The 288,358-nt window shown below is 43.7% G+C and overlaps 2 protein-coding genes and 1 long non-coding RNA gene across 7 annotated transcripts; 1 reads left to right on the plus strand and 2 right to left on the minus strand.

The window, feature by feature from the left end:
* Nucleotides 1-41,470: 41,470 nt before the first annotated feature.
* KCTD1 (potassium channel tetramerization domain containing 1) lies at nt 41,471-223,551 on the minus strand. Of its 4 annotated transcripts, none has more exons than XM_060028828.1 (5): nt 223,345-223,551; nt 85,625-85,803; nt 62,744-62,888; nt 46,562-46,867; nt 41,471-42,414 (listed from the first exon to the last, which is right to left on the minus strand). In XM_060028828.1, exons 1-5 carry the CDS (start codon nt 223,351-223,353, stop codon nt 42,256-42,258), a joined length of 798 nt encoding a protein of 265 aa, XP_059884811.1. In that variant the 5' UTR covers nt 223,354-223,551; the 3' UTR covers nt 41,471-42,255. The 4 variants fall into 4 exon arrangements, with proteins under 4 accessions (XP_059884811.1, XP_059884812.1, XP_059884809.1 ...); XM_060028829.1 differs by lacking the exon at nt 223,345-223,551 and adding an exon at nt 130,966-131,494; XM_060028826.1 differs by lacking the exon at nt 223,345-223,551 and adding an exon at nt 128,809-130,855.
* A 24,281-nt stretch (nt 223,552-247,832) lies between these two features.
* On the minus strand, nt 247,833-248,837 carry LOC132436603 (S-adenosylmethionine decarboxylase proenzyme-like). Of its 2 annotated transcripts, XM_060029522.1 has the most exons (2): nt 248,722-248,837; nt 247,833-248,634 (listed from the first exon to the last, which is right to left on the minus strand). In XM_060029522.1, exons 1-2 carry the CDS (start codon nt 248,835-248,837, stop codon nt 247,833-247,835), a joined length of 918 nt encoding a protein of 305 aa, XP_059885505.1. The 2 variants fall into 2 exon arrangements, with proteins under 2 accessions (XP_059885505.1, XP_059885504.1); XM_060029521.1 differs by having other exon boundaries at nt 247,833-248,837.
* Nucleotides 248,838-253,778: 4,941 nt separating this feature from the next.
* On the plus strand, nt 253,779-260,393 carry LOC138414254 (uncharacterized). Its single transcript, XR_011246705.1, has 3 exons — nt 253,779-254,026; nt 257,240-257,286; nt 260,097-260,393. It is a non-coding gene; the product is annotated as an uncharacterized lncRNA (long non-coding RNA).
* The last annotated feature ends 27,965 nt before the right edge of the window (nt 260,394-288,358 follow it).

A 288,358-nucleotide genomic window follows, 5' to 3' on the forward strand; every position in this document is an offset into this window, starting at 1 on the left:
GATGTGTGTTATAAGTTTGAGAACTGCTCTACCAAGCCCTGCCCCCACTGATTTTTGGTAAATTTGAACTTTTCTGAATATTAGGCTTGCTTAAAACTGCATACCCGTGTGGGTCAGATCAGATCCTAGGAGTTTTAAAGCTGTGCTGAGCCTTAGCCATGCAGTCAGATTTCAGGACGAGAAGTTGAAGACCAGAGAGATTAGTTTGCCTAAGAACACAGCACTAGAATGCATTTAATTATGCACAATTGTGTGGGAACATTGGTAACATAAAAAAAATTATTTTCTTATGCAACCCAGCAATACTGAGTCAGTTTCTGAGCCAGATAAACGTAAGAACTGGGCCTAAACTTATTAAAGCAATGGACGAATTAGCTGGCTGCATACATGAACTGCATTCAGAGGGGTTAGTGCCGTGGAGGGTTGAAGAGAAGTTGGAAGGATTGTCTGCCAAAGAGATACACCACCGTGCTTCCAGTTACAGGGGCCAGCACTTGGCTTGGAGAATTACTCTATCTGGTCTTACCCTCTTAGGAGAGATTATTAAAGTCTATCCCATTTCTAAGCAAATTCTCCCACATCTTTTATATTTTAAATTTCCATTTTGATTCGCATCAGAATGCCTTTGGCCCACACACATTTTTCATCTAAACAGACACCATGATAATAAAAGCACTTGCAGTAGTGGCACTGGTAGAAATAATAATTAGTACAGCATTTTAGATCTGTAGGAATGAGCTATGTATGTCACACGGGTATCTAACAAAATGTGCCATTGCAAATCTTGAAGGTTTTCCCTGATGAATTTTCCATTTGATCCATAAATTGATCTTATAGTTTAAAATACTCTTCTTAGGTTTTGTAGTGGTCACTGCTCATTCAATATTTAGCTACAGAATATCCCCTTTGCAGAGCTTTTGAGGGGGTGGAATTATATACATGAACACTCAGAGGAATGTTAGAGAGCGTGGAACTGGCATCTCGTTTTACAGGTGAGGAGAATAATGTCCATAAATGGTCAGTGGCAAAGCAGAAACGGGCGCCCAGGGGGACAGAGGTTTGAATCATCCAACAGATCGGTAGGGTGTCCCGTGTGGCTGTGAGCTTGGTCTTGGGAGCCTGAGAGCCTGATATTTGGGCATTTGCTTGGGCCGCCTGGCAAAATACTTACCCCTGTTCCCCAGAGACAGGTCTTAGCTGTGGTTCTTGCTTCCAGGTATATAGGTGTCTTGGTTGTGAGTTGGATATACTCCAATGCACTCAACCATTTTCCCTCAATGTGTAGGACTGCTGCTCTTGTCTATGGATTTCTTGCAATCATCGGTTTTGCCATGCATCCAACAGACATATATTTGGTGCCTACTGTGTACCAGGCACTGCATCTCATGCAGTGGGATTCCAGGATGAAGAAGACACACTCCCTGCCCTGGGAGCTCCCTGCATAGAGCAAACAAGATATCTGGGAGGCAGGTGGATGGAACACAGTGTGGTGAGGGTGAAAGATGAACCAAGTGCAGTGGGAGGGTTTTCATTCTTGTTTGCATCAACTCTATTTCTTTCACTTTCTGCCTTTTCTTTCAGTTTCTCTTCCTTCTTGAAAATGACTAAATATCAAATAGCTTAAGGATAGTAATACCTGGTTTTATTTTATCACACGTCCATTGTACCCAAGCACTGTGATGGGTACACAGAGGTGAACTATGTCGGTGACAGGTGAAACACTTGTCACCAAATAGCTGCATGGGGTGTGCTAAGTGCTGGGACGGGGGGCGTGCAAGGCCCCTCCGGGTACAGGAGGAGGGCCTTCTCTGGGAGGGAGTTGGGAAAGTTTACACTGAAACTTGAAGAAGAAATAGGAGTTGCCTAGACTCCTAGGAAGAAGATTGTCCAGGCAAAAGGCAGAGGTCCATGACGTGTCTATATCTGGGGACTCGTTTGTTTACTGAGGCTGGAGCATGTACAGAATGACAGCTTCTACAAGCCAGCTCAGGAGGACAGGAGTCCACCCTCCAATAGTGGCACAGGACACACATCCCAGACTCCCCTGACTCTGGAGCCCTTTAAATGATAACACATTGACGGTACCCACACAGGCTTCCTGAGAGGTAAGGCCTGCTTGAATTTAAGCATGCGAGGCCCTCAGCTTTCGCATAGTCTCCCTTTTGCTCACCATTCACACCCACACGCCAGCGCCTCCGTCCTTGGGCTTTGGTCTTTCACACGTGGCCGGACTGGTGATGAAGCATCTCGTGGCGGCAGGCACCATTACGGAGAGAACAGCCAAGGGCTGGCTGGCTTGCTGCCCAGCTGCCTGAGCCCCTGCCTGGTCGGACCCTGGAGCGTCTTTCTGGGGGGTCCTCGGCCCACTCCCACCCTCTCCTTCTCCGTGGTGGGATTGGTGGGAGTGGGTTAGGACACAGGTCCAGGCTGTCTGCAGACGGCCTCATGTGGGACTGGTCCACTGAGGCGCCATGTGACTTGTGTTGTGGTAACAAGCAGAAGAGGTGCCCCTTCACTGCAGCCTCAGTTCTGGAAAACCCCAGGTCTGGTTAGAGGTTGGAAGGTTGAGGGAAGACTTGTGGGCCCTGGCAGCACTGGGTGGGCCCAGCACCAGCAGGGGTCCCCTCCCCAGGCACTGGCACCTGGGAGCTTCTTAGCTGCCTGCCAGGTAGTCTGAGCCTGGGGGAGGGGGTGCCTATAGAAGCCATAATTAGGGATTTTACTGTCTGTTTTTAGCTCCTCTGGAATGGAAATTCTGGAAGTCAGCAGGAGCCAAACTGGCTGGGCAGGGCCGGGCAGTGGTTCTCCTGACTGTTGATGGCAGCACAGGCCACCTCTGAGTCACAGGCACGGTGAGAGGGCTTAGGTGGGTCCTCTGGGCGCAGAACCCTCGTAAGTCATTGGAAGCCACAGCCGGCAGGTAGCTTGTGCCATGTAGATCATGGACTCTGGTTAAGCACTTTCAAACGTGTTCTGTAATAGAGACCCCGGCTGCGGCTCCTCTCCTGCTGTCGCCCCTTCTCCTCCTCTGGTCGGTGGTCGTGTGGTGTCCCAGCCATTTCTCCCCCACAGGGTTGGACGCCGTCTCTCCGGCTGGAAAACCGAGAAGAGAAGGTCAGTGTTTCTTCCCTTATCATCCCTCTGTTGTCCTGGGAGCGAAGCCTCTGGCTGCACAATCAAGATGGGTCGACCTGTCTTACTTCCAGACCCTTCTGTCCCTAGCCAGAGCCCCAGGTTTCCCACTCGGGCACCAACTAAAGGCCTGTTAACCAACCATGGGCTCCCTGGTCATTTTATTTTTTGTGGGGTGGGAAGACTAGATTACTGCCTAGAAGCCTAGTCTGTCCATTGTAGGAAGGGCTCTCAGAGAAGAAATCCCTTCCAAATACCACGTAGGCGGCTGACTGAGCCCCAAGGGGGTTACGTGGCGTCAGATGTGCATTTATGGGTATGAGGGGCGAGGGAGATGATTATCCTGAGACTCGGGCAGCCCCGCTGGTGTGGCCGTCACCATCCAGGCTGGAGGATGGGCCAGGGGATGTTACCTTGGGGGTGGATGCCAGGCGGATGGGCTCACAGACCCCATGTCAGAGGCCGCGGCTCCACACGGCTCAGAAGCACGGAGGTCAGGAGGGTAAAGATGCTTGTTCTGCACCTCAGTGTGGGACAGGAGGCTGGCAGTGTCCCTGGGACACACTCCTGGGAGGGTCTCCAAGTAGAGCATCCAGTCAAAGGGCAGAAGGAGGGTCACTGCGACAATCAGTGCCATGTCTCCCACTCAAAATTGGGATGGGTGGTTTGACACGGAGTTCCTGCAGCTGCTCTCTCCACAGTGTGAGAACCTGAGCGTCCCCACAGGGTCTGCCTCCAGGTCAAGTTCATGCTGCATTTCCTGGCTGCCCATGTTTCTCACAACTCACCCACCTGGATGGCGGAGGGGTCAGAGGGAGGAGAGCCAAATGGGTTATTTATGGTGGGAAAGAGGAAGAACAGGGGGGCAGGCAGATCTGCCTCCCAAGCCCTCAGTGACCAAGCAGCCTGTGCTCCTGGACACCTTCCTGCCCTCTCCGGCCTCTGTGGGTCCGTCTGTGCCAGGGGAGATGCCTACCTTGCAGGATCATTGGGTGTCTCAATATGCAGATGCCCAGGGCCAGCCTGGGATGTGTGAGACGCCTAGTAAATGAAAAGGTAAGCGAACAAACAGACTTCCTACTAAAATCTGACACCCTGTAGATATTTCCTTCTGACCCAGGACAGCCTCAGCATCGATAATTGCAGCTTTCGGGAAGTTTGATGGAAAAGAATTTGTGACACCCTCCCTGGCAGGAAGCATGGAGTTTGGAAATGTGTCTTTGCACCGAGATCAGAAAGTGTGTGCGGTTCAGAAAGAACTGCACGGGGAGGGGCAGTGGGGGGGTGGGTGTCGACTCTGCGCTGCCCCTCTGCAAGCTTCCCGTGTCTACTGCCAAACCTCTTCAGGGTCGAAATAAGCGAGATCGAGCGCGATATATGAAGCAGAACCATGGGAGTGTCTTTTCATCCTGGACTGAACAATTTCAAACTTTCATCTTGATGTTTTTTCAGGGGAGGGGTGGGGAAGGGTCTTAACTCTTAATAAAAAATCAGACGTCAGCATCTCCTGTAGAGCCAAGGCCTCGGGTACTGGACCTGGAGCCTTTGAGCTCCGAGAGTTCATTGTAAACATCAGTGTGGCCAAAACCCACAGTTGAGTGCTGTTTCTGGAAAGTGAGTGGAAGGATGATTTTTTTTTTTTTTAATTCAGCAAATAACATGGCTTCTCTCTGTATCTTTACTTATTACGGGCTCTGGCTTTACCAAGCCGGTCAATCTCTTTTATAGATAAATATGTACCCATTTTATTAAAACAAAAGCCTCTTAAATGCAGATGGTATGCTTCCTGTTTGCTAGTCCTCGCAGATTCCTTGTTGCAACCGAAGCGGGCGTGTTACTTTGATAGTCGTATGAAATAACCTTAACTTTGCCTGGGGATATTTATAACAAAACATGCAGAATTATTGCACCATAAAGCCTGCTTCACTGATTCTTGCTGATTAAAAACTTTTTTTTTAAGACTAATGTAATAAAAACCAAAGACCCAACAGCTGGAGCTCTGAGCACAGCCCAACTGGAGCCAGCGGCTCCCCCTCCGCCTTTGATTCAAACCCTGTGCCTGGGAAGCCAGGCCAGCACGGTGGCCCCTTCCCAGAGGCGCTTCATGCATCACCAACCTTCCCGCCCCAAGTCCAGGCGAGGAATGAATGGCCTGGGCCTGGGAGGGACGGGCTTGTCTTTCTGCCACGCTGAAGGCCAGTGCCAAGTTTTGCTTCAGGAAAAACTAAGGCAGAGCAATCCCTGGTATTAAGCAAGGCCGTTGTACCTCCCCTGTGCCCTGGCAGACAGGCCCAATAGGACAGAGGCATTTTTAACTGATGGTAGGACCTTGCAAGGATAAGAAGTTGGCAGGAACTGACACAACCCTTTCTTCCTCTTTCCAAGGTGTCCATTTACTGGGTACATCCTCAAGGGCACTATGAAATCAGATCCAGTGGGGTTTTCTCCCCTTGGCTCTTGGCCAGAATCAAACTGGTTTCATCAGACTCTGAGTGTAGATGCTACGTGCGTTAATTGGTGCGTTCAGCGTTAATCCTCACTTTCTTTGGGGACTACAAAAAGCTTTCCCATAACCTCTCCCATTGGGTGCCTGTCTTTGGGGCCCGAACCACCACCATCACACTCTTCTCTTTTCTCACTTTCCCTCATCCTTCTTCAACCCCTCCCTGGCCACCTACGCATTCACACATGCATAATTCTTAATCCCTCAGAGTCAGAGGTTTCCCTGAAGCTAGCTCAGGTGGAAAACCTGGGCTTTTGCTTTTTTAAAAAGGCATTTGCTTATTTTTGAGGGGTGACCGAAGAGAATTACAACACATTCCTCTTAAGCCCAACTGTCTGGAAGCTGGGGCCAAACAGGGATCTCTGTCCTGTAGTGGCGCCTCTGGCCACCAATCGCCAATCCTGGGGGACCTTCGCTGTTTTTAATGAGACGGAATAGAATAAAAAGACTCGATTTAGGGAACACCCATGTGCCCAACCCTCACCCTAAATAAAAGGCCATTGCTCTTGCCTGTGGTGTGTCCTGTGGGCTCTCTTTGATCCATCTCCTTTTCTCTCCCCCAGAAGTGATCAATCATCCTGAGGTGTGTGTTCACCATTCCCTTGCTTTTCTTTACGTTTTCATGTATATTGAGTATCTCTAACTAGAATATTCAGTTTGCATGTTTCCGGACTTTACATGATAGAATAATATTCTTCTGCAGCTTCTTTCCGGCAACATCAGACTCCCAAGAAGCATCCTTTTGGCTGCGGCTGTGAAATTGTTCAGTGTCGCTGCTCACTGAGTCCCATCGTATGGTGATATTGATTCCAAAGGACGTTTAGGTTGTTTTCACTATTTCAGACTTTCCTGCTGTGCTATGTACATTCTAGATATGTCTCCTTGTTCGAGACTTGCTCTGGAAGTAAAATGACTGGTTCTAGAATGTGTACATCTTCAGTTTTCCAAAAGTGGCTAGGTCAGTTTCCATTCTGCTCCAGTGTAGTAAGTGTACCATTTGTTTCCTTACCAACACTTGATGTTGTTTTTTATCTTTGCCAGTTCAGTGAGCAGAAAATGACGGCTCACCGTTGTTTCAATTTGAATTCCCCTGTTGGTTAATGAGGATGGGTGTCTTTTAATTATGCCAATTAGCCATTGTGAAGCACCTATTGAACTATTTTGCCTGTTTTTCTTAATGGATTTACAGGTGTTCTTTATATGTTTTGGATGTCCATCCTCAGTCAGTTATGTGTTGTGCAAATATACACTCCCAATTTTGGCTTAGCATTTCACTGTCTTTGTGGTGCCTTTTGATGAACAGAAGTTATTAATTTTAACATAGTTAAGTTCTTCAATCTTTCCCTTTAGAATTTGCATAACTGTGTCTGGTTTTAGGACTCCTTTTCAACTACATTCAAGTTCATAAGGATAGTCTCCTAAATTGTCTTTTAAAAGTTTAATAGTTTTATCTTTTGCATTTAGCACTTTAGTCCACCTGAAATGCTTTTTTTTTTTTTAATGGTGTGAGTTCAGGGTCCAGTTAAAATTTTCCTATCATATGGATACAGCATTACTCCACCAATTTATTGAATAGTCCATCCTTTCCATTGATCTATAATGCACCAAATTCATATCAGTATTGGTCTATTTGAGGCTCTCAATTCTGTTGATCAGTTTGTTTCTCTCCAGTACCACACTGTTTTATGCACTATGGCTTTGAATAAATATTGATACCTTGTGATGTTAGATCCACACTCCTCCTCCCCCATTCTTCTTCAACAGTGTCTTGGCTGCTATGCTGTCTTGTCCATGTAACTTTTAGACTCAGCTCATCAAGGTCCACAAAAACTCTATTGGTATTTGACTGGATATGAACTAAATCTGTAGATGAGTTTGTGAAAAATTGGTATCTTTGTTGATTAAAAGATTTTGATACTACTCTAAACTGTGTTTTTAAAACAAACTTTCTAGCATTTTTTTGTTGATAGATGAAAATGAAATTGATCTTTGTATGTTGATTTTATACCCATCCAGCACCTTTGATAAAATTTCATCAATACTTATACTCTTTCTGATAGATTTTTTTTTTTTTTTTTTTTTTTTGTGGTACGCGGGCCTCTCACTGTTGTGGCCTCTCCTGTTGCAGAGCACAGGCTCCGGACACGCAGGCTTAGCGGCCATGGCTCACGGGCCCAGCCGCTCCGCGGCATGTGGGATCTTCCCAGACCAGGGCACGAACCTGTGTCCCCTGCATCGGCAGGCGGACTCTCAACCACTGCGCCACGAGGGAAGCCCTGCTTTGTATTCTTGATGTTTCAATTACTGGGACAGGTATGATAAATTTTCCTACCATAAGAGTGGATTTACTTATTTCCCCTTGTAATTGTGTATATTTTTTCTTTTATGTATTTAGAAGCTATATTTTTAGGTTACACATGTTTAAAGTTGCTCTATTTTCCCAGTAAACTGAAACTTGTATCACTGTATAATGATTCTATTTATTCCTAGTGGCGCTTCTTACCTTCATGTCTATTTTGTCTACTCTAAATTTAGGTACACCAGCTTTTTTGATTAGCGTTTGCCTGGAATATCATTTTCAGTTCTTTTTACTTTCACCTTTTATGTTTCTATGTGTTACCTGTAAATAGCATATAGACAGATTTATTTAACTGAAACTTTGTCAATTTGTATTGATTGTGATTACTGATATATTTGCCATTTTATCAAAAGCTTTCTATTTGTCTTGCCTTCTTTGTTTCTTTTTCTCTCCTTACTTGCCTTCTTTTATCTTTTTAATATTTATTTTCTTATTTTAACGTTTTATTACAGAAAGTTTTAAACACATACAAAAATGGAAAAACCATCTCTCTGCTTCACCAAATGAATTTTTTCTCTCCTCTATATTTTCCCCACAACCCAGCATTAGATTGTTTTTAAGCAAAACAAAGCCATCATATAATTTCATTCATACATTCTTCAGTGTGTATCTGTAATATTTAAGAGGTCTTTTATAAAACAAAACCACATTACCATTATTACATCTTAAAAAATAGTAACTCTTTAATATCATTAAATATCCAGTTAGTGTTCAAATTTTCCTAATTGTCTCACATACACAATTTTTTTTTTTTTACTGTTGTATTGGTTTGCTTGAATTGGATCAACTAAGGCCCACCCATTTCTTTCTTTTTTTAGAGTAAAAATTATTTTTCTTATCTCCTTTTCCCCCTTACTAGCTTAAAAATTATATAATCTTTTCCCATTTTTTCTTACTATTCTAGAAATTCTAACATCAAAGTTAATCAGTATTTTCTCCCTCTTTCTGAACAATACATGATTTGAGGGATAGTTTAACTCCTATCAAAAAACCCCTCCTCTAATCTCAGACTATATGCTATAAGGTTTTGTATTTTGATCCACTAATTCTCTCTTCAATTGTATCCAATCTGCTGTTAAACTCAACTACTGAGTTTCATGTTATAATTATCATTTTCATTTCTTGGGTTTTTTGGTTCTTTTTCATATAGTCTCTTGTCTTTACTCATATTTAAAATTCCTTATTTTATCTTTTAAATCATATATTCTTTATCTGATGATTCCATGGGTCTGATTCTTCTTCTTCTTATTATTTTTTTTAAATCCTGCTTGTACCCACTCATGCTTTGTTTCCTTATATATTTTGTGATTCTTGACTGTGAGCTGATACCTGTGGGAATTATTTGAGGTTCGGTTGATGAGTTTCTCTTGGGAAGATTTGTGTTTGCCTCTTTCAGGCATCTGATGCATCTCCTGTCATAAATATCTTTAAACTAAATATTCAACTTGAAGTTTTTCCTTCTTCCTCAGTTCTAGGTTCACAGAGGCAAATTCTTTGCACCCCCTTGGAGGAGGGCATAGATGAGTTTATTTCTCAGTTCACTCTTACAGGAAAGATATAGCCCAGTGAATCTCTAACTTTATGTAGGGGGTGTTCTATTAGACTCCTCACCTTGATTGGGCCCTATTTCCTTCACCCAGCAAGGCTGTGAAAAACAAAATTCAAGTTCACTGTTGCAGCAAATGTCATCAAGGTAAAAGCTGGCTTTAGAAGTCTACACATCTCTCTGGTTTTTCACTTTCACTTAATTTTCAGTCTCTTGCCATTTTTCTGGCCAAACTCAACAATGCTTTTTATAGATCAGCATTGTTAATCGCTTTCCGTAAGAGGGTAGGCCAGCGTATCTCTTCCATGCTTCCAGAAGTAAAAGTCCTCCCAACAGTTACTATTCCAGTTCCTATTCCCAGAGAGCTGACTTTTGTTAGACAAAGTTTTGGGAGTTTCTAACTTCAGTAGAACAAGCCCACCTGGCTGCTTTGCAGTCTGTGTCTCCATCTCTTTCAGATGCACCCGTTTCTTCTTGACCTTGACCCCTGATCCTCTGCTTTCAGAGGCTCCTCTGCTTGCCAACCTTACAAAGTACAGTGAGACCATCAGGTATGAGTACTCTTGTACTCCCTCCTTTCTGCTTTCCAATACCTCTTTATCCTATTTTTCCTCCCTACTTATTCTTTCCTTAAGTCCCATTTAGAGAATTTTTCCTCTTTCCAGGGCTACCTCCTCTGTCCTTGTTCTGAACACCGTCTTTGCATCTGGAATTCCTCCTTTCTCACACACTTCCTCTGCATCTTTGTCAGTCATATTATTGCTCATCTTCTGAGGCTGAATATGGTACTTTCTATTCTGTGATACCTGTTGAGCTGTCCCTTTCCTTTTTATCCCAAATTTCCTCTCTGAACCTCAAATAACACTATATTGCTAAATGAACACAGGGCTCACACTGCCATGCAATAATTCTATTTGTTTAACTGTCATCTCTCCTACTAAACTGTGGGCTCCTTAGAGAAAGCACTGTTTTTCATTTTATCCTTATTATTTCTTACTGTCCTGAACACAATACTTTGCATATAATGGCTCATTGTCATTTAACAAATGAATCCCTTCTTGCCTTCTCTAGAAATCAGCTTTTCCAATGATCTCTTTTCCTTACTCACTCTCCATCTTCGCTAGATTCCTCCCTTCTCTAGTCAGACACACTCAAGTATCTGACTTGGAGGGGAAAGAAAAATCTCCTCCCTTGATCCTGTGTTCCCTTTTTTATCTTTTCCCTTCCAAGTATCTTAAACACGTGGTCTATGACTTCTGTCTTCTTTCTTTGCCCTGAGTCTTTTTTTAACCATCTATAATCTGACCTCCACCCTTACCTATCTACTGAGATTACGCTTTTAAAAAGGAAAGCTTTCCTTCTATCACCACATCCTTCCCTCAGCTTTGTGTACCGATTCTGAGCACTCCTGCTGGGAAAGTGTCCCTTCCCTAGGGTGGCCCTGCAATGCCTTGTGCTCCCCCTGCCCCATGACCTGTGACTTCTCCACCCAAGCCTCTCTCAGCCCGCAGCCTTCCTCTCTGTACTGGGAGGTCCCCTGCCTTCGTGACTTTAGCCTTAATTAATGCGGCTGCTTTTCACATCTTGATTCTGCATCTAATCTCTTCTAAGTATAAAATCTTGTATCCCTAAATTCCTTCCAGACATTTCATTTACTGTCCTGATGCTCAAGATGCCTCTCTTTTCTAAATTTTTTACATTCATCTCTTCCATCACCTCCTGGGTCATTTAGGTTCAAAAATCTCAATTTAGTAATGGTCCCTCCCACTTTCTTACTCTTCTCCCCCTTGGCTCCTATCAAGTTGGTTCAGCCTTCACAACATCTCTGCCCCCTCCAGTTGCTGTTACTCTGGTTTAGGATCTCTCACTCTGGACCAGTGTGCCAGGCTCTGCTATTGGCCTCTTTCATTTCTCAGCCATCTTGCCTACTATTCCAGAAGTTCCCGCCCCCGTCCCGGGATATGATGGAGGGCTCTCGAAAAAGAGTGTGAATTTTGGAATCAGACAAACCAGAATCTGAACCCCAACTCCACTCATACTGACTGGGGAATGTCAGTTTCCTCAACTGCTGTGAAAGTTGGAATTTAGTATTAAGGGAAACGATATTAATAAAGTTACCTTCCATACTAAAAAAAATTTTTTTAACAGATGAATAAGCAGTTTCAGAGCAGTTAAGTAACTTTCTCAAGGTCACAGTTTATAAAGCAGAGCATAGCCTACCTATAAAGAGATTTTCACACATCTCACAGGTCAAAGAGAATATTAGCCTTTAATTGCCTTATATTAATGAGTCCATATTCCCAACATCTAGAAGCAAATTCTGGACTCATCTGGTTCTTCAGTATCCAAGAGAAGACACTGACTGTGACAGGGCTGGAGCAGGTCAACACTGATGTCAGGGGCCGAGACTGGGGGTAGAAGACCAGGCTGTGTGGGGTTAGTGTGGAGGCCAGCACGTGGACACTGGGAGGAGGGCACGGTGAGGGGAGAGGAGATCATGACCAAAGGACCCCTGCCCAGCACAACTGTCACTGGAAAATGAGAAAGGATATGGAGCTCATTGTATATTTTTATGATGTTCAGTAAATTTAATCCTTTTCTGCCTAGGGCGATTCACTCTTTATAGGGGTCCTAGGGATTTGGCCAATTGTGAGAATGTCTGGAGATATTAAAGCTCATTTTATGAGGTTGGCAGCCATTACTTTCAAACCATAAATTTCATCCTTTAAAACAATGAGAATGACTGCTTTGAAAAAGTCCATTTGATGGTGGAAAGTACAGTCATAGAAAACACAAGACAAAACTCAGGATCCCCACCTCTGTCTCAGGCCTGGCTGGGACTTGGGTCAGCTGTCCGGGCCATGTGAGGGGCTGGACCTCCCCCGCCCCCGGCTACTCCCCCCACCCCCCGAGCCAGGAAAACACCCAGGAGCGTGTACTCAGAAAGAAGGGGGAGCAAAGGAAGGGGAAGGCCCTTCAGTCCACGACAACCTCCCCTGGCTTGGCTGCCTGGGGTCGTGTGTCTGGTTTCTTCAACATGGCGGCAGCGTGGCCTCAACTTGCTTGTCCCCTCCTGTGTCCGGGAGCTGTGTCTTCTCCCTTTGCTCACGTCCCTAGAGCAATGGCTTGAGGGAGCCATTCCCTCAGAACTCCGCGAATAAAAGCGTTTTGTGGTGAGTTCTGTTTTGGAAAGGATGCATGTTATTCTCTCCTTCTGGAGGTTCAGTGACCACCAGCAGTTGGAATTAACTCTTCTTTAGCGAATAGCCTTCAGGGCCAGGTGACAGTTCTTGGGGTGTTCCCAGGGCCCAAGTCATGCTCTGTAGGAGTTACAGAAACTCTCACCTCTCTGCAGATTTCCACCTTGTCCGTGCTTTTTGGTGGTTGCTCCCTGGCGAGCTGGCGGGCACACTGTGGAAGAGAGGGCAGAGTCTCCTTCCAACCTGCTCACAACCAAGAGCTCCTGGTTGTTCATTTCTGAAACCCCCTTAAGTGATTTGCTTCCCCATTCACTCCTCTCTCTGACAGAAGGAGGAAATCCACTTTTCTGCGCTGATGGATACTCTGTTGTTAGTTTAAAACGTAAAGTACGGTTTAGGGATGGAAAAACTTGAAGCTGTGTACTGGGGAGCAGCTTGCGTTGTTATGGCAACTAAAGCCATCAGCTGGCGTGCACTGTGCATGGGGAGCAGGGGTGGGGCTAAGCTCAGGAGCATCACGGGGAGTCCCACCCATGGCCATTACCAGAGGTCAAAGGCCACAGATAAAATCCAGGGCAGTGGGTTCACAGGGGGAAACTTGTGCCTCTGGGTGGGCATCCCACAGGTGTTATTACAAGGGCAGTGAAGACAGTAATTTTATGAAAAATCAGCCTTCCGTCCAGACCGTTTCTAACAGCTTGACCATTCTCAACCCTCCAGATTGAGGATATTTGCTTTAGGTAACTAAAGCAAACTTCTGTTGGGCAGAAGTCACAGCAGTCAACATTTATTAGACTCTCACTGTGTGCGGATGTGTCCATCTCCCCACTTCATACTCGTGGCACCACTGGGACTTGTGGCAGCAGAGTATTTTTATGCTCATTTTACAGATGAGGAAAGTGAGGCTTAGCAGGGCCGGGTCACATCCTCCGTGAAGCTGGGTAGGAAGCCCAGGCTCCCACTCCGTGTGTTCCACTTCAGGGTACAGCTTGGAGTCTTCTTGGAAACCTCCTCACATTCCAGGCAGAAATTCAAGGACCAGAGAAATAAGAACCTAAAAAAAAATCACATCTATATTTGAAAGTTTGTTGCTTCATGTGCCGTCCACTTGGAGAGGGTCTGGGTCTCTTCTCAGCAGGGAGTGCACAGGTAGAGCCTTCTCTCCACAGGGCTCCCTCCTGTGGGACATGGAGTCTGACTGTGAACCTGGACAGGATTCAAGATCCTTTGGGGCCTCGCCTTGAAGCATGAGCCCAGGGCTTGGGGGAAAAGGGCTGTGAGGCTCCCCAAAGGAGGGTCCTCCCTGGCCCTTTAAAAACACCATTTCTTCTCTCCAACTCTACCTTCTCCTAGAGATATAGTGAGAGAAATTCTTAGGGAATCTCAGAGAAATTTGACTGGCTTTGATGTAAAATATGTGGAAGGAGACAGACCACTGTTGCCAGAACTTAAACCTTAGGTGTCGCTGCCCTGTTTTCGAGGCATTGCTGGCTCCTGACCCCAGCAGCAAGTTGCATGCCAGCCACAGGGGCAGCCCTGATGATTTACTCCAGCTGTCCCTCTCTGGAGAAGAGAGATTCTCAAAAACTTGTCTCTGAAATGTTTCTATTAGTTGAATAATTTGTGTATTTAATGGCATATAACATTTTAAAAATCTCATAAAAGATTAAAAATTATATTTTAAAATTTTCTATTTGAAGAAAAACTACAGGCACACCTTGGAGATATTACAGGCTTGGTTCCACACCACCACAATAATGCAACTATTGCAATAAAGCAAGTCACACAATTTTTTTGGTTTCCCAGTGTGCAAAAAGTTATGATTACACTACACTGTAGTCTATTAAGTGTGCAATAGCATTGTCTAAAAAAATGTACATATCTTAATTTTAAAATACTTTATTGCTAAAAAATGGGGACTATCATCTGACAGCACAGGGTTGCCACAAACCTTCAATTTGTAAAACAAAAATACCTGTGAAGTACAATAAAGTGAAACCTAATAAAATGAAGGTTTGCCTGTAAAACAGCATATTGCAAAGACAGACGAGTGCAAGGTTTTCCTGACCGAGACTGGGAACTGCCAGCTGTTGGGTCTGGATTCATTCCCTAAGCCGTACCCACAGCCAGCTTCCCAGGGCTGCAGCCTGGGCGGTCACGTGGGGCCTGCGCTCAGGACCCTGGACTTGGTACAATGCTCTTTTGCTGCTGTCTTGAAATTGCGAACACTCTTTAACCAAGAGGGCCCCACATCTTCATTTTGCACTGCGCCCCTAATTATGTGGCCGGGCCTGCCTCACTGGTTCCTCATCCACGCAGAATGAGGTGTGCGCCTATAAGCTCTCAGGCCCGGCCCCGCACCCCTCCCAGGCCTCCATCTGTTCTCTGCTCGGAGGTCAGGGTGGCTCTTCCCAGCCTCAGGCCCCTCAGCGCTCCCCGCACAGGCTCTCGCTTTGCTGGGCTGACCCTGACCTGGGAGGCCTCCCTCACCTCCTCAGGTGTCCGCTCCTGCCTCTTCCCTCGTCAAGCATCCCCCCTGCCTGCCACTGGTCCAGCTCGAGTGCTCACATCTCTGTGCCATCATCCACTACACCCACTGTGTTACACTCACATCCTGCGTGTCTGCCCCTTCCACCCCGTGAGCCCCTCCAGGAGGGCACTGGGCCCAGCCCTTCCCACTCCAAATGTCAGATGTAATGTCGGATGAATTGTTCAATGGATGACCCTCAAGTTGCCTGGCAACAGGGTCTCTGGGACCAAGGTGGAGGGCTGTGCACAGTCTCGACTTGCTCCCTGTCTCCAGATCCTGGGCACCAGCACTCCCATCACCTCCTCGAACAGCCCAAGTCTATGTTCAGACCTCCTAGTACCCCCACCTGACTTGTCCCTCACCCTCCAAGGCTCCTTTCATGGCCAGTAGAAAGATAGATGTCTCCTCTCCTGGAGCACAGGCATGGGGCACCATGCCGGGAGAATACAGCACCCAAGCACTGGCTGTCCCTTCTCCCTGTGTGTTCCAGCCTCTGCCCCAATGACCAGTGCTATTCCCTGTGTCCATTAGCATGACCAAGGTAAAGCAGTGTTCCCAAGGTCACACAGCCAGCAAGGGGCTGAGACGGGACTTAAGCCAGGCTGAGTGATTCTAGAACCTGTGTGCTAAACCACTGTTTTCTACGTAAGCACTGTTTCTTCATCAAAAACAGCCTAAATAAACTTTGCTTTTTCACCAGGTTTCTGGGAAGGTCAAATGAGTTAATATATGCAAAAGCACTTTATAAGTTAAAAGTGCTATGCTTCCTGGTTTAATACCACCACCCCCAACTCACTCACCCCTCTTCATCCTCAAATTCTTTAGTCAACAGTTGGTTTTGTTGTCTTGATCTGGGGCAGGAACAATTTCTGAAAAGCAAAGTTACTGCCATGTGCAAGGTCAAAGCTCTTTAGGTGGCTGCATTTCAGGTTGGTGTGGTGATGGGAAGAGAGAAGGCTGATATAAGGATGTCTGATTTCTAATCTTGGCAATGTCATTGTCCTTATTTTCCACCTTTAAAGGTGGGCACCATCCTTTCATTCTTGAACACTCTACTATAACCAGGCTCTGCCAGACACTGGGGCAAAGGAAAAAAGTTTCAATTCTGCCCTTCAAGAGGTTCAGCATAGCCTTTCTGGCAACATTTGGACTGTGGTAGACCATACAGTTGTTTGCAATTATTTGCTGCCCTTCTTCTGAGAGTTTTTTTTCTCTCTACATCATTGACATTGGCTTGGGCGGATGGCTTCCACTGGCCAATGAGATGTGAGTGAAAGTGGCATTTGCCACTTGTGAGTCATTGCCTGTCTCCACCAGTCCTCTGGATCTTTTTTCTCTGCCACGAGACCAACTTGTTCCAGAGAGGGCTGCACCCTCAGCCTTGGTGCTAGAATGGAAGAAAACCTGCAATTGACTTGTAGAAGGTGTGAAATGTGAGCAAGAAACATGTTGTTGTATGACACAGATTTGGGGGGACATTTGTTATGCAGCGTAACCTAGAAAAAGCTGAGTGATACAAAAGGAAAGAAGTGGCCTTTACTCTTCTGTTTCTTTGTTTCATCAGTTTGGTGATAAGAACAGTAATTCTTGTTCACTAAATTAATAGATTTTATGTATCTCAAAAACTTATTTCATCCATTTCTTGTCTTTAGAGCCTTGGAGTCCAGGCAGCCAGGGGTCCAGGCAATCGGGACAGGCCAAATCCACAGAACTTCACTACCCACTTCTCTATGGCCTTGGTGGCCCTTGGGTCCCAGGCTTCAATGTTTCTTTGCCACTGTTTCTGGTGAGTGGTTGGTCTTTGTGTCAAAATTGCCCTGAGCTGCTTCCCTGCCCATGAGTGTAAGGCGGGATCCTGGGGTTATTTGGCATTCGTGTTGGGTCAGGACTTTACTTTGGAAAGAAACTCCCTATTAGACAGTCCTGAACTGGGTGCAGAAGATGGAACTGCCTGTTTACTTTCCTGGGCCCCCTCTCAGAGAGCACCTGAGTCCCTTCTCTGTTTCATCTTCCTGTTTCTTTTGTTTGCTCATGGTTACTTTTTTTCTTTCCCATTGGATGGAACTGAAGGGACAGAGCCAATTCCTTCAGAGTGTCAAACCTGGAAGACAGACAAACTTTTCTGGCACTGATGCTGAGTGCCTCTCACAGACTAACTTCCTGTATGATGACACTAGCCAAGGCCCGCCCTGCCTCCTGCCTTGCTTCCCTCTTTTCCTCCTTCCTTCCCTCTATCCTTCCCTCCTTTAATTCCTTCATCTTTTCTTTCATTTCTTTCTTCCAGCAAATAGTTATTGAGTCCCTATGATGTTGCAAGTCACTGCACCGGGCACTGGAGAGACTTCAGTGAATAAAACAGATCAAGAAGCTCCTCTCAACATCTGGGGGAATGTATAGGGTGAGTGGGCAGGGAGGACAACCCAACCTGTCATTCTTTTATAGAGAAAGCTGCAGTATTGCTGTAATCTGATTATTTTTTCAGTTATTCTAAATGCAGACCTGTGGGTAGAGATGAGATGGACAGATAAGGAGATGAAGGAAGAACTGGTAACAGAAGGTCACTAGCAGTTTCTCCTGGAAAAATCTCTCTGTAGGTTTATCAGGCTGGGCCTTGGTGTCTCCTAAAGATTGGACTTAGGATGAGGATAAAAGATCATTAAGTCCAGTGCTCCCCAGAATTTCCACCAAGTGGCCCTAGGGGCAGAGCACCGTGAATCACTGTCCCTGAAGGAGACAAACTTACCGTGAAGCTGCCAGATTTACGAGAAATTTTTCTGAAATATCTTTTGTGACTTAAAAATGAATGTAATTTTTTTGCTTGCTTTTCATAACATAGCTGTTTGGTTTCATATAAAAATTACCCTCCCAAGACCACATATTATATGATTCCACTTACATGAAATGCCCAGAATAGGCAAATCTGTGGGGACAGAAAGTGGGTTAGGGGTTGCCTAGGGCTGCCAGGGCTGGGGGAGATGGGAGGAAATGGCTGAAGGGTATAGGACTTCTTTTTGGGGTGATGGAAATGCTCTAAAACTGATTGTGTGATGGTTGCACAATCCATCAATATACTAAAAACCATTGAATTGTGTGCTTTAAATGGCTGGATTGTATGTGATATGAATTATATCACATAAAGCTCTTAAAAAAATAAAAAATTGTCCCTCACCATCTTCATGTAAAGTTGGCATTCCGGGAAGACAAGAAACTTGTAGCTTTTCACCAGTGGGCAAGCTGGGGTTAAGTGCACCCATTTGAGAAGTGAGATTCTGGTCCAACAGCATCAGTTTACAGATTTATAGAAGCCTGAGGAGGAGACATGACTTGCCCAAGGCCCCCAGAGTAGGGCGCAGAGCCAGGTTTCCGGAGTCCAAGTCTGGGACCACGGGGTAAGCCTCCAAATGCACTTTGCACTGAACTTCGCATTCATCTTGTTTCACTTCCCTACATCATTTACTTCCACGTCAGTTCAGCCACACGTGTTTCCCGGTCCATGTCATTAGCCCTCTTCTCTTGGCTTTCTCTGACTTTCCACGTCCTGATGTTCCCCAAATAAGTGGCTATGCCTGTGGATCACTCACACCCACCTTCCTCAGGGGCTGGATGGGAGCGTCGGGTGGAGGAGGGGCCCCAGCCATTCTTGCCTTGGAGAAGCTGAGGGGAGTAAGATCCACTATCTGTGTAACCATGGAAGAACCAATGGTACCTGGATGGAATCTCAGCCAGGACACTTTCATCCTAACCTGCCTGGCATTGGGCAAGCTGTGAATGTGAGCTGCTCTGATCAGATGTGAGGAGGGACCGTGTGGTAACCTGCAGCCCCCGTGGCCCAGCCCTCTCCAGATCACCCCACGCCCAGGGACCCACGTGCGTGTCCAGAGCAAGGCCCCCCTCTGTCAAGCTGGACCTTTTCGGGGAGGGGCAGCTCAGAGGGTCTCTGTAACCTTGGGGCTTCCCTTCTGTGTGCTTCTTGTATCCATTCTTTCATGAGATCTTTACAAAGGTCTTGTGGGGTGGGCAAGGCAGATATTATTTGCCTTAATTTTTCAGATGTGGAAACCAAGGCTCAAGAATGCACATTCTTTGCCCAAGGTTTTTAAGCCAACAAATGCAGGAGCTGGGTCTGCTCCGGACTTCTAGGCCAGGCTATTCCACCATACCCTGAGCCCAGATTAGCAGCAGCCATGGGGAATAGTGCACAAGACAGCCCATGGCCTCAAAGGACAGCGTGAGCCTTAATCATCAAGCATTTGAAGACCACCTCCAGAACAGCTTCGTTTTAAATCCATGCCCAGGGTTGAAATTAGATAGAAAAGACGTGAGAGACAGAAGTACCCAGAAGTATTTCCTAATAACTACCTCTCCCCTCCTCCGTTTCATGAATGCGACAGTTTGGGGGAATAAGCAGTCGTAGGCAGAGATGACAGTGTGAGATATTTCACCGAGGAGGGGTTTAACCACCATTTGTTCAGCAGAGGAGAGACTGACGCTGGAGATGACTCTAACAGGGAACTAGTCCTTACAGAGCCCAGTGAAGGAAACTTAGGAAGTTTGGGGTCTGGAGTTCTGGGGCCAGGCTGTCACACTCTCCCTGCCAGGTGAGATACCCCCTCCCCCCAATTGGAGTTCCAATGTTTTACTATCTTTTAATTAGATTCGTAAGGTTGAAAATTATCTGATTATCCAGTCCAGAATTTTTCAAGCACTTTAAAAAAGCCTTAGAATTCTTTTTTCCCAAAATAAATAAAAATTCATAAATCTGAGAAAAGCAGAGCTGAAAAACAGAAGCATCTTGGAGGGTGAGCTACCTCGAGCCCCATCCTCTAATAGTTCTGGTCGCCCTTCAGAATTCTAGAATTCCTCTGAAAACTACTGATTTAATCTCTTGTTTCACATATGGGGAGACTATCAGTAAATATAATAGTAGTCATCATGGTTATATTTTATTGAGTCTTACTGTGTACTCATCTTTTTATTCTCCCAATGGCCCCACAAGACAGGTGTTATTTTCTGAAATTATCAGAAAAGGAACTTGAGGACTCAGGACTTGTCCTAACTCAGGACAGTTAGGCAAGTTGCTTGGAGTCACCCAGAGAATGCATGGGGGACAGGAGACTTATGTCCAGGACTGCCTGGCTGCAAAGCCAGCACTGGGCCAAGTCCTCAAAAACACAGATTTCCCACTAGACCCAGACTCTATAGGAACAAGACCTTAATGGAGACTTGACGTAGATTTGTTTTTCTACCCCCCAAAGCGCTAGCTTTCGTGATACCTACTTTGAACAGTGGAAGGGCCCTGATTAGTGATCTTAGATGGGGTACGTGGCTTTTGGTGTCCTAAAGGAAGTATTGGCAGTTTGTCAGTGACTGAAAGTCAGACCAAGTTCCAAAAGTCACCTTGAAGCTGGGGCAGTAGGGGTGAGCTGCCTCCATCCCTGACACAGAATCATGTTGTCACTTGGAATGACTCCTACCTGGCAGTTGGCATTTGCACAAGGAACTTGGCATTGCAGAAGGCTAAGAACTTTGGAAGCATCTGGTCCAATGTCCTCATTTTACAGATTTAAAAACTGGGAGATGGAGTGGCAAAAAAGGAAGGGGAGGAGGAAGAGGAAAAGGAGATGGTCCAGGGAAGCCAGAGCCCCCAGCAATATGGCTGTCATGGGCTAAGAGCACCTGCATACGGGGAGAGCGCCAGTAACAGCAGCCGTGGCTCTTCCATCCAACAATTACTGAATGAGAACCTATCACGTGCCAGGCACTGTTCCAGGGTATGGGATACATGTCTGAAGAAACATAGAGACCCCTGCCCTCGTGGAGCTCCCAGCCCAGTGGGTAAGCCAGACGCTATAAAGTCATCGCAATGGTGGCCTTCAGAGTGTGTTGACCATGCAACCCAGGAGTACAAAGTGTTTGATACTGTTCCTCCTCTGTAAGTTTATATACTTATAAATTATATACATGTGCATTTATACTATTCTATATTATGTGCATTTAAATCTATCCCCAAATAGAAAAATTTAAAGAATGAATTTGAATAGATACATAGAAGTTCTAGTATTTTTTTCCCTCTCCCCAGTTGAATTGTAATAGGAATAGATTTGGAGCATTCACTTTGGAGAATTCTGGACCAGCCGCCCTATAAGCTGGGAAAGTTAGAAATTCTGAGCTCAATTTTTAGGTTATATTTATTCTGAGTTGCAGCCCTCTCTTATAATATCAGTACTTCATTCAACTTTTTAAAGAAATTGTGGCAAAATGTACATAACACAAAATGTACCATCTTAACCATTTTTACGTGTATAGTTCAGTGGCATTAAGCACATTCACACTGTTGTGCGACCATCACCACCATCCATCTCTAGAACCTTTTCATCTCCCCAAATTGAAACTCCACACCCATTAAGTATAACTCTCCATCCCCCGGGGGCCCTGGTACTCACCATTCTACTTTCTGCCTCCATAAATTTGATGACCCTAGGTCAATAATTATTTTTAAGCTCCTATGATGACTCAAGAGGTAGTTTGGCACGTGGGATTCAGTGGTGAGCAAAGCAAATGAGGTGTCCGCCCTCCAACCTCCAATAAAGTCTGCTTTAACTAACCTAACCTAGTACTGCTTTAGATCGGTGTCTTTGGCAAGGCCAGAAGGTGGGCTGTATCTAAGCATGTGGCCCACTGTGGTAGACAGGGCAGGTGAGCTAAGAAGGGGTGGGAGTGGTGAGGCTGGAATTGAGTGAGATGTGACAGTTGACCACCTGATAAAAGAGAAATACCTTCCCAAGGAATTCCTAAAAAATTGGGGGAGAGGTGGGGCTTCCTGTGCTGTGTAGGTTGAGGTTTGTATTTATCTTAATTGAATAACACAGGAAAGGTAATCCCAAAAGGCTGGTGGACATGAGAACATTCAGGTGTCATTTACTATCAGTAACCTTCAAATGACTCAGGCTTCAGGGCTTGGGAGGATCAGGTTTCCAGGAGAGAGACCCGGAGAGGGATGCGGGCTATCCTCCCAGGGTGAAGCTTGGCTGGGTGGCTGAAAGCCTCCCATACTCTGCCCCTCTGCCTGCCTTTACCTTAGGATAAAATCATACATTTCCAATTACAGGGCTGGTCAAAAATCAATACAAAGTTGGGAGAGAACAGATCATTTTTCTTACGGAAGTAACCGTTTTCATTAATTTTTCATTAGTGCTGCCTTTGTTTTGCTATCCATCACTGGTGGAGCCCTAGCCTGCATTTCAGCCAGTGTGCATGTTTCTTGGATTCAGGAGATAGTGGTTGATAAAGCCAGCAGGTTCCTGCCAGGATTACTGCCTGTGGAACCGGTTTACGTGACTGTTCTAAGACCATTATGTTGGTTAAAATGTGCTTAAAAATACCAGGTTTCCACTCAGCAAAACTCAGTCCTAACTCTATCATAGACATTCTGTCTATAGAATAAGGTTCAGCCTCTGTTGCATTTATTTTCAGGGGTGTATTTGTCAGTCTGTTCGTGGGCACTTTTGGCATTGATTGATGTGATGGGTCCATTTGGCTGGTGCACTTGGCTAAGGGCTGCCTTTGGGGCCTGGGGTCTTGGGTGGGGAGTGGGGAGGGCAGGGTCCTGTGTCTTTGCACATGGGCTTCCCCGGGCTTTCAATGCAGTTATTTTATTCTTCAACTCCTCCCTCATTTCCCCTAACCTCAGCCCGCCCCATCCTCTCAGAAACTTAAATATCTTCTCTATGAAGCCTTTGCAACCCAGCACCTTAGCAGAATTGCTTGACCAGTAAATCTTATCCCCTCTCCTCTTAATGCTTTTCACTACAGTGCGTTGTCTATTCCCGTGGGCCTCCCCTAACCAGCCTTGCGTTACCCGAGGACAGGGGCAGTGGCTTTTTATTTTTGGATTTTCAGCACCTAAGAGCACCTGGCCAATGGGAGGTGATTAATGAATGTTTATTAAATGAAAGAAATGACGGGAAGTCCTTCCTTGCTGTGTGTAAGCCAGGGTCAGAGCCCTCATTAGCAGTGGAGGTGAGGTAAGCCCTACACTCCCCCAATTGACTTATCCTATTGATGCTTAAAGAACTAAATGCTAATCCCAGCTCTGGCTAATTAGCTGTGGAACCATGAATAAGTCACTAACACTGGGTCCTTATCTATAAAGAGAGGATTCTCTTAGAGCCCTAACATCCTTAACCCCAAGAACCTCTGCCCTTGGAAAAGGATTCTCCCTGTGCTCACTCGTGCAGCTGAACGACACATAAGCCTCGGTTGCCAATCCCCCAGCTGGCCCCTGCCCAGGCCCTGGGCTGGCTTGTTCTCCTTCTCAGCCCTTAGTGGCTTGTCTGGAGCTAAGCCTGCATCTCTGGTTGTGAACCCAGCTCCGCAGCCTGCTCCCCAGCTTTGCTCCATCAATTAGCTCTGGACCTTTTCCTGTTTTCTAAAATGTATTTCAATATGACTAGATTTGGGATGACCACCCTCGCAAGAAACATTTTCATTACCCCAGAGAGTTCCTTCGAGCCCCTTTCTAGCCACTAGCCCTCACCCCTTTGCCTCCACCCTAGAGGTGACCACTATTCTAACTTCTATCACTGGAAACTAGTTTTGCCAGTTCTGGAACTTCACATACATGGAACCGTACAGTATGTATTCCTTTGGTTGCTCGATTTTTCATTCAACATAACTTTTTTTGAGATTCATTTGTGTTGTTGCATGTACCCGTAGTTCATTCTTTTTGACTACTATATTTTGTTGTTGGAATAAATCACAATTTGTTTACCAACTCTCTCATTAGAAGACATTTGGAGTGTTTCTGGTTTTGGACTTTTTCTGTTTTTAACTTCTTTTACATTTAGCTGTTTTCCCTTAATTCCTAAATGTAATACAATCATTTTAAAAAATTCACTCCCACTTACATGTGACCTTGAGCAGGTTACTTAGGTTCTCTGAGCTACAGTTTCCTTCCTTATCTGTAAAATGGGATAATAATAGTATCTTTTTTATAAGATTTTTTTTCAGGTATTGTTTCGGGCAATAGTATCTTTTTCATAAAATTGTTTTGGGTATTTTTTTTTCCTTTCAAGGGTAAAAATTTTATTTTTGAGGAACTTCATACTGTACATTTTCAAAGAAAGTCACATAAGAAAGGAAAAAATGTTATCCTCCCCTCACCCTAGAAATAAATAAGAAGGGTGTAAAATTTATTTTAAAATCATGATACTTGGAAGATTAGTACAGAATCTAAAATGAAGAAAAAAGGGGAAAAAAGCATTTACTATATATTTCAGATTTCTTTGGTTGGGGTTCTTCCTTTGTGGTAATAATATTTCTTCTTTCAATTCATATTACCAAAACAGTAAAAACCAGGAAAAATATATTTCATATATTCTTATGAATATATACCCAAGTTATAATTATTAGGTTTATATACTGAAGCACTTAGGATACTGCCTGGAATATAATAAGCACTGTATATGTGTTTGCTATTATTATATTATTAGTGAACTGTTGTGAGGATTAAGTGGGTCATACTCTCTTCATAGAAACACATCTGTGATGCAAGAGTTACGCAAGGAGCATGGATTTTGAGCCTCATTCTTATCACTTACATCCCTTCTCATAAATATCATGTAAGGTGTAAGCTCACTTGTAACCCTGGTATTAATTTTTTTTCACTGCAGGAATACGAGATGACATGCATAGATATGGTTCTCAAATATTCCAGCTGAAAAAATAGTGACACCCCAACCCGCTGAGCCTGTACCCTTTGCAAATACATCATTAGGAATTGCTGGTGTAGAAAATATTTCTCATAATTCTTGGTCTACAGAATGTAGAAAACAATAATTATATCAACTGGCTCGTGTTAAGGCATGCCGTTTTAATAAAGTAAAAAGTTCAAAAAAGAAGAGGATCTGCGTATTTCACTCTGCCTTTTCCTTCTGGCTGCTGCCCTGGCTCTCTTTTCTTTCACAAGTTCTTAAAAAGAATAATGGACAGGGCTTCCCTGGTGGTGCAGTGGTTGAGAGTCTGCCTGCCAATGCAGGGGACGTGGGTTCGTGCCCCAGTCCGGGAAGATCCCACATGCCGCGGAGCGGCTGGGTCCGTGAGCCATGGCTGCTGAGCCTGTGCGTCCAGAGCCTGTGCTCCGCGACGGGAGAGGCCACAACAGTGAGAGGCCCGTGTACCGCAAAAAAAAAAAAAAAAAGGAAGAAGAATGGACAATCACTGTCTTTACTTCCTCACCTCTGATTCCCTTCTCAGCCTGCCATGGTCTGGTTCTGGATCCCAGCGCTCCGCAATGGCTTTCCCTAGGGTCAGCAATGGCCTTGCAGTTGCCATAGCTGCTGGACCTCGCTCCGGCACTGGACATGCTCATTCTTTCTTTGAAATTCTTCCTCCACCCCAATTTCCCACCCCATCGTACACTGGTTTTCATTTTTCCTCTTGACTGTTCCTTCTGGGTCCTCTCCATGTGGGGACCACGCCCCCTCTCTACGCTCTCCCTGGGCATTGCGGGCGCTTTCTTGGCAGTCACCACGCCAAAGCCACGTGTTTAAGTGCAGCTCCTCCCCCTAGAGCCTACCCCTCCTGCCCCGAGTCTGGACATCTGGTTGCCCACAGACACCTCCCTGCCACATGCTCGAAACCAAACCCGACTGAGTGTCCTCTTTACCTGCCCTGCAAATGCAAGCTTCTGCCTGGCCTCCGTTGCCTCTTTCTCTTAAGGGCTCCCCAACCCTTAAGAGCCTGAGGTAGAAACTTTGGAATCATTCTTGATTCTTTTCTCTCCTTCACCACCCACATCTAATTGCTCATCAAGTTCTGTTGTTTCTACCTTGGAAATAGCTCATGAATTCACCCCCTCTTCTACCTTCCAATTGCTTTCATTTATCATAGCTCCACGAGACAGCTGGAATAATCTCCCAGTTGATTTCTCAGTCCCTGTCTGTTTCACTTCCTTCTCCATTCTGCCACCAGAATTTTATTTCTTAAAAATAAATCTAGTTGCATCACTCTTGGGCTTTAAAACGTCACTGATTCCTTGTTGCCTATGGCTGGTTCCCACACAGGGTGCCTGGCCCCAGGGTCACCTGGAGATAGATTCCTGGGGGCCCAGCCCAGGAATTCTGAGTCATTAGGTGAGGCCTGGATACCTGCAGTAAAAAGGAGCTCCTTTCCTAACTTCCCTAGGCGGGTCTGGAAGCTGTCTTCCCCGCACCTGCTCCTGCCCCACGGGGAATGTGCTATTCTTAGTACACTGGCGTCTTGCTTGTTCAAGCCTCTGTGCTTTGCAGCCTCTCTGCTCTGCTCGGGCTGTTGTCTCTGCCTAGAACACCCTCTGCTTGCCATTCACCCTCCCTTGTTTTCCTGGTGGGCTCAACCTACAGGATTCCGTGAAGCCTTCTCTGACTTCCCTGGGATGAATGAGTTGTCCCCTCCTCCGTGTCCCCAGGGCAGCATGCACACCCCCGTCAGGGCATCTATCAACCCTGCTGCTATATGAGCAGGCCACCTGCCTCTCTTGCTGGATGCATCTTCCTCAAAGGCAGGATGCCGTCTCCTTCTGCCTGTGTCCTTGGTGCCTAGCACAGTGCCTGGCACATCAGCCCCCCTTCCGGCTTGGCCAATGAGTGAAAGAATGAACGTCCCTTCCTCCTTCCCCTTTCCTACTTCAAGCACTGCTTGTGAGATGGCAGTGCTAATAGTTAGGAAAAACCCAATGTGAGTTTGTAAGTGTTGCTTTGGTTAGGACCTCCAGTTTCTCCAAGTCCATTTTGGTAAATTTTATTTCTCTTCTCTCTTTTCTTTCAGTAGCAGAAAATTAAGGAGAGATTGAGGAGGGGCAGCTTCTCAACTCTGCCACCTACCAAGGCTGTTTGATTTGGGTATCATGAGAGAACACCCCTCCCCTGCCCATGTCACTGTAAAGAACTTCCAGCCTGAAAAGCCCCACTGAGGTGGTTTCCCTCGTTGCTGGGCGGTAACATTTATTTCTTTAGCCAGCAGGGCACTGCCTTCTGTGGCCGGGGAGGCGGTGGGGACCGGGGGGTGTGGTCTCCCAGCCTGGAGAAGGCAGCAACAGCAGTGGGGTCCGAGTCCTACTGAGGGTGACATCTGGAAAAAGAAAAGCAGTCAGGAAAGACAGCTGACCCAAAGAATACTGATTAATGGACTGACCTCATGCTGGAGAGAGAACTTGGATGGTGCTTCAGTTGGACAAGTACATCCGTGGCTTGGGGGGAAACAGGCCAGGGTCACAGGATTCTCAGACCTCAGACTGGACAGAGAGTGAAGAGCTTCCTGGAGGACAGATGCAAGACTCCCACGGTACCTGAGAGGCGGGGATGAAGGACAGACACCAATTCCATGAAAGTTCACTGGGAGTAATGCCAAGTTCTTCATTTGGTTACAAACGATCAACTGCTCAAGGGATGTGGGATACCTGGCCTGATGGAAGTCAAGCTCAGGGTGGTGTCTCTTTCTTGGGCTGCACTAAGCTGGGGGTAGTGTTCACATGAAAATAGCGCTGCTGGATCTGGTGAAGACAGTATGAAGGGTGGATTCAATGACTTTCTTCAAACAGCGGAGGCCAGTGGACCAAGGTAAAGGTGATCCAGGTGACAAGAGCATGTTGCACCTGACCGTGGTGAGCTCCCCGTAACTGCGGCCACTTACACTCGTGCGGGGCTTCGCTGTTCCACATTCTCTTTCTTATTTGTTCCCCACACAGCCTTTGGGTAGAGTTGAGACAGAGGATGATGTGCTCTTGTTAGAGCCAAAGAAACGGCACGGCTAAAGAAAGAGCATTTAAGCGACCGGCCCGAGGTCACACAGCTCACAAGTGGCAGAGCTAAGACTGGAAGCCAGGTGTTCTGGTTCCCAGTCTGATGGACTCCCTGAGTTTCCCATGATAAGGTGTTGAAGGAGAGGCTGGAAGATCATGGCAGGGGTGCCACGGAGGTGAGTCCTTCTGAGCCCTGGCTCTGAGTGTCTGTGATCGCCAGGATGCCCTGTGCTGGACATCAGACTCTTCTGCAAACTGTGTTCGTCACTGTGCAGATGATGACAGGATGCAAGCAACTGACGCCCTTATGTCCCCCACCAGCCACCTGGCAAACACCAGCATGGCTGTGAGCAGAATGTTCGATGTTCGCTGCCTTTGCAGCACCATTTTCCAATGAGTTATGTCACTTATTCAAAAGTATGATGTAATGAAATAGCTCCTTCTGCCTTTTGGAATCGTGGGTCTGGTATTAGGTCTTTACTTCAAGTGTTATTACTTCCAAATTAACTGCAAAATCAAGCTTTCATTATCTGTGACTTCCTAATTGGTGGGAGTGGCAAATCAGACAGACACACTTAGCGTGGGTTAGAAAGTGCTTGGCAATATGACAGCTACATGTAACGTGTGAGCCTTGATTGGTTCCAGAATCGCAAACCAAACAAAACAGTTCTAAAATAAATTATTGGGACAATTGGGGGAATTTGAATATTGACCCTGCACGCGTGGGTGTGTGCATATGAGATATTATCCCATCAATGTTAAATTTATTGAGAGTTATGTAGGAGTATGTTCTTTTTCTTAGGCGATTACATGCTGAAGGACTTAGGGTTAGATTGTCGTGATGGTTGCAATTTATCTTCAAATGGTTCATCAAAAACCATACACACAATGAGACCAGAGGGAAGAGCAGACTTGGTAAAATGTTAACAACGGATGAATCTAAGAGGAGGGTATTATTTGTACTATTGTTTCAACTTTTCTGTAGGTTTGAATATTTTCAAATGAAAGCTGAGGCAAGGGTGGATTAATATTGAAATTAAGGCAAATTTCAAGAAATACTTTTACTGTGTTGTAAGCCTAAAAACGAAAAGCTCCGGTGGTAAGTAGGCAAGTTGGGGCAAACCATGTTACCTCTTTTCTTTTCTTAGCAGTGTAAAGCCAGTAAACTACAGAATAAAACAAAGACTGTTTTGTGTGGTAGATGAACTCATTTATCAGCTCATTCAGACTTGAGAGGCGGAGGGAAAGATCAGGCTCTTTTTTTTTTTTTTTTTTTCTGGCGGTAGGCAGGCCTCTCACTGCCGTGGCCTCTCGCGCTGCGGACCACAGGCTCCGGACGCGCAAGCCCAGCGGCCATGGCCCACGGGCCCAGCCGCTCCGCGGCACGCGGGACCCCCCCGGACCGGGGCACGAACCCGCGCCCCCACATCGGCAGGCGGACTCTCAACCACTGCGCCACCAGCGAAACCCGAGATCAGGCTCTTTAAGTCTCTTTTCTCTACTGCTATTCCATCACTCTGATTAACCCTATAGTTACTTCCTGATGCTTATAAGAAGAGGAGACAGCCCTACCTCAAACCAGTATAGCCAGGGTTCCAGCATGTTGCCGTACGTAAAGCGTCTTTGAAATACAAGCCATAATTATTTTTGTTTTTCTGGAAAACACTTTTAGTTTGAAAGATGTACAGAATTTAAGAATCTATTTTAAAAAATTAATTTTGAAAGTCAGATGAATTGCCAAAAAAAATAATGTTTTAAAAATTTTTTTTACAAAATATAAATTTTTTAACATAAAAGTATTGCTGTGAAGTGTTTGGGTTGCAAATGTGTAATTTGGAGGGTTATTAAACTTGTTAGAGATACTTTTATGGGCCCAGAAAAAATTTTACACAAGCCTCGCCCAACCTGTTTGTCAATCTGGTGTGCCTCTCGGAACTCTGAAGAGTCCATGGAACCTGGGCGTGACAGGTGGTCAGACCTGGCTGGAATCTGGGCTCCTTCATTGCTTTACTCTTTGCCTTATCCCTGTTATTTACTATAAGTGTCCTCTTACTTTTTGTCCCTGATCGATCTGGCTAGGTTTATCAATGTTATTGATTTTCTCAAAGAAAACTTTTGATTTCATTGTTTTTCTCTATTGTTTTTTCTTTCTTTTTTTTGTTGATTTTTATTCTGATCTTTATTATTTTTGCTCTTCTGCTTACTTTGGATTTCATTTGCTCTTCATTTTCTAGTTTCTTAAGGTAGAAGCTTGGGTCATTCACTGGAAACCTTTCTTCTTTTCTCATATAGATGTTTAGTGATATAATTTTCCCCCTGAGTATTCTGCATTAGCAGAATCCCACACTTTTTGATATGTTGTATTTTCATTTTCATTCAGTTCAAATACTTTCTAATTGCCTTTTTGGTTTCTTCTTTGACTCATGGGTGGTTTAGAAATGTATTATTTAGTTTTCAAATATTTGGGAATTTTCTAGAGATCTTTCCGTTATTGATTTCTAATTTAATTCCATTATGGTTAGAGAACATCCTTAGTATGACTTAACTCATTTCTGATTTATGTTGTTAGGGTTGTTCAAGTTGTCTCCATTGTTACTAATATTCGGTCTATTTTCTCTATCAGTTCTTAAAAGATTTGTGTTGAAATCTTTTGTAGTAAGTATAATTTGCCTGTATCTCTCAGCAATTCTATCATTTTTTAGTTCCTATTCTATTCTACTCTAATGCTCTGTTATGTGCCAAAAAAAAAAAAAAAAAAGGCTAGAAGTATGTCCTCTTGACCTCTTTATAATTATGAAATGACCTTTTTATCCCTGGTAATATTCTCTGCTCTGAAATCTTGTTTGTCTGATATTAATACAGTAACTCTAGCTTTCTTTTGATTGGTGTTAGTGTGGTATATTTTTTTCCCATCCTTTTACTTTTAACCTATTTCTTATTGAAAGTGGGGTTTCCTGTAGGCATCATATAGGTGGGTGATGTATTTTCATCCAATCTGACATTTGTCTCTTAACTGAGGTGTTAGGCCATTTATATTTAATGTGGTTCTTGATATGGCTTAATTCTAGTTGGGTGTTCCTTTTTACTTATTCCATTGCACTTTGTTTGCTTTTCATCTTTTTTCTGACTTATTTTGGATAAAGTGAGTGTTTTTAATAATTTTATTTCATCCCTGTTGTCTTATCAGCTGTAACTCTTTGTTGCATTGATTCGTGGCTGTTTTAGTGTTTATATATAGTATCATTTTTCAGATATCACAATCTGCCTTCATGTGATATGATATCACTTGACAAGTAGTGAAGTGACATGAGAACCTTGTATTTCTCTCTTCCTTGTGCTATTGTCATACATTTTACTTCTACATATGCTATAAATTTACAATACAGTGTTGTTATTTTTCCTTTACATGGTCGATTATCTTTTTAAAATATTTAAACAATAAAAAATAAAGCCTTTTGTGTTTACCCAGGTAGTTGTCATTGCCAGTGCTCTTCATTTTTTGTATAAATGCAGGTTTCCCTCTGGTATCATTTCCCTTCTGCCTGAAGGACTTCCTTCAACATTTTTTGTAGAGAGGTGTGCTGGTGATGAATTCTTTTAGCCTTTGTATGTCTGGAAAAGTCTTTAGTTTGCCATTGTTTTTGAAAGATAGTTTTACTAGGTATAGAAATCTAGGATGACAGATTATGTCTTTCAGTACTTTAAGGATGTTACTCCAATATCTTCTGGCTTGCATTGTTTCTGACAAGAAATTTGCTATCATCCTATCTTTCTTCTTCTGTTTATAATGTATCTTCATTCTCCCCTCATGGCTGCTTTTTAGATGTTTTTCTTTATCACTGTTTTTAAGCAATTTGTTTATGATGTACCTTGGTGTGTTTTTCCTCATATTTCTTTTCCTCAGAGTTCATTGAGCTCCTTGGATCTGTGGGTTGATAGTCATCTTCAAATTTGGAAAATATTCAGCCATTGTTTCTTCAAATACTTTTCAGTTTCTTTCCCCAAACTCCTTGAGAGAGACTCCAATCACATGTATATTAGGCTGACTGAAGTTGCCCCACAGCTCAGCAATGATCTGTTCATTTTGCTTTGGAAATCTGTGTTTCATTTTACATAGTTTCTATTACTATATCTTCAAGTTCACTAATTTTTTCTTCTCTAATGTATAATCTGCTATTAATTCTATCAGGTGTATTTTCCAGGCACTGGAATTTTTATTTCTAGAAATTTGACTCTGTTCTTTTTTATATTTCCCGTGTCACCAGTTAACATGTCATTCTTCACTTTAGCTCCTTGGACATATGGAATATAGTGTAATAGCTGTTTTAATGTCTTTGTCCACTGATTCTATCATCTTTGTCATTTCTAGGTTGATTTATATAGATTGATATTTCTTCTTACTATGGGTTGAATTTTCCTGCTCTTTTGCATGCCTGGTAATTTTTTATTAGATGCCAGATATTGTGAATTTTACCTTGTTGGCTGCTGGATATATTTGTATTCCTATAAATATTCTTGAACTTCGTTTTAGCATGAGGTTGAGTTACTTGGAAATAGTTTGATCCCTTTGGGATTTGCTTTTAAGCTTTGTTAGGTGAGATCAGAGCTATGTTTAGTTTATGGCTATTCTTTTCCTACCACTAAGGCATTCTGAGTATTCTAGACAATGCCCCGTTAATTATGAGGTTTTCCAGTCTGGTGGAAATAGGAACTATTGCTGGCCCTGTGTGAGCAATAGTTTTTCTAATCCTTCTACATAGTTCTTTGTCTAACCTTGGGCAGTTTCCTCAGCCACATGCCCTGATCAGTACTCAGCTGAAGACTCCAGGAAGACCCTCTTCAGTTCTTTGGCCTTCTCTCTCTGTGTGCAGGTCTCGCCTCCCCATTACTCTGTTCTATAAACTCTAGATGTCTTGGCTTCCCTGGACTGCCAGCTCTGTCTCTCCAACTCAAGGAGACCACTGGCTTCTGCCTGAGTTACTTTTCCCCTGGGCAAATGTAGGGATCACCCTGGGGTTTTTTGTTTGTTTTTTTTTAAATTTGTTTACATTTTTGGCTGCATTGGGTCTTCGTTGCATTTGCATTTGGCTGCATTGGGTCTGCGTGTGGGCTTTCTCTAGTTGCAGCAAGCAGGGGCTACTCTTCATTGTGGTAAGCCGGCTTCTCATTGTGGTGGCTTCTCTTGTTGTGGAGCACGGGGTCTAGGCACGCGGGCTTCAGTAGTTGTGGCACGCAGGCTAGTTGTGGCTCACAGGCTCTAGAGCGCAGGCTCAGTAGCGTGGCCCACGGGCTTAGTTGCTCTGCAGCATGTGGGACCTTCCCAGACCAGGGCTTGAACCTGCATCCTCTGCACTGGCAGGCAGATTCTTAACCACTGCACCACCAGGGAAGTCTGATCACCCTGTGTGTTATCCACCTCTCAGACATCACTGTTCTCTGTTGCCTGATATCCAGTGTCTTGAAAACCACTGTTTCATATATTTGGTCCAGTTTTTTAGTTGTTTCATGTGGTAGAGTAAACCTGTTATTCCATACTGGTCAAATGTGGAAGTCCACCATAACTTTTAATTGGGCAAAATCCAAAGTACACATTTAAAAACCTACAGTGCTTGAGGGATTTAATATTACTAGTAATGGATTCCCTCTTGTATGCCTGTTCCTTTAAAAATAATTTACATTTAATCTAGTGCTTATGCGGATAAACAGTCTCTCCAAGTGATGGGGTTCGTAACATGAAAACACAGACTCTGCCTTTTCTAGGAATAATAGACTTCATTTGTTTATTTCATCTGTCACAACAAATAATTTCTTTAGCACCCACTAGGTGTGACAGAAATAAGTCAGATTTCTCCCATTGACGATCTTAAGTTTGGCCATTCGATGTAGACATGTAAATAAATATTTCAGTATTATGTGATCAGCGCCATAATAAAAGTACAAATAGGATGCTTTAGGACCATAAAGAAGGGTCGCCCAGCTGAAGGGCCCATGGGAATGTGGCAATAGGTAAAGGGACTCTTCAAGAATGAGGGGAAGGTGATTAAGCAAATAAGATGATAAATGTATTTCAAAGCAGGAAGACTTAAAACAATAAGACACATGGGGGAGCTAAAAGCTCCTGTATTTATGCAGGAGATGAGGCTGAGAGTTAGGTCGAGGAGAGCCTTGTATGCCATACTAAGGAAACAAGATGATTCTGAAAGCAATGAGGAAACATTGCTAGGCTTTTAACAGGGGAGTGAGAGGCTGCAAAGTAGAAGAAGCATTTGGGGGATGACACACCCAATTCCTGGCAGAAAAACCAATTAAGATCTTATGGAAATAGTCCATGGAAGAGGAGTTGATAATATGACATTGAGAAGTGGTAGTAGGGATGGAGAGGAAGAGACTGATTTGAGAAATGTTTAGGAGATACTTTCTGTAGAACTTGGTGATCAACTAGAATGGAGAGGGCAGGAAATGGATGCCTGGTTTGGATGGAACAGAGCATCTTGAACTGGGATAAGAAATTTAAAAGGAGAAAGGACAGGGCTGGGGCTAAAATAAGTTCAGTTCTGGATAGTCAAAGGGAAACATTGTACAGACCCTACATCTGTCATTGCTATGACAGAATATATTGGAGTGATCTGATTACATCTTACTCACTTGCCTAACTAAAGTCGAATGGCAGGACCATAGCTTACTTGTCGCTGTGTCCTTGCAGCTGCCTACCCTGCCTGAAGCTCTGGAATAAGTTGGGCCTGAAGCATAGGTGATGGGGAAGCCATCAATGGATGAGATCACCCAGGGAGAGACAGGAGCCCAGGAAGAGCAGTGACACACAGAAGAAGATGTTCACACCTTGGGGTGAGAATTTGAGAAATGAGTGACCTGGCTTCACATTGCCATAGGGCTTTCCCATGGACCCCATGAAATACCACCTGCTTTGTCAGTGTTTTGGGTTTAGGTAAGTCATTTCCTTTGTATATTTTAAATATTAACACAAAAGCTTTTAGTGATTGTACGGACATATTTTGATCCATCACTTGACTATCTCTGCTTGGAAGAAAATATCTAAGGAGTGGGCAGGGGGATGAAGGATGGTTAATGCAGACTGGACAGAGGCAAAAGCTACAGGAAGGAAGGATGTGGGGATGTGTATGTAGTTCCCCTGACTCTGGAGCTATGAGAAATAACTCTGATTTTGCAATTATGACGCCAGTAGGGAAAAGATTATATAGGTCAATGTTCTGTTATAGAAATACATCTACTCTGCTTAAAGTAAGAGCTATAACTGAATTATTTTCATGAATACGCAATCTACTTAACAGAACTCTGAATCTTCTGGTATTTATATATATTAAGAGACCACATATATGAGAATAAGACTATAGGACAACAGTATTTTAAATAACACAATACCATTTCAAATACAGAGCAATAACGGATGCAAAACTGGAACATTAAGGCCCACCAGCAATCCATCTCCCATCATTTTCTCTTGCCAATCCAGTTGCCCATTATTGCTGACTAATAGGAAAACCAGTGGAGGGAATTCCCTGGCGGTTCCGTGGTTAGGACTCTGAGCTTTCACTGCCAAGGGCAGGGGGTTCAGTCACTGGTCAGGGAACCAAGATCCCGCAAGCCACTTGGTGTGGCCACAAAAACCAGTGGCATCAAATAGATGGCTCAAGCTGCCGATCTTTAAATGACCCTTTTGGGCCTCCTCCGTGTCCCTACTGATCTTGCTTCTTTTCCAACTAAGGTGAGGCTTCTGTGACAAAGATTTGGTTTTCAGCTTCCAGAACAGGCTTTCTGAGTCAAGTTCCAGAGCTTGAGTGGAATGCATAGCAAGCGTTGCTCTGGCTTTTGTAGTCATGTTAGTCAACAGTATAATTTCATACCTGTACTGTCTGTTCTGAATTCTGACAAGCACGATCTGATAGATTGTGAGGAGTGATGAAACACTGGGTTTCACCCTGAGACTGAGGGAGAAAGAGGAAGCTGAGGGGGTGGGGAGAGAGAGAATGAACTTGGAGTCATGGGAAGTACAGTCAGACTGAGCTCTCTGAATCTAGCATTTTTAAAGCATATGCAAAGGACTTTTGTGTTAAACTGGTTAGGGTTATAGATTCACATACCTCTTCAAACTCTGAAGGTTGAAAAATCATCATTTAAATTTCAAAGAAACTCACACAAATTAAAATATACGGGAAACGTCGGATTCCTGCACACCTGTAGTCAGCTATTTTTACACGTGGCAGATGCTGCGGTAATTCTCTCCTGTAAGGTTTCTGTTCATTCAAACCTCTGGTAGCTTGTTAAGAGGAGGTGAAGGGATTCTGTAGCTGATAGACTATTTCGGCAGGATCAGGTCGTTCTCTCCCTAATTAGGAAAGGGTGAGGGCCCTCAGGTTAAATTTCAGTTAAGTACTTCTCCACCCTCACTAACTCCATTGGAAGTATTCAATCTGGCCTTCAAATCAATGGAAGGGGCCAACTATTGTTTAACCAACATCAACGAAGTCATAAAAAGGCAAGTCACAAAAGCACCCGCAGAAGGTTCTCATCTACTATTCTTAGTCTAGGTTGAGGGACACAGTGATATCACCCAGTAATTTCCAACCTTGCCTGATCGAAATGTCACCTGTGATGGGCATTGTTAAAACACAGCTTCCCGGGCTTTTCACTTGGAGACTGAGATTCAAGCATTGGTGGGGAGATGGTGGGGCGGCTGGGGAGAGGGACTGGAAACTGTAACTTTAACAAGTGCCTTTTGTGTGTTTTAAGAGCGGGCAAGTTGGGGGAGCTGGGACATAACCAATGTAAACTTTTATTGAGAAGAGTTGCTTGATGGTTACAAAGTCAGAGAAAACACTTCTCCTCAGGGCTTAGTAACTCCTACCCTAGAGCCAGTAAGCCAGCGACACTTTTGTCTAGTGCCTTTATGACGAACTTACTGAAGTTGCCAATGACAGAGAAAAATCATTTTTGCATGAATTAGAAAACCAGAAAGAGTTGAGTCCAAGGTATTCATCAAACGTGTGTGTGTGTGTGTGTGTGTGTGTGTGTGTGTGTGTGAACGTGTTGCTCCAAGTGTCTTGCGGAGTTTGGCACATTTTTTTTTTTAACATATCAGTGTTCTCCTCTGTAAATTTGGGATAATAATGCCGACTTCCTTGAGTTTGTATGAGGACTGAAGAACATCTGTAAAACCCTGAGCACAGTGCCTGGCATGTAGAAAGCATGGAATGAAGGTAGCTTATAATCGCTATTGTTATTTATACACCAGGATTTAAATCTTTATGATCAAATGATATATGACTGAAAGCTTGCCTTAAATTTCCGTATTTCATAAAAGTCATGTTCTCACACAATTTAGTTCTGGTGCCATCGCTCATGAGTCTACCCAAATGGAATTCTTCTAGAATGTCTAAAACTGTTTTTATTATTTTCATAACTTTCAGAGCTACAGACTCTGCAGATGTCTTGCTTGGTCTGTACACTTGGGAAAAAAATGAGTTTATTCTAACATTCACAGCTAGAGATTTCACACAAAAATCTAGGTTTCCAGGTTTTCTAGAAAAGTGAGAAGTTGAAGGATACAGGCTCCTTGTTCTCCTGCTGGAGTACCTGCTGGAGTGGAGGAGGGGCTGCCCCTCTGAATGGGGCGCACGTGTTCCTGCTTGTCTGCTTCCTAATTTCTGCGACTCACCTGACCCTTGTAGGCATCTGAGTTTGTCACCCTGACACCCAAGGTGATGTCTTATTTTCTCATACATCTTTGAATTCTCAGCTCTTAACCTGGTTAGTAGTCATAAATGGATAAACTGGAGAAACAGCCACTTAACTGCCCCTCACACCGACACTGTTCCAGCCACTCCAGTCCGCAGACCCCGTAGGTGAATATCCACAGTACCTACCTCCCGTGATCCTCCAAAAGCGGCTGAATCAGGTCCACCCCCAAGCCTGGCACTCAAGATAGCCCCCAGTCCACTGTCGTTTGCCGCCATGTTTCACATCCCAGTTAAGCCAGCTGCATCCACAGCATTCTCTGAGCCTGCTTCCTGCTTTCCCAGCTTGGAGCCTCCACCCTCCCTCTGCACCCCTTCCTTGGGAGAGCCTACCCCTCTTTCAGGTGCCACCTCCCCTGTGATGCTTTTCTAATTTCCCCAACCAGATGTGAACCTTATCATCTGGCATTTCTACAATCGTTGGTTTGTAAAGGTGACGCCCACCCATAGTGCTTTGTACTGTGGTTAGCTGGGTACAGGCCCTAATTCTGCTGCTTGATGTGTGGGAACACCCCCCTCCCCCAGTACCCCATGGCAGAAACCACGTCACAGTCCTCAGAGTATCACCAAAACCAAGAGCCCAATATACTGTGAGGGATGATCAAAATATTTAAATATAGGAATACATCTCCATTCTAAGGAGAAAATGCTGTTAACTAATAATCTACTTTCCTCATCATCCTACTACAACATGAAAACTTACTTTTTCTCAAATATTCTGTTTTGGGCCCTCCTTAGAAAGCTTAACTGAACATTAGCCTTTATCATATCATTTACTTGATGGCTTAATAGTTTCTTTAACTGAGAAACGGGGATAGTACAACCTCTAGTGTGGTCATAAGGATTCAGTGAGTTATGTGCAGGTGAAGTACTTAGCACAGTGCCTTGGGCAGAGCAAACATCAAGTGCATGGCGATTATTATTACTATGTGAAAACTCACCTAATATTTAGAAACCAGTTAAGAACTGGCTTTGCTTCATTCTACTTTTTCTAAAAATACTTCTTAGTAAAGAGCAGGTCAAAGATTATAGTTTGTGTGACTTAGACTAAAGAAATGTATTTCGCTCAAAAAAAAATGGTTATTTCAAATACCAAAGGTTCAGGCAACAGTAGCTTTTTTAAGAGTACACTTTTATAACCACCAAGGTAATGACTGATTCAGGAAAAGATTACCAATGAATGTTAAAACCATCAGGTGAAAGTGTGTTGAGGTACAGGGTATTTACAATCTCAAATTTCATCCCATAGATTAGTTATTAATTACAAAGGGACGAACTGCTTTTACATTGGAGAAATTTGGTGACTGTCACCTCAATTGAGTGGTCAGAATTACCGCCACCAAAGAAAAACCACAACTAACATGCAATAAGATCTACAATAACAAAAAATAAAAACAAAAAATACAAATAAAATTATCATCACTATTACGGGCCAAACAGACCCTTGTGATGTGATACAATGAGCAAATAACATCCCTATGCAGTATTCTTGCAAAAAAAGTTAACTTGACTCTACCAAGCAGATAAATCTAGATTGTGCAACAAACTCCAGAACAACTGACTCTTACTTTTCAAATAGACCAATGTCATGGAACACAGGAAAAGAAGGAAAGAAAGAAAAAGAAAAAAAAAAAGGGAAAATCTTTCTAAATTAGGGTCTAAAGACATTAATAATCAATGCAGCGCTGAGCCTTGATCCCATCCATCCTCTGTGCGGAAAATAAGCACAGCTATAAATATCCTTATTTGGACAACTGGTGAAGTATGGATAACCCTATATACTGGATAAACGTAGGGGAAAAAAATAAGATTGTAACTCAATTATATTTTGATTGACCAGCTCTTTCCTGAAGTACTTTGGTGTCTGGGAATCTATTCGTTGTAAGACCTAAAAACATGAACATAGGGCTTCCCTGGTGGCGCAGTGGTTGAGAGTCCGCCTGCCGATGCAGGGGACACGGGTTCGTGCCCCGGTCCGGGAGGATCCCACATGCCACGGAGTGGCTGGGCCCGTGAGCCATGGCCGCTGAGCCTGCGCGTCCAGAGCCTGTGCTCCTCAACGGGAGAGGCCACAACAGTGAGAGGCCCGTGTACAGCAAAAAGAAAAAAAAAAAAAAAAAAGAACATAACATCTGACGTGTTTGCTCTGTTGAAATGGATTGGAGTTTCTGTAGAAAGAATGCACAACTGGGTTGTAGTTGTATAAATGGGCATAAGAGCTCAGAAGAGAACAAAGTACACATAATTCTGTGGAGTGTTTGATTGGGACAATACTAACTGCCCAGAGAGAGTGCTGGGTAAATGTTCACTGATGACAATAACCAACAGAAAGTCCCAAAGTGGGGCCCTTGCTTTATTGCTTTCAGGAAATTTTACCCACTGAGAATGGATTACCAGTAAAATCATAGAGCAATTTTGTTTTCCTTTCAGCAGACGCGGATGACCAGGCAGCCGGTGGGAGCAGCCCTGGCTGTCTCCATCTGATACAGTGGTGTGTATTAGTCGCCAATAAGGGGAAATTACACAACCACGTGAAAGCCTGGCTGGCAGTCATTAGAGTAATTCATTAGAGTAACACAGGCTGCCTCTGTGTTTCAGGGGGGTGATTGGAGCCATTAACACCTTACCTGTAGTTTCAGAAGCCCCAAATATTTTTATTACTCGTGTCCTCAGGCATAGACTTTTTAATTTAAAAAAAGAAAGTTCAGGATGGAAATAGTGCATCACCACAGGAACATCTCTGCCTCAGAAACACATTATAGTTTACCTGTCAATCTTGTCATCATGCCAGGTTTATTTTGAGTGTCTGGAATGAGGAAGAGGAAGTAAGGAAGAAAGGTGGTGGCAGCACTGACAGAGGAGTCTTCAGAGTCACTAATACCCTGGAAAAGCTGAGGGCCTGATTCCAAAGTGGTACTGACATCTCTGGTTTCTCGCCTCTTTGGCTAATAAGAAAGTCATCATTCTGGCCCTGAGATTTTCCCCTACTTCTTCCAAAACCATTAATGCCTTACTTTTTGGATTTTTTTGGACAGGTGTTATGGTAGATTCAATTTGGCTACAACTTCTTTGGCACTCTCCCCTACAGGAGGTGTGTTTTTATCCCCTGCCCCTCCTTGAATCTGGGCTGGCTCTGTATCTGCTGAACTAACAGATTCCTGCAGAAGTGCATTGAGTAGCTCCAGGCCTGGCCTTCCGGGGGACCGTGTCTTCCTTCCTTCCTCTTGGAACCTAGCTCCCACGCTGGGAGATGCCCAAACCACATGAAGAGGCCCATGGCCAGTGGGGACTGGTGCCCCGGCCACGCCCCAGATGACATCACACGCAGGCCAATCCACACAAGAGGATCACAGAATCAAGAGAGAGAAGAAAATGTTGTAAGCTGCTAAGTTTGGGTGTGGTTCGCTCTGCAGCAAGAGAGAACTGAAATTTGTAAACTCACAGGAAGGAAGGTTTATCTTGCTAACCAATGCAGAATAACAAAGCACCCGACCTAACACTGAGCAGTAACAGAACTGTTCAGAAGGAGGGTCGACATCCTTATCCTTTAGTGGGTTTGGGTCTCAACAATGGCCTCAGCTTTTAGGCCTCTTTTTAATGTTTGACACAGAAAATTTTAAAATAGAAAAATTTCGTTTTAATACCGCCTCGCCCCAACACGTGTGTTTCACACAGACCTTATTTTTTAAACAGAGTTTATTGTATTTAATACATTATAAAATTTGAAAAATTGTAGGAAAGCAGCAGACTCAAACTGGAGCAACTCTAACAAGTAATAATTCTGGCCCCTTTGCAAAACTGATCGGTTTAAAAACAAAGTCATGTTCACATCTGTGAGGCGGACAAAAAAGTGTGACTTCTGTACAAACTACATTTAAAATTTCATGTCTAACGTCTTTCGAATGCAGTGTGCTCGTGAGAGTTGTTTTTGAAGTCCTGCCCAGTCCCCCGTCTAAAGAGAGACATGAAACTTCCATATGCAAAGAAATGCGATTCTAAGTGTTCTTGTTTTTTTTAAAAAGGAAAAAGAAGGACAAAGGAAAAAGAAAGAATGGATGGCTGTTGGCAATGGAAACTGTAAGGAGATGCGTCCTCACTCGTGGCTTGTTTATTGGTCAGAGGCCTTGGGAGGCCCAGGACACTTCACGGCCATCACAGCACCAACTGTAGCTACCACCTTTTTTTCTTTTTTTGCATTTCCTACCTTTTGACATATATATATATATTTATATATTTTTTACACCTTGAGGATATCACTATTCCAATTGTTCCCATATGAATACAGGTGTGGTCTCTATTGGATATAAATGTGTCTTTTATTCAATTTTAGGTCCAGGACTTGGTTTGCTGTCCCAACTGCACATAAATGTCCCTTTCTTGTTTGCATTATTTGTTGTGTATGTTTTCTCCTTTTTGCATAAGAAATATGTCCACTTAGTCCAGAGGCTCTTGCTTTATCCGGATGACAGAGGGTCCACGGGGCGTCCGCCTCAGTTCCCGCCGCAGGACGTATTCGCTGAACTGAGATGAGTCCACTCCTCCCCCACAGGAGCCCACGATTTCAAATCCTCTTTGCTGCAACCTCTCAAGGACCTGTGAGGGACCGATACAAGCAGGCAGTTAGGGGTGAGCTAGGTCCTTTGGCCACATAAACAGCTCAAAGACTGTCCCCAAGTTTGAGATCATGTGCAGCTCTGGTTCATCTTATCCAGCCCTTAAATCTGTTTCTCTGCTTTCAAACAAAACTCTGGATTACAGGGCAGGAGGGAGCGAGCAAACGTTTTTAATACCTAAAATGTTCCTTCACACGCTAGCTTTACACATGCCAAGTTCATTTACTCATTACAACCACCTTGCATAATGGGTGGAGTTAGTCCATTTGACAGATGAGAAAACTGAGGCTCACTCCTAGTAAGTGATGGAATTGGGTTTCCAACTTAGGTCTCTTTGGCCTCAAATCCCATGTTTTTTGCAATGTGCAACTCCACCTTCTCTGCCGAAAGAGAGGGTTCACATTTCAAAGCTCACTGACCACTAACATATATTCGATGAGATGATAAAGACTATGGAGAGACAGTGATATTATCTGAATTTACTCCATCGGTGAATCAGCCTCAACTCATTCACTCTTGACTGGGCCATTGTTCAAATTTCCTGAAACTGAGTTAATATATTTCAGCTTGAAAGACTGATGCAATTTCAACAGCAGAAGAAATCGACTATTAAAGACAGTCGAGGTTTATCTACAGCTTTTCAAGTTTGTGGCTTTTGAAATAGTTCTGTTGCCTTGAGTGTCTCCAGGGAGGCAAGAATAAATGCAATGGTTGTATATGATCTGTATTAGAAAACATATCCAAAAATAAAGATGTTCTAAACTTCTCATACAAACATAACCCATATAATCTCTGATTTTGAAATCAAATACCTAATGCCAGAAAGATCCCTGGGTTTGTCACTACTTGTCTGACACTCTTGAATGCAGGAAACATTTCCTGCAACTCTTAGATACGCAGAAATACAGGAAACTGATCTAGAGCATTCTGTTTATTTAGGAATCCAACAAATATTAGACTTGCAAATGTTCCCTGCCAGGATTCTGGATGTAATTAAATTATATCTACACCACTCTAAAGGCAAGATGACTCAATCATAACTTTAGAAAAAATGCCTGGCTCAAATTTTTAAAATTTTTGGAACAAAGTGAAATGTTACCAAATAACTCTCAAAATGTAATTACAGTGAATCCTTACTATGTCTTTTTTTGAATTATTATTTTTTGGTTGGCTACTCTTGCATGTAATATAATCTATTTTGCAAAAAAGCTAACTAGATGAGATGGGAAAGCAAGAGTATGCATTCTAAAAATTAAAACCTCAAATGGTGGCAAATTTTTTTTAAAAAAGTCCTTATGGGAACAAAATGAACACTCTTCCCTGCAGTGTCTACTTCTATACATAAATTCACAATGCATATGCACACCAGGCAGCAGAAGGACGCTATGAAGAAAACAATCTCTAAGTTCAGAATCAAGCACATTAAGATGTGCTTTGGTGGCAGGTGAGTAAAAAGGTGAACAGGGCTTCCCTGGTGGCGCAGCGGTTGAGAGTCCGCCTGCCGATGCAGGGGACGCGGGTTCGTGCCCCGGTCCGGGAAGATCCCACATGCCGCGGAGCGGCTGGGCCCGTGAGCCATGGCCGCTGAGCCTGCGCGTCCGGAGCCTGTGCTCCACAACTGGAGAGGCCACGACAGTGAGAGGCCGCAACAGTGAGAGGCCCGCGTACCTCAAGAAACAAAAACAAAAACAAAAAGGTGAACAGCTCGCTCTCAGGAGATTTCCCCAGGAATGTAGCTTGTCAGCAAGAAGCACCCCAGCCTGCTTGGCCAAACCACTGCCTTGGAAAGGATTTTTTTTACCTTGATCAGGAGAGAAATTACAAAGGTAGAGGAAGCTGAAGAATAAAGAACTTAACTCATACCGTTTGTCTTTCAGTGTTGTTAGGTCGCTAAATTGCTAATATAAGGAAGTCCCTAAGCTTCCTCCCCAGAGGGTCTAATATGCATATGATAATTATTCAATATGATCCAATGTTACCTTGAAGATGGTAAAGCTTATTCCAGTGTAATGCAGATAGCTTATGCTTCTTGACCGTTCCTTTTTAAGCCACAACTCATGAATAGCAAAGTTCCTTAAAGTTAGTGATCATTTGGGAATATTAAAATCACTTGGGTAGCTCTCAGGGCTCCTGTGCCTTATCCCAAAGCCTCTGAACGCCTAGAGGATGGTGCCTGCCCTCTAGATGGGGCAGGAGCTCGCATGGCCATGTCACATGACGAAGTTAATCCAGATGGAAATCCACATCTGATCAGACTCGAATGACTGGGAAACGTGTCAGGCTTGTGAATTTCTGATAGTTATTCAGTGGCCCTAGGGATGGGGCCCTAGAGAAGCAATGAAATGCTGTCTAGAGAGAGCTGGGGGAGGAGGGCAAAGGCTTTCAGGGCTCTAGAGGCTTTTCTAAATCACTGAGGCCCCGCTCAGGAACTGCACAGGGCGGTCCAGGGTGCGACTCCGGGCCTGCACAGCCCAGGTGCCACCCGCTGCCTGCTGGGGTGTGTGCCTTCCTCTGGCATGCCCAGGGCTCAGTGTCTGCCAGTTTCCTGCTACTCTGCTCTCAGACACCTGATCACAAAACTTTAAAATGATAAATAGCTGTGAAACCATCCTCAAGAGACAGAATGGTAGAGTGGGTGCTTCTAGTCTTGGAGTTTGGGGAGAGGTTTTGTTGGCTCAATACTGAATAAAGCCATGGACCCGTTCCAACTAAAAAGACAGAGAAAAGCCCCCAAACCCTGACTCCATTGACTTCAAATCGTTTTGAATCACACAGACCTGGAGTCAAGACCCAGGTGTGCTTCCTTTTTCTCATCAGCAAGACAGGGAATTTACAGTGCTTACCTGTTAGGGTTGGTGTAAGAAGACAAGCACGGACAACGCTTGGCCCAGGGCTGGCACGCGTCAGTTACGACGGTGACCACAATCACCATCATCTAAGGCACGTGGCCCCTCACACCTTGTCAACCAAACTTCTGAATTCTGCCCTTAAGTCTTCTTCTCCCATAAACTTCTCTATCTCAGAAAATACTAATTCCATTCACCCAGTTCCTCCATCAAAAATCTTAGTCATCTTTGCTTCTGTCCCACAACCCAGAGCCATTGTCAGAAAACCTTGTCAGCTCTACATTCAAGCTATTCAGGGCAGTCCAGTGGTTAGGACTCTGCGCTCTCACTGCCAAGGGCCCGGGGTTCAATCCCTGGACAGGGAACTAAGGTCCCCCAAGCTGTGTGGTGCCTCCAAAACAAAAAACAAACAAACAAAATTACTTTGGAACTTCCCTGCCAGTCCAGTGGCTAAGACTCCATGCTGCCACTGCAGGGGGCACGGGTTCAATCCCTGGTCGGGGAACTAAAATCCCGCATGCCGCGTAGTGCAGCCAAAAAAAAAAAAAAAAAGATATTCAGAGTCGGAAACTTCTCAATTATTGCTTAGACCAGCTTTCTAACTGGTCCCCTTGCTCCCCCTGGTTTCCACCTGTTGCTGGAATATTCACTTTCAAATACGAGTTACAACGTGTCAGTCTCTTGCTCAAATGGCTTTCCATTTGACTCATACAAGCAAGGAAACCAAACCCCAAAGAAACCAAAACAAAGAATCCCAGAGCTCTTCCCACCCTCTGTGGGGCACTCCACCATCTGTCCCTGGGGGGACCCTGCACTACCCACCCCACCTTTACTCGCTTAAAGCCACGCTGGCTTTCCTGATACTCCTCAGTATGTCAAGCACGTGCTCCTACCCTGGGGGCTTCAGAACTCGCTGCTCCCCCTGCCAGGATACCCTGCCCTAGGCATCCTCTTCTCACTACCTGCCCATCATTTAGGTTGGTTATTGTTTGCACCCTCCCACCCCCATTCCCATAATATAATTCCCTCTTTTCCATGAAAAGAGGGCTCTTGTCTGTTTTCTTCCCTTCTGTATCTCCGGTGTTCATACCAGCACCTGGCACACAGTAGATGTTCAATAAATGTGGAATGACTGAATGACTGCTGTAGAGGGGTGAAAAGTTTACGTCCCCCAACCATGTGAGGGTTCTCCAGCTCTCTGGAGGAAAGGTACCACATGAAGGCAAGATAACAGCATTAAGAGCAACATTCGATGCCACACAGTGTGTGACGACACTATACCTGGACTGAGTTGAGGTGACAGTAGCCATTCAGTGGAAATCTGATGACGTGTGTTGAGTCGTGATTCCAGCCTGCATTGACGGAGTTACACATCACGTCGCCGATCTCTGGAAACACTTCTTCTATCAAGGATTTGTCACCGCTGAGCGTGATCCTTTCTCCGAGGTCTGGGGCAACACGTACCACGAGGCACTCACAGGGCCTAGAAAAGCGACCGGTTTCTCTGTCCTGTTTCCATCTTTCCATCTCCAACAACATGGGCTGAAGCTGAAAATATTTTGCCTCTTCATATAACAAAGTGTAGTCCTGAAAAAAAAAAAAAAAGGTATTTCACAGTGTAAAATGCAAACTTAAGGTGCCAAAAATGTCCACATATGAGAGGTGAATTTTTCACCCGTTACTTCAATAATCAAATCTGGGTGTAAATTTTTCACTTATATAACACTTTTGTACAGACTCAATTTGCATTCATTCATTCAGTGATTATAATAGGAGCTAAGGGTATTAAGGAGCAGGTGGGACCCTTCTAAGTGCTTTCATGAAATCCCCATAATTGCCCAGTGACTTAGGAACCATGTTTTATTCCCATTTTGCAGATGAGAAAACTAGGATGTGAAAGGATTCACCAAGACTTTTCTCTTTTTGTAGAAAAATGCCTTTGGGTGTTTACAGTTTGTGTCCGTGAGAATCCGCTTTATGGCCGCTGGATGGAACGCCTACATGGGTCGAGGCGGGGGAAGCATAGCTGTGCACCATTCACCAGGAGCCTGTGCTCCTTGTCACCTTCAGTGGCAGCTCCAGAACGTCTCACAGGAGGGGGAGGGGCAGGGCCATGGTGGAGGTGGGGCTGGAAAGCGGGTGGATGGGCACCTGGAGGGCACGCATGCTGTTTTTACCTAAACTTGCGGGATGGGTGATGGTTTGGGGGAGGCTGATGGAGGACGCACTGCCCTCCACCAGCCCAAAGTGAGAGAGGCAAACAAAGTGAGAGAGCCTCAGGCCTGGGCTCCTGAAAGACAGATGTGCAGGAAAAGAAACTAGTCCACTTCTGAAAACGCAGTCACCCAGTCTTCGGGCGTGGTTTCTTTTTCTCTTGTCTTAAAAGAAATCTATTAAAACACACACAAGCCACTGAATGGGAGGACAAAAGAGGATGACGGGGAGGCAGCAGCTTAGGAAGAATGTTATCAAGCAGGTCAATATTATGTCTAAATGTAGCTATGGCCACAATCATCTCTGGCTGTGAGGTACGTGGACACTTGTCCAGACACGCTGGTTGAGAACATTTTAATCAACCGACACGCATTTCGCCTTCCTTCCACGGGCTGGAGCTGGCAGGCGGTGCCCCGTGCCTGCAGGAGAGCCAATGCCTGAGCCCAGGGCTCGAGGGCCGCCAGAGGCCTCGGGACGGAGCATAGGAGGGCACGACTTCAGGAGAGCTGCTTTATTTGGCACTTTGCTTTCTCTTGCAGATCAACAGCTGGAGCATTATTCAAGGCTTCCACAGAAAACAGAGTTGGAGGGGCAAGAAAGTATGAGTGGGTCCCTCACTGGATCGTCTACCTTCCATGCTGAGAAACTCGGGCCAGGTGTAAGACATGACCTGGACGCTGGTCAGCAGAAGGGGCTGCTGCTTTACTCTGTCGTCTCCTAGCACCCCCATCACTACAGGAGCCTGGCTCCCTGCAGGAGAGCAGCCCACTGCTCCCATCATCTCATTTCACCTGCTTCGCCTCCTGTCTCACAGGAGATACTGCTCGGTTTGAGGTGTTGAGAACCAAGCTGCAGTGTGGTCGCTCTGAGGGCAGAACCGAGCCCCCAGACCAGCCCAGCCTGAGGGTAGGAGTGAGGGAACTGCAGGTTCCTCCTGGTCAACCTGGGGACCCCACTACCGTGCCCTGGTCATCTTTGAAGTCCACCAACTGTGACATACTGACCTTAATATCTTACTCATCAAGATGACAGCTCTCAAGGAGATTTAAACAGTATTGAGAGTTACACAATACTACTGCTTTTTATTCTCCTGTGAGATTTAATTACAAATTTTAGCATGAAAAAGAATCTGGACTCCAGTGAAAAACATGCCATCAAGTCTTCAGATCTTAAAACTGCTCACAGCAGTCTTCTTGACCAACCTTGACCCTTGGAGTCATGGAGGAATCCTTTCTAATGTCACTGAGTAGTGATCATTCAGCCTCTGACTGAATGCTTCCAGAGGTGGGAAGCTTACTATTTAACAAGGCACAGTATTTACTTTGTTTGAAGCTGTGATTGTTGTAAATGTCTTTGTTAGAATGACCTGAATTTCCTGTAACTTCAACTTATTTGTTCTTAATTCTGCACTCTGGGGTTTCAGTGATCTTAATCTGTGACGTGTTAACCCTTCAAACATTTGAAGACAACTGTTATGTCTAAATATTATTCAGGCTGAAAATACCCGATCGTTTCAGCTCCCTTTTATTTGTTATGACTTCGAAGTTCTTCAACATCTAGTATGTACAGCTGACCCTTGAACAACACGGGTTTGAACTACACGGGTCCACTTACATGTGGACTTCTTTCACTAAATAGGTACCACAGTGCGACATGATCTGCAGTTGGTTGAATCCGCAGATGTGTAACTGCAGACACAGAGGGCCGATTAAATCATATGCAGATTTTCAACTGCGAGGAGGGTTGCCCCCCCAATCCTTGCATTGTTCATGGGTCAACTGTACTTGAATTTGTCAACATGCTGCCTAAAACCCAATCCAGAATGGAACCTAACATTTCAGATGTGATCTCGTGAGTGCACTGCACCACCTTTGCTTGGCTGGACACTGTAACTGCTATGAATGCAGTCTGTATTAGTTCTCTGTTGCTGCTGTAATAATTAGCACAGGTTTAGTAGCTTAAAACAATATGAACTTATTCTCCTGTAGTTCTGGGAATCAGAAGTCCAAGATGAATCACTAAGGCTGTTTATTCTGGAAGCTCTAGGGGAGAATCCATTTCCTTGCCTTTTCCAGCTTCCAGAGGCTGCTTGCACCACTTGGCGTCTGGTCCTGCATCACTCCCCGCTCTGCTACCGTTGTCACATCTCCTCCTCTTACTCTGACCCTTTCCCCTCCTTCTTTCACTTGGAAGGATCCTTTGAGTATGTTGGGTCCACCTGGATTATCCAGGATAATCCCCCCATCTCAAGATCCTTCATCCAGTCACATCTGCAAAGTCCCTTTTGCTGTGTGAGGTGACACAGTTATAGCTTTCAGGAGTTAGGACATGGACGTCTTTGGGGGGCATTACTCTGCCCACCACCTGGCATAAGGTCATATTAGCGAAAGCTGGCATCCCCACAGTCCCATTGCTCTATTCACATTCTGCTTGTTCCGCTTACAGTGAAATCCCTACACCTTTTCCACAAAGCTGCTATGGAGCTAGGTCTGCCTCATTCAGCTTTTGTGAAAAATTTTAAGTCCTCCATTATTTATCCCTCTTTAAATTACATACTGTAGGTTCTGAGTTCGTTCCAAGGTACTGAGAAAATTCAAATTCTTTCACCCATGTTCTCGGTCTCCCTCTCGTTTTTGTGTCATTTTGAACTGGGTGTCCTGTTTCTATGTGTGAATCATTTCTAAAAGTACTGAGAGGACAGGGCTACATACAGGGCTTTGTTCAGGCTGACAGTCAGCTAATAAATTAAGTCTCTGGATTCTGGCTGCCACCTGGTTATACAATCTGTAATCCAGCCCATAACTGTGGCATTTGTTAGAGTCTTGTTGAAATACTGTGTGTTTGGGTGGGACTCCAGGGGAAAGGCTGGAGGTCTGGGAGGGGCTCCAAGTCACCATACTGCCAGCTAGTCCCCTTAACTGTTTAGGGCTCCAGTGTACTTACCTGTCAAGCGAGTGGAATCAATCGCATTCAAGTTGCTTCCAGCCCCGCTACTGTATGAGCCTGTGTCCGTGCAAACACCCTGATCTACCAGTTTGTCTACCATAACCCCGAAGTAATGAGATTAACAGGGCCTGGGTTACAAGTCCCCCCTACGCTGACTCTGACCTTCTCCTTCTTTCCTCTGAGTTCACAAAGCAAGTGTGTAATAATCCACTCTGAAGTCCGCCATGGACTGAGCCCCTCCCTACATAATGTTGTTCACAGCTATCATTAGCCGCTCTTGGAAGAAGAGGGGAACACTGGCCTTATCAGCCCTTTGGCCCTGCTCAGGGCGGCTCAAGGACCCTGCTAGTTAGGGGTCAGTAAAGTGAAGGATTAAAAGGGCTCTCCCGAAGGTCATCCTGCACCTGGGACGTCATCTCACAGGCCTAGCCTTGAACTACCTCACGCTGCCAGGTGTTCTTTTACTGTCTCTTGACTCTCCTGGCTCCACTTCTTCCTTTACCGCCGCACCATCTGGTCTGCAGGACGGGGCCGCCGTCTGCGCTAGGGAGGGAGGGCTGGAGAACAGCTGAGCGCGTGCGCTTGGCGTGGCCATTGGCTCCCCACTCTGACTCGCCTCCCAGCATCGTCCTCCACCGGCCCGAGCACCAGAAGGGTCACCCTGTAACCATTTTCTGCACAGCTAAGCTCACGCTGGCTGTTCTTTTCATGGTAGGCTCCTTTACATCCGTCCTTCTCTGCTTCCTAACGCCCGCCTCCCGTCTCATCCGAGAACTCCCTACAGAACAGACTCAGTCTCCACGGCCACTCTCTCCAGAAGCCTCATCCTCCTTTCCTTCCTCAGTCAGGATCATATAATTTTACTGTCTACATTTCACGTTGTTTAGGGTTTATCCTGTTTCCTTTTAGGTTTTCTGGCCTTGTGCTCATCTCTTCTGGTATCTCAATCTTTTGAAGTCTTTTTCCCTGAAGACTCAGTTCCTATCTGAAGACGCCCGCCTTCCTTTCATTGGCTTTTTACAAACTCTAGACGACCCAGCCTCTTGTTCCCAAGGGACGAGGTGGAAATGGGCAGGCGTTTACGGGGCTGAAGCAGGTTTGGCCCCAGTTCTTCTTTTGAAGGAAGTGAATCCAAAGCATCCGTGTCTGCTTTCAGCAAAGCAAGTCCAGAATGTTCTAGTAGCCATTACTCTTCTCTGCTCCCACGCTGACTTTACCTTCTCTCGTTAAGACAGCATCCACCCCATCTCTTGCTTAGCCTCATATTCAGTAAAAGATAGGTTATTCACAGACGTATTATCCTGTTTAAACAATTTAACATCCTGGAATACATATTTTTAAAATAAAAAAGATTTTTTTTTTTGAGATTTGCAATAATTCTGAGAGGCAGAAAGATCAAGATCTCATTTTACAGGTGAATACATTGGGCTTCCCTGAGACCTTGGAGAGAAGTACACGGAACAGGAAGGTAAATGTGCGTGGACTCCAAAAGGCAGATGGGCCGTTTTTCCAAAGCTTATTTCTTGATTAAATATTTGAATTCAGAAGACATTTTCCATACAGGGAGGAAAGTGATAAACACAGTGTTGGTTTCCTACTGCTGCTGTCAGAAATTACCACAAATTTGGTGGTGTAAAACAGCACAAATTTATTCTCTTGCAGTTCTGGAGGTCAGAAGTCTGAAACGGGTCTCACAGAACAAAGACGGGGTATTGGCAGAGCTGCCTCTTTTTCTGGAGGTTCATGGGGAGAATCAGGTTCCTCGTGTTTTCCAGCTTCCGGGGCTGCCCACACATTCCTTGGCTTGTGGCTAACCATCACACCACTTCCTTCCTGATATCTTCTCTGACTCTGACCCTCCAGCCTTCCTCTTTCACTTCTAAGGACTCCCGTGGTTCTATTGGGTCCACCTGGGTTATCCTGGATAACCTCCCCATTTCCAAACCCTTAAACTTCATCACATCTGCAAGGTCCCTTTTGCCACGTAAGGTGACATTCACAGGTTCTGGGGATTGGGATGTGGACACCTTTGCGGGCCATTACTCAGCCTACCACACACGGCTTCTAGTTCCACAAAACCCTTGAAAGGCTTATTTCACGCCTAATGTACTTGAAGTTTCACAGGTCCTTCCACTCAAAAGGCAACTCAGCCACTCACTCATTCATTTTAAGACCTGTTTATGTGCAGCGGCCATGCTAGGTACCGTGGGCACAAAGAGGGTTTTTCTACGAGGAATGCATCCAACTCCTCCCTGGAGCTCTAGAAGCTCTTCTCCCACCCGCGCTCGGGACAGGGGGTCCTGCTCCCGGGTCTCTCTGGCCATGCTTGGTTCCCCAGAAGGCAGGGTATGTATGTATCTGGGCACCTGCAAAGAGGAGGCACCAAGAAAACGAGGGGAAATGAAAGGATTTTATATTTTACATTCCAACAGTAGCATCCATGTAGTAATCATAAACAGAAACAGATCCTTAGAAAACTTGGCTTTAAAAACGTGTTTTTTAGGGGGAGGTGGGCCATCACAGTTTTTTCAGTGTTTGAGGTTTGGGACCTCTAAGGTTCTTAATTTCCCTGGCTCTGTAACCCTCCTTTCCTCCCTCCTTTCCTTCCTTTTTTCCTTCCTTTCAATTTTCTTTTTTTAGAGCAGTTTTGTTCACAGCAAAACTGAGCAGAAGGTAGAGAGGTTTCCCATATGCCCCCTCCCCCCACCCATGCACAGCCTCCCTGGCTACCCATAGCCTCCACCAGACCGGTCCATTTGTTACAAACTATGAACTTACACTGACACATCATAACCGAAGTCCTCACGTTAGGGTTCACTCTCGCTGTTGAACGCTGTGTGGGTTTGGACAACTGTCTGATGACATGTATCCAGCATTATAATATCATACAAGGTAGTTTCACTGCCCTAAAACTCCTCTGTGCTCCGCCTGGTCTGCTCTCCCCGTCCCCAAACCCCTTCCTTTTCTTCAAAGCCCAGGAGGACTGGCCCACTCACTCCTTTTGCCCTGCTACCACTTGGTACTTCCGGCCAGGAGTCTTCTTCCCTGTTCAGCACCATCTGAACACCATCTTCCAGCCCCTCCCGACCACTCCTTTTCCTGGGCCAAGGATGCCCAGCCCTGATGGCTACTGAAGGTAACGTGAGAGGTGGCAAGGTCCCTTCTCTACCCGGCCACTGTCTCCACCCCCCACCTCTCTGACTCTCCCAGAGAAAAGCTAAAGTGTCCACAGGTGACAATGACAGGGTGCCGATGGCAGATCCATGTGCATCTGGAAGCCACACCCTGGCGCCGCAAGTCACCGGGTCACGAGGCTGCAGGAGTTAGGGCTGCTGTGCAGGTGTGGCGAGGGCCAGGGCTGGGATGCTATCTGACAGGGTGCCGAGGGCAGAGCCCAAGGCAGATCCATGAGCATCTGGAAGCCACACCCTGGCGTGTGGCCAGGGCTGGGATGCTATCTGACACGGCGCTGGCTGCTACCTCTGGTTACTGCAGCTTGTCCTGCCTCGGAGGGAGTGTCCTGGGGAGAGGGAGAGAAGTGGGCCTCGGCAGGCGTACCAGGAGCAACAGTCCCTCAGCAGGGACGCAAACTCTAGGCGGCAGAGCTGAGACCGTGGGCGGGGGCCGACATCCTGAGTGGGCACTCTCTCAGGTGCTAGGGAAGAAGAAACTTCCGGCGAGGGGGGGGGGGGGAAGGTCTCCCCAGCTCAGCACTCTGCCTCCTCTGAGAAAGTTCGTTCCTCAGGAATGAGTACCTAGAAGACATGTCTGTGTTGCCGCAGCTGATTGGCTAAAGCACCAGCATCGGAGCCAAGTGGAGCCAATCAGATGGTCTCTCTGTGGAACCAAAAAAGGGGAGAGAGACCCTGGCATTGCTGGGGCAGAGCCAGGTTAAGGGCAGCAGTCTAGAAGCCCACAGACTCCCATAACCAAGGTCCTCAGAGCTGCCCTGGTGTTTCCACCCCTGAGAGAATGTTCCCACTAATTCTGTGAGATAAACGAGAATCCTTCCCATAAATCCTTCCTTCCTCTTTTCCTTAAGCTAGGACATTTTGCAATGTCTGGAGACATTGTTGGTTCTATAACTGGGAGGGGTTGGGTGCTACTGGCAGGTAGTGGGTAGAGGCCAGGGATGCTACTCAACATCCGACAATGCATGGGACAGCCCTACCACAACAATCATGTGGCTCAAAACGTTAATACTGTGAGCCGAGAAACTCTGAGCGAGACAGGAATCATTTTTGTTGCAACTACAGGAACACAGAACGTACCCTGATTGAATGGTCACTCCTAGTATCATTAGTGGTGACTCAAACACATGTGTTTGCTAATGTGACGTAATATGAAGTACCCAACATCACTGGGGATGTATTCTCACCAAAATAGTTAACTTAACCCTATCAAGTCTTTAGATACAAGTTGCAGTTTACAGGAAATGAGAGGTTAGCGTAATGAGCTCACATGACAAAGCAACCAGACAAATCCAGATGGGGGGACATTGTGTAGGGCAAGTGGCCTGCTCTCTTCAGCAAGTCAGCATCATATAAAAAGGGACTATGCTAGATAATAAAAGGAAGGGACATAAAATAACTAGGTTCATCGAGGTCTCAGATCAGATACCAGCTTGGAAAAACCACACAGAAGGGACTTTCCTGGTGGCTCAGTGGATAAGAATCTGCCTGCCAATGCAGGGCACAGGGGTTCAATCCCTGGTCCGGGAAGAACCCCCATGCCGCAGAGCAACTAAGCCCGTGCACCGCAACTACTGAGCCTGTGCTCTACAGCCTGTGAGCCGCAACTACTGAGCCTGCATGTCACAACTACTGCAGTCCGCACGCCTAGAGCCTGTGCTCAACAAGAGAAGCCACCACAATGAGAAGCCTGCGCACTGCAATGAAGAGTAGCCCCCACTCACCACTAGAGAAAGCCTGCGCGCAGCAACAAACACCCAATGCAGCCAAAAATAAAATAAAAAATAAAGAATCCCTGGATCAAAAAAAAAAACACACACAGAAAGGACATTCTGGGGGTCAACCAGGGAAATCTGAATATGGTTGCAGTATTAGAGGAAATAAAATTTTATTAAAATGGAAAGGTAGAGATATTGTCTGAAATAAGCATAGCAAAAAGACCCAGAAGCCTATGCACTAAAGTTTTAACATCGGCAATCTCTGAGTGGTGGGAATATACTGTTGAAACTTTTCTTTTTGCTTGTCTATTTTTCCAGGTTTCCTACAACGTACATATACTTCTTCTGAAATATTAAAAGGTTATTAGAAATAACTAATAGACTTTTGAACTTAAGCCAGGGAGAGGTAAGCTGGAGGCTGTCTGCTAGCAAATTTTTCTTTATCTAAGAAGGGGAGACATCTATCCAGAGACCACAAAAGATGTTAGCAACATGCAGGCACTTACCAAAGGGGTTCAGAATAGAAGCCTAGAGAGGGGTAATTTTGTGGTTCCCCATCAAAAAAGGAACCAAAGCTCTGGACTCCTGATGTGCTGGGAACTCCAACTGTGTGCATGCGTGTGTATATGGGTGTGTGCACCCACACACGCCCATGCATGCCTGGGAGTGAGCAGAAAATAGAGCAACAGTGAACAAATCAGTATAATTAGGGGTGAGGGGAAATGAAGGGAAGTTTTATTATTATCCATAATAAAACACGGCAGAGAAGTTCTACAATCACTTATCTAGAGAACAGATTCCAACGCCTTTCAGTGGGAGCAGCGCACAAGCAGCTGCCACTTAAGTGGTGTTCTGAAGTATGAAATTATCTAAATTGTTAAATGGGTATCTAGCTCAGACAGCACATTTGCAGAACGAGATTTTCAGGGTCGTAGGATGCTGTGATTTCAAGATTTCATGCATTTGCTCAACCCAGCATTAAATAGCTGGAGAGGGGAGCAGGTCATCAAGGAATGCTCTCCCTGCAAACCCAGTAAGAAAGATTCTCTCCACAAGCCAAATGCCGTGTCCCTTTTCCAAGGTCAGGAGATAAACTCTGCCAAGGAAGAAAGCACTATAGTGCTGCTCAGGGACGGGCAGACAGAGCCCATCTGTGTGCGCCCACGTTTGTGATTCGCACGGACTGCGGTGGATGCACCTCCATCATCACCTGTTCTTTGGCTGCTCTGCCAGGTTCCAGACTCCCTGTAATTTACAGCCTGTCTGTCACCCAGAGGTTCTGTGGGAAACATTGCAGGGCCCTGGGATACGTGAGTTTCATGTGACATGCTTTTTGTCTTTTTCCCCAAGTGTGGGCTACAGTTAAAACCTTAGGCAGTTAAAGGGTGTGTTCTGTGCTTAGAGTTGATGAACAGCAGGTCTTTCAGAGCTCTGGAATCCCAAGGGAGCACCAAAGGTACAGAGAAGCACCCATCCCAATCCTAGCCAGGGGTAGGGGGCTGGGGGTGGTGACTGGGTGAGTCCTCAAGGGATTGTCCTCTGGAATGGGCCACAGCTTATCTCCCATGCAGTTTTTCTCTCCCCAGCATCTAACCTGAATATTCTTGGAGGAAAAATAATGCCTGCCACATTTAAATGTCTTTAAAACACCTAGCTCTGTTTCTGGAACATACTGCAACTAAAAACAAATGGCTATTATCATTTTCTGACTGTAATTCCCCATAAATTGTTTTATATTCCCTGGAGTCTGCATCTCTTTTTTTTTTTTTTTTTTGTGGTACGCGGGCCTCTCACTGTTGTGGCCTCTCCCGTTGCGGAGCACAGGATCCGGACGCGCAGGCTCAGCGGCCATGGCTCACGGGCCCAGCCGCTCCGCGGCATGTGGGATCTTCCCGGACCGGGTCACGAACCCGTGTCCCCTGCATCAGCAGGCGGACTCTCAACCACTGCGCCACCAGGGAAGCCCTGCATCTCTTTTAATCATGGAAATTATAAGTTAATATATTACCCTGACAAGTAGCTTAGGATGATGATATTACATAAATACATGTTTTACAATTTCCATTTAGTCCTATATGATTTTAAATGGAAGTGTAGTGCCTACTTATAGTTAGCTTCTGGTCTCCTATGATTCTTTTGACCTTTTTCGGCTGTGTTTAAATTAATTAATACTAAGTAATTATTACGTGTCCAGCACACAATGTCCTCTAGAAAAATCTAAAAATGATCCTGTTTGTGAGACTCTTACAAAGTAGTTAAAGGGTCAGGATATACATACAAAATATCCAAAGTTCAAATATAAGGAAGTATATGACCAGGTATGAATGAGAATCTGGTTTGAATGTGAGACTCACTTCATTCATTTACTCATCCATCCGTGTATTCATTCACTTATGACACAGATATTTACATGTTACTATGTGCAGGGCTGAGCTAGTGTGACAGACGCTGCTGGCTAGCTTCCCCAATAGCTATGCCCAACCCCTTAGCCTTTGCCCATTTCTCTCACTGTAGAGGTTGAAAAAGAAAAAAATTCACTTTTTCAGCCTCTTTTGCAGCTAGAGGAGGCTCAGTTCTAGCCAATGAGATATAAAGAGAACCTGGGAACCTTCTGACAAGGACAAAGTCTTGTGAGTTATAAGCCTTCTGTCCCCTTTTCCTGCCTTGAATGAGGATGTGATGCCTGGAGCTGTGGCAGTCACCTTAAGACCCTGAGGTGACAAGCATGAGGCCAGAATGTCAACACTGAGGATGACAAAACAAAAAGAGAGAGTCCTGTCCTTGATACCATCACTGAGCAGATACCACTGCCAACAGCCATGGACCTCTGATTTCTTATGTGAGAAAAATAAATCTCCATTAGTTTAAGGTGCTGTTGATTGGCTATTTCAACACTTGTAGCTGAAAGCATTTGCTAACATACAGCTGGGTACATAGCGCTAAACAACAGAGACAAATAATTACAAATACACTGTGTGTGACCACGGAGAAGCGGGGATACAGGCAAATCTAAGCTAGAGTAGGCACACGATGGCTTAGTGATGAATATGATGAGCCCTAAGTGACAAATTAAGGCCAGGGAAAGAGCAGCAGACAGAGTGGGCTGTTCTGAAGGGGAACAAGAAGATGGTGTGGCACATGTGTAGGTTAAGAGCCGGGTGAGGTAGGCAGGGGCCTTGTGCGCTCTGACGGGGATGTGCTGCTTTGCTCCATGAACAAGGAATGGGAAACTCCTGCAGAGTCTGAAGCAGGAGCAAGTCACTATACACGATGTGTTTTTAAAAGTGTCCCTTGGTGAGGGATGGGGTGGGAGATGGAGGAGTGGGAGAGAGAGGAGGGCATAACTATAAAAGGGCAACAGGAGGGATCCTGGCCATGATGGAAATGTTCTGTACCTTGACTGTGACAATGCTGACATCCCAGTTGTGAGGTTGTAGTATAATTTTGCAAGATGTTACACTGGGGGGGAACTGGGTAACACAGGATCTCTCCATTATTTCTTACAGCTGCATGAGAATCGACCATGATCTCAAAATAAAAAGTTTAATGGAGGGCTTCCCTGGTGGCGCAGTGGTTGAGAGTCCGCCTGCTGGTGCAGGGGACACAGGTTCGTGCCCCGGTCCGGGAAGATCCCACATGCCACGAAGCGGCTGGGCCCGTGAGCCATGGCCGCTGAGCCTGCGCGTCCAGAGCCTGTGCTCCACAACGGGAGAGGCCACAACAGTGAGAGGCCCGCGTACCGCAAAAAAAAAAAGCAAAAAAAGTTTAATGGAAAAAAGTGTCTCCTGGTTTCAACATGGAGAGTGGATGAGAAGGGGTAAGGGTGGGAGACGGGACACCAGTTATGAAGGGACCCTGAGTCATCCAGAGAGTTGCCGGGCCTTGGACTAGGGAGGGGGGATGAGAGGGGTGAATTGATTCGAGAAGTATCCGGAGGGTACTCTAGGCAGAGCCACCGATAGATGGATGTGGGAGGGTAGGGCCTGGAGCAGGACGGTGGATTCTGGCATTTTCACTGAGATGGATAGGACACAAGCGGAGAGGAGCGGGTTTCACGGTGCTGGCGGCGGGGAGGAGGCGGTGCCCCCCCACCCCAGCTCCTGGGTGGGCAGCTCGTTTAAGGAGCCAGTGAACTATCCAGATCACTGTTCTGGGTGGGCGTCTGGAAATGCAATCACCTTCAAATAGGACTAAAGGTGAAATTTCTCTCCTCCACCCACTTTCCCACTCCTAGTGCCTTCCTTCTAGGAAAACACCAGAGAGGAAGGAAACCTTGGCTCTCATTCTTTCAGCCCTTTCTCTACTCGCCGATTGCTCTCCCAGCCCTAACCCGGGAGCCAACGCCTGCCACCCGAGGCGCCGGGTCTGATGAGAGGCTGGGGTCCCTGCCGAAGCCCCGCCCACGCGCAGCAGGCCTCTCCCCCTCCCCCACTCCTTCCTTCTCTTCTGTGCCCAGTGCAGGACTCAGCCCCGCTCCGCACGTCCACGTAGGGCCTCTGCCTGCTTTCTAGAAGACTTCCCTCCGAGCTCCCGTCCGCTGCAGCTGGTGTGCGAAGCGGCCGGCTGTCAACTCTGCAGCTGGGGGTCCCTGCAGCGAGGGCCCCGCTGTCTAAACCCGTCGGCTCGCTCTGCCCTCGTGTCTAAGCAGGTGGGTCCCCAGCCCTACACTGAGGGCTGGAGCCCGGAGAGTCCCCTGTGGCTTCTGCGGATGATGCTCGCAGATGAATGGCATGGCACGAGGGGAAGGCAGGAAGGGGTAAGTAGAGAGAAGAGTGTATACGTTGAAGAGCATCCTTGAACACCGTCTAGGAAGGCGCCGTATTAGAGACTCGCAATACGTTTTCCTTCCTGAGTTGGAAGAGACCATCCTTGGCAAAGTTGCCGACTTTTGCATTTAGGAGCCACGTTGCACAAACCAACTTCCAATGTCTGTAAACCCTGGAATCCTGCTCAGCACCGTGAGAGGCCCGCTCTGAGAGGCCCCCGGGAACCCCCAACTGGCTGGGGAGCAACAGAGTCACAAGAGTTCCTCCGATTCATTCCAGGGCTGCGGGGAACTGCACACACTCGTTACAGTTATTATTCTCTTATTTTTCTGCCAAATGTATATTGTTTTCATGTAAGTGAAATGCATACATGATATGACCCTTTTACACTCTCTTTTCCATATGGCTAGTCATCCTTGGTCCATACCCTACAGGTCAAAGCCCTGAAGGAGAGGATGGATGAGAGCCCCCCCGAACCCCTATTAATTTGGGATCTATTCTTCTAGATCTTTTTCTATTTACACATACATACCCATAAGTTTTTACATAAATAGAAACCTACTATACATATTCTGCAACTTAATGCTTTCACTGAAAAAAATCTTGGTGATTTTTTCCCCCATACATCAACTAATCCATAGTATGAATAATGTATAATATTTGTAACCATCTGCCATTGTTGAACATTTTTTGTGTCCAATTTTTACTATTACAAATGTAATTATAATAAACATTCTGTGTACATATATTTTTGCATATTTATGTGTTACTTCTAGAAGATAAATTAATAGACATGGAATTGCTAAATGAAAACTAAATTAAAACTACCACTAAATTGTCCTCCAAAAATGTTTACTAGTTTTCACTCCCAACCACACTGTATGTTCCCCAATACTATCTATATATTACCAATTTTTTCATCTTTGCCAATCTGATGGATAAAAGGGGGTATCTCATTTAAGTTTTGTTTCTTTGATACTAGAGAGATTGAATATCTTTTCAAATGTTTATTGGCAATTTCTATTCTTTTCTTTGAGAAACTTTTGTTTACATTTTAAAATGTTTTCCATTGGGTTGTTTGAATGTTTCCTACAGATTTTTAGGAGCTCTTTTATGATGGATATTAATTTTTTGTTGCAAATATTTCAACTAGTCTGACACTTGTCTTTTATTTGTATATGGTGTCTTTAGTTCAACAATTTTTTTCTTTTTTTAAGGATGGCTTCTGGGTAGTAAGTCTTGCTTAAGTAGACTGCCTCATTGCCTGAAAATTATACTTTTGGAAATTCCTTTTTATTTTCTTCCAATACTTTTTATAGCTTTAATTTTTATGTTTATTCCTGGAATTTTGGTGACCTTATGACAGAGATAGGGCTCTGGCTTTACATTTTTTCCAAAGGTCTTAGTGCCAATTGTCTCACTGCCAATTACAGGCTATTCCTTTCTTTTCCCACCGATTTGAAATACCACCTTTATAATATATCAAATTCCTACATACACACACATCTGTCTCCAAACCCTGTTTTTCTCCATTGATCTATGTGTATAATTTAGCCCTATCAGGATCACACTTTCTAATCACTGTAGCGCTATAGTATGTTGTGATGTCTGGTAGGACACATCCACTATTGCCCACCATTACTATCACCACCAAATATTTTTTAGCTCTTCTTAAGCATTCTTTTCTTCTACACAAACTTTATAAATGGGTCATGTTTCCTTTAAAAAAATTGTGACTTAAATGGGTTTGCACTGAATGTATAAGTTAATTTGGGCATAGCTGACATCTTTACAATATTGAAGCTTCCCAACCAGGAACAGAGAATGTCTCTTCATCTATTCAATTCTTGTTTTAAACTTGTATGTAGAGATTTGCAGTTTTCTTAATCAGGCTTTGCATATTTCTTAAGTTTATTCCTGGGTGTTATAATTTTTGTTGTTACTGTTAGTGGTACATTTTCCCATTACATTTTATAATTGGCTTTTGCTCTTCTATTGGTAAGCTATTGATTTTACTATATTGACCCTGAATGTGGATGCTTTAATGAGTTCTTTATTAGTTGTAATAGTATTTAATTGATCCTTTAGAATCTTCTATTTAGAGAAGTATTAACAGTTGCAAAGATAACATTTTTGTATACACCCTTCTAATATTAACATTTTCTATTCGTTCTTGTCTAATTTCATTGCCTAGAGTTGCCAGCACCATGTAGGACTAACTTTAACACTTGTTAGTAACTTTAAAAGGGAACGCTTCTAAAATTTTACTGGTAAGTATAATTCTTCCTTTAAATTTCTGGGAGAAAAAGTCTTTATTAAGCTAAGGAGGTTTCCTTTTATTCTCTACCTAAGACTTGTCAGAAATAAGCTTTGAATTTAACCAACTTATTTTCAATCTATTAAAATGAGTTGTAATTCTATTCTTCACATAAAAGCTGTCCTCTTTCGGCCATGTAAAACTTTAATGACCATATACTCTATTTCATTAAGACAATATAACCATGTCAGAAACCTCTGATGCCATTAGAGTTGGTGTATGTTAAAGACGTAGAACTCGAAATATTTTTTGGAGCATATCAAAACAAAGCACGTATTTATGCTGTTGGTAATTTAATATGAATCCCTCACCTTGAAATCATCAGGAATGAGGAGTTTTGATGTTCGTAGAAAATTCAAGATATATCTGAACATCTGTCCATCTCTGTCAATGAAATAGTGCTGTTTGAGACTGTCCAAAACAATGGGCTCTGTACCATCAAAAAGTCTTCCGATTCTGTGATAGGAAAGAGGGAACAGTGAAGACAATTAGAATCAATTGTTCGGCCGCTAAGACTGAGAGCTACTGTTTTGTGTCACTGTCAAAGGTAGCACTTTTGAAGATGGCAGTCCGGGAAAATCACCCACTAAGTAGTTATGGCTCTCTGAGAAATACCGGCCCCTGCTTGATAAATATCTCAAGACCAGACAATTCAAAATAGTCTCAGCCTTTCTCAAGTAAATTCTATTATTCAATGTCTTTTACCTGTAAAGAAGATGTCCTGACATGGTGATTATGGCTAAGTGCTTTCATTGTAATGGAAGATCATGTCTTTCCCTCTGTGTTACTTAAAACAACCCTCTCTGCCATTATAATATATATATATATATATATATATATATATATATATATATATACACATATATACACATATAAATGTATATATATAATTGCTCCAAAGCGTATTTTAAACAGATTCTACAAAAAAAGCAATTTTGTTTTTAAGAAGTCTGTTTTCTGAGCTTTCCCTACCCACGACTCCCAAATTTTCTAAAAATAAAGCAATGCCTATATGCTAACATCTACATTTAATTATAAAAAACAATAATTGAGAATATCACTCATCTAAGAGAATATGTTTTCCATTAACAATATGCAGTCTAGTTTCCTAGGTCTCAGCAAAAATCATCTGTAACAGCCAGGAATCGTTATAAAATATAAACATTTGACCACCCAAAAAGTATGACCTAGTGCTGAAACATAAGTGGCTATGGGTAATTTTTAAAAACAGGAATCTATAATATGTTTTTCCTCTTTACAGTAAACATTTGAAAAGTGTGCTACAGTTAAAGTATTTTGTATCCATTATCATTTATCTCTTTAAGGAAGGCTGAAACTATACACTTCAGTATACACTCAGTTAATAGAAAGCAGTCACATCTATAGTATGAACAGGTAGAGTGTTGGCTAATGACAAATAAATATCCTGTATCAGAAAATAGAATTTACACACTTGAAATCTCTTCCTTTGCCAAGAGGTGCATTTGATTTTCATGAACAGTGTAGGCAGGAAAATGGTTCCATTTTTTACGAAAAGATTTTGTAGAACTCATGACAAGTCTCTCTCTGATTTGGAACACCACTTGATTGCTCTGATGATGATTTTGATTTGAAGATGATTTTGAAATTTTCTAATCTTATTGTTGAAATGGGACAGATGTAATGGTAAATCGACAATTCCATCCCTCTTAAAATACAACAAACCAACCAACAAATAGGAAAGCTGCTCCCTTCCCTCCCCAAAAAGAAAGACTTGTGAATCTGTTTCAATAACAATCTTTGAAAGATAATTAGAAAACTCATGTCCTACCTGAAGGTAGTAAGCGCAAAGAAGAAAGCAACTAATTAGTCAGATCGTATTTTTAAAACTCAATGTGTTTCTCTCAACTACTATTTTCATCCAACTTTCCACGAACTGAGGGTGATCATCCAGGGTGTAGGTTACAACCATCCTGGGATTCTTGCACCACATGCTACCTTGTCATTCATTTCTCATAAACACATCAATCAAATGGTAGACTATAGAAAGAAGAGGCAGCGAAACTAAAACACATTTTGTCACGCATTTATACGGTTTCCAGGACAGTTTGGTGCAGGATGGGAAAGAATAAGACTTCTTTGCCTATGATGAAAACATTCTACTCTTCACTGTTAATGATAAATTTACAGTTGACAGGGGAAGAAAAGGGAACTATATTTATTAAGTGTTTTCCAGATAACTTACACTCACCTAAGCACTTTATGTATGCAACAAATCCATTATCCTCCTTTAAGATGAAGAAATAGGCTCAAAATGATGAGTAACTTGCCCAACTAGTTAAGTAGCATTGGGGGATTTGGGCACAGTCTGTTTGATCTTAAAGGGGCCTCCTTACAATGATTGGAATGAAAAGAATTACCACTGCTGAATGAAAGCTTTCGGTCTAGAGTTTTCATTTCTACCTCACATTTGTTCAGCAAGAGTTTTATAATGAAATCCAAGCGTGTACACTGATTATTTTTGTGGCCTGAAGTAAATTAATATCAAAGATTACAAGTCACTTCACTAATGAGATGAAAAGTAAATATTTTATTCTTAAATAAATCCCAGGCTTTTAATTTTTAAATACTCAATTTCAAAATCTAGACTTGGAAGGTCGCCAGCACAGAATGAGTGATTAAATAAATCTTCACGGGCTTCCCTGGTGGCGCAGTGGTTGTAAGTCTGCCTGCCGATGCAGGGGGACACGGGCTTGTGCCCCGGTCCGGGAAGATCCCACATGGCTGGGCCCGTGAGCCATGGCCGCTGGGCCTGCGCGTCCGGAGCCTGTGCTCCGCAACGGGAGAGGCCACAACAGTGAGAGGCTCGCGTACCGCAAGAAACAAACAAACAAACAAACAAATAAATAAATAAAATAAATCTTCACGGAGTGAATGGGTAAAGCAGTGACTGAGTGAGGAGGCGAATGAGGCTCCGCCAGTTACTAGCTGTAATCTGGGTAAATCAACTTCTCTGCGTCTCCATTTCTTTTATAAAGGTACCCTTTTTCTCAGGGTTGATGAAAAATACAGAAAGAGTCATGGCACGCTCAAAAAGAACACAGCAAAAGCAAGTACCCCAAAGGAGCAAACGAAAACTACAATGTCTACGAAAACAGTTCTTAGAAGCCTGCGGGCACTGTAGGGAACAGGACTGAAGGAGTAAAAGGAAGAATCTTGGCTTAAGTGTACTGATACAGAGCTTTCCAAGACAGGAGAAACGTGTTGTGTAAGCGGCTTTTAGGATACCATCAAAACAAAACAAACAAAACCCACCTCCAGCAGACACGGGAAACTGCGCATAGTTGCAATCAGAAGCGCCTTCAGATCTGACTTGGATGACGTAGGAAAAGAGGCAAAGGAAAGAGGAGGGAAATCTGAAAGGAGACCCAGCGCGGGGGGGGGGGGGGGGAGGGGGTGGGGTGGGGGCGGGGGGGGGCAGGGAGGTGACTGCGACCTCTGGGCGAGGCAGTGGGAAAAATGGAGCCTGTAGGTGGAATCATTCAAGCCGAAAGGGGGTGAGAAGCTGGAAGGACTGGACTCCCCGCGTTAGATGAGAAACCCACCGAAGCCCCGGAACCTGCGTTGGTCCGGAACCTTCGCTTCGAGCTTGCGCCAGGCTGGGGAGGGCGCGCTCTGCGGACCAGAAGGTGGGAAGGGCGTGGCCTGAAATTGGTGGGAAAACCCTCCCGCCTTCTGCGCGGGGCGGAAGGAGCTGGAGAAGAGGAGGACGGCGGGATCGGGAAGGAAGAACCCGTGGCCACATGAATGCACATTCCTGACTGCGGTGAAAGGCCCCTGGGAGAAGAAAGAGTCCCTGCGTTTGGGTCAACAAAGGTTTGAAGTAATAAAAAGAGACACTGCTGCAGATTTTTGCTAACTTTAAAAAGAGGAGGTTTTGAATTTGTGAAAACAATGCGGAAAGACAGGGTGGTGCCAGTGATCGTAAAATGGGGTCCTGGGTCTGTTTCGAGATTGAATGTGCTGTGGAAAAGCATTGTTTGGCTAAGCAAATAGAGGGGAACATCGACACAGGCTGTATTTCTTGTGGACATATGAATGGAGTTACAAATCAACTGCAGTGACTTGTAAACTCTGGTGCCTGAAAACTATGTGGAACTGATTATTTGCTAACCTTGGAGAACATTCCTGTTCTCCAACTGACCAAGACCAAGCTTGCTACGGATGATGTACAGCTGCTTTTTTTTTTTTAACACTCATTGAACCAAGTGGCAATGCAGGGAAAAACTTCCTTCCACAAGTTTATTTTTTTGACATGTATTTTTTAACATTCTACTTTGGACAGTTTCAAACTTTATGCCAAAGCAGAGAAAATAATATAATGAACCCCCATGTGTCCACCCAGCTTCTAAAGCTATCAATTCTTGTCCAGTCTTGTTTCACCTGTACCTCTATGCCTCCCTCTCCCCCTCTGGAGTTTCTAAGTAAATTGCAAACACACTTTTTTTTTTTTTTTTTTGCGGTACGCGGGCCTCTCACTGTTGTGGCCTCTCCCGTTGCGGAGCACAGGCTCCGGACGCGCAGGCTCAGCGGCCATGGCTCACGGGCCCAGCCGCTCCACAGCATGTGGGATCTTCCTGGACCAGGGCACGAACCCGTGTCCCCTGAATCGGCAGGCGGACTCTCAACCACTGCGCCACCAGGGAAGCCCCCATACTATCATTTTTATCTGCAAATATTTCATTAATTAAAAGAATTATAAAGGTTCACTAAAAAAATGCATTAACAGATATTAAAATACATTCCTCTTTTTTGCTTTTTAGTATTAACTCTGTTGACTACTTTTGTTTATGGTGGAAATAATGCAGCCCAAATCTCCAAGGAAATTAAGCTCCTTTTGGTGGAAAGTTAGTCTGCTTCCTCACTGTGGCTCCCCCTCTCCCTGGCATTAAAGAATGGTCTTAAATAAAAGAGAATATAGGGATAGGACCTGACTTACCTGACTTAGTGTGAATCAATCACTGAGAATTTTTTCTTGTGTAGTCATTCATTTAGAGGACCTGGTTTCTCTAATTTACCGTGACTCAGTTCCTTAAGAATTTCTCTTTCCTTTTTTATTGTGTAGTCATTCAGTTATTCATCCATTCTTTCCACCAATATTCACTCAACCTGGCCATGTGAAATACAGGGGACGCAGTGGAGAATAAGCCACACTCTTGACTTTTGTGGAATTTAACAGTCTGTGGGGCTGGGAATTGCAGGTCAAGTGCAGTGTGATTGAGTGCGCCAGTGGGTATGCAGAGTGGGCTATGGCAGTACACAGGGAAGAAAAAGAAAGTCCACTGGAGAACCTGAATGATATGCAGAAGCTGGCCAAGTACAGGGGTGGGAGGTAAGGTTAGATAAGAAAGGAGAGGGGTAGGGAAGATACAAAGGCTTGAAGCTGGAAAAAAACAGACATGTGATTACTCTCCACTGGGGCCAACTGAAAAATGAGGCTGGGGCAGCAGAAATCAGCTTAAGTCAGATCACAAAGAGCTGTGTAAGCCAGGTCAAGGAGTTTGGATTTGGTTCTGAGGGCGATGGGGACTGATGTCAGGCTACGCTCTCAGCGATGTTAAGGAGAAGAGCTCCTTTAGAAGTGAGACAATCAAAACACTGAAATCACAGCTCCTCACAGATGCAGCTTGTAACTTATCCAAGTCCTGCCTCCTTTGCTTTGCTTTCGACTGTGTCATTTGTATAGAGCAGTGCTTCTTAACCCTGGCTGCACAATGGAATCACCTGGGGACCTTTTAAAAAATACAGATGCCCAGTGCCACATATTCTGATGTAATTATTGGTCGGGCTTGGGACCCAAGCATCTGCATCTCTTAAAAAGCTCCCCAAGGAAGTCTAATGAACAGCTGAGTTGAGAACCAGTGCAAAGGCGGATGAGCAGAGACACTAGAGAGGAGCAAGTCGACGTCGTTGACTGGAGATGCTCTCAGTTAGTCATTCTGTCACTCTGAACTGTCACAGCACTTTTTCTTAAATAGCCAACCACACTTTTAGAGGTGACAATCTCCAGGATGGCCTAGATCAACGTCCCGTTTTACAAATGGAGAAATGTAATGCTCTAGGATGCACAGCTGGCCAGACAGACAGCTGGCTGTAAACCCTCCATGCTGCCCCTGGGGGGATGGGCAGAAGACGGTCACATTGAAGCCCATGGAGGACACCCTCCCACGAGTCCACCAATCAGTAGCATGTTACTTTTCTTAAAAATCTGATTTACAGAGTACTTTTCTATTGAATAATTTTGTTTTCAGAAGCACTTGTGGCTTCATACTTTTTCATGTCTACTAACTCAAGTTAGTAGATTGCCAACCAATTTTCTGTCCTAATATATATACCTAAGGAAGATGGTGAATGAGGTAGAGGGCTGGGTGAAGGTGTGTGTGTTTGTGTTGTGCAGTTGCGTGTGCGCGTGTGTGTGTGTGTGTGTCTGTGTTTGTAGGTGTGGGTACACAAACGAGAGGTATGTGGGGAGCTGTCACTGTAGTGGAACCTGGACTCGGAACAGCAGGGAAGGAAGGAGATGGGGACAGAAAAGTCAGCATTGCAACCAGTGGGTCCCCTTCCCTCCTTTCTGCTGAGATGGGAGAGGAAGGATACAAAATGGGTGGAAGGGAAGAGAAGTGCTAGGTTGATATCTCAAACTTTTTGAAATGTGAGGGTTCAATGTTGTATTCTGTTTTTGCATATATATATATATTTAAATTTATTTATATTTTTGGCTGCGTTGGGTCTTCGTTGCTGAGCGCGGACCTTTCTCTAGTTGCGGCAAGCAGGGTCTTCTCTTGTTGCAGAGCATGGGCTCTAGGCGCGCACGCTCTAGGCTCATGCCGCGTAGTTGCAGCACGCAGGCTCAGTAGTTGTGGCGCACGGGCTTAGTTGCTCCGTGGCATGTGGGATCTTCCCGGACCAGGGATCGAGCCCGTGTCTGCTGCATTGGCAGGCGGATTCCTAACCACTGTGCCACCAGGGAAGTCCAAGCATATATTTTTAAATGTCCATAATAAAAAGTTTTTCTTAAAAAAAGGGGGAGATTGGGGCTTCCTGCAGGAGGCAACCCTGTGCTGGGTCTTCAGGATCACCAGGTGTAAGGGGAAGGGAGGGCCTTGGAGAAGGGATTTCAGGCAAGAAAGAGCCTGTTGGGTGAGGTGGGCAACACCAACAAGTGAGAAGCATCTCTCTCAAAGGGTCAACCTGAGCAGAGCATGTGAGGGCACAAGAGCTTGGCCGTGGTGCCTTCAGTAATATCTCAGAAGCCCCTGGATGTTCAGCTCTGACTCACAGGCCTGGGTTGGAATCCTGGCTTTACCATCTTCAGGACCAAATCGGTTTGAGTTTTGATTTCTTCATCTGAGGAATGGGATAACACCCTGTCCAAAGAATTCTTACGAGGAATAAATGGATGTCTAATACGAGCTGCATTTACCGAGCGCTCCACATGCAGGGCACAGTACTGAGCCTTCACAACAACTCTGCTAGCTAGACACCATCACCCTCGTTTTACAGGTGAAGACACTGCAGCCAGTCCACCAGCGCTGAGGCAGTGGGACTGCAGAGCCCAGCTCAGGGCCACTCCCTTACTGCCCAGTGGTCGCTCTGCCTCTCGGTTAAGCCTGGGCTCCGTAAATGTTGACAGATTTTCATCCTTTGGAGATGACATGCAATGCCCAAACACAAGCCGATGGTATATAAAATCCTGTTGTGCATCTTAAATCGGAAGACTTTTTATTTCTTTGGCTGTGCCCCCGGGCATTTGGGATCTTAGTTCCCAGACCAGGGATCCAACTTGCGCCCCCTGTGGTGGAAGCACGGAGTCTTAACCACTGGACCACCAGGGAAGTCCCGGAAGACAACTTTTTACATCACCTGGTCCTGCTCTTTGGTTTGAGCAAGTGTTTGTTTTAAGATGATTTCTAGGGCAAAGAGCTACTTTTTAAGGTCAGTCCTGGATCAGAGCATCATGGTGTCCCATGGGAGCCCACTTTGGTATTTTTGGCTCCAGCGGTTTCTGTTTAGGCTTCCCCTTGCCTTCTCTGTGGGCAGGCAAGCCTGCACATGTGCACCAGTCAGCCCCCCAGGTCACCCCCACTGCTCCCAACGGGCTGTTCTATATTTGGAGGTATTTATGACACACTCCTTTTTTCTCTTGACTTAAAACTCTAGAATATGTTTTCCATTTTACAGTAATAATTACTATTCAGAGAAAACATGTTATAAAACCTTTTTTGAGTTTGTGTTAGGCACTCTGCTAAAAACTCTATGAATTATCTGCTTTAATCCTCACAGCAATGGTAGAGTATTTACAGGTGATACTTCGATGTGAGTGATGGAGAAACTGAGGCGCAGAGCCACCAGGTCACTGCTGAACTATGCAGCCTCCCGTCCTGGAAAAGGGAGGGCCAGCCCAGCCTCGACACTGTCTCCGACTCTCAGTGTCCATCTGCCCCAGAACACTTGCTCCTTTCCCACTCAGACACCTCCTGCCAACCTTTCTGCATCCTGCAGCTGCACTCCAGTTTTCTTGTTTCCAGTTTCTTGTTACATAAGCCAACTCTTTTACATGTGTTCCCGTTGAATTTAAGTTATTTTTGAGTGACTGTTCTTATTCCTGGGATTCTGAGTGTTAGCAGCCCCAGCTGCTGAAGGAGTGCCTTCCTATATGATGAAACATTCCTGACTCTTCCATTTGTGCCCTCAATCTCCCTCATAAATGGCATGAACGCAGCCCATCCCCGTGTGGCTGTGCTCTCCCAGTGGCCCCACTCTCTCCACCATACTTTGAGGCTATCAGTAAAAACAGGATGTGGAACGGAGCCTGTCCCTATTTCCTCTGGTATCTTACTATCCCAGGCTGTTGGGACTGGCTTACAGGACGTCACAGCAGTCCTTTCAAATAAAATCATCCTATTAATTATATGACACTCGGAGAGGGCTAGGGTGAAGCCAGCTGTTTCTATTTTCAATGTAACAATTTTTTCCTACTTGTAATGGAGCCAGCAAAACAGAAGTTTACAGGGAAGTATTTACATATTTTGCTTAGTACCTAGAAGTGAAAAAACCAGAGGCTTCACACAGTGCTTAATATAAAAAGAAAGAACAAGAAAAATATAATTTACTTAAAGGCAAGGTAAATGCTTTTTGAAAACCTAACAGAAGATGTATGGAAGAAAGTAAGTGAATCTATACTGTCTCCTTTGTACCCCTATCCTGCTACACACACACACACACACACACACACACACACACACACACACACGTCATTACCGACACCGTTCAAGAGTCTTATGAATATCATTCAAATACTCAGGAGTATTGAAAGGTGGTTGGATGAATGAAAATGAATTATTCTGTCACTGTATGACTTCAGAGTGACTAGGAGGCTTAAAAACACTTTCAGAAACTAGGCTTTTGAGTTTGAGATGACAAAGGCAAAGGGAGGAGATTTAGCCCCAGGACTGTGAGTTATACCTCCTTAGAAGAAGGAAAGAAAGTTGCTAATTGGACAAGAGTCATGTTTACAGAGCTTCAGAAGGATCTACACATTTGAAAGAATATAAAAAATGTCCACCCTACCCTTTTGTTGGAAACACCGTCTAATTGCCTCTTCAAACCACAATGCACGTTGTACCTGGTTGGCTTTGTACTCTGAGAAGCGTAAGATTTCGAATTGATGTCGCAAGATCATTTACATAGTCACCAAATCAAAAGTGACATGTGAAAAATATGAAGTTTGTATCAGCTCGTGATTCAAAGACAACATTCTCGGGTGTGTGGGGTTGAGAAATAAGGAAAGTGGCTGTTCACAGCACCTGCCTTTGGCTGTACCACGGTCAACGATGTGCTGTCACAGGTGTGTGTCTTGTGCAACCGTCCACGCCCTTCTGGGGCTCAGGCTTGGTTTACCACAGTTTAAGAATTTACCCAAAGGCATCAAGCCAGTCCACACACTCGCTGGGCGGTGGGTGTATCTATCGATGTTTCTTCCCGTCCCTTCCAACAAAAGCCAGAACCAAGCCCTGAGCTGCAAAGCATTTGAAGAAACAAAAGTATCCCAGCTAATGACAAGAATTTCTCATGTTTCTTCTTCCTTTCTATGATCATATAGAGAACGGGACAGACTGCAGGAGTCATTTGATAACCATTTGCTTCCCCTGTCTTTTGTTCACATAACTTTTCATTTGCAAGTCCTGAGTGAAAGTACACTAAAGCCAAACTTCTTTTACAAATAACTACTTTCTCGAAGCTTTTGCATCTACATAAAGGATTACAGATGGGTTCTTCAAGAGCCTGTCAGGACGTGTGTTTGGAAATACAGACTGTGTCGTCACTGTTGGGTTTCTGTGATCGTCACAGATGTCTGCCAGAGTGGAGACCAGAGCTTCATTCACACTGATCGTGGCTCCCCAGGTTTGCTTCGCTGTTATAACCTTTATTCCGGCCCATTTTAACGTGTCCAACAATTTTCTCTGAATTCCACCCTTCATGCCACCTTGTTCCTTCTGTAACGTAGCATCAAGATGGTGATGTTGTGATGAAGAACCTCAAGTACCACTAAGATTATGGATCAGCAGGATACACTCAAAAGATCCTTCTTTTTTTCTTTGACATTAGCTCTCTTGCACCGCTTTGAGACTAGAAGGGTTTTCATTTTTCAGGTAAGCTCTGAAGCCCTCAGGATCTTCTAAGCTGTTTTTTTTAAAAAAAAAAAAAAAATCAATTTTTGGAGGGATGGCAGGCACCTAGCCAAGCCCTAATGAGGCTGGGTGGGAGTTACGGAGCACGTTCAGCTCAAATCATGGAAACAGGTCTGGGTGAGTTCAGATTCACCTCTCGGTTATGAAGCCCTCTGAACCTGGTGAGTTCCGCCACTGTTTGAAAGTGGTGGTTAGCTGTTACGCACAGTTGTAATTTACCTTCTGAATATGGGGAACACAATAAGAAAAGGTGCACAGGGGTAAAAATAATCATTACCACCAAAAAAGATAAACAGCGAGGTCATTACTAAGCAAATCGACACATGGCATGTATGTGGCAGCAGGAAGCCATTATCCAAGTGACTGTGTCATTTCTACTGACACTGAATCTCGATTAGATTCAGACAGTCCAGCAAAAAACTGTTATAATGGTGGGACCGAAGAAAGTTTTGGGTTTTTTTTTAACTTTTTTTTTTTGCAAATGGAATTGCCACCCAGTTGGAACTTCTGGGTGTCTGCCTTTGGAGTATGACCACATGAAATGCATACGCCTTGTAAGAGCACAACTGACTTCTCATCCCTCACCACCTCTCACATCCCTCATCCTCCCACCAGGACCACCCTGGGCATATTCAGAAGCCACACGTCAAGCATTAGGCACCCACTTCAGCTTGCTATTTTGGAGACAAATCGTTGCTACTTTCTATCTCCAGGCACCTTGAGAGTAACCCTTCAGAAGCATAATATTGATAATTCATCAACTTGAGTCAATAAATCCTGCATTTCTAATGAAAAGAAATGGCATTTTAATGGGTTATTTATATACTGATAATAGAACAAACTGGCAGACATGGCAGACGCAGTGAAACGGACTCTTCTAAGACCACAGCTCAAGTTTCAGCAGAGGGCATCTGGGTGTTCGGTGGACCCATAAGGGATCCTTCAGTGTGACTTTCAGAGTTTTAAGTCCTCAGAGTTCACATGCAAATTATAACATCATGTGATTTTGTTTTGAATAAATGCTTCTCTTCAGAAATTAAGGGAGGGGAAGTTTATTTTCTGCATTGGCTTAATAAAAAAGACTCCCCCAACTTGAGAATAACTTGTGCATTGTTTTATTCCAGGCAAGAATACACACAGCATAGACACCTCGCTGTATCCTGCACAGAGAGATACGGAGAGATTTCATCTCTCTGCAAAGTAGACCATAGCGGTCTGGGAAGACGGAATTAAGAGCTATATGGTAGACACAAGCTCTGGGGTGTGATATTCGGCCCACAAAGCTCTCTACATAGCCAAAATGTGGTTTGTCTTTTGGAAATTCACCTAAAATTAACGTTGGTTCTCATTTGCCATAAAAAAGCTCTCAAACGAAGCCCTCAGCCAGAATCAGAGTTATGTGACCAACAGAAACTACAGGATTTAAGGAACCAAAGTCATAGGAGATATGTGAGCTGGGTTGTGGAAAATAACACTGTCCATTTTAAGCCCTTCTACTGGACCTGTTCTCAAGAACACAGTAAAGTGGAACATATTTTTCACATATTAACCTTGTAGGAAATTACCAGAATCTTCTACGAAATACCTATGAATTAACTTTTTCGCACAAGTAAATAGAACATATAGTTTATTATCAAAGTACTTCTTGTATGATGAGGCAGGAAACATGAAAGTACAATAACGAACACAGGGCAAAAACAACGCTGGCGTTGCCCAGTGACACCATTTATCACGACAGATCAAAATGAGCACAGTCCGTATTATTGTCCCAAGTGCTGAGAATCCAGCCAGAAGCACTAAGAAAAGCCTCGCTCCAACACTGTGTCTCTAGCCACACCACCGCTGTCCCCGCCATGCTGCAGGGGGATGCATTGCTGCTTCACTGCCCTCCTCTGCAGATCTGTGGCCCAAACTCGGAGATGCAGGCAGATTACCTGGATGCCAATGAAAACTGCTCATTTCCCTCACATCCTGGGATACAGATGGCGGCCGGAGACAAGGAATCTGCATTCTTTCAAGCATCTGGAGATGATCCGAGGGGCTCAGGGAGGAGGGGCTCAGTTGGAGGAAAACATTCTGAAGGCAGGTGTCACCCTTCTGTTAATCTGGCTCATTGGTCTCTGGGTTGTGACTGGATTGATGTATTCCCTTCTCCTTACCTTTTCCCTTCAGCGTAATTAGCCTAGAAAATTCCTTTCTGGTCTCTCTCTGCCTTGAAGGAAAAAGGATGTTAATCTTTGCTGCCCAGATTGGACTAGGCTTGCCGTTACGATCTGACATCACTGTTAGCACCTGATGATTCAAAATGTTTGACCTTCACACTGCAGCAGCCCTGTGATGGCTGAGCTGCTCCAGGTCAGAACAAAACTCACTCAAGTCAACTAAGCAAAACTCATTCAACATTCGACCAATATTTATCAAGCATTGCCAGGCACAGTTCAAAGCACTGAAGACTACTGGTAGATGTATTATTTGTTTTAAAACTTAAAGCGTAAGCTTAGAGGGCATGTTTTAGAAATAAATTTAAAACTTTTTGAAAACAATTTTTCTGATTGGTGCAGGCACGTGTGTTTTGTGCAGTGGTGTGAACCTGCGATAGTTTGCTATATCGCGGGGCACTCGGGTCCGCTGCTCCAGTAGCAACAGGAAAGGGAGGAGGCCAGCAGAGAGGCGGTGACTAACACATCAGTGGACCTAGATGCCCCTAACCTGATTAGCAGCCCTACGTATCCTGGCACCCGGTAGACCACTCCTTCCCGTGGGCACAGCGTGCTGGGGCCGAAGCTGGTCACTGAATGTTGTGCTAATGATTTTCTCTTCACAGGTCAACCCAGTGGCCATCAGCAGGTGGCAAGATCACTGGTCCAAGGCCAACTTTGTCCCTTGCTGCGGGATGACTGTGTGCACTGGACATGGGGGCATGAAAAAAAGAGCTTCCTGAAACCCACAGGCAAATAAGAACAAGATTCATTTATCCCATTGCCCAGTCTAAGGCGGTGCTTTGCAGACTTTTTAAAGTCATGACACACATAGAAAATGATAGCACTGTATTTGTATGACACTGGACGGCAGGAGACCAGGCCGGGAGCTCCGGCACCACGGGGGTGGCAGGGCTCACACATGCCCCAGCACTGACCCAGAGTTAGGTGAAGGCCACCTGGAGAATAAAATAGCTTGAGATATTGTAGAAGAGCTGTCCCCTTGGCTAAAGCTCACCTTTAGAACACAGTTCCAGAAGGTGGGAAGATGGACTGCATAGCTGAACACGGGAAGCGTTAGCAAATCCCATGCCCAGGTCCAGACCAACGAAATCAGAAACTTTGTGGGAAGGACCAGGTTGTTTTTTGAATCCCAGTTGATTCTAACATGCCCCCAGGATTGAGAAGCATGGCTATAGAAGAATTAAAAAACCAAGGCCCTGGAGTCAGAGTGGGAGTTGGAATCCTGGCTCTTCCCCATTTGCCGAATAAGACTGAACACGTTGCTGAGCCTCGTAGAGCTGCGTGTTCTTATCTGCAACAGCGCCTCCTATAAATAGCTTATGGCGGCGCACGAATGATATAGGGAACGAGCCCAGTCCAGCTTTAAACGTAACTTTCTATTTTCAATAGCTTTATTCAATTACTTGACCTTCATTGTTTTGAGGATCTGGCCTCTGGGTACAGAATCTTACCCAGTAATTAATCCATATATCAAGCAAACTTGTGAACGTCCCCTGTGCCAGGCCCGATACTAGGTACCAAGAACACAAGAATGAGAACTAAGTAAGAAAGAGTTTTTCAGGAAGAGGGTTTCTAGCTAAGCTGAGGCTGAGTTCTCGGCAAGTGAGAAGTTAATAAGAATCGAGAACGTGACCTACAGTCCTGTCCCGAGTTGTTTCACGCTGAATACCCAGTGTTACTGCTCTGCCATCAAAGGCACCAGCACCATGTGGGGGCGCAAGGGGGCCCTCACCTTCCTGGTCTAAGGATCAGGCTAAGGGAGCCGCCGGCCTTGTTACTGTTCACCTCCAAGGGCCTTCTGCCCACATTTATTTTAACATCTGTTAACTCCCTACTTTGGTCAACACCAAATCTAACTTCAGTTACCACCGACTGCAAAATTACAGAAAATGTACCAGAAACAATATCACGGTTGGGACTTCCCTGGTGGCGCAATGGCTAAGAATCCACCTGTCAATGCAGGGGACACGGGCTCGATCCCTGGTCCAGGAAGATCCCACATGCCGCGGAGCAACTAAGCCCGCGAGCCACAACTACTGAGCCCGCATGCTGCAACTACTGTAGCCCGCGGGCCTAGAGCCCGTGCTCCACAACAAGAGAAACCACTGCAATGAGAAGCCTGCACACCGCAACGAAGAGTAGCCCCTGCTCGCAGCAACCAAGACCCAATGCAGCCAAATAAAGAAATAAATAAAATAAAAAGAAGTGACATTTGAACTGAGTTAATATCAAAAAAAATATCATGGTTAATATAACTAGCAAGGTGATCTGAAGATGATGGTCTGGCCTGGAGCTGTTCCACACCCATAGCCCAGACAGTAGACTTCACCCTGTACTTCCCTCCTGCTGAGATGAAGGGTGAACATATGTATTTGCCACACATCAGATAACAGGAGGTGAATCACAGAACTCAGAAGAGGCCGTTGATAAGGTGTGACCTGTGATACTGAAGCAACAACAATCTGCTTCTACATCGACTCTAAAATGTAAACTAGATTCTGTCTTGAAAATGTAGACGAACTAATAAAGATGTATCCTGAAGAAACAAACCATAGAATAAAATTATCTTTAGACTTAACATAGGAAGCAAACTACATCCCAAGGCTATTCATCCTGTTTTATTTTTCTTCCTACTTTACTTACTACCAACTCAAATATTGTTAATTGATTGTTTACTTGTTTATTGTCTGTCCTCTCCTGCCCCCAAGTAAACGACAAGAGAGCAAGGACTTTTGTTGGCCAGTGTACGCCCTGGTTGACAAGGAACACAGAATAAATCTGTAGAATGAAAAAAACGAACATGACAGGGAAAACTACAGGCCAGTACCTGTAACATGGCTGCATTTTTCTTTAAATGATTGTCGAAGATAAGACTTGATGAGCTAGATTACTTTAAAAGCTAGGCCCATGTTGTGCCCAAGTGGCAAAGAAAGTTTGCTGAATCTGCCAGCAGTGCAGCCTAAGTTACTGAAGCTGGACTTTCAACACTAAACAGAAAATCCAGTTTCATCGTTTTGAAAAAAAAAAAAAATCTTTTGAAGCTGGTTTCATTTACTCTTTGCCTATATAAGTGAGGAGCAGTTTGGAAAAGCATTATTGTAAGATGAAAAGAAGAAACAGAGCAGAGGAAAACTTGTCCCTATAATCCTGGAGAAACTTTCCATTTTTCATTGGCCAAGTGCTTTTCCTCCTTTTAATCCCTCCGTAAACTAATTTTCTTTTTTTTTTTGGTTTTAAGATCAACCAGTCAGAACTGCTCACCATTAGACTGTCCTCATTGTATGCATTTCCACAGGCGTTTTCCCAGCAGCAGGGATACGTTCTCTTTTTCCATTTGTGCTGAGACTGTATATGCCAGGTTGATGTCCACTCATCTAAAAACCCCCAATAACCTATTCTGTGATTTTTTTTTAAAACTTGAGATAGATACTGAATTATAGATCATGCTGATCTAAAGAGCAGGTCATAATAAAAAGCTTTGTATTCAGTGCCATGCAATCATTCTGAAAGTTAAGGGAACTGTTTGGCCAGCAAACAGGATGCATTAATTTGGGGGCATTTTTGTTGAGATCCTGAAGCGTGAGCCTGTGTGATGACAACGTGGGACGCACCACGTGTATCTAGGGACCGTAGCGTGAACTGGAACTGTGAAGTCAAAGCCAGAGCACGGAACCCCCAGCCCTGACACGGGATTACAGAAAACTCCCGGGGCTGGTGCACAGCAGTTACTCGGAAATCCAGACATTAGAATTCAATTGTCCTGAGCGTGCGGACCAACCCCTTAACGTTGCAAGTGCCCCACTTTTCCTTCAGTGCAGCTCCACGGAACCACCCTGGAATGGCCAGCACATCGGGGGTGAAGCCTGCCAAAACCAGATCTCTACTGGCAAGGCACACATGCCTGGCATCGCCATGCTGAAGCTCCAGATACACACACCCCTTGGGTGGCCATGGGTGTCGACTGCAACGTTGAAAGCTGAGTCTCTTGAGTTTTGCAATTACCTACATATGCCAGTGTGCTTAGTAACCGCTGCTATTTAGGAGAGACCAATTCAGCATAATCTCCTTGTGTCGGAGTTAACTCATATACTTGGTTTAAAATATACAAAAGCTCTGTCAAGCAGGCAGATCGGATGGCTCAGGGGATTGTAACAGGAGACTGTGTCTTTCACCTCTAGGTTAGTAGCTCTTTTAGCTAAGATCCCTGCCTCACTGCCACCCCATAGGTGTGGTTAACCAGCAGTATCTGCCCACTTCTTGGTTTAAAAAGTCCACATCTGAATAACCATCAATATAACTGCTGTTAATATTGTTTTCGTTCGAGGTGACAGTAAATGATGACACAGACCTAACTTTGAGCTCAGACTTACGTCTTCTTTTAAAGCATAGAACATTTCTTTAATATCACACACACATGTGGCTAAGAAGATATTTCACTGTCAACAGCAGGAGATTTTAAAGAGGCCATGTACTTTGGTACCAATATTACTTACTTACGACAAATTAGATACCTAGATTTTTTGTTACCAATGATGTTAGTGGGTACCTTGGATTTCTGAGTCAGATATGATCAGGTCTGTCCTTAAAATTTGGGGGGCTCAGGGCAAGAGTACAAGTGAGGTCCACCTCCCATATGTCTAGATATTTACAACTTAGAAATCAGGGTAACAAATTGTTAAATATCTTCTATCTTCTTTGTATATCTATTTTAAAATATATATATTTTTGGGTTTACTTATTTGATGTAAAATTATTGCAGGTCTGAACTGGGTGTTTTGTTTGGTGACGGCAATTCAAAATAGCAACCAAAATTGGAGACTTGTAGGCTCCCCTGAAAGGGAACAGTGTTTTTCACTGAGGTGGTGTGGTTCAGCCTCTGTCTCATAAACACTTCCAAAGAACTGTTTTGCATCTCACACGAAATGTTGGTAAAGACAGACCACACCACGGATGTATGCAGTACTTCAGTTAATTTGAAGCCTTTATGTCCAGTCCTGTTAGCTAAAAACAACTCAATAGGCTTCCCTGGTGGCGCAGTGGTTAAGAATCTGCCTGCCAAGGCAGGGGACACGGATTCAAGCCCCGGTCCGGGAAGATCCCACATGCCGTGGAGCAACTAAGCCCATGCACCACAACTACTGAGCCCACGTGCTGCAACTACTGAAGCCCGCTCGCCTACAGTCCATGCTCCGCAGCAAGAGAAGCCACCGCAATGAGAAGCCCGCGCACTGCAACGAAGAGTAGCCCCCGCTCGCCGCAACTGGAGAAAGCCCACGTGCAGCAATGAAGACCCAACGCAGCCAAAAAAATAAATGAAATAATAAATAAATTTATAAAAAAATAAAAAAAACCACCCAGTAATGGAAATGAATAACAACATAAGTAATTAACCTTGTTGTAAAATATAAAAGTCAACTTGCATATTGAATCCGTACTCAGGGTGTACAAGCCAAAGAAAAGAAAAAAATAGGGCATGTGGGGGCACAGACAGTGGAACCGGGTAACCTTGCTAATTAAAGAAATGAAGATCCAAATGTATTTTCTTTGGTGGAATGGCCATTATGATATAGCATGGGAGATTCATTAAGTAAGAGGCCTATGTTCAGTTGGAGGGACCATACAAAGCCATATGGTTAAAATCAGGACCTCTTAGGAAAATCGCAGCGTTTCCCGTTTCACTGGTCTGGGGCATGGCCTTTCATGGCCTTTTGATGCTTTGCAGGTGCTTCTGATGTTTAGCTGTGTGGTCCAAGGTACCACTTTCTGGGGACAACGTTCTAAAGGTAGCCTTTAGCCCAGAGGACAAGAAATAGAAACAGAATAAAAAATCACCCACAATATTTCAAAATGGAGTAAAGGCCCTTTGCAGGACCTTTGAAATTATAGAAGGACACTTTTAGGATCACTTGTTACAAACAACTTAGTACTTTTACACTACGAATCTCCCCCTGAAATCCTAGAAAAGAAAACCAAGGAAAAGACCCTTTTCCCCACTGGGCTACACCAAGGAAAGTGTGAGCGAGAGAGGAACCAGGGTGCTCCAAGAGGGAGAGGGGGCAGGGAGTGGTCCAGTAGGATGAGACGTATTCAAGACAACCAGAATCTAGAGAGCTCAACTTGGAATTACTTGGAATTCTATGGTCAGGGGCAACCTAATGTCCTACAATTTATCCCCAAAAGGTTGATATATATGAGAGATTTTCCCAGAAGTTGGAAGGAGCATCTGACATCTGCGGAAAAAGCATGAAGAACTATTTCTTCCCTATATCTTTGACTACTGAAAGTTGTGGATGGGTCCCATTAAACTGACTGCTGCTTTGAAATGAACATTTAATTTCTTTCCAAGCACCCCCCCCGCCCCCTCCCAAATCCAAGAGGAAGCAAAGCAACACACGGTGGTCCATTCAACATCCACAGCATTGTTTTCCAGCCAGTGTCATCTGCTTTAGGTGTAAGCAACAGAAACATAAATTACTTGTAGGGCTTGTTTCCAAAAGTTTGGACATAGGCTTAAAAATATCTCCTAACAAAAAAGATGATCTTGGGATAGCTTGGCAGTTCCAAGACAGGTGGGGACATTAAAGATAAAGGACCAGGGCTTCCCTGGTGGCGCAGTGGTTGTGAGTCCGCCTGACGATGCAGGCGACACGGGTTCGTGCCCCGGTCCGGGAAAATCCCACATGCCGCGGAGCGTTTGGGCCCGTGAGCCATGGCCGCTGAGCCTGCGCGTCCGGAGCCTGTGCTCCGCAATGGGAGAGGCCACGGCAGTGAGAGGCCCGCGTACCGCAAAAAAAAAGAAAAAAAAAGATAAAGGACCAGAAGGTGCAGGCAAGGAGGCCCTTGAGCCTTTATAAATCCAGGCAAGTATCCAGAAGTGAGGCTGTTTCTGTGGTCTAGGAAATGAAGGAATGGGATATATTTGGAGTTTGGAAGGCAGTTGGAAAAGAAACAATTGCTGGGTTTGGCAGAAGATTAAGTATAAAGGCAATACAACGTGTTGGGCACAGGGCCATGTCGTGCTTTCCATAATCACATTTAATCCTCCCAATAACCTTGGAAGAAGACGTATTTGTGTCTATTTTACAAGACAGAAGACAGGCACTTAGAAATTGAACCTATCCATGGCCAAACAACTATTAAATGGGAGCGTCAGCATTCAAACCTGGGACTAATGAACCACATATTATTTTTGATGTTGCTCCCAGGACACTGGGAACACAGAGGTGACAGCGAAGCATAGAGAAAGGTCAAGAAAGAAAGATGAACAATTTTATCTTTTCTAATTAAGTTGGTGAAAGAGAAATTCAATTTATGATGCGTGTAAGCATCAGGTTTCGGGAGGGGGAGGTTTAATGAGATTTTTAAAAAAATCTGTGCATATATATAGTTCAGTGCTGTGCAACAGCAATAAAGAGTGAGACACGTCTGTAATTTTGTGTTTTCTGGTAGCCACATTAAAAGAGTAAAAAGAGGGGCTTCCCTGGTGGCGCAGTAGTTGAGAGTCCGCCTGCCGATGCAGGGGACACGGGTTCGTGCCCCGGTCCGGGAAGATCCCACATGCCGTGGAGCGGCTGGGCCCGTGAGCCATGGCCGCTGAGCCTGCGCGTCCAGAGCCTGTGCTCCGCAACGGGAGAGGCCACAACAGTGAGAGGCCCGCGTACCACAAAAAAAAAAAAAAAAAAAAAGAGCTTAAAAAGAAACAGGTGAAATTAATTTTAATATATTTTATTTAACTCTATTATTATTTATACGACTCAATATATTATCATAGTATCACTCCAACATGAAATCAATATAAAATTTTTGAGATATTTCACATTTGGGGGGCACTAAGTCTTTAGAATCCAGTGTATATTTTACACTTAAAGGACATTTCAGTTTGGACCAGCCACACGTCAAGTGCTCAAAGCTGCACGTGGCTAGTGGTTCCCATATGAGACAGTACAGATACCGAGAGTGCTGAATCTGTACTGAGATCCATGAAACGCGATGCACGTCTCAGGGGGAAAATAATAAGGGACAAAAAGGGGACTCTTAGAAATACCCATGGAAAGTTGGCCTGAGGAAAGCTCTCCAAATGAGACACTATCAGAGGTCTTTAATACTGCCAAGCATCGACACGATTGAAACGGCAAATGACTTGCGAGAGAGGAACTGAATTTACAGAGTCCCTCACTGTCTATCTTATATCACTGCCAATACGCCAAGTGACACCGGTGAGCTTCACAAAAGCCAAAACCCTGGTGGGCCTTAGGCAGTGGGAAGAGACCCACCCAGCTGCAATGAGCACGAGAAAACCTACCATTTATACCACATGCAAATAGTGTAATGACTAACTTCCCTCCTGTATCACAGTCTAATAATCAGACTGAAGGAAAAGGCCGCCAGATCAGACCAGTGCATTCTGCTATCGTCGAAACTTGCTTTTTGACTTATGTTTGTTTGGTGACTTGCCCCCTAGAATTAAGTGTTCATCTGAAGAGGCACAGTGATTTTCTATTGTCGATGTTGGTGTTAGAAGGTTAGAAGGAATGGAAATAGACTTTTTTTTTAAAAAAAGAACCTCCTTATATAACGATACTCTTAAGAAATACAACCATCATGTAACAATTTTGTAGCATCCAATAACAATGCATTTAGGGAGGGTGGAGACTCAGTAATACTAACAACTGACTGATATGATCATTTCATTTTAAAATATACATTTAAAAATTTTTTTTTATTTTTTTGGCCATGCTGCACAGCTTGCAGGATCTTAGTTCCCTGAGCAGGGATAGAACCCATGCCCCCTGCAGTAGGAGCATGGAGCCCTAACCATTGGAACGCCAGGGAATTCCCAATATACAGGTGTTTTGGGTAACTGAATTTATAACATCTGCTTTTGAAAAATCATTTCATGTCTATTGTAGAAATGAAATCTGGAAATTGAGAGGGAAAATATTTCATCTTTTCTCAACCTTCACATTCCTTCATAAAATATCAGATAGTGAAGTGAGACTAACAAAAACCACAAAAGCAGTCTTTGTGCAGTTATGACAGTGATTTGTATGTCAGTGCTCTCTTCTTAGGCTGTAAGTTACCTGATACCTGTCATATTGTAGGAGGTTCTCAGAAATGCAAAGAGTGCTTTTCTGAAGCCCAAGTGCTATGTTTCCATTCCATTTGAGCAGAAACAAGCAGAGAAACACCCTTTCTCCTGACATCAGCCTACGTGAGCTCATGCCTCTTCCTCTACCCACCAGCCGAGTGGCCCGAGGATAAATTCCCTAATAGGATCTGCCTCAGCCCCCAGATCTAGGTGGAGCCAGGAGGGGTGTCCTGGGGCACAAAGTAAATTGTTTCCTTGGAAACTCCTTTAGAAAAGGCTGGGTGGCAGGACTTCCCTGGTGGTGCAGCGGTTAAGACTCCACGTTCCCAGTGCAGGGGGCCCGGGTTCGATCCCTGGTCAGGGAACTAGATCCCACACGCGTGCCGCCACTAAGAGTTCATATGCTGCAACTAAGAGTTCATATGCCGCAACTAAGGAGCCCACTTGCTGCAACTAAGGACCCACCTGCCGCAGCTAAGACCCAGCCCAACCAAATAAATAAATAAACTTTTAAAAAAAGAAAAAGAAATGGGTGAGTGGGGCGTGGGAGGGGAGTTCTCATCAGTGTGGTGTACACGCCCATTTATAAACCACTCTCCCCCTTCATACCCTTTTCCTATTTGCTTATCTGCCTCGAGCGTTCATAACTTCCACTGCCCTTCATTTTTTTTTCAGACAAGGCTATCTTTCTGTACTTCTGCCAACTGTTCTAAATATACCGCCCTACTGATAAGAGTCTCTCTTTTTTTTTTTTTTCTCCAGTTCACAAGTTGGGCCAACTATAAAATTCTAAGACTCGATAAGAAAGTGTGTTTCAGAAGAAGAGGACAGAAGAAAGGTCAGGGGTAGAAATCATCATCCTTTGTTTACTACGCTGAGAAACGTGAAGCTCTCAGAGGAGTGAAATATCACAGAACCCCATTCTCAGTGACACTTTCACACGTCCTCGGCTAATCTCTGGATCAAACCCTGACTCGTAGGAGATTTACGGTCATGTCCCAGAGCTGCCTCCATAACAGGTGGCCCACATGATGCTTTCATGTCCTACCCCTGGCCCTGGCGAGGCTGCACTGCTAAGCTGGTCAAAGGAAAAACAGTTAGATCATCAAATACATGCACTCTGGAGCGTGACTTTGCGGCTTTTCGGATTACCTTGATTCGGGGTATTTGGTGAGGGTGGCCAGGCTGCTGGTGTACATGTGGCCGCCCACGTCGATGTGGACGGGTGCGTTGGATTTTGTGAGTTGTGCTGGAGTAGGAATGCCTTGGTTGTTCAGTGGAGATGCAGGAGATCTAGTGATCAGAGGTCTTGACATATTGGGCCGACTGTCCTATAGAGAGATAAGCAAGTTTAGACATGTCTTCTTTTGTGGAGAGAAAGGAAACCCATACATCCTACAGAAGAAGCCAGTGACTAGTGTTGATATTCGTTTGGCAATAAAATCTGGAAGATCAGCAAGCTCTCGCTTTTGTTGTAATGAATATCAAAAAGCCCCCCAACTCTGTAACAAAGAAAAGGAAAACTTCCCATGCTCGGAATCAAGGAGCTGAGCTAATGTTCATTTCACATCATCCCACACACTGTGATGTCTTATTTAACTAATGAATTCTCACATTTAACAACTGGTTAATGGCACGTGGAGAACTACTATTCGTTCCAAATGAAAAGATAACACTTAAAACAGTCCACTCTAAATAAAATACATATGCTTTATCCTTCTCTTGGAAAACGTCCTTACTGCTGTGGGCTCGGGACAAATTCAGACCTTCGGCACTTGGGTTCTGCAGAATGTTTTCTTCAATTTCTATGTTCCAAATCAGGAAGAAGAGGACATGACTGGTCTAGCCACCAGCTCACATACTCAAAGCAACCTTGCAAATAGGCACCAGAAGTTCATCCGTCAACAGATGAAAAAAAAAAAAAATCAACCCACACTCCACCCATCTGGTTCCTGTTTCTCTCCCTATAAGACTATGGAGCTGAGGACACTTTGAAAAGAATGTCCCCTCCAGTGATTAAGCATGTGCTTGGGAGCCATGAGCAAGCCGCTCTTCTGCATGCTGGGCTCCTGGAAGAGATCAAGTTCCCAAGGTTGGGTGAGGCAGACGTTCGTGTACAATGTGCTGCCCCACAGGCAACGGTACCACAGGAGCAAACGGAGCATCACGTGACGGCAGCGAGAGCGTGCTAAAGGAACTGTACTCTTGAGAAAATAAAATATGACATCCTTTCCATGGATACAATATAAATATTTCAAACACTATTCAGACATGGTTGATTGCTTTTAAATTAGAGCCCGAACCACAGACAAGTCAAGTCAGGTCTCTGGCACTCAATGAAGGGGGTCAAGTATTTAGAATCTACGATTGAGGAATAAGCTAAAATAGCACTTATGTCTGAACTCTGCTAGGCGAACGCCACAAGGATACTCGCAGATTTATAACTTAGCCAGAGATTGTTTGCAAACATGCAGACAATGTGTGGTAGCGCCAGTGATAAGGCATAATAAAGGGATTTTGAGAAATGCCTTTGATGGAGATTACAAACGGGAAGTCATCTAGTTTTTGTGCATAAAGCCCAGCATGATGAAATATAAATTTGCAAAACATCCCAGATTTTATGATCCGAAACAGCTTTAGGAGTTACCTGGGGCACAACTGTTAGACAAGTTAGCATTAACCACACGTCCAGGCAAGACTGAGAACGCACGTGCTTCCTGAAACTCCGCATCTACTGTGAACGGGGTGGTGATGGGGCCTTTACACAAAATATTGACCACCTGTGTGGTGCTTTTCTCCAGGCTGAATTAAACAGAGCTCAGGAACAGTCATAGAAAAAAGAGCTAATGTTTTATTTCTTAAATTGGGTGGTGGGTTCGTGGATGTTCACTGTGTTACCCTTATACATTCCTGTATATTTTTAACAATGCAAAATAGATATTAGAAAACACAAGCGATGTTTGTAACACAGAGAGAAAAGTGAAAGAGGTACTGGATAGGGGAAAAAACTAAAAAACAAGGACACAGTTGGTAGGAAATATAAAACAGTTAAGGCTGGGAAATATTCAAAGTAGCATTTTAAAATTTGTGTGTCAGAAAATGCATTTTTCCTTTAAAAATACAATCATATAACCTCAACTTTTAAGAGCTACGTACTACCTGACTTCCTTTTAGAAAATGATTTCTTGGCTAAAGACACACACACACACACACACACACACACACACACACACACACACATCCCCGTCTCGGTTACAATTCAGTCCATCACAGCACTGCATCTTCTGTAATAGTTTTTCAGTTGGACACATTCTATATCCTGCCTCTGGGTGCTCGGGCAAAAATGAACAGTTCTGCAGGGTTAATACTGTAGTTAGACTGTGACCTCACTCAGCACAGCTCTAACTCTGTGAGGTCTACGGAGAAGGAGGAAAAAGTGAAAGCATAACTGATCGGTTGAAGGATTCCTGATTTCTCAGAATATATACCATGTACGCTGAAAATCGTGTATGTATAGATCTTACTAAATTTAACATTAAACCAGTGTTTCCTCAGTTGGGGGGTGAGGGGTAGTGGGGGGATTAACCCTTAAGGGCAAGGAGGAAGTTTCCTAATGGCTTGGCTCAGGCAGACGAGTAAGACTTTTTTTTTTAATTGAAGTATAGTTGATTTACAATGTTGTGCTAGTTTCAGGTGTACAGCAAAGTGGTTCGGTTATTTATATGTATACACACACACACACTTTTTCAGATTCTTTTCCCTTATAGGTTATTACAAACTATGAAGTATAGTTCCCTGTGCTATACAGTAGGTCCTTGTTGGTTCTAGTAAGACTTGTCGTGTTATAATTGGTCCTTGCTGAGCCTTCCTACCTCTTCTCCGAGGCTCTCTCTTCCCATCCTGGGAGCTTTCTGTGTTCCGTATTTGTTCCATTGGTTAGATCATTTCTAAAGCATTAACTGCTCTTAGCTAATGGAGTTAAGGGTTTCCACTCAGTATTTTCTGCACTGATGCAGGCTGAAAGAATGCATAGGCTGGGCTGGGGGAGCATATTTGGGCTGGTGGTCTTGGCACTTGTAGGAGACCCTCGGATCTATTGCATCAACTCCAGATGCTTCAGCGACACAACTCTGGCCACCTCCTCCCCTCACCAGTGACCGGAACTGAGACTTTCTCTTTTTTATCTATAGATGCTGAGGTCCCGGATGGGATGCCTGAGCCTACAGAAGCCACTTCCCTCCCAGCCTAAGGATGAAGCCAATGCCCAGGAAGGCTGATCTGGGTCCTCCCTTTCACTGCTGAGACACCAAATCAACCAACTCTCAGCCTCCAGTCTCTTGATTTCCTGATACTTGGGAAAATAAGTTCATCTTTAAAGCTGGTCTGAGTTGGGATTTCTGCTACTGATCCTGATTCCTACCCTTCCTGGATACAGCCGCCTCCCCAAGAGGTCATTCGGCTTGGTGAGACTTGGCCTGTGATGCCAAGAACAGCTGCCTGCTGCCAGACGCAGCAGAATTTTCTATCATGTTATCGCCACTCTTCAACTACACTTGCCCATTTTTAATTGCTCGCCCAGCACCATCTCAGTTTGTATATGTCTTTTAGCATCTCACTTTGGATGAGACGAAAACCATGAACTTTAACCAGAGAGAGTGCAAGCGTCTGGATGCGCCAACATCACTGCTGGAGAAACAGCTCAGAGCACTGAGGTGTATTCGGAAGCGCGGCCAGACAGAAATGCGTTTCTGCTAATCCCCCTTCTGGAACAGACTCCTCATCCGGGTGGTGGGCTGGGGGAAGGAACCCCACTCTAACATTAAGTTACTGGGTTATTGCCCCTTCCTTGTGCAGCCCACTGTTCCTTCCCTCCACAGTACCAGGCAGTGTCCCCAGGGATGGGCATACACGAGCGGACAGGACAGGCTGGTCCTGTTCAGTGGGAGAGAGAAGCCAGGAAACAGGTAGGGGAAGGCCAGCAGTTTACTGTGGCAGCTTAACTGCAGGGATACATAACCCAGTCTTGGGGGGCTGGGAGGTGGGATGTGGAAGGCTCCCTGGGGACAGTCTAAGCTGAGATCTGATGGATGAGAAGTCAACTCACAGTGGGATGCAGGAAGGAGAGCACATGGTATATTCTAGAAATTAAAATTTCAGTACACTGTGAGAATTCTTCCACTTGTTTTCTTCCCAAGTATGGAGGGAAAGTACAGGAAACAGAAGCTTGTAAGACAATGGTCTGAGGACCACAGAATTAAATGGTAACTTACAATGAAAACATAAGTAAACCCACCATAACATCCTTAGGAAGGGAAAAGGGGAAGAGGAAGAGCAAGGAAGCTCATAGCCAGCTTTCTAAACAGCGCTGTCCAACAGAACTTTCTGCAGGAATGGAAACAATGTTCCGCATTTGCACCATTTAGTAGGGTGGCCACAACCTCATGTGGCTTTTGAGCCCCTGAAGTGGGGCTAGGGCAACTGAGGAACTAAATTTGTAATTTTAAGTTATTTTAATCAATTTAAATTTTAAGGTAGGTAGGCCAAGTGTGGCTCGTGGCTGTCATATTGGACAGCAGAGTAAACTCTACTCGAATTTTTCTTAATCTATGGACGCCCAAATCATGATAAACTTGAACTTATCACTCAGGGAGAAGCAGGGACATTTTAAAGTGAGTACAAATGGTCTATGACTGCCCCCCCCCACCCAAAACATGCATTTCCCTCTCCCCTTCTAACAGTATTTCTCCCTATTTTACTGATTTTATGAAAATAAAAGAGATTAGTAACCACACAGCGGGGATGCTGCACACACATCTCTGGATCTCGGAGAGCCAGTCCGGAGACATAAAAGCACATCCCGAATGACTCCCTTCCCCTGAGGTGACAGACAGCAAAAGGAATCTGTGATGACAAAGCTCAGAACACTGGCCACCTTTTCTGGGGGGTGGGGGGTAGCTGGCTAGGAGGGGATAAGAACAAGCCTTCTGGAGAGCTAGAAAAGTCCTGAATCTTATTCTGGGAGGTTAAACCGTTGTACACGTATGTATGCCTAAGATTTATTCACTTGACTCTTTTTTTTTTTTTTTCTTCGATGTGGACCATTTTTAAAGTCTTTATTGAGTTTGTTACAATATTGCTTCTCTTTTATGCTTTTGGTTTTTTGGTCAGGAGGCATGTGGGATCTTAGCTTCCTGACCAGGGATCGAACCCGTACCCCCTGCATTGGAAGGCGAAGTCTTAACCACTGGACCGCCAGGGAAGTCCCCTATTCACTTGACTCTTACATTATACTTAAAAAGAAAATAAACCAAAAATAGTCTTGGAAGAAACTCCTCCAATCAAAACACTTTCCTGTTCAGATGGTTACTCATTTAAATTTCTGTGAAATACAGTCTTCTTTTAAAAGCCAAAAAGACGTTTATTATTCCCTCTCGTAGGATTCACCAAATCTGACTCTAATACCCTGACATGAAACAGTACCTGAAATTCTATTTCTAATTCTTCTTTCCCTCATTTCTATCCTGTAGAGATTTTCCAGGCATGTTGATCAGTTTATCTTTAAAATTTCCATTTCCCAGCTGCTTTCAGTCTGCGGCTTCCTTGTAGCTTCATCATCTATCTCACCTATCCAGCAGAGCGGCAATGATTTTGGGGGAGGGATTTGACTTCAGGCATCTTTCAAAAGAAGCTAATGAAAACTTTGCCTCCTAAATCTAACCTTGCTGTGTGCTGTTCAAACAGGAGCCCCAGGGGCACCGCCTAGAACAAATGAGCTAAAGTTTAAACTGAAAGTTTTAATGACTTTATTTGTTAAGAATGTATGCCCCTGTCTCATGTCACGTTTCACTGTCAAGTAGGACTATATTACCTCTATCACTGGGAAAAGAAGCAGGTTTCTTAGGGATACTTCCAGAAAAGCATGTCTATAGTAAAATATTTACCTATATTATTTGATATTATAATTCATAACATTCAATAGAGCAGCGAAGGAATTCAACACAAATCATAACTGTTCCACATATTTCAGCCTGGGTTTAAAATACATATATTTATATCACACACACTCTCACACACATACTCAAGTAGCTTCTAAATTATATGGAATGCATGGAGAATGGAGTGTTCTGATTGATTCTGTTTTCTGATAGTTGGCCAACCATTTAGGCCATGAGCCTGCAATCAAAGTGTCTTAGACCAGGATCCTGATTCCTAGGAAGGAAATCTGTGATTACCTTGGGAGGGTTAGTTTAGAGCTGACACAATCCTGTTGGACTCACAGTCAAGGTTTTTTAGAGAGAAACATCCCTTCACTGACCATAGTTACTCAATCGGGTAGTAAGACTCTCAACCATAATGCCAACATATTTTGTAAGGGCCCTCACTGTTCCTTCATTCAAGTAGCATTGATTGGGGTCCTACTATGTGTCAAACTTTATGGTCTCTTCTGACTTTAAATAGCAGAATGACCCTGGAGAGAGAGAGAAAAAGAAATCTTTTCTTATAATTTCATATAGGTTTAAAAAAAAAAACCAACCAAGCCCTAGCATTATTTCAGAATTGAAGATTGTTTCTGTCAATCTCTGAAGTCAGCAGAGAATTAGGCTGAAAAGTCTTCTGAACATCCAAACTTGGTATCAAATCTTCCATTCACTTTATTCACAGGAACTCCCTTCCAACTCATAGATCCTGCTTCATTCAGAGACGCATAACAAGTGTGGTCATTGGTTTTCTAGCCTATACAAGAATCATCCAAAATTAAGTCATCCCCAGGTCAAACCCCAGACTAACTTAGATTGGAAAGTATATAATATATTGAAGAAAATTTTCTGCCCAAATATGATAAAGAAAAACTTTTTTTAAAGGTGAGACAAATTTCAGAAGTTTATATAGCTGGGGAAAAAATCACCTACACAGAACACCTCAAGTGTACAGGAGAAAGAGCCCTGGTTTTGGGAATCTGAAGACCTGGTTTGAGTTCAGGTTCAGCCTTTGTGTCATCTTGGAGAAGTTACCAAACCTGTGGAACTCTAGTTTCCTCATCTGTAAGACAGGATGAATCTTCCCACCCCACAGAGAGATAAAGCTGGCAGTGGGTGAGATGTTTGTGAAGGCATACGATACAGTGCATGGCACCGAGAAAGACAAAGGAAGTTTCTTTCCTTCTGCACGTGAAAAATGAAATTTAATACACCAGTACACCCGATGTACAGAGAAGATGTCTATGGATCCAGTGAGAAGTATAGAGAAGTTTTAAAGCAGTTGAGGAGGTAAGACCCATGGGTGAGAAAGGCAGCGTTTTACACTGATAAAGTACTACATAGTGGGATACAGATAAATAAAAACAAAATAGGACAGAGCATAACAACATGTGAGTTACGTGCTTTGGACAAAACCTATAAAAGGAAGTAGAGAATGAGCTCATCCCAGTAGGTTCATAAATGAAATGGCACTTGAGCTGTATTAACATTTTTTTCAGATCAAATCTTAATTTCACAGATTAAAATAAAACAGAAGTAAAAAATAGGAGACTTCAAAGTTGTTTCAAAATGACTAGCAACTGTGTTAAATTAATCCGCAATTACTTCCTAATCTGAAAAAGCAAAATGTTACTCTTCTTGCCTTGGGCCAGGAGTAGGGGTTACTATTGTTTATCTATTTTAATGCACAATCTTTGCCAGATATGGAGTGAGTGCCCTCAATGTGCCTTTTTCCCCTCCAGTAATGAAATACACATCCAAGAAGTTCCTGTATTAGATTATCAAGCTGGGACCATGAAAAGAACAACCATTTGCCAAGATTTCTCTGTTTTTTTTTTTTTCCCCAAAAGCAAAGCGAATTTGTAAAACGGGAACATTTCGATAGAATTTTGCTGTGTTTATTATAGCTGGATTAATTTTTAAATTAGATTTCTTAGATATTTTTAAATGTACTTAAAACATCACAGAGTATTTTAAAATAGACATTGTAGCTTAACTATGGATATTACTGCTTTTTAAAAATTAAAACATAGCATTAAAGCGAAAGCAGGCTCCGTCACAGTTCTATAGGGAGAGGCCACTTTTTGCAAAAACATGTGTATGTACCATGAAAAAATTTGAAATTAAATGCACCAAAATATTAGTAGGGGGCAGGAGTGGGGGATGATGTTACAAGAAAATTTTGTTTTTGTTTTTTTCTCTGGTGCTTTATGGTGTTGAACATTTATTACTTTTGAAATTAAAAAAATATTATTTTAAACAAGGAGAAAAACAGCACTAGTTTGCTCAATCAGATCCATTAGTACATACTCTTGGCACACTATTATATCTTACTTTCATAATCAGCTTTTTTTGGACGTTTTTAAATGAAGGACTGAATGAAGCAATACAGAAATGGAACAGAACTTAGGGGTAATGCTTCCCTTCCCTTTATTTTCTCGCCAGGGAGGAAATGTGCGGAACAGAAAATTAAATGGGCCTCAGGTCACGGTAAGCCCATATTTAGCTGACACAAGCCTATTTAGTTTGATCCTGAAAGAAAGGGGCAGGGGCCTATGATTTCCACACTCTTGGGAGCTATCTGGTCATCTGTGCCCTCCCCTAGGTCCCCTCCATTCCCAGATCTAAAACCCAGCAAGATGATAAAAGCCGCACACGCACACCTCCTGCGTTTCCAGAAGTCGGTTCTGCACCTGCTTTCTTGGAAGGAAGATGCAGATGGCAGCAAAGGTTGACAGTGAAACAGTACCTGACACTCAGAGAGGGCCTAGTCTGAAACCAGAAACCTCTGCACAATGTTAAGTATTATCGCCATTTCACAGAGAAGGAAGTTGACTCTGAGGTCAAGTGGCTTAGCCTATAATTATCTAGTAATGAATTTACTGTGATATTTTACACGCTAGCCATTGTGTACCAGGATACGGTTACCACTCTCTACTACGAGACGATCCATGCCCTGGTTTTCACAAGAGAAGGGAGAGATTTGTGTTGTTCCACCCACATTTTTCCACTTGGTCTGTTTTGGGATGAAGACAACTGGCTGGAGAGTTTGAAGGATGGATGGTTAGTGGTCAGGCACAAGGCAGGAGCCAGCTGGTCTAGGAAGTGGACACCTTCCCCCCAGCTCCTGACTCTGTTTCCCCGGCACAGAAAATTGGCATTTCATTGATTGCTCTAACTGCTAGTCCTAGATGTTACCTACAGGACACATCTGCCTCTAAATAAACAATAAGCTTGACTTACTGTTCTCTTCGATGTGGTCATAAAAATTCCTTGTCCGGTAGAGTGTCAAAAGCTAAATGGGTGCCTTCTAACCTTAACTGAGTCCTTAGAAATATCTTAAGATGCCTATTTGTTTGACCTTTATGAGAAACACTTTTTCTTTTGTTTTTGGCCATGCCTTGTAGCATGCAGAACTTCCTTGACCAGGGATGGAGCCCGTGTCCCCTGCATTAGAAGCGCAGAGTCTTAACCATTAGACCACCAGGGAAGCCCTGCTCGATGTTTATGCATTAAAAAATAAAAAAATTAAGATACACAAATTTGTAAGTATGCTGACTTACTCTCATTTACATAATAGGTGTGTTCAAAAAGTTCATTTGCTCACTTGTTCATTCGCTGAGAAAATGTTGGCTCACTAACCTGTTTTGTGCCGGGCTAGGGTACTGTGGAAGTGAACAATTCAGGGAGTGAGAGTCTGATTTAGGAATAAACCATATACACAAGGAATTCCTGATGACAAGAGAGCCCCATGTAAAAAAAAAAAAAAAAAAAAAATCAAATTATATTTTAAATGTCCCGAGAACTACTTAAGCGAATCATTTGGAGGGCAAACAATACTTTGGTACAGTAAGGAATGAATCACTCTTGGTTTTATGAGCCCAGAGTACATTATTTTTAAATAAGACATACCTGTTATTTAGTAATTCCACATTACAAGGATCATACTCCTAATTTTTGACCCAATTACCTTTTAAAAAGGAAACCAGTCACAGTGTTTCTAACAGTGTTGACATCGCCTGAAGTTTCTAAACTCAGAGATGTTTTCCTGAGGACGTGACAGAGTGGAGGCCCAAGTTTTAGTCTGAGCTGTGTTACTGATGAGTTATGTGGCCTTGGCAAATTATTTCATTTCTCACTTCAGTTTCCTCATTTGTAATAGATGCAATTGAACCAGCTGGTCTATAGCGCTTTTTTCAATCCTGATTTTTTAAAAATAATTCTATGATTTTTAAAAATATAAACCATAGAGATTCAAATGTTTTAAGAAAGTTAGCATTTTAGGAGGTCAGAATTGGAATTCAAAATTCTTTTGAAAGAAAGAAGAACTGGTCATGAAATGAAAGGCATTCCAAAACTATGAGGGCAAAAAAAAAAAAAAAAGAAGAAGAAGAAGCCAACACAGAGAGATTTCTTAACAATCATAGCATTTTCTCTAGCTGATTAGGAAGATTAAATTTGAATCACTACTGCTTTTTATTTGCCTTCACTGACAGGAGGAAATGGCCAATAAAATATGGTGCTTAATGAGCAGAACGCCTACTTCAGAGATATTCTTTCCTTGGTGCAATATTTTACTGCAGTGTTGTTTATATATTTATAAACAATACTGTTGTAAAATACTAGAGTGGTCTGAAAGCAGCTTATCTGAGATTCCCTTATAGAATAGAAAACATTTATCTGAGTGATAGAAAACAAATGCTTTTTAATAAAGTAAGAATCTCTTATAAGCAGAATCAGTGTCATCTTTTCAAAAAGCCATATTGAATAATTTTTAAAAATCGGGGCAATTGAGAGTAACAGTCTCGAGGTTTCCACACTAGAACCAACGGGTGGCGTGTCATATTGACAGGCATGCCAGAGGGCGAGTGGCTTGCCAAAAATGCTTCTCCCAGGTGACATCTCGTGCCAGGTGGAATATTTGTCCTCAGAAGATGGAGACGGATTCTGGCTGTTTGGGTCATCCCGATTCTTAGTTCCATGAGTCCCTGGTATGACGTAAGAGTGGAGGTGACTCTAGGGATGCTCCAACTCTGCCCCTGATGACGTGGTTGAAGCCGGATCTGGCAGCCGCCAGCTGTGGCCAGTGACCCTGGGAGGCACAGCAGTGCCTGCAGCTGAACTGCTGGTCCTGGTATGAGAGTTGTTTCTCGGGAAATTTTAGAGAGGACATTGATGAAACCTCCTGCTTAGGAGCAGATGGGTGAGGAGATAGCTCCGAAAGCACAGACTAAGAAGAAAGTGAATGAGCAGTAAAGGCAGCAGCAAGGCAGTCACCCTCCTCCGGATTTTATTGCAACAAGCGATTCCTTACAGTTTTCGCACGATAAAGGAGGAGACGTCTGTGTTCTTGGAGAAGTATCTTAAAATAAATACCAACAAGAGTAAAAAAACTAACTTTTTAAAGATCAACCTGATTGGCAAGAAAAGTATGGTACAAAAATGGAAATGCATTAGAAAAAAAAATCATACCTGGAATTTACATAATGCCTTATGCCCATGAAGCAGTTAACTTATGAGATCCCAGAACTCCAAAGACCTTATGAACAATCACAACCCATAAGCCTTCCAAAAGGTCCAGAGAGGAAGGAAGGCCGATACTGTCTTTTGCAAAGAAGAGAAACTGAAGCAGGAATATTCAGATGGCCCAATAGTTGCCCGAGGTCATAAAGAGTTAGTTGATTAAGAAGTCAGAAGCAAAATATTCCAGGATCTAAGCTTGCATTTTCCCCTCTCAAATGTGCTGCCTCGGTCTGGGGCAATCTGGTAGCGCCTGACCCACTAGGACTTGGATCAGACTCAGGTGGTTGGGAAATGAGGAGATGAAACTAGTCCGAATCACCCCACTCTCCGAACACACACACTTTTCTTCCTGTCTCTATGGCATTTCCCTTTTCATCAATTTCTCTTCCCGTCTCCCTCCCACGTCACTGGCCTTTTCTCCCTTCCTGCCCCTCCTCCATCCTTTCTTGCCCTCTTGTTTGCCTGCAAGCAGCAGACAGCACTGCACTGGAGCATTTCCACTTAAGGAAGTGCAACGTGCAGCAGAGTGCCTTTGGTAGTCTTAAAAGCCCCGGTTTAATTTTGTATATTAGATGGTTATTTAACCACAAGATGCTATATAATGCCACGGCAACGGAGGGGGTGGCGGAGTGAGGAGGTGGGTAACGAAATGTCGTCGAAGGGGAAAAGCGGTCGCCCTTAGGGCAGCAGGAAAAGAACAGAAAATAGCCCAAGAGCAGAAGCCAAGAAGAAATGAGGAGACAAGGATGGAGGAGGGGCAGGAAGGGAGACAAGGCCAGTGATGTGGGAGGGAGGCGGGAAGAGAAATTGATGAAAAGGGAAATGCCATAGAGACAGGAAGAAAAGTGTGTGTGTTTGGAGAGTGGGGTGAATCGGACTAGTTTCATCTCCTCATTTCCCAACCACCTGTCCACTTTTCTATTCAGGAGGTCAGTTTCTAACGCCCGGCTGCTGGCCCACAGGTCCTCTTATTTATTCCACAGTAGATCTTACTTGATCCCTCTAAGTGGGGAGCAGCGAGAGAGGTTTGCGGGGAGGGTTTGAAGCGTTCTCTACGTCCTACAGTTTGCATTGGTCTCCTTCCTAACCAGTCTGAATGATCCCACTATGTACTGCTTCCTTCTGAAGATTGTGGAGATGAAGCCTAATTTTTAGAGAACCAAGCAGATAGATCCTTGACCCTGATGGAAAGCTGGCCCCATATATGAGCTTGCAGATCAACGGCTCCAGCCCGCAGGATGGAAGATCACAGGCATCAAACGAAAGCTTACAGCCACAATAAGAGTGAAATGAGGGGGGTAAGCACTGCCCAGTTACTTTTCCTACCACCCCCCCACAGTACTTAATGAAATACTTTTTTATTTTTGCACACAGTAGAAAATGAATAAACAGTACTGATGACGATAAAGCAAGTCTATAAGGCTCCATAATTGAGGGCTCTGCTCGCCTTCCGGTAAATGACCTCAGTGATTTCTCCCTTTGGGCCGGGGCCCCAAACACTTTTGGATTTGTTATTTACCCATCCCATTCATCAAATAAAAAAGAAAAGACAAAACCCACCATCCCATGGTGTTAACAGGCATAAATGTCAATTAAGGAAAAATTAAACACTAATGAGGCGATAGGGAATTTGTGGAAATAAAGTAAACGCATACTTTCCAAGACAGAAGCTTGATGCGGCCATACTGCACAATAAAAACACCGGCGCCGGGAGGAACCTCGGGGGTTAGCAGTCCACATTCGGAGAAGCAGGGCATGAGGAGTCTTGGTTTTGCTGAGGTTTACATAAAATGACAAGGTGGCCAGCCCTGTGGGGGTGATTCTGGGTTCCTGCAGCTCCGACGTACAGACTCAGGGTCGGTGGGGTAAGGCTGGACAAGAGTAGAGAGTCAAACGCCACCAATTCCCAGTCCAGGGTGAAGCGTTTCACAAATGAGATGTACTCAAAGTCACCCCTGGAACTCAACCAGGCTACGGGTTCCGTGGGGATCGGAACAGTGTTTTGTTGACAGTCTCCAGCACACAGCCCGGCATTTACCAGGCACTAATAACCATTTGATGAATAATTTAATACTGAATTCCAGGAGGGGCTGGGAAATGTGGGAGCACCATGGCTGCACTAACCATTGAAGGGACTGGAAACCGCTTTAGTATAGAGAATAGAAGCAGAAGGGGAAACAAAAAATGAACCTGGGGCTGGAACAGGCAGAACGCTTCAAGCAACATAATAGAGCAACATAGAGCCGCACGTTATTTAAACACAGACACTATGAAAAATGTTACGAATAACTTAGGTGAACGTTTATTCGGTAATAGAATAACATGTTCAAATGAAGTAAAATATTTTACAGTATAATCTTATGAACTGACAGCTATTCTTTCTAAATTCTATTTAGAAAAATATTACTAACACATCAGCAATGGTGCACAGAGGCAGAATGGAATGGAGGGCTCCAGGGCCAGAGCGCTGGGCTTCCTTCCTAGTCCCATCACGTGCCTGCTGTGCGATTTAACCACTCTCTGCCTCAGTTTCGCCATCTTTAACAAGGCAATAATAATGCTTTTTGTGATTATTGTGAAAAATCAATAATTCATGTATAAGAGTAGACAGTTATGAAAAGCATTTACCTAGTGCCTGGAATATAACCTTTAACAAAAGTAAGCTATTTTTTTTTCTTTTTGTGGCAGCACCTCACAGCTTGTGTGATCTTAGTTCCCTGACAACGGTTCAAACCTGTGTCCCCTGCGGTGGAAGCGTGGAGTCCTAACCACCGGACGGCCAGGGAAGTCCACAAGTAAGCTATTATTTTTTATGATGGTTTTAAAGACTTTACAAATGATGTTATTTCTAAAGGATTTAATGATTATTTTAAGAGATACTTACAAAATACCTGTCTACACATACGTCGCTCATACAACCTTTCTCATTCCCTCTGTTTAGTGGTTCTGAACTTGCTGTGAGGTCCCAGCTTACATTATACTGTATAGTATGCAGTACTATCCAAATACCCAGAAACTTAAACTTTACAAGTAGTATCTTTTCTGCTAAGCAAAGTGAATATACTCTAACTGATACACATAGTGTATATTGATGAACTTCTGATATTATTAACTGACAAGAATAGTAAGCAGTAAAAATTCATTTTTTTCCTGCTTTTAGTTTATTTTTCATTACTGTATCACTTTTACTACTTTATTCTCAAATCTGTTTAAGTACAACTTCTAGCTCAACGAAGACACTTGGCTAATGAAAACTTGCCCGACTTTCACAATTACGTTATTTAAATCCCACAAGATTGCTTTTCACATGTCTTCAGAAACTCCTCACTCTGATGAGGGGCTTAGTTAGCCACGACCTAAAGAATTCCCACGTGAATTAAGTGCCCTCACACGTAGATAACATGCCTCCTTCTGCAGCTTGCATGTATGACAAACAAGCGAAAGATGAGAGTCTGGTATGAGAGTGATGCTAAAATAGTAATTACTTGTTTGTAAGTCAGTCCAGTATTGTACGGGAAAGTGTTATGTTGAAACAAATAAATATTCTAAATCTTTACATTTAAAGACGTGCTGGCCTTCTAATGGAAATCCCAAACTAAAAGGTAATCAAAGGAAGTTAGTAATAATGGGGAAGATGATCTCAGTATTAATATTCACTCAACCATTTATATAAAATAATACTCAAAATAAATTTCATCAGTGGAATTATTTTATCTGCTTATAATGTACTTGATAGATCTGTTGCATGTAGTTGGACTACGGAAATTAAAACGTTAAATTAAGCAGTGACTACCACGTCTCTCTCTAGATAAATAATAATAAATTTAGTTGGATGATAAAAAAGGAGATAGGAGGTAAGAAATTAGCATCCTTGAAATGTAAAAAAAATAACCATCGTGGAGAGGGACTATGGCTGTTCTAGATAAAAGTCTATATACTTGGAGCCAATTGCTGTCATTTGTTACTGTTAATTTAAAAATCTGTAAAAAAGCATAAAAATCAATTCAATTCTCTCTCTTAATGAGACAGCTCTAGCAAGATCCTATTCACTGTACCTGTTCTAATTAGCATGACTATATCCTCACTGTCAACTCTGACAGTACGCTTAACTAAATTACTGTTAATCCCTAAACATGGGATCATATTTGAGGTAGCAGCTCTAAAACAGAATTAGTACATTACTACTTTGATAATAAATAGCAAATGACCTCAGGGCTGGAAAAGAGCTGGTATGCGATTGTTTTCCCCAAAAAGGGAAACTGAGGCTCAGGGACACTTGGAGACTTGCTCCAGGCCCACAGCTAAGAAGCATCTGGTGAGCAGGGCTTCAGCACGGCTCTTTTCTCTCTGCCATCTCCCCAGAGAGAAGTGGCACCCTTGGTAACCTTGTAAAACTACGTGGAAGTCACAGGCTATCCCGCCTAAATTATTGATGACCAATAGCATTTGTTGAGACGCCACAACAGACCTCAGGTACCCCCGCGGAGGTTATTAAGTGTAATTCTTTGCTTTTTAATTGCCACTTAAGCTGAAATTACCACCTCTTCAAGATGGATATGAAGATAATTCGGAGATTTAGTTGGAGGTGGGTGTCAACACACACGCTAATTGACCTTAATTCACACGCATTTCAAAAGTGATATGAAGGGTAAGGGATGAGGAAAATATGACAAATTAGAACTCAAAAAACAAAATGAAAATGACTGCTAAAAAGATGGTGTCAGCCAGTTCCATATATATTTTTTTTTTTGCGGTACGTGGGCCTCTCACTGTTGTGGCCTCTCCCGTTGCAGAGCACAGGCTCCGGACGCGCAGCCTCAGCGGCCATGGCTCACGGGCCCAGCCGCTCCGCGGCATGTGGGATCTTCCCGGACCGGGGCACGAACCCATGTCCCCTGCATCGGCAGACGGACTCTCAACCACTGCGCCACCAGGGAAGCCCCAGCCAGTTCCATATTTTAGCTCTAAAATGTTTAATACGTCCCAAACAAACTGTAAGGTGAGTAACTTCAATATGTATGCCTATCAACGTTTACTCCAGCCTGGCTGGCACGGGAAATGCTGAGATGGGTAAGAACAGTCCTCGTTTTGAACTGGCACAATGTTACAATCTCAGTGTTGGGTTGGCATTGCCCCTGTTTTAATTTCCTAAAGGCTGGAAGTTTGGAGAGCTCAGTTCAAGTGCTCCTGCCATAAAATGAGGAGGCTGAACTTCAGGGGAGCGCCCACATTTGTTCACGTGGAACCTTTACTTTTCAGAAGAGAGCTTACACTTGAGTTGCAGTTGAAAAGCAGAAAAAGGCAGTGCTGCTGGGGGAGGGGGGAGAGGGAGGGGCACAGGACCACCTTCTGTCCACCAGGCCCACCCCTCCCTGGGCCCTGAAGGGGAAAAAGCTTGGGCCTCGATTATCATAGAGGGGCTCCAGCTGTGACAGCCCCTGAGCCCACTAATAACCATAGCGACAAGGAGCACTTGGGGGCCCTCACTGTGTGCCAAGCACTATACCCAACACGTGACACGTACTATCTCACTTAATCTTTATAATGACCTTGTGATATTTCACTAAAATTGCCATGACAGGGCTTCCCTGGTGGCGCAGTGGTTGACAGTCTGCCTGCCAATGCAGGGGACACGGGTTCGAGCCCTGGTCTGGGAGGATCCCACATGCCACGGAGCAAGTAGGCCCGTGAGCCACAACTGCTGAGCCTGCGCGTCTGGAGCTTGTGCTCCACAACAAGAGAGGCCGCGACAGTGAGAGGCCTGTGCACCGCAATGAAGAGCGCCCCCCACCTCGCCGCAACTAGAGAAAGCCCTCGCACAGAAACGAAGACCCAACATAGCCAAAAATAAATAAATAAAATGTTTTAAAAAATTCTCCTTGTAAAAAATAAATTAATTAATTAAAATGCCATGACAGCCATATTCCAATATTCTGACGTTCGACTTCCCTCAACTAAACACATTTTCCAGGTAGCAGTAATCAAAGACAAAAAAAAAAAAGCACCAAGAAACTGCCTCTTTTATAAATGAAGAAAGGAATACTTACCTCACAAGACTGATCTAAGGATTTAATGAGGGTATAAGGTCTCTAATAAAGAACCACAGGCATAGTGAGGAAATAATGTTTTTTTAAAAAGATCCATCCACATTGTGCTCCATCTAGCTACAGAATTCTAAGGGCTGGATTTATAGTTATTAAACACTTCTACACTAGATTCCTGCAGATTAATGGTTCACTTCAAAAGCAGACACAAGCAAAAAAGCCAGCACAGAAGAATATATATACTGTAAAATTTCATTTATGTGAAAGACTAGAAAAGATACAACTATAACTAATCCACAGTGGCAGGAAGCAGACCAGGGATCAATTGCCTAGGGGCTGGGCTATGGCAGGGGGCTGACTGGGGAGGGACCAGAGGAAACTTTCTAGGATGTTGGAAATGATCTGTATCTTGACCTGGGTGGTGGTTACATAGGTGTATACACTTGTCAAAGCTCACTGAACTTACACTTAAACTGGATGCGTTTTGTTGTATGTAATCCCACCTTAATAAAGGTGATTGAGGGACTTCCCTGGTCGTCCAGTGGTTAAGACTTCGCCTTCCAATGCAGGGGGTGCAGGTTCGATCCCTGGTTGGGGAGCTAAGATCCCACATGCCTCAGTGGCCAAAAAACCAAAACAAAAAACAGAAGAAATATTGTAACAAATTCAATAAAGACAAAAAAAAATGAAGGTGATTGAAAAAAAGTCGTTCCAAGAAAAAAAGAAATTCACAACCAAATATTTAACCAGATCTCTTTCCTCTTGCACGTTCTCAGTGGGACTGACCTACTATGTTGGTGTTGAGGGTTGAATTGTGTCCCCCAAATATTCATATGTTGAAGCCCTAACTTCAGGATGGTACCTCAGAAGGTGACCTTATTTGGAAATAGGGTCATTGAAGGTGTACTGAGTTTAGATGAGGTCAAACTGCAGTAGGGTGGGCCCTAATCCAGTATGACTGGTATCCTTAGAAAAAGGGGAAACTTGGACACAGGCAAGCACACAGGGAGATCCCCATGTGAACACGAAAGCAGAGATCGGGGTGATGTGACTATACAGCCAAGGAACACCAAAGATTGCCAGCAAACCACCAGAAGCCAGTAGCCCTCAGAAGGAACCAGACCTGCCGATACCCACCTTATCTCGGACTTCTGGCCTCCAGAACTGTGAGATAATATATTTCTGCTGTTTAAGTCATTTAGTTTATGGTACTTTGCTATGGCAGCCCTAGGAAACTCAACTGTAATTTTCTCAAGCTTAATCAAATCTTGATGGCATCTATCCCCCAGACAAGAGTCTACCAGACTCTGCTGAACAGCAATCTGTGTGGATCTCAGGAATAATAAAGGTTAGTGTTTTCTGAGCACTTACTATGTGCCACGTGCTTTATGTGAGTCAACTCACTGAACCTCTGCAATGACCCTAAAGTAAGAATTAATATAACACCATTTTCAGACAGAGAAACTGAGGTTTAGACAAGTTCAGTAATTTGGCCAAGTCACAAAGCCAGTAAGTGGCTGAGAACTAAAGGAGATTTCAAGCATCTCCCACAGCTTGTCCACTGCTCCTTGAATCAGAAAATACTAGTGGTGGCTGATAGCCATGTGGGTATCTTTTGCAGTTTCTAAATTGTTAAAGTTAAAATTATTTTAAATAGTACAAATAAATTTACAGAGATGCATTTTTTTTAAAGTTGCAAAAAAATTACATTTTCCCTGGTGACGTAGACTTGTGTTTCCCAAAATGTTATAAAAAGTAGTAGTGCTGGGCTTCCCTGGTGGTGCAGTGGTTGAGAGTCCGCCTGCCGATGCAGGGGACACGGGTTCGTGCCCCGGTCTGGGAAGATCCCACATGGGCCAGTGAGCCATGGCCGCTGAGCCTGCGCGTCCGGAGCCTGTGCTCCGCAACGGGAGAGGCCACAGCAGTGAGACGCCCCCATACCGAAAAAAAAAAAAAAGTAGTAGTGCTAGTTATCCCAGGTGGGGGAAGATGACGAGTTAATTCAAATAAATCTGGAAAACACTGAATTAAATAGGTGTCTTTACATAGGGTTCCAAGATGATGACAATGTTCCCCCAAACGCACCTGACCTGGAAACCTGACTTTTTAGGAACCTATTGTAGAACCAGTGTTTCCCTTCATTTCCTCTGCGGAAAGTCCACTGTGTACAATGTCTTACTTTCTGTTCGAACTTGCTATGCGATTTGGCTATTACAAGACTCGATTTTTCCATCTATCAAAGGAGGATAATAATGTTTTACGGTCACAGTGGGTTGTTGTCGGGGTCAAATTATATAATATACATGAAAGGACATTAAAATCTGAACAATCATAAGCTTAAGGCAAGCCTTGAGTGGTTTCGTGAAAAATCTTACTTACCTGCATTTAACCCAGTTTTTGAGTTTGGAAAAAACATGGCGGGGAGATCTTCCTTTACCTACTGCTGATTCTTCTTTGCTAATTTAAGAAAAGCTGCCGGCAGACTGGCAAAGGCCATTTGTGGAAGAAGGATAAAGGTTTAGGTGATGGAACTGTGGCTGGCCCCATTCAGAACCACTCCCGGGCTCCGGGGTCTACCCACTCTCACTGGAACCCAGCTGTAGCAGGGTGGTTCCAAGCTGGGAACAGAATGGAAGCTGCAGTCCTGGAACACCTCGGCCGAACAGGATTCGAGGGCTTCAGGAGCTGCACTGGACACAACGCTGGGGGGCAGGGAGGCATTAACTCACGAGCTTCCCAGCTGTTACCCTGGCGGCTTCTAATGCCCCTAGGGGCTACCAGGAGGTGAGGCGCTCACCCTAACACCTGTATGAGGACGCTGGTCCTCACCCACATAGACTGCCTGCTTTCCAGCAGGGGGCCTGAGGACAGCTCCCAGGCCCACACCTCCACTTTCTCGTGGACCACATTTGCCTGCTATAGGCGCTAACATGAAGGCACTCACAAGCAGCTCAAACACTTTCAGGTTTTGGTGAGAGAGAGAAGAGAAGACTCCAAAAGATGCCCCAAGAGTATACATAACCAGGATATTCAAGGCTCTGTTTTCTTTCCAGAACAATCTGTCTCTACAGATAGAATGAGCTCCATTGTACTGTACATATGATTTTCATTTTTTCCCTTAGCAATGATTTGTATTACTTATGTGAACCCCCCAATTCACTCATGCTCAGGAATCAATACCCCAATGACATTATTCCATCTTCTTTCTATGTCGTCTGATTTTCCCCCAAACCTTTCAGTAGCTGCCACGCCCCCAAACGTTTGAGAAAGCACTACCTTTCAAAACACGTATGGGATGCATGCAATATATTTGAATATGCATATTAAATGGCTGAATCGTAAGAATTTGTAAGAAAATGTAACAGTGGCCGTCTCTAGAGAGGAAAGTGGGGAACCGGAAGTCAGGAGTAGGACGCAAGGCCCTTTTTCATGGCATATTTAAAACATTTAATATGCGCATGTGTTAGATTATAAAACATTCTTTAAATTAAGAAAAGAATCTAAAGACACAAACCACATATGCCCTTCCAGACTTATTTGTTAGAGCCACGGCTTTGACTCTTCCCCAAACAAAATGCCTTGATCTCACTGTTTATATGTACTGCCTGGATAAACTCTGCCCAGAAAGGTCCTCTGGAAAGAATGCTGAATATCAAAAGAGTTCATTTCCCCAAAAAACATCCCTCTCCTATAAAACCCAGCCAATACCAGCCACTCTTCTCCAGACCCTTCCTTTGATGAGGCTGGCAAAGAGCAGAAGTACCCAAACAACTTTTAAATCTTGGCTTATTTCTCACCAGGCATCTCTTTCTACCCATAAGGACTTTCCACAAGGCCTCCGGGGTGAAGAGGAAGATTGGGCTAGCAAAACCTTTGCAGCTGGGTACTTCAGTGTGCCAGGCCTTGTGCCAAGCGGGGTACAGACACCCCTGCATGAGGCAGCGCTGCTAGTAAGCATCGCGGACAGATCACGTGCAGTTTAGAGGTCAATAACCTGCTTCAGGCCGCAGACACTGCACCAACGCACGTGCGCTGGTCCGCTTTGCAAGCTGCTTCGTCCCGTGCTAAATTCTGGGACATGATTACCCTGTATAAGCCGGTGCCCCTATCTCCCCACTGCCTCCAGTAAGGCCCAACCTACTGTCCACCTCATTCCCTTCTTGGCAACCCAGAATTAAACTAAACTAACCTGCACTTCCCAAAGATTTTCCAAAACGTTTGCACACGCTGTTCCCTCTGCCTGAAACACTCTTCCCAGGGTGGGTCTCTTTGTGCCCCATCTAAGTAGGCCCACGTGCCCATAACCACCTGTCATGTCCCCAGGGTTTCATGTTCTGTAGAACATATCCGACTATATGCTACTATATTGCTACTATATCCCATTTTCTTGTTGTTACCTATTTCCCCTTTTTGTCTGTCTCACACCCTAGACTATATAAGCTCAGGAGAGGCAGCGTCCTTGTCAGTCTGACGGACAGTTGCCCTTTCCAGGGCCCACGCAGCACCTGTTTATAGGTGTTTAAGCGTAGTTGAGAAATATGCAAACAATTTAGGTATCTCTAAGCTCCACCCCCCGCAGGGCGGGGCCCTCCGTTTACACAATCCTGGATGCTGGAGACCAGTCTTTGAGAGCATTTTCCTCTGGGTGGGAAGAAAAAAAATCCAAAAATGCACATAATTGCGAGTTAGCCAAACGTGAGGAGAGACCAGCAAGGAAGCAGCCCTTCCTGGACACTTCTGGGCACCGGGGAGCGACTGGACAAGGGGGACCGTGCCTCACGTGCACGATGAACCTCCGGGGGGGCCTCGATTCATGGGCTTCAGGAGATCTGGGGGGGACCTTCCAGCTCTATGAGGCTGTGGTCTACACCGGTGTTCCCAAACAGGGCACCGTGCATCTTCTTGCTTCTAAATAGTTCTGGGTGTTTTAGGGAGTGTTAGAATATACAGCTAGCACATCAAACCTGTGATTTCATGGCTACTGTCACTTGGGATGAGCGTGAAATAGTCAAGAGAAAATGCCAGGTAAACATGAACACTGGCGAAACGAGAAACATCAAAAGTCACAACGTCCTTGCATTGCGACGTCGGAGAAGCCATCCCCACTTTACAGCCCCACCCCGTCTCCTCCAAGGCATCCAGAGGGATGTTGGAAACTGAGGTGACCTGGGTAAAGCCTTGGTAATGGAAACACAATGCAAGGATCAAGAAGCTTAGCGCCCAGGGGGCTCTTCTCTGAAGCATTGGTATTTTCAGTCCAATTCTCCCTGCACATTTTGGGATATTTTTCCCAACAGTTTTCAAACCGCTTAATTTACAATGACCAGTTTCCCTAGGCTTTAAAGCAACATATTTTCTGCACAAAGTAGCAATGAGTAGAAAGCAGAACGCTGAATGCTAATGCTTTAACTCCCTAATCCCCAAACTACCTTTCTCCATCTCTTAAGGCCCCTGCTGCCAACATTGTTGCCAGTACCTTTAAGAAGCGCTGCTTCTCTGCTTCTCCTCTGGCCCTTTAGGAACAGAAATCTACTCTGCAAAGACTCAGGAGAGGCCCACAACACTTCCTCAGCTGGCTGCCCTGTGGTGGTTTGGGAGGGTCAAGGGCGAATCTCTCTGCCCTCCCGGCCACCCCGCAAAGAAACAGGGAAAAAAAGTTTCCTTGAAATGTTAACTACAGAGAGCTTAAAAAGTAGGGCAGGGAATACTTGCAGAGAGGAGAATAAAGCCGGAATTAGATGTCATTGCTTTAAAATCATAATTCCAGGTCAAGGACTGAATTTTTCTTTTAGGTACAAAAGTACTCAAAACCCAAACAAAGCTGTTATTAAGGTTCTATCAAGATCTTCAGAAGGAGAGACTGAAAATCTAATTGCTGTGCTTACACGGAAGAAGAAGTCTGCAGACAAGCCAACAAACACACATGGAAATAAACAGAGGGGAGGGTGGGATGAACAGGCAGAGCACAGAGGAGTTTTAGGGCAGTGAAACTACTCTGTGTGATACTACCTGGTGGATGCATGTCATTAGACATTTGCCAAATCCCATAAAATGTACAACACCAGGAATGAGCCCTAATGTACACTATGGAGTTTGGGCGCTCGGGAGGTGTCAGTGGAGGGTTACCAATTATAACAACGTACCATCAACAGTGGGGCAGGCTGTACTGTGTGGGACGTGGTATCCGTGGGCACTCTCTGCTCTGTTTCCTTGGGCAACTAAAACTGCTCTAAAAAATAAAGTTTATCAATTAAAAAAAACAAATTTAAAAAATTACACTTGCTGCAAGTCACAGTAATTTTTCCCCCAGAAAAAAGACAGCAAATGGAAGCCTGAAATCTAGAAAGTCTCTCTGCACAGGCACAATACTCGACATCAGGTCAAGTGATGCCGAAAAGCGCCCATCTTCATGCTATGAAACTTGAGACCCAGCACGTTCATTCCCGTGCAACTTGTTCGTTCCCTCCCTGGCTGAGAAACATTTCCGGAGAGTGTTCCTTTTTTTTTTTTCTTTTCAGTATGGGGGCGTCTCACTGCTGTGGCCTCTCCCGTTGCGGAGCACAGGCTCCGGACGCGCAGGCTCAGCAGCCATGGCTCACGGGCCCAGCCGCTCCGCGGCATGTGGGATCTTCCCGGACCGGGGCACGAACCCGCGTCCCCTGCATCGGCAGGCGGACTCTCAACCACTGCGCCAACGGGGAAGCCCGAGTGTTCCTATTCTATCTAGCTTTCCTTTCGATAAAATGGGCCCCTACCTTGAATGTGATCCTCCACTTTGTCACTGACTCAATTAAAACACAAAGGATGTTCTCCGGTTGAATGAGGGACGCCCTGGAAGTGGGAGCCAGGATCTTTTAGGATCAGGATCCCAGACTCCCTGGGGAGCACGCTGGGCCAGATGAAGGAGGAGGGGCTTTGAGGGCCGGAGGGGAGCTGAGGTTGCAGTGTCATCTGCATCTAACCTGGGTCAGTGTTTTCCTTCTGTGATTTTAGAAAAGTACATAAAATATTAACAAGACCACCCCAAACCAGCCACCTCATCTGTCCTCGGGGACTCCCCCCGTTCCTGTTATCGACTCCTCCCCATCAGCATGTAAACATGCTCCTGTGTCTCCCATGTTAAAAATATATAAAATCTCCCACAAACTCGTCTCCAGCCCCAGCTCCCTCCAGCTCCCGCTCTCCTGACCCCTCTCCTGGACAGTCAAACCTGAAAACAGCCCAGCTGTTCCCCTTTTCCTCGCCTCTCTTCCCTCCCTCGGGTCCCTCCATATGGCCTCTGCCCACTGCCCACCACCTCACAGAACTGCTCTGCAGAGAAGCCAGAGGATGTACACTGTGGTCTCGTCTTACCGGCAATCTCAGCCGTGTTAACAAAGCCCACTACTCCCTCTGGTCCCAATACACTGCAACCTACCAGTGCCCTCCGCCCCCCTGGCTTTATGCCAGCAAGCCCCTTCTACCCAATATTCAAGTTTCTTAGGGCTCTCTTTTATTCTCCAGCTAGGATTTCTTTTTAAAGCAAAATAATCCACCCCAAGTGGCTTCAGTTATCATCCACAAACTGGTGAACTTCCAAAGATTATCCTCCAGACGACTTTTGCCAGACCTGTTTATCTACCTGCTTAGCCAACATTCCCCTCGGGTGTCCCAGAGCCTCTCAAATCCAACACCTCCCAAGCAGAACTTACCATCTACCCCCAGGGCTCCCCCCCGCCAGGGGCCCCTGTTTCAATATGTAGCACCACCATTCACCTGTCCATCACCTGAACTCCTGTCCCCCCGACACCGACTTCCATGTCCTGTGGAGTACACCACCCATATATTTCTGGGAACAATCTACTACTTCTCCCCCTCCCGCTACTGCTATCTTAGTCCCTGGACACCGTCACCTCTCCCTTGCTCTAGTTCCTCTGCAATTCAAGGTCCACATCTCTCAACCAAAGAGAACTTGTTAACAAAACAAAACAAAACAAGGCAAATAAGTTGAATCCTGTCCTGCTTATAGCCCTTCCACAACTGCTTACAGCCCTTCCACAACTGCCCAGACCACAGATGAGGTTTGAAACCTTTAACACGGTCTAGATGTCACAGCGCTGGAGCTGAACCCTTCAGCTTTCTCTTTCACCCCTTCCCCATCACTCTATGCACAAAGCCCACAGACTTCCTTTCTGTTCTGGAATATTCTGGAATGAACCATGCTCTTTCCCATCACGGGTGTTTGCTCACACACCTCCCTGTGTCTACCACGTCGCTCAGATCAAACTCCTTCTTCCCTTCTCTGTTCTCTCTACACCCCCTTGAAGTGAAAACTAAGAGTAAAGCCCAAGGGAGAATAAGAACCAAGAGAAATAGGTAAGTTGAAAAAAAGCACCAAGAAGGAAAAACAGACAGTTTGGTTTATATCCCTTTATTAACTGTACTTTGCCCTCTCAGACAGTATTCTTTAAGTTTAAAAGAAAACGTAACCCAAGGAGGTTGTGCCTAAACCAGAACAGATATAAGTTCTCAAACGGAATTAAATAACTGTGAGGGCACTGATTTTATTTTCTGTAACTGTGATCAATCAAAAGGCATCTGGAGTCCACGATCAAATCTCATAAACGATAAATGGGACTTCCCTGGTGGCACAGTGGTTAAGAATCCGCCTGCCAGGGCTTCCCTGGTGGTGCAGTGGTTGAGAGTCCGCCTGCCGATGCAGGGGACACGGGTTCGTGCCCCGGTCCGGGAAGATCCCACATGCCGCAGAGCGGCTGGGCCCTTGAGCCATGGCTGCTGAGCCTGCGCGTCCGGAGCCTGTGCTCCGCAACGGGAGAGGCCACACAGTGAGAGGCTCGCGTACCACAAAAAAAAAAAAAAAAAAAGAATCTGCCTGCCAATCCAGGGGACTCGGGTTTGATCCCCGGTCCAGGAAGATCCCACACGCCACAGAGCAGCTAAGCCCGTGTGCCTCAACTACTGAGCCTGTGCTCTAGAGCCCTCGAGCCACAACTATTGAGCCCACACGCCACAACTACTGAAGCCCTCATGCCCTAGGGCCCGCATGCTGCAATTACTGAGCCCACGTGCCGCAACTACTGAAATCCTTGTGCTCTAGGGCCCATGTGCCGCAACTACTGAGCCCACGTGCCACAACTACTGAGCCCATATGCCGCAACTACTGGGGCCCATGTGCCCCAACTACTGAGCCAACACACCACAACTACTAAGCCCACGTGCCGCAACTACTGAAGCCCCTGCGCTCTAGGGCCCACGTGCCGCAACTACTGAGCACACACGCTGCAACTACTGAAGTCTGTGCACTCTAAAGCCCATGCTCTGCAACAAGAGAAACCACTGCAATGAGAAGCCCGTATGCGGCAATGAAGACCCAACGCAGCCAAAAACAAATAAAATTTAAAAAAAAAAGGAAAATGGTATTAGTGACAATAGTCATTGATATTTCCTAATACAGTACATGATACATCCTAATATTGATAGAATTAACATAGGAGAGCAAGAAGAGGCAGAATAACCACAAAAGCCCAACGTAGACAACTGGACAGACAGACAAGCAAAAGGAACTCTTTTCCCTAAATCCAAATTACAACATTGACCCCCTAAAGTTGGAGTCCCCTAAGAATTTCGCAGTTGTGCACTGTCAACTCTATAATTTGAGCAAATACTACACATTGGATGATTCTACGGAATCAAACGGATTCCTTTGTAAAAGGGTTTCTCTCAGTTGTTATGGGGTTGGAGGTTGAGCCAGGGAAAGGCAGAGGAGAAATGAGGGCTCTGGGAGAAAAAAAAAAAGAAAGAAAAGAAAACCTGAGTAGGCCTGAGGTGGAGAGGTGAACACTGGTCCAGACCTAAGGCACAGAAGGGGCTAAAGTCCAGGTGTGGTGACCTAAGGGCAAGTCCATCTTCGTCTCGCCCCACCGTCATCCCCAGAGGGCACAACTCACCAACCGGACCTGCACCTCTACTAGGACAGCACAGCTACCACTACCGCATTTAACCCAGCTGCTGATTTCTTTGGCTGTATGTGATCCCTGTCGTGTGCTAAGAAATCAACAGAAGGGAACAAACTGCTTCTGCAATATATGCAGGACAGAACTCGACTTAACCTTCAGGGCACTGTCTTAATCGTCTGACCTTCAGAGCAGAGCACAGTGCCAGGCACACAGTAGGTGGGCCACACATATTTAAGGAAACTTTTTTTCCTTATGTGCCATTGGAGGAGCTTTTTATTTCTAACCTTCACAGCTGAAGAATCAGTTTTCATTTTATCAAATGAGAGTAAAATATCTAGACCCGTTCTGCTCAAGGCTAGGAGGGCAAAGGTTATAAACTCACCTTTACTGTTATTACAAAATATTTTTATTCATTTCTACAAATACTTTTGAGCACCTAAAATGTGCCAACTACTGTGCCAGGCACTGAGAATAGAGCAGTGAGAAAAGGAAGCAACGTCCCAGGAATGGTCCTTATGCAAAGGGTCCAATGAATAAAAATCATGAAAATGTTAACTCTCACTTTTAAAAATATCCAACCATTAGTTTTTGAGAGGCTACTCTGCATACAGCAAATAAAAGAGAAAACAACCCTAAATCAGTAAGAAAATTTCAACCGCAGGTTGAGATACATTAAATCAGATACACAACTTTATACATCACATTAAGTTGAATATTGTAGAAAAAGACATACATCCTTGAAACATAAATCCCAACCAGAAATGGCAACAGACACTAGAAAGTATACCAAGGTATGGTTAAGGTTAAACAGCCTGACCCAATAACGGAATTCACATCGAGGACAAATGAGGGCTCCAAAAAAGAATTCACTCAGTGTCTTTCAACTGCGATCTAATTTACAAACATTTGATTTGTAAAATTTTGATTTGCAGACATTTTTGCCACGATGGAATCCTAGGTTCTTAGGGCAGAAGGGATTCTCAAGATCACCTGACCAGGTATTCCGGTAATGCCCGTCTCACCAAGAAGGACTTCTCATAAATTGGTTTAGGTAAGTTAGACTAACACCCAGTGAGGTGACAGCAGTAACCAGCAGCCATGCCAGGTGATCTCACTCTCAAATGCTAATCCCACGATCCTTCAGCATCACAAATATGGACTAACAAGTGCCCACCCATGTTGATATTTTCTTTTGATTCCATCAATAATACCTTGGCTGCTTTCTAGTATAGAAGTGGGGAGAAAAGCACAGATTTTCTGACAGATATCCTCAGTGAGGCAGTGTGGGGAAGTGTGTCCCTGAGAGAAAGACCCCGGTCCTTTGAAGGCATGGGAGGACCTTGCCCGGGATGGGAATCAACTGAATAAAGTCTGAAACTGTCACATCGTAAGGGTTACACATAACCTAGCAAGTGAGAACCGGGGCTTTGTTGACCAGCAAGGAGACTCTGAGCCTATGAATAAGGAGCGCTTCCTGACTCCGGATCAGATTCTGCTACCCATCTCTCTGGCCGTCCGTATCCTCTCCCCGCCTAACAAGCTGAGGTGCTCAGATGTGCTGTCCACCCTGAGCTCTTAAGACACGATACTAAGACCTGTTCTATACAGGTCACCGTCCTTCCCCTAACATTGGGTTGGCCAACACGTGCGTTCGGGAAAAACCCGAACGCACATGTTGGCCAATCCAATATTCTAGTTCGGGAAACTGTAAGTCTGATTTAAAAGTGCCCACCTGTACCTGGAAGAGTGGACAAGACCAGTCACGGGTCCATCTGCTCTGGGCTCATGCAGGGCCTCCTCTGGGATTAGGAGAGCCCCTGTGCTCAGTGTGTGTGGCCCACTCCTCTGTGGGTGGGACCCAACTGATGCAGTCACTTCAGTCTATTTCGATGATAGTTTTGTTGGTTTTAATGTCTGTCTCTCCCACTTGGATGTCAAGTCTATGAGAAATGAGACCTGTCTTGTTCTTTACTGGGTCGTCTGCGACTAGCACATAGTAGGTACTCAATATTTGTTGATGGGAATCCCCTGCCGGTCCAGTGGTTAGGATTCTGCGCTTTCGCTGCTGAGGGCCCGGGTCCAATCCCTGGTCAGGGAACTAAGATCCCACAAGCTGCATGGTACAGTCAAAAAAAAAAATTAATATTTGTTGAATAAATGGTCAAGTGAGAGCCCTGGGATACGCCCTGAGTTTGCCATTTACTAACTGAACTTCCTGGGGCAGGCTACTTCATCTTTCTAGGGTACAAGATTGTTATGCGATTGGATCGAATCATGTATGCTGAGTATGTACGGTAACAAGTTCCACACATATGTGTTAGCTCCTGAATGGATCATGGGGATAAATTCTTCAGGAATGAGATGTGTATCTTTAGTAAAGGCAATGCATTGAAGGCTAATCTTCTAATTATAATTCGTACTTCATGATGCAAATAATATTTACTGACTTCATTTCTAAACATGTTGGTATAAACTAAATTAAGACTAAAATGTGAAATATTTGATGATTTATGTCAGTTGAGCAAGTACTTTATTGCCACATCGGAAAAGAGAGTTAAAAGCATGACATAATCTCTCTCAAATTAGCACTTTGACACAAAGAGTGCCACTGTTCTATTTAATACTTGCCAGAAAGTTTCATATTCTTTATTGTATCTGGACGAGATATTTTCTGGTTGTAAAGTGGCCATGAGAATGTTTTTTAAACTATTATTAAAAAAAACCAAAAAACAAAACCTGCAATTTATCATCTGGTCACATGTATTGTTTTTAATGATAAAAGTTTAAAAGATCTCAGTTGCATATTCTATACGATAAAGATATTTTGTTTATTCAAATCAATTTAGAATATACTTTACTGGAATCACGACACTCTAATGAAAATTATAAATAAAAAGATCAATTTCTATAAATTTACTGCTTATAATTAAAAGAAATCAAATTGTGTACTTTTTAATGAGATGGATAATTTTATTGAACACTGAAGACATATTGTCAATACTTGTAAGTCATTTCAACTTTTTTCTAAGATCTACTTAAAAGGTAGTCCAAAATTAATCTGTGAAACATTTTATATATATTTAAATTAACCTCTTCATGGTATAAAGGAGAGAATAAAAGCTTGCAGATTTAATTTTATTTTTATACTTCAGTGAGTCACACACTGGCTCAAACAGGGATACCTAGAATTTAATACGCATTTTTCTCTTTTATTATTTGCCTTTTGGTTATTGTTATTTTGTTCTTATCATAGATGTGGGTCCTCCAGCTGGTTTCTTTGCATATTTCCATTCTTTCACCTGCGTTTATAAATATTTTGTGGGTTTTTTTTTTTTTGGATCCACTGTCTTAGCTTTAAAAGAGAATATTGAGGATCAGCTGGAAATTGTATGCAATCCCTCTGCTTTTCCTCTAGCCCGTCAGCAATCTCTAACCAACTGAAAGTTTTTAAAGCTGTCAGTTATTAAGCACTTACTATGGGCTTTTACCACTCACAACTGGAGTGCAGTCAGCCCTCCATATCCATGGGCTCTACATCCACACTTTCAACAAACCGCAGATCGAAAATATTGAAAAAATCATTCCAGAAACTTCCACAAGGCAAAACTTGAATTTGCCATGCACCAGCAATTATTTACATAACATTTACACTGTATTTATAATAGTATTTGTGTTTATAACTATAACAATACATTGTATTTACAACTACTTACATGGCATTTATGTGGTATTATGTATTATAAGTAACCCAGAGATGATTTAATGTATAAGGAAGGGTGTGTGCAGGTTATAGGCAAATACTACACCATTTTACATACGGGACTTGAACATCTGCAGGGGTCCTGGAACCAATTCTCCAAGGATACCGAGGAACAAATGGATTCCCATTCTTCCCAACTAACAGATGGGAAACTAAGTAACTTGCCCAAGGGTAATTCAGAGTTATTATTCTCTTAGCTTTAACTCGGTCTACCCTTTGGTAAGTCTAATTAGAACTGATGAGAATGCTGAGTTTGCTCCAAATGTCCAGTAAGCTTGGAGGTACCTTGGCTACTTCCCTCCCCTTTAACTTTTCTGATCCTGTGCCTTTTCCCTGTCTCCTTTTTGCTCCCGTGTCACAAAAGTATCCTTGAAACCTTGTGTTATCTGCTGTCACCAGCGAAAAGGGCTACATGTCAGTGGTGGCCACTTCCCAGCGATGTTCTTGCAGGGAGAAGTCCGGTGGCCCCAGGTCGGCAGAGCCCGGGCAGCTCGCCTGTGCAGTCTGGGTGGGAGCTGGCGGCCAAGGGCCGCTGTGAGGAAGAGCCTCCGTGGGCAGCCTGTCGTCCTGTGCCAAGAGGTACAGACTTGCCCCATGAAGCGCCTTAGTATCATTAACATCTTCCATTTGCCGGGCACTCCACTGTCATTTTTATTGGTTCTTTGTACTAGCCATACCTGCATCAGAGCTGTGTTCACTTTTTGTTTTAATTAAGTGCTCTGGCTGAAGTGGGAAAGACCGAAGGCCTTGGGGAGCTGGTCTTCAACTGCCAACCAGTCAGGGATCAGACGGAACCGCGCAGCTCCCCGTGGGGGTCAGCCCTCAACCACTGCAGAAAGGGTTCCAGGAGCTTGGGCTTCACTGTAAGGAAAGATCCCCTGACAGTCTGGCTAGAGCTGTCAGCCACTGACGTCTGGAGCCTGTGCTGGGCCATTCTATTTCACCCTAATCCAGAATGTTCCCTTGGATTTTCCTAAAATACCAAAAGCATGAAAATCACATTAAGCCTCTTTTAGTTTTTAAAAGACACATCCATCTACATGCTTGCACTTCAGGGTCCTTTTTTTTTCTTTCTTTCTTTAATGCCTAACTGCACTGCTTTTATCACTTCAGCTAGGGAATTCCCTGGCGGTCCAGTGGTTAGGGCTCTGTGCCCTCACTGCCGAGGGTGCGGGTTCAATCCCTGGTTGGGGACCTAGGATCCCACAAGCCACACAGTGTAGCCAAAAAAACCAACAAAACAAAACTTCAGCTATAAATGACAGCCCCCAAAGCAGCCCTGTATAAGAGGCCTGGCCCTGGACTTGGAACTTCACTCCTCCATGGTGAGGTGAACCTGAGAAACTGCCTACCCTCTCCGAGGGTCCGTTTTTCTCACCTAGGATGGGTATAATCCCAGTGCCTCCCCTCCCCCTTCAGCTTGCTTATACTGTGTGGACAGAGTATCACAGGAGTTAGCACACATCGGAGTTTATCTTTCAGGTTACTTGTCTGCCCCCTCCACGAGACTGGGTCCTCCAAGGACAAGGAATTTATCTACGTCAGCACCATCTATCTAAGCCAGTACCTGACATTACAAAGGGCCCTGCAAAGCTTCCTTAGAATGAAGTCACATACAAGAAAGCCATTTGCAAATCGTTAAGCACTATTCTCATGGACCTTAGTAATTGATTACTCATTGCATGGTCCCGGACTCGAGATGTGAAAGAAATACTGCTGGGTACCAAAGGAGCCAGGCTTTAGTAATTCAAAGAGCTGGAACTGAAATGTAAACTAGGACACAGTACCAGTTCTGAATTTCTTTGTGTTATTGCGTAAATACTCAGTCTTAAAACACGTGGATTAACACAGGGTGAACATTTAGAGGGGCTGATATGGAGAGAGATGTGGCAGCCTACGTCGTGCTGGGACATCTAAAATAGTATACTAAGGCCTTCCCAAGAGAGATCAATGTCACAGCAAGGAAAAGGCTTACATTTTGATAAGGCAAGATTTTATTTCTTCTGAGTTTTTACATTTTCTCTTCACACACTTTTAAGGCTTAAATGTTTAGTCTTTCAGTTTGGTCGGGCCACCTTCGGTCCCATTTCTTAGAAAGTAATACACACTGTTTACTACCCAGGCTTTACTTGTGAACAGTCATCAGATGGTACAAGACCCTCATCCTCTCCATTGGGTCCTCCTTCTGACTTGCCCCAGGTATTGCCACTGTCGTTTCTCCAGCATCTTCTCTTAACTATTTCTAAGTTATTCTTTACCTCCAAATTCCTGCCCTTGCACACAGTAAGTGCTCAATAAATGAATCCTATTTTCAGAGTTTTTCTGTATCGCAGCAGTCTCCTTCATCTTGACTTTTCTCAGATCACCACTCACATCCCAAGAGGTGGTTCTAAAATACATCACTTGAGATAGTAGTTAAATGCTATGAATAGGATCTAGGATTCCATGATCCTCTTCTTTTTTTTTTTTTGCGGTACACGGGCCTCTCACTGCTGTGGCCTCTCCCGTTGCGGAGCACAGGCTCCGGACGCGCAGGCTCAGCGGCCATGGCTCACGGGCCCAGCCGCTCCGTGCATGTGGGATCTTCCCGGACCCGGGCACGAACCCACATCCCCTGCATCGGCAGGCGGACTCTCAACCACTGCACCACCAGGGAAGTCCTCTTCATAAGTTTAAAAACATAAACCTGAGAAACATACCTTGAACTTTACCACCCCACCCGTAAAATAATCCTGAAAATAGTGAAATCACCAGCACTATGAATATCCTACTGTTAATTATAAAAATTCAACGTGTGAATGAACACCACGTTGAGAAGAAAAGAGAATGAAGCTAGCATAATCCGTTTTCTAATATTCTTGTTACACTTTTATTTAGGTCTGTGTGTTTCTGCAGCAACATGCTTTCCACTGTAAAATAAATTTTCTGCCAGTCTCTTTTTTTCTGGAGTAAAAAACAATGAGATATTTGTTCAAGATGGAAAGAAAATATCTAAAATCTATTTATATATAACTTTGTCAGAAAAAAATGTCACAAAATAGAAACCAACATTCCAGATGAGCTGGCTTAATGAATTAATAGAATTATTAATTAAAGCTATTATTAGTTTATTTAATATAATTCTCAAACCCACAAACTTATACTACTGGGAATATGGTGGCTGAATACTGTGATTATTTGAAAAGCAAACTAAATTAGAGGTGACAGATCCCTGCATCATCACAGCAATCGTTTCTATTTTATACGAGTGCTCGCTTTGTCAAACTAAGAACAAGTCAGAAGAGGTCATTAACTGGTCAGCAATGCCGCATCAGAACACCAACCAGTTACCCTGATTCTGCAGCCTATTCAAAGCATATATTAGTACACATCAACTTCAGGTAAAACTTCTACTGATTTTATGTAGTCTCCAAGACAGAAGTCAAGAATTAGAAAATTAAAAAAAAAAGAATTAGAAAATTATAATCCAATTATGCATTAAGGAAATGCAAACAATATACCAGAAGATCTAGCCAAATACAGGCCCTACTTCTAGAATACTGGAATTAAAATTTACGAAAGTCATTACAAAGAATAATGCTAGTTAAATGCCATTGAACTATTTTTACTCTTTTTATACGAAATGTACAAATTTCAGGGGGGGGGTGACAGTGGCAGCGGTGCCTCTTACTACCTTATGTAAAACACTTGAACATTCTCATCAATATTGCCATCATCTGTTTAATACTTCCAGTATATTTTCTCAACGTCTGTTTACTTAAAGTTGTATGGAATGACATAATAAGCAATACAATCTGAATTACACCCCCCCAAAAAATTTACTAAAGTCATTGCCATGACGACCTTCATGATGTTTTAAGAACCCCAGTATTATGACTGCTCCCCTAATCCCAAACCATTCCAAATAAAATTTACTCCTGTGAAAAGCTGTCAATCTCCTTGTAAGCCAACTTTTGTGAATCCCCTGGAGTTTGGGCAGCGATTATGCCCCTCAGAGAGTGCCTCCTACGCCCTCTAGCAGTGGGAAGGGTCTGCAGAACAAACTTAGAAGAAGCTGTGGAGCTGAGTATCAAAGGAAAGTAGAGCAGAGAAAAACCAGCTTTGGTATAAAGCATCCACCTGGATGGGCTGCCTGAGGTGACAGTGAGAGGGAGGGGCCTGGGTGAGCCACACTGCCAGAGGCCTCCTGAGACTGCCCATCTCCTAGGAGACCAGAGGGGGTGCTACTGGCCCGAGGCAACAGACGCCCCAGAAGGAGACATGGCAGAAAGGCCCCTGCGCAGCACCCGTACGACCTATTCACAAGAGAAACACTGAAGACGGACACTGGGACTTTATCAGCAAGATCAGCCGTTTTTCATACGTCAAACATTCTGTGCTAAGACAATAAAATGACAGAAAATGTTCATCGACCACTCCTGTTTTAAGCACTTCTTAAACAATAATTCATTTAACGCTGATGACCCTAGGAGGTGAGTATGACCACTGTCCCCATCTGACCCAGGAGGAAACTGAAGACCACGTTGGTTCCGGGCAGAGCTGAGCTTTGGCCCTGGCAGTCAGGCCCTGGAGTCTACTCTTAACATGTTCTATGTGATGGGGCTTCTCAAAAGAGGCTGATACTGTCCCCAGACTCGTCAGAGGCTGGGACCACACACAGCAAAATGGAAGCATGTTAAGCACTGGAATATTCTTCTGTGTTCCCAATTTTTTTTTTTTTTTTTTTTTGCTGTATTTTAACAGGTTTGCTCTTCTTAAGTTGCTCCAGGAAAGCACCTCAGGCAGTGATATGAACCTAATGTTATATCATCTTCTCTTTAATGGATTCTTTTATTTGAACAGCTGAGAATTTTGGAATCAACAGACCATGGATTTAAAAGCAGACTCTGAAATCTGACAGTTCTGGACTCAAATCCCAGCATAGTCACTAACCAGTTGTTGGACCTTCAGTAAATTAAGTCAACATCTATTAACAGACTCCTCCTTTGTAAAATGGAAATAATAACCATAACTCCTTGAAGGACTGTGTGAGGATTAAAGGAGACCAAGTAGCCCACTGCTCCTGAGCGATGCAGAGGCTGCCGGTCGGGGGACCACTTTAAAGCCCTCTGTTATTCATGATGACATTCCACTTCCTAACTACAGAGTCAGCTAGAGGCTGAGACAGTTGACATCAGACTCTTCAAGGAGGGAATCACGTTTGTCTCTGGACTGCAGCCCAGTAAAGTGGAAGCCTCGGGGCCACACACTCCCTCCCTTCACTCCTGCGTGGATCTGGTCCAAATGTCCATTCCCTGACCCAGAACAGTGAAGAAGCCAGGATGGTGAAACAGTTCACCTGTGTAAGTTCCTTAAAAACCACATGGCAGGGCCTTCCCGGGCAGTCCAGTGGTTAAGACCACGCTTCCAATGCAGGGGGTGCGGGTTCGATCCCTGGTTGGGGAACTAAGATCTTGCCTGACGCGCCGCAGCCAAAAAACCCCCCAAACCAAAAACTACATGGCAAGAGCCACAGCACGTTTAGGTATCAAAACAAATCCACAAGCTGAAGAAACGTGGTGGAAAGAGCCCTTATGGGATCCGGTGCTAAAAATAACAGTTCCCTTTGTCTTGTGTTAAGAGAGGAAGGATGGGGACTGAGTGGTGAGACCGCGGACTGACCGGGTGAGTTACCCTGGACTGGGGACATGTAGTTAAAACTAGAAATTGATAATTACAAGCTTCCAAACTAGTCTTGACATTTGGTAACCCAATTATCACAAAGGAAGCAACACTTATCTCTGTCATTCTCCAGTATTCCTTTCCAAATTCCTCTTTCTTCCCAGAAGCCTACAGCCTAACCTCTCTTAAATCTGTCAGCCCTTCGTAGGTAGCACATTTTTGCCTCCTTCCTTACAGACCGGATCAAACCGCCCATCTGCCAGGGTTCACTGCCAGGTGATCAGGGGAAAGCAGTAATTCAGGGTGTGAAGGAGTCTAGACACTCCCAGGAAAGGCTTGCATTACAAAGATGAGTTTCAAATGTCTATACTCAGGTGGAGATGGGGCTGGTGATCGGGGAAGAACTGAGTGGCCCTGGACGGTGCCCGGGGCTTCCCTCCAAGGCCTCCCCAGGTTCCCGCAGTTTCCCAGGGTTCCAGAAATGGACTCGACACAGGAGACCCTTACCGCCCCCCATCCCCGCTCCTTCACGCCTGTGGGACTTCCCTGTACTCCCCCCCACCGCACCCTCCCCCCCCGCTCCCCTCCCCCCCATATTAAAAACAACCGAACTAACTACCTGGAGGGCCCACAAGAGCTGAACTGTTTCCAGTTGCTAAACACAAATCACAAATCTCAGAAAGTAGTGGGTTTCCAGAAAAAGGAAGTTCCCACTGGGGTTTGCAAAGCTGCCCGAGAGCAAACTGCTGTGACAAAAACTACAATTAAAGCTCACTCTGGCCTTCCAATACTGGAAGACCACTTCCATTTGTTTTGAAAATTTGTTTGAAAACAAACTTCCATTTGTTCCCACTTCCATTTGTTTTGAAAATTCTGTGACCCAAGATGCGGACAAATTTAGGATAGGATATGAATAAAAAAAAAAAATTCAGTCATAAAGGAAAGTTTGCTGTCAGATATAAATGGATCTTTTTTTTTTTTAAGGAAAAAAAGACTCCATCAGATTGTTATAGCAAAAGCTGAAAGGAAGAAAGTCTGACGGTAAAAAAAAAAAAAAGTGTTGAACAGAATTACTGAAAACCTAAAACACGTCTAATTAGGTTGGGCCTCCTGTAGTCTGACAGGACGCGCTGGGGTCCAGTGTCTAGTTCACAGCCATGGGCGCTAGGTAATATCCCCTCACATGCAGGTTCAATCCCAGCCCGTAGGGGATATTAGCGAGATATCCTGAATGGCTTAAATGCCCATTTATTTCTAGACCATATAGAAGCTCAATCTCTGTTATAAAGACTCGACACCATTCAGAGACCATCCCCTCTTGAAAGAGAAGGCAAAGAGAAACTTTCACAGATCTGGAAACCCAAAGGGCCTAAAACTTGACAAGTTCATCTGTTTCCCTTGTGATGTTCAGGCATCAAACAGAGAATCACTTCAGCTTGGAAGCCCGTCCTCTGCAAACCCTGACCGAGGGCAAAAACTGAATCCTGTTCCTCTTGCCACTACTTAGCAGGTAGCAAGAGGTTCAGGTAACAATGGTTGAGCTGAGGGACTTCCCTGGCAGTCCAGTGGTTAAGACTCCTTGCTCCCACTGCAGGGGGCACGGTTCGATCCCTGGTCGGGGAACTAAGATCCTGCATGCCCTGCAGTGGGGCCAAGAAAAACAACAACAAAAAACAATGGTTGAGCTGAATTCAGCTTCTTTAGAATATTACTAGTGTTAAATAAAAATGTTTATCAGCACAAGGTTTCAAATTCTAAAGCTCCATTTTCTTTCATTTTCATTTATCAAAGTCAATCAATCTCCCTTTTTGGACCAATTAATTCCCACTACCTATCCCCTATCTAAATTCTCCAAAGAAGTCTTTCAAATAGCATCCTGACTAATTGGTACAATGCAGTGAATGATCAATCAAGAGAAGTAAAAAAGGTTCTAGAAATAAAAGTTCTAGAATACTAGTTTACGTCTGGTCCTAAGATTTTCAACATACGTAACCACAAAGCAACTCCTATATCGATTCTGCTTTTGAAGTGGCAGTGGAGATGCCAAAAGATAACTTGAAAGTCAACTTATTAAATCACTGAAGTGGAGCTTTGGCCTAAATCAAGGTGAAAACCTAAGAGGTCTCATGCACAACTCACAGTCCTATTTGAAGAAGGGGCTCTTCTTGCTTGAAATCCATCTACAATGACGAGAGGATGGCCTTAGAGGTGACATTTGTTAGGGGAACCAGATTTTAAGTCAGAGTTTACGTTCGAGATGAATGGCATCCACTTTCTCCTTTGGTGGCAAACACTTCGTTTTCTATTTCCTGGATCAGATATGATAGATAGTGAGCTGACATATATGTAGGTTCATATCAATTTAAAATAATACACCTGAGTACTCACTGCAATATGAATATGCAAGAGTAAAACTACAGATTTCTTTCGTCACCTTTTAACCTTCTTTATTTTAATCTCGTTTTAATATTTAATGAGGCCAAAATCTTGCCAATGAGACTACTTGCCAAGTGGAAAATGATTAGTTTATAAAGATTCCTGGTACCCAAGCCAAAATAGTAGGTGCTCAGTAATTGTTTCCTGAGTGAATGAAGAAAGTTCCACACTTATGTTAATGCCATTTAGTTTCTTCACCAATTTGAACTTTCTGTAAAGGAGAGCAAACATTCCTGCATCAGAAAAAATAATACAGCCACAAAATATTATTAAAAATCAGGAAAATACCCATTTTAAACAAGGTGGTTAATCCTAATTTCTCCAGATAACCTGTAATTGCCATAGCTGTTAAACACAGTCTTCTGTCACGTTTACAGAAGTTTGATTCCATCTTTAAGAAAAAAAAAAAAAAGTGTATCCCTCCTGCCTAGTCTCCAAATTCAAAATAAGATTTCGGTGATAATTTCAATAATACAGAAAATGCATGTTTTTTCTGGTAAGTAGATAGAATGAGTATTCCTTCTCCCTTCCCACATGACAGCACCTGAATGAAGAGTGGTTTCCCAAGTGCTATTAGTATCCGGCTTCCTCAAAGGCAAGGTCATGAACCACTGGGCGTGCCTCACAGGGAAGCTGCTCTAATTTTCATCTTGGAGACTCTAAGGACAGACTCTGGCCCCTAGTGAAGTCGATGAAACAGAAACACTGGACGTGCACCACCAACCCCAGAATCTCTCCACTAATAGATTTCCTACTTACAGGATTCCTTAAAAGTATTTCTGGAAGTAATCTGGGTTAGGGTCGAGTAGCTCCAACTGAAGGCACCTTTGTCACAAGCTTACGAACGCTGCCAAGTATACTTTAGGTATACGTTAGGGAGCTAATTTTCACATTTTCGTTTGGTACCAAGAAAGGTACAGTCCATAAAAGCTTTAGCAACAAAACTATGATATTTAGAATCTAAACTCCTACTAGTATTCTTTTTTCTGTAAATGATAAAGACTAAAATTACAGATCTCTATCATCCCACCTAGGCTGAAGTACCGTTGACTGAGGCAGGAAAAATGCTGCATTTTCATGCAAAGAGAACAGCTATGAAGAGGTAGGATATGGGACGTGCTAATAAGCCTTTAAATACCACGTTATCTCCACCTGGGAGCTAGATGTTGTACTAGCAACTGGATCACTTAAATCACAACAGCCTTGGGTGGGGAGGGGCGGGAACTAAAACCATCCCTTACTTTGAATACAGACCTTCAAGAGAATTCATGAATGAACCAGTTAAGGTAACCAACACAACCACCAAGCCCTCCACCCACTCCAAAACCAACTAAAACCAGGCACTCCACATGAGTGAAAACATCACCAATTCCATAATCTTCATTAATCCTTGAGTGCATTCATTTTTCAACCAGTCCCATAAGTGATACACTTACGAACACCCTCAAGAAGTAAAAACAGTAAATGCATCGATAGTAACAGGCTCTTCATTTTTTTGAGAAACTTGCAATGTTACAAAAGAATCAAACATCGGGGGTGGGGGGGGGACTGTGGCCTCAAGTGGTCCTTAGTGGAATTCAGCGCCACTCCACTTGATGAGGGTCTAGCCTGTATTAAAGTTAGACAGCCTATGTTTATAATTAAGTGATAATGACCGAAGTTCGAGGTACACAGGGCATTTCCTGGGGATTAATGACCAGCCAAAGGAGTTGCCGACCTAAAGCAAAGCCTCCGGCCAGTAACCCCAGCCAGTCCTTAATCCCCAGGAAATGCCCTGAACCTCAACAGTGATTTTAGTAAATACAGGAGGAAAAAGTTTAATATCAGCTTTGTACTTAAATTAAACACCTGTTTCATACTTAGAATGCTCAGACTTCATAAAGTGAGTTCTACAGGAGTTACTAAAGAGTTCCCTTAAACTTCTTAAGGCTGATAAAAAAAAATGTTCACTCTAACATTAGTGAAAGCAAAGAGGGCAACTTTTTGTAGTGTTTTAACTGCAAGAGACTTAGCTAAGATACTGTTTGAGAGGCATAATGATAACATAACCAACATATGGACCCTCAAATCTACATTTAACCTGGGAGTTACCTGACAATCACTCAAGAATAAAAGAATCAGTGTTCAGGTTTACAGAAATGATTGATCTCACTCAGTTAAAATGAAAGACTGTGACAGAGTGCCTGCAATTCTTAGAACAAAACCAAACCAACTAAACAAACCCCCCTAATCTTTCATGGATCTCATGTCATTATTCTATGTGACACTGGTGTCAAGAAACCAGTAGACAAATGCCAGGGGACAAACTGCTTCATTGTTAAATTCAAGCAGATAGATACTTTAATAAACTCTCTTAGGCTTTTAACTCTTAATTAATCAGGTGCTACTTGAAACCAGGGCATTTTAAGGGTTTTTACCTTATCAGAAGAATGTGATCGTTTATTTCTGCTTTCAAAGAAAAAGCAAACCCAAATTCTCCAAAGAGGAGAAAGAACTCTCCTGTCCATCCTTACAACGCCCTACAACCACCTCCTGGTCTGTCAGAAACTACCGTGCACACTACAAGTGCAGAAAGCCACGTAAGCCTCTGGTCTCGTGTATTTTAGAGAACTTTGGTGTTTATAGTACCTTTCACAGCCTCTGGTCTCCTGTATTTTAGAGAACTTTGGTGTTTATAGTACCTTTCACAGCCCCTTTCTCGGTTGGCCTTGAGGCTTGCTGATTAGCAAGTAAACGTTTGAAAGGGTCAGTGTGTCCAGAACTGGAATTTCCACTTTGGAAAAAGCACAGAGGTACCTGACATCTGTTCCTTGAAAGACCTGCACTACACCTCCAAACTTAGAGCTGAAATTCCTACTTCTGCTTGATGGCAGGGAGGGCAAAGCGGTAAAACCCCCCGTGGCTACTCCTGCCTGGAAGATAGAGCAGAGTCCCCAAGGACTCTGCTTTCTGGCTCCTACAGCACAGTACCCAAAAGATGAATACAGTTTTAATAATATGAATATATTCCTCCAGGAAAAATAATAAGACAGGCATCCAATCGAATCCCCAATCTCCACCCAGATTTCTAAGTGCTTAGAAATAAATAATTTTTGTGTGAAAACAGTTTCCTTATCTTTGTTGAGGATACTGAAGTCCAGAGAGGTGACCTGACTTGCCCAAGGTGGCTCAGCTTCTGGGCTAGCACTCCTACTTTGGTGTTCTTTCCACTCTACTGTGTTGTTATCTCAGTAGTCTATCTTCCCACCACTTATCTGCCCCCTAGACAGAGAGCTCCATGGTGCTAGGAAAGACAGCAATGTTTCAGTGCCCACTCTGCTGGGCACCATGGGGCACACTCCAGTTGGGAGCCTGGCTGGCAGTGGACATACTACCTTTCCATAACTTTAACAAGTGACTTTCGTTTATGAAAACTACATCCCAAATGTTGCTTTACATTCAACTACACCTTATGGTATAAACTGGCACTCAACCGCCAGTCTCTCCAAAACCCGCCCCTTTACAGTAAGTAGGATTGGCATGTTTTCTTTTTAAATAATTTGTAACTTTTTCTACCTTCATAAGTTAGGGCGAATATGTAATACCGTATTTTAATGGTTACTTTATTCAAAGATATTTTAAGTAACTGCTCCATTTATATGCACAGTATTCCTGCACTCTTTGCCTTATAAACTCAGGCATTCATTGGAGAGAGGCTGCGAGGGTTGAGCTGACCCTTTTGTTCTGAGAACTTTGACGTTTTCAGCGTTACTGCGCAGCAGGGATTGTTAGGTAGCTTGCCCTCTCACAGCCTTTAAGGTTAGGTGTAAACTGTCCTGAAAAGCATCAAGAGAGTTAAGCTTCTAAGGGTGAAATCAAATCCGACTCAGCATATTTGCTACTTTGAAAAACTTCCCCCCAACCCAGACCTGAGTTAGCACAAGTTAGTCTCGAAGTGGTACCAGAGAAACATTTCATGCATAGAGTTTGGTTTGGTTACCTGGGTGGGGGAAACAATAGCAGGTGAAACTACTGTGGGAGAATTGGTGCTTCTGTGCCCATTGGCTTCTGGAAGAAGAGGCAGGGGGTCGTGTTTCACGGAAACCACCACCACCGCATCCACAGGCTCCGAGGAGGGGCGGATACAAAGTCTTTTAGGGGAAGAGGGGCCGCAGATTTCCCCCGACCCGAACACGGACTCGTACAGGGCGCGCTTGGGCGCAGCCTCCGATTTCACGTCGGGCCCGACCTGGCTGTCTCTGGGGAGGATAAAGGTGTTCCCCAGCGAGGGCGGCTGGGGGCGGTGGTGGTGAGAGGGATGGGTGGGGGGATGGGGGGAGTGGTGGCGAGCCGCCCCGTTCAGAGCCTCGGCGTAGCAGCCCTGCGGGGCGGGCGAGCCCAGTTTGGTGCCGATGCCCGCGATGCTGTTGAGCGTGGCGATGGAGACGGCGCCGATGCAGTGGTTGGTGTAGGTCTTGGAGAGCTTGGCCGCCTTGGACAGCATCTGCATCCTGGTGCCCAGCAAGTTCTTGCCGATGGCTTTGTTCTCGTACCAGGTCACATCGCCCTCGCTGCAGTGGTCCCGGGGCCGCTGGAAGAACGCCTTGCAGAGGGGGTTGCGCTTCGACAGGTACTTGACGAAGCTGGCGTAGGGGCAGAACTCGGTGCCCGTCTCGTACATGCGCGGCAAGTTCTCCTCGTCGCTGCTCTCGGCGCGCTTCTTGCTCCACGACGACGAGCGCGACTTGTGGTAGGGCCCGAGGGACTTGAAGTAGACGAACTTGCGGCCGTCCTCGTCCATGGCCAGCCCGAAGGAGTCCTCCTCCAGCTCGCGCTGGTTCTCGCGGCCGCGCGTGCAGAAGTACATGCACGTCTCGAACCAGACCTTGTTGAGCAGCCCGAAGGGCGTGTTGGTGCTGAAGACGCTGGAGGTGTAGAGCTTGCGCAGGTCGGCGCGCGTGATGGCTTGCTTCTGCACCACCGGCCCGGCGCCCTGCTCCTCAAGCTTGCGGATGACCGCGGCCAGCGTCAGGTTAGCGCTGCGCAGCTCCGGGTCCTTGGTGAGGTCGAGCGTGCGGCAGTACGGGGGCTCGTTGAGGTAGCGGTTGAGGGAGCTGCGGATGCTTATGAGCGACGACTTGCTGTAGAGCTGGCCGCTCTTGGAGCGGGCCTCGGCGTAGAAGGAGCGCAGCACGCGGCACAGCGCCCCCTTGTCCATGGTCTCGAAGTCCGGGCTCTGCGCCTTCTCGCTCAGGTACTCCCGGAAGATGCGCACGGCGTAGCGGGTGGCCAGCCGGGTGTTCTCGCTCAGCCGGGCCCGCTCGGGGCGCTGCAGCACGTCGGGGTCCAGCTCGGCGCCGTCCCCAGGCGGCCCGCCGCGGGCCCGGGGCGCCAGCAGCCGCGGCGGCGCCTCGGGCTCCAGCGCGGCGCTCTGGTCCATATTGATCATATGGACCGGCTCCGGCTCCAGCTCCTCCCCGGCCGAGTCCTCGGGCTCCAGGGGCTCGTCCCAGTCCAGACCCATCTCTTCCTCCTCCTCTTCCTCCTCCTCCTCCTCCTCCAGCCCCCCACCTCCGTCCTCCTCCTCGTCCCCCGTTATCTGCACCTCCTGGATCTCGTCCTCCTCCTCCTCTTCCTCCTCCTCCTCGCCCGCGCTGCAGTAGTGCGGGCGGCCGTGGCGGCGGCCTCGGCCCCCCGCACCGCGCTCGCCCTCGCCCCGCTCCCCATTGTTCTCGGCGGCGGCGGCGGCGGCGCCGGCGCTGCCGCCCGCGCTGGTGTTACAGTCCCCGCTGCCAGGCATTCTCGCCATATTGCCGTCTCTCTGCCAGTCCTCGGGCAGGGCGCATGCGCTATATTGGACCGCAGCGCTGAGAGCTTTTGTGTTTAATGACCTTCAGCTACCGGGAGGCAAAGCCGGGCTCTTAAAGGAGCCGCGCTCCAATTGTCAGTTCGGAGCGCTGCTCCGGAGGGGCAGCGGCGCGCAGGGGATGGAGGGGTAGGGAGGCGGGGGGTAAATTAGACAGGGAGAGCGTAAGGACCGAGGCTGGCTGGACCCTCTTCCTCCCCCACCTCTCTCCCCACTCCGAAGAAAACTTTGAAGGGAAAAAAAGGAAGGGGAGGGAGAGCTGTCGGTGGGGGTGAAACACTCCCAACTTACCCTCTGGCTGAGTGGCGCGCGGGCCCGGGCGAGAGAGAGAGGGAGGGCCGGCGGGAGGGAGGGGCGGCCGCTTCTCTAAGTAATGCCCGAGGAGCAGTGCCCCTTCCACCGCCCCCTCATTGCCCCCCGGAGCCGGGGGTTCCGGGAGGCGGCAGCACCCGGTGGGCCGCGGATGCTACTTCGAGAAGCCTGTGTCTGGGGCCGCCCGGAGCGGAGCGGAGCAGGCAGGTTAATGAGTAGGGTGGAGGAGGCACGGCGGGGCCCCGCACCCTCTCTGCGCCCGCGGCCAGGGCGCAGCGGGCGAGGCTTGGGAGCGGGATGGGGCTGCCGGCAGCGGCGACTCCCCCACCTACTTGCTGCGGGCGAGGCGCGGGGGCCTGCGGCCAGCCGCAAGGCTCCCAGCTCCCTTTCTGACTCTTGCAAAGGAGCGAAACACGCCCCACGTCAGCCTCATCCCTTTCGACTTTTCCAACAGCCACTTTTAAGCTGTCATTAAAGACCGGGGGCGCTCCCCGTAGGTCTGGGGCAAGTCCGCGCCGGTCCAGTCAGCCTGGGGAAGGAGCGAGGAAGAAAGACTGGGAGGGGCGGGTGGGAGGGGAGACGCGGGAAGAGGCGCTGGGGACCCCAGGGACCCCTCCCCACTCGCCCAGGCCACCGCCCTCCTGCCTCGGAGCAAACTGACACAACTCCCTCCGGCGAGGCGCTCCACCTAGTTGGAGCGAGCAATGCCGGTCCCTAAGATCCGTCGGGCAGGAGGGCGGAAAAAGTGAACTTGGGTCTCGGCCGCCCCCGCCGCCGCCACAATTCCGGCAATTGGGATCCCGAGCGTGCTCTAGTTCCAAGTTTGCCAGCTGCCGTTCGTTTGCCCTCAGGGCTGCGCTGCCTTCGGCGCGCGGGGGCGGGCACCTCCGAAACTGGAAAGGCGGCCAAAGAGCTCGCCCGGGTCCCGCTTTCCCATCGGAGACACTGTCCCACTTCCAGCCAAAGGCCCGCCCCCGGCGCGCCCAGGCTCCGGGCACGTCCTCGTCACCGCCTCCAGGTCTCCCAGGGGCAGCGCCCCCAGAGCCTCCGGAGGCCTCGACTGATTTCTTTGGACGTACAGCCACGGCCACCTACGGATTTCGCCCTGTATTCTAACTTTCTCCTCCTCGGGCAGTCTGAGTGTCCCCCCGGCGCGCTAGTCAACTCCGAGTGCCAGGGGCTAGGGGAACCTACGGAGTCAGGTACCAGCAGCGCGCGGCCCAAGCCGGCCAGCCTGTGCGGCTGCTCGCCAGCTCCTCGAGGGCGTCCTCGGATTTCCTTCCGAGTCTGAGTTCTCAGCAGTTCCGCTGTGAGAGTCTTGTCAATTCCCGGTCCCCCGAGGACCCCCTCTCCCCGGGGCCCTCTGTCTTGCTTTCAGGGCAGTTTATAATTTTGCGCATAAAAAGTAACACATCTGTCCATTTGTAAGAAGGAAGGAAGGAAGGGAGGAAGGAAGGGAGGAAGACTAGGTCTCTGGGCCGCATGGGCGTCTAAGTGGGAGTTGACTGTCTCCACAGCGATGAGTCCTCGCTCTCCGTGTTCCTCCTCGGCCCTGGACGTTGCCGAGCTTTGGGGAAACCGTGCCAGGTGTGAACAAGTTAGAGCAAGTCCCTGCCTCGCGGGCCCTCTCCCGCTCTTCGGGGAAAGACACACACACACACACACACACACACACACACACACACACGCTCTCATCCGACACACACACACACACACACACACACGCTCTCATCCGACACACACACACACACACACACACACACACACACACACACACACGCTCTCATCCGTCCTCCTCTCCGCAGAGAACAGTCTCGGGACGCGAGGAATCCGGAGGTGGCATTCCTCGGGAATCGTCCCTGAGGTGCGGCCCGCTTTGTTCAAAATACATTGTCCCCCGGAAATGTGTAGAAAGGAGCCCAAGGCAGTAGGCAGCTAAGTTAGTCGCATACGCGGGCCCGCGCACACGAGTTGGCACACACCAGTAGCACCGGCTACTTCCGGAAGCCTCTTTGTCCCGGGATGTTCCCAGGTTTTTGGGCCGCCGGAACTCTCCGGCGGGGCATTTCAGCGGTTCTGAGAATTCAGGTGGGCGCCCAGCAAGTTACCTACCAGGGGCTGCTCCCCGGCGGCCCTCACCGCCGACGCAGTGAACCTAGGGGCCTCGTTGGCTCGGGGCTGCGCTCCCGGCTCGGCCTGGGGACTCGGACCCACATTCCAATCCAGGAGCGAAGCCGCTTTCCAGGTCTCCCCACTTCTGCAGGCGGCGGGGGTCCCCCGCTCCCTCCTCCCCGATTCCCCTCCCTGCTGGGCGAGCTGCTTTGAATTGCTTGCAATTTGCCGAAGGCAGTGTGTTGGGTTGGACGCTCCGGGAAACAAAGCAACCAAAAACAGCTCCCAGTTGACGTCAACTTATTTCCAGGAAAGAAAATGGTTTTGTGCTCCCAGGACAAACCTCCCCCCCTTCCCCCTCAGGGCAGGTCTCTACTGGCAAAAGCCAGGGGGCGGGGTTGGGGAAAAGCAGAACCAAAAAACCCCAAGCACAAATAACTTTTTAACGGAGTTGGAAAAACAGCAGCTTCAGATGCTGCCTGGATATTTTGCAAACAACGGGCAGGACCCCCGCTAATGTTAGAGACGAAAAAACGCACCTTGGGAAGTACGCCCTGACTGATTATCGGGCGACTGTGAATCTGCTTCGTGGCACCAGCTCCTGAAACGCTACCAGAATTCTTTCCCCGTAATGATACTTCATCAAATATTGGAAGAGGCCTCTTCAAGTTAGTACCTACAATATTTACCAGGAAGAGCACCCAGGGAAACCAAGAAATTATAAATCTGTTCACCTCCCCCCCAAACACACACACACACACCAACGCTCCCCACCCAAATGTTGCTTAATTTTTAAAACCCAATAACACAGAATTACAGTTGAGTTCATACAGGAGTTCAATTCCAGCTTTAATAAATGGTTCCTTAAAAACATCCTGTCGTTCCACACACTCAATTCCAAACTGACAGAATCAAAAGAGCTTTCTTCTAATTATTGTGGTAGACAGGGAATATTGGTTATCTTCTGCCTATCAGCCCAGCCTGATTCCTCCACTTTGATTTTGCCTATCATGAAGTCCCTTTAGCTCACCACTTGAAACTGACAGCTGTCCCTCACTCCTTTGCAAGGACAGTTATTTGTTGTGTAGCATAGCTTCTGCACATATAAAACACGTATCTTCTTTATATAAAAATGATCCCAGTACTGTATGGTACACTGATTGCAATGATGTAACTGTCAGAACTCTTTACTGTAAGCGACCCTAAGAGGTTTACAACTTCAACAATATGCTCCACATTTTTTGTCTCTTTCATTATCATTATAAAGTACCATCCGTGCTTCTCCATTTCTAAGATTACTTGAAAGTAGTGACATGGTTATTCTGGAAGGAAAAACTCCAAATGTTTTTTCCTCATTTTATAACCCCCCCTACTTACTCCCATTCAGTTCACACTTTATGAAAAGTTACGCCATAAAGAAGCAGATTCAGCTCTTCCTCCTCTTTGATTGCAGCCTTCTGACCTCATCTGTTACATAATTGATGTAGTTGCTTTTGATGTTTCCTCTCCTAAACCGATATACCTGTGTAGTTTAGGCTGGTGCCGGGGACGTGGTGAACACTCCAGTTGTTTTTCATGAATGAATGCGTGAACAGGATCTGTGTTTAGTTAACCCCTATTTTAAGGAAGGAACATGTAGGGGAAAAATCAGAAATATCAAGCATCTGAACTTCTATATCAAAAAAATTTCGTAGGATGAAAAGTAACTATAAGGCAACATTACTGTTTGCAATAATGTTTACAAGTTAAAATGAATGTAATGCCTGCTTTGGTTTAATATTTTCCTGCCATTAGTTCCCTCTCTAGAGGACCACATTATAGGCAGTTATTGGAGGAGCAAGGGACCAGGGAAGGGAGGTAGCTACGTATCAAGAGATGAGAGTTGGGGAGGATTTAGATGGATAAATTCAAGAAATTTTGTGGGCTCTTGAGGGCAGAGGCCAGAAAAAGCATTTAGTTCCTCGTCTAAGTCATGTTTTAGTTCATCACTGTTTTTAGTTGTCACTTTTAAGTCATGCTTTCTTGATTTGATTACTAAAAGATTCATAAAGAACTTTGGAGGTTAAATATGAATTCAAATTGAGGCTGTTTTGACATGTCTGTTTCAGAGTATTACTACTAAATTCTGTTGAATTTAATCGAAGATCGTCTTGAGTAATGTTTTTTTTTGAACTCAGATGAAAATAGAACCCATGTAATCTAACTCCACGAGGTGGAAGAAAACTCAATAAGAGCAGAAACTGTGTCTTATTTATCACTTCAACTCCGGTTCATTTCCAGTACAGTTCCTTCACATATTTTAGCAGAGTGGCAGGTACATAGTAGACACTCAATAAACATACAAATATTTATGTGTGGGGAGAGAGCTAACCACCACAAAAGGTCACGGAGCAGAGTGCTTAAAAATTGCATCTTTGAGTTTGAATCCTAATTTGGCCTTACCAGCTGCCCTCATTATTTTATTATCTTGGATTATAATAATAATGACCCCTAACTCACAGGGTTGTTGTGAGAATTCAATGGGTTAATATGAATAAACGTAATACAGTGTCTGGAACATCGTAAATATTCAACCGTTAGCTCTTAGTTATTAAGACTCTAGTATTTTCCAGGCTTGGTTATAAACAAGAAAACCAAGGCCAGAAAGGCTCACAAAAGTTAAGCCACTTCCCCAAGGTCTCCCAGGCCTCCTTAGGGCAGGGAAGTTTGGCTCTGTAGCCCAAGCTTAGCGGGCCACATTCAGTTTCTAGAAACCAAAGGATGCAAAAAATAAAAATCTTCAAGGGAACAGTTTCCTACCATTAAAATACTTCTGTGTGTCATTTGATTTGGGAATCTTGGAAAGCTAGAACAGTACCAAGCCACGTCCTTGGACTGTGAGTACAGCAGAAATAGCCTAAGACGCTGTCACCTTTGTCACTTGGCAACAAAAAAACTGGGATTATTTTTCTGGGCTATTGGAGGTAGAGACCCATTTGTGTCTTAGAAGAAATGATGGTGAAGATTTTAGAGGCAAAAGGAACGCCCACAAACTCAATCAGACTAGAATTAGGTGTTTTCTGTTGAAACACCCTGGGCTGTCCTGCATAAATCTCCTGGGGGTAAGGAGGGCTTTACCTATTTTTATCTTTGATGTTTTGTCAGAAAACAGGTCAGAGTGAACTTACCACACAGATTGGCAGGAGTAGAATTTTTAGTTTCTAATTGCCACCTGGTAACTATAATTCTTGATCTTTCCACCTAATAATCACCTACCAGTCTCCTACGCTGTTTGTAAAACGAATAATGTATGAGAAGAATGCAGTTTTGCATAAGAGAATCGTGTTTTTGTAGAGCTTAAAAGTGTGTTGTTATTTCTCTTTGTTATAATATTCTGACAATGAAACTCCTCTTGGCTAATAAAGAAGTCAAACCTAAAGGCTGTCAAAGTTAAGTCAAACATAAAATTAATAATGATAGTCATTTCTTTCTTTATCTTCTAGTCATATATATTTAAAGAGCATGTAGGACTGAAGTGGATGTTAGTCCTAGTATTAAATAACATTTATTTCAATGCCATTACAATACTAATTAAGGTGGAAAAGGAGATAAAGATATGTGTTAATGTCATGTAACTAATACATGTATTTTACATAATGGAACAGCTATTTACAGTTGTCTCAGAAGATAAAATATTCCTGAAACTATTAGCTACATGTCAAAAAAGTAACCTATTAAATTAGTAGAAGCAAAACAAAACAAACAACAAAAATGTCAAACATCGCTCTACCCCCAAATGTTGATATGAAAATGTTATTCTTATATATTTTTATTGTCAATATCAGTTAAGATAGCCTTTTAAGAAAGCAAGTAGGCAACCTCTCAAAAGCCACAAAAACGTTCATATTCTATGACCCAGAAATTGCTTCTGGAAATTCATCTTAAGAAATATGTAATTGTGTTTTGGTAAAGTTTGGTTTATTGCATCTGGACCACTCGGACAAATGAGTTTTGCAGTATACGTCATAAAGTGTGCTCTAGAGCTACATTTCATTGTGTCTTGGGCACTGACCTTTGTTTATAGACATTTAGAATCTTTGTTGAATGAACAACAAATATTCAACAGAATATTTGTTGAATGAAGGAAGGAAGAAGTTCAATAAGGGTAGAATCTTGTCTTCTCATGTTCTATAGCAATGCCAAGCACCCTTTGACAAATAACAGTAATGAAGGTGAAGATAAAGTATATGAACTAAAAGGGCAAAGCAAGATACATTTTTAAAGCTCATATTTCAATATCTTCATGACTTGGAGAAAGTTTAAGGACCAGATTTTTAAAGCTCTAGATATCAGAAATTAGTATCTAGGTATGTCATGGCAATTCACAGGACGTGCTGAGGAGTAGGTATGTACCTGCCCCGTGGCTGTTTCTAAATGAACTAAAAAGGAAAAAAAAAAAAAAAAAAATCCCCTTTTAAATACCCAGAAGCACTAACCCACATTTTGAACTAATTGACTTACTTTTTCTTAGGAAAGCTTAATTTAACCGATAGGGGCACATGGGTTTATCTGAATATTTAAAGAAGCCCTGGGATGGGTTTGTTCTAGTTCTTTAATTTGATGCTGGAAATCCAGGCTTTGAACCTGATGTTAGAAGACTGCCTTGGAGAGGGGTGGGGAAACAGGAAACATTGTGACTTTACCCCTCTATTTTGGGATCTAAATTTGTAGAGCCAGGGCATGGGAGATACCAGTACAGAACTCATCATTCTTGGTGTTTACTCTTCCTACAATCTGTGCTTAGATTAGGATACCCCGGGGGTTACATGTTGTCACTACTCCAAATAAAAACAGACTCCTCTGACTGTGATAGCATCTGTTTGTTTCACTATCCTTTCTCTCTTTACGGCTCATTGTTACTTTCAAGTAAACAACAACAACAACACGGCAAAACTGTGGTTTATCAGTCTTTCCTGATCGTAAAAGCAGTGGGTCTTCAGGTTCAGAAAGTCTAGAAATCTGGAAAAATGTATATGCACCCTATTTCGTTCCCGTTGAGGTTTAGAGAGTGCTCGCTGCAGGTCTGGTTTTTTATATTAACACTGTCAAGTCATTCTCATGAATATGTGTGAGCATTGTTCCCAATTTCCAGATGAGTAGAAACCCAGAGAGTTTCAATAACTTGCCCAACATCACACAGCTAATGGGGGTCAGACTTGAGCACACACACTTTCTTAATCCACCAGAACAGGTCCTTCAGTTCTGTTTTCCATTGCCCAGAAAAAAACACTCTTTTTACTCGAGTATATTTCCATGAACTTGATCTTATGTGGTTTTCTGTTTAAGTACTACATATTTCAAAATCTATAATTCAAAATATGTAATCAGTGGATTTTTGGCAAACTGCCAAGTACATGCTACGAGGCAGGATAAGCAGAAGATTCTCTCCGGGAACATGACTGGCCTGACTGCAGGGAGGGGTGAACCTTCAGTAGGTCCCGGTGGTCAAGAGTTTTCCTTCTGCCTTATTTCTATCTGCCACAGAAAAAACACTTCTTTCTTTCTTCCCTTTCATTTTTGGCTGCGTTGGGCCTTCGTTGCTGCGTGTGGACTTTCTCTAGTTGCAGCGAGCGGGGGCTGCTCTTCATTGCGGTGCGTGGGCTTCTCATTGCGGTGGCTTCTCTTGTGGCGGAGCACAGGCTCTAGGCTCTAGGCACGCGGGCTTCAGTAGTTGTGGCTCGCGAGTTCTAGAGCGCAGGCTCAGTAGCTGTGGAGCATGGGCTTAGTTGCTCCGCGGCATGTGGGATCTTCCCGGACCAGGGCTCTAACCCCTGTCCCCCGCATTGGCAGGCGGATTCTTAACCACTGCGCCACCAGGGAAGTCCCTGAAACACGTTAACTTATTCTTTATCCAACAGTGGGAAGTTGAGTTGGACTCAGACTCTCGCTTCAGATCTTTTTTTGCCATCCATATAGTAATACACATAGAGCCTAGCTTTATTTTATTTTATTTTTATGTATTTTTTATTTCAAATTTATTTATTTAAAAATTTTTATTTTATATTGGGGTATAGTTGATTAACCATGTTGTGTTAGTTTCAGGTGTACAGCAAAGTGATTCAGTTATAGATATACATGTATCTATCCTTTTTCAAATTCTTTTTTCATTTAGGTTATTACAGAATATTGAGCAGAGTTCCCTTTGCTATACAGTAGGTCCTTGTTGGTTATGTATTTTAAATATAGTAGTGTGTATATGTCATTCCCAAACTCCCAATAGAACCTAGCTTTAAATGATCACCGAACAGCCCAGGAAAATCTTTGCTCTGGCTACTGTTCCCAGTTCTGTGGGACTGTGGGCATTGTAAGACTTTTTGTGCCTTAGCACCATGCTTTAATGGCTCACATGCTTTCCAAACTCATTATTAATTTAGCTTTCCTAGAAGTATCTGGCTTTTGAATTGAAAGCCTGAAGCAGTTCGTGAACCTCAGAATGCATCAGAATCACCTAGGGAACTTTTTTAAAATGCAGATTCTTGGTGCCAACTGCAGAGATTCTGATCTACTAGGTCCAGGATACAGCCCAAGAAGGTATATTTTTAACACACAGCTCAGATAATTCTAATACTAATCTGACCATGCTTTGAGAAACACGGCCTCAAAAGCTAATATAATGTAGCAAGCAATAAAATAATTTCCTCTCTATAGCAATGATTACTAAATCATTTGGGGGCCATAATTCATTTGAAAATTGAATGGAAGTTATGAAACCTCTTCCTCAGAAGATGCACATTCACACTGAATTCTGCCTACCATTTCGGGAGGGTGGGGGCCACCTGCATTCTGAAAACGCTGTTGCGTGGTCTCCAGCACCATCTGAGTACTTTTCCTCCCCTGGTCAAGTCTTCATGGCTCCTTCCTTAGGTTAGTTTCAAGTCCAAATGCCCTATAGTCTTGCCCCAGGCTAATTTCCCAATGTTCTTCCTTGCATCTCCCTACGGTGAGTCCAGCCCTCTGTTGGGGAGGACTCCAGAGAGAACAGTGCTGGAGATGTGGCTGGGAGTCCCCAAGACATTGATCCTCGAAGTTGAGTGTGCATCCGAATCCCCCGGAGGGCTCGTCAAGATAGATGTCGGACCCCGCCCCCCATCCTTCCCATGTGTCTGATGGAGCACGTCAAGGCTGGGACCCAGGAATGTGCACGCTCCCGGGTGCGCAGATGCGCTGGTTCCCAGACCCCACTTTGAGAACCACCGTCCTAGGAGAAGGTAGATCAACATTTCTAAAGGGAAGAATCAGCGCAGGAAGGGAGGAAAGATGGGGTTAGAGGTTGAAGGCGTGGAACGTGGTGAGCATCCCTGAGCTGATTGGGCAGGATCAGGGGGGAGGGAACCTCTCGTATGACTCCTATGATTGAGCCTATAATGGGAGAAACAGTTAGGAGGCTTGAACCAGCCCTAATTACCAGCTTCCTTTCCGACTGGGAACCTCCTCTTCTCATCCCCTCCGCTGATCTAACTTGTCTGGATTCTTTAAGCGCCACCTCCAAATCCTCCTTCCCCATGAAGCCTTCTTTCACCCTTGCAGCTTGAAGCCAGCTGTCCCTGCTTTTGACGCTCCTGGCTGAGCCCTTTCGTCAGTGCCACCCACGGGGGTATTGCTCTGCTCGTTGGCTCTGAGTCGCAAGTTCTCAGGGTTGCATTTAGCTTTTCTTCCTTCTACTCTCATTTCCTGGGGTTTCTTCTCTTTGGGAGGCTTCCCAATGCACAGTGATTATCAACGTTGGCTACACCTTAGAGTCACCAGGGGCAGCTTTTAAAAAGTAACAACACCACTGAATTATTTGAGGGAGAAGGGTCAGCCCTCACCCACCGCCGCGCTCCCAAGAACAGAGCAAATGTGCAAATTCTAATAAGTGTTCAATTTAGGTCATGTGGGTGTTCAGGTTCTCTACTTCTGTGTACGTGGAACATTTCCTCAGTGAAAACATGTGCATCAATGCCATGTCCTCGTCCCTCCTGCCCCCCGCACCGACCCATGAAAATAAAAACACCTGCAGTCAGGTCTGAGGTCCCTAGAGACCCTTGTAGACTCTGGTTTTCTGTCTTCAAATGACTTCTTTTCATCCTTCTTTAGGCCTCTCCTAAACTGAGGTGGTTCTTGCCACTGAGCGTGTGTTAGAATCATCTAGAAAACTGGCAAAAAATTTTACTAATACCTAGATCTTTTTCTAGAGAATCTGATTGACTTGGTCTGGGAAGTGGCCTGGGCATGGGGAATTTTCAAAGCTTTCCAAGTGATTCAGCTGTGCAGCTAAGATTGAGACTCACTGACCTAGACTGGGAGACCCATTCATACATGTCCATTCGGAGGCCCTTAATATGAAGCCTTGGGATTCCTGGGTGGTCTTCAGGTGGTCTGTGAACTCCTAGAAATTGTATGCAAAATGTTCTGTATAGGGACATCTGTGTATTTTCCTACAACAAGGATTCATAGCTTTCCGCAGAATCTAAAGGGGTTTATGATTCAAAATAGTTGAAGAAACATTCATATGGATGTGGAGAAATAAGCACATGCATGCTCTGTTGCTAGAAGTATAAACTGGTACAGTGTCTTTTGAGGACAGTTTGGCAGTAGTTATCAGCATGCAAAATGCACATCCCTTTCAACCTAGCAATTCATTTCTAGGAATCTAGGCTGCACACAAAGAGAAATGTACAAGGATGTTCTTGAAGCATTGTTTGTGATAAAGACTCATCAGATACCATCTAACTCTAGAGGTGGATGGTGAATAAAAAAATTTATGTCTCCATAGATTTGTAGGTTCCGAGTGGAAGGATCTCCAAGACGTTTTCTTAAACAAGTAAAGAACATTAATGTAAAGTATGAGTTCATTTGTTGCAAAAACTGAACTAAAATGATATATGCACATTTTACGAGTGTACCTAACAAGCCTGAAACCAAAATAATGATCTTCTTACTACCCACCGCCCCCCCCCATTCTAGATGTTTCAGTGACACTGCTTGGCATACCCCAGACCTTTCTAAAGGATGCTGCTTTGCTCACAGCCACTGATGAAGGGACAGATTTGTCAAGCCAAGTATTCATTCTGTCACGTGACCAACAGCCTTAACAGATTGGATCAAGGATAGGTCCCTATACAACCAATCCCTAAGCTACCTAGAAGCCAGCATTGAAACTCCTGAGCCAAACTATCTCTCCAGGAATTATGATGAGAGTAAGTCAGCCAGCAGGGAGAAGACAGACCATTGAGGCAGCCCAGTCCTGCTCGTGGAGTGAGCATCTGCTGAGAGCCTGGAGCTGCTCTTTCTCCAGACTCCAGGAGGGTGACCCTACTGGAATCCTGACCTTGGGTTTCAATGAACTTCCATCTCCATTACAAGCACACTACATCCCTACAGTTCATCACCCCTGACTTAATTTCTCGTGCTTACAACCAAGAAATCCTTTCTACACCTTCACCCTCTGCCCAGGTCCAGCTCCCAAACCTCAGACTCAGAAAGTCACCACAATTCATCCTCTATCCAAGATTGCCACCTAGACCACATCCCTTCCCCCTCTTCCTCCTTTGTGCTCTGTCTCACTCTCCACTTCCGGCGAAGCACCAAGACCTGCTAATTCTAAGTCACCATCTGCTTTAAATCCATCTTCATCCAAGTGTGGATTAATTGCCTTTCCCTCTATATCAGTCAGTCCAGGCTGCCATAACAAAATACCACAGACCAAGTGTGGAAATTTATTTTCTCACAGTCCTGGAGGCTAGAAGTCCAAGATCAAGGTGCCATCAGAGTTGGTTTCTGGCGAGACCTCTTCCTCCAGGCTTGTAGACTGCCGCCTTCTCGCTGCGTCCTCAGCTGGCTGCTTCTCTGTGCATGTGTGGAGAGAGAGAGAGATGGAAATCTCTGGCGTCTCTCTCCCTCTTCTTATAGGGACATCAGTCCTATTGGATTAGGGCTCCACCCTTATGACCTCATGTAACTTAATTACCTCCTTAAAGCCCGTATCTCCAAATACAGCCACACTGGGAATTAGGGCTTCAACATATGGCTTTGGGGGCACACAATTCAGTCCATAATACCTTCCAAACCTGCTCTTCCTTATACTTCTTGTCTCTGCAGTGCACCCAAGCTAGGAACCCAGCGATCACCATCACTGTTCCCTCGTGTTATCCGTCTCATTCAGCCCGTGCTCTGCAGTTCCAATGCCTTCATCCTAATCCAGGCATCTCCTCCACAGTTCTGTGATTCAGGGAACAGAGTAGAAGCCAAGACTGAGGCAGTGCCAACCACGGAAGAGGGAGCAGCCTCCACTGGAGTCCAGGCTGGGATTAGTGCCTTGTCCATAGATGTCCACGGGATACCTTTATATCCTTTAACTTGGCTTATTTGTGTAAGCTTCTCTTCCTTGAAAACCAAGAAATGTGAGTGGCCCCCCATTCCCCAATACCTGCCTCCACCCTCCACCTACCAGGAAGTAATTTTTTTTTTTTTTTTTTTTTTTTTTTGCGGTACGTGGGCCTCTCACTGTCGTGGCCTCTCCCGTTGCGGAGCACAGGCTCCGGACGCGCAGGCTCAGCGGCCATGGCTCTCGGGCCCAGCCGCTCAGCGGCATGTGGGATCTTCCCGGACCGGGGCACGAACCCGCGTCTCCTGCATCGGCAGGCGGACTGTCAACCACTGCGCCACCAGGGAAGCCCAGGAAGTAATTTTTTGAACACACACTTGTCTCTTCTCCCGCATACCTTAGCTCCTCCTCCCTTGGCCTCACGTGTCTTTCATCCCCTCCCCCAGTGGCTGAACTCCCAGAGATCTTTTGGGAATGATTTCACATGTTGCCCCCTCTTGGAAGCCTGCCGTGACTCAGCAGGCTTGGGTTTTCTTTCTCTGTATCAAGAGAGTGTAGTGTGGGTGTGAAGTGCTTGGGCTCTGGTGCCAAACGACTCAGATCAGATTCTGGCTCTGCTGCTTACCTGTTATGGGATCTTGGGCAAAATTCTTCACCGTTCTATGCCTGTGTCTTTGTTTGCAGAGTGGAGGGTTGTTGTGACATTTAAATGAGTTTATATGGGCAAAGTGCTCAGAACAGTGGCTGGTACACTGTAAGTGCTTAATAAATGTGAGCGTTGATGGTGACCCTGCGCAGGACCTATGGCCCCGTCTACTGAATGGCGAGCCTTCCAGTCCCAACTCAAGTCCTCCCAGGCACCTTCTCTGACTCCCTACGCTTCCTGGTATTTTGGACAGACCTGTGGTTTAGCAGTTGCATGTACTATGATTGCTATTCTCTCCTTAATCAGACTCCTTGCCTTCATTAAAAGAAAGGAGCTTGATTCTTTTATTTTTAACTCACTTTGCTTGGCATAGTTATGGCACATAGAAGATATTCAATGGGTGTCTGTTGCATGTATTATAATGAATTTAACTTAATATGAATTTACTTGGCTGCATCACCCATTAGTCTGTGAGCTCCCTGCACTCATTTTACTCTTTGAATAAGGAGGGGCGGAGAGGCATAGGTTAGAGTGAGCGTGGACTCAGAGCTAGACAGCCCACTTTAAATCATGGCTGCATCACTTCCGAGCTGTGTAACCTTGAACAACTCACTTTTCCAGTCTCATTCCAATGAACATTACCCACATCCACAGCCTGGGCTCTAGCTCATGCATTGTGCCTAGCTCTGGGTCTTTGCGCAGCTCCGCGCTGCCTAGGATGCCTTTCCCTCCTACTTGACATGTTCCCACTGATCTGTACTTATCTGACCCAACTCATGTCTTAGAGGCTTTTATGAAGCCATCTCTGATCTCTGTTCTATGCTGATACTTGCATATTATTTTATTGTCAGAATAATATCTCCACAGAGAGGCTCCAGTGTGCCCATATGTGTGTGTACTTTTTAAGAACAGTCTGAACACCGTCATAGACTATATAATATCTATTCAAAACAAGCCAAAAGGCAACATCACAGAACATCAAAAGGAAAAAGAGATACTTGTAACTGTATCCTAGAACGATATGCTAATGAGAGTCAGGTCTGCTAAAAAAGTTAGACCAATTTTCTTGAAAGAGTAGCTATTTTGGGAGTAGATAAGAGGTAAGGAGGTGAAGAATTCATTAATATTGGTCCGATCCTTTGAAGATAAAGACTGCCAGGTGAGTGTGCTAAGTATCAGTTTACTATATAATTAGCCATCAGATCTGTTCCAGATCACCTCCATCTCTGGCAGACTCTCACTTTATTTCTGCAGACAATTGAACTCTTTCATTCATAACCTTTCCCTTCATATAAACATGGTTCTAAGGGGACCCATCAAAGCGCTTGGAGTTCATCAGCTGAATCAGGTTGCCTCTATATATTATGTTATGGAAATGAAGTCTTTATCTTCCATTCTGTTTTTAAAACAGGAGGAAGCAGTTCCCTCTCTGAATATGGAGCAAGACTTCTCAGAATATACTCAGGACCTTAGGTCCCTGAGAAATACAGAAAGCCCAACAAGAATGTCTAAAAGTACATTAAAGTTGGTCATTTCCATCTGCAAGAACAATTTGCACTCCTTTTTCCAGTGACTTTCATTTTGTGGGCATTGGTTTGATTCTTCTGAGTCCCAGCTTACTTTTTTGAATAAATTAGACTATCTTTAATTCGCTGTTTGATGCTTTTGTGGGGGTGAGCGTTCTTTGTTTCCAGAACTTCTTCCCTGTGGGATGTTAAGTGTTAGTGCCAATTTTTTTTTTTTTTTCAAAAGAAAATGGAAGAGTCAGGTTTAGCACTGAGGATTAACTCAGCAGTGGTGGCTAAACCCTTTGAAATCATTAGATGAAAGGCAAAATTAGATCTGCACTAAGTGTACATGTCATTGCTGTTTTTGTTATTATTGTGGGAATTTGCCATTTAAAGAGTATTTTATTACTGAATAATTTTCTCTCCCGATTTCTGACATCTTAAGTTCTATTTAGGAAAAATATGTTTCTTTCACAAGTATTCTTTGCATTTTGTACCCAAAATAGCTTTTTATCTTAGTAGTGTATGAACCCTATGGGATGCAGTCTGTGTCTTCATTTCCTACCCAGCGCCTAACATAAAACCAAGCACATAGTAGGGACCTACAACCACTGGTTGAACTGAATTGAATCTGAATGACTTGCCATTTTGAAATGTGATCAAATAGCTGTCATTAAATGTTGTTTCCTCTTCCATTAAGTCAACTCAGAAGTTTGGCATTTTAAACTATTTTTCTTCCTGAAATTCCAATTTTCAAGCTTGCATAGTCTGTCCAAGGATCCCAGCGCTATATCTATGGCCTGGGTAGGGAACTAGGAAGCCAGATTCCACTAGGACAGCTGCATCTGAGTTTTCTCCCTGGCTGCACTTCCAATCCCCTCCCCGCCCATCCAGGTCCACACCTGCACTACAGAGGCACCAGACCAGTTCCACCGAGCTCCTTCTGGCTGTTCCAAAACAAACCAACAAAAGCTTGCCACTGCGGGTGCACTGCCGGACTCTGAGTTGGTTAACAATTCACTGAGAAAGACAGCTCTGAAATTGCTCCTGCCTACAGAGGGTGACAGTGGGTATATGTAGAGATTTCCAACTGGACGAATCTGCTGGGGAGGTCTGAATTTGCATTTGGGGGAGGGAGCTTGTTCGTGGAGCGCCTGCAGGAACATTCTGCTGGAGCAGCCTCTGTGCCGAGATCCACAAGGCTGGCACCGGGGGTGGGGGGGGGGGTGGGGGGGTGGGTTCACCTGGACTCTGCAGGCTCTGTGGTCTGCTTCCAAAGTCACAGCCCGCACAGCTGCCATTGCCCGTGGTGGCTTGCAGAATCTTAGACAATAATCCCCAAGTGCTGTTTTGGAAGCAAGATCTTGCAGGGGAGATGGTAGGGTTGTGACGAAGCCATCTGTTCCTTTCCGCCCAGGAATCTGTGCCCCTGGGTCCTCGGGCTGGTCAGGCAACAGCTTAGAGGTTGGTGCCACAAAGGGCCACTTCCTGAGGCAAAAGATCAAGGGAACATTTTCCCTGCTGCAGGAGGCCCTCTGGGAGCCAGGGAAGAAGGGGAATGACTCAGAGGGTCTCCTGCAAACCCACTGTCTCCCAGTGGAGTTCAAATGCTGTTGAGGTTTCCCTTGACACCAGTTGCCTAGTAGTCCACAAACTATTTTTACAAGAGATGTATCCAAACATCAGTGTCTCTAGAATTGGATGGTTTCTGCTCATCTCTGTGTAAGGATGAGAAATGTCCAGGCATTTCTCATTGTTTCAAGAAATGAGTTACTAATGCTAAAATGTGAACATTGGAAATTTGTTTACATGCAAGTTACATAACTACAACCCTGGAATCTATTTGCAATTCCAGCGTGCTCTCTTGAGAGTAAGGGGGCAGAGGCATTGTCATAATGCCAAAGGAAGACTTGTCTTAGGGGTGATGAGAGGGAACTGCTGTTGTTTTAGAGACACAGATCTAGTACTTCTCCGTTGAAAATACCCATCATATCGGGCAACACAGCGGAAGGGGTACAAACTTACAGTTATAAAATAAATAAGTCACGGGGATGTAATGTATAGCATAAGGAGTAGAGTCAATAATGTTGTCATAACTTTGTATGGTGACAGATGGTAACTAGACTTCTTATGGTGATCATTCTGTAATGTATGAAAATACCAAATCACTATATTGTACACCTGAAACTAATATAATATTGTGTGTCAATTATAATTTTTTTTAAATCCATAGCAAATAGGAATTGAATACACATGTTGAAGATGATGATTAAGATTTCGTCTAATCTATGTAAAAGAGCAGTTGTGTGTGTGTGTGTGTGTGTGTGTGTGTGTGTGTGTGTGTTACGACCCCATGAGAAGAAAACCAACAATGAAGTGATATCTTTTCAGAAACATATTGTTTATGAAATCAAAATCGAGATAACCAAGGCCTTACTTTCTTAAACATTTGTAGGATTTTAAGTTAGAATATTTTAGATCGTTTTCTTCTCTGACCACCTGAAAATTCATTCTGTACCTGTTTCCTCTCTACTTAATAAGGCATGATTAACAGATTCCAAAAGGTGGTGCTAAATGAAACCCCAAATACAGCAGAAGTAATGTAAGTAGAATTATCAAGGGGGAAAGAGTAGAGAAGTTAACAATATAAATGAACCAGCTCATGCGTTTTTAAATGATTTTTTTCCTTCAAAGTAAAAAAAAAAAAAAAAAGGAGGTAGGTAGGTAGGGTGTAAAGGCAGTCCATTTGTATACTCATTCCATCTAAAACCATTACACCATAGACTAATACAAGTAAAAAATAGAGTAATTAACAGGATCCATTGAGAGTTTAACCAAGGCCAACAGTGGGTTTGCTCCCTATTAATTTGTAACTAATTTGCTGCCGCTGATATACTTTTGAGACTGAGCTCAATAGAATGGACGCTGAACCCTGGGAGCCCAGCAAACGGCCCTGATATCTTCTTGTGCTAAAGGGGCCTTTGTTGGTACTGTTGAAAAACCAAAAGTTGCGTTCCAAATGTATCTTCTTTGTGAAAATACAAGTGTTATTTTTCTTTTCGACATAAAAATTTGCTTTGGGTTGGGGGGAAGAGAGAGGAATTACTGTTTAACATTTTAAAAAGGCAATTAGCCTGTTCATTGATCCCACCTCCATTGCATAAACAGCATTTTATCATACGGACTAGACAGAGCTGAGGTACCTTTAATAATGTGTCATTGATCTTTGTCTGATGTGTTAAGAGTTTACAAAGCACTTTCATATGTTTTTTCTCATCTCAACTTCACAAAAAAGAATGGAGTGCTTTTTTTTTTTTTAGTTTTTTTGTTTTTTGGGGGGCCATGCCCCGGGGCATGTGGGATCTTAGTTTCCTGACCAGGGATCGAACCCGTGCCTCCTGCAGTGGAAGCACAGAGTTCCAACCACTGGACCGCCAGGGAAATCCCAAGGAGTGCTGTTGTTATTCCCCACTTGACATAGAAGAAAACGGAGGCAGAGAGCATTTAAATAGTTTGCCCCCCAAAATTATTTAACCCAGGTGCAGTGGCCCCAGTACTTCGATCCCAAATCCTGTATTCCTTCACTACTACAGCTACCACCTAAAAAAATTACAGCATCCCGTGGGCTCTGAGAAATAAGCTTAGCGCTTTGAGCAGAGCTTCACTCAGTGATAAAACCCACTCAAGATCTCTTTCTTCTTGACAATTCACAGCTCAAATGTCAGGGAAAAGGAACACTTCCTACCCCTCTCGCCTTTCTCCCGCCCCCGACAGCACTCTTCTCTTCAATTTAGGCTGTCAGATTCTTCTTGCAAAGCATTTGGGACTCCAATCGGGGAGGAGAGGGCACTTTGCCTTGATTCCCATGGCAATGGCAACTAAACTTGCATTCATTGTTGAGGGGGAAGTAAGGACACAGATTATTCACAAAGAACAGAAAATTCCCGACTCACCTCTGGTTATGAAATAATTCCTCTAACTGGATCTCAACCCTCTCCTGGCTCAGACCTGAAATCACCGATTGGAACTTAGTTTTGGACAGAAAGACACATAGCTTATAAAGTTATTCACTCACAAATAACTGAGTAATATATTGACTGAGAAACTAAATTCATTAGATATTAGCAGTCAATTAAGGAAAAGATCATGGAGATTTGACACCAAGGTCAACCAAAGTCACATGCGAGTTAAAATTATGGGAGAAGCCAAGGGCCCATGAGTCAGAACAGACAATCCATGTGCAGTGAGAATTTTTTTTTCCAAGATTTTTTTTGATGCGGACCATTTTTTAAAAGTCTTTATTGAATTTGTTACAATATTGCTTCTGTTTCATGTTTTGGTTTTTGGCCGCAAGGCATGTGGGATCGTAGCTCCCCAGCCAGGGATTGAACCCACACCCCCTGCATTGGAAGGCGAAGTCTTAACCACTGGACCACCAGGGAAGTCCCTGTGTAGTGAGAATTTAACTTCTCTGAAACCAAAGATCCTTGACAACAATACTGAGAAAAGACATATTAGTAAAATCACTGACCCACAATACCAATCAGGCTGTACTCACATGCTAGGTAGTAAAGCAACTCAGTTCCAAATAGGGTGAACTAAATACACTTTTGAATAACCCGGGAGGGCTTCATGGAGGCGGGGAGGGCTTTGTGTTACTCTTCCAGGAAGTGTTTGCTAAGGTCACTGTAGATTTCATACTAGGGAGTGACACAAAGAAAGCTGTGTTCCGGGAGTACTAATTTTGTAGGAATGTGCAGAGAAATTTGGAGGAGAAAGATGCTTAGGAGAAGCAGAGATGAGGAAGGGCAAAATCTGAGGAAGATTGCAAGGAGCAGCTTCTAGAACAGACGACTGATTAGAAGGAATCCAGTGAGGACATCTTCGTCAGGGGAGCTGGGCTCTAGCATGAGCGCTTCTCCCTATTTATGATGTGACCTCTGACTTTGGGCAAATAATCAAGCCTTTCTGGACTTCATCTGAAAATGACTAAGTTGCCTTCTTTCTCTAACAAGAAAGAATTCTTTGATTCTGGTGATTCACACCTTGCAGACACGGAAAATGGTGCTTCACTTGACTGAAATGAGGAAATTCGAAAAAAAGCTTCTCATCAAGGGGACTGTATAACTCCAGTCTGTCTAAGAATGTTCTAGTCTTACTAAGATTATAACTCTCAATTACATTCTGAGGATACCCTGTAGGCTCTGAGCATACCGTTCCATTACTCTGTGGGGATGGCCCAGTCATTGGTAGCTCCTTCCTCTGTCAGGATGTCTTAATCATCCTCTGAGTAACTCCATTACCTGCGAAGATGTCCAGTCATACTCTGGGTATAAGTCCATTACGCTCTGAGTGGGCTCCAGGCACTACCATGGTTCAAAGGATATTTTTGCCAGATGAAATTTCCAAATTCTTTGCTTCTATTGCTACTAATCATAAACTATTTTACTGTTGAATATCCATTGCATCTAAAATTCCCTGGCTTTCCTTTACAGAATGTAAGGGCTCAACAGTAAATTTTCAAGTAACCACTGAATATGAAAACAAAAATTCTTTCTCTCACTGGTTGGTGGGCAGGGACTGAGTCCCATTCATTTGTGCAGTAACAGGAATGAATATTGTTGAAGGGAAGAATAAATAAATGAGTGACAGAGATCTGATATTCCAAACTTTGGGAAAACTGGCATAACCTTAACAAAAAGAGGAGACACAATCAAGAACACTCCATGTTGCAGTTTTTAAAAATGCCCACATCTGAATGAAAAAGTTAATGTTATATATATTGGTATTCTGGAATCATTTATGGTGATCATGCGTATTAACTGGCAGTCATAATATAACCCAGAAAAAAAATCACAGGATAGGGGCTTCCCTGGTGGCGTAGTGGTTGAGAGTCCACCTGCCGATGCAGGGGACACGGGTTCGTGCCCCGGTCCGGGAAGATCCCACATGCCGTGGAGCGGCTGGGCCCGTGGGCCATGGCCGCTGAGCCTGTGTGTCTGGAGCCTGTGCTCCGCAACGGGAGAGGCCACGGCAGTGAGAGGCCCGCGTACCGCCAAAAAAAAAAAAAAAATCACAGGATAGCAAATGTAAGCTTTGCTAAAACGTACCTACATATATAATGTTCCATATTGTTTTTTTTTTTTTAAAAGGGCATGAAATGTTTGATGTAGTAGCCAAGAAGAACAAAGAAACTCAGTGAGTTTACACTGAACGCAAAATAGTAGATGGTACTTAATTCTGCAACCATTTAAAAAAAGCGAACCTCATGCTAGTGGTAAGGTTTTTTATTCTTAGCTGGCGCCATTAAAGAATGACAAATGAGATTTCTCTCTGTGTGAGAAAATTATCTCAGGTAATTCAAAGAGAGTGAAGTCACAGGCATGGTACAAACCAGGGCGTGAGTCAGATTATACCAAGTTCTTTTTATTGGTTCTGGGTGGTAATTTATTAGAGCCAGAGTTATCAGAGGGCCTAAGGGATGTCACATCAGGATGACTGTGGCAGTACGGTGCTCCTATTAAAACTGGTCAGGGGACTTCCCTGGAGGTCCAGTGGTTAAGACTCAGCACTCACATTGCAAGGGGCGTGGGTTTGATCCCTGGTCTGGGAACCGCATGCTGCAAGGCGCGGCCAAAAAAAAAAAACAACAACAAACAAACTGATCAGTGTGCGGGGTCACAACACAAGGAAGGCGCAAGGAAGGCGGGAACTGCGAAGTGGGATACGGATTGATACTGATGAGCCTTTTGGGTTAGGGCTGCCAAGCACTCCAGTTTTCTTCTCTTTAAAATGTCTTTCAGGACTTCCCTGGTGGCGCAGTAGTTGAGAGTCCGTCTGCCGAGGCAGGGGACACGGGTTCGTGCCCCGGTCCGGGAAGATCCCACATGCCGCGGAGCGGCGGGGCCTGTGAGCCATGGCCGCTGAGCCTGCGCGTCCGGAGCCTGTGCTCCGCAACGGGAGAGGCCGCAACAGTAAGAGGCCCGTGTGACGCAAAAAAAAAAAAAAAAAAAAAAAGTCTTTCAGTCAACCACACTGCAATTGTTTATTCAGGAATGGTTCAGTCTGCTGGAGAACCCCGAGGTACTAAATAAAGTAGACCACAGTCTAGGCAAGGAGTTCCCATTTTTGTTGATTAAATTCAATTTCAAGATGGTTGTCATTTCAGATCATATCAAGCCAGTGTAGGAATTGAAACAATATTGGAAAAGCTCAAGTAAACAAAGGCCCTCCTCAAAACAGCTTAGGTTTGGAGGAAATGATTTTATTTTATCTTAAACGTGTTACTAAGTTAAAGGTTGATTTTCTAAGATACGGACCATGCAAATGTACTGTTAGCTGATTCATAGATACTGGTAGTTCTAACCCTATCAGACTCAATGCCTCCTTTCTGTAACAAATATCTTGTACCTCCTCCTTACTGTTCTGATGCAACACAAGTCATAGATACTATAACCTATCTACACACAGACTCTGAAAAATTATACTGTGAGTACTAGAGTAGTCAAATTCATAGAGCCAGAAAGTAGAATGGTAGTTGCCAGAGGGGTAGGGGAAGGAGGGAAAGGAGAGTTATTTAATGGGTATAGAGTTTCAGTTTTGCAAACGAAAGGAGTTTCATGGATGGATGGTGGCGACGGTTGCACAATAATGTGCGTGTATTTAATATCACTGAACTGTATACTTAAACGTAGCTAAGACGGTAAATGTCTTTTACCACAATTTAAAAAAAATCACTATGTTGACCTCCTTGTAATGTACAAGAGAAATAAAGGGAAAGTAATTCATTTTGAAATTATACAAATAACAAAAAGTTAATGCCTGGCCACAGCTATGTTAGAAAACATAAGGAGTTGGTTAGCAGCTGGCTATCCACGGAATCATCATGATGTGAGTGGTACACATTCGGTCTGATATGTGCGTTTCCAGAGCAGTGACGCTGAGGATGGCATTTACCAAGTGGTGAAGGACTCTCAGGAAGTTTACAAAACAAAGCACAATTTTCTCTCGATGTATATGGGAATTGCATTTTGGGTAAATTCAGCATATTTAGAAGCATGCAAAGATACATTGTGTTTATATGTAAAACAAGTTGGATCCTTGGATAATTATGAACAGATTTTTCACTTACATATTGGGTTGTGAAGGACACAGGATAAGTCTTTGTGGTTTGAGACTGTTCCTAAAACTGCAGGACATCTCCCATCCCTGGCCCCTGTTCATCAAATACCAGTAGTGCCCCATAGTCATTGTGACAACTGAAAGTCCCCCCAAATTTCATCATGCCTCTTCTGGACAGCCACTGACAAATGCTGACCGTCCTTTGTGCCCCAGACCCAGTCATGCTCTCACTGATGTTGTCTCAAGATTTCTCTTCCCACTATGATTTCCTCCTTCTTGGAGTCATAATTCTCTTTTCTCTTATCGATCATAAGTAATAAAATGGCTTTTAAGAGCATTGCCCAATTAGCTGAAAACCAAATAATAGAGAATCTTAAATAAACACTCTCCTTTCTACTTTTATAAAAGATGACCAACAAGCCAATATCAGATATTGGTTCTAAAAATTAATTCTTGGTGCACGTTGCCAAGGGACTCCTCACCACTGGCCTTTGGGCAAGTGCAGTGACCTGAAGTACCTCCAGTCATTTAAGGAAGATTAACTCAAATTCAAAATGGGTCTGAGTTAAAACAAACTTTTACTGTTGTCTCTTCACTTAAAAAAAAAAAATCATAATTCTCAAGAATGCAAATGCCCTGCAGTCAGGCCTTCTCCATTTTCTTGTTTCTCACAGTGCCTCCCATGTAGCCTTGAACCCAGAAAGCACTCAATAAATACTTATGAAAATGATTAGAATTTGCCCACGTAAGATATTTATAGTCACTACCAATATGAAATTAAGCAAAACACCCTCGCTTCAATTCCTCCAGACAGAGGGAACTCTAATGTACGATTCACTTTCAAGTACATCATCATCTTACAGTCAGTGAAGACAAACATGGCTTCATGGTTGTGATGAAGATCAAAACTCTTCATGCAGGTATTCTGCCAGTGATTTCATTGCAGATAAAATGAACTAACCTGAAATCTGCAGATTAATTATGCCAGATAGCCTCACGTTATCACTTCTTCATTCCCAGGATAAAACTATTTCTCCTGGGCCCTACAAGAACCAAGTTCGGCTAAGGCAAGCAACTCCCAATTATAGTGATATCTTTGCTGCGGAAAAAAATAAATACACCTGTAATTAAATTTTGCAGGTGCAACAATCCTGCCACCGCGAGCCATGGAGGAAACCTGTGAAATTATCCTGAGCAATTTTCCCTAGTGTAATTTGGAAATTAGCCCACCTGGAGACATAAACGCACAATTTCCTCTGCCATTGTCTTATCATGTTTATCTTGTCTTAAACGCTGAGACTCCTGTTGCAAAAAGAAACAGGTGTGAACACTGAAATCTCAGCAACAGAGTCAAATATTTCAGAACTTTGAATTCCAGGCCCAATGACTTTCTTGGTGGCTTTAAAGATCAGAAAAGCCAACCGAAAGTACTGCAGGGCATAACTAACCTGCCGGAAAAGCCTTGCCGATTGTGGCGACTTGGATGCGCGCGCAGACTTGAAACACTAAGTGCTGTGCCAAGGCCTGCCTTCCTCGGAAACCACACGCGCCGTGTCCTGAAGAACTAGGTGTGCGTGCGATCAGCGTTCAGGAAACACTTGTTAACACCAAATTCTGTGACCACCCCCCTGAGCAGGACCACTTGTAACTTTCCTCTCCGTGTCTTCAGTGGCGGAGGGAGGGGCCTGATCTCAACACCAGAGGGAAGCCAGAAACGGTGTGGTCTGTTTTGTTTCTCCGAGTGCCTGTCTGTTGTGACCTGGGGAAATGGATTTTTTAGCCTCAGGCTCACCATCTGTAAGAGGAGAGTCTTTATTTGCAGAAGTGCTTTAGGATCTTCAAAGGGAAGGCTCAACCATTAAGAAAACATTTGTTCGTGTTTTAGGCTGTGCTGGTCACACCTCATCGTGGGCCCCAAATTTCTCAGGGAGTTTGGAGCACTTGGAAATTTGAGAATTTATCTTCTCTCCCTTAGACCCTCCCCAAAGCCTCACTGAACACACCTATTTTGGGGTCATTGGAGCTCCTAAAACAGAGCCAAGTGTTGAGGCTCTAATGTCAGCCATGGCGATATATGGAATCACCCTGCTGTTGGCATGGCTTGCTTGCTTTTACTTCATAAAAATACTAACGCATAAAATACCTACAGAAGTGCACCCTCCATGTGTGCCTCGACTCTCATACACCTGTCCTCCCTTTGGACGTCCTCACTTTCAGGAAGCCTTACTAACACTGCCCCTCCCCCCTCTCCCCCCATCCATCTTTAGGGTAGATATCCCTTTTATACCCTTCTTGAGCATTCTGCCCACATCAAAGCACTTATCGCCATATTGTAATTGCGTGTTTGTTGTCCTTTGAGCCATTTGACTATGAATTCCTTGAAGGCGAGAGATTGCATTTTTTATTGCCCTTTCACCTGTGGTTAGTACAATGCATAGCCCACGGTAGGAATTCAGTATATGATTTGTTAAGTGGACGAATGGATACATACGTGTGTAGACCTATATTAAGATTTTAATGTATTTTTGCCATTTTCTTGATTAATGTATTCATTTTAATAAATTGTTTTTGAGCTTTCAAGAGTTACAGAGGCCCCTGATCACCATTTCAAATAATTCAGAAGTATATTGAGAGGAAAATATGATTCTCCTTTCATCTCTTCTCATCGATCCCACTCCATTCCTCCAGTGAAAACCACTGTTATGGATTTTTCTTTGCATTTATAAACATATGTTTAATATAACAACAAAAATATTTTAACACAACAGGGTTATATTTCAGGTATTGTTCTGTGTTTTGCTTTTTTTCTACCTAATATATAAAATATCTCATTCTTGTTTATTTTTAAACTCAGAATATTTCTTTGTTCAGGTATTTATCTTCTTATTTGTTCATTATAAAAATGTTCAGTATGCTTGCTTGAAAAGTCAAACAGTTCAGAAGGCATAAAATGTAAAGTAAAACTGTCTTTATCCTTTTGGCCATTCCATACCTCAGAGGCAAACACTTGTAATTGTGCTTAGTTTTACTACTTTTGGTGGTTATCCCAACAACTCCAAATTATTTCTTGATTTCTCAACATTAGATAGTATCTATCAACTCCTTGATAAGAAAGTTGAGGAATTTAGTGCTTTCACTCCATCTCATTCCCCCTTCCACCTCCTGATTTTCTTTCTGTCCTTGTGTTTAGTTATTTTAGCGGTTATATTGATTGCCTTATATAAACTCCTTAAAATTCTGTCTTGCTACTTGAACCTTAGACAGCAAGTACTGGTATTCTGCTGGTGCTTGGCAGATGTTAGAGCATCTGTACTTTCCTCCCCCTCCACTCCTTCAAATGTCTCTCACCTACAGCATTGCTGTCAAGGTCTATGATGTTTATATCTGGACTTTAATGGTTTCCATTTCTCCTGTACTCTGCTTTTGGCATCCAGAAATTAAATGAGACTTTTTAATCTGTTAATAACACCTATCTTGTTGTTAGAGTTGTTAAAAACCAATTCTTTTTGGGATATCTTTTTTTTTTGCGGTACGTGGGCCTCTCACTGTTGTGGCCTCTCCCATTGCGGAGCACAGGCTCCGGACGCGCAGGCTCAGCGGCCATGGCTCGCGGGCCCAGCCTCTCCGTGGCATGTGGGATCTTCCCAGACCGGGGCACGAACCCGCGTCCCCTGCATCGGCAGGCGGACTCTCAACCACTGCGCCACCAGGGAAGCCCTTAGGATATCTTTTTTATTGTTTCATGGGGCTTGGGGAGGTAGCAGAGATAAATACTTGGCCTGCCATCTTGAACTGGGCTCTTTTGAATGCAACTGTTTCTTTCAGATAAATTCATCAGCATCTCTTAACTCTAATTGCCCGTAAGTACAATTGTGTATGTGATTTGAATTGTGTTGGAAAGAATTTAAGGATTTGGAAAGATGTCAGTCAAGATTATTATTTCCATGCCATCACTGTACTCACCACAGCTTCTCCTATTTATGTCTACTTTGCTTCCTAATAAGCAATAACAGCAAAGCTCTTCTATAAATAATGATGCATTTTTCCTCTTCCATAAATCACTTGCACAAACTTTGGTAGCATCATGTTGTTTATAAAAGACCTGAACTGGCTTTAATGCAGCATAGTTACACTAAAATTAAAACTCTATTGAGAATTCCCTGGTGGTCCTGTGGTTAGGGCTCCAGGCTCCACTGCATGGGGCACAGATCAGATCCCTGGCTGGGAAACTAAGATCTGGCAGCCAAAAAACAAAACAAACAAACAAAAACAAAAACAAAACAAAACAAAAACTCTACCAAGGAACTGAACTATTGTCACCAGTTTTTCTTATGTCCTGTCTTCCCAGGTAGACAGTAAACTCTTTGAAGAATCACAAAGAACTTTTTTTGTTGGTTGTTGCTTTATTTTTATTTTATTTTTTTAATGAAGTATAGTTGATTTACTATTGTGTTAGCTTCAGGTGTACAGCACAGTGATTCAGTTATACGTGTGTGTGTGTGTGTGTTTCTTTTCAGATTCTTTTCCCTCATAAGTTATTACAAAATATTGAGTATAGTTCCCTGTGCTATACAGTAGGTCCTTTTTGGTTATCTATTCTATATATAGTAGTGTGTATATGTTAATCCCAACTTCCTAATTTATCCCCACCCCCACGAAGAACTTCTGAAGCTGCATCTTATTAATTTTGGGGGAGGGGGCTGCACCCTGCAGCTTGCGGGATCTTAGTTCCTTGACCAGAGATCGAACCTGGGCCCCAGCAGTGAAAGTCCTAACCACTGGACTGCCAGGGAAATTCCCAATTTTTATTTTTTGTTTAATTTGAACCTAGCAAAGTGCATGCCATGTATTTGGTGTTCGACTACGTTTGTTGAACTTAATTGAACTGATTCAGTAGATTCTCCACTGCAGACTTCTGGCCTCTATGCCATGCAAATAGCAAGACTTCACCCATTTCTTCCTTAGGTCACTGTATGAAGGAGCCCTTGAAATGACTGACAGATTCCCTTTTAATCATAATTATACATGACTTCTCTTCCCCTTCTTAGTATGCCAATATTAAATGCAACAGGGAAACTGATTTCAATTACAGTGGATGCCTTACCCTTCCAGTTCATCAAATTACACACACACCACTTCCGTGGAGGTTATCCAGTGTAATTCTTAGTTCTGGGGAGCATGAACAGGTTGCCAATTACTCAAGAAGTGCTCATTAGGAATTAGAAAGCAAATATAATTACCACGTGCCAATTGCATAGGAAATAAGAATGCCTTTCAACAAAGCCAGGCTTATTTTATGTGTCCCCTATAGCTCCCACAGGATCTGTTCTTACTTGGTTTTTTTTTTTACTCCACCAAATACTGAATACATATGGAAGACAAAGAAATAGGAAATAAGAAACATACTAGACCACAAACTCCTTATTTGTCTTATTCCATTGTACCTTCAGCACCGAGCTGTGCACACTGTAGGTGCTCTAAATGTACTATTGGATTTTTTAAATACCTATAGTAGAAATAGAGTAGAAAGGAAGTTAATTTTTTTACAGTATGATTTTTCATGCCATCACAAAAAAAAAAAAAAAAAAAAGCATCCAAAGGCCTGAATATGCTAGGGTGGCATTTAAATTTATAAAGAGTTTTCGAGTTGGAAATTACTTTTTTTAAAATGTGAATTTATTTCTTTATTTTATTTTTTGGCTGCGTTGCGTCTTCGTTGCTGTGTGCAGGCTTTCTCTAGTTGCGGCGAGCGGGGGCTACTCTTTGTTGCGACGTGCAGGCTTCTCATTGCGGTAGCTTCTCTTTGTTGTGGAGCATAGGCTCCAGGCATGCGGGCTTGGTAGTTGTGGATCACAGGCTCTAGAGCACAGGCTCAGTAGCTGTGGGGCACAGGCTTAGTTCCTCTGCGGCATGCGGGGATCCTGGACCAGGGCTTGAACCCGTGTCCTCTGCATTGGCAGGCAGATTCTTAACCACTGCGCCACCAGGGAAGTCCCTAGAGTTGGAAATTACTTTAGTGATTAACAATCTCCTCCCCTCCCCGCCACCAAATTTCACAGTGGGTATGGATAAGGCTCAGTGTGACAATGTGACTACAAGGCCAAAAAGCCCCTTTCCTAGGTTTATGCTCTACAATCTCCACTTGACTACAGTCACCCTGTAGGCAAAGACATCATCAAACATTACTCTTGTATCTGCCCTGGACCTCACCTGTATTTACTCCCAGTTAGTCTCCAAAAATGTCTTACACACTTGGCAATCACAAGCTATTTGGTGATAGGTAATTGTTTTATTTTTTGGCATGAACTTAGGAACTAATTAAATTGGACAACTGTTTGCAAATGACTATAGAGAAAACCAAACTGTACATTTGTCTTCAATAACTGTTGTCTGGAGTGTCCAACCTGATTTACATAAAGTTTACTTAGGGTTTTCTGTACTGCTTCCTCTAGGAAGCTTAATTTTCTTCTTCAAATTTAGTTGTGTTCTACTTAAGATATAAATATTATATAGAAATATTTTAGAAGAGAGATTTTCCCATAAATTACATGCAAAAACCAGAAGTTATTTCCCGTCATCAAAATTTCATATTCCCAATGACACAAATGAACTTATTTACAAAACAGAAACAGACTCATGGACATAGAAAACAAACTTATGGTTACCAAAGGAGAGTAAGGGAGAGAAGGATAAATTAGGAGTTTAGGATTAACATATACACGCTACTATATATTAAATAGATAAACAACAAGGACCTACTGTATAGCACAGGGAACTCTAATATCTTGTAATAACCTGTAATAGAAAAGAATCTGAAAAATGAATATATATATTATATACTGAATATAATGTGTGTGTGTGTATATATATACTGGATCACTTTGCTGTACACCTGAAACTAACACAACATTGTAAATCAACTATACTTCAATTAAAACAATAGGTGAGCAAGACAAAAGAAACTTCATATTCCCGTTCTTTATTATCATGCGAAAACATTCAGTAATGATGAAATAGTCCAGAGCCTGAGAACAATAGGTAGGCACCGAAGTGCTTTGTTTTTCACTATTAAACTGAAAGGAGGAAAGCTAAGCAGGGGCCCAACCAGAGAAATTGCTTTGGTTTTCTCCTTCAAGCTTAAGAGTCAAAACAAAGCACTTAGTTGCCTACCTCTTGTTCTCAGGCTCTAGTTTGGCCATTTCTGAACTATTTCATCATTGGTGCTTAGGTCTCTGGACAAAGCGAGGAGTGTTGTCTATCCTTTGAGTCACGGAGGAAGTGTAGGACAATAAAGAAAGTGTGAGCTGCCACCATTTTCCCCTCTCCTCCTCTATCCGGCTGTCTGGAGATACCCGCCAACAGTAATGTGGTCCTCAGTGATTCTCTCTGAAGCAGATAAGTTCCATTTATAGCAAGACTTTCTGTGTTTATGAGAGTTCCGGCTCCACCTGGCCAATGCCAAGTGAGTGACTTGCGAGGAGAGGTGATTCATTCAGTCAACAAATTAGTACTGAGCACCCACCATATGCCAAGCCTGTTCTAGGTTCTGGGAATCAACAGCGAGTAGAGCAGGCAGAGTTCTGCCCTCTTTCTGGTGGGGGAGATGAACAAGAAACACGTGAATATATAATGTACTGTCAGGTGTCAATTGTATTCATTGCAACAAGCAAAAACAAAGCAAGGTTGGTGGATAGAGATGAGGGGAAACAGCTAGGGGTGGGCAGGGCTTGCTTCTGGAAAGGAAGGGCCCTGGGGTGCCCCGTGGCCACAGGTCTCAATGAGCAGTGATTGCGGAATGAACCTGGCACCTTAATCATTTAATCAGATCTACATTTTAGTAGGGACAAGGCACACTATGCTGACCAACACTGCAGGAGAAACAGCGGCTGGGAACAGGCCTTTGTTTTCTGCGGTTGAGGATGTGATTTATTACTATGGTTATCACTACAACGATTGTTCTTACCACTGTTGGCTTAGAGCAGAGATCAACTAACTATAGCCCATGTGCCAAATCCAGCCCACTGCCTTTTTTTATTTCTGTTTTATATGGCCATGGGCTAAGTTTTTTTATTTTTAAATGCCTGGGACAAATTTTAAAAATATATTTTGTGGGCTTCCCTGGTGGCGCAGTGGTTGAGAGTCCACCTGCCGATGCAGGGGACATGGGTTCGTGCCCCGGTCCGGGAAGATCCCACATGCCATGGAGCAGCTGGGCCCGTGAGCCATGGCTGCTGAGCCTGCGCGTCCGGAGCCTGTGCTCCGCAATGGGAGAGGCCACAACAGTGAGAGGCCCGCGTACCGCCAAAAAAAAAAAAAAAAAATATATATATATATATATATATATGCAAATGATGTGAAATGCAAATTTCAGCAGTCATATTGTTTATGGGAACAGCCATGCTCATTTTTTAAGTATTGTCCATGTCTGCTTTTATGCTACAACAGTAGAACTGAACATTGTGATGAGACTGTATCACCAAGCCTAAAGTCTTTGTGATTTGGCCCTATAAGAAAGTCTGCTGACCTCTGGTTAAGAGTATGGGCTCAGCAAGGAACTGACTATAATGTTTATAGTATATGCTAAAAAAAAAGAACACTATAACCATGAAAAGGAATGAGATAAATCTCTATCTATTGCCACAGGAAGATGTCTGTGATACGTTAAGTAAAACAGACCGAAACAATTTGAGTGCAATACATTTGGGTTCTCCAGTAGTCCTTGGTCTGTTTTGTTCACTGTTGTATCCTCAGTACCTAGAACCTTGTGATCCATGGAACACTCCCAGTAAATATTTGTTGAATGAATAAATGAATGAATATAATGCAACATCTAGGGAGCTACAAAAGAAAAGATTTATAACTTTGGCTACATAAAAACTTAAAAAATAAGAAATATACTTTTTGCATGGTGAGACCACCATGAGCAGTCAACAGACTACTGGTAAACCTCAAAAAAAGCACCAAAAAAAAAAAAAAGCACCAAGAATCTATGCCTTATTGAACTCCTACAAATCCATAAGAATATCAACAACCCAATAGAAAAGTTGATGAAGAATATTAACAGGCAATTCCCAGAAAAGGAAACAGCAAATCGATGATCAAGCTACTTATAAGAGAAAAACAAATTTAACTAAAAATTTCCATCTTATCTCTCAGCTAATTAAGACACATTGTACTAGTGGAATTGTAAACTGGCAAAGCTTTCTAGGGAGTTCAATTTGACATATCTAACCAAAATTTAAAGTGCATATCCCCTTTGACCTATTGACTCTAATTCTAGAAAGTCATCCTGTAGAAACAGTCACATTTGAAATGATAAAATCACACAGTTTTAAAAATTGCAGCATTGTTTGCAATCCCCAAATAGTGGAAATAACCCATCAATAGGAGAAATAAATGAATGTTCAGGCTAAAAAATACCAGGCAGCCCTAGAAAAGAATGAGGCAGCTTTTCATGTACAGATATGGAAGGATCTCTAAGTTATATTAAGGGAAAAGATATAAAGAACATGTATAGAATGATACCAGTTGTTTAAAAAAAGAAAAAAAAGAAAAGAAAAGGATTTATATGGAGTTCCTTGCATAGACTATCTCTAGAAAAATACAGAAGTGGTAACAGTGGTTGCCTTTGGAAAGGGGAACTGTTTGGGGGAACAGGGAGGAAGGAAGCCTCACTTTTACTTCGTACCTTTTGCTCCTTTTATATCATATTTAATAAATGTAATTAACATTGAACTATGAATTGTATGAATTTAATTTTGAAAAAAATAGCAAACATACATAGGAAAATCTGAAAGAATGTATACAATTAACATTATAGGGAACTTTCACTTTTGAATTATGTATTTCTATAATGTTTAATAGTGGATAGATAGTAATAGTGGATAGTAATTTAAAAAATAAGTCATAATGAAGATATAAGACAGCAAAAGTGAGCATGGGCTTCTATTTATTCAAGTACTAAATCATAAATATGTAAATCGTATTCAGAGTATATTCATATACTCTGAATACGATTTACATATCATCTAAAATATGTAATCTGGCTCCATGTGACTTTATTCTATGCAAGTGGGTACTAGCTAACGCATGCTGCTTTATCTTATAGGAATTCACAAGCACTTGGCTGTTGATAAATTGAATTAAAATGGATAAAATTTCTCTCATCTGATCCTGTTATGTCTCAATCTTTGGCACAACAAAGATACAGTGAGGTCACCCGTCAGTCACGTCAGCTATTATTTTGATTACATGACATTTTCTTAACGGTTGTTTTAGGAAATTTAGAACTATCCTTTCTGTTTAAGAAAAGTTGTCGGACTTCTCAGTCTAACAAAATACAAAATCAGCTCATAAGGATCCTGGGGGAAGCTTATGATAATCTCCCTAATGGTGTCTACTTTCTCACCGTACAGGACAGCACGCCGCCCAGTTTCCCTCCAAAGGAACATCAGGCTTTCCTCAGTTTTGAGTTTAACTTGTTTTTTACATCCTCGAGTTGACGTGAGTCCAAAGATCAAAGGGCAAGTCCTATACAGTGGCCTCTCTGTATTTTCCAGATGCCAGATGGGTCTGGTACCAGCCCAGAAGGTTGAGATCATTCCTGGTCTGGAAGACCAGGATTCTGAAGCAATATTGGGATTGGAGGGGGAGCTATAATGGGCCATCAGTATCCTGGAAATACCCTAGGACAGAAATTTCTTGGAGTGGATCTACCTACGTTGTCCAGTAAAGTAGCCACTAGCCTTGACATATGGCTAGCATAGATTGAGACGTGCTGTAAGTGTAAAATACACGTGAGGACTTAAGGCCAAAAAAAGAGCCCCAGCTCCCATATGGGAAGAGCTAGGGCTCTTCCCATGGTGTCTGCGTGGAGTTCTGAAGTTGGGAAAGAGCTTAGTGAGGGTGCACTGTGTGTGTGTGGTGCGTGCGTGAGTGTGTGTGTGTTCATTAATGACCAGTGAGAGACTAGTTTGTGTTCATAAGCTCTCTCGGTATTTGCAGAGTGACCACTATTTACTCACCACTCAGCTAGTAGTTTGAAAAGAAGCCCTGGAGGAGGGGAGGGTATCCCCTTTCTTTATCTGCCCAGAATACTTTTCTTTAACATACTCATCCCTGTGAACGAGGGAGCAGACACAGAGCCCAGGATGGGCCAATCATGGTACACTCGCCACAGTGACTGGTCCGGGGATGGGCATGTGACCCAAGTCCAACCAATCAGAAGGCTTCTCCAGGAGGTTTCTGTAGAAGCTGAAGAAACCCTTTTCACTTCTCACTTGCGAGGAGCTGTCCGTTTGTGACTTGGAAGTGGCCAGCAGTCGTGTTCCCAGCCGAGCAGGGAAACGTGAAGGCATAATGTTCAATGGAAAGCCTTGTGAGTTGCAGAGAGGCCTGACTGGGTATGAGTCACAAGCCAGTCCTGGGCCCATTCATGCATGAGGTCAGCTTCACCATTCTTGTGGTTTGGTTACAGGAGCCAGAGCTTCACTTTTCACCTTTCAAGTTAATTCACTATGTGTTTCTATCACTTGCAATAAAAAGAAACTGACAAATATAGATTTATGGAAAAACAAGACATGGGTGCTGCCCTCAGAGAACTTATGATTCATATGGAAATATAGGGACAGTACAGAAGAAAGTACAAAATATACTTAAGCAGTATGTCGTACTTACTGCACAGCTACCTGTGCAGTGGCTAAATCTACTGTCAAATGTATGAAGAATGTGCTAGAGAAGACAGTTGAGTGGTTTAGAACAATGGCCATTGTTTTGTTTCCCACAGTACTCAGAAGTTTCTAGCCCTTGTTTTAACCAATTTCACATTCTGAAAAATAGTAGAATGAAGTGGAAAGAACACAGGCTTCAGAGCCAGACCTGGGATGAGATCTGGGTTTGCCACTTCTCAGCTACATGATGAGGTCAGTTTTGATGTCTTCATCTGGAAATACCACCCTGACTCAAAATGCTTAGGACAATATAGGAACCTGCTTTCCCACCTGCTAAGTCTGGAGGGAGGTAGGGTAACTTCGAGGCTAGTGAAGCCAGTGGCTCAATCGTGTCATCATGGGCTCTGGTTCTTCGGTCCCTCCACCTTGTCATTTCAGGTCACAAGACGATGCACTTATTCCAGGCATCACATCCAAGAAACATCAAATCCAGGGATTCTGTCTTTTCCAATGCCCCTTTAGGAGTTTGAATGAAAGCTTTCTCAGAACATCCAACCCAGGACTTCCCTGGTGGCACAGTGATTAAGAATCCGCCTGCCAAGGCAGAGGACATGGGATCGAGCCCTTGTCCGGGAAGATCCCACATGCCGCGAAGCAACTAAGTCCGTGCGCCACAACTACTGAGCCCGCACACCACAACTACTGAAGCCCGCTTGCCTAGAGCCTGTGTTCCGCAGCAAGAGAAGCCACTGCAGTGAGAAGCCTGCAACGAAGAGCAGCCCCCGCTCACTGCAACCAAAGAAAGCCCGCGCGCAGCAACGAAGACCCACCGCAGCCAAAAGTAAATAAATAAATTTATTTTTAAAAAAATACAGAAAGAACTTCTAACCCCAGCCCACCTGCCCTCTCATCTCATTAGCCAGAAGAGAGTCACATGTCAAGCCCCAAGCCAATCACTGAAAAGGGAACAACCCTACTCTGATGGTTTTAAATTAATCAGGACTTAAATTTGAAATGTGGGCTAGGATTGCCTTCCTCTGAAGCATGTAAGGGGTGGGGTGAGGAGGTGTGTTATATTTTCATCACAACTGAGGCTTCTCATCTAACTGCAAACCATCAGCAGAATCGGTAAATACTCTTGAGTGTCTGGTCCAAGGCTCCCCTCCGCTGAGCCCGTGTTGGGGGGAGATAGGGACAGGAAGACTTGGAAGGGAGGCACATCTATGGGAGGCTACATCACAATTAAAGGCTCCGACTAGACTCCTGGCTGCGGGACTGGAGCTGGGAGAGGATAGGATGGCCACAGAGAGATGGGGCTCAGACCCGGGGCTCAGCGTCTGAGTCTTGCACCCTGGGCCAGCCAACTGGCCACGTGAGGACACTGAAGAGTGAAGGATTAGTAACAGTTAGGACTGAGAACTTCACTATATGCCAGGCATCCTGTTAAGCACTTTTCAAGGATGATCTTGTTTAACCCTCACAAAACCTCTATGTGGTTTTATCACATCTACATTTTACAGAAACTGAAGCTTGAAGGAATTAAATAACTGGAGCAAAGGCACACAGGTGTGAGCAATGGAGCCATGCTCTGAACTCAGTAATGGGATCCCAGAGCCCTTGTTCTGAAGCACTGAGTTGTCCTGGTTTAGGAAGGATGGTGATGAGCCTGCAGTTTCTACCATTCCTCCAACCATCCATTCAACAAATACCTGTGAAGTGCTCACTAAGTACCTCACAGGAGACAGAGCAGTGAGCATGGTCCCTGCCCTCAGGGAGCTTAGTTTTCAACATATAATCTTTAGTGTTTATAGGACATCTAATTGGAGGTGGCCTGAGTCAGAAAACTGAGAGCAGGATAGAGTCTGAGCTGGAGACACAGCTTTGGAAATGTAGTTAGGCCACAGCCAAGACAACAGAAGATGATTGTATGACAAATACTGCATGGTATCATTTATATGTGGAATCTTAAAAAAAGTCAAATTCAAAAAAAAAAAAAAAAGTCAAATTCATAGAAACAAAGAGTAGAAAAGTGGTTGCCAGGTGCCAGGGCGCTGGGAAAATAGGGAGAGGTTGGTAAAAGAGGACAAACTTTCAGCTCTAAGATGAATAAAGTCTGAGCATCTAATATAGAACATGATGATATAGTTGATAGCACTGTATTGTATAATTGAAATTTGCTAAGAGAGAAAAATGTTCTCATCAAAAAAACAAACAAACGGTAAATATGTGAGGTGATAGGTGTGTAAATTAGCTTGATGGTGGGGATTCTTTCATAATTTATATGTGTAACAAAATATCAACTGGTCACATTAAATCACACTAAATATATAACAATTTTATTTGTCATTTATACCTCAATAAAGCTGAAAAAAAAGATTGTGATTAAAAAAAATTCTGAAGTGATAAGTGGTTAGGGAAAGCCCTAGAAAAGCCATTTAAGTGTTGTCCTGGTATTTTAAATTATATTCTTAAAAAAAATCAATATTCATATATTATTAGCACCAAGTTTCTGAAATCTTCAAGGAAAACAAGTCATATAAAGTCTTTCAGACTTTAAATAAACTTGAATAAAGTTATCAAAGACATGGCAACAATGCTTTCAAAATACCTTGGTCATTCTAGGAGTTACTATTAATGGTCTACCTTTTGGCCATTCCCCTTTTCTTGCTAACAGAACCCCAATTTTATTCTGATATCTGGTGACCATCAGATATCAAGGGAGGTTGGGCCTCTCCCTGACCCTAAAGGACCAATCTTGACGGGTTTAAGCCCAGCAGGGTGATTCCATCCCCTTGACAGTTCAGATACAGGCACACAAGGCAATTCTGGACAGTGAGATATGACGAGATGTTTCCTGGGGGAATGTTATGCATTCCTGCTGATAAATAGTTACATGGGAAGAAACAGCCTCTTTTCCCACTTCATGTAGTCATTCTACATGTGATACCCGGATCTGTGGCAGCCTTCTTGTGACCATGAGGGAAGCTGATCTGAGAAGGCAGAACTGAAAGCAGGCAAAGCTTTTGTTGTTGAGTTGCTGAATTAGCAAACCCTGGAACCACCCAACCTCTGTCCTTAAGTGACAATACATTCTTCTTACTTAGAAATGTATTAGATCATTTTTGAGTCTTTCATTATTTGTAGCCCAAAGCATCCTAAATGACATGATTGCTTATAATATATTGCCCTATTTAGAAAGGTAGCTGATCAAGCAATACCTTAAAAATATACATTCCTTTTGTTTTAGCAAGGTTTCTCTTAGAAAATATAAACTCAGTCAGGCTTTCTTTTCTGCTTATCTGATACCCTTGTACCTGCTGAAAAATGAATAGATATTTGCAGAGCAATGTTAAAAGGTTACATGATCAGCTGCAGGTATTCAGCTATTTAGTTACTATTTATGTTCCTTAACAAGTGAAAATTGCCTTCATGCATTTTTGGTAGTTCTCACTCCAGAAATCTGGATCTATTATATCCATTTTGTCATGTGTGCAATAGATTTTGGCCAGATCCCATGTTTTCCCTTTTACAGGGACCAATTTTAAAAGAAAACAATCTAATTAATGATTAAAAAAATGTTTTTTCCACGTCCAGCAGTCCTGATGGTAAACTCCAAGTCATTGCTGGTTTATCTGACAGACCGGGAAAGCTAACTGTTGATATCCACACTAAGGGGAATATAAAGATCAATGGTTCTGATTAAAGTATATCAAAATATTTTGAAAAACTAAATTATCTTGCAACCTCCTTTACATGTCTTTAAAGGCTTATGTTATCTTCTTTCAGCAAATGTACTTGAAGATGAAAACTAAAGCACATTGCCCAAGGCCTTCCAGCTGGGAAAGGAGAGGCCCTGAACTGGGACTGCACTCCAGGTTCACCTGACTGCAGAGCCCAATGCACCCCAAACTCCATCCAGCATGCTAGAATTACCCCCTTGCCTTCACCGTGGTCTCCTGTCTACAGAAATTGTAATAAGTAGCAAACTGTTCAAAAGGCACACAGAAGGAGAAGGTGGAAGAAAGAAACTCCATAATCTCCATGCCCAGTAATCAGCGGTACTAATTCTCTAGTTACCCTTACATCTTATCTATCGAAAGCAATTAAATAAAGATCCTGGGACAATGAATTATTTTTAACATTAGAGCCTAAAAATCACACACTTACACAGTAACCATGACTACTGGTTACTTTGTTACTCCAGTAACAAAGGATTAAGCTCTCAGTTTCTATCTATTAAGAGTGGAATTATCTTCATTCTTAAAACCCATCCTTTAAAAAAATCTCTTATATTACAAAAACTTAGAAACAGGGTCCCCCCCCTTGCACCCGCTACCTTGGCTGGAAAAATGATTTAAATAATTCTTCAAAACGGTTTAGTTCTTCATTGCAGAACACGTTTAGTTCTCCTGCAATGAAGTAAATGAAGATGCCTGTGGTCCTGTGAGACTGAAACATGTCCTTTTCAGAGAAAAACATGAAAAGGATAAAATCTCCGAATTCCATGGTTACCTCGGGAGTGTTCATTTACAATATTTCCACGGCTACCATATCACCAAGCTGTAAGGGTTTTGTGCCCATCATTCCGTGCTTACCAAACTCTAATTCCCTCCTCAACATACGTTTGGGGTTTCTACCTGACATGTTACTCTGTCTCTACTTGGACAAGCCTCCTAGGGGGATTCACCACAGTCCATTCAACATGAACCATCATGGTGACCTTCTCTACTCCAAAGAGCTTGACCTTGACCTCCACTCCACTTCAGCAAACCACCCCAAGGCCACACCCTTGAGTTTGTCTTCACTGGAAACTGCTCCAGCTCTGAAAGCTTAAACATTATAATCTTCTTTCCTCTGCAACTTCCTATTTTCTAGTTTTCTCATGTCCCTGGAGGGAGCTGATATAACGGGCAAATAAAACAATGAAACAGGGCTTCCCTCGTGGCGCAGTGGTCGGGAGTCTACCTGCCGATGCAGGAGGCGCGGGTTCGTGCCCCGGTCCGCAAGGATCCCACGTGCCGCGGAACGGCTGGGCCCGTGAGCCGTGGCCACTGGGCCTGCGCATCCGGAGCCTGTGCTCCGCGACGGGAGAGGCGGCGACAGTAAGAGGCCCGCGTACCGCAAAAAAACCCAAAAACAAACAAAAAAATAAAACACGGGTTTGGGAACCAGAGAGAAGAGGGTTTAAATATGGGATCTACCACTTGCTGGCTGTGTAGCCTCAGGCGAATGACTTTATATTTCTGAGCGTCACATTCTTTATGTGCGAAAGAGAAAATTCCGATTTTGCAGCATGGTGATGTGGGTTACAATCCTGGGACTGAAAGCACCAAGCAAGACACTTAGTTGGTGCTCAGTAAAGTTGGTTTCTCCCCTCCCCTTCACTCTCTGCAGTGCTCACACCTACAACTTTCTTCTTTGATCTCAAAGAGAAGGCAGGTCCTGGGACCCTTCCAGTCTCTCATCCCTCCCTGGGCTTCAAAGTCAGTCATTTTATTCACTCTCTCCTCTGATGTCTCACCACCTGGTCCTGGTTAGCACTTACCCCTGGGAAGATGCCACACTTCCATGGCTCACTCTTGCTTCCTGGCTGCCGAGGGCATTTAGCTAGGCCAGGAGGTCCTAGGCATTTCTGTGTTTTGAAGCTTCTCATATATTTATTAACGGAGAGGGGGAGAGAGAGGGAGAAAGGGAGGGGTAAAGGGAGGACGAGGCGGGAGGGGAGGAGGAGAGTAAAGCGGACGGAGAGGAAGAGCAATAGGAGACAGAAAAGTCCAAAGATTGTGGACTATTTAAATGTTTACATTTTGGGAAAATACTTCCTCCCTGGTCCAGAAACCCCATTAACATAACAAGTGGCCATTTATCAACTAGGAGGATTTGGAAGCAGTTCCTCCTTTTCTGTCCTCCAGGCATTTCCCTGTGCTCCTTCAAACCACCACCTTAAAGGGGTTGCTTCCACCCACTCCAACTGGGGAAGGCCTAGGTCAAGTGCTGCCAGTGACAGCTTAGGTAAATTTGCCTAAAAGACATCAGGAAGCTTATTCACCTGTGGCTGTATGCTGCATTCCCCGACAGAAGTGTATTCAGCAGTAAAGGTATAATTTTAGCATCCATATGCTGACTCTTGTGGTACGCGGGCCTCTCACTGTTGTGGCCTCTCCCGTTGCGGAGCACAGGCTCCAGATGCACAGGCTCAGCGGCCATGGCTCATGGGCCCAGCCGCTCCACGGCATGTGGGATCCTCCCGGACTGCGGCACGAAGCGGTGTCCCCTGCCTCGGCAGGTGGACTCTCAACCACTGCACCACCAGGGAAGCCCCTGACTCTTGTTTCTTAATTGATGCTTAGTAGTCAGGTGAAGACTTCTAAGTTCCCTTAAAAATCCTAAAGTTTGTATTTAACAAATTAGAGTTTTTAAAGTATTTATTTATTTATTTATGGCTGCATTGGGTCTTCGTTGCTGCGTGGGGAGCTTTCTCTAGTTGAGGTGAGCAGGGGCTACTCTTCGCTGCGGTGCTCGTGCTTCTCATTACAGTGGCTTTTCTTGTTGCGGAGTACGGGCTCTAGGCGTGCGGGCTTCCGTAGTTGCAGCACGTAGGCTCAGTAGTTGTGGCTCGCGGGCTCTAGAACGCAGGCTCAGTAGTTGTGGCGCACGGGCTTAGTTGCTCCGTGGCATGTGGGATCTTCCCGGACCAGGGCTCGAACTTGTGTCGCCTGCATTGGCAGGTGGATTCTTAACCACTGTGCTACCAGGGAAGTCCCACAAATTAGATTTTTTTTTTCACAAATTAGATTTTTAATGTTAAAAACATAGTGCATTATGTGGTGATCATTTTGTAATGTAGAGACATATCGAATCACTATGCTGTGCACTAGGAACTAACAGCGCTGTAGGTCAGTTATACTTCAAAACAAACAAACTCACAGCAAAGGGGATGCAGGAATCGGATGAAGGTGGTCAAAACGTACAGCCTTCCAATTACACAATAAACAAGTACTAGGGATGTAATGTACAGCATGATTAATATAATGAACACTGCTGTACGTTGTAAGTTACATATCGTTAAGAGAGTAAATCCTGAGTTCTCATCACAAGGAAAACATTTTTTTTCTTTTTATTTTGTATCTATATGAGATGGTGGATGTTCGCTGAACTTACTGTGGGAATCATTTCATGATGTACGTAAGTCACTTATACAGTGCTGTATGTCAATTATATCTCAATAAAACTGGAAGAGAAAAAAACCCTGGCACCCCCCCCCCAAATATATACACATATCGTGCTATCCACATGCTAGATAAATTGAAACAAAAATCGCAGTGTGGGACTTCCCTGGTGGCACAGTGGTTAAGAATCTGCCTGCCAATGCAGGGGACACAGGTTCGATCCCTGGTCTGGGAAGATCCCACATGCCGCGGAGCAACTAAGCGCATGCGCCACAACTACTGAGCCCGCACTCTAGAGCCTGTGAGCCACAACTAGCAAACCCACGTGCCACAACTCCTGAAGCCTGTGCGCCTAGAGCCCATGCTCTACAACAAGGGAAGCCACTGCAATGAGAAGCCCGCGCACAGCAATGAAGAATAGCCCCCGCTCACCGCAACTAGAGAAAGCCTGCGGGCAGCAACGAAGACCCAACACAGCCAAAATAAATAAATGAATAAGTAAATAAAATTTTAAAAAAATCACAGTGTACTCTAGGTTCTCTAGGTAGCAAGATCTGGAAGACTGCAGCACAAACACTATGGAGTGAGTATTTCAATCCTGCCAGTGCAACCTCACTGGGATGGCTCATTGTCGTGTCCACTTGGCTGGGCTGTGGTACTCAGCTGTTTGGTCAAACACTAGTCAAGATGCTGGGAAGGTATTTTTTAGATGTGATTAACGTTTAAATCAGTGAACTTTCAGTAAAGCAGATTATCCTCCATAATATGGGTGGGTCTTATTCAATTAGTTCCTTAAATGTAAAGACTAGATGGAGGAATTCTGCCTCCAGACTGCCTTTGGACTCAAGACTGCAATGTCAACTCCTGTTGAAATTTCCAGCCTACCCACCAGCCCCTCACAGTCACATGAGCCAATTTCTTAGAATCTCCTTCTCCCTCTCTCTTTCTCTCTTTCTCCATCAAATTGGCTCTCTTTCTCTGGAGAACCCTGATTAATACAGACCCTGTGTATAACTATAGACATAAAGTCTAAATTTGAGGCTCTTCATGATGATGTCAGGCCTGGCACAGGGTCTTCCCCCTCCCCGCTTCCCTATTCCCGTGACAGACTCTGAGCATCTGTACATTTCTCATTTCCGGCTTCAGCTCAGCCCTCAGTTTCTTTAGGATTCCTCATTCCCTGCTGTGGCAGGAGCTGCTAGTGTACTGCCAATAACCTTTCTCCATTCTTCAGTAGAAACAGAATCCTTACTTTTTAGGTGAACACGGCCATCTAGAATAAAGACTGCTTTTCCAAGTGTCCCTTGCAGGTCTGAGTTGCCATGTTACTATGTTCCAGCCAATGGGGTGTGAGAGGAAGTGGTCTGTGCAGCTTGCGGGTGCTGTCTTCCTTCCTCCTTCTTTTTGGCATAATGCAGATGTGATGGCTCAATTTCCGTGGGGTGACTGGGACAATCAAGCCATGCACAGGGGAGCAATCACACACAAGAAGCCTGGGTGTCCAGCACTGTGGCAACGTCACCTTCCTTGAGCTCAACACCACTGGACACCTTGGGCTTCCGTCTACTTTTAATTAGACCCTCTTAGTTCCAAGGTTTATGTTTTTTGTTTTTTGGAGGTTTTTTTGGCTGTGGCACGGGGCTTGCGGGACCTTAGTTCCCCGACCAGGGATCAAACCCATGCCCCCTGCAGTGCAAACATGGAATCCTAACCACTGGACTGCCAGGGAATTCCCCAAGGTTTATGTTTAAGAAGAGACACTTTTAATATTAAAGATGCAGTGTAACCTAATCCTAACTATTGTACCTGGTAAGGGATTTCTAGCAAGAGGGTTTAGCGATTAAACAGCTCATGCTTTGAATTCAGGTAGATCTACGTTTGGATTCCATTTTGTCTCTGAGAGTTGAGTGACCTTGACCAAGTTGCTTTACCTTTGTAAGCATCAGGTTCTTCTTCTGCAAATTGGAGATAATAATTAATATCCAACTCACAAGGTTGTTGTGAAGACTAAATTAAATCAAAGTGCCCAGCACATAGGAATGGCTTTTGTTTTAAACATTCTTCTCTCTTCAAGCCTCGATCTCCATCTCTCGCACCCTCACTCTCAGGAAGTAGAAGTGGTCGTCTAGAGGGAGAGGCAGATTGGCGCACGTTGTTGGAGCCCAAGCAGGGTTGAGGAGGACACATCCAGAGACAGGAAGCCTGAGATGGAAGCTAGAGCCTGGAGTTGGGGCAGGAGGGCAGCTCTGCAAAGGAGTGACCTGGTGTAGGTTGTCAGAACCTGAGCAAGGTGACAAGGATATCCATGTGGGAAGGGTAGACTGCCTTGAAGTGCTGAAAACTGAGAGGAGCGTATCTATGCAGGGTTGGGCAGTAGTGGTGATTGGATATTGATCGCACAGAAGGGACTGATCACATAAATGCATTAAGGATAATGGGAGTTGATTCTCACCATCAGAGAAGGGAGGTAACAAATATGGGAAGGGAGAAAACTACCCTGAGATGAGGGATTGGCTACACACTTTTTAAAAAATTAATTAATTTTTTTGGCTGCGTTGGGTCTTCGTTGCTGCATGCGGGCTTTTCTCTAGTTGCGGTGAGCGGGGGCTGCTTTTCATTGCTGTGCATGGGCTTCTCATTGTGGTGGGCTTCTCTTGTTGTGGAGCACGGACTCTAGGCGTGCAGGCTTCAGTAGTTGTGGCTCGTGGGCTCTAGAGTGCAGGCTCAGTAACTGTGGCACATGGGCTTTGTTGCTCCATGGCATGTGGGATCTTCCAGGGCCAGGGCTCGAACCTGTGTCCCCTGCACTGGCAGGCGGATTCTTAACCACTGCACCACCAGGGAAGTTCCGAGATGAGGGATTGGGAATGAAGGTACCTGTATAATCTCACGTTTTTCAACATAGGTAGACACAGAAATAAATATAGGTGCAAATTTTGTGTGTGTGTGCATACATGAGTTCCCTCTTTCTATTGAGACTGTCTGGGAGCAACACCATTCCAGTAGTAATTAGCATACCTAGCACTGAGATCTTGGCCTCTAAATACTATTCGCAAGTGCAAGAAACCAGGACTCCTTGGAGAAATGGCTGATTATAAGACACTGTACCCATTAATAGTCACTCCCCATTCTCTGATCCTTCCAGCTCCTGGCAATCAATAACTTGCTTTCTGTCTCTGTGGATTTGCCTATTCTGGACTTTTCACATGAGTGGAATTAAACAACATATGGCCTTTTGTGTGTGGCTTCTTTCACTTCACAAAATGTTTACAAGTTTCCTCCATGTCACAGCATGTATCAGAATTTCATCTGTTTTCATGGTGGAATAATATTCCATTGTACGGATAATCCACATTTTGTTCATCCATTCATTAGCTGATGGACAGACATCTGGATTGTGTCCACTGTTTTCTATTATGAATAATGCTGGTATGAACATCTGTGTACAGGTTTTCGTGTGGACATGTGTTTTCAATTCTCTCGGGCATATAAAGTTGTGAGGTCATATGGTAATGTCATGTCTGTTTGAGAAAATGCCAAACCGCTTTCCAAAGCAGCTGCACCATTTTATGTTCCCACCAGCAGCATCTGAGACTTCCAAAATCTCCACATCCTCACCAACACTTGTGATTGCCTGTGTTTTTGATTATAGCTATTCTATTAGGTGTGAAGTGGTGTCTCATTACAGCTTTGAATTGCATTTCCTTAATAACTAATGTTGAACATCTTTTCATGTGCTTATTGGCCATTTGTGTCTCTTCTTTGAAGAAATGTCTATTCAAATCCTTTGTCCATGTTTTGATTGGTTTATTTATCTTTTTATTGTTTTCTTAATCTGTTAACTGTTGAATTGTAAGTGTTCTTTATATATTCTGGGTACAAGTCACTTATCAGATTATGATTTATAAATATTTTCTCCTATTTTGTGTGTTCGGTCTTTTTACTTTCTTGACAGTCTCGTTTGAAGCAAAAACATGTTTAATTTTGATCCAATCCAATTTACCTATTTTTTCCTTTGTTTCTTATGCTTTTGGCGTCATAACAAGAAACCACAGCCAAATCCAAGGTCACAAAAATTTAGTTCTGTGTTTTCTTCTACAACTTTTACTGTTTTATTTCTTACATTTAGGTGTAAGAGTTAACTTGTATATATGGTATCCTGCATATGGCATGTATATAATTTCGTGTATGGTATGAGGAAGAATACCTTTTGTTTAATGTTCTCGTAACATTCTTTTGCATGTGGATATCCAGTTGTCCCAGCAACATTTGTTGAAAAGACAATCCCTTCCCATTGAATTGTCTTGGCAATCAATGAAATTCAATTGACCATAAACGTAAGGCTTATTTGTGGACTCCTAATTTTATTTCATTGATCTATATCTTATCCTTATGCCAGTAACAAACTATCTTGATTACTGGAGCCTTGTACTAACTTTTAAAATCAAGAAGTGTGAATCTTCCAACTTTACTCTTTTTTCCCTATTCTGGATCCTTTGCATTTTCACGTGAATTTCAGGATGAGCTTGTCAATTTCTGCAACACAACCAGCTGTGATTTTGACAGAGATTGCATTGAATCTGCAGGTCAATTGGGGGAAAATTGCAATTTTAACAAAATTAAGTCCTCCAATCCATGAACATGGGATCTTTCCACTGGAAAGAAAATTTCCAATTTTGTTGTGCAGACTTGTTTCAGTGTACAAGTCCTATGCTTCATATGTTAAATTTATTTCTAGATATTTTATTCTTTTTGAGGCTATTGTAAATGGATTCTTTTTCCTAATTTCATTTTCAGATTGTTCATCGTTAGTGCATACAATTGATTTCTGTATATTGATCTTGTATCTTGCAACCTTGCAGAACTCATTTATTTTGATAGTTCTTGGTGAGTTCCTTAGTATTTTCTATATAAACGATCATGTCATCTGAGAATAGAGAGCATTTTACTTCTTCCTTTCCAGTCCAGATGTTTTAAATTTATTTTCTTGTCTAACTGCCCTTGCTAGAACCTCCAGTATAATGTTAAATAGAAGTGGTGAGGGCAGACATTCTTGTTTTGTTACTGATTTTAGGCAGAAAACATCCGGTCTTTCACCAATAAGTATATTGTTAAACTGTGGCCTTTTATGGATGTAGCCATAAAAATTTTACGTATCAAGTTGAAGAAGTTGTTTAGTGTTTTTATCATGAAATGGTGTTGAATTTTGTCAAATGATTTGTCTGTGTTGGTTGAGATGATCATGTGACTTTTGTCATTTATTCCATTAATATGGTGTATTACACAATTGACTTTCATATGTTACACCGAGCTTGTGTTCTTGGGTTAAATCCCACTTTATTGTGGTTCTATATGTTTCTGGATTCGTTTTGCTACCATTTTGTTGTGGAGTTTTGCATTTATATTTATTAGGAATATGGATGTAGTTTTCTTCTGATGTCTTTATCTAGGTTTGGTATCAGAGTAATACTGGCTTCATAGAATGAGCTGGGAAGCGTTCTCTTTTATTTTTTTGGAAGTGTTTGTGACACTTGATATTTATTTATGCTTAGGTAAAACAAGCAAATGCTACAAAATACATATCAAAGATACCAAAATGTTTTTAGCATCAGATAAATCTTTTCAGGTTCTCATCACACAATTCCTCTTCCCAGAGATAAAGACCTTTATCGTTTCTTCCTTAGGCATTATAAACTTATCATCTGCATGATAGAACTCATGAACTTCCCTCCTCCTGGCCTAATAACCTCACAATTCAAACCTTAAATTCTCCTTTCCACATCTGTATCAGTTCATATTAGGCTCAGCTGTGAATAACAGAGACTCTAAATAATATATAGAAGCCTAAATGCGACAGTGGCTTATTTGTTTTTCATTTAAAAGTCAGAAAGTGGGCAGGCAGCCCAGGGGATAGTTTGGTGGCTTCATTCAATTAACTCTTTAGATACTTAGGTTCCTTCTAGCTCACTATTCTGCCATTCCCAGGTGCAGCCCTCATCCCTTATCTAAAATGGATATTTGCATTCCAGGCAATAACATAAGGGAAGGAAAAAAAAGTAGGTAAGGGGCAAGCCTCAAGTGTCTTTTAGTAAAGGTTCCAGGAAACTGCTATATGACACACGTGTTTTTTTGTTTGTTTGTTTGCTTTTAATTTTTTTTGGCCATGTCAAACGGCTTGCAGGATCTTAGTTGCCCGACCAGGGATTGAACCCTGGCCCTCAACAGTGAAAGTTTGGAGTCCTAACCACTGGACTGCCAGGGGATTGCCATGACACACCTGTTTACATCTCACTGACTAGAATATATTCACATGGTCTCCTTTAGCTGCAAGGGAAGCTGGGAAATGTGGTCTTTATTCTGAGTTGATATGGGCTCACGAAAATTAGGAGGTTTATTATTGTGGGAAAAGAGGAGAGATAACAAGTAGTTCCTACCACACATTTAATCTGTCAATTCTGTCCCCAACATTTTTCCAAATTTGTCCCCCCATTTTCTTCTTCATTCCTCCTTCCCTTGTATTAAACCCTAGTCAATTCTCACCCATATTACCACAGTAGCTTCTTTTGTGTTGTTGTTTAAACTTTTTATTTGAAAATAATTCCAAATTTACAGAAAAGTTATAAAAATGAGGACAGCACATTTCACTGAGGTTCACTTGCTATTAAGATGTTTAAAATTCTTTTTCTGAAACACAATGCCTACATTGTGGCCCTTTACCCTAGAATACTCCAGTGCATATTTGCTAGGAATGAGAATATTCTCTTACAGAACCAGAGTATTGATCAACTTTGGTCAAGTTAGCATGGATTAGGTACTTCTATTTAAGGTACTGTCTGTATTTCAATGTCGACAGTTAACCCAACAATAATGTCCTTGATTCTTTCCTCCAGGGTGGGGTGCAGTCTAGTGCCACGTTTTCCATCTAGTTATTGGGTCTCTCTTGTCTTCCTTAACCTGAACACCTTTCATAGCCTTCCTTTGTCTGGTGTAACATTGACAGTTTTGCAGAATAGATTTCACCCACCTTTAGAAACTAAGACAAGCTGTCTTCATTTCGTGCTCACTGCCATTTCGTCGTGGTCAGCAGGGAATTCAGTATTACCTAGGTGACATGGTAACTGGCTCAGGGTGTCCCTCCTGGAGGCACCCAGTTCGTCTACCCCTCCCTGGTGGTGTTGACTGTGATCACCCCACTCCATCAAGGGGTTGTCTGATTTCTCCACCACATGAGTACTATTTTTCCCTTTGCAACAGTCTGTGAGGAGACTCAAGGACGTTTCTCTGCCACTGGGAAGCACCAGTCATAGAGTGGAGGGAAGTTCTTCCCTCCCGTGGGAACGTGAGGAGCGTGGGATTTGCGCTCCATTCACCTGTAACTGGAAACTCTGCCTGCCTCTGAATTGTGAGGCTTGCAGATGTCACAGGGTGATCCCACAGTAGCTGCTTCTTCTTTTTAAAAAATTTATTTATTTATTTTTGGTTGTGTTGGGTCTCCGTTGCGGTGCGTGGGCTTTCTCTAGCTGCAGTGAGCGGGGGCTACTCTTCATTGCGGTGCATGGGCTTCTCATTGTGGTGGCTTTTCTTGTTGCGGAGCACAGGCTCTAGGTGCGTGGGCTTTAGTAGTTGTAGCATGTGGGCTCAGTAGTTGTGGTTTACAGGCTCAGTAGTTGTGGTGCACGGGTTTTGTTGCTCTGCGGCATGTGGGATCTTCCCGGACCATGGATCAAACCCATGTCCCCTGCATTGGAAGGCAGACTCTTAACCACTGCGCCACCAGGGAAATCCCCCACAGTAGCGTCTTAACTGGTCTTTCCAACTCCTGTCTTTCTTTCCTCTAGAAAATTGTGTATTATATTTCTTCTAAAATACAGATGTAATCATGTCAATTGCACGATAACTTTCTAGTTGCCTTAAAAATAAAAAAATCCAAACTTCTAAATGTGGTTTACTTCTGAATGAAGTCCTTTTAGGATCTAGCTCCAGCTTACAACTTCAGCTTTGGTTCGTCTCATTCTCTACTTGAACTTCATGCTCAAGCCATACCTAAACCCTGGCTTTCTCCTGAGTATACCACATCCTTTTACATCTTAGTAACTGTGGTAGATTGATTACAACACTTTTTAACACCTTCTGCTTACAACGTGACTTTGTAGTTCTTCTCATCAAGAGATGGGGGCTATTTCCCCACTCTTTGAATCTCGGCTGGCCTTGTGACTTGCTTTGGCCAGTGGAATATATCTGAAATCACTGTGTGCCAGCTCTGAGCCCAGGCCTATAGAGCTGCCTGTGCACTTCTGCTGCCTCTTGGCTCTGTCTCTGCCATTAGAACAAGCCCGGACTAGCCTGGTGGGTGATGACAGCCCAAGTGGCATGATGCTGAGTCATCCCAGCCAAGGCTGCTTCTGCCATCCAGCCCTCAGTCAACCTGCCAGTTGACCTTAGACCAGTGAGCCAGCCCAGCCAAAATCAGCCAAGCCACACTCAGATCAGCAGAATGGCCTCACTGACATGTAGACTCATGAGATGGTTCTGTTTTAAGCCACTGAGCTTTGGGAAGGCTTGTCCGTAATGTTCATGTGGCAATAGCTCAAATATACAGTGCTTTGCTTGTGCTATTCATTTCCTTGAAAGGCCTATTTCTTGAGTCCAGTAATCATCTAAATTCATCTATCAAGATGCAGATCAAATATAATATTAAGTGGGAATGCTTCCTGTCCCCATCTGGACAGATCTAGCCACTTTCTTTTTTTTTTTTTTTTTTTTTGCGGTACCCAGGCCTCTCACTGTTGTGGCCTCTCCCGTTGCGGAGCACAGGCTCCAGACACGCAGGCTCAGCGGCCATGGCTCACGGGCCCAGCCGCTCTGTGGCATGTGGGATCTTCCCGGACTAGGGCGTGAACCCGTGTCCCCTGAATCAGCAGGCGGACTCTCAACCCCTGTGCCACCAGGGAAGCCCACACATTTGCTTTTTTTAATAAATTTATTTGGTTTTCATTGCGGTGTGCAGGCTTCTCATTGCGATGGCTTCTCTTGTTGCAGAGCACAGGCTCTAGGTGCATGGGCTTCAGTAGTTGTAGCATGCAGGCTCAGTTGTTGTGGCTTGCAGGCTCTAGAGCACAGGCTCAGTAGTCGTGATGCGCGGACTTAGGTGCTCTGCGGCATGTGGGATCTTTGTGGACCAGGGATTGAACCTGTGTCCCCTGCATTGGCAGGCGGATTCTTTTTTTTTTTTTTTTGCGGTACGCGGGCCTCTCACTGTTGTGGCCTCTCCCGTTGCGGAGCACAGGCTCTGGACGCACAGGCTCTGGACGCGCAGGCTCAGCGGCCATGGCTCACGGGCCCAGCAGCTCCGTGGCATGTGGGATCCTCCTGGACTGGGGCACGAACCCGTGCCCCCTGCATCAGCAGGTGGACTCTCAACCACTGCGCCACCAGGGAAGCCCCTGGCAGGCGGATTCTTAACCACTGCACCACCAGGGAAGTCCCCACATTTGCTTTTAATGTCCCACTGTGAGCTTCTTTAAAAGTGATTAAAAGTCACCCTGTCTGTTTGCTTTCTCATCTGTTTTGCCTCACTGATTTTCTAAGTGAGAGTAGTGATGGTTGAGTAAGTTGTTCTAACCACAGGTTTATTGGCAACTAGGTAGGATTTTGTGACCTGTGGTTTCCAATTCTTTACGTTTCACCCCATTCCTTCATTTGTTATATGCCAGTTGGACATGGGTTGTCAGTCCTTAGTGCAAAATGATAAAGTTGTGACAGAATGGGCCTGAAGAAAGGCATGAAAATGATCCTGCTGATAACTGTAGCATTCCTGGAAGGAGTCTGGGAGTAGATACCAGTCCACATCCGAGAAGGACTTTTGTGGGCTGTTCTTCTTCTTCTGTGCTGCCGGCCCAAACCACTGCCCCATTCATTACCCATGACTGTATTTTACGTGTCAGACCCCAAACATCTGGACACATAAGTAATCTCGTCCTATGTCTTATTATGCAGGGATGCCTTTTTTTTTTTTTTTTTTTTTGCGGTACGCGGGCCTCTCACTGTTGTGGCCTCTCCTGTTGCGGAGCACAGGCTCCAGACGCGCAGGCCCAGTGGCCATGGCTCACGGGCCCAGCCACTCCGCGGCATGTGGGATCTTCCTGGACCGGGGCACGAACCCGTGTCCCCTGCATTGGCAGGCGGACTCTCAACCACTGCGCCACCAGGGAAGCTCCAGGGATGCCTCTTTGACTTTACATCGATCACAGTATATTTAATTATTTTGAAGAAGGAACTCTACTGGCAAGAAGTGTTCTGTGTGCCTCTTGTAAGATCTGATTTCACCAGAAACCTTTGCTGTCACAAGCCAATTGTTTCTGATGTCAAAGTTAACAATCATTTACATAAAAATACAACAATAGCATTTAATGCCTTTCATCAAACCAGACTGTAAACACTAATTAGTTATACTCCATTGTATTCTGGTGAGGCTCAGTAAATTATGATGCTTGTTTTATAGATACTGAAACACAGACAGGAGATGAGTGACTTGCCCAAGGCTGAGAAGATGATGTCAAAATTGAGGTGATGACTCTTGTGCCCTGTCCACTAGACCTCTCTGGATTCATAGGATAAATTTTTAAATAGTACCAAGACGTCATATAATGCAGTGAAAAAGTCCTGCCACATCAGCCGTTGCATTTTTGTCTGATACGTTTAAATACAAATTTCTAAGCATTCAATATTTAAGAAGAAAAAAATTTAATGAAAAGAGGAAACATCTTAAGTGCCTGGCACTAGTGCATCATGGCCTAATTCTCTCTAAAGGGCTGTGATTTTAAAGTGAATTCAGCTTCTGCATCCCTGGTACCGTACACCACCATGCTGGGCGGATCAAGCCAACTGCATTGAAGCAAAAGGCTTCTTGCTCAAGTACCAAGTTCAGCCCTCAGGAGGTTAATGGGGCCATATTTCCTGGTGATGGACCACCTTATCTAAAAGTGGGATCTCGCTAAGAGTTGAAGGATAGGGATGCCTCCCTGTACATAGAGTTCTTTGCTCTTTAAAATTTGGGATACAATTTACTTTTTAAATCATGGACTGATTTTCTTCCCATTAAGATTATTTCTCAGAATGGTATGGAAGCCTTGCTTTTGAGCTCTAAATGGGGTAGTTTGGATTGACTCCAATGCTTAAACTGTTAACATGTCTGCCAATCTAACCACCAACAGGATATTCTGCTCTCTCAGTGGTTGAAATTCTAGAAAAAGCCTTCTAAATGTGACTTCTACAAGCATAAAACTAATTGCCTTTCATTTGGGATCGTTCATGTAAATTCCAGAGGCTCCAATGACATAAACTTCTAAAATGGTATCGCCAAGAGTGAGCTAAATTTCTCCTCTAAAATACATATAAGGAGTCAACTTGCTGTTTTGGTCTGTAAGCTGCAAAATGGGGATATTTGCACTATGCCCACCTTGTGAGTATTTTATCTACTAAACATTGAACAACTCATTCAAAAGTGCTTTATTTAAAAATCTGAGAAGCCAAGAGAATGAGGCATGACATAAGATATGTGTGGTTCCTGTCCCTATTCACCCTGTAACCCTATGTATGAGTAAATATAAATATACATTGGAGAGTGTCAGGGAACGGAGGGTATAGTAATCAAAGATGATGAAGCGTTCCTTAGCACTCCTCCCAGGAAGAGGTGGGGTCTGTTTTCCCTCCCTTTGAATCTGGCCTGGGCCTCTGACCTGCTTCGAACAGAAGTATGCTACTGCAGAAACTGCAGGACTTCTGAAACTAGATCAAGAAGGCTTGCTGTTTCCACCTGGGTTTCTTGACTTGTTTGTCCTTGAGATGCTCCGTCTCAGAACCCAGCTGCCATGCCGTGAGAAGCCCAGACCATCTGAAGGCACCCCAGCAGCCAGCCCTAGCTGAGCCTCCCGCCATGTGAGGGAGCCAACTTGAATGCCCCTCATGACCCTCAGGAGGAGCCAACCCTGCCCACACGACTTCAGAGTTCTAGCCTTTAGAACTGTGACCCATGCATTTCTGTAAGCGAAGCCACCTGTTTGTGATACTTCGCTAAGGCAGTGCTAGGAAAGTAATACCTCCTCCTTGCACTGTGCTCTAGAAACTCTTTCAAAGCAGGACACTGCAACAATCATAGGGTAAGTTTCCCATCTCTCAGGGATCACAGTCCTTTGTTGTCTGATAGCCAGTGTCTTAAAAACCAGCGTCTTTGATTTTTTGCTGTTGTTGTTCCAAATGGAAGGGGAACTCTGGTCCCCTCTTAGCTGGAAGCAGAAGTCCTCATTCATTTGATTCTTTTTTTTTAAATTTATTTATCTTATTTCTTTATTTTTGCCTGCGTTGTGTCTTCATTGCTGCGTGTGGGCTTTCGCTAGGTGTGTACAACAGGGGCTACTCTTCGTTGAGGTGTGCACGCTTCTCACTGTGGTGGCTTCTCTTGTTGCGGAGCACGGGCTCTAAGTGTGCGGGCTTCAGTAGTTGTGGCACGTGGGCTCAGTAGTTGTGTCTCGTGGGCTCTACAGTGCAGGCTCAGTAGCTGTGGCGCACGGGCTTAGTTGCTCTGCGGCATGTGGGATCTTCCCGGACCACAGATCGAACCCGTGTCCCCTGCATTGGCCGGCGGATCCTTAACCACTGAGCCACCAGAAAAGTTCCTCATTTGATTCTTGACTGCGTGGTGCCCACTATCACTTTTTAATATTCTTGTGATCATATCCTTGCCAATGGGATCACAACCCTTGAGATGAGAGGCCACGTCTAATACTTCTTTGTACCAACCACAATGCCTGGGCTAGTGCCCCGCACACAACAAAAGTGCAACACACATCTGAGTTGACCGGCATATTTTTGGTTCCTCGAACTCAGCATACTGAGGATTGACTCATGATGGAAAATCAATAGATGTGAAATTTCTTACTCAACTTGCTACTTTTAGTGTGTGAAAAATAGCCTAAAATGAAAATATTTTTGTTCCTATCTTGTTGTCAAAGAAGTGACACTCTATTTCCTTTCAAAATTAACAGCCACATACATTAGAGCACAGAGCTGTGGAAGGAATTCTTGGGCCCAAGCCACACAGACTGTGAAGGAAAATGAACAGCCTGTCACTGCTCATCTGGATTTCCAGTCTATCATTTCTGTTTGTCTCTCAGCTCTTTTCAAAGAAGGATGGAATGCTATTTGGTACCCAGGCTTTCCCAGACAAGGGCATGAAAGGAACAACAGGGAATCAGATTTTTTGGTTTCTTTCTGGAGATTCAAAAATAACTCACTTTTTTGGGGGCTCCCCTGGTGGTGCAGCAGTTAAGAATCCACCTGCCAATGCAGGGGACACGGGTTCGAGCCCTGGTCCAGGAAGATCCCACATGCCACAGAGCAACTAAGCCCGAGAGCCACAACTACTGAGCCTGCGCTCTAGAGCCTGTGAGCCACAACTACTGAGCCCACGTGCTGCAACTACTGAAGCCCGTGCACCTAGAGCCTGTGCTCTACAACAAGAGAGGTCCCCGCAACGAGAAGCCCTCGCACCGCAACAAAGAGTAGCCCCCGCTCGCGGCAACTAGAGAAAGGCTGCACACAGCAACGAAGACCCAACGCAGCCAAAAATAAATAAATTAAATAAATTTTTAAAAAACCTCAGTTTTTTTTATTGTAATGCTAAAGGAAGCTGTACACTGAGAGGTAAAGATACACAAGAAACTGGTCTAAGATTTTCCAAGTATAAACTGAATTACATAGCTTTAGATTCATGACTTTAACATAACATTTACAAGGCAGGCAGGAATTTCTGTCCCACTTTCAACAAAGAGAAAAGAGGCACTTTTATATGACCAGACTGCTGACAGAATGTGTTAATAACAAAATTTTGTACATTTATTCAAGAATCACCAAGCAGGTCTCTACCTCAGGGCCTTTACACTTACTGTTCCCTCTGGACTGTTCTTCTCCCAGATTATCTATCTACAAGGCTCACTCCTCCACGACATTCAAGCCTATTTTCAAAGGTCACCTTCTCAGCAAGGCCTTCCCTGATGACTCTATCAAAAGAGCATTTCAGCCCCTCACTGCTACTCCATGTGACTTGTTTTTTCACTTACCCTGCTTTATTTTCTTCATTTACATTGATCACTCACCATCCGACAGTCAGAAAAAAGTATGTATGAGTACGCATACATGTTGATCCAACACATAAGCATTTATTTATCGTCTGTCCCCTGCCTGGCTAGGCTGTAGACTCCATGAGAACAGAAACTTTTTCTGCTATAGTCTCAGCATCTAGAACAGTGTCCGGCCCACAGTATGCATTCAATAAATATTTGTTAAGTGAATGAACAAATATTTGCTGCTTTCCTACTCTGTGCAAAAGCACTGGAGGGACTATGGTATGAATCCCCCCAATCCCTAGTTTTGAAGACTTCATCTTCCAGGAGGAAGACAAGCACAAAACCCAGGACTATGTTACAAAGCAGAAGGATGGATTAAATAATGTATTTTGGAAGCACAAAGGAAGGAGGCAGAATGGCTTTGAGATGACCCTTAACAATAGGAGTTTGATGGGCAGAGAGGGGAGGGCTGGGGAGTCCATCCTGAAGACGCAGAGTGAGTCCTAGGCATTTGGAGTCCTGGCAGTGGCAGGCCTGTTTTCCTTCGGTTTGTGAAGAGGTAGCAGGAGATGAGGCAAGAATGCAGGTTTGGGGGCCTGATCATGGAAAGCCAGCAAAGGCTTTTGAATTTTATCTTAAAGGCATTAAGTAAGGTAGGATTTTTTTTTTTTTTTGTGGTACCCAGGCCTCTCACTGTTGTGGCCTCTCCCGTTGCGGAGCACAGGCTCCGGACGCGCAGGCTCAGCGGCCATGGCTCACGGGCCCAGCCGCCCCGCGGCCTGTGGGATGTTCCCGGACCGGGGCACGAACCCGTGTCCCCTGCATCGGCAGGCGGACTCTCAACCACTGCGCCACCAGGGAAGCCCGTAAGGTAGGATTTTAAAACCATCTTCAGCTAGTCCATCTCCTATCCAGGAAAGCTGGGTGTTTATCAGCGTACCACTGAACCTGAGCTCATTAATGTGGTGACTATGCTTATCATGACACCCTACACATATGTACTGACACATTTTCTCTCAGCAGGGATACACCATGAAAGTGTGGCACCATGTAAGCGTAATTAACGGCTTTCATTGGCAATTTGCTCATTGATTTATTTACTTTTTTTTTTAAATAATAAACTTACCTTACATGGGATCTTCATTTATGTTTTGGCATAAAAATGAACCCGGCATTTTCTCAAGGAAGCCTCTGGATCTGGTTACATGTGCCCAATGAATTCCATGCAATCGATGTAAGAAGGACTGAACAGTGAAGGGGGACGTAAATCATAGTATTCTCCCCACCTAAGCAGGGAAAGATTATGAGCCGATGGAAAATGTATAGACTCTCAGAGCTTTGTCAATAACTTCCCATCCCTTCCCAACCCCATCCAGATCAAACCAACCCCACCACTTTATAGATGACAACCTAAGCTTCAGCCCGGTGGAATGGTGGGGCCAGTGGTGCCCGGCTGCTCAGAGGCTGAACCAAACCTGAGTCAGGTCAGAACTCTTTCTCCCCTCATCTCTGTGGCTCAAGTGGGTTACGTCAGAGCTACTGGAAACCACAGCACGGATGCGATCACTTTTCCAGTCTGTCAGTTTTACTCAGAGTTTTGGGGAGGGGACCGTTAGTGGAGCAGGAGAGAGAGTTAAATAATTTAAGAAATTAGTAGTATCGAGCATTTTAATGTTCAGATGAGGACCTATTTGATTAGGAGTGCAAAATCTACTTGGGTTTTAAATCTGGGTCAGGAGGTGTCTGCTTTGGATAGGCTCTTCCAGGCTTACTACCCTGTCCCTTTAAAGTACTGGTCACTTAAAAAGTTTGAGATTGAGTATCCTACTCCACTGTGACTGGAACTGAACACTCACCCTCCTATTTTTAAATGGGAGTGTTTTTGTTGGATGGAAACAAAAGGAAATTCCAGGGATACGCCCTGGACTCTAAAGAAAACATTACAGGGGACCTCCCTGGCGGTCCAGTGGTTAGGACTCCAAGCTCTCCCTGCCGAGGGCCCGGGTTCGATCCCTGGTCGTCGGGGAACTAAGATCCCACAAACCACACGGCGTGGCAAGAAAAAAAAAAAAAGAGAACATTGCAGCACTAGCCTATAGCAGTAGAAATTGAAATCATCAATGTTTTTAATTGTCATGGAAGACCATAATGTAAAAAATTTTTTTCTTTCTTTTGTCCTCTTCTTTTCCTAGTTGGACCTCAGGTGCTGAGTTGAAGTTAGTCGTACTCTTCAGTTCTTGGCTTACCATCGTGGGTCTGTGCCAGGCCCTCCCTCCATTGGGTGACCAGTGCATTGATTGAGCACGTTTTCTCTCCATCCCCTCCCCCATCACTCCTCCCACCACAGACCACCTTCCTCAGGGGTTTTAAGATGTACTTCTCTGTTGTACGCCTTCTTGCCAGACGTGGATTATGGGTTGTTGTTTCATATGCCTATTTCTTTCTTGCACTCTGTATTATTCCTTCAAGGTCCATCCATTATATTATGTCTATGTCTAATCCATTATTTCTAGAGCAACCTAGAACTCCACCATGCCTTACTTATCCATCCTCCCAGTCGTGACCTAGAGAATGCCTGGTGGGAACTCAATCCAGTCCAGTAGGGTTTTATAGAAATTCAATTCTTTGTATTTCACCAATGTGGAGAACAAGCAAAACTTGTCCTATTATTATTAGACTGTTATGTATACCCTGCCTGACCTTGACTTGATGCAGGAAGGAAGGGAAAGAAGGTGGGAATTGCTGAGTTTGTCTTTCTCTGCTCACTTAACACCTTTGAGTGGTGGACCCATGCGTTCTAAACAAACTGGACATCCCAAGATAATCTTTCAAGGTCATTTCTCCAGACTGAGTCCATTCAAAAACACTGCTCAAGAAATAGATTATGTCTGGAGTACTGTTAATTCAGGGTCAAGGAACAGGCATTGCAATAACCCACAGAGCTAGTTATATCAGCCACGAGGAATGTATGCTGTCAACCATTGTACAAAGATGCCTATCATAGCTGAAGCTTCTCAACAGAATTCTCTCCCATGCTTTGTCCAGGGAGGAAAGTCTTGCAATAGGGTAACTAACAATTTAGCTTTTGAAATGTGATATGGGAACGTCAGGATAAGTAAGTAAGTGTCTTTTGGTCCACTGGATACTTACAAAGCTAAAAATATGAGAAACCAAAGGGGATAACGTTTTATAAATAATGAGAGCTATTTTAAGGAGCCAACAATATAATTTTAATGTATTTAATTTTTCAAACGATGCCACAGTCTCCTGTGTGGCAGAGAATGGTTTTGGCCTTTAGAATGTGGTGTCCAAGTCTCCCATATGTTGGTTGTAATTGAACCAAAAGTTGGATGAGGCAATAATAGGGTGTGGGTGGAAAAGAGAACTTAGCTTAATGTATTTGTTTTTACCCCAAACACTGTAGCTCTGAGTTTGGTGTTAAACAATGAGGGACAAACAAGGAGGGAGGGAGAGAAGAAAAAAGAGAAGAGAAAGGAAAAAAAAAGTAAGAAAGGAAGAAGGAAAGTCTATGTGAACTTTTGAAATATAACCCTCCTCCACACAGTCCAAGTACCTAGTGCTTCTCTGTGGACTGGTTCCCTAAGTCTGTGTATCAAGACTGTGTTAATGAAGGGACAAACCCTGAACTTGGATGAACAAGAAAACCTCAGTTAAGAAAAATAGGTTCTGCCACTCAGAGCCATACGATCTTGAGAAAATTGTTTCTTTCTTTCTAAAACGTATTTTTTCTCATTGGTACAATAGGTGGGACAACTATCTTACAAGGGATCGTGCAGACTAGGTGTGCAGACTAGGTGAGTGCCCTCGGAAATTTTCAAGTGTTATACAAGTGTGAGGGATTCTCACAGGTTCAGAAGATATACCTTCATGGAAGTTAACTGAATGGATTAGGGAGATGAAGCAGCCTACTTCGTTTGGTCAATACTCCTTTATGATAAATTACGGTGTCTACGTGATTTCAGAGAACGCTGCCCAGTGGACTGGAGCTCACGCCCCAGGAACTGAGTGTATTCCACCTACCACCTCTAACCCCATCTTTAAAGGACCACAAATCAAGGACTCAAGGAAACACATTATCAAATAAACAATGCCTCTATCTTCAACTTTCTCAGACACTCAGATCCTCTGACAAAGATAAATGTGAATGGAAAAGGACCTAAAGAAATGTTTCAGGAATGACCCTGTGTACCCATTCTGTTAGGTCCTATACAGGACTCGGTGTGCTGCAGATCCATTTAGTGTTTCAACTGTTTTCCAAATCAGGATTGTCATTATTTAGAATTAAAGTATAGTTGCGTTTCTATTGACGTTGGGAAGTTATACATAGAGGAAGGGCACTTCTGTTTGGATGCTGACTTTTCAATTTTTTTTTTAAGAATAGGAAGGTCAGTATTTTACAATCCCCCATGAAAAGCCAGTGCCTATTTCTTCTTGCCATAGATGGGCGTTCTATACATCCTCTGCTCTCTTTGGATTCCTGCACAATTATTGTCCAGTTGAAATAATTAGCACAATTGATACTCATTTTCAGTACTAGAAAAAATTTAGCCTATATATGTTATAAATATATGCCTTTGTTGTTGTGATTTGTGAGAAATATGTATTTGGTCTTCGTCCCCGTTTCTGGCACTTAGCCTGAAACACTTGGAATTTCGTAAGCGATGAGAACAATAAGGGTGTCTTTTGTTATGACAATGAGGTGACTTTGGGGCCTCACCTAAGGATGGGGGCTGGTTGCCACGAGAACAAACCATGCGATTAGAGGGGTGACACTTTCTCGGAGGGGAGAGGGTCTGGAGGTTGAATATGTCACCGGTGGCTAATGACTTCATCGATTATGCTTATGTAATGAAGCCTCCAAAAAACCCAAAAGGATGGGATTCGGAGAGCTTCCGAGTTGGTGACCATGTGGAGATGCTGACAGAGTGGTGCATCTGGAGAGACGAGGATGCTCTGTGCCCTTTTCCCACATACCTTGCCCTATGCGTCTCTTCCATCTGGCTTGTTTCTGAGTTATATCCTTTTATAATAAACTGGTGACCTGGTAAGTAAAATGTTTCTCTGAGTTCTGTGAGCCATTCTAGCAAATTAATCTAACCCAAAGAGAAGGTCGACAACCTGGGTTGTGACTAGTGTCTGAAATGGGGGGAGGTTGGGGGCGATCTTGTCGGACTGAGCCCTTCATCTGTGGGATATGATGCTATCTCCCAGTAGAGTTGAGTTGAATTATAGGACACCCAGCTGGTATCTGAGAGTTGCTTGTTGGTGTAGGGAAATCCCCAAGCCCCACACGTTGGAGTTGAGTGCAGAACCTTCTAGTTGTTACAAACAATTGAATTCCTTTTAGATAAGAAATATATCAGATGCTACTTGTGTTCCTACTCCATTCTTCCTGTTAGACTGTTTCCTTAACAGTTGTCCTGAAGTATTGCTTATTTCTTTACTTGACTTTTTTTTTTTTACTTGACTTTTAAAATAGATTTTACTTCTGATTATAAAAAGACTGTACGCTCACTTTTGGAAATTTAGAAATAGAAAAGTAAAGAGAAGAAAATGAAAAATTCCCATACTATTACTTCCCAGCAATACGACTGATAACACTTCGGTGCATGCCGTCTGCCTGTTTGTGGAGGTGATACAGATGTGATGTGGTTGATACTACAGGTTTTCTAAAGACAGCCATTTCTCCCCATTTTCATTGCTTTTAGAACTTGGTTGTGTTCACGTTTTTTCAAAGCTATGTGCTTGAAGGGGGCTGGCTGGAGCCACTCTCAAGTCTCCTGTTGCTGGGCCAACGATTGCCTTAAGGCCTGGGTGATGGGACCAGAGAAGACAGCTGCAGATGGGTGGAGGCTTGTAAAATGGGAGCATGGGAGGGGCACTCTGACGGGGGCACTCTCTGCATCTTCAGGTCATCAGGGAGACAATGTCAGCACTGCGAATGGCAGAATGGAGGAAGGAAGGGCACCTCCCTTCTTGATGAGCCACCAAATTCACAGGTTCCAGAATGACATCTCTGGACTTCCTGTTTTGTGAGATAACAAGTGGCTGTCTTGTTTAAGTCACTTTTAGTTGTGTTTCTGTTACTTATAGCCAAAGTCATCCTACCCGCCATGCAATCACTCTCTCAATAGTATATTGTGTGTACTTTCCTTGTCATAAAATAGTCTTCAAAAGCAGACCCTGCAAAATTGGAATGATTGGTTTGCTTCTTTCGCAAAGGACTTTGAGCTCTTTGAGTGCACAGATTAGGGGTTTCGTTGGTTTTTTTGTTTTGTGAGTTTTGTTTTGTTTCGTTCGTTTTTGCCCTCAGGCTCAGACCCTAGTACAATATCTGGCACAACGCAGGCACTAGGATTTTGTGGAATGAGGAGATTGATGACCAAAAAGCCACCCGACAGTAGGTGACAATTATTGAGCATGGACATAGAGTCCTCAGCTGCTCTACAGAAAGCTGTGCTTACCAAAGTCACACTGGGCCTGCATTTGCTGAAGGTAAATCTTAGGGAGAAACTACAACATGTTTACCTGAAACTGTGTGATGATCAGGGTCAAAACTGAAACCTGAATATGAAAAGAAGAGAGAAAGGTCGTGGTGTGACTTCGTGTGCTGGGTAGCACTCATCCTTATGCCCATGCCTCACTGAAAAAAGAATTCTTCACAAAGCTGTGTCTAAGAATTCATTTTTAAAAAATATAAGGTTTATGGGCTTCCCTGGTGGCGCAGTGGTTGAGAGTCCACCTGCCGATGCAGGGAACACGGGTTCGTGCCCCAGTCCGGGAAGATCCCACATGCCGCGGAGCGGCTAGGCCCGTGAGCCATGGCCGCTGAGCCTGCGCGTCCGGAGCCTGTGCTCTGTAACGGGAGGGGCAACAACAGTGAGAGGCCCACGTACCGTTAAAAAAAAAAAAATATATATATATATATATATATATATATATATATATATATATATATATATATATATATATATATATGAGGTTTACTAGTTTGGATGAATGTAGATGGGCCCCCTAATAACTGCTCCCCTCACCCTTTGTCCTTTTCTTCTCAGAACAGCAATCTTGCCAGTGACCACTTGTTCTGTACATGCTTTCCCTGTTAGACTGACTGCAAGCTCTGTGAAGTCAGAGACCACATTTGCCCTCAACCCCTGAATTCAGCACTTTCTAGTTCCTCCACAATTTGTTGAATGATGGCTAAAAACTGAGGGGGGAATTCAGGTTCACACAAAAATCCAAGCTGTCCATGAACTGATTCTGTAATTTGGACTGTAGATGGAGAAACGGGAGAAGGAGGGTTGATGTGTGGGGAGAGGAGGACCTGAAGGCAAAGGAAGAATCCCAATTTCACCCCCATCCCCTGTCAGCTGTTCTAACAAAATGCACTAATATGAAATAGGCACAAGGGGGCAGCTCGGATAGGCAGTGAAGGCCAACCTGTTGAATTTTTAAAAAGTAAATATATTTATTTATTTTTGGCTGCATTGGGTGTTTGTTGCTGCGTGCGGGCTTTCTCTAGTTGCGACGAGCGGGGGTTACTCCTTGTCGCAGTACATGGGCTTTTCATTGCGGTGGCTTCTCTTGTTGTGGAGCACGGGCTCTAGGTGCGCGGGATTCAGTAGTTGTGGCTCTCGGGCTTAGTTGCTCTGTGGCATGTGGGATCTTCCGGGACCAGGGATCGAACCCGTGTCCCCTGCATTGGCAGGTGCACTCTTAACCACTGCGCCACCAGGGAAGCCCCTTGTTGAATATTTTGATCCTTGGTAATGTTATTTTTTAATAATATCTGTTAATCCAGAGTTGGTTGCAAATTCACCTTCTTTTATTAAAAGGCACTGGAACAGCCAAATCTCTCTTTTACAGTGTCATCGGGCATTCCAGAAAGCACATTTAATCCATTTTAAATAGGAACAAAATACTCATTTGAGGGTCCTCGTTTGCTTTCTGTGGCTCGTTGTAGGAGAATTAAATTGGTTCCAGAAAGGAACCAAGAAGTCCATGGATTTTTTTCAGGCAGTCAGTTCCCAAGGCTTGACCTACACTTTTGTACTGAGCATGGAGTAATGAAAGGTCAGTGAACTGTAATTAAAAAAAAAAAAAAAAAGATTCTAGTCCAGGTTTTCTAACTAGCTGTGTGGATTTGAGTAAGTCATTTAGCATCTCTGGGACATATTTTTCTTATTTGCAAAATAAAAGGACTTACTAGGGCCAACATTTCTCAATCCAATAAAACTATGGATTGCAAGCTATCTAAATTCTCTACCAAAGGCCACAGGAGTAAGAAAAAGAAAGAGGTGGGGAAGGCAAAGAGGAATCAAGTCCTGATGAGCTATAGGGGGAAAAGCAGAGGAGGCGAGTGGGCTTGGGCTGAGAAAGATGTGCCTCGTTTGGGGAAAACCCTGGGCTAAGGTCTCTTCAAGCTCTACATTCTGACCTTCTAGTACTTCCTACTTTATATTTTCACTTAGATGTCTGCCAGAGCCTCTGCTTGCCCCACATCAAAACCGCCATCTTCTCCCCATAAACCGTCTGTCTTTTCCAGCATCCTGTGACAGCCCACTAAATTCCCTCCTCCTCACCTAGACCTAAACCCAGGCATCCTTCCCATCCACTGACCCTAGAACTAAAGTCTGGTGAGGGAGGACAATAAGGGGTTAGTAAACACACAGGCCATTAAAAATGGTCGTAAGTGGGGTTCCCTGGTGGCGCAGTGGTTGAGAGTCCGCCTGCCGATGCAGGGGACACAGGTTCGTGCCCCGGTCCGGGAAGACCCCACATGCCGCGGAGCGGCTGGGCCCGTGAGCCATGGCTGCTGAGCCTGCGCGTCCGGAGCCTGTGCTCCGCAACGGGAGAGGCCGAAACAGTGAGAGGCCCGCGTACCGCAAAAAAAAAGTGGTCGTAAGTTCTATAAAGGTAAAAAAAAAAAGACTCAATTGAAAACAATGCTCGCGCACGCCTGCGAGCACGTGCACCTGTGAGAGACAGGGACCTAATTTGGGTGGCCAGAGAAGGTTTCTCTGAGAAGGCGACATTTAATCTGACATCTGAAACAGGAGGATGAGGGCTGCAGAAATGGGAGAGTGAAATGTTTGCAGGGGCCCTGGGGCTGGAGAGGGGATGCCCGAGGAGCATCTGGAGGTGAAAGAAGGCCTGGATGACATGGGGTAGTGAGTGAGCAAGACAGGGACCAGATGTAGGTGCAAGAGGCACACGGGGCCCTCCAGGCCAACTAGGGACAGTTTTGTTCTCAGGGACATGGCAGGTCATCTTTCATTTAATCCTCTTATTCATCATCTATATCTAAACAGTCATCAAATCTGGTTAATCTTTTGTTCTTACTTCTTTCCTATCTCTTACATCCTTTCATATTTAATTCTAGACCTGATTTTGATTGTAATTCCCTATGTAACATCTCTATGCAAGATTCTTTTAAAGAGTGGAAATAAATCTTCATATATATATTTTGAACAGTTTTATTACACATTGATTCGAAGTTTGTTTTTAGCAAATACCTTTTGGTTGACCAATAACTTTCACGGGCCTAGCCAGGCTCTGGACGCGCAGGCTCAGTGGCCATGGCTCACAGGCCCAGCCGCTCCGCGGCATGTGGGATCTTCCCGGACTGGGACACGAACCCGCGTCCCCTGCATCGGCAGGTGGACTCTCAACCACTGCGCCACCAGGGCAGCCCCTGACCAATAATTTTTTATTGGTAGGGTGTGAACGCACCTCTTGTAGATACACGCACGTGCGCGTGCGCACACACACACACACCACACACGCACACACACACACACCACACACACACACTTTTATTAACAGACCTGATTTGGATCATAATTCCCCATGTAGCATCTCCTTGCAAATTTCTTTTAAAGAGTAGAAATAAATCTTCGTATGAGCAACACACGTTCTGTGAACAATTTCATTACAGCTCAACCAAATTTCTTCAAACATGCCAAAGGCACTAAGAAGGACAACTCAAAAGTTCTAAAGGAAGCAGTCTGCATTTGGGGGAAAAAAATAGCAAAAAAGTATCTGAGTGATTTCTTAAGTGGTGAAATCTCCCTTTTTCTTGAGTTTTAAAAATAGCCTAAATGGAATGTTACTCAAATTTCTACAAGAAAACATACCTTTAGGCTGAGAGACAGCATTAGAAATTTCATCCTAAAGAATTATTTTTTTTGGGGGGGGGAAATGGGGTGGAGTTATAAGAGCCTCAAGATAGAGGCTTCTAATTAAATTGCCCTCTCAACCAGAACTGCAGAGTATACGCTATAATCACCACAATTCAGTTTAAATCTGGGACAGAATGATAATTTTGTTAGTTCAGAGGTTTTTAAACTATGGTTCATAACTGCTGGAGAGTTTGCGATGACATTCCAAGGTTCTGTGACGCGTGTGTATTTGCTGGGGGACCAGGGGACTTGCAGCAAATGAATAAATAAGGAAGATTTCACAGTCTCAGGAAGTTTAAGTAGGTCTCAGATGAGATGAGATCACGAAGATGATCAGGAAGTGCTGTACTTGTCTTTCTGACTTTGCAGATGACAACAAACCCACGACACATTATTAAGGAGGAAGTTTTGAGTCCTTTTCCTACTAATGGTGATGCATTTGCCCTTATTTACCTGCATCCTTCATCCCAGTTCATCTGCAGTGTGGGCTTAGGAGATAAAAGCTGATGACTGGAGTAGTAAAGGGGAAAAGGATAAGGTAGGTCCAACCCACAACGTTAGCCTCAGCCTTTCAAGTGAACCCACTGAGCTAACCAGTCACAGGCAAAACAAATCATTCATTCATTCATTCAATCATCTTTTTTTAAGTTGTATATTTTTAATAAATCTACTTAACATTACATATTTAAGACCCAGTTTCCCTTAAGAATTTAAGCTCAACTCACAAATCTCAATATACTATGTTTTTATAGTTGATTTACAATGTTGTGTTAGTTTCTGCTGTACAGCAAAGTGAGTCAGTGATACATACACCTATATCCACTCCACTCTTTTTTAGATTCTGTTCCCATATAGGTCATTACAGAGTATTGAGTAGCGTTCCCTGTGCTGTACAGTAGGTTCTTATTCATTTAACAATCTTGATTGAGTGCAAGGCGCTGGGTGAAGGGGATACTGAGGCAGAAAATGTGCACAGGATCAAGAAGCTTACATTCTTGGGGGAGCAGACGTTAATGGATAAACATACAGGTAATATGTTAATTAAAACTAAGAACTAATAAGAACTACGATAGAAATGTCAAGGTTTACTCACAGCACAGAATGCGTGGACTGAGTCTAGCTGAGCAGTGGGCCCAGGAAAAATTGTCCTGCTTACGAGCCATTTAAACTGGCATCTCGGGACGTCCCTGGTGATGCAGTGGTTAAGACTCCGCACTCCCAGTGCAGGGGGCCCGGGTTCGATTGCTGGTCAGGGAACTAGATCCCACATGCATGCCACGACTAAGAGTTCACATGCCACAACTAAGGAGCCCACCTGCTGCAACTAAGACCCAGGGCAACCAAATAAATAAATAAGTAAAATAAAGTGGCATCTCAAAGATGAGGAGGAAAATTGACGAGGCGAAGTGCTGTGGGATCAGCATTCCAATCAGAGGGAATATTGTGGGCAAAGTCCCTGAGGTGGGAAAGAGCTAGGCCCTTCCAAGGAACCAAAAAGGAGCCCAAGACGTCTAGAGCTGTGGTTCCCGAAGTGCGGCCCCAAAGAGACCCTGTCAGGAAGTCGGCAAGGTCAAAACTGTGTTCATAATAACACTGAGATATTTGCTATTTGCTTTTTGTGTGTGTTGACATTGACAGGAATGGTGCAAAAGCAAGGGTGGGTAAGATTGCTGGTGCCTTACAATAATGAAGAACACTGAACAGTCCCCGCAGTTAGTTTTTCACTGCCGCACACTCGCTTTAAAAAAGTGCCTGTTTGCTTAAGAACGTCCTTGATGAGGCAATACAGATTATTAGTTTTATTAAATCTTGACCCTTGAGTACAAATCTTTTTAATATTCTGTGTTCAGAACTGGAACGTATGTAGCGAGCACTCCTGCTGAGCACCGAAGTATGAAGGTTGTCTCACGACAAAGCATCGGTGCGACTGAGTTTTGAGATGCACTCGCTACTTTTTCAAGGAATGCCGTTTTCACTTGAAAAAATAATTAGCAGGCAAACCATGGTTATTAAGACGTGGGGGACTGGCAACCATTTGCTTAAAACTGAATGAAGGATGCCTATCACTTTAAGGAAAGCAACAGACATATGTACTTGTTGCCAATGATAAAATTCAAGCTTTCATGTGAAAATTTTAGAATTTTGGAAGACTCCTTCCTATCTGCTACTGTGATCTTGATATCTTCCCAATACTTATAAATACTTTCTGATAAGATTGATGGTGATAATATTCCAGGTAGCTGTCAGACAGTATAATCTCTAATTCTTCCATGGAAATTTATTAAAATGTCCTTTGTGGAAAACTGTATTATATTTATAAATATAGATACAAAAATTCTAATTGGAATAGAAGCAAACACCATGTCAATAAACCAGTTAGCGTTTGCTCCAAGAATGGAAAAAGTATTTTAATATCACAAAATTGGTTACCATATTTTTCCTTAAACAAATTAAGGGAAAATTTAATATGACTTTATCAATAGATACTTAAAAGGCATTTGATTCAACATAGTAGATATTCCTAGTCAAACTCACTAAAATATGACTACAAGGAAACTGCTTAAATATAATAAAAATATTTCCACAAAAGCCCTCCACCAAATATCTTAATGGCAACATTAAAACCATTTCATTTAAAATCAAGATCTAGACAGGAAAGCCTGTTATGACAATTTGACTTCGTCTGGGGAGATCTAGTGAACGCAATTTTTAAAAATGAATAACTGAAATAAATACTTGAAAAGAAATGGATACTAGGTAGTTTTGTTGATGATATGAATTTCCAAGGGATCCTCTTTTCTTAAAGCACTAGGATTAATAAGGGAATTTAAGAATCAGAGGATATAAGATAAATACACATAAAATATTAGCTTTTATTTATTCTAATAATAAACATGTAGAAATGGAAAAGGGAAAATATTTTATTCAAAAAATAGTGAGCAAAAATATCAAGGAATACAGTTAGTAATAAAGGCACTAATCTTGTTAAGGGTCGCAAAACAAAGTCTGAACAAATGGAAAGATAATACTGCCTTCTTAGATGAGAATGTGAAATATCATAAAATTATTAATTCTCCCCCCAGATATATAAATATAATACCATTATAATTACAGTTGCTCAGGTTTTCTTTTCTTTTTTTTGAGTCAGAGAGGAGACTGGATAAATGATTTTAAACCTTATATGAAAGAATAAATGTTCAAGTGTATAAAAAAGAACAGTAACGGGGAAATTGCCTTACCAGACATCAGAGTATATTATTAAGCCATTATGAAATAAACATGGTATTCGTATGAGAATGAGAAATAGGTCAGTGGAAAAGAAAAGAGAATCCAGAAATAATCTTGTATATGAGAATTTAATATATATTATACATCAAATACGGTAGTTCAATTTAGTGGGAAAATAAAAAATTATTTTTAAAAGGATACCAGTATAACTGCTATCCAACAGAAATAAAACGAAATTCTTATTTTACACCATATACCAAAATACATTCCCCAGAGATTAATCTTAGTAGTAAACAACAAAACAGAACAAAATATTGCCTTAATATCTAGGAGACTTTGTGTACAATCTAGGGACAAGGAAACCATAACAAGATTGGAAAACCCAGAGACTATAAAAGATATATCTGTCACATTAAAAATGTATATGGTAGAAGACATAAACAAGTTCACAACTCAAATGATAGATTTGTGAAAAAAATACTTGTAATAAGTATTTAGTTTATATAATACTTATATTACTTCATATAGTATAGAAACTAATTATGTGGAAATTAATTACATAGAAATTAATATAGGGATTAATTTAACTTATATAATATGGAAAGCTTTTATAAATTGGCAACCCAGTAGAAAAATGATCAAAAAATATGAAAAGGCAATTTATAGAAGCACAACTCCTGATAGGCAATAAACATACAAAAAGATGCTTGAATTTACCATAGTTGAGGAAATGCAAATGAAAGTAATAGTAAGACATCACTTCATGATCAGCCAGTCAAAATTAAAAACAACCACAAAATATGTGACTGGTGGGAATGTAAATTTTACAGCATTTGGGGAAAGAAATCTAGCATTATCTATTAACATTTAAAATATACACACTCAAAAGAATAGGTAAATAAACTGTGGTTTATGCATACAGTGGAATACTACTCAGCGATAAAAAGGAAGGAACTACTCTACATGCAACAACATGGTTCAATATTAAAACCATTATTCTAACAAAATAATCCAGACACAAAAGAGTCCAGACTGTATGATTCCATTTATGCCAATTTCCAAAACAGGAAAAACTAATCTACAGTATTAGGACATATGTATCAAGATGCTTCATCATAGCACTATGCAGAGTGGTAAAAACACTAGGAAGAAACTGAATCCTCGTTAATACAGAATGACTGACTGAATCATGGTAGTCCACATCAAGGACTAGTACACAGACAATGAAAAAGAATAGAGGTATGTGTACCAGTTGGCTTGGAGGGGTTTCTACAAGGTATTGTTTATAAGCAAGGGGCAGAAAAGCATTAACAATATAATCCCATGTTCGTAAAACAATGACTCCACCCCCATATCTAAATGTGTATCCATGTATATACCTGTGATGTAGTGTCTGTATCTCATTACAGGAATACAAAGGAAGATACGGAAGATACGTATTAGGTATGTTAACGTGAATTAAAAGGGGTGGGGAATGGAAGGAAAAGAGGGAGGAAAGGGCATCAAACTAAAAGACAAAAGAATGAGCTAAAAACAACAGTATATATGATTACATTTGTTCATTTGTGTATTTAAAATTTATATTTACAGAGGACTACTCAAAGAAAATGCTGTCCATCTTGCACATATTTTAAATTTGATCACTGGATTAAACTCGAACTTTAGAGCTATGTATTTGGACTACATCGTATCAGTCTTTATTGTCACTTGAAAGTAAAGTACATTGAATTGAACTTCAGCCCTCTCTATTTTACAGAGAAGAAACTAAGCTGTAAAGCTTAATTGACTCGCCCAAACAAACACAGCTGGGAAGTGGCAGACCATGAATTTGAACCCAGGCAGCCCAACTCCACAAGCCACATGCACAACTCTCAGTATTTGTTAAATGCTTTCTGACAGTTTAGGAGAAGTGAGTGGGACATTCATCTTAAGGAACAATTTAAAGGGGTGCTGAGAGACTCAGAGAGCAGGAGAAATAATATTTGAAAAAAACGTGAAAAATAATCCACATTGAACAAAACCATCAAAATTTTAAATAAAGACAGGATCCCACCCTGAACTTGCCTCACCCTAATCCCAGCCCCACTGGACCTTGTCTTTACTGAAAAATTTGATACTTTGTTCATGATACATATGTTTACATTAATTTTGATTAATCACATTAATATTGCATTGGAATATTATTTATCTTGATTATTGAGGGTTTTGATATTTATTTACTTTTTTTTAATTTGATTTTTTTTTTTTGCGTTATGCGGGCCTCTCACTGTTGTGGCCTCTCCCATTGCGGAGCACAGGCTCCGGACGCGCAGGCTCAGCGGCCATGGCTCACGGGCCCAGCCGCTCCGCGGCATGTCGGAGCTTCCCGGACCGGGGCACGAACCCGTGTCCGCTGCATCGGCAGGCGGACTCTCAACCACTGCGCCACCAGAGAAGCCCCTTTTATTTTTTAATTTAGTTTTTATTTTATACTGAGGTATAGTTGACTTACAATGTTGTGTTAGTTTCAGGTGCTGTAAATGTTTTTGGTGCCCCCTTAAATGACGATGAGGTAAGTGTCATCGTCAGTCATGCTGCCCCCCCACCCCCCCATCCACCCCTGTCTGAATACGCGGCACAAGGAGGTACCTCTTAAGCTAGAGCAGTGCTTCTCAAACTTGTTCAAAACTACATTCGGACTCGGTCCTCGGTCAGTCTGGGATGGGGCATCAGAGGCTGCATTTCTAACAAGCTCCCAGCTGATGCCCGTGGTACTGGCACGTGGATCTTACTTGCTTTGTGTGGTACGGAGCTGTCGGTCAGGGCACGTGGTGAGTGGTCAGAAAGACTAAAATGCACCAAAATAATGAAAGAGCACTACCCACCAGCATCACTGTGAGCATTTTAATCCTTACGATAGCCCTGTAAGGTGGATTCTGTTATGCCAACAACCCACCAGCCAAAACCCACCACGAACATACCTCTAGTTGCACAAGGATTTATTCAGCTTGCTGCAAGCTGAACGCACACCCAGGGACCATGTGTGGGAGCTGGAGGGGTTTATTATGGGATCTGGTCTTCCACTGGGGGAATCTCAGGAGGGTTAAGGGCTGGGGCGCCAGTTCTGGCCTGGGTGCCCTCCAGGCACAAAAGCAACTTGATGATTGAGCACCTTGTAATTTTTTTTTTTCTTTCTTTTTGGCCCAGGAAGACAGAGGGTTAACATGGATAGAACCGCCATTACAGAGGAGTAGTTGGTCAGAAGAGGGGGGCGTTAATTCTGTTTGTGTCTGCAGAGTGTCCTTATCTCTGTTTTGTGTCACGAGTGACCATGTTGCTGGTTTGTTCCAACATAGTCATGGAGTGACCTTGTCTGATTATTGTTTTTATTCTGCGAGTGATGTTTATGTTCCTTTAGGAACACTGCAGCCAGTGCTGTCCAGACCTGCCCAAGCTGGGCCCCCTTCACGTGGGAGTAACTTCCTTGGGATTTTCTGAGTCCCTGCTGGTGTCTGAGACCGGCCAGGGCTGCAGCGCCATCACCCCCGGGGCGCCCTAAGCCTGGCCTGGTACTCATGTTTCTCCCCTTCAGAGATTCACCCTGTGACTCTGCCCAGCTCAGGGAACATCCTGACGCCCTGAGATGCTCGAGGACTCATGCCCATGTAGTCATCCGTGGCCTGTGTGTGGACGCCTGTCCCATGAGGGCAGCCTAGTGAGCAGATAGTTCCCATGGGCTGATACAGCATTCCTTCTGCAGAACTGTGTGAAACTTAGCTGCCAGATTTGGAGTAACCTTTTTTTTTTTTACATGTAGTGTTTTATTTATTTTTAATGCATATTTTAATTATTTTAATTAAAAAATTTTCAGCTCTATTGAGGTGTAATTGACAAATGAACTTGGAAGATATTTAAAACGTACATCGTGATGATTTGATATATGCAGACATTGTAAAGGCATTCCCCCATCTACTTAATTGACACATGTATCACCTCACATATTTCTCTCTCTTTTTGTGAGAACATTTAAGTTCTCTTCTCTCAGCAAATTTCATTACACAAACAAGCGTTCTCGACGACAGTCACCATGTTATACATTAGATCTTCAGACCTTATTCATCTTATAGCTGAAAGTTTGTGCCCTTTTACCAAACTTTCCCCATTTCCCCCACCCTATCCCCTGCCCGCCACATCTCCGCAACCACTTTTCTCTGTTTCTATGAGTTTGACTTTGTTTTTTAGATTCCACTCAAATTGCTTATATAGACGGGGTCCCACAAAATATATTTGCCTGGGGCTCCACACATCTAAGGGCTGCACCCATCACAGCCTAGCCAGCAGCTGCCTGGGGCCATTTTTCACTGTCTCAGTTGTTGTTGGCCCCATTACAAAGAAGAGGCAACTGAGGTTCACAGAGGTTAAGCAACGCCCCAGCGATTCTCCGGCTGGTGGTGGTGGTGCAGCAGGGACGTGGACTCCGGTGTATCTGCTCCTGGGGCTGGTGCTCCAAACCACACCCTCCCTCGCCCACCCGCCAACTGCGAGGGCGCCTCAGATGAGTCCTGCCCTAGTGACTGTGCTGACGTTTGGAACACTCCCACGCACCTACGGTCACCTAATCTATGACAAAGGAGACAAGAATATACAGTGGAGAAAAGACAGCCTCTTCAATAAGTGGTGCTGGGAAAACGGGACAGCTACATGTAAAAAGAATGAAATTAGAACATTCTCTAACACCATACACAAAAATAAACTCCAAATGGATTAAAGACTTAAATATAAGATCGGATACTATGAAACTCTTACAGGAAAACATAGGCAGAACACTCTCTGACATAAATTGCAGCAAGATCTCTTTTTGATCCCCCTCTGAGAGTAATGAAAATAAACACAAAAATAAACAAATGGAACACTGCTTCTGCTTTTCAAATCCCTTAAATGGTTTAAAATTTTTTTTTTGCCCCTGCGTGGTACTCGGAAATCTCCCTGCATCTTCCACGTTTTGCTCCTTTGCTCCTTTCTCTTCCCGACTGCACGTCCTTTGAACTGATACTGTTAGGGACCCCCATCTGTGCCATCTGAGCCCCAGTCCAGGTTCGTCACAGGACTATAGAAACTCTACAGAGTTAACCTGGGTTCCTGTGAACAGCAGAGATTGTGAACAGCTCAGGATGTTTTCTCAAATGGCACGGGGACTCTCCAGATTGCTGCGGGTGGTGCGGAGGTTGGCTGTGAGGAGGAGGTGCCTGCGTGTGGGCAGGAAAGAGAGGTGTGTTAAGTCTTCTATTATGGGGTCCGTCCATCTAGGGTGGTCACCCTCCCCACTGCCGGTTTCAAGAGCTAGAAACAGCGGGGAGGTGGCCCATGACTAAGAGGCTCCGTGTTCTTTCAGGACAGAGAGGGAGCCCTGTCGCTTCAGTGGGATGAGGCTTGTTTTCTGCCGTTGGAAGAATCTAGAACACAAAACTATTAGGAAGGCTCCTCTGTGTGAGTCCAGTGTTGAGTTTACCTTAGAAGCAGTGTCCGTAATGGAAACAGCATTGTCTTTGGCGTCTGCTGACCTGGGCTGGAATCCCAGCTTTGCCAGTATAGTAGCTGTGCGACCCTGTGAAAGTTACACAAACCGTCTGTGCCTCAGTTTTCTCATCGGAAGAGTGGGGATAATAATTCCTTCCTCAAACAGTTGTTGTGAGGATTGAATAAGATGATGCTTGTACAGTGCCTGGTACAAGGGACACTGCAGCTCTTATTATTCTTTTTATCTTATGTGGTCTTCTGGAGGACAGTCTGAGATCACGGGCTGGCTCTCCCTGGTGTCACTTCAAAAAGTTGGGGGAACACCTCCCACGTATGTGTAGCCAGTTTTGAAAAAACAGTTTCAAATCAATCATCCATCTATATGTCCAAACCTTTTGCATCCAGTTTCTATTTCCAGCCTGTATCATCCCTGCACGTAATAAAGTTCAAAAGCTCTGCAGCCTGCTATGTAAAACAGAAACTTCTTTCACTTCCCCAAAAGCTCCCACTCTCACAGCTCAATGGCGAAGGGGTCCAAGTTCACTGTCTTCCTAACCTTCATCATTTCCTAGACACTTGAACATCATCTTCTTCCTCTTTATACATTTTATTTATCTCTCACTTCATTTTTTCGGGTAACCTTAAGACTTTCTTAAAGTACACTTGCAAGAATACTCCAGGGCTGAGTACACCTTCCTGTTTTCTTTAACACCCCTGGTGTTTCTGTTCTGAAGGTGTTTTGGGGGCCATTTAGGGTGTGAAAGGCTTAGATAGCAGCCCTCGTTTGGGGGTCAGATGTATCTAGTTTGAATCATATCGCTCCTGCTTAGCAGTCAGCCATGTGACCAAGTCCTGTCAGTAAGGTGGGTTGACATTGGTACCTGCCCAAGGCTGGTGGGGGTCCCTGGGCCCAAGCGGGGCAGGGCTCGGCAGTGGGGGGCCCTCGGCAGGAGCCCAGGACCGGGAGCGGCAGGGCCAGTCCACCTGAGAGCAAAGCCTCATCTCATCTTTCTGGCCTCCCCACATTTTCCACTTTGCAAACTATTTTGCCTTCTTCTCTTTCTAAAATGGGACATTTAGCATCTTGTCCTTTGACTCAAAAAATCTTCAAAAATGCCCTCCTGACGAGTCTTGTGTGGAGAGCTCCGCCTGGAATAGCCTCACAATTCCCTCCTTCCACCTGTCTTCAAACATCTGGGGACCCTGCAGACATCTGGAGATGTCAACAGGACTGCGACCCAGCCCTCAGACTTGGGGAGCACTCGCTCCAGTGGGCGGGGTGTGATGCTGTTGGGTAGCCCAGAGTTAGAAACGGATGCCTCCAGGGGAGCTGAGGTCTGAACTGTGTCTCTGCCGGTGAACAGGGGGCTATTGGGTGTGTCTGAGTCACAGGAGATGAGAGTCCCCTGGGAAGAAAGGACACAATAAAAAGAGGAGATGATGGCAGGACACAGCATTTGGACACAAAGAAGGCTGGAGAGGCTGAAGCCTGGGGTGATGGGGGGCGGTGGGAGTGGAGCTTAGGTGGGCGGCGCAGGACTCCCAAGGCCAGCCTGGGGCTTTGGGTTGTAGACTGTGGACGGTGGGAGGATACTGAACAATCTTAAGCAAGGGTGTAACATCGTGTAATTTCCAAAGACAAGATCAGATTAATGGTCATAAAAGGATGTCATGGTTATCACAGAGCGTTGGAAAAATACAGAAAAGTAAAAATAAGAAAATAAAAATTTAATGGCCCAGAGATAAACATGGATAACATTATCGTATTTACTTTTTATTCCTTCTCTCTCTCTCATCGTGGCTACTGTGACCGCGGGCTAACTGCACCAGGCGTGATGAGACTTGCATGGAGAGCTTTCCTCACGTAATCTCACCACAACTCCTTGCTGTAGACAGAGCTATTCACAGGCGAGGAAGCGTTAAGAAGCTTCTCTGGGTCTCGTGGTCGGTACCTGGCAGAGTTGGACTTTGGACCAGACTATGGGGCTCCGGCCCCCGAGTTCTGAACCCCTAAGCTGCTCGGCGATTACACAGTCGACACACACACATGCACAGAGAGAGGTGAAGTTTCCTTTAAAATAGAGTTTGGCACCCTAATTTTCTGGATTGGGGTTTTAAAAAGAGTTTTGGTGAGAGCTTGAAGGAGCTGCGTAGGTGGGGAGCGGTTCAGAAAGTGTGGTGGCAGGGAGACAGCTGGACGGAGCTGCAAAGGTCACGTGAAAGATGACGAACAGGGGTGACGCAGCAAGGGTGGGCGCAGGGGCGAGGATGCACAGGGAGACCTTTAGGAGGTAGAAATAACAGACCTTGATGACTCAGAGCGTGTGTGTCTGCGTGTGTCTAGGCGGGAGTCGAGGGAAAGGAAGGCGTGAAGGAAAATCATGAAGATTCTTTACTGAGCACCTGGGTGGGAGGGAGAAGCGTTTGGGAGACCAGGAAGGGGATGAGCTCCCCTTGAGACCCCGTGAGAGGGTGCTGGCTGCCGGATGGGTGTGTTTGCCAGGCAGTTAGGGGCAGAGGGGGCAAAACAGAGGGGCGTCGCTGCGCGTTCGTACTGAAGTCAAGGGACGTGAGGTTCCCTGGGAAGAAAGGACAGAATAAAAAGGAGGCATCTGCAGAGGAAGCTTGGGACACGGGCAGAGAGGACAGCAGGGTCAGACGGTTAGGTTCCAGAGTGGTCAACACTCAGAGACCACAGAGCAGGATGGGATGAGAACAGGAAGAGGCCACCGGAGCCACTGCTCTCCTCCCCAAACCCCAGTTTCGGGCTAACCCCTCAGCAACCTTCGAAATTATATTTGCATACTCATCTCTGGTTCACTTTACTGTCCCAGCCTGTCGTGCTGTGCCTCTGCGTCTCTAAGGCCTATTTACACTGTCACCTCCTCCAGCAAGCCTTCCCAGCTGGCTCCCCTGAGCCTCCAGCTCTCTGTTCACATGCTCCCCCTACAAGCGCACCCCCCATCATAGATCTTGTTTCCCCCAAGATTCCAAGCATCTGGGGCCAAGGCTCTGCCTTCCCTGGAGCCCCACAGTGCCTGACAACGAGGCGCTGATTAGTTAGATGTTCGTAACCCACAGCAGAGAGAATATTATTTTAATTGTATAGCTTGGAGTTTTGAAAATACACTTTCTCTGCACCAGAAGCTCCTTTGCCCTTTTCAGCTCAGTCCCAACTCCGTGGATTCTTCCCACGGCAGATTCTTCCCTGTTGGCTTGGCATTTTGCTACTTGAAGGCTCAGAGGCAGCCCGGGAGCTGAGACAACTTCTGTTCACTTTCCTTTTCCCACTTCCCCGCTGCTGTGTGTCACAGTCGCACCTCGATCTTCCTCACTCCCAATTTATGTCATCCCCTCATCCTAGAACCTACGGTGCCTTCCTTCCCATGTGCCATGTTTGCCTAACCATTGGACTCTTTGTAACCAAGTAACTCTGATGAGGTTAAGAAGGGACTAGTCTGCTCTATGCCCCTTCTTTTGGCACAGAACTCAGCCATATTTCACCAGCCCTCTAGGCAACTATAATGGGTGGCAGGCAACAGATCTCCACCGAGAGCTTCACAACTTCATCTTGAGTTCCTTCAAGACTCATAGGTTCCGTGTAAAGCCAGAGAGGATCCTCACTCATATGGTGTATATATGTGTCTATAGGTGTGCGTGTGTGTGTGATGAGCCACAGAGATACTTAGGATGACGATGGTGTTGATAGTAATAACTACCATTTTCTGAGCACTTACCACATGCCAGGCATTATGCAAAGTGCTTTACAGACATTGTTTCACTTAATCCCCCCTTCCCTGACTGCTGCTCTTCCACGCCCTGTGGAATCTTGGGGTTACTCTTAAATCACTGCAATGTTAGATACGAATTTTTGGCTTTCCCTTTGCGGATGTGATGGGAGTAGACCCAGGAACTTTCCATGAGCAGCACGGAGGCTTTGGAGGAAATCCATGGCAGCAGTGAAGTGAGATAACCTGATCCTGCCTCAGCTCTACCTCTTATCACCTTTCCCTCAGAGAGAGTGACTGGGGTCTGGAAGCCACAGGTCAACTTGAGGAAGTAATGACATTTGACTTTCCCCCAGAGATCCAGTGCCTGTGGGGCATGTGACTGTGACAATATTCCACTAAATAAGCAATATGTGATGGAATTCTAATTAAATTTAAAAGAGAAGACAGAGTTCAGGGAAAGTTTCCTTAAGAAGAAGAAACCACCTTCCCAGTCTTGACTTTTAAACTTCCAGTCCTACTTAGGGCTATTACCATTTCAGTTGGAAAGTGGCAGAAAACCAATAGTGTTCATGTAGAAAAATACAAAATCGAGCAATCACTACTCCCTATTTCCTTAAATTGTTTGCAAAAACATTCAGGTGAGGAAATAAGAAAAAAGGGAACTTCACTGAGAAATATGATTACGTCTGGGGGACAAGCAGAGATTAAGTCTGGTGTTTAAGGACAATTAAGTGGCATGAAGAACAGGAAGACTACAGACGTTCTGATCCCAAGAGACGTTAAAAATAAAGCCTTCTAGAACATCCTAGGCTTTGCAACACTGTTCCATTTTGAAAAGACACAGGAGCACGCACGAAAATAAAAGGTGATTTGAAAAGTACAACCTGCGAGGGAGGAGAGGCAGGAAGGAGGTGTGAGTAGCCAGATTGTGGTAGGTGGGGTGTGTGCAGAAGTGGCTGTGTGCTGGCGGCGAGGGGAGGCGAGGGAGGCAGAAGCATGAAGCAGGGAGTTTTCTGTTTCACGATGAAGGATGGCGCCTTAGTCAGCTCAGGCTGCTATAACAAAATACTATATAGACAGGGTAGCTTAAACAGCAGAAATTTATTTCGCACAGTTCCAGAGGCTGGAAGCCCAAGGTCAAGGTGCTGACTGATCTGGCTTCTGATAAGGGCTGTCCTCCTGGATAGTAGACAGCTCCCTTCTAGCTGTTGCTCACATGACTTCTTTGAGCTCCAGAGGAAAGAGCGAGCTCTCTGGTGTCTCTTCTTATAAGGGAACTAATCTTATCAGATCAGGACCTACCTTCCGACTTCCTTTACCCTTAATTACTTCCATAATGGCCCAACCTCCAAATACAGTCTCATTGGGAGTTAGGGTTTGAAACTGGGAATTTTGGGGGGACACAAACAGATGGATTGTTTAGTGGTTAAAAGCTAAGGGGAAGGGGCCAGTGGAGAGAGGAAGAATCAGACACTGAGGAAGGGACAGTGGGAATGGAAGAGATGCCTCAGAGAGCCACGGATGGGAGTTTTGGCGTCAGGGAGTGGATGACTTCTCAGTAAATCATAAGGCCAGTTTTCCTGATAAGCGGGGATGGGTTTGTAATTTAAGAAGAGTAAAAAGACCCAGAAGAGCCTCCATGGGGCAATGAGATAAGACTTCCCTGGTGGCGCAGTGGTTAAGGATCCGCCTGCCAATGCAGGGGACATGGGTTCGAGCCCTGGTCCGGGAAGATCCCACTTGCCACAGAGCAACTAAGCCCGTGCGTCACAACTACTGAGCCTGCGTGCGTAGAGCCCGTGCTCCACGACAAGAGAAGCCACTGCAATGAGAAGCCCACGCACCACAACGAAGAGGAGCCCCCGCTCGCCGCAGCTAGAGAAAGCCCGCGTGCAGCAACGAAGACCTAATGCAGCCAAAAATAATAAATTAAAAAAAAAAAAAAAGTGGACTGGGGACTGCCATGCACTATCAAAGGGCCAGCCACACTGAGATAACACGATTGCTCCAGTGTCACCTCTTGATGGAAGTCTCGCTTGACCACCCTGTTTTAATTTTCTGCATAGCACTTAATCGTATCTGGTTCAGTTCTTACTCACCCTCGATAGGTGTACACTCCATGAGACCTCAGACTTTTCAGCCTTGCTTGTGGCTGTATTTCCAAAACTTAGGGTAGTGCCTGGCCCAGTAAAACCCAAAGAAGCCTCGGCTGGCTGAATGATTGTGTAATGGCGCCAATGAGAAGAATTATTTGACATTCTACCAGTGTCACCTGGGCTCCCAGGGTCCAAAGTGTGGCAAAAGAAAGGTTTCCCAGGACTGAGTGTTGGCAAGGTGGAGATGACAGAGAGGGCAAGACAAGGGAGAAAGTAAGGGTGCCAGTGAGCCTGGGCTGGATAAGGAGGGAGAGATGACGAGGAAGACAGGGAAGATCAGAGAGGTGGGAAAAGAGGAAGTGGGGGAGCGTCCAAAGCAGGTTGAGTGGGCGTCAGTAGGAGGATGAGATACTCTGGTCAAAAGGAGAAAGCTGAGTGGGAGACTGCCGAGTTGGAGAGGGGCCGAGTGATGAAACTGTCCTAGCTGTGTCCGCGGCAGGTGGCTGCCAACAGGAAGTGGAAGGTGGGAGGTACTGAAGTGTAGCCATCGAGGCACCAGGGAGGCACCCCGTGCTGCAGGAACAGTCATTCTGAGCTGATGGGTACCAAGAGAAGGAAGTGCTCTATGGTCAAATAAGTTTAGAAAACACGAGTTAAAAACGGATTCACGTACTGCAAGACTTCTACAAATCTTTACAATACTTAAAAAGACTTCAAGAGAAGGGACGTTGTTTCCTAAATTTACGCGACTGATGAAGCCTTTTTATTTCCCTCCGGGAGTATCTCTAGGGTCGACTGTTTCCAAGAACAGAGATTCTCAAGCTGCGGTCCCTAGAACGGCAGCATCAGCGGCCTTTGGGAACCTGTTAGAAATGCAACTACACAGGCCTCACACCTGACCTGTCTAATCAGTAACTCAGGGTGGAGCCAGGAATCTGTGTTTTAACAAGTTCTCCAGGCGCTTCTGCTGCGAACTGAAGTCCAGAACCACTGAGCTAGAAAATACTTTGGAAAAGACTGATTCATGTTCATAATTGGGAAAGACTACTCATTAAGGGTTGCATTCGGTCACCACATCAATGCTGAAATAATATAGCAAGACGGCAGAAGTTGAAATGGAGAAGAAAATGTGCACGTGAAGACTGCAAAATTTAATCCTAGCCTAGTTACAAGTCACATCAAAATATTAATAAAAATGACTCTGGATCACCGACTCCTTTGGATTATTCTTTCTGTTATGTCTCTCCGTTAGCAGGAATCAAGAGCTGACTCCTCACCAACATACTTTGTCAAGTTGTGTGAGGGAGCGGGAAAGAAAGAGAAACGAATTTGAAATTTATTTCCTTGTTTTTCCCCCTTCTCCATCCTTTGACAGGGGTACCAAAAAGTAATTACGAGGCCGAAAGGCAGACAGCAATGAAAAAGGAGAAGAGAAGATACATCATATGGAAACTGGGTCATCAGCTATTGAATCACCCCAAAACTGAGCCTAAGTATCTGTGTTATATGTGTGGCTATATAAACTCATATTTAAAACTGATTTTAAAAGCAATTGTTTGCAAAGAGCTTTAGAAATAGATCAGCTCAGAAGCACTTTGTGCACTTCCATAATAAATGGTTATTGCGTTAACGTAGAAATTTATCAAAAGGTGTAATTTTCAAGTGATAAAATGTGTATCTGTCGTACTCCTTAGCAGAATAATTTGGAAACAGGTTTACCATACACTTAAAGTTTGCAGAAGGGCTGTCAAAAATAACTCGGATATATGAATGCTTCAACTGTACAATGAAAAAACAAACTATGACTATAAAAGGATTTGGGTGCATCTTTTCAAAAGAAAAATTTGAATCTAAGTCTAAATCTAAAAATGCATTTGACTCAATTTTCTTTAAGAGAGAAAAAGAAACAAAGAAGACCCCTTGAACAATTATGCAGAGCCGAATGACTGAGATTTTGAGAGCTTTAGCTAGAAATATTCTTAGTTTCTAATGCATTTAGACATAAAGACAAATCAGAAATGAAAGAATAACATTATGCAAAGATCTGCATGAGCACAAAGGCTTATTTGGAAGAAAAAATGTGATAAGAAATGTCCCTGATTTCTTAAGGTGGAAGTTTGTAGAACTTCTATCCTATCTTTCACTTACTCAGCCCTGGCTCAGTGCCCAGCAATATACATGACTGGTGGGGTCCCCGTGACACCACTGATCGTGAACTCTGTGGCTGTTTCTACAAATGATCACCACTGGAGTGGTGATCCTGCAGTTCTTATATAGCTAGTTTGACTTTTGCAACCTTAGAATGGTCCACTTCTCAGATATTTTGGATTTTTGAAACACAGTACTGTCAGCCACTGAGGAAGCCTTCATTCTAAAAACTTGGCCCTCATTCTAAAGGAGCTGTCTGTTCTCCCAAACTTCATTTGAGCATCTTACAGAAAGTAGAGTCCAAAGTCACTATATTCTGGTTTCTAAAACCTCTCTTCCGTCCCAGACTTGGAATGGCGTTTCTGATCAGGGAGAAGCTGGGTGAGTTCATGTTGCAGGTGAATTTCTTTCACCATTGTGAGTTCCTGGAACTCACAGGCAAATGAACTGTGCTAAGAGCTGGCCCTCATGTATGAGAGGAAGGCGATGGCCATTTAGCAAAGCACCTGGATCTTCCTACCTCATAAAATAATGAGCCATGACTCTCAGCAGAGGAAAGCAGTGCTAAACAGGAGTGGGACCAACCCCAATCTTTGCTGGCCACTCACCATTTCTGAAAAGGATTCCGAGGCTATAAATACCTAAGGGCCCTGATGGAAAATTTAAAGGAGAAGACATTTAACATTTTTCCACGTGCCTTATCATATACAGTTGGAACGTAGCCCCATACACTTTCATTGTTAATTTCTCTTATCTCTGAATCACTGTGACAGTTACAGTGGGACTCACCACTTAGTGCTTTAACATATTACAGTCTCACCATTAATTTGTTTTCCTGTGTTTCTTACAGAGTGGGGCACTTTTTTTCTTCATTTGACAAGGTGGGGCAAGTAATAGAGTGGCATCCACCTTCTAGGGCGGCTGAGAGGCATCAACATACGTGAAGTTCCTAGCACAGGGGAAGCACTTAATAATTATTGGCTATTGGTAACAATCATTATTGACAAGAGACAGTAATGCCTGGGAGCTAAGAGCAGACTCTGAAGCCTGAGTGCATCCTTCAAATGCTAGTTCTCCCACTCACCAGTATGTGACCTTGGGCAAGATACTTAAACTCTCCCTGCCTTGATTTCCTCATTTCAAAAACAGGGATACCAAGAATACTGCCCTCTAGAATGATGGAGGAGGATTCGATGAGATACTACATTGTAAAGTCCTTGGAATAACGGATGAGGATTCGATGAGATACTACATTGTAAAGTCCTTGGAAAACAGCCTGGCACGTAGAAGCGTTGTACTGGTGTTACATATGTAATTCTCACAACAACCCTCTGAGGTGGTTGTCGGTATCCTTATTTGTACAGATAATAAAGCCACGGTTTAGGGTCACACAGCTAACGGTGAGTCCACAGTTCTAAGCGACTCAAAAACCAAAGCTCATTTCACTACCGTACCTAGAGGATTACACGTGGGTCTTCAGTTGCACATAACACTTCCATTCCTTCTACTGATTTGCTTTAAGCAAACAAAACAGACTCTGTACCTATCTGTGGGAGTGAGTGGATTCTAACAGACCCCGGTACCTGCTTTCTCACAGCACAGGGGGAAATGGGTAACTCCGAGGTGCAGATTCTTCCAGCTGCCCAGTTATTCCTGCGGAGGAGCCGAGGGAGGTTTTTAAAGTTGTCTCAGACTTCCTTTTGCACTGAAGGTGGGGCAATAGCGAGAAGCTAAGAGAAAGACCAGAGGCTATTCCGAGAACTGGCTTGTGAATGTGTGGCGCTGCCATCTGCTGGATGGAATGGGTATCACACCAGTTCCGATGTTTTCCTTTCTGCGTAATAAACAGATTCCCTGATTCCCATTGTGGGTTCAGAACTTAGTGGTTTCATCATTTCATAGCATCAGTTCTAGATGTCTGCATATTTTAGAAAGCTCATGACAACTGCGCATAGAAGGACCTTCATGTGAGTCATCAGAAGGTAAACCGACGACATCTTTGAAGCAATGTCCTAGTTAGCATGAATACTTCTCCGGATCAGATCTGGTCTGCTCCCAAAGGGTTGACCTAATTGGTTAGGAAAAGCCCATAACTCTTCAGCAAGGGCATCTGGCAGAACCTGGACCCTCCTGTCAAAGGCAAAAAGTACGTACAGGGAAGTGAAATCACCAGCTGGTTTTATTCTTGCTTTCGCTGAAATTCTGTGTTCACGTTACCCAACAATTATTTATCAAGCACTTATCCTGTGTGCCAGGAACTGTGTCAGGAATTGAGGAAGCAAAGATGAATAAACATAGTTCCTGCTCTTAATAATATTATAGGAATATTTTCTGAGTGCTTATTATGTGCCAGGCATGTACTTCCCATAAAATCTAATTCAAACCTCAGAACAACCCTAGAATCTATTATTATCTCACAACTGTCTCATATTATTACCTCATTTATAGTGACTATTACTATCTCAATTACAGCTCAGAAAACTGAAGCTTAGAGAGATTTAATTAGTTTATTCAAGACAATAGAATTAGGAAGAGTTGGGAGTGGCATTTGAACACGGGGTAGTGGTAGTAGGTAGAAGAGAGAAGTGTCGATAACATGGACCAATGTAGCCTCCCGCCCCCCTCCACACAGTATGGATCTTCTGTTTCACACACGTTTTCTGTTCTATAAGCAGATTTCCAGCAAAGTGAAAGTGCTACAAAACTAACTGATGATAGGAGTAGATGCTTTGGGAAGATTTATCAGGAAGAATATCCCTTCCTCTAGCAAGCATTTGAAATCTATCTAGTTAACTTTCTTTTCAGTTCATACCTCTCCTTCTTAACAGCAGCATTGGTATAGCAAGACCTGCATCGTTGTCAGTTCTCATTGGACGAAAAACAAATCGGTATATTGGTCAGCATGACAGAGATGTGAGAGGGATGGATTTGCTCAGCACGAACTTGGGAGCAAGTCAGATGTCTGACAGCACCAACCTCAAACTGCTTTTTATTTTTTCTCACTCTTGGTGTTAGAGGGAGGGTGCTGGTGGGGAGATGACACCAGGGTGGGTGTCGGAGTGAGGGAGGGAAGAAGAGAGGAGAGGAGGAATAGCAGCTGGTGGCAGAGAAGAAAGCACCTGTGAAAGTGCTAAGATGCTATCTACTGGACAGAAGGAACCAGGAGTGTGGAGGACCAAAAAAGTGCCTAATGGCAGGTTACGGACTTATTGTCAGCCTGCTGGGCTACAATCCCTGCTCTATGCTACTAGCCTAGGCTTTGACCTCAGGCAGGTCATGTGATCTTTCGAATCCTCAGTTCTTTCACCTGTGAGATGGGGTTGCCGCACAGGGTTGTTTTGGGGGTTCGGTGAGGTAGTTCAGACTGGCCTCTGTTACTTGTAGCAAGGGGCCAGAATTTGGCGGGGGGGAGGGCCTTCAGAAAAACTGCACTTTAGGGTTGCTTGATGCTACTTATTTGCACATCAGTTTGCCATATGTACTCTTATTTTTCCTCTCAAAAATCCTATAAGGCAGGTTGCAGAGATATTAATCATTCCCATATATACAGAAGAAATAGATCCCCAGGTGACTTGGCTAAAGTGAAGATGTTTTTCCAACCAGAGCCTGCCCTCAGGGCCACCCATAGGAGAACCGCCAAGAAAAGTATCTTATGGAATTGCAATTGTATCTCAAACGCCAATACAGAGAGTGATATTCAAATTGTTTCCTGGAAACAACTAAAACCCAAATTTCTTGGAAATTTCCTAGAAGGAGTAGAACCAGAAAGGGGAAAAGCAATTATAAAGCATTCATGGAAGATTTTTTCCCCCAAAATCCTCTTTCTAATAAATTTTGATGTTGAAAGAAAACCTGAATGCCTCATTTTAGATTATTTTAAAATTAATCAGGGTTTCCCTGGTGGCGCAGTGGTTAAGAATCCGCCTGCCAATGCAGGGGACACGGGTTCGAGCCCCGGTCCAGGAAGATCCCACATACCGCAGAGCAGCTGGGCCTGTGCGCCACAACTGCTGAGCCTGTGCTCTAGAGCCCACGTGCCACAACTACTGAAGCCCACACCCCTAGAGCCCGTGCTCCCCCAAAAGAGAAGGCACTGCAATGAGAAGCCCATGCACTGCAACGAAGAGTAGCCTCCGCTTGCTGTAACTAGAGAAGACCCGTGTGCAGCAACAAAGACCCAACGCAGCCAAAAAAAAAAAAAAACAACCACAAATAAAATTAATCAATTATCCATCAACTAGTGCTCTTTTGGTGTTGAGTAATCACCAAAACACTATCTCTCTATTGTTATACATGTCTGTGAAGCCAGATGTGAGGGGAAAAGTTTTAGAAAAATAAGAACAAATGGAAAGAATGCACAAGATATTAGAAATACCAAAAACAATGTCCACTTAAGAAAAGTAAGAAAATGTTGCATTGAGACAAGATTAGCCAAGCATCAGTGCAAAAAGTTAGAGACATGGGAAGGACAAACATACTAAAATCGAACTAACTGGGAGAAAGCAGAGCTGAGTAGACTCAAGTCGGACCAAACAAACTTTACTGTGTTACGGTCCTTAAAAGTTTTTTTTTTCCAATGAGTGATTCAGAATAATTGTGCCAGTTATTTGTATGTAAATGGGCTTTTAGAAAGCATGACTGAGCAGTTCATTTTTATAGTCATTTAATTTATGTTTATAATATTTTTAAGCACAATTAATTTGCACTATAAGGCACAGACCTGATTTTTGTTTCAGAAGGTTAAACACTGGCCTATTCAAATGATGAATTCCAACTTAGCTGGAACTGGAGAAATGAAACTGCGGTGCAGTTCATAACTGAAAAGGCATCTTGGACAACAGGACAAGAGCAGGGAGATCAGTGCCTGACACACTAGGTGCCCCATACACGACTGGTGAACAAATTCCCATTGAATTCAGTTACACAGGATGTGAATGAGGCTTGCCATTACTCCTCATTCTGGCTACCAGAAATAAAGTGAAAAACACAACATCTATGCAGTCTGCAGAATCCCAGTGGCCATTCAGTTATTAACGTGTCAGAAACCTAGGTGTCCACTTGACATCTCTCTCTCTCTCTCCCCTTGTTTAGGCATCACCAATCCTTTACTACATTCTGTCAATTTCACTTTGTAAATAGATCTCCCATCCCTCTGTTTCCCCTGCCACTGCCCTAACCCCAGCTGTACGTTCTCTTGCCTGGACAACTGTAATAGCGTTCCAAGGGCTATACTTCATCCACCCTGGGCTCCTCTATTCACTGCCCACGATGACATCAGAATTATCCTTGCAAAACACAAGTCTGATTATGTTACTGTTGCCCTCCTGCCAATACTGGCCAAGCCCCTTCACTCTGCTCTTAGAGTTAAGACTAGAGGTCTCTCCCTGCAACCTGCGCTCTCATCACTTCCTCTTCCCTCTCTCAGCTCAAGCTAGTTAATCCTTGAGTTCCTCTCCCTTTGTCATGCCTCTCCCTGCTTGGCAAATGCCATTCCCTCTTCCCTCTGCCTGGAACTTACTTCCTGTTCTCTCTCTGCTTCTCCTGCCCTGCTTCTTCATCACTTACTTAGATCTCAGTCTGTAACACTTCCTTCAGAACCCTGACCCCAGTCTTGGCAATTCTGCCCCTCTTTGGTTAGTTTCTTTTCCTTCGAAGCACTATTCTCTGTCCGTTGTTCAACTGTTTGATTAACGTCTGTCTCTCTAGCTGAATCACAAATTCCAGGAGACTGGGGATTCTGCATACTTTTCCTCACCATCGTGTCTCTCTGGCATCTAGCACAGTGCCTTGCATACAGAAGGCACAAATAAATATTCGTTGAATGAATGAACTTGATGAATACCGGCTTGTTACTCTTAAAGGATAATCTCTCTGTTTCATTCTCTGCACGATTATCTCAAACAAGCATAACTGTGATTTACATCTAGTACGTTTTTATGAATGACAAACCAGAACACTATTACAGTGCCAAAGAAAACTGAATTGTTTCACACTTCTGCATTAATTTTTAAAAACGTTTCCTCACTTCTGCATGAGTTATTAAAATAAGCATACATGCTTGCATCTAAACATTTCATTTTTTCCCCCAAGATGGTTCATCCTAAAGATAAAGAAAATAAAAGCTTCACTTGCTTGGGAAATTATAAATTGCAGTCCCAAAGAAGGTTCAGAAATGCAGTTTAAGATCCAACTAAATAAAAGCCTTGGTGAGGGTAATTCCCTGGCGGTCCAGTGGTTAGGGCTCTGTGCGTTCATTGCCGAGGGCCAGGGTTCTATCCCTGGTTGGGGAACTAAGATCCCACAAGTCACATGGTGTGGCCAAAAAAAAAACGCAAAAAAAACCCCAAACAAACAAAACAATAAAAGCCTTGGTGAACTGATGGTTCACAAATAAACATCCTTTGAATGACTCAAAGCAATGTAAATGAAAATATCTTAGCAGAAAACAACACATTTCAGGATTAGAAAACAATCATTCTGATTTTAGAAATGTCAAGACAAAAAAGCATTTGTGCAAGCAACTTACTCCTAAACCTAGAGGTAAATGAAAGTTTAATTCTCAGAAAGTTCTCCAATATGATACATCTTTTGCTAATTACTTCTACATTTAAAACCAAATTGCTCTGGATAAATAATTGTATGCCAAAAGGTCCATAATGCTATTCAACAAATTGAATAATCTGTTTTCATCATCATGTAGTAGAAGTCTCATTACAGTAACTTTCCTAGTACTTAGGTGGTATAATCTGTACAATAATTACTGAATATTCTCCAAAATAAATACCTCACATCAGAGTAATGTAAATGGCCAGTAAATCACTATTACTTAAATAAGTCTGAACCAAGCTATCATTTCCCACCCTAGGATGCATGCCCTGGCAAAGAATTACGAACATGAATATCTTACAGCTAGAAGAGAGACCTCTAGTGTGTGTCAGAGAACTTTATATTGGGCTTCAGGCAAAATTAACACAGCAAAATCACTGCAGTCATTTTGAATACTGTGGTGGGAGATTTTTTGCCAACTATCATTCACACTCGATTCATTTCAAACTTCCTTCCCAGCAAATGTATGATATTTTTGCCTAATGAGTGATTTTTTTATAAACATAAACCAATGAAGTTTTCTCTGGGATGCAAAGTTTTAAAATTCAACGATCACCTTTGCAACCTAATTACTAAACACGAAACCTACTGTCATCAGAACAATTGCTAACAATTCTTTCCATTCAAGCAGCAGCAGGACTCCTGAGCCTAACTGTTGTAGTCAGTGTGCAGTCTTCTGAACACCAGCCCCTCATGGTACTCCAACTGCCACACAAACATAAACACAAGGAATAGATCGGCACATTGCCCATTATCCGGGAGACAAATGGATCCACCACCATTTCAAATTCACCAAGTAGATTAGGGATTAGTTTCCACAGATTCCCATATATGCAGGTAAATGCCTTGATGTAAAATCAGATTTAATGAATTATTCGATGGCATCAGCCTCAGCCTTTAAAACTCTTATTTTCTCCTTTTCCCCATCAAAAACGCATTTGAGATACACATAGAAAATGTTTCTCTAAAAAACACACATACACACAAAACAGGAGGTCTCTTAAGGAGTCTACTGCTGAGAAGGTAAAAGCATTTTGCTCATTTTTAATTTGCTAAACAATCCAAGCATGCTTGGACCCAGAGGGTATTCTCAAATAAACTTGTATCTCTAGCTGCCAGCTTAGTTGATTGAAAACAGAAGGCAAACGTTTCTTAAAGAATGAGTATGTTAAACTGTTACGTCTCTCCCAGTTCCACCACGGACACACACACACACACACACACACACACACACACACACACACACACGTGTCAAGGATTTGCTTGAAAGCAGTGCATTCTATGATCTTAGAGGTAATGCAGCGTTTGTACCAAATTACTTCTGCCCACTGCGGTGCACCTCTGAGCGAGGAAGCCAATGGCATAGGGATACTGGACAGTTCCTGCGTGCCTTTCTCCACGCACAAAGCCGACATCCAACTTTGCTCACTTAGTTGGCTCCCGCCCAGCCGGCCCCCGAAGCACAGTCACGGTGAAAACATTTTGATACCAGAAAATCATTTCCACGGAAGTGCAAGTGTTCGAAAGCACAAAGGCAGATACCATCGACCCGCGCTAGCTAGCAAGTTGCGGTACTCGGGACGGCGGCGCGGAGCACTCGTCCAGGTAAGGGATTCCTGCACCACGGCTCCCGTCTCCTCTTCCTGGATGTTTTGGGGGCTCGACCTCACTTTTCACGCAAATTCACCAGAACGCGCCCCCCACCCGGTTCACTTTCCAGGAGGCGCGGACTCTATTTTCCAGTTAAGTCCCTCTGGGGGGCGGGCGAGGAAGCACACTTCACAATTTCTGTAAAGAAGGGCGGCGGGGCGGGTGGGCTGGCGGGGGGTGGGTGGGGAAGAGGTCAGAAAGGAGCCAAACTGCATCCCTCCCGCCCACCTCCGTGCCCCAAGCGCCGGTTCAGACGGCGGAGAAGGGAGGCGGCCAGGAAACTCTGTCCCTTTAAGGGAACCTCGGCCGCCAGAAGGGGAGGGAAGGATGCGGGCTCCGGACTCTGCGCTGCAGGCACCGCGGAGCAGAGGCGAGCGCTGCAAAGCCACAGCCATTACCTGCAGCGCTCACATTCTTCCTCCACCCCGGCGCCCCCTCCCCGGTCCCCGCCTCCCAAGGAGAGTTCTAATCCGGAGCACGTGCCATGCCCTTTATCAGGGGAGGAGGTGGGGAGGAAGAGGAATGAGAGCTTTTTAAAAAATAAATGAAACGTTTGAACCCAAAGCGGGGGGGCTGGAAAAGGGAGGGGTGGTGGGAGGGGGCTTTAAAGGCACCCGGGTGGGCGGAGGCGGCGAATCCGGATCAGCCCGGCCGGAGACGGACGGCGGACTGCGCTGGGCACCCGGCGCGGCTCACAAAGGGGAGCGGCACGGTCCCGCCCGGGTACCCGGGGAAGAAAAAACCGCTCCGGGACCCAATCCACTCGGCAGCCACAATGGCGTCTTTCACGGGGTGTCCGGGGGCGCCGCCGAGGCTGATACGGGGAGGCGCCGGCGGTGCCCCCTGGCAGGAGCGGAGCCGCGGGCGCCGCCGCCCCCGCGTACCCCGAAGGGCCCAGCGCTCGGCTGGGGGCGCTGCGGCCGGCGGCGGCGGCGGGTGGGGGCCCGCGGCGCTCGGAGGCTCTCGGCGGGGCCGGTTTGCTGGAGCGGAGCTCGGCGCAGGGGAAGAAAGGGACGCGCGCGGTTCGGGCGAGGAGGGCGGGGGAGGGAGCGCGGGGGGTGGGGGGAGCGCGGCTGCAAAGCAGCCGCCGGGGAGGCTGGCGCGCGAGCGGCGGGCGGGCGGGCAGCACTGGCACAGGCTCCGAGAGCCGCGACCACTCCGCTCCGAGAGCCGGAACCGGGCCCCCAAATCCGGAAGCCCGGCTCTGGCGCGCGGGCCGCCGCGGCCCCGGTGGCCGCGCCGCTCCTGCCGCCTGCTCCGCGCCGCTCGCGCCCGCTCCCTCTCGGGGAGGAACACCGAGGAGCAGCGGGAGCAGCCCCGGAGGAGGCGGCTGCCGCTGCCCCGCCGCCGGTCCGAGCGGCTCCCGAGCCGCCGCGGCGGGCTGTGTGTGTGCGAGTGTGCCGCGCTCTCGCCCCATGCCTGGCACATGCGTAAAAGCGAGTTGCGCCCAAAGTCCCAGCCATACCCTCCTTAGCAAATAATAACAAACCCAAACCGTCAGATCTTACCTGAAACATTGAAGCACAAAGTCTCTCTCCAAGTCCCCTTTTCCTTTTCCTCTCCCCCCTTTTCCGATTTCTCTCCCAGCGATCTGCTCGGCTCGCCACACCAGAGAGAAATGCAATAGCTTGGCTAAGGTAGACAGAACAAAATACAGAGAAGAGTTGCTCCAGGGCTTTGAAACCCCTCAAGGCAAGGATCAGGATACAATTAGCTCATGTCTCTACCTCCAGTCTAAATCAATCTCCAAAATAAAACTTAAATCAAATTAACTGATCACAGGGCAGACAATTGATCTCCTTCAAAAATAAAGCTCTACATAGACGTATAGATAAATATACATACAGGAAATTTTTTTCCAGATTTTTTTTTTTTGGTGGAAAAACAGTCTTATTCCAGCCTCCAACTTCCTTTTTACCCTCCTCTTGCACAGAAAAGCTGATTTTAATCGTTGTGATTAGTTTTGATGTAACGTTTCCGCAGGCGATTTCTGCAAATGGATGGAGTGTTTCTTTGCCAAAAGAGGGAAAAGCAGCAGATGATGATAATTATAAGGATTGTTGGTTGTTTCTTTTTGTTTGTGTTTAGGGCTCTCTCTTCACTTTCTCAAGTTGACCTGACATTGCTGTTACACTAAGGTCGCGCAACTTGTTGATGAGGAACACCGCCCTTTCTGATCAAAGGATAGGTGATAATTTGGCAATAGAGCAGCACATTTTTGGTTCCTTTGGCGACATAACGTCCCAAATGACGTGGATAAAAATAAGCACATGCAGTCTGCTTTGCCCCAATCAAGTCTGAATCAGCGCCTGGGGGTGATACACAAACTCATTTCAAATGTTCAACCATGCAGAATTGCAAAAAGATTGAAGGAGTTACACTGCATTTTTTTAAATAGCAAAATTAAAAGAAAACAAAACCTACATTAGGTGTAGCCAAGGACCTTACATTTAGGTTTATTTGATCAACCTTGTAAACATACCTCCCCTGCTCCCTTGTCTTTGCTTCCTTCCACCTGGTATCTTTTATGGGGGGCGGGGTGTATAATTCCATTATTTGTTCAACAGAGCTAAAGAGACTCTAACATAAACACATTTCCCCAGATTGCTACCCTGGTTCTGACCTCCCCCACTCCCCATCACTTCTCCTTCCTCTCTGGCTCTTTGTTCAAAGAGATTGTGCCCGAGCCAGTCGTTATCTTAATTCTTTTTAGTTAGAGTGGGATATTTGGTTTTAACTCAAGGATCACCTCCCATTAGTGTTATATCCACGCAGGATACTTTTTGAAATGGTATTTTTTTTTGAGCACTTCACAGTTCATTAATTCAAAGACTTTGCTGACATTTCTTATGAAAAAGACCAGGCTGCAAGGCCAAGGATACTAAAAAAAGAAAGAAATGGAGGGGGGACCCTAAATAGAACTAGACATGTTCTGCACATACCTGCAATTGGCAGGATTTCACAGGAAGTATTTTTTAGCCATCATTTTACCTTGAAGGTAGTAACTCCTGAGATACCATCAGGAAAGGGAAGGGCCAAGCTTTTAAAAAATAGAGTTGATGAGATCAGTTCTATCATGACATGAGATTAATGTCATCAGGAGAATCAGGGATATTGGTAGACTGAAAAAAGAAAAAACATAACAAGTTCCCATGACATAGGAATCTGGTTTGAGAATATCAATACCCTATAAAAAGAAAAAAAGGGTGGCTTACAAAACAACCCAGAACAAAATTATGCTGTTCTTTGCACATTCTCTTTCAATCTCCCCATCTCCCCCTAACATACACACACACACACACACACACACACACACACACACACACAAAGTTAGATAAAGTCTCTGATCTGCAATAAAAATTTTTTAATGTCTACAAAACCCCAAATTCAATTGAGTAAAAACTTTGTTCTTGCCCCCAGATGGCTCTAAATGTTAATATAGGAGAACATGAGAAGAAAAGACTCCATGGAAGAAACATTCTCAATTCATTGATATGACTTAATGCATTAAAGGTGTAGCCTAGAGTGACTTTTAACCCAAGTCTGGAGAACTGTGTGTCATTATCCTGGAATGTGAGAGCTGGGAAGACCCTTTGTGGGAGGGCATGTGGTCCTTTGCATCATTTTACAGATGAGGAGAGGAAAGCAGCTTGCCCAAGGTCATAAGCCAGCCACTGACAGGGCCAAGACTAGGCCACAAGAGGCAGGACAAAAGAAAGGTGAATGGTTATCCCCCTCCCCCGACCACACTCACCTTGAGAAACCTTACAGCATTCCAAATTCTGCTGACATGGCTTAAGCCATATTTTCGGAATTCCCTTCCTGGAATTGTCCTAAAAGCCTATTAGCTTGTTCTTTTTAATATCTCTGATGTCAACAAATCTTTGCCCTTTGATGTTTAACTTTGGGAAACAATGCCTCTCCCCCCACCCCTGCCCAACCAAAAAAAAAAAAAATTAGTACCAGGTCTGGGGAATAATAAGTGAATGATGAAGACAGTTTATGCTCTTTAGAGTCAAAAAAGAAAATATGACTAAAAACAATGATGCCAGTTTTTTTTATTAGCACTTGAATGGATTAAAGACGATTCTCAAAACGTTTTAAGCAGTAGAATTCCTGGGGCTGTTTTCCAGGATAGCTACTTGGAAAGGAATAATATTTATTTGAGCAAATTGAGGTCTGAAATGCTCATTTTTAAGATGTTTTCTTACTTCAGCATGACATCACTCACCAAAAGATGCACTTTTTGGGCATCAGGTCAGTGACATTTTAAAGTGATCCAACCTATTCAGCTGATCCCTGAATTTGTGGTAATCCAGTGGCAGATAGCCTGCAGAGGAAGGTCTTATTGTATTGTGGTGAGGGCCTTCATGTTCTTGTATTTTGAGGGAGACTCGAAGTTGAGACTATACGGATTCAGAGTGAAAAGTTATTTTGTCCTGTGCAATATAAACAGATGAACGAATGTCACAACCTTGAAATCAAAGATGATGAGAATTTATTTTAAATTTTAAAATAGATTTTTAATGAAATGGCACGTGAACAGCAGGGTCCATGTCTTGCCAAGTATAGGATCTGAACTTACTGATTTTATCTCAATCAATCCTGCAATCATAACATTACCCAAAGTACTTTTTATCTAATTAATAAAACATGTGCAAGTGAACTTCTGCATTCTGTGATTTCTACAGTGTGGTTTTTTTTGTTTGTTTGTTTTGGGTTTTTTTGCCAGTCATTAAGAAACTGGGAAAAAGAGTATATTAAAAATCCTTCCAACCTTCTTTTTCAATAAATAGTTGAAGCCAGACCAGCAGCCTAAAAACCATCAGCCATATGAAAGACAGTGGCAATGAAATTGTCAGCAAGGAAACAATCAAAAAGAAAACACAGGCCTCTGTTTCCGTCTTCCGGGGTCTCACTCTCAGAATGAGTTCCACCAGTTTTTAAAGGCATAAAACAACGATAGGATAGTTTGAATTGGAACCAGGAGCTTGGTAGAAAAAAGTTTAGCACTAGGACCTCTGGGGAAGAGAAAACGAGATGTTCTGTAAGGGGAGCGACGGCCTCTTCTAGTATTAACGTGGGGACAGCTCGTTTGGTCGCCTCGTGTTCACCAAACCCTCATATCGCAAGTTTGCACAGAAATCATGGCTTTGTCCAGGGGTAACCCTGCGGGACAGTCTTGGTGGCCGTTTGGCAAGATGTGGACATTAGTTGCTGAGATGAAATGTGAAATTGAAGAGCCCTCCACTGAAGCAGCCGAACACCCAGATCAAAGTTAAAAATTCCATTGCACTTTCCATTAGGAAGAAGAAAGGAGCCTCAGCGCTTGGGTTCAGCCTGGACAGGCATGGATATCACCGCACTTTTCTCCCTTTATGTCACTAAACGATGATATTTCCATCATTGCTCCAGAGGGATCCACCTATAACTACAACGACAGGCCCTTTAACACAGGAAGCAAATTATGTTCTTTTATTTTATCTTTGAGTCAGTTTTTTGGAGGAAATCACCTGTTTTTTATCAGCCAACCTGAAACTCCCCATAACACTGTGGAATGCACACATTTTCCTGGAGTTGAATAGAAGCATTAACAAGCTCAAACAGAATGGGTTTGTGATTCCTGGAGGTTTGGCTCCAACCACCACCTGTTTATAATTAGCCTCTGGAAACAGATTAGCTTTCTGTATCACTGTCCACATTAAGAGTCTGTATATCTCAGTTTCCGAAAAGATAGATCTTCTCACAATGGCGGATCTGCTGACGGGTATCAATTTCATCTCACCCATGATTCCGAATAGAAACAGATAACAAATCGTGGTACTGAGGCCCTTAAATCAGTTTGGTCTTTTACCAAAATTCACTGGTTAGAATCTCACATTCTGAAGCAACGCAGAGGTGAATGCAAAAATAAAACTTAAGCGTCATGGAATACCCTGACCGCCACTTCGTCTTATTTGATAGAAAAATACATTCGTTGGCAAGGAAGCCGATGTGTAAAGAAGAGAGTTGGGAAGCACCTGTATTCATCACTGACCTTCAAAATTCTTTGCTGGACAGTCACATTGTATATTTCAAATAAAATAATTGCAAGTAGGTGCTATGATTCAGAGTTACAGTCGTAGCTCTGCAACTTTCAGTGTGACCTGATCCTTTGTTTCTGTAGGCATAAAATAGGAAAGAACGTGCCCCACTTGAAGCCTTATTTTGAGGTTAAATGGGATAGTGGAAAGTATTTAGAATTGTGCCTAGCGTGAGTTCTCAGTAAATGATAGCAATTATGACCCTTGTGATTTATAGAAGTTGTTGAATAAATAACATACTCCATAGCAAAGTATTACTGTTTAAGTTAGTAGCACAGAAGGATATTTTCACAATGGGAAACACCTAATTTATTGAAATTGTTGTGGCTGATCTTTCCTAAAGATTAATAAATTTCATTTTATTATTTCATCTAGAACCCACACAAGCACCTCACTTTTTCGTGTAAAATAATGGAGGAAATGAGATTTTCTCCAAGGGAAATTAGCTAGGAAAGATCCTATGTCAATGGTGCTGCTCACGAGGGAAGACTCTTTTCGTTCCTTTGAGGATCCTTGATTTTGACAAGACTGTCTCATGCATAGACAACAGTTAATTAAGCATTTTGTATAATTGCTTGTATAGGAAAAGGGACTCAGCTAGAATTCTGCCATGAAGCTCTTTCTTCATAATTATTTGCTTCTTGCCTTTCAGGAATTACAGAATCAGTACAAGCAAGTGCTTTATAAACAAAATTAAAAAAAAAAAGTACAGTTTGGAAAATCAGAAGAGGTGAACTTCAGGGCTGATTCACATCTTTAAGAAATGGTCCAATCAGTCAATCTCATCGTATTACCCAATTTTCTACATTCTCCAGTTTATGTATATTCTTCTTTCCCAAGCTGTAGACCATATCATTTTCAGACTGTTCCATAGTCCATCCATTTTAAAGCTATGCAATGGTTCTTTTAAGGAAACATTTTTAAGAAGGTAAACATTTCATTAGATATTTTGTTCCATGTCATATTTCTGCGCCTCATAGTAAACTAGCTGGAATTGAAATTTTCCTCTATTTGCAGTGTGGTACATCTCATGCACAGCCCATCCCATACAGAACCACTTAGCTTTGCTTCACTGTTCTTCTGTCTGAACCAAGACTGTTCATGAGAAACCCCGTAATACAACTGAGGCCCCTCGGGGGCACCGTATACATTTATGTAAAGTTATCTTTTTGTGCATCCTCTGGGTGTCAGAACATCTCAACTTTGCTAACCATAAAAATTCTGCCTTAAGCACATTACTAACTTTAAAACTCTAATGATATGGATGTCGTATTTCAATTTTTAAGAAACCTTTCCCTGCTCCGCCCCTGAAAATGACCCTATAAAACTTATCCAGTGGAATCATCCTATGATTAAAAACAACATTTATTTAAAAGAAAAAGAATCGTGAATATGCTTTAGTTGAAAACAAGCAAACCCAAGAACAACAACAAAAAGTATCTGGTCAAAAAATAGTATCAAAAAGTATCTGGTCAAAAGATAATAATTAAACAAGAAGCAAACATGACTCTTCAAGATGTGGTAAGAGCCACTATAAATAAATTGCTGCGGGAAGCAAGAATTTGTGTACTTTCTTTAAAGTTATCAAAAGAGAAAGCAGTTTCTAGAGTCCTACTGAACATAAGCCTGATCCATTAAAGTGGGCACCGGGAGGTGGGGAGCAAAGCCACAGGACTATTCAACATGGGGGTTTAAATGATTTCAACATTATTCTTAATAATAACATTAATGATAGTAGTGATAAGAAGCAATTATGAATGATGGGAGGGAACTTCAATTGTGTAAAGACCATCTGGCTACGAGAGACATGAAATTCTAAAATCCTCAATCTGTCCCTCTAAGGTTGCTCTGTAGATAATGGATATCTTAATTTTTTAAAAAGGAAAAAAAAAAACCAACCCGTATCCATTGTGCCAAATGTACAGCAGCTCCTGCTGAGAAAACAAAGCCTGCGTGTCTCTTTTTTTCCCCCAATTGTTGCCCCTAACAGAACAAAGGCTCTGTGAAAGGGCTTAGAAGATAATGATAGTAACTCATCAGTCTTTTCTGTTATTTTCTTGTTTCTGAAGATTTTTGATCAGTAAAGCATTCTGATCATCTTGTAACTCCTCATTTCCCAAAGTCTTGGGGGGCGGGCAAGAATTTCCCAGGTGTTCCTCCTACAGTAAAAATCCTACTGAGAGAAATTTTGGGGGTGGAGTGGGAGGGGCAAAATCTTTGGTCTGCAACAAATACCTGATTTAAAACTTATCTTTATGTGGGAATGAGAAATAATGAGAAAGAAGAGGCATCTAACTCAGAACCTGGAACATGGTCGGTATTAGTATATCTGTCATTTTCTTTTTATTTCTTACACCTAGGGTTTACTATTTTTAATTTTTTTGATGCTCTGTCATGTCAAAATACCATAGGGATGGATCAAAGGACAAATATTATCTGATTTCACTTACATGGGGTACCTAGAGTGGTTAAATCCATATAGACAGAAAGTAGATCAGTAGTTACTGGGAGCTGGTGAACAGGACGGAATGTGGCTATTGTTTAATGGGTACAGAGCTTCAGCCTGGGAACATGAAAAAGGTCCAGAGACGGACAGTGGTGAGAGCTACACAATATCATGAATGCACTTAATGCTACTGAACTGTATACTGAAAAATGATTAAAATGGTAACTTATCTATATTTACCACCACTACCTCAACAAAAAAGAAAAACTATACAAGTATCTCTTTACCAACTCAAGTGTGAGCTCAGACCACCTGACCATTCTGTACCCAGCTCAGCGAAAATGCCCACGTTCACTGAAGATTCCTCCACTGTGCTATGAAAACTTGGATATTCTGAGTCAGGTCAAATCCCTGGAAATTGCTGAATTTTCCCAGGTTTTTTTTTTCCCTTTGGTAAATCCTACTTAAAGAAATTTTTGGGGGAGGTGGGAAAGCCTCAATCTTTGGCCTGCAAGAAATACATAATTTAAAATTTATCTTTATGTAGTAAAGAGAAATATCAAAGAGAAAGCATCTGTGTCTGAATCCTTGGAATTATGTAGGCAAAACAGCCTGCTGTTTGACAGTATTTTAGATGTGCCCTATATGTTTGTCATTCTGTAGACATGGCCTTGTACCTTGCACCTTGAAAATGCAAAATCTAAAACAGTTTGCAGGTTAATGAAATAATTAAGTAAACGGAATCCTTTGCCTTGCATTATGGATGGAATGGAAGTTGAGGGAATCAGAACTGGATGCCTTGTTTTGTTTTTAGAATTCATGAAACTAAAAATCCGTGTCTTTATTTTTTAATTTCTCTTGGGGTTGGGTCAATCACATATGCCACAGCCTTAGTTTTCTTGCTTCTTTCCTTGTGGCCTCCGAAGATGCTTGGATCTGTCCATTCAGCTTAAACACCCACTTCCTTTAGCCTCGTAGTAATTTGTTATAGTTTTATTGGTGCCCTTCTATTTCCCAGAAATGAATTTTTTGTGTCTGGAAGCAATTGCAGAAGAAACCTTTAGATTTTAAAGAGTAAGAACACAGCCTTTTCCTGTTTTCTTCATTTCCTTCTTTATATAGCAGTGTCACTCATAAGTTTTTAAACTATTCAACCTAAAAACTTGTCTTCAATCTCCATCTTTTACTCTTTCCTGTGTTTTCTCTGGAAGGAATGTTGGTGCTGATGGGAGAGGGGCCCATCACAATCACATTTAGGGAAGTGCCTTTTCGAGACATTCGACTCTTCCTCCCAGAATTGTATCATGAGTCTCCCAGAAGCAAAAGGGAGAACCTTGAACAGAATAGAAGTTTCTTCCTCATGTTTGGGCCAGAAAGAATTAAGCCTTATGGAAGAGATGTAAGATAAAATTTTAAATTGATAATGAATAAATTAAGGGACAGACCCAACTCAAGCAGCCCACATCTCTGCAGGTTTATGGGAGCAGGATTGGGGTGGGGTGATGGAGCATGAATAAACCTACCTCTCAGATTTGAGTCTATATTTCAATCTACAATGAATCTAGCCTTAACTAACTCTGCCATTATTCCACCCTAAGCCTGTTGGTTTCCCTTTAAGACTTTCCTTTCTTTCTAACTTTCCTCATTCAGACTGAGTTATATTTGTACAATTAACCAAACACTGTCACCTCCATTATGTCCTTTGGCCCTCTCAACTGGGAGTGTTTGCCCAGTTGTACTGAAGATGAAGAAAGAGACAGTCATGTAGCAAGAGGAAGAGGCTTCTTCTGACTCCAAGACCAGTGCTCTCTCCACCAGATGAGAACTCGCATTTGTCTTACTCATAACCAGGCATTTTGCTCTCAATCTGGTCTATTCTGTACTCATCTCTGGTTTCTTAGACTCAAAACAGGCTCTTGTAGGAAATAAATATAAACTGAAATAGTGAATGAGCTTCTCAAATAATTCGTTCTATGCCACAATATTCAGCAAGTAAAACAAGAGAAAAAAGTCAACCCATTTCTTTATCCATAGGCTAAGCTCCTGGTTTGAATGATGAAACAGGAAAGTGACTTCTTCCTCCTCTCCCTCCTCCTTTCTCTGTCTCTTTTCTATGAAGACGTTGACTCTTGTACTTTCTCTGCTGTCATCCCCCTTGTAAGGTCTCCTGAGATTCTGTGATGATCTCTCTATGGACAGAGGCTGCTTCCTGGGAGGAATTTACCTGTTCTGATACATTGGTGGGCTGGTAGTCAAATATTTTGCAAATATTTTCTCTCATTCTGAGGATTTTCTTTTCGTCTTGTTTATGGTTTTCTTTGCTGTGCAAAAGCTTTTAAGTTTCATTAGGTCCCATTTCTTTATTTTTGTTTTTATTTCCATTTCTCTAGGAGGTGTGTCAAAAAGGATCTTGCTGTGATTTATGTCATAGAGTGTTCTACCTCTTTTTTCCTCTAAGAGTTTTACAGTGTCTAGCCTTACATTTAGGTCATTAATCCATTCTGAGTTTATTTTTGTGTATGGTGTTAGGACGTGTTCTAATTTCATTCTTTTACATGTAGCTGTCCAGTTTCCCCAGCACCACTTATTGAACAGACTGTCTTTTCTCCACTGTATATTCTTGCCTCCTTTATCAAAGATAAGGTGACCATATGTGCGTGGGTTTATCTCTGGGCTTTCTATCTTGTTCCGTTGATCTATATCTCTGTTTTTGTGACAGTACCATGCTGTCTTGATTACTGTAGCTTTGTAGTATAGTCTGAAGTCAGGGAGCCTAATTCCTCCAGTTCCATTTTTCTTTCTCAAGATTGCTTTGGCTATTCAGGGTCTTTTGTGTTTCCAAACAAATTGTGAAATTTTTTGCTCTAGTTCTGTGAAAAATGCCACTGGTAGTTTGATAGAGATTGCATTGAATCTGTAGATTGCTTTGGGTAGTAGAGTCATTTTCACAATATTGATTCTTCCAATCCAAGAACATGGTATATCTCTCCATCTGTTGGTATCACCTTTAATTTCTTTCATCAGTGTCTTATAGTTTTCTGCATACAGGTCTTTTGTCTCCTTAGGTAGGTTTATTCCTAGGTATTTTATTCTTTTTGTTGCAGTGGTAAATGGGAGTGTTTCCTTAATTTCTCTTTCAGATTTTGCATCATTAGTGTATAGGAATGCAAGAGATTTCTGTACGTTAATTTTGTATCCTGCTACTTTACTAAATTCATTGATTAGCTCTAGTAGTTTTCTGGTAGCATCTTTTGCATTCTCTATGTATAGTATCATGTCATCTGCAAACAGTGACAGTTTTACTTCTTCTTTTCCAATTTGGATTCCTTTTATTTCTTTTTCTTCTCTGATTGCTGTGGCTAAAACTTCCAAAACTACATTGAATAATAGTGGTGAGAATGGACAATCTTGTCTTCTTCCTGATCTTAGTGGAAATGGTTTCATTCTCATTTCATTGAGAATGATGTTTGCTGTGGGTTTGTCATATATGGGCTTTATTATGTTGAGGTAAGTTCCCTTTATGCCTACTTTCTGGAGAGTTTTTATCATAAATGGGTGTTGAATTTTGTCAAAAGCTTTTTCTGCATCTATTGAGATGACCATATGGTTTTTATCCTTCAATTTGTTAATATGATGTATCACATTGATTGATTTGCGTATATTGCAGAATCCTTGCATTCCTGGGATAAACCCCATTTGATCATGGTGTATGATCCTTTTAATGTGCTGCTGGATTCTGTTTGCTAGTATTTTGTTGAGGATTTTTGCGTCTGTATTCATCAGTGATATTGACCTGTAGTTTTCTTTTTTTGTAACATCTTTGTCTGGTTTTGTTATCAGTGTGATGGTGGCCTTGTAGAATGAGTTTGGGAGTGTTCCTCCGTCTGCTATATTTTGGAAGAGTTTGAGAAGGATAGGTGTTAGCTCTTCTCTAAATGTTTGATAGAATTGGCCTGTGAAGCCACCTGGTCCTGGGCTTTTGTTTGTTGGAAGCTTTTTAATCACAGTTTCAATTTCAGTACTTGTGATTTGTCTGTTTATATTTTCTATTTCTTCCTGGTTCAGTCTCAGAAGGTTGTATTTTTCTAAGAATTTGTCCATTTCTTCCAGGTTGTCCATTTCATTGGCATATAGTTGCTTGTAGTAACCTCTCATGATCCTTTGTATTTCTGCAGTGTCAGTTGTTACTTCTCCTTTTTCATTTCTAATTCTATTGATTTGAGTCTTCTCCCTTTTTTTCTTGATGAGTCTGGCTAATGGTTTATCAATTTTGTTTATCTTCTCAAAGAACCACCTTTTAGTTTTATTGATCTTTGATATTGTTTCCTTCGTCTCTTTTTCATTTATTTCTGATCTTATCTTTATTCCTTCTGTTAACTTTGGGTTTTGTTTTTTTTTCTTTCTCTAATTGCTTTAGGTGTAAGGTTAGGTTGTTTATTTGAGATGTTTCTTGTTTCTTGAGGTAGGATTTTATTTCTATAAACTTCCCTCTTAGAACTGCTTTTGCTGCATCCCATAGCTTTTGGGCCGTCATGTTGTCATTGTCATTTGTTTCTAGGTATTTTTTGATTTCCTCTTTGATTTCTTCAGTGATCTCTTGGTTATTTAGCAGCGTATTGTTTAGCCTCCATGTGTTTGTAATTTTTATAGTTTTTTTTCCTGTAACTGATATCTAGTCTCATAGTGTTGTGGTCGGAAAAGATACTTAATACGATTTCAATTTTCTTAAATTTACCAAGGCTTGATTTGTGACCCAAGATATGATCTATTCTGGAGAATGTTCCATGAGCACTTGAGAAGAAAGTGTATTCTGTTGTTTTTGGATGGAATGTCCTATAAATATCAATTAAGTCCATGTTGTTTAATGTGTCATTTAAAGCTTGTATTTCCTTATTTGTTTTCATTTTGGATGATCTGTCCATTGGTGAAAGTGGGGTGTTAAAGTCCCCTACTATGGTTGTGTTACTGTCGATTTCCCCATTTATGGCTGTTAGCATTTACCTTATGTATTGAGGTGCTCCTATGTTGGGTGCATAAATATATATATATTTTTTTGCGGTACACGGGCCTCTCACTGTTGTGGCCTCTCCCGTCGTGGAGCACAGGCTCCGGACGTGCAGGCTTAGTGGCCATGGCTCACGGGCCTAGCTGCTCCGTGGCATGTGGGATCTTCCCGGACCGGGGCATGAACCCGTGTCCCCTGCATCGGCAGGCAGACTCTCAACCACTGCGCCACCAGGGAAGCCCCCAGCTTTCTTTTGATTTCCACTTGCATGGAATATCTTTTTCCATCCCCTCACCTTCGGTCTGTATGTGTCCCTAGGTCTGAAGTGGGTCTCTTGTAGACAGCATATATATGGGTCTTGTCTTTGTTTCCATTCAGCCAGTCTATGTCTTTTGGTTGGAGCTTTTAATCCATTTACTTTTAAGGTAATTATTGATATTTATGTTTCTATTACCATTTTCTTAATTGTTATGGGTTTGTTTTTGTAGGTCTTTTCCTTCTCTTGTGTTTCCTGCCTAGAGAAGTTCCTTTAGCATTTGTTGTAAAGCTGGTTTGGTGGTGCTGAATTCTCTTAGCTCTTGCTTGTCTGTAAAGGTTTTAATTTCTCTGTTGAATCTGAATGAGATCCTTGCTGGGTAGAGTAATCTTGGTTGTAGGTTTTTCCCTTTTATCACTTTAAATATGTCCTGCCACTCCTTTCTGGCTTTCAGTGTTTCTGCTGAAAGATCAGCTCTTAACCTTTTGGGGATTCCCTTGAATTTTATTTGTTGCTTTTCCCTTTCTGCTTTTCATATATTTTTTGTTTTTAATTTTTGATCATTTGATTAATATGTGTCTTGGTGTAGTTCTCCTTGGATTTATCCTGTATGGGACTCTCTGCGCTTCCTGGACTTGATTGACTATTTCCTTTCGCATATTAGGGAAGTTTTAAACTATAATCTCTTCAAATATTTTCTCAGTCCCTTTCTTTTTCTCTTCTTCTTCTGGGACCCCTATAATTCAAATGTTGGTGCGTTTGACGTTGTCCCAGAGCTCTCTGAGAGTGTCCTCAATTCTTTTCATTCTTTTTTCTTTATCCTGGTCTGTGGTAGTTATTGCCACTATTTTGTCTTCCAGGTCACTTATCTGTTCTTCTGCCTCAGTTATTCTGGTACTGATTCCTTCTAGAGAGCTTTTAATTTCATTTATTGCATTTTTCATTATTGTTTCTTTGCTCTTTAGTTCTTCTAGGTCCATGTTAAACGTTTCTTGTATTCTCTTCATTCTATTTCCACGATTCTGGATCATCTTTACTGTCATTACTCTGAATTCTTTTTCAGGTAGACTGCCTATTTCCTCTTCATTTGTTTGGTCTGGTGGGTTTTTATCTTGCTCCTTCATCTGCTGCATATTTTTCTGTCTTCTCATTTTGCTTAACTTACTGTGTTGGGGTCTCCTTTTCACAGACTGCAGGCTTGTAGTTCCTGTTGTTTTTGGTGTCTGCCCCCAGTGGGTAATGCTGGTTTAGTGGGTTGTGTAGGCTTTCTGGTGGAGGGGACTGGTGCCTATGTTCTGGTGGATGAGGCCGGATCTCATCTTTCTGGTGGGCAGGACCGCATCTTGTGGTGTTTTGGGGTGTTTGTGAACTTAGTATGATTTTAGGCAGTCTCTCCGCTAATGGGTGGGGTTGTGGTACTGTTTTACTAGTTGTTTGGCATAGGATGTCCAGCACTGGAGCTTGCTGGTCGTTGATTGGAGGTCTTAGCGTTGAAACAGAGATCTCAGGGAGAGCTCTCGCCGATTGATATTACGTGGGGCCAGGAGGTCTCTGGTGATCCAGTGTCTGAACTCAGCTCTCCCACCTCAGAGGCTCTGGCCTGACACCTGGCCAGAGCACCAAGACCCTGTCAGCCACACGGCTGAAATAATAGAAAATGGATTTATTCTTCCTCATGTTATCACTTCCTTTTATTAGGATTTTCTTGTCAACAACTCCCTTGATGTTGTTGCTTCAGGCATTTGTTCGCTCTCACACGCTGGCCCATTCCTGCATCCAGCCACTGACGTCAAGTGTCACTCTTACCCGATTCAGCGTTCCGTCTTCCGAATTTGTAAGTTTAATTGCCTCTCAGATCCAATCTATTATTTATCTATAGAGATAAACTAAAATCCAAAAGACAGAGTTTAAAGCGAAATCTAGACTTTCCTTAGGATTATGCACAAAGGAGTATAGCTAGTATATGAATCTCTAACATTGTAACGAATGAAGAATGATCCTCTCCAACATGGATAAAAATCCCCTGTAGATTTCCAGGATCCCAGCCCTGAAAAGGCTCACCCAGCAAATTTGTCATGTGATGGTGAAAATCTGCGTCCAAAACTGTCATGTAAGGCCATTAAAAAATTAGTTATAATTAACAGACAACATTATATTTGTTTCAGGTGTACAACATAGTTATTCAATATTTTTATGCATTATGAAATGATCACGGCAATAAGACTGATCACCATACAAAGTTGTTCCAATATTATTGACTATATTTCCTAATTATACCCCGTGACTTATTTTTTTATTTTTAAGACTTTTTGGACGTGGACTATTTTTTAAAGTCTTTATTGACTTTGTTACAAAATTGCTTCTGTTTTATGTTTTGGTTTTCTGGCCGTGAGGCATGTGGGATCTTGGCTCCCCAACCAGAGATCAAACCCACATCCCCTGCATTGGAAGGCGAAGTCTTAACCACAGGACCACCAGGGAAGTCCCCACCCTGTGACTTATGTACTCTTCATCACACACAAGCATTGCTGATCTAACTCATCGCCTTAGAGGAGGAACATTTAGAGAGCTCAGCTAAGTCCGTGTTCTTTGGCTTGCGGGATCTTAGTTCCCCAACCAGGGATTGAACCTAGGCTACAGCAGTGAAAGCACCGAGTCCTAACCACTGCACCGCCAGGGAATTGTCTAAATGTCTTGAACTATGTATTTGTAAGAGGTTAAGGAGAGGACTTTGAAGTTGCCCTCCACATGAATTCAGTCCTCTGGGGGAAAGAGTTTTCCACAACCACTTTTGAGTCCCAGTCTGCAGCCAGTAGTTGGCAGATTTGGCAGGTTACTGATTCTATTGAGAATCCAAGGAAACCAGGAATCCTCTCTCTTCCAATAAGAACTCACAAAATTTTCTGCATTTCCTCTGCAGGGGTGCTTGTCCCCTTGCAGCACATCTGTAGACTCCAGGTAAATTATATTGTTCTTGATCCTCTTCCCCCCAGAGAGGCCCTTGCTCATTATTAAAGAATCATATAATTTCATACTTAAAGGGGACTTCCGGGATCATGTAATTCAATCAAACTTTTTTTTTAAATAGTGGAAGAAACAGAAGCTCAGGGAAATTAGTGACTAATGTCACACTGGATTAAAACCAAGCTATCTAGATTTAGTTGAAAGTTCTTTCGATGGTCCTCATTCCCATTTGTCTAGGAGATGTAACTAATGAGAATGTGGTCACGCTGACCCCATTTTAACTTGTGGAATTTATTATTTTTCCTTCCCACGGTGTTTATTGGGTAACACTTTGGAATCCATTGAGGCTGCGCATGTTTTTAAGAGTTTACTTGAGTAATAAAAAAAAAAAAAAAAAAAGAGTTTACTTGGAGAATTCCCAGGTGGTCCAGTGGTTAGGACTCGGTGCTTTCATGGCCAGGGCCCCAGGTTCGATCCCTGGTCGGGGAACTAAGATCCCGCAAGCCACCCGGCGCAGCAAAATAAATAAATAAATAAGTAAATAAATAAAAAGAGTTTACTTGAACAACGTCTAGTCCTAGTGTATCATTTCAAAACCAGAAGCCCCAGGCCCGTAAATCCAAACTGCACTTGCTCTTTTTCCCAGAATGTTTTTATGTAAATCTCCGGGGTTTGATCAGGATGTTTGGTTGTGGAAGGTGAAGTGATGGGAACGCAGAACTAGATTACACCAAGCTGGACTTTGTGGGGTGGGTTGTGGCGACCATGGGGTAAGTGCTGAAAGAAGATAAGGAGACGAATTAGTGAAACTCCAAGACCAAGCTACATGCCTCCTTCTTGGACATCTGAGAGAGGCATATGTTACAGCAAAAAGAACATCAGCTTAGTGGCCAAAGTCGGTTCTGTCATTGACTAGCTGTGTAGCCTTGGCCAAATGAACTTGTGTACAGCAGTTTGCTTATGTATAAAATGGGAGTCATTAATACCTACCTTGCAGTTGTGTTAGATGGATAAGAGATAACATATATAAAGTCCCTGGTAAGTAATACATGTGCAAAAAATGCTCATGTGTATGTACGTATATATACATGTGTATGCCTGGAGTGTGTGTGTATATATGGGGTGGGGTGTGTGTGTGTGTGTGTGTGTGTGTGTGTGTGTGTGTGTGTGTGTTGGGTTTCAAAGGGAAAAAGCCAAGGCTTTCTATTATAAAGTCTTGTTTTTTGTTTTAAAAACAGGTGACACTCTCTGAAACACAAATTTCCACAGTTTCTAGGGGTATGTGAGTTTGAATGTGAGCATTGTCATGGTCTATTCGTTCTTGCTTCACTCAAACATCATGGAAACAAGCTGAAAGGGAAATCGTATGTCTTCAACGTATCCCTCACCTTTCAGAATATAGAAAGCAAACAAAAAATTCTCAAAAGTTTTTGTCAACTCATTAAGTGTTAATTAAACATTTTATTTCCCCAGTATAAAATGGAGGGAAAGAAGTTCCAGCCAATGGTGTTTACTGTCTAGTTGGGAAAATAATGTTTTATACAGTAAACAACCAGAGAACAATACAAGGTGGTATGCAAGCCGTTACCAACTAGCTCTCGTTTCAGAAGAAATGGTCCTAGGGGCTGGGTTTGGCTTGGAAAGGCATCTTGGGGGGCTCCCTAGGGTAGTATTTGAAAGTGGGCTTTGGAGGCAGCAGATAGGAATGAGTCCTGGAACCACTACCAGTAGTTTTTGTCTGGTCACTAAACTCTAATCCTTGATCACCTCATTTGCGAAAAGAAGAAAATATTTGTTTCTCAGGGTGTTTTAAAGATTAAACAAGATAACATATAGATCACTAAGCACAGACTCTGGCACATAGTGAGATCAACAAATTGGCTAAATAAGTGTGTTTCTTGTTCAAGGTGAATCTTAAAACATCACAAGAGTTGTCAAGGATGTGGAGAAATTGGAGCCCTCGTGCTTTGCTTGTGAGAATGTAAAATAGTGCAGCCGCGCTGGAAAACAGTCTGGCAGGTTTTCAAAATATTAAACATGGAGTTACCATATGACCTAGCTATTCCACTCCAAGAGAAGTGAAAACATATATACACACAAACTTGTACACAGACATTCAGACTATCATTATTCTTAATAGCCCCAAAGTGGAGACAACCCAAATGTCCATCCGCTGATGAATGGGTGAACGTAATGTCGTGTAGCCACACAGTGAAATATTATTCAGTAATAGAAAAGAATGAAGTACTGATACACGCTAAAACATGGGTGAACCTTGAAATCTAAGTGAAAGAAGCCAGGCACAAATATCACATATCATAGGATTCCATTTATGTCAAACGTCCAGAACAGGTGAATCATCATACAGATCAAAGCAGATTTATGGCTGCCAGGGGGTGGTGTGTAGATGGTCCTGAGAAGAGAATAACTGCGAATGGATTTTAGTTTCCTTCTGGGGGTGATAAAAATATTCTGGAATTAGATATTGGTGGTGGTTGCCCAACATTGCAAATATACTAAATGCCTGTACACTTTAAACTAGTGAACTATATGGTATGTGAACTATATCTCAATAAAGCTGTGGGGGAAAAAAAAAGAGGCGAATCTTAAAAGACATGAGGTATTTGGACAAGTAGAGAGAAGCAAGCTGGCAGAGCAGAGGAGACACAGACCATGTGATCGGAGCAGCTGAGCCGTGGGTTTGAGAGAATTTGGGCGGGGGGGGGGGGGGGGCGGCGGGGACGCCAAGGTGGGTCGTTTAACATCACGTATAATAGCTCAGAGTCAGCCTGCGATGCAGTCTGAGGCCTCCTTGGGGTGATAGGAAGGGCAGAGAAGATTGAATTTTCCAGATTTATCGGAACGTAGCATGGATTGGAGTGAGCAGGGGGAAAAGAAGCAGAGAACTGTATTAGCTGCTGACAAAAGAGGAGACGCCTTCGTGGGTGTGTGTGTTCAAGCTGTGGTTGGGTCCCAGGTGAATGCTTTATTTAGTCTGTGAAGGACCCACGGTGGTCAGAGCCGGGCCTCTTCGTGGCTGCAGTGCGCGGTGCGGCCCCTGGTGGGCGCTGTGGACCGGAGCGGATCAGCCTAATGGGGGCTGCAGGGTGCGCGCGGAAAGAGCCTCCGTCCTCCCTCACAGTCCGTCTTGCTTTCTGTGAAAATTGTCCCTGAGGTAGGAAGATCCTCATTTTCAGTACAGAACAAACACAAATACGGTATTTCATATCTTCTCTGCCATTTTCACCCTTCCCTGTTATTGGAAACTCTCGCCCCCAGTCTTACCTGTAGGATTCTGTCTTCAAATGTGGAATGCTGTTCCTCCCCTTACCAAACCCTCCCTGTCTGTCTTTTCTTTCTTTTCTTTTTTCCTCCTTCAGAATTTCACGATCTTTCATTTTATTCGTCAGTTCTTTTGATTAGCGATGGTAATAGGGCAGAAGAGGGAGGATTCTTCTGTTTCACTAGTTTCCGATAAAGTGTGCGGTTTCTCAAGGCTGCTTTCATAAATCTACACACTTTTGTGTCTAGCAGTCTCCCATTTCCCTGTCTCTTGCAGACTCCAGTTTTGTGCCCAGAGGCACGGAGACCTTGAGCCCCTCTACGCGGCGCCTCAACTCGCCCCCAGCTGATTCTGAACGTTGAGTTTCTCTTTGCCTTTCAGCTTGCTATTAACCATTTTCTTCTTATTCCTGGATTTTGCCGTTTTCCCTCAAGTTCACTGTTATAGACTTTCTCTTGGGAGTTACCCTCAATTACCACATCAAACCTGGCTCTGGTGGGAATCCAGCTGCCCACTGTACCCGGCCTGTAAGACGATGAATCCTCTCCTCCTTGTATGATCCCCAAGCAAGTCATACTGAGAAGGCATCAGTATATCACCTCCCCGGTGGCACCTAGAATGCTTCCTAGGGAAAACCCCCAGAGAATCTTTGTTGTTATTATTATTATTAGTTTTAACAACTCAAGTTATCGTTCAGTGACTCGGTGTGCGCCTATTTTGATACTGTTTAAAGGAGTCTTCTTGATGATTGAACTTTGAAACCTAATGGCTTTTTTATTTTTGTAGCATCTTCCCCTATGAGACATATGCAACTTGGGCTGTTGAGATTGGGGAAGGGGTGAAGGGGTGAAGGGTGCTTGTTCCTGGGTAGCAAAAGTCATAGTAAGTTGCTACCTTGGGCTTCTAGAACAATCTTCTTCATTCTGTGGGGAACTCTCCCCTCCCATCCCTCCCTCTCTCCCTCCCTCCCTTCCTTCCTTCCTTCCTTCCTTCCGTTTACCTTCTTAGAAGCATGACTGTTGCCCCTCATTTCCTTTTAACTGGAAATCAAAGTGTCTTTCTCATTCTTAGGCTTTCTTTCCCCTTATCTTCCTCTCTGCCGGCCCCAACCACTGCATCAAGACTCTGCTCATTCTTCAAGTCATCCAGGTAAGCTGAAAAGTCAACCTCTGCGTTTGACTCCGAGCTCTTACAAAGGGCGTTCTTTCCAGAAATGCCTGGCACTACTTCCCAGTCCCGCAGAACAGCTTAGCCTCAAACCAGCGAGAAGTTTTTTTCCCCCCATGTTTCAGTCTATTCCAAGTGTATACAAAATATTCGGGACTTTCCTGGAGTTTTTAGGGCCTGAGAACATTCTGGAGATCTTGAACTTACCACTTGGGTCTAGTATATAATCTGTTGCAGTTGTGAACATGACCCTTCTCCTAGACCCTCAGGTCAACCAGATTTCCCTGCTCCTGGGACCAGCAATGATCTCAGAACACCTGACTCTGAACAGTCTTCTCTAAACCATCTCCCATCCTGGATTTCTGAGAATATTGCTGTTCGTCTCATCTCATTGATTCGTTCTTCTACTGATTCATTCTTACAGTCAGTACCATACACTACAGTAGTCATACACTACCAAATATAAAATAGATAGCTAGTGGGAAGCAGCTGCATAATGCAGGGAGATCAGCTCAGTGCTTTGTGACCACCTAGAGGGGTGGGATAGGGAGGGTGGGAGGGAGACGCAAGAGGGCGGGGATATGGGAATATATGTATACATATAGCTGATTCACTTTGTTATACAGCAGAAACTAACACAACACTGTAAAGCAATTATGCTCCAATAAAGATGTTAAAAAAAAAAGGTAATATGTTCATAGTTTCCAGAGATAGAATGTAGACATCTTGGGGAGTGTGGCATTCTTTAGCCTACTCCACATATGATAAAATTTGCATTTAAACAATTGATGGAAGAGGAGAGAAGGGAGTTAGGGAGGCCAGCTAAAAGACTGATTAGTATTTCAGATGAGAGATAATCAGGTCACGGACTCAGACAGTAGGGAGAGAGAGGTGGCATCCCACTGGAGGTGTTGGAAGGTAGACTCACTCTCAAAGCTTCATTCTGAGCATTTGCTTTTCTAACAGTGCCCATGGGACTGGCTCTTGAACCCACATGGAGTAGGATGCGCTGGGGAACATCAACATTCAAGGGGTGGTGTGAGAAGGAACCCCAAAGACAGAGCCCATGGATTCAGAGAAGTCAGAAGAGTCCCGAGTGAAGATGGTGTCCTGAAGCCCCCAGGTGAAGACGATTCTAAGGAACATGTGGTCGAGAGAGGAAACGAAAGATGCTGAAAACTGCCCATGGATTGGGCTCTCCGTCATCGGTGTGCGTCATGAAAGCAGTTTTGGTGAGGTCGTGGGAGCATAGGGCCTCCACCATCTTTCTCCACGGCCTCTGCATACACTCCGGGCGGCTACATTTGTCTAGAAGTGTGGAGCCAGGTGCGTGGAGATGGGCAGAGGCAGGGAACACTCCCTTTTAACTTCAGCAGCAGCCGTGCTGTGTGATTGGCGCTCAGCCATGGGCTCGCAGTTTGTGGGCCTGCTCTTTGCTCTGGTTGTGCTACCATCTCCAACACGAGAGCTTATTTTGGGACACGCAGCGTATTTATTTGTAAAGATACAAAACAGCAGACAGCCTGAAATAACGGGTCTCATGAATATTCTGCAATTGCACCAGCGGTTCCAAGAGGCCCAGCCTAGTTGACTGAGGGAAGGGGCTCCAGGGTAAAGACTGATGTCCACTTGCTTCCTTATTCATTTCACTCTTCCACGGGTTTCTACCGCATATAATTATTTTCTCTTGGTGTTATATTTTATGTTATCTTTCCTCCCCCGAGTGTTAGAAACAGACAGTTTTCTTTGTTTGAAGTGTCCATGGACCTAAAATTATGGGATTGTATAATTCAGTAGTAAATGCCATGCATCTTAGACTACATTAACTTTTGCTGATTTATCCTGATATGTTCTATTTTGATGTCTTTCTATCTCTCTCTCAATAGCCATCTACCCTTTTAATAGTGCAGTGTTGCACATTTGTTAAGGCTTAAATTGGCTAGCTTTTTCACCTCTGTATTCTGACTCCACCAATGGAGACCTCAACCAAGCAGCAAGCAGATGGCCACAGAATCATGGTGAGGATTTGTGCAGGAAAATACTAATAAGAAAAGAAAGAAAATAGCCCTGGAAGCCAGTAAGTTCTGTTTATTCACTGACAAAGAAGTGGCTATTTAAAAATGGATTTTCAGGGCTTCCCTGGTGGTGCAGTGGTTGAGAGTCCGCCTGCTGATGCAGGGGACACGGGTTCGTGCCCCGGTCCGGGAAGATCCCGCATGCCGCGGAGCGGCTGTGCCCGTGAGCCATGGCCGCTGAGCCTGCGTGTCCGGAGCCTGTTGCTCTGCAACAAAAAAAAGGATTTTCAGGAAGGAAAAAACATCAAGTAAAAATAAAAGTTAATTTTAGAAATTTTAGTTTAGATTGAAAATTGCTGATTTGCTTATTACTTTTTTGTTCAAGAGACTATTTATTTATTTTTGTCACTAGACAATGAATTAAGCAAACCTTTACTGAAGCTTAAATTGTGGTACAGAAATACATTTCCACTGATTTAAGTCCAACACCATGAAGAGAGAAATTATGGCACCAAGATTTTCCCTCCTCTATCATACACACCAGGATTAATTTAGATTACTATTCAATCTATAGCTTTCATTTTTCTAGGCTTTGTTCCATACAAATTTGTGCAAATTTGTGGGTGGGAGAAATCAGAGCTCAAGCCAATAAATGTTCATCAAATCTACTGGGACACTGTTCAAGAACAAAATCCACTTTGAGCATTGGTCCTCATAATAGCCCCAAAACGTTAGGTACTGTGCGCTAATTACACAAGCGGACTGATCCATTGATTGAAATCTTCTTCAATGAAGCTTTGAATCAACAACATGTTTAAAAGTCAAAAGTGTTCCAACCACTTGATTTCAAACCAAGTAGAATTTATGTTTAGAAACACTAAAAAAAAAGTGTTTCATTTATAAATACGGAAGGAACAAAAACATCACAGCATCAATCCAGAAAGAATCAAAAATTGTTTGAGGACAAGAAGAAATACAAAACTGAGTCAGCTTTGCTCTTTTCTCAGCTGCTTAAATGTCCATATTAGCAAATACAGCTAAAAGATGCCAACTCTTTTAAGCCTGTATTTCTAGTCATTTCCCATTGACCATTTTGGAATTTTGTATCTTATGTTTTACGGATAGCACTCTGCTTCACTGTGTAGTATGTCTGGATGACCTGAACAGTTCTCATTCATCACTTGATGCTACTCCATGGTGGAAGAAATACCAGTAAGAGGAACCGTCAGAACACTATCACATGCATCACAAAGTCAGAGAACTTTCTTAAGTCACAAGATGGCAAAGACATCGATTCTGCCTTGAACCAAAGTTTATGGCATATCATTAATAGAAATGAGTGGAAATGGCTACAAAAGTAAAAGTTAAGGTGAATCATCTGAGCTAACTTGACTTGTTGAATCCAATACAACCTTTATCTTAAATCTCCTTGCCAAAAAATGTAGCGATAATTCTTTTATACTACTACTTAGCAAGTTAATAAAGGCATGGTACTCATGAGAAGCTAATCTCATTTAATGGGGGCCATAGAATGGCATACAGTTTCCATACAGTTCTGCCAATATTCCCTAGTATCAATCTATACCTTCTTTGCTAGTCAACACCAGCTTATTCCAAAAGAGCTCATGGTAACGAAAAATGCCAAACTCCCTTGACCTTAAAAGAAAATTACGTCCAGGGTCCATCCCCCCATTCCCCCTCTGGGGTGTAAGGTTAGTGTAAACCCACAGTGTAACAGTGTATTGCTTTGTGGAGGGGCTGTGGTTGGGAGGGAGACACCATGGTGAGGAATGAATCAATTAAAGTAACACAAGTATAGGAAGCAGTGAGATAGTAATACACGAAATGGATAACTGCAGTCATTTTCGTAGAGGACGCGACTCGTGGAAGAAGAACTTTGATTGGTGCTACAAAAACATCTGTATGAAGTAGAAATTGGTTTCAATAACATTAGTAGAGGGCTTCCCTGGTGGCTCAGTGGTTGAGAATCTGCCTGCGAATGCAGGGGACACAGGTTCGAGCCCTGGTCTGGGAAGATCCCACATGCCGCGGAGCAACTGGGCCCGTGAGCCACAACTACTGAGCCTGCGCGTCTGGAGCCTGTGCTCCACAACAAGAGAGGCCACGACAGTGAGAGGCCCGCGCACCACGATGAAGAATGGTCCCTGCTCTCTGCAACTAGAGAAAGCCCACACACAGAAACGAAGACCCAACACAGCCAAAAATAAATAAATAAAATAAAAATTTAAAAAATCTCCAGTGTTTAAAAAAAAAAAAAAAAAAAAAATAACATTAGTAGAGAATATGTTCTAGAAAGTGGAGGTAACTGGATGCAAAATCCTGGTAGCAATTGAATAGAACAGTCCCAGATGGCTAGGCTGAGGCCAACACCTAATGAGGACGAAAGCCTTGTCTGTGCAGAATTTTGGGTGATACCTGGAGAAATATTACACTGCGCATAAAGCAAATTGAATTGTTTTCACAAGTGTTGTAAAGTTTCAAATAGTAAAAGGTTTTCTCTACATGACTTCAATTTCACAGCAAGAGTGGCATAGGATACCTAAATGCAGAAGAGAGCATTCATGCAAGGTATCTACCTACTTGATATAATAATGTATACAAATCAAAATGATTACACTATCATTACATCTAGGGCTTTCTGCAACTACAAGGTGGTGGTTATGGGAAGCATGGCCCTTGGTATCAATATCTAAAAAGCAGCCACCACCTTCTTCTGTGTGTGTTCTCTTTTTGCGTTTTTTCTTCATTTTTCTTAATCAACTCTGCTGTTGTTGCTGCTTCTTAGCAAAACTGGTAAAAACAAAATTGTAATCATTGAACATAGCACTCTGGCAATCAAGACGTTTAAAACCTTCCGTCTTCTGGGGCGAAGAAAGCACTGTGCGACATTTAGAACTCTGATTTACAAATAGGGTGGTCACAAATTTTCCTGGCTTGAAGACTTCCATAAGTTTCCCGATCAGGTCATCATAGGAGGTCTGACTTAAGTTTGTTTCAAAGCTAACATAAGAAAATTCTGGTTCTGGAGTGATGTGAATAGTCCAATAAGTTCCATCCGATTTCATTCCATTCATTGAATACCCACAAGGATTGAACAGTGTGGCATCAATGACAGAACCTGGTATCAGGTCACGAATTCCACTCTCACGAGTGACATCCTTTGCAGTAACACCATCTTTCATGTAGAACTGGTCCATAACTGCTGGGTCAAGCTCACTCATCAGAATTTCCAGGGTTTGATCTGGCGGACTGATTATCCGACTCTCTGGGAAATCCAAAGTATACAAGTAGCAACAATCAGAATTGATGCGTCCCATACAATATGCTGCTCCATTTGGGAGAATTGCATTAAGAAACTCTGTTTCTTCCCGGAAATTCTGGTGTGGGTACCCTTGGTGAAAAGGCTTCGTGAAATTCTTACCAGAGTAAAAGAAGCTTTGAACTGAGTCAAACCCCTTGTAATCCCTAGCAAGTTTCAACAGGGGAACCAGTGCTTTCAGCAAGAGGGTGGTACCACATGTCTTCAAAATGAAACGTTTCTTGGAGACAAACATGCTACTCTCACTGAGTACATAAGCTTCCTGCTTGTCAGTTTTTGTCACACTTATGACTGAACATTGCACATCCTTCAAAAGTATTTCCCACTCGGATCTTGGGATGGTGCGAAGATCCCCAGATCCTTGGTTTGCATTGGGTTGCTGCCTGGAGAACCAAACCTCCAGCAGCTTCTCGGTCCCTTCAGAAAAACGTGCATCTTCCATCACCGTGAGACTAGCGAACGACCAACAACTACAGAAAATCAACTAAATTAAATCTCTTCTCCCGCCACTGCGGATTGTTCCAGCTGTGTTACTAAAGTTCAGGTTCCTTTTTTGCTATAATCTTATATTAACTTATTTTTGTAAAGGGTTAATAAAAATTTCCCGGCTTTTTATCTTATCTTTTTTTGGTGAGCGAAAGTTGAACATGAGTCTGTTGGAAATAGGGGCAGATACAGCTCAGTCTGTTGTAGTCTGCTGTTTCCCCGTAACAGAGGGTAGAGCGAGCGCTAGCTAATGTCACCAGCCATACTTTGGGAGCTAAAGAAAGACTTTTAGAATCAGAAAGATAACTATTGCTCAGCCATTCAACTTAAAGATATTTAAGTGTTTTAGTTGGCTTATAATCTGATTGTCAAAGTTTAAAACATTTTTTTTAGTTAAAAGAATTTTAAAGCAATTTCCTCTACCCACCTTGAGATTGATATATTCTTTTCTATTCTCCTTGAGTGGTATTTAAAACAATTGGATTTGAGGTGCATGGACCTAGAGTCTGTCATACAGAGTGAAGTAAGTCAGAAAGAGAAAAACAAATACTGTATGCTAACACATATATATGGAATCAAAAAAAAGGTTCTGATGAACCTAGGGGCAGGACAGGAATAAAGACTCAGACTTAGAGAATGAACTTGAGGACACGGGGAGGGGGAAGGGTAAGCTGGGACGAAGGGACAAGTGAGAGAGTGGCATGGTCATATGTACACTACCAAATGTAAAATAGATAGCTAGTGGGAAGCAGCCGCATAGCACAGGGAGATCAGCTCAGTGCTTTGTGACCACCTAGAGTGGTGGGATAGGGAGGGTGGGAGGGAGACACAAGGAGGGGCTATGGGGATATATGTATACATATAGCTGGTTTACTTTGTTATACAGCAGAAACTAACACAACATTGTAAAGCAATTATACTCCAATAAAGATGTTAAAAAAAAAAAAAAAAGGGCTTCCCTGGTGGCGCAGTGGTTAAGAATCCACCTGCCAGTGCAGGGGACACAGGTTCGGGCCCTGGTCCAGGAAGATCCCACATGCCGCAGAGCAACAAAGCCTGTGCGTCACAACTACTGAGCCTGCACTCTAGAGCCCGCGAGCCACAACTACTGAGCCCACATGCCACAACTGCTGAAGCCCACATACCTAGAACCCGTGCTTTGCAACAAGAGAAGCCACCACAGTGAGAAGCCTGCTCATTGCAACGAAGAGTAGCCCTCGCTCGCCGCAACTAGAGAAAGCCCGCGCGCGGCAACAAAGACCCGTTGCAGCCCTAAATAAATAAATAAATAAATTTATTAAAAACAAAAAACAATTGGATTTGATGTTACAGTCATTCCATCATTAGAACACTGGATCAAATAGTCCTTTCATTTCATTTGCTTCACAGATGATCACCAAAAAATACTCTTGTCATCAAGGCCTTATAGGTATCTGTGGGGTTCTGTCCACCTGGTACAGAGTTGGCAAGTTAAAGAAGCAAAGGAAACCACACAGTGGTGAGTAAATGAGTTTGTTTATGGTATTTGTATTGTGGTTGAAGCAGATAAATGGCTAGAGAATAAGAGTTACTTCCATTGACTGGGAACAGACACTGTGGCACGTAGACTTCTGTGAATTCTGCTGGGGCTAGCTACTGGGTCAGCCCCCATCTCTCTAAGGAGGTAGAGGTTATGATCTTTTTCAGAAGAGAGATCTGAAGTTCAGGGCTGTTAAGTAAACTATTCTGGGTGACACAAATCTTGTATTTCATTGAATTTCAGATGTCATCGGTTATGAGACCCGCTATGATTTTATGTACCACTAAGAAAACAAGAAGTACTCCTACAGCCGTAGCACAGTGATTATTTTATGCCTTAGAATTTTGATTGGAAAGGTTCTTATACTTATTTTGGCATTGATTTCGCGCCTATGTATCTCTTGTGCATATGTAGAAAGAAAACTAAAAATGAAGTAAATTGGCTAAGGAATGTACAAAACTTCATTTTCAGAGTGTGACTCATGAATTATTTTCCAACTCGAAGTCTGCAATATTCATGTTTTGCTGTGCAGGCTCGTCCTCTGTGCCATCCAGAGCATGGGTGGTGTAGCATCTCCTAAAAGGTTCCTCCACGACTATCTCTAGAATTCCCTTCTGGGCCGTTCCACGAGTTTTATGCCTGTCTACAGGCAATGACTACTATGGCCCACGACTGCTGGCCGGCAGCGATTCTAAGATGTATTTTGATTTCAGAAATATTAAAATGTGGGTAAAGATGCATCTTTAGGTTCATACTGAGGTCTGTCTCTCTCTTATCCTGGACACGAAGGAGGCTTTTGTCTTCTGGTTCCAGAAGCTGATGTTTTACTCCAAAGGGCAGGAGCGGGTGCTGGGTTGGATGTGCACTTCAACTTCTTCAGCTCCTTGCCTGTCTCTCACTAGATCGCTCAGATCTCCTATGTTCCCTTTCAAACCTCTGAGGAAGGCATCTGGGTGAACCTTTGGGGGAAAAGGAAAATCCAAACCCAGTAAAGAACTTGTTCTGGACTTGTTCCCTTTCAACCCTCCCCGGTGATTTCAGGGGAAGTTCTCTGGAGCACACAATTCCATAAACATCGACATTTCCAGGATATGAAGATTCTGCTGCTCCGTTCTGAGCAAAGAGGTTGGTTAAGAAAATTGTTATGTTTTCCAGGTGCAGAGGACAGTCGCTCTGAGGAAGGGACTGTTCTGAATCTTCTTGGGATGCTTTAACTGGTGTTCATAACCTACTGCTTGTACCTAAGTTGGGCCGAAAATACATAATCTGTTGGGGGAGAAGAAACCTCATGTCTGTAGGTTTCACGGATAATCTACATCATCATAGCTCAATCTTAGCACATAATTCAATCTGCCTGGAGAGGTGATCTCTTTGCCTAACACCCAGAAGGATAGATCACACTAAGGAAGGTCACCCAAGATGCTCATGTTCTGTGCATGAAAATGCATCTCTATATATTTTCCATTTTGCCATTTCCAGTTTTGACTGCCAGAGTTTGTTTGATTGTTTTATGTTTGGGCAGCTAGGGACTGAGATATTTCTTTTCTGTTTTTTTCTCCAACTCTTTTTACAGTTTAACAAGTCAAATACAAATCTCAGGGGACTTCATAAGCCTCGTGATGGTGCCGTGAGTAGCATCCCATTATTGATTGCAAATACTGCATTGGAATGCCTCGGAAGAGCCCCAAACCAAAACTTGCAGACGCCTGAAGCTCTGAGCTTTCCAATTAGGCTGAAAGTTTCCCTTGATAACCAGTAGTGCTGAAGCTTTTAATATTGTTTTGGTCTATCCGTCCTCAGCAACATTTTCTAGTTATGAAGACCAGCGGATCACTTGATGTCAGCGAGGTAGCTCATCCGACCCACTTGCATGCTTTCTGATCAAATATGCTACCTGAAAAAAAAAATCTTCAGCGTCACGTAAACTGATCGTAATTGGGGGCAATTCTTCTTTCCCCTCTTCAATGCTATATCCTCCTGTGCAGCCTATTTTGCATCCAGAGATACATTTGAAAGTCGAAATCCCTTAGAGCTAAATATTCTAAACTGACAGAAGAATTTCTAGTGGCACACCAGCCTGAAGCCATGTTTTTATGAGGACATCACTTTCTATTTCTAAGCTTCCGTGTGCACTCTTGCTTCCTTATTGCTGGGAGCCATGCCACATCAACTTGCCTCCCTCTCAGCTTTTAATGTTTTTTTAATGGAGTCCAGTTTTCCACCTAAGTTATGGCTAGCCTTCTGACAAACCGTCAGACACCCAAGTAACCAGAATGGAGGTGTCCAGATGTGACATGGGGGGAAAAGGCAATGGTAAACTTTCATGCCTTTGAACAAAACCATCTTCTAAGAATTCATTTTTACCTGGCCTCTGGGTTTGCCATAAGGCTAAAAGGGGCTTAAGAACAACATTTAAACAATTAATACGTGATCTGAAGTCTTTTCTTGTAAGCCACAAGCTAAAGTCATCATTTCTCAATCTGGCTGCTGTGGTGAGCGTGTTGCCTGCACAGTGAAATAGCAGCACTGCTGCATTTTTTTCTCAAGCACAATATTGCTTGTGGAGCACTGAAGTTAGTTAGCTAATGGAATAAAAGCAAGCACGCTTTGCAGGTAGCTGGTCATTTAGAAGAACTTAAGAAAATAACTGTAAATTACAATGAATGATGAATCATTGCAGATGCAAATTCATCAAGGAAGGTGGCATTTCTGGGATAAAGGAAGAAGTATATGTTTTGAAAGTCAGCAATTTGGGTGGCTTTATCTCTACAACTCGGAAGACATTTGCAGAACGTTTGGTAATTAAATACGCCCTCAGCTGAGAAATAATGCTCTGAGTTGTCCTGCAGGTAAGTAGAAGGTAAGTGTTCTCTCTTACCTGGGTTTTAAGAGCTCTGCTTGGAATCACGTGGGTGTTCCAAGTATATACAACCTATACAATAATATGAGTAAATGTCCTGGCTAAGAAACAGGCAGAATTCATCTTCCTAGAGTCACAACTGCTGAGTCTTTCTTGGGATTCAGAGTTCAGCTCAATATCTTCCCCTCCCCCACGGAACCTTCTTATCCACATTAGCCCACTTTGTGTCATCATCTTCCTTTATTCTTATTTCACCAATCATCGTCTGAAATGATTGTCTTCATTTGTTTTCTGGTTTGTTGATGCCTCTGCCTGGTAGAAAATCGCTCATTGAGAGCGGGATGTTGTTATCTGTCTCCTTCACCACTGATTCCCCAGATCCTAGAAGCAGTGCCTGGTACATTGCAGGTCTTCAATAAGTAAGGAATGAATGAATGAATGAATGAAAGCAGAATTCTGACTACAGTATAGTTCCAAAGAGAGTTATAGAACATTGGATGGTTCAGAAGCTGGGTATGAGATATGGCTGTATATGATGTCTAAAATGTAGTCTAATGAGGTCAGGGATTTTCTTCTTTTTCTTTTTTTTTTGCCCTGCAGCTTGTGGAATCTTAGTTCCCCGACCAGGGATTGAATCCGGGCCACCATAGTGAAAGAACAGAGTCCTAACCACTGGACCGCCAGGGAATTCCTAGGAATTTTCTTTATACTTGAAAAGAATCCCTACGACATCAGGCACAGCATATGATATTTTATACTGTTGGAGGTGGGTTAATGCAGAGGTCTTGGGGAGATGACCTGGTGTTTCATTCATTCCAGGGCTGTTATAGGGGATGTGCTGAGAGGGAGGGGGTTCCTCTTAGAGTGCTCACTGACTGGGGGGCGGGTCGCAAGGATAAGACCCCCTCAATAACAATTTACCTGGATTGACAGGGACCATCCTCTCCAGTGTGGAAATTCCTTGAACAAAGCTTGAAATTCCTTGAATAAAGCCTTTTTCCTTGGACAAAGGATAGATAAGTATTTTAGCAATCGATTAATATTTCAGTTAAACCAGTCCTTGCCGCCTTTTACATCGGTAAAAACTGTTCTTGCCAAAAATGCAGTTTGGCTGATGGAATCTGATATTCATTAGAAAGATTAGTAACTTAAAGAAAAGTACTTCTTTGAATTTGATGTATTTTACAGGAAGGGGCCTAGTTTGATGTTGCCCAGCTTAACTTTTCATCCAAATTGCCCTTGAGGAGTGTTTTTTAATCTGATGCATTTTTATCCCTATCTTCTGAAGTGGCATTTTTTTTTTTTTTTTAACGGGAGGATAGAGTAACATGGAAAGCAGCTTTTATTCACTCCAAGGACAACAAACGCACATACAACCAAGGGCGGGCAGAGTTAGTCTCTGGGTACATATATTAGCCTAAGGGTGTCATGGGTGCCTGTGTGTTACTCAGGAAACTCTTTAAAAATAATTACCTTGCGATTAGTATCTGATGCCAATGGTATATTTTCACTTTAAAAGTCAGAGGTCTTTATTTCCTTGAGACAATGAATGAACTTCTTTTCACCTTGTTCCTCGCTGCTTTTCTGCCTTTATCTTAATATAGACACACTCACCCAGACACGCACGCTGGCCGACTGCCCCCTGCCAATGGTAGATTTTCCAGTGAAACAGTTTCTCTTCATATTATAATTCCAGTCTAGTCAAATTAGAAATACCTACTTATCTCCCTTTTATATTTAAGGTGTATATTCTCTTCCAGGTGGTGTATGAACAGAAAAATGGTATTAACATTTTCTTATGGATACTATCTAATGCTTCCGTTGGGTCCAGCTACCAGTGGAAGCCAGCTGGAGGATGAGTTTACAGGTTTAACTAAATGTGGGAAACAGATAGAGACATGAAAGTGCTCTTCCCAGCTAAAGCTCATTAATAAAATTTTGGTCATGTTCAAAGACTTCAAAAATGAGTCTGGGGGCAATTTGGGGTCCAGCCTTTAAGCCCCAACCACTGCCTGTCTCTCCTGTCTCTCTCATCACTTCAGTGGTTCCAAGAGGACAGTGGATAATGTATGGCTGGTGGCAATGACTGCATTGTAAACCACATATGTAAAAGCCGTAATAGATGGCTTTGATGTCCAAAAGCCACAGCCCACCAATCCGAAGTCAGAGTGACGGGTTAGGAATTGTCAGTCTATCGTTATTGGCTTTGCAAAAATAAGGAGCTGGGACTTCTCTGGAGGTCCAGTGGTTAAGACTCCGCGCTTCCACTGCAGGGAGTGCGGCTTCGATCCCTCGTCAGGGAACTAAGATCCTGCATGACATGGGAAAAAATAAAAATAAATATAATTATTTATTTACATTTATAATTTATTTATAATAATTATATTATTTATAATTATTTATAAAAATAAATATAAATAATAAAATAAAAATAAAAAAATAAGGAGCTAATGAAATCTGCTTCTAGGGAGGGACATATATGTTAACGGACTATATTGGAAAAAAAGTTTATGTAAGTGTCCCACAGTATTGGACTTATTTGAAGTATTTCATACATGTTTTCTAAAATAGAGACATGCAGGGGAAAAAAGGGCGTGCCTGGGAAGCTGGTAGGGTCAGTACTAGAGTTCTCAGAAGGTAAGGTACCGCCTGCTAGAATTTGTCCTTAAAGTGTTTCATTATGTTTCGCCCTGAAAAACAGGTGAGAGAAGGAAGAATCTGGAACAAGGGAGAAGGGAGGAAGAAGGATGGGGATCACGAATATGGCCAAACTGGATTCTCCTCTGTAACTGGGGAGGAAAGGCTTCCCTTAAGAAGCTTGCATGTCATATTTAACTGGTTCCTTCCTATAACATCTTGACTTAATAAAGAGACAGGCAAAAGGAAAAGAAAAGAAAAATGAAAGAAAGAATCCGCAGCAAGACAATAAAAAGTTTCCCCCTCACACCCACCACCTTGGGCGTTTTGCCTTTGTGCCTCGTGGCTTATACCACTGAAACTCATCAGGTTTTGCTTTTATGCTGGAAACACCCCAAAAAACATTTGAAGCTTGCTAGCCACCCCTTGGGGTGAGAAGGTTTCACAACGTGTCTCCAGGGAAGCCCAGGGGGCCAGGGTAGGGGAAGAGGTGTCCTTCTCTCCCTCGTGGGGGAACAAAGGACAGAACCTCAAAGTTCTTGCCCCAGTGTGTGACCTCGGGGCCGAAGGCAAAACATTTTGTCTCTGGGTCCTAATGATATAAGCTCCCCCGGCTCTGCAACTGCACTCTATGATGTGACCCGAAAGCTTTGATGGAATTACTATTGCCTTTTCTTTCTCTGCCCAGCCATTTATTATTCTGTATATTTTCAGGAGCTGTGGGAAACTTTCATAACCAAGCCTAAGCCAGGCGAAAACTTGTCCTATTTGGAATTTGTAATGAAGTCAAAACATGGCCTGGATTTTCTGAAAGGCTCCTTTGGCGGCCTGTGACAGCCCTAGGGCACAATCAGACAGGGCTGGAGAGGGCCTGGGAGCAGATTTTGTTACCAAGAATAGGACAGAACAATATTTGCTTCCAAAACACTAGGGCTGCTATTTACCTCTCAGCTGGAAGAAGGGAGAGATAAATGCAGAATTCACATAAAGTGCAAATACCAATTCTTTCATTTCTAATTTTCAGGATTTTTTTTTTTCCCCTTAGCTCCCTCTAAACAAAAGGTTAGGGAGAATTTTTAGCATATTTGATTTCCTGACCTAAGGGAAGAAATTCTTTATTTCAGAACTTTTGACCCCCAAAGAGCTGTTACTTTGCCTGAAAGGCTGAATAAAAATTGTTAGACATTTAAAGCAATTGTGGGTATTGAGACTGCTTTCTTTTGTGCACTGTGCCTGTTGGTGTGTGTCGGATTGCAGGGAAATACTATGAAAAACCAAGTTTCGCTCAGTTTGGATGGAAAACTTTGCCTACTTTTCAGAAGCTCTCGCAAATTATTTACAGGCTTAAACCTGATCCCTCAAGAGGAGCCTCAGTCCCTAACAAAAGTGGTAAGTGGTAAGATGTAGTTCCTAATTTTTATTTAAGTCAAAGGTTAATAGTACAAGGGGGTTTGGTCCCTGAGTGTTTCAAGTTAATGTTTATTTTTTACCAGCGTTTAAAGAATTTCCTAAGGCCCTTATTTCGCTGCTGAAAGCAGAGTAAGAGAACTCAGATTTCATGCCCCCAGGCTTGAATAAAGGACTAAAAACAGCACAACATTTGCATCTACTTAACAATCTCGGTTCTAAGAGCCCCCTCACAGTGAGAGGGGGAAACCGTATCTGGAGGTGAAATGAAGCTATTCGGAGATATTTGCCAAAAACACAATTCAGAGAAAGATAATCATTGTCAGAAATGACCTAGGAATTCAAGGCCTTATGATTGAAAACAAAAAGCTGGGGAAGGTGCATTCTCTTGCTTCCCCGCCTGCCCAGATATCAATGAATATCAGCTAAAGGTGGCTGAAGAACCAATTTCATGCATCTACTGTACGAGGAAATGAACTGAGCCGAGGGCAAAAATAAAATTATACAAATGTTATTATAGGCTAGCTTGCTTCTGTCCTAGTTTAATTCAAATTTTAGTGCTGCAGGCTTGGCTTCAGGCATTAGCCTTCCTGAATCAATCAACATTTGCTTACATCTAAATTATTAGGGGAGCATGTGACTTTGTTTATTGTATAAATTATACGCAAGGTTAAAGCTTTAACTGTTCAACCGGTTTTGTTCATTCACCTCACCAACCCTCCCCCGCCCCAGTCAGCCCTCCCCCAAATAGGAAAGAAAAATCTGAAATTACGAATTTTTTTAGACAAACGCAATAACAGAGCCGCAAAGTCTTGTGAACCTGAGGTTGTCGGCTAAAAGTGGGATGGGAGACAATCTTAATGGTTAGAAAAAAGGAAAGAAAGGAGCCCAAGAAATTGTTCACAAGAGCCCTGAGAGAGTGTCTGCACAGAGTGAAACCGCGATATGGTAAATAATCGGTTAAGTTGATTAAGACAGCCAACCAAATGGAGATAATTTAATATAAAACTAAGAAAGCCTTTTGGCTAGGGTTTCAGTAGGCAAGGAATTTCAAACTATATGGCAATGCTGGACTCAAACTTTTTTTTTTTTTTTGCGGTACGCGGGCCTCTCACTGTTGTGGCCTCTCCCGTTGCGGAGCACAGGCTCCGGACGCGCAGGCTCAGCGGCCATGGCTCATGGGCCCAGCCGCTCCATGGCATGTGGGATCTTTCTGGACCGGGGCACGAACCTGTGTCCCCTGCATCGGCAGGCGGACTCTCAACCACTGCGCCACCAGGGAAGCCCGGACTCAAACATTTTTATTGCTTTTATCTATTAGAAGACAAAGTTAAACATAGATCCTCTGGAACATGTATTTAAGAACAGGTCTTTTTGTTTTTGTTTTTTGTCTCTGCACATCATTGTGAATGCTTCCTGAAAGCTCACTCGTACATGTTTGGGAAATAAGGAAGGAGCTTAATAATTAGACAATTTGACTTTCTAAGTATTTAGACAAACTAGATACCAGGTGTGTTCTGCTTTGAGAACATTCAATTTAAGTGAATATCAAGGGTTCAAAGTAGACAAACCAGAGACAATTATTTGCTTTCCAAAAGGTTCTTCTTTCTATAAGATCATCCACAGTAGGCTTCCCACAGTAATAATTTACAAAATTGTAAATTGAATTCAATAGAAAGATTAAATCTAGTCTTTTCCATCAATGTGTGTGTATGTGTTTCTTTCTCAAAACTTATAGAAACACTGCAAGTCAGAAGATTTTTGTATAGAATGATGCTCCGTCATAAATGATTCGAACGTAAGGTGTGTTCAAGAGGAGAATCAATTTCCCATTCAGCCAACTCCTGATTCTTTCTGTTTGCATCCTAAATTGGGCTTTGAGATCTTGGACGGTGGTTCTCCAAAAGTGATCAGTGGGCCATCGTCCACAGAATCACCCAGGCAGCCCAAGAATCTGCTGTGTAACAAATGCCCCTATGATTGGGATGCACAGAAACTAACATTTGAGAACTTCTTTTGCAGGACCTAATATGGAAGTCAACACTACCGCTCTGTCTACTCTTTATTTCATGCGGTTTACATGCTCTCCTCTTCATGGTGTCCCGGAGCTCAGCCCAAACTAAAACAGGCTCCCAACTGTAAGGCCTCCCAATCCCTGACCTTCTTTGCTTGGTCAAAGGCATCTTTGAAGCATACTTATTCACTCCGTAGTAGATCCTCATTTGTATCGAGACAGTAAGCCTATGAAAAATCGCCACACATAACTACAATTCTATTTGAAATAATTTATCAGATGTAAAGCTAAAATTGCTTTCCACCTAATCAGTATTTTTAAGAATTAGCTTAAAATTTTTAACACAATTTTTAAAGGTTACACTCCATTTACCGTTATTACAAAATATTGGCTATATTCCCCATGATGTGCAATACATCCTTGTTGCCTATCTTACACCCAATTGTTTGTACCTCTCACTCCCCCACCCCTATGTTACCCGCCACCTCCGGTAACCACTAGCTTGTTCTCTGTACCTGTTTAGTCTGCTTAAGAAACAGCTTTTTAATAGCAGCATATCAGAGTGGAGAAAGCAGAGACTTTGGAATCAGACAATCCTGGTCTCATTTTCCCCTTTATGGGATGTTTGGCAAAACTCGAACGTCTCTGAGCTCAGTTTCTTTGCCTGTGATGTGGGAATAATACATTGTAAATAGGCTGGGTTGGAGAGAAAAATGAACAATATGCAAGAAGTGCTTGGGATAGATAATAATTATTATCATTTACCATTTCCAAATAGCTGTCAAATTCACAAGTGGTGCACATGAAAAGGAGAAGCAGTGGACAGCTGGGACACTCACTGCTGCTGAGGAAATATTGGGGGATTCCCGAGGTGCACAGAAAACTGCTGAAAACTGCTTACTTCCTGCCCAAACCTGGGGCCTGTGAGACCTCTCCCAGAGTTCCTTCTGGGAGGAGACAGAGAAAGAAAGAATGTGTAGGAATTCCAGAGGGAAGCCATCCCAGGTAACTGCTACAGCTAGTATTCTCCCAGAGACTCCGTGTTGCAAGACAGCAAATTTACCTAGAAATTCATGTGATGAAAACTTTGTACAGGAAATGAGAACGTTGGGCCCCTGAAGACAGAGGGGCTAATAATTCTCTAGTATTTAGTGTAAATTTTTTCATAAAAGAGATATAACAGAGCAGGATACAGAAACGGCTCAGCAGGTGAAATAGACTTCAGATGATGAAATGAGAATAGAATACAGGGAAAGGCAAAAAAGACCTGGCTTAGGGTTTCTACAGTTCCCTCACTGAGCACCACTGAATACCAGTAACAATAATGATAATGACAACTTTCTAGTGGCCTAATCCGGTGGAGAAAGTAATAGTCACAGTCACAGAATGGTATCTTCATTCCTGCTTAGAGATGTTATACTATATATTTTCAAGTGTGTTAGATCATTTAATCATCATATCAAGCCTGTGAATTTGGTTTTATTTTCAGTCTCATTATCCTGCGAATATCTTGGGAAGTGTTTATATCTTAAGTTATGAAAAACACCCGTTGAATCCCACATTGTGTGTGAAATATGTCTCCATAACAGAGATTTGTTTTTTGCCCAGTTTCCACTTACTATTTTTAAGGTAAAATGATAATCCAAACTCCCTTTGGGAAACCACGCATTCTCAGGCCACATGGTTTAAAAGGTATCATATCCAACCCTAGCAGCAGGGCTGGGTGCTGATTGGCCTAAAGAGATCAGCATGCTACTTTCTCCTTGGTTACAGAGATGGGTTCACCCACGGGCTGTGTGACCCAATCAGAGCTATGTACAATGAGACTACTGTTCTTTCCCAAGGGACCTGAACCTGGAAACACGTGGACTGGTGCTACTGTTACCACCTTGCTAACATATGTAGACCCAGAGTTAGGCCGTTGAGTGGAAGAATGCAGAGCCCAGTTGAGAGATGGGCAAAAATGGGTCTCGATGACAACATTGGAGCCTAAATCAAACCATTCTGGAAGAGAATCCCATTCTGGACTTTTTAATTAAGTGAGCCCGTAAATTCTCTTCTGGCTTAAGCCAATTTTGGTGGGTTGTTTTCTCCTGTTCAACAGAAAAGCATCCTAATTGGGGAAGGATCTCTTTCTACCATTCTGTGCCAGGGGAGTTATATAGATAGAGCTTGTCCATTAAGAGGTTATTATGCAAAACAAGGACAAAAATGGAAAACTGGCACATTATGGGCAATTTTATACTTTGAGAACATTTAAAGACGATCTCCCCAACATAGAGCACATTCTGGAGAGTTGCTAGTTACCTATTCTGACATTTGTTCTTCCCTCTTAAACTCCTGATTGTAACTGGTCATATGACCAACTTTTAAAAAAGACTGGCAGATGCCTTTGTGATTCAGTGTGGCCATGGGACTAAACTCTAGCCAATGGGATTTAATTTAGGCAGCTCCTCCAGGTAATTTTCTTAAAAGATAGCTGGCATGTACCCTTTGCCTTTTTTTCTTTCTTCATCCTGCTGCCTGAAATGTGGATGTGATAGCTGGAACTCTAACTACCATCTTGTACTGTGAGGCCGGGGCTCAAATGGCAGAGCTATGAGCTGAAAGGAGCCTGGGTCCCCAAGGACTTCAGGGAGCAAGACATCTAACAGACGTCGTTAGCCTACACCTGAATTTTTACTTGAGAAAGAAATAAAGCTCTATCTTCTTTAAGTCACTGTTAGTGTCAAGCTTTCTCCTATTATTTCCTTTTTAAAAAAATTTATTTATTTATTATTTATTTTTGTCTATGTTGGGTCTTCGTTGCTGCGCGCAGGCTTTCTCTAGTTGCGGCGAGCGGGGGCTACTCTTTGTTGTGGTGCATGGGCTTCTCGTTGCAGTGGCTTCTCTTGTTGCTGAGCACAGGCCCTAGGTGTGTTGGTTTCAGTAGTTGCGGCACACGGGCTCAGTAGTTGTGGCGCACGGGCTCAGTAGATGTGACTTGTGGGCTCCAGAGCACAGGCTCAGTAGTTGTGGCACACGGGCTTAGTTGCTCCGCAGCATGTGGGATCTTCCCAGACCAGGACTCAAACCCATGTCCCCTGCATTGGCAGGCAGATTCTTAACCACTGCGCCACCAGGGAAGTCCCTCTCCTATTATTTCTTGATGGTAGTTCTAAGAATATGTTTTATAAGAAACTAAATTATATTTTCAATCTCTTTTTGATTATCCATGAAACTGAAAATGAGTACAGTTAAAGTATGCAAAGTTCAGGGCTTCCCTGGTGGCGCAGAGGTTGAGAGTCCGCCTGCCGATGTAGGGGACACGGGTTCGTGCCCCGGTCTGGGAAGATCCCACATGCCGCGGAGCAGCTAGGCCTGTGAGCCATGGCCGCTGAGCCTGCACGTCCAGAGCCTGTGCTCCGCAACGGGAGAGGCCACAACAGTGAGAGGTCTGCGTACCGCAAAAAAAAAAAAAAAAAAAAAAAAAAAAAAAGTATGCAAAGTCCATAAGATGTTGATACAGTCTTTCAATATATATTATATAAATAATTGTAACCATATTCAAGTTAAGTTCAATGCAAGCCAAAAGGATTCAGTTCTTCCTATGTGCCCAGTGCTGTGCTAAGCCAGTGGGGTTGGTCAATGATAAAGATGTGAATGTAACACACACACACATTTAATTTAGAGTCACAAACCAATTAAATCACGTGTTTGAAGATAAAATTTTGGAGTATTTTAGGAAGGGAATGAGAAGCAAGGTGTTATGCATATTGCAGTTTGGATAGATGTTGTGTATAATGGTATAAATACTGCCTGAGAACCCCTGTCTCACAATAGCTGTGATTCAGATTCTGCAGGTATTTGTCAGGGCTGAAATTAATAAATTACATGGAAATCAATGGATTCAATTCTATTTGCCCCACAGAGGTACTTTACATTGCTGCGTGAATTTGAACAAGAGTAAATATTTTTCAACTTTAAAACTGGGAAGCTTAATGAATGTCATGTAATCTATGAAGGATTTTAAAATAGTTTTCTTTAGTAATTTGTCCATAGTAGATAAATAAAATATCTATTCCATGCTGAAAGATACTGAGGCAGAAAAAGAAAACGGAAGAAGACCATGGGGGTTGGTAGTGGAAAAAGTTGGGAATAGCATCTGTATCCCTTTAGCTTGGTGACTACCATCTTGGGGACTACTATACCTTCATAAATGGGTGTTAGTGGTGGATATGATTTGTTTGGTTGGTGAGTATTATTTTCCAAGGTGTGCTGGAATTTCTGGAAGAGTTAAGTGTACCCTCAGGTGTGAGTACTGCAGAGACATAAGAGGAGAACAAGACAATACAGATGTATCCATTTGCCATTGCTGTATAATGAACCACTGTAAAACTTAGAGGCTTGAAACAACGACCATCTATTTAGCATATGATTCTGGTGTTGGCAGTTTAGGCCAGGCTCAGTCTTGGTTGTCTTGGTTTACTCTTCCTCATGTGTCTATTGCAACACCTGGGTCGACCAGGTGAGTTTTCTGGAGGTTGGCTGACTCTCCTCCACCCGGTCTCTCATCCTCTCGAAGGCTATCATGAGCTGATTCCCACAACAATGGCAGAGTTTCCAGGCGGAAACACATGAGGCCTCCTGAGGGTCTGTCTTGGTCTAGTCGTCTGTTACATCCACTGCATGCTTACTGGCCCAAGCCAATGACGAGACTAGCCTGGCGGATGACAGGGGCTGCAAAGTGACCAGAATGGACTCTACTGAGGAGCTGAGGGAAGATAGGCTTTGATTTGTTGTTGAATGAGTGAGCAGAGAAGTAGGAAGAAAGTAAAAGGACACAGGCAAGGGAGAAAGAAGGGCATAAAAGAGCAATGAGTGGTTAAAATGTGATACAAATAACAATAGGGAACTCCAGAAGACCCTTAAGCAAGGCAGAAATGTAGACGAAACAGAGGGCATATATTAACATCCACAGAGTTACAGGGGACTTCTGGCTGAGGGCCTAGCAAGGTAAGTAGAGCGTTTGCATCTCTGGGTTTCTGAGTTAATGATGCCAGCAGTCTCTGGACCAGCCAAATTGTGGTGGATTTATTATTGACATTATAACTGCATTTAAAAATGAAAACATATGTTTACACTCTCAATGCTTTGAAAATACCATTGAACATGCTGTAGAATTTTATATCCAGTAACAGGATGCAATTTCCCTATCAAGTAAAATTGCTGTTTGTTTTCTGTACTCTACGTTATTATGGAAATTCCACCGTTTATCAGCTACAGGGAAGTCAACTGAAATGAGTAGTCCCCTTAGATGAGCTGTTTTCTCCCACCCCTCAAAATCCCAATCTCCTGTTTGTTTATTTAGGCTAATATTGTTTTATGCTAATCACGCACTTCTGTTTGGTTTTGTTTTAATGCTATACAACCTGATTCACAGGAGAAAGGCAAATGTTCTGAGAGCTCTCTGGTGGAATTGACAGTGTACTGGAATAACTCCAGCAGTGAAACATCTTGGTGGAGTCCAATCGTCTCACTTTCCTCCTCTTGCCTCTGTTGATAAAGTATTTCTAAAACCAACCAATAAGAAGCTGCTTAGGGCCCAGTTAATTTTGCTGACTTCTGCAAAGTAGGCCTGATTTTGTTCCTAGTGATTGTAAGAGTAATGGTTACTTATGGTGCAACCGGGCAATTTTGTGAGAAACCCCCTCTTCCAGGAGCAATTTACAGATGCTTCTTTTTTTTTTTTTTTATTGCGGTGTGACCACAGCAAGTACCCAAATCCTGTTAGCAAATAATGTGATTTCTGAGCTTGGCTTTTGGACTAACAGTGTTACAGGTTGTGTGTCACCAGCGATGAGATGAAGTTAATAGTCACATGTTTTGAAGACTATACAGTGTTCGGGTCTGGTAATTCTTATTTTCTCTAAAAGTAGTCTTCCATCTTGTCCCCAGTTTCTTGTTTGAATTTGTTGTCTCCCACTTGAGCAGGAGGGTAAGGCAAGGCAAGGAGAAATACGGTGGGAGCGTCCTTCCCTGGTTAGGGGCCCAGAGCGTGGTTATTTAACCTGGAAGTCTGAGAGAGTGTGTAGGGCAAATATTCAGAAAATGCCTACATACGTAAAATAATATTGAAAGAACAAACGGATGTTCCCGGTCACTTGTCTTTGTTGTAAAGCCTTGTCAGGTAATCCTTGTGACTCGCAGCCTGACCCGTCAGGTTAGTTTCTGCCTTTTTCTAGCTGCACGACTGTGGGCAGATAAACCTCCGTCAGATTCAGTTTAATAGTATCTTGGAACATTGCAGCAAAAATTAAATTAGACAATTACGTGGTGCACAGGGCTTGACACACAGGAAGTGCTCGGTGGCGTCGTCATCATCATCATCATCATCACTGTCATCACCTCATCGTCATCCATCAGTCTCCTCACATCCGTTTCCTTATCCTGGCATTCAAGGCTGAAGTCCACCAATCTGGCTTCACCCCTTATGTGATGTTGATGAGTGGGTGCAAAGTCCGCAGCAGGAGCTTAACGAGTCCCTGAGAAACAAGAGAATGAATCCATCAATAACATCATACTTACAAGTGTGTGTTTGTGTGTGGGGGTATTTCCTTAAAAGACGAATTCAACCCCAATACATCCATAAGTACTTTTGATGACACACAAATGACTGGTCACCAGAGATTTCTTTGCGTCAGGGATTTATTTATGTGTTTGTTTGAAAATCCTAAATGGAAACCAGATAACAAGGGGATCAAAGCCGGGTTGCTCTCAGGCATCCAGGCCCTCATTGCTTTATCTCTGTCTCATCTCCCAAGGCTGCCCTGGAGGAGGCCTCTCTGTGGAATCCCAGCGGCTGGAGGAGCCAGGGTGAAAACAATCGCCGGAAAGAATCATTAAAATGAATGTCTTTACTCTTTGCGGTTTGATTGTTTTAATAATGCTTTTTTTTTTTTTTTTAAGGGCAATGTTCACAGCTCTAAATGGGATTTCAGGTAAAGTGTACATCACATCATTCCAGAAATCTCAGTCACCACAACCTACTGATAATATGCCCTGTTTTCCAGGGAAAGAATCTAAGGGAAAATTAAAAATTATGAAGTGCAGAAAAACTCCAAGATTGTGTTCAATTTTACTGAAGTCTCTGACTTTCCACACTCTGATCTCTAATCACCCTATTTCCCAAGACTTTCCTGAGTGTTATCTTCTCCCTAATTGGTGCAGTCTCCTTAGCACCCCTAATTATACAGTCTCCTCTTGCTTTTAGCGACCTCTCTTCTCTCCTTGTTTAAATCCAATACATCTTTCAAGTCCTGAGACAAATTTTATCTCTCCTAGGATATAGTTTCCTACTACTCTCTCCCTTATTTAGATCTACCCGGTGTAGCATTTAATTGTTTTGTGTTAGCTTTTTCTTCCTAAATAGGTCACGGTCTCCTTGAGGGCGAAGATTATGCTTTAGTCCCCCTTGTTTCTCACTCGGAGCCTCTCCAAGTGATAGATACATAGTAGGTGCTGATTAAATATTTGTTGATTGATTTCCTGCAAAGGGTTAGCTGCAAACTAAAGTGAAAGCACTAAACAAACCGAAGCGGTGATCGGACTCTCCCTTTGGGAAAACACTCTCCTGGGAATGGAAAAAAATTCTTCCGAGAGCCCGTCAGCTAATGTTCCTCTTTGAATGCCCTTCTAATGAGGTATCATGCGTGGGGGGAGAGCAGGGCTGCAGGAGGGGCTTTTCTCCTCTCCTGGAGGGTGTGGGGCTGGCTACTAAGGGAGGCACGGGGACTCTGGGGCCGCCCTCCGCATCTGAGTAGGACGTAATAGAAAAATAATTGGAATGTTTGCACATTTATGCCTGCATCCAAGTATGTGTAATGTACATCCTCACCCACAAACCAGGATGAAGAAGGGTTTAATTCTGATGACTTGCAGCTAGAGAAGAAGTGGGAGGGGATGAGGGAGAGAGAGTGAGAGAGAGAGAGAGAGAGAAAGAGAGAGAGAGGAAGTGAGTCCCTCTTTGGTGCTGATAATATTCTCTCGGTGGTGAAAGGTGACAGAATCAGCTCCAACCTCCTATGCCTGGCTTTTTCACAATTTACGGAGAGTTTAAAAACTTCTTTCTGGGACAGACACTGGGGAGGGTGTCCCTAAGCAATTCTTTATAAGATTAAACCTTCCGGGCTCTAAAGCAGAGGATACAAACAAGAGACATTCTAACAGGATTGGGATGAAATGGGTGCAGGAGGAGGAAAGCTACTTCCTCCTCTTCTCTGAGAAAGCAAGGATGTGTGGCTGGAGGTCTGTGTGAACGCACACAATTTAGAGTTTGATCATGGTGATGGGGTGAGGTGCGTGCAATCGAAACCACTGCTACGAGCTGGTGTCCACGTACTTCTGCTAGTGCAGCAATCGTACTGTACTACATAGGGAATCTGAGAATCTGAGGCAGGGGCTGATCGCCTTGTTTGAGATATTTGAGTATCTTTTAGTCATTCAGCTAAATATTCAATAAAAAGGGGAAGCCAGGCATCCTCAGGTCTCTGGAAATCAGTAATCACTTCCAACAGACGTAGACACCCACTCTAGCGTTAGGAGAAGCTGGTGGAAAATCCACATGACTTGGTTGTCCACTGGCTAACTTTTGGCAAGGGTTATCTGTGAAATCAATACAGATTGCTTATTTATAAGATGGAATGGTCCCTGCCGTGAATACTACAATTCTTAATTGGAATTTTATTCCTGCTCTGGGCCCAAAATATTACCTATTGAAAATTAATATTTTCAAGATAATCCCTTTGAAATTATAATGGAACACATGAAAAATTCACACACACACACACACACACACACACACACACACACACACACACACAAAGGGCTTCTTTGCTTTTTATCTCCTCCTGGATCCTTGACTTTTGCTCTGCTTAACATCTCTGAGGGTGGTTTCTGTATCTCTTTCTGGGGAACTTTCTTGACCTCTTCAGATGAGTCTCCTCCAGGGGTTCTTAGACGCTGTAAAACCACATGTCCCACAGGCACGTCGGGGGAGACTGTTGGGTGATACTAAGAGAGGAAAAGCAGATGAGGAAAAGAAATGACATTTCTGATGGAAAGACAAAGCCTGTGTATGGATGGTTGAATATGCAATAAGCTGCCTGCTGTTGCCCTTGGTTCCCAGGGGATGTTCGTGGCAGAGAAAATTCCAGGCAAAGTGCTGGTTTAGTTTTACCCACGCTCTCCTTGGCAGTCCAGCAGTGGGCGGGTTGGGAAGGCCTCCAAGTGGAAAACACCCTTAGATGTGACTTTTCCTCACTACCTACTTTTGAGAAGGAAGAGGGAAAAGCAGAAAGGGATGGAGCTTAAAGAGTACCGTGCAGGGAGAGATGGTGGGAGAGAGAACCCTGCCTCCGTCGTCTCCTTTATGACTGCAAGAGTGTACTGATGCTGTGGTTCTCACGTGTGGTCTGGGGCCTCTGAAGATCCCCGAGACAATCTTGGGGGTCTATGAGGCCCTCCCTTTTCCAATGACCTATTTGTGTGAGGCTGGCTTTTCTTCAAATCCATCAATTAAAACAACATACTGCAACAAACTGAATGCAGAGGCAGATATGAGAATCTAGTTATCTTTTATGAAGACAGACATTAACGAGATTTACAAGAATGTAAAACAGCATTACTCCACTCACTAATTTTTTTTTTTGTTTCAGAAAATACAGTTTTTTCAAATAAAATTTTAAAAAATGCCATTTCTCTTATTTAGTGTCATGTATGTTAACATGTCATGGGTTTATTTTTTTTTTAAATAAACTACTACATGAATATTTACAAATTTTCTGTCCTAATTTCGAATATGGTTGGTATAGCTGGATATTACGCACATAAACCAAAGCTCTCTGGGGTTCTCAATCCTGGGAAGAATGTAAAGCGGTCCCGAGACCAAAGAGTTCGAGAACCGCTTCTCCAGGGAAGAGCTTATTGTGTTCTGGGATTTATGGCAGGAGCAGTGATCCTCAAAGAAGACAAATACATTTCAGGGACATGTTAATTCTAGAAAGATCAGTCCTTCCTCCCTAAACCAACACCTTGATTTTACTCTCAAGCACAGGTGTCCCAGGGGAGGTGCGGGAGGGATGTGTTCCGGGTGGTTTCCTTTCTGGATCTTGCAGCCCTGTGTGATCCACTTGGTCCAGAGGTTTATTCAAGAAATGAAAGCCAAGAAACTCATGTCTTGGTCTTGGTCCTCCAACTGGTTTCACAATGAGCATGATTAATGTAATTGACAGATGAAACCTTCCCTTAAAAATGAATAATTGTAGGTCACTTTGCCATGGGGTTATAAAGAAAAAAGAGCTCTCCTTGTATGTCTGTACATTCCTGGCCACTGTAGTTTTCAGAGTGGAACTGGAGAACTCCTCCCTCCATTGACTGCTGAGTAGGTGCTGGGATGCCGATGAAGCTGACCTTGGAGAGCATGGCTTTATTCTGTGGGCAAATGGGCTTGCAAATCCTGAAACTCAGGGTTTGCCAAACCTACCCATCCGGCACAGGCATCTCTGGAAAAAAGCAGGCCTCCCCCCTGGCAGGTAGACCCTTTCACCAGATGGCGGAGAGTGAGGGGCTAAGTCACCGTCATCAAATGATTTCCCCTGAATTTCCCAGTGAGATGCTTTAGCTGTTCTTTCCTGAGGAAAGAGGTACAAGCCTTACCCCAAAGACATTCCTTCATTCACCCGGGGTTACTGAGCTCCTGCTCTGTGGCAGCCCCTGTGCTAGTTGCTGCTTCTGAGAGAATCAGCCTCGAGCAGGGAGTTTCTACTGGGCAGGGGAGGAACTGGGAGGCAAAGGGCTAGCTTGCGTGTAGTCTAGAGAAATCCAAGGCCTGATATCCAAGGATGACACACAGAGACACACAGAAACACACACACACTCGCACACAAATCACCAGGCAGGAAGGGTGAGCAGTGGACATCAAGATCCAGCCTACAGACCCACAAGCCCAGAGCTGGGGTGATAGGTCAGCACCTCAGATATGCGAGGAACAAGCAATGGGGGGCGTTCTGGACACCGGTCCAGACACTGGTCTTGCTCCCTGGCTGTATACTTGTAGGAATCAAGAGGTTAAGTAGCTTGTCAAGTTTCCATAGCTAGTAAGTAGCTGAGCCAGGATTTGAACTTAGAAATCTCTAGATTCTGTACATGCAAACATTGCACCATCCTGCTTCCAAACTGCAGCCTCATCATTTAGTCTAGGCCTCTTTTATCAAGGACTTTCTCTGTGCCGGCAGCTGGGCTGGGTATGGTGGAGTAAAGTATGATGTCTGCTTATGGTTCAGCTTCCCAGCAGAGAGGATCACGCAGGCCCACCGTTGAACTGGGACAGTAGTGTACAGGGTCTCCTCTAGAGACAGCCAGCTACACCCTCGTGTAACATGCAGCTCCATTTTCAGCTCGCAAGTCACCTGCTTTGTTGGCAACCCCAAACTACCTCGGTTCTCAGTTCTCAGACCTCCTTATTGCGGGCTGTCCTTTGAAACCATAATCAAACTCCTTCAATCAGAGGCAGTGGTCTTAAAGCGATGTGAGACTGCCAAGGGCATGTTCTCACCAGGCAAGGAGGGGTTAATCAGAGCACGCTTGCGGCTTTGCCTATGATTGCCCATACACCAGGCTTTATTGCTTAGGGGTGCTCTGGCTTTGCAGAGGAGAGGATGGCAGCAGAATCTCCAGGGACAACAGTTTTTCAGTACAGTTCCTCATGAAGTGTAATATATATATGATGACTATATACAACTTGGACTATCTTGATTATGGTTTCCTCCAAGAACTCATAATGTCGAAACACAGGCATTAGAGTAAAATGGGGGGGAAGGTTTTAAACTTGGCATGGTATAAAGGGCTTTTTTTTTCTTTCTTCCTTTTTTCTTCTTGGCAGGAGCGCAGTTGTGAGAAACAGAGCACTTATTGTTTAGCAAGTCAGGGCCCTGTGCCGGCCAAGGAAATGCTGATGAAGTAGTTACTCTGTGGAAGGGTGAGGGGTGGCAGGTCCTCAGGAGAAAAGAAGAGAGCAAACGGATAAGGGTGCTTAGCCTGCCCTTCAAGACATCCTTCTGACAGGGTGAAGGGAATGGTATGCATGTGGCCTTGTGTGTGTTTAAAATTAGAAAAATGACAGAAACCAACAAGGAACGCTAGCACCCAGACCGCCCCCGGCTTGACCGTATTGTTTTCTGTGCTTTGCTTTACATAGTGCTGTGCTATGTACAAAGCACACGGACATTCCTTCTCATCCGAGCCTCACGCCGCCGCCAGATTGCTGTACCTGAAAAGCTCCGAAGGAGGTTCGGATGTTAAAACAGTGTGTTTCCAAAGAGGGCATTTCTCAAGCATAGTTCTCCCTACGTGAAGAACTATCTAGTGTGTTGAAGGTAACCTGTCATCAAACTAAATTGAACATTGCTTGTTGAGCGGCCAACCCAATGAGAGGTCCATATGCTGAGCACTTCGTAGGGGTCGGGGGCCAGATGATGCTTTACATGGTCTTCTCTGACCCTCATCCCAACTCACACAAGTGGGTGATGACGAGCCATTGTAGAGATGGAAAGAGAGCTTAGACGACTTCTTCTAAGTAGTAGATCCAGGACGCAAGCCCAAGCTGGTCGGATGGCACCGCAGGGCCGCAGGGCTATTCTATTTGCTCCTGTGCGTGCTCACAGGACCCTTAGAGTTCAGAGTAGTGAACTTTACACCTGGGATTGGAGACGCCTAGAGCACAAGGTAGGGTGAGTGAAAGGGAGAGAGATTTGCTAACACAGAGTGAGCACAGTCCTAAATCTCAAAGGATTTGAGATGTCTCACACATTTTATTATAAAAGTTTTTATAATACAACAAAGTTGAAAGAATTTTATAGTGATCACTTGTATATTTACCACCTACATTCTGCCATTAATATTTTACTATACTTGTAAAACAACTATACTCCAATTTAAAAAAAAGTTCACTATACTTGTTTTATCATCTATCTATCTATCTATTATCTATGCGTCTATGAGTTTGACGCATTTCAAAGTAAACTGCAGACATCAGTATACTCCTCCCTAAATACTTCATAACACACATATTTAATTAAAGTTTAGTATTTGTTTACATCTCTTTCCTTTTGATGCAAGATTTATATGCCATGAAATACCTAGGTCCTAAGTGCACATTTGCTGTGTTTTGATAAATACAGATATCTGTGTAACCCAAACCCCACTCAAGATATAAAATAGTGGACTTCCCTGGTGGCGCAGTGGTTACGAATCCACCTGCCAATGCAGGGGACATGGGTTCGAGCCCTGGCCCTGGAAGATCCCACATGCCGCGGAGCAGCTAAGCCTATGTGTCACAACTACTGAGCCTGCGCTCTAGAGCCCGCGAGCCACAACTACTGAGCCCGTGTGCCACAACTACCGAAGCCCGCGCGCCTAGAGCCCGTGCTCCACAACAAGAGAAGCCACTGCAATAAGAAGCCTGTGCGACGAAATGAAGAGCAGCCCCTGCTCACCGCAACTAGAGAAAGCCTGCGCGCAGCAACGAAGGCCCAACACAGCCAAAAGTAAATAAATAAATTTATATATATAAAAAAAGATACAACATAGTACCACCGCCTCAGAAATTTCCCTCATACCTCTTCCCAGTCACTTCCTGCCTCCCCTCCCCCACGGGCGGAGACCACCACTACTCAGATTTTCCCACCAGCGTACTCCTGAGTGAGGCTTCTTCCACGCAGTGTAATGTTTTTGAGGGTCATCCATGCTGCGGTGCATATCGGCAGTTTGTTCCTTTTTGTAGTTGAGTGGTGTTTCCCTGTATGACTATGTTCTACTTTGTATATCCATTTTCCTACAGATGGGCTTTCCTCAGTTTTCAGGTTTCATAAGTACAGCTGCTCTGAATATTCGTGTACAGGTCTTTTTATGAATATGTTTTTGTTGCTCTCGGGTAAATGCCCGGGAGAAGCATTGCTGGGTCACGGGGTAGATGTACATCAGAACTGTTTTCAAAGTGGTTGCCCCATTTTTCGTTTCATCAACAATGTATGATAATTCTGGTCCGTCCATTTCCTTGCCAGTGTTTGGTGTTATCTGTCTTTTTAAATGGAGCCATTCATTCTGGTGGGTATCAGGGAGAACAGTGTCGTTGAGAGCAATGATGATGGTTATGATGGCGTGATATATCGCGCTCTAGCACAAATTACAGGAGATACTCCGCAGAGTTCACTTGGAAGCTCATCATTTCGCCTAAGTTCCCGCCCTAATGTTTTCTGATTGACAGATGGAAGTGCTCGGGGCAGTACCGATTTTTAGGCTTATGCTCCCAGGACAATAAGCTCTCTTAGGGCTACTTGGTGTAGCCTGGACGCTCAGCTTCAACCCGTGTGACATTTCTTAGCTTTACTTCTTTGTCAAGTGTCTCAGGCCAGATTGCAATTTCTCTTCCTTTTCAGAGTTTTCACCCAGAGAAAGGTTGATGATCAAAAGAGGCAGACTCCCAATAAAATGCAGAATAAACAATTTTGAAGACTTAGACCTCTCTTTCCTGGCACTGTTACTTCTCCAGGCTCTTCTGAATCCCACAGAACAATATGAAAAACAAAAACAAACAAACAACAACAAAAAAGCAATGAGCCAGGAGTGAGGAGAGCTGCCCTTAGCACTTAGCTGCCTGGTCAGGCTGCCGGGTCATCGCATTCATCTTGAGTGGCTGCCTTGACTTCTGGGGGCCTCAGTTTCCTCCCTCGTAGAACAGCAAGGCTGAAACAAATGATATTTAAGGCCTTAGCTCTTTTCGAAGTTTCCAAAAGACAGACAAATTTCTTCGAAACAAATTTCTGTTTTGTTTAGAAGAATTTTTTCAAAGCTTTAAGGTAAAGAATCTACTTAAAAATTTTTTTAAAAAGAAGTGATCCTATAATATTTCCTACATCCCCTCTAGCACCTTAATGATACCCTTATATATTCATGGAAACAGGTCTCTTTTTTATTTTGACTTAAAGCTTTCCTTAATTATGCCCTTGACTCTTATCAGATGTAGCAGCTATACTGGTAGAAGGATTCTACCTCACACTGCAGCTGTGCTGGGTAAACTGGCTGTTTTGCATTGGCTCTGGGATCTTTTTGGACAGATGGGGCGTTTGCACTGGATTGATTTTTTCCCCCCCACTTATGTTGTTATTCTATTCTGTCTAGTTTTATTCTATTTTATTGAAGTATAATTGACATATAACGTTATGTTAGTTTCAGGTATACAACTTAATGAGTCAGTATTTGTATACACTGCAAAATGATCACTACAAGAAGTCTAGCTACCATCTACCTGTCACCAAATTTACGAACAAACTTTTTTTCTCGTGATGAGAACTTTTAAGATCGACTCTCTTAGCAACTTTGTCGGTTGCATTTTAGAATTGGATGGTGGTGTGAAGAGAGAGGAGAGTGTGAGAAGGATGTTTAGGTCGTTGTATTCTGTCTGCAGGCAATCACTCTGGAACAGGAAGGAAGGGACAGGGGAATAGCTAGAGAGGATTGACTTCAGGGGAAATAGGCAGCCCAAATCTCAGTTTAAACAAGATAAGGGTTGAAGAGATAGAATCTTCCGATAAAGGTGTTTTTCCTTGCACTGCTGTTAATGCCTGAAATGGCTGGGAGATTTTCCTGGGTTTTCATTCCCTGGAGGCCCAGGAAGAGAAAGCATCCTGGTCACCAAGGAAAACTTCAACTATGTACAAATCACAGTCTCCCAATCCTCTCTTGCTGTAAGATTTCAAGCACAAAGTTCTTGAGCCAACACACCAGGTGTCTGTGATTTTTGGTGCTAAAGAAGAGAGCACTGCAGACAATGCTGAAGGTCAAATGAAGGTAGAGGAACCGCAAAACAGCAGGACACACACCCCACTGCAAGCTAATTGGGAAGGAAATGGTTTCGAACTGACAGACTGTGGCCTGATAACTGAAATCTCATCGGGACAAAAGGTTCGTGTCATTGAAAGGGGTAGCTTTGCCGATTTAAATTGTGCAAACAAAAGAAATGAAAACCCCCTATGGGACGGGAAGTTCTATTAGCAGATATTACCATCCTTGCTTTTCTGCCCTCCTGTGTCACAAACCCTGAACATGTGCTGTGTGTCCTCAGGCATCCATTGGTTAATTTCTTTATTCAAAGTAAGGCAACAACAAAAAAGCAAACCCCAAACAAACTGCATATTGGGACGCAGACGGCATTGAGATGCAGTGCAAAATTTTGATGTGTGGGTTTTTAGAAGAAATGTGTTTGGTCTGAAATCGCACATACGTGAAACTGCAGAGAAAGTAAGAAACCTACAATGGCTCTTCTGGGAACTCAAAAAAAAAGGCTTTAAAAGTATCACCGTGTTGAGAACCAGGGACACTTGATATAATATCAGGTGCTGCTCTGTAGCCAGCAAGAGCCATTTGGGGCTCGACTTTAATCAATGTTCCAATAAAGGCCACTGGTGGAGGCTAATTTTTCTATCATATGGATGTGGTAAAAGTTAATTATATACTTAATTATATCCTTTGGTTTTGAAGTCATTATAGAGTGCCTAGAAAAGTAACCTTGTATATATTCCCTTATATTTTAAAGCTGAATTGTAATGAGTGAAATAATACAAAATAATTAGTACTTTAAACATTGTATTTAGTTGGGTTTTCAAAAAAGAAGCTATTATAATACTACTTTGTGGTTGACCAGGAGTTGTCTACATGTTACATTTTGCTAAGGGGGATAGTAAAGTCCAGAAACATTATGAACTTACTCATGTCACAAAAGAAGTTGAGATAGGGTCCAAACCAACCGTTTTCTCTTGTCTCAAAAATCAATTCATGCGTCCTTCTGCCATAGACTCTGAGAGTCCTGTGTGTTTTGTGGGTCACCAATGTGTTTAGTTCTGTATCAGTGATATTTTAGTATTTAACTTTGGTTTGATGACAAGTACCCGTGTTTAAAAGAAACAAACGTGAGCTAGTGTAAGAAAATTGTAAATACAATCATAGTTAACTCCCATGTTATGCTTCCGGATAAAACAACCTTTCCAAAGTAATGCTACAACTTAAAAAAAGAAAGCAAGAAAGAGAATTAAAGTAGCTTGTTGCTATTTACAATGTTTCTGATAATTGAAAAACTTCCTTTGTGATCTATGTTCGTTGCTTAATCGCTGCAACACAAGATTTCCCAAACTTGAGAGCATTTAGAATCAAGAAATCCCAAAGCAACATGTTATATTTATAGTGTTTCAAGTAGTTAAGGGGCTTTCCCATCCTGCTGAACAGGGATGACAAGTCCATGGCACAAAGGACAACTCTGGCCAACATAAAGTTATCATTTGTCCTACGGAGCGTTTCGGAAAATACCAGCGGTTTGTGAGTGAACTTTACTTAGATAGCTATGCTTTGGGTGCGTGGTACATGAATACGGGTATTCCCATGAGAAATGTGACTTACCAGAGTGAATTTTATTAACCTCTGAATGCTGAGATGAGCAAAAAGAGTGATTTGAAGGAAAATGAAGACTTACCTGCCCTATAATTTCTCCCCTACTAATTCATCACAGTACCAGAAATGACAAGTAGTTGTAGCCATTTCTTTGGTTTAAGGCCCTATGTCTAGAAGGTTCTTATTAAAATGCAAATATGCAACTCATCAATCCATTTGCACCTTAGCAAGGGTTAGTTTATCAGATGGAAGGAAAGAGATTAGGGCCCCAAGGAATGGGAGATAGGAGGTCTGGTTTGATTGGAAAAAGGGCTGGGGAAAAGTATTTTCCATAGGCCCTCTGCTGTCTTGACTGTGTGACTTTGTGAATGTATATTCTGTTGCTTTAAATGTACCCTTGCTGTCATTGAAATTCAACTCTATCTCACTGTCCACTTCAATTCTTTTCTTTCTCCCGCACGATTTTCTGAGCTACCTGGGAAGAAGTGACCTTCCTATCTGAATTCCTGACATTCATTACCTGTATCATTCATTTGTCAAGTCTTGTCTTTGTTGTAGTCATTTTTTCATTTATACGCATCTAAGTTACCAACTTTGGTGTCGGCGGTGCTCAGAAACCAGGTCAGTGACGCGGAGGAAGAGAGGGGATAATTCGGGTAGAGGGGAGAGGCAGTGGCTGCTGCTTCTCCACGCAGCATCCTGGCTTCTGTTGTGACTCTTTTCCTGGATCCTCTGGATTCTGCCCTCTGCTTCTCCCCTTTAGCTTGATGACTTCCTGGCTTTGGTTTTGGTTTTTACTGTCCAGAGAGTCCTCAGTCTCTCGATCCAGAGGCCACAGAAGTTGCTACCCGTCAAGCACTGAATCATTGCCGGGCCATTCTGCCGGGTGGGGCCATTGTGCCTCTGTTCTGGTAGGCGGGTCCGTGCAACGGATAAAGGTACCACCGCGGAAATCACTATGACTCTGCCTCCCTCTTTGGCCATAAAAGACAGGTTCTGGTTCTGTCAGGACACTAGGTATCAGGTTCTGGCCTGGCTGAGACTCTGACAGAATTAGGTCAGTGGAGAATGATCCGATTTGTGGACAGCAAGTCTAGCTATTCAACCAGTCCAAGGCCTGCTCCCCAAAGAAAGTGATGCAGGGTAGCCAAAAAAGTAACAGATGTCCAACTCACCGCATGAATGTGTTCACGTTCTAGATGTTCTACCAATGTCTGTTGATTATGATGATGAAGTATTTCCAAGAGAGGGGATACCTGGGCTCCAAATAGCCAAATTCTGGGCATCCAAGGGGCAACATGGGGGCACTAGTTGGGGTGTGGGAATGGTCAAGGCTGCTGAAAGGTGAGAAAACTTTTGTTCAAAAAGGAGACTGGGGTAAAAAGTATTGCTAATAGTGAGGATACTACTTCATTTTCCCTGGGGCTGACCCTGACTAACACAAATGTATTTGCTGAGCCAAATGACTCTATAAAAATAATGTGTTCTCCAGCAATTTCCTCTTGTTGGGGGATGGGGTGACATGGCACACTTTCTGGCTTTGATGAATCATCCCAGATAGCAGGAGGCTTTAGTCTGCTTTCATACTAGATCAATTGCAAGGTCTCAAACTGTGTATTATAATTAGCAATGCAAACCTCCAGAGAATCATCTCTGAATCTAAAGAAAATAGCGTGTGGACCTTGTAGAGGATTCTTGTAAGCTGCTGCTTCTTCTTTTTTCTTTAATGGGTTTTTGGTGTCCAAGTTGAGTGAGAAAGTCACTCTTCAGAAGCTGGGGTCTGAAGAGTTATCATTACTAACAAATATGGGCCAAATGGTAGCAGAATTCTTTTCCATGTTTAATGGCCCTTTATTAATTAGTCTGCAGTATCACAGAGAGAATGAAAATAAGACAATATTTTTATGGAAGGAGAAAAGTAATCTCTGCTGGGCCAGGTGGAGACAGTGAAACTCAATTTGTTGGAGTTCTCAGGGAAATGAATGTTTACTCTTCTCCACTGGTCTTGAAGGTAGGGTGTGTAAGTTCTGGAATGGGGTGAGTCTCCACGAGTATGGAGTCAACACAGAGGAGAGCAGAGTCAGGAGCTAGAGAAAGGGACCCCGAATCTTTGGTAACATTTTGGAAGCCTGGATCAAAGCTTGCCTAAAGTCTACCTCTGTGCACTAATAAATTTCCTTTTTTTTTTTTAATAAGTGAGCTTGAGGTGCGTTTTCTCTCACTTTCAGTCAAGACTTCTAATAGTCAGAGTATATAAAAAAAGCATTCCTGGGGCTTCCCTGGTGGCGCAGTGGTTAAGAGTCTACCTGCCGATGCAGGGGACACGGGTTCGTGCCCCGGTCCGGGAAGATCCCACATGCCGCAGAGCGGCTGGGCCCGTGAGCCATGGCCGCTGAGCCTGCACATCCGGAGCCTGTGCTCCGCAGCGGGAGAGGCCACAACAGTGAGAGGCTCGTGTACCGCAAAAAAAAAAAAAAAAAAAAAAAAAAAAAAATAGGCTTAACCCATGAAACAGATATTATGATGATGAAGAATATTTTCGTGGATTAAGACTCTCACAATTAAGATGAGGATTTTAGGGGTAGCATTTATTTTCTCTTAAATGATGTACCTTTTTTTTTTTTCTGACTTTCATATAATCGGAATACTATTTTGTTTGAACCTGCAAACAAGCTCTAAATGAGTGAAATTTCATGTCTGGGCTATTGCGGGTTGAGAGAGGGTTGGATTTGATGCAGGTGTTAGGACAAATGTATTTTGGCCATCTTGGGCTCAGGACTTCCACAGATAAGCGATGACTCTAGAGAAGCAGTGTGCTGGGTAAAAAGAGCCCCCGGCAGGAGGCAGGAGAGAATGGGATTGTGCCTCTATTGCTTGTGACTCGGGGGTGAGGACTTCAAGTACTCAGGGCGCAGCATTCTCATTTATAAAATGAGGGGCCTAAACTCAACGTTCTGGAAGACTATGCCAGCTCAGAAGATCTATGACTTAATGAACGGAAGCACCCAACCGGCCCTTCTGGGCCGCTGTGAGTTTCTCAGCTTCCCGGGTGCCCCTGATGGAGGTGAATTTCCTTGGCAAGAAATTTCCAGGTCTGCGGCGGGTCCACCTTAGCACTGGCACCCTGAGGGCCAGTGGGCTTTCATTCACATCCAGTGGCTGCTTCCTTGATTTTCAGTCTTAGCCAAGGTCAAATAGGCAGCTGCCATTGTATGAGAAGAGAAAAAACATGGATAAGGATGATCTCCCCCACCTTCCCATTCATTTATTTAAGGCAAAAAATGGAAGAATGAGCCCATTAAAAGGGGCACTAAGGCTTGTCTGAAGTCAAAAGCAAGTTAGTGGCTGGGCTGAGATCAGGGTCAAAATCTGCTGACACTTGGTCCAGGGCCAGCTCAGGGAAAGGACAGCTGAGAGCCGGAGATAAACATCATCTGCTTCCTAACCCTGCCAAGGGCTGCGCTCCCAGTGACTCTGCATTGTGGATGGGGGAGGCTCCCCCCAAAGGGACTTCCGTCCCCTGTAGCAGGAGCTGGCAGAGGGGCCCTTCAGCGAAGCTCTTCTTGGGCTCAGAGGAGAGGAGGAAGCAGAATCCTCACCAGCATCTTGACTCTTTACAGCCTAGTCTCTCTCTCTCTAAATTGAGATGTCATAGAAGCCACCATTTTAAAGTGTATAGTTCAGTGGTTTTTAGTATATTCCTGAGATTGTGCAACCAAAACCACTAATTGTAGAACGTTTTCATCCCCCCCAAAGAAACCCTGCACCGATGAGCAGTTACTCTCCCTTACCCCCTCCTCCCAGCCCCTGGCAACCACTCATCTGCTTTCTGTCTCTATGGATAATTTGCCCCACTCTGGACATTTCATATAAATAGACTCATAGATCAGCTGGCCCTTTGTGTCTGGCTTCTTTCACTCAGCATAATGTTTTCAAGGTTCATCCCACTTGTAGGACGTATCAGTACTTCATTCTTTTTGATGGATGAAAAATATTCCATTGGATGGACATACCACGTTTTGTATTTATTCAGTATTTGATGAACGTTTGGGTTGTTTCCACTTCGGGGCTATTATAAACAGAGCTGCTATGGACATTCATGGACACATCTTTATAAAGAAATGTTTTCATTTCTCCGGGTATATTCCTAGGAGTGAGATTGCTGGGTCGTATGTAATTATGTTTAACTTTTTGAGAAGCTGCCAAACCTCCTTTTCCCACATCATTTATCTCTTTTTAACCACAGGCCATCTTTTTGGGGGGGAGGGGTTGTCCTTTCTTTCTTTATATATATATATATGTTTTAAATTTTATTAGAGTACAGTTGATTTACAATGTTGTGTTAGTTTCAGGTGCAAAACAAAGTGATTCAGTTATACATATATTCATTCTTTTTCAGATTTTTCCGTATAGATTATTACAGAATATTGAGTTCCTTGTGCTATATAGTAGGTCCTTGTTGGTTATCTTTTTTTTTTTTTTTTTTTTTGCGGTACGCGGGCCTCTCATTGTTGTGGCCTCTCCCATTGCGGAGCACAGGCTCCAGACGGACAGGCTCAGCGGCCATGGCTCACGGGCCCAGCCGCTACGCGGCATGTAGGATCTTCCCAGACCAGGGCACAAACCCGTGTCCCCTGCATCGGCAGGCGGACTCTCAACCACTGTGCCACCAGGGAAGCCCGGTTATCTATTTTATATATAGTAGTGTGTGTATGTTAACACCAAGCCCCTGATGTATCCCTCCCCACCACGTTTCCCCTTTGGTAACCATAAGTGTGTTTTCGATATCTGTGAGTCTGTTTCTGTTTTGCAAATAAGTTCATTTGTATCATTTTTAAAAATTAGATTCCACATATGAGTGATATCGTATGATAACCACATGCTGTCTTCGGATGGAAAGGGTGGTGCTACGATGTTTTTCTTTATGTATTTCTCTTATAGTACATTCCTTTTCCTCTTGTGCTCTAATCAGTGAGCTGGAAGGAATTTCAGCTTTGAAATCAGAAAGTCCAGGGATGGTGCCTTCAATTTTCTCAGTCCTTAGAGTTCTCATCTGTAAAATTGGCCCAGGATTGCTGTGAACCACAAATGAGATGACGGCCATAGAGCTCTTGGCAAAAGCTTGGCACTCAGCAGCCATTGACTCAGCACTAATGCCCTTGACCTTGTCCAGGAGAGGGGTAGTGTCTCTGCTCTCTGTACCCAGCACTTGGCAGGGTTGCTGACACTAAAATTTGTTCAGTACTTGGTTGTTAAATGAATGAATGAGGGAATGAGTAAATGCATCCATGTGCAACCTGCATGTCGTAGGTGTTCCATAGATGTCAGGTGATAGGATGAAAGAATAAAAAAGAAAAAAAAAGAAACTTAAAAGGGCAGGAAAATTGCTATTCTTAAAAAAAAAGTTTCCAACAGAAATATTTTTCCTGGTATTTGGGAAGCTCTCCCTAAGATCACTCCCAGGCAACATATGTGCAGCTGTCTCTTCCTTTTTGAAATTAATAGATCTGTGCTCAGGCTGCTGTCTGTCTCTATATGGGAGGAACAGCCTTCTTATTTTTAGAGTAATGATCACATGACCTTTTCCTGTCTGTCATCACTGGGATCCCAGTAGTGGGAGAGCCAGAGAGAGCCTGTCTGTCTTGCTTGAATGCTCCTGTTTGCGGCTTCTATGCACTGGCATCCCAGGCCATGCCAGGATGCAGTTCCAGACATGCCAGGAACAGCCTGGCACATGAGGAGATAAGATAGTTTAGTTGAACACAAATTGAATGATTCCAGCCTCGAGTCCCAATCAAAGAGATTGACTGTGTTTTTAAAAAGACACTGATGTTGACTTGACTGTTGGAAAGATGCATGGTGACTGTGTTGAGCGAGGAGCCTTATGTGAACCATTAAATAAATGGGACAACAGTATCTTAGTCATGATCGCCCAGGAATATAAATCAACCTTGTACTCTGAGATGAAGATACGCTTTCCAGATAGCTGGCACTTTTTAAGAACGGTGCAAGTTTTTGTTAAAAGATTTTAAAATGCACGAAGAGAGATAAGAATCCGAGGAAATTTCTGTTCTGAACAGAAATGAATTTTTTCAGCTGTGTCGATGGAAGATCAGGCAAAGTGCAAAGATTTAGATAACTCAGGGAGCAAAATCCTGCTGGGGGGTGGTGGTGGGAAGGAGTGGGGGCCATAGATTCTTAGATGGTCTGTCCTTATTGATCGGGTTCAGATGCCTGCCTCCACAATTCTTTTTCCCTGAGAAGGTGGGACCTGCTTATAAATTAGCCACAAAATTCATAGCCTAGGCTGGGTGTGTGCGCTCCTGGTGGCTTGGAGTTGGAAATCAGGGCAGGTGGTGAGGTTAAGGTGTCTTTCTGAGGGGCTTTGCAGGCTGTGCTGGGTGGTCTGTACGTTGTAACCCCTCAGTGGGGACCCCATTCTGTATGTATGGGAAAACTCAGGGCTGAGGGTAAACCGGATTGCTCTCTGTTGCAGGTCACTGCATTTTTGCTAGTAACCCTTCCGAGTCCGGGGGTCAGTATGGAGCACCTGCCAGGTAGGAGAGGGAAATGAGATCACAGGCCATGAGGTGTTTTTCCCCGGGACCCCATTCCTTGTCCACAATAAGAGCATCATCTCTGATCAGTGTTTTCCACATTGTGCTCTGAGCAGACCTAGGTTTCCTCTGAGAGCTCTCCTGTTGCTTCCTGGGCTCTGGACCCCAAATTCTCCTTCAAAGCCATTTTGCTTTTCCTGTTCTGTACCGGGGTACTCACTCAGAGGTGTTACCTGCAAATGAATTGTGCTACTCAAACACGTTTGAAAAATCACTGGCCTGGTGCGTCTGAAGTTCCCTTCTCACTTTATTTATTTATTTAGGCCTTGCCACGTAGCATGCGGGATCTTAGTTCCCTGACCAGGGATCGAACCCCTGTCCCTTGCAGTGTAAGGGTAGAGTCTTAACCACTGCACCACCAGGGGATTCCCCCTTCTCACTTTAGAATATGGAGACCTGAATCTCCAGCTGTTCCGGGGCACCTGGTTTCCTTTTTTTGTGCTGATGAGTTTTGGAGATGAGTCTTAGCTCCGTGTTGTAATGAGGGCATGCTTCTACAATTCAGAACGTGCTACGGTTCACATGGTCTAAACCCGTGGGACTGGGGCTAAGAAACCTACCAGCTCTCATGCAAGTTCCACACTCATTTAGGAATGGGCGAGCTTCACATCTGCATCTGTCTTTTACGTCACACAGACCCAGGAACTTGTCATTCTCTTGGGGTGTCCTGAAACACCTCTGCCTGTCTCACAAAATGGGCCTCCATGGTGGTGAGAGAGGCTTTTCTTTGCTTAAAATATATTGCCTGGGCTTCCCTGGTGGCGCAGTGGTTGAGAGTCCACCTGCCGATGCAGGGGACACGGGTTCGTGCCCCGGTCCGGGAAGATCCCACAGGCCGCGGAGCGGCTGGGCCCGTGAGCCATGGCCACTGAGCCTGCGCTACCGGAGCCTGTGCTCCGCAATGGGAGAGGCCACAACAGTGAGAGGCCCGCGTACCACACACACACACACAAAATAGATATATATTGCCTGGGAGCTTGTGCACGAGGAGGAGTTGGTAGGCACAGTGACACCCTGTAATGGGCTGCGTGGCGTATATGCTAATGAAGTGACCATCTGCATCAAATAACTAGGTGCAGTCTCCCCGGACTGCTCTCCATGTGCTGGCACAGAGTGAGGGGAGGCGCTCCTTTACAGCCACTGCAGTCCGTGGGGGAGAGGCTGGGGTGGAATCATGCATATTCCTCCACTTCAAGGCATACAACCTGCTGAGTCGACAGGTGCTGGCTGTCCCTGGGCATTGAAGCTGGCCTGTCCTCAGAGCTGACATCTATATCTCCGTCTCGCTGGATTTTAAAGCTGACACAACATAAGGAATGTCACTCTCTATTACTTCATCTTCGCGTGCGTCTCTATTGCATTGGAAGCCCTGTGAGCAAATGTCTTGGTCACAGCTGCCCTCTCACTTCAAATTGATGGGCTCGGAAGTGGGGCAGAGGTGTGAGTTACTAACCGTGTTTTGGCTCCTGGTTGGGGGCTCTGTCCAACATCTGCTGGAATGTTGAAATGATTTCAAATTGGTTTTTCGTGTTTGATAATTCTGGCCAAGTTCAACCTTCCCTTTGTCAGCTAAATATGTTTGGCATTTAGACCTGATCTTTGCATGCTTTTGTGCATGACAAGTTTTACTTGTTAACATTCGAAATGGTTAGTGTTCCTTGGGAACCCATACTTTGGGGTGGTGCAAGGGTGACCTGGGTCTGCCCGCAAGGTCATTCTTGTCTTGGTGTCTGACTTTGGCTCCCTGCCAGTCCCTTCTCTTCTGGCACCTGCTCTTGCCCTGGGAAAACCTCTGGCTGGGCAACTTTAAACCTGACCGAGCAGACACCATCAGGTGAGTGTTTGTGGTGCCGTTTTGTGTAACTGGGAGCAGGGAACCCACTTCCATTTCCTAAGAGAGGCTAAATGAGCTTCTGGAATTTTGAATCTGTGTTATATGGTGGAGAAAAGATGACAGATGCATTTCCATTTGTATTTTAAAGCAGAGTTTTAGAAGATCACTCAGGGGAAGGGGAAGGACTTCAGTTTCATCATTTTAAAATAAAAACACGTATGAGTATTTTTCATATACCTTTAAAAACATTGGAAAATGAACAACTTTTTCTCTCTATGCATCTATGTATCTATCTATCTATCTTTCTTTCTTTCTTTCTATCTGTCATCTATCTACCTAGCTATCCATCTTTCTAAAAATCTAGCACTAATTTAATTTTTTCTGGGTCAATACACTGTAGGATTTTCCTGGGAAAAGTGGGAGACCTTAAGTAGAACATATGTAGACAAGAACAATTTATTAGTAAAAAGAGTTAAATTCTTAGTGGGAAATCTCATGTTTGGTGTTTAACTCACTCTAGAGAACACATTGGCTTTAATCATAAGCCTTTTGTGGGCTTTCCTTTTACACAGTTCTTTTACATCATTATGGTATTTGGTTCTTCCAACAAAATTGAGAGGAGAAGGCTATATTATAATTATAGATCAGAAGACTGAGTTTTGAGAGATATAAGAAGGTAGACTCAGCACACAGTGTTCTGTTGCAGACCTAAAAAACAGACACACACATCAAAGACAAGAGTAGAAATCTTCTCAGTGACCATAAACTCTGAGGAACCCTGGAAAGATGGAAAGCAGAAGAAAGGAAACCCCAATCTGAAATGCTCACAGAGAGTGGAGGTGGAAGGTACCTGAAGCAGAGGGGGTTTGGAGCGATACCACATACCCGTCTGGTGGTAGGTGATGGCTCCAGGAGTGAAACCTAGGCCTTTTCTCTCGAACGCCTGTGTTCCTGTCACACTTCTTAAACAGGCACAGGAGTCTTTGGACTTGGCTCTGTCTACACAGCACACAGTGAACAGAGATTTGGAAGTACCCTGTTAATCTGAGCACTGTGCATCAGTAAAGTGTGTAATTCAGGATTAATTATGATTTTTTTTCTGTTTGATCCCAACTTTTTTTGTTTTTGCTTTAAAAACTAACTTTATTGCATTATAATTTACATGCAATAAAATTGACCCAATTTAAGCGTCCAATTGAATGAGTTCTGACAAATGTATACAGCGTGTAACCACCGCTGTGATCATGGTATAGCTATATCAATAGTTCCTCGAAAAGTTAAAATATAGAGCTATCATATACACTATCACGTGTAACATAGCTAGCTGTATGGCATAGGGAGCTCATTTCAGTGCTCTGTGACGACTAGATGGGAGGGATGGGTGCGGGGAGGTCTAAGAGGGAGGGGATATAGGTATACTTATAGCTGATTCACTTCATTGTATAGCAGAAACTAACCCAACATTGTAAAGCAATTATACTCCAATTAAAACACAAAAAACCCCCAGCAATTCTACTCCCAGGGATATACCCAAGAGAAGTGAAAATATGTTCACACAAAAACTTTGACACAACTGTCCATAGCAGCATCACCCCAGAAGTTCCCTTTTAATCACCCCTCAAATTTCCCTTGTATCCCTTTGTAAGCATTCCTCTTTTCCTACCTCTTATATGACAATCACTGATTTGTTTTTTGTTACTATAGTTGTGTCTTTTCTAGAGTTTCATATAAACAAAATCATACAGTATGCAGTCTTTTATGATGGGGTTCTTTTGTTTGTCATACATTTATGAATCGTATCTGTACTTTTTTACGTAACACTAGTGTGTTCCTTTTTCTTGATGAGTGGTATTCCATTAAATGAATATACCCATTCAACAGTTGACGGGCATTTGTATTGTTTCTAGTTTTTGATTATTATGAATAAAACTGCTATGAACATTTGAGTATAAGATTTTGTGTAAATGTATATTTTCATTTCTTTTCAATAAATATCTGAGAGGGATTGCTGAGTCATATGGTGTGTGTATTATTAACTTTTATAAAAATCTGCCAAACTGTTTTCCAATGGCGCTCTACCATTTTGCATTCCCATGAGCAATGAATGAGTGCGCTAGTTTTCCCACATCTGTCTCACATCCTAGTCAGCATACTTTAAAATTTTTAGCCATTCTATGGGCATGTAATGGTATCTCACTGTGGATTTAATGTGGCTTTCCTTAAGACTAATGATGCTAAGCATCTTTTCTTGTGTTTATTTGCCATTTGTATACCTTCTTTTAGTGAAGTGTTTAACAATTTTTTGTCCTGTTTTTCAGCTGCTTTGTTTTTCTTCTTCTTATTGAGTTTTAAAGATATAAGGCCTTTTTCCAATACAGATTTTGCAAGTATTTTCTTTCAGTCTGTGAAAGAAAGAAGTCTACCTTGTTCCCAATTTTAGGGTGAAAGCATTTAGTCTTTTGCCATTAAGTGTAATGTTTGCTGTAGGGTTTTTGTAGCAGCTCTTTATCCAGTTGAGGAATTTTCTTTCTATTCCAAGTTTGCTGAGAGCTTTTCTCTTGAATGGACGTTGAATTATGTCAAAGGTTCTTTCTGAATGTACTGAGATGAACTTGTGGTTTCTCTTTTTGAGTTTGTTAAGATGGTAAGTTACATCAATCGGTCTTGAATACTAAATCAGTCTTACATTCCTGGGATGAATTCCACTTGGCCATAAGGTATTCTCTTTTTTGTGTATTGCTCGATTTGATTTTCTAAAAGTTGGTTAAAGATTTTAATGCTTATGTCTATGAGGGAAATTGGTCTGTAATTATTATTATTTTTTGTAATATCCTCTCTGGTTTTGGTATCAAGGTAACATGGGTCTCATAGAATGAGATAGGAAGTGTTCACTTCTCTTTTATTTTTAAGAAAAATATTAGCATAGAATTTGTATTATTTATTCTTTATATGTTTGGCAGAATTCACTAGTGAATTCCTTGTGTCAAATTTTCTGGAGTTTTCTTCATGTGAAGGTTTTAAACTATGGATTGAATTCCTTTATTGTAAATAAGGCTGTTCAGGTTATCTATTTCTCAAATGAGCTTTGGTTGTTTGTGCCTTTCAAATAAG

This window comes from Delphinus delphis, chromosome 13 (assembly GCF_949987515.2).
Source record: "Delphinus delphis chromosome 13, mDelDel1.2, whole genome shotgun sequence".
NCBI classification, from domain to species: domain Eukaryota; kingdom Metazoa; phylum Chordata; class Mammalia; order Artiodactyla; family Delphinidae; genus Delphinus; species Delphinus delphis.

What these genes read in the sequence shown, in the direction of transcription:
- KCTD1 (XM_060028826.1), bottom strand. Translation starts at nt 130,617, where the DNA reads ATGGCGAGAATGCCTGGCAGCGGGGACTGTAACACCAGCGCGGGCGGC. An exon ending in CTATTGTTTCCCCCACCCAG is followed by an intron (nt 85,804 to 128,808) that starts GTAACCAAACCA and finishes ATCTCTCTATAG; the next exon opens with GACAGTCGGCCCAATATGTC. An exon ending in GTCACCTCAACTCAGTCCAG is followed by an intron (nt 42,415 to 46,561) that starts GTATAGTGTCGT and finishes GGTCCCTCACAG; the next exon opens with GTCCTTGAGAGGTTGCAGCA.
- LOC132436603 (XM_060029521.1), bottom strand. Translation starts at nt 248,837, where the DNA reads ATGGAAGATGCACGTTTTTCTGAAGGGACCGAGAAGCTGCTGGAGGTT.